The sequence below is a fragment of the Eumetopias jubatus genome, unplaced genomic scaffold (assembly GCF_037043125.1).
Source record: "Eumetopias jubatus isolate StellerSeaLion01/CBP00866 unplaced genomic scaffold, mEumJub1_p1.0 scaffold_10, whole genome shotgun sequence".
NCBI lineage: Eukaryota > Metazoa > Chordata > Mammalia > Carnivora > Otariidae > Eumetopias > Eumetopias jubatus.
Window position 1 is genome coordinate 38,419,285 of NW_028274816.1, and position 281,265 is coordinate 38,700,549.

A 281,265-nucleotide genomic window follows, 5' to 3' on the forward strand; every position below is an offset into this window, starting at 1 on the left:
TCCCCTGCTTGGGTCGGCATCGATCCTTCGTTCTCCACTGCACCCGCCACTGTCACGTGCTGAGTGGCTCCCCAAGGCTCCGGCCAGGTCTGCTGCAAAGCCTCCACTCTGCCCTGCACACGGGAGGCAGCTACTGAGCCGTGCCCTTGACACGTGGGAAGGTGTGAGGTTCAGTCCCTCCCAGGTGACCACGCAGCCGTGGGAAAAGCCTAGAGACAGGATAGATGCTTCATTTTCCCTTGTTCTTTGGTGGGAATTCTGGGCCTCCATGGGCCTCCAGGCCCTGCCCACGGTGCACCTCAGCTACCCCTCGGGGGTGACCTTGTCACCTCATGAATACTCACCTGCCCAACAAGGCTGGGGGCTCCCAGAAAGCAGGGGTGGGGTTTTACTCATTTTTGGGGTCCCTCCAGCTCCGAGTACGAGGTCCTGCCTTGGGCTGCCCCCTGGTCTATATGGGGAGGTCTTGGACTGAAAATGGCTGGACAGAGGCTTTGCCCTCCTTGCCTCCAGGGGTGGGGTCCACAACCCCAACGCTCCGCCAGTTCTGGGCTGGGCCTTGGGAGCCTGGCAGCTTCCACTTCTGGTCTGTCGGAACAGTTATTCCTGGGGCCCAGAATTCCCACCAAAGAACCGTGGAGAGACTGGCAGGCTGTGGGGCTCCCCGCACCCGTCCCACGGAGAGGCTGCATGGAGAGAGACATGCCTGACCAGCCCCTGCAGGTCCGGCCATCCCAGCCCAGGGACCAGACGTGGGGACCAGGAGGCCATGACCTGACCAGATGTAGCTGTCCTCTGACCCCGGCTGTATGTCAGACCCTGCAGGAGCAGTCCAGTTGGGCCCAACTGCCCAGAGCCATGAGCCTCATAATGAATGTCTTAAGACACTAAGTTTTGGGCTGATTCGTTACATGGCGATTGCTGGAGCAGGTGGCCTGGCGAGAACGGAAAAAAAGTCTTCCCCTCTGGGGGGACACACTGTTCAAAAGTACTCCCTCTGGGTGGGCACAGTGGATGGCTTGGCTATTGGGTGGAATTCTGTGCAAAGAAGCAGATGCCCTGTGTTCGAGCTGCAGGAGGCCCAGGCGAGGGTGCACAGGGTGCACACGGAGCACAGGCCAGTGCCATGTGCCTTTTGCAGTGTACAAACTGTGCAACGGTACGTGGCAGCCCTGCGTAGAGGCCTCACTACAAACAGAGGGAGGTAGGAAGTGTCTGTTTCAGATGGGTGCTCCATCACTGTTCCTCATCACAGCTCCCGTGCTCTTCATCTCAGTCACAGCAGGCCCCTTCCTTGAGCTAGCCTCTTTTGGCGGCTGGGGAGCTCAGCCAAGTAGGGACCTGTAGGAATGCTCTGACAGAAGCAGGTCCAGGTGCCAGGAGAGCACAGAGGAGGTGCCGGGGAGGTGCCAGCAAGGCTCTGCAGCTCCAGGATCGGGTCTCGCCCCCCCCCCACCCCAGGGCACAGTCTCTCATCACTGCTTTGTCCAGCCCCGTGTAGCCCAACAAGAGCTCTTTTGAAGTCCCTCGCTGGGGATGAACACAGGGGCCCTGATCCGGAACCAAGCACCCACCCCCACCCCTCTAATCCCTGGCTGCCTCTGCTGGAGCGGATGTGCCTCTCCCACCTCTTCCCCTGTGACCCCAGCCTGCCTGGAGTCACCTGGCATCATAATCGCGCCTGCTCTACCCGGGCCTGAAAGCACCTGAGCCACTACTACCCGAGGCTCCTCCAAGTCCTCCCTCTGCCTGCCCTCCCTCTGCCGTGCCCTCCCTCTGCTGTGGCCTCCGTCCTGCACCTCGAGGCTGCTCTGGATGGGCAGCTTCCCGCTCTGTTGCCCACTGGCTGCCAGCAGTATTTGGCCAATGAGGACGCTACCGCAGGAGCCCGGAGGCTGATGTTGGAGAGACAGGGAGGCCAGGGAACTATGCGTTCCAGGCCCTTCTTGCAGGGTGAGGCCGCATGCCCTCGGGGGGGCACCTACCAGGCGGCCCCTCCTGCAGCTGCAAGAATCTCTGGGTGCTCCTGACCTGGGCAGTCCTGGCCCCTAGTCTTGCCAGCCCCCTGGCCGTCATCTTGGTGACCAGTTCCTGGGCACCCCCGTTGGGGGGCTGCCTGTCCCACTGGGACCCCGGCGGCGTGGAATTAAAGGGCAAACAAGCTGGCTTGAACAACTCGTGAGAAGGCCTCCATCCTTCCTCTGACTCAGAAAACCCCCGAAAAGAAGGGGCCTCAGGAAGGCACTGCCCCAAAGACAGCTGTCCGCTTTACCCCATGTCTTTGGGGTCCGATGGGGGCAGGGGCAGCATGTGCCACCAAAAGGGGAAGCCTGCCCCTCACCCACCCTCACCAGACTCCCACGTTTTGGGGTCACACATCCTCTCTGCGCCCCTGCTCCTGCTGTGTGATAATAAGAGACTACCAACACAAAGTCCCCGGGCTTCGACAAAGACTCCTTGACCTGTGTCTAGTCAGGCTCCTCTGGGCACTTTTTCAACGAGGCCTCATCCGCGGACACGTCCTCAAGAGCCCCGTGTTTAGCAGGAACACTGCTATGTTGGTTTACCCAGAACCCTCATGTTGAACATCTGGTCGCCTGTTTAGCCAGAGCTTCCCTCCCCCCGATGTTCCTCTTCGCGATTCACCGCCCCTGACCCCAGGGCCCCTTGGCTGTAAATCCCACTCGCCCACAGCGTGCTGGGGACGTACATCTCTCTCCCCTCCGTCGGTCCCCGCTGCACTGGTCCCTATGCCCAGCACAAAGCCTGCCTCCCCGTGCCCCGCTGACAAGTGTGATGCACGAAAGCTCCAGCATGGCACCTGCCAGACGCTGCCCCTCTCCTCGGTGGATGAACCTCTTGACTTTTGACCTTCGAGAGGGGACCCTGTTCTGGATGCCCGAGCAGTTGCTTCTCCCTTGGTCGTAGGGCCTCTCAGCAGAACTCTGAAGGGACCAAGATGAAACCTGCAGCTTGGAAATTCTGTCTTCACCTCGGACGAGTCGGGTGGGGGCTTCCCTGCTCCTGTGGACGTGTTAGTGGGAGTCCTTCCCTGGAGCCCAACCCGGCAGAGGGTAACGGAAGTGGAGGCAGGGGTTGGCCGGCCTCCAAAGAGGCCAGGGCCAAGAAGGCCAAGGGACAGGGAGATGTGCGTGTGGTGGGCGGGTGTCAGAGCTGTGGCGCCGGAGGGACAGGGTGTTCAGCTGAGCAGAGGAGGGAAGCACAGTTCCGGGGGTTTGCTCAGCTCAGGGCCCTGGGGCTGGCACTCACCCAGGGGACACTTGGGATGTTTGCTGACATCTGCCAATACAGGGAGTGGGGGAGGGTACCGTGCCATGGCACCTGCTGGGTGGGCCCGCCGGGGAAGCCGCTTGACATCCTGGGTTGGAAGGGACAGCCCCACCACGGAGGACTTGCAGCCCCAGATGTCGCTTGTGGGGTGGGCGTGAAACCCGCAATGAAGGGCACAGCTGCCTGACTCCAGTCTGTCACCGTCCCCTCCTCCTCCCGGGGGTCATGACAGTGAGGAGATTTCTTGTGCCCCAGGCCCCCAGGCGCCTACTCAACAGAGAGCAAGGAGGCGTGGGTGCTGTGCAAACCCAGCTTCCCGGCCACCGTCCCTGCCACGCTGGCCCCTCTGTCAGCCGCTGGGGTGCAGCCCGCGCCTCTCCCGACGGCTCCGGGGCCTCCGAGCCTCCCCGGAGTTCCGGGGCAGGATTCCCGCGGCTGGGTCCCGCTGAAGACTGGCGATGCTGTTTCTGTCGTTCTCGGGGCCACAGGCCCTACTGTCAGCCCCCACCCCGGGCGCGCACAGGCTGTCTGGGGAGAGACGCGCGCGTGGGCGCTCGTTTTCCTTTCTGCCGTCTGCGCCCGCAGCCTCTGTCCCCGTTCCAGTTCCCCCTCCGCAGACCCCCAGCAAGGCCCCTCTGACTCTGACCGCGGGCCACTCGCTTGTGGCTGCCCACGCAGCTGCCTCCCGCCTCCTGAGCGAGCGACGTGCCGTTTGCGTTCACACTTCCCCCCCCGAACGGCAGTTCCGGGGAGCACAGCAATCCTGGGGCCTCTTGCATCAGCCGTCCTTTTGCATGAGGGGTGGGGTGAGGACAGAGAGGCTGTTGGAGCCGCCACCTGGCTCCTGGGCTCAGTGAGGCGTGGAAACGACCGTGCCCCGGGGGTTTCTTTCCCAACAGAGCGCGCTCAGCCTTCTCTGTACAGGCTGGTACTTGCGTCACTGGAGGCGACAGTTGTGGTCGGGCCACAGGGTCCTCACCGTTGCTCTGACACACGCCTGCCCTCACCTGGGTCTGTGAGTCACGGACCCCGCGAGGATGCACCGGGGGCAGGGGTGTGGGAGTAAGGGGCGGCGTCTGCGTGTTGACATGAGGCATGAGTTCTGGAAGAGGTCACTGCTAGAGCGAGGATTCACGCACCAGGACACTCTGCACCTGGCGGTGGGGGTGGGGTGGGCAGAGAGGCTCCCCCGGGCCGACCCCGGTTGGCTGGGGCCCTGAGAGGCATGTGGCCTTAGTTCTCAGGCAGGGATGCCTGGTCGGCCGTGTCTGGGGGCAGCTTGGGGAGGGGGGTACCATGGGCCTCAAGTGCGTCCAGGCCAGAGATGCTGCTCAATGTCCTTCCTTCAATGCACAGACGGCCCCCTCAACACACACATCCACAAGGGATGATCCGGCCCCAAACGTCCAGAGCCCCCAGGGAGAGACTGGCTTGGAGAGAAAAGGAGCTGTATGGTCTGTTGCTTCTGTCGGCCATTGGCACCGGGGGAGGTGAGCGGTGAGGCTCTGCTGTTCCGTCCTGATCCCAGACCCACCTGGCAAACTGTCTGGAACGAAAGTGGCTAATCCATTTCACCTCCTCCCCACTTCTCTCTGGGCCTTTCGCTCCCACAGCTTCTGTGCGGCTGGTCCCGGGAGGGCCCCGGGGCATGCACAGTTGCTCGACCCTGGCCACTTGCACAACCCAGGGTTTCCGCAACCTGGTGGCCTTCTGTGGATTGCTGTTTTCTCCAGGATGCCTCTTAGACGGGCAGGAGTTGGAATCTCAAAGGCCTCCAGGGCCCAGACCTGGAAGAGAATGAGTGGAAGGGGCAGGTGGAGGCCATGGTTCAGTGCCTAGGCCCGCTGAGAAACTGGGCAGCTGCTGGGCCGCTCCAGGGGACCAGGAGCCCGAAACTTCTGGAGTACTGAAATTTTTTTATTTATTTTTATTTTTTTAAAGATTTAATTTATTTATTTGAGAGAGAGAATGATCTAGAGAGAGAGAGCATGAGAGGGGGGAGGGTCCGAGGGAGAGAAGCAGACTCCCCGCCGAGCAGGGAGCCAGACGCGGGACTCGATCCCCGGACTCCAGGATCATGACCTGAGCCGAAGGCAGTCGCCCAACCAACTGAGCCACCCCGGCGCCCTACTGAAATTTTTTTAAAGAGAGAGAAGTTAGAAATTTATTTTTTTTAATGTGAAATGTTCCCATTTTTAAATTTGAACGCACATTGTTTGAAAATACCGTGTGTGGGGGGCAGGGAACAGAGTCGGTGGGTCCGCCTCAGGCCCCCCGCCTCCGCCCCGTCCCTTGCGCAGCTTCTGTGGCTCGTCGGGCAGGGTCCAGCTCCCTAAGTCACAGTGACGTGCACCTGCTCAAGTGATAGCACCCCATGAGCTCCGGGCCCACAGACCATGACGTCATATTCCCCACCTGTCCAAGGATACACACTCAAGGGGCTTGGGGCAGGAGACAAGGCGGGTGGGAGGGGGGAGGGACGGGACCCAGGAGCGAGTCCCTGCCTGGGCCTTCAGACCCAGCCTCAAACCAACACCTTCCAGCTGGCTTCCCCACGGCACCCTTCTGGGAACCCCTTAAACTACGGACCCCAGGCCTCTGCCCAAGCCTTGCCAGACCAGAATCCTGCAGGTTTGACCAGGAATCTGTTTTCCAAAAAACTTATTTTTTAAAAAGATGTATTTAGGGACACCTGGGTGGCTCAGTTGGTTAAGGGTCTGCCTTCAGCTCAGGCCATGATCCCAGGGTCTTGGGATCGAGTCCTACGCTGGGCTTCCTGCTCAGTGAGGAGCCTGCTTCTTCCTCTGCCTGCTGCTCTGCCTACTTGTGTGCGCACTCTCTCTCTCAAATAAATAGATAAAAAATCTTAAAAAATAAAATAAAATAAAAAGATGTATTTATTTATCTGAGAGAGCGCAGCAGTGGGGGAGGAGAGGCAGAGGGAGAAGCAGACTCCCCGCTGAGCACGTCACGGGGCTCAATCCCACGACCCTGAGATCATGACCCGAGCCGAAATCAAGAGTCAGACGCTCAACCGACCGAGCCACCCAGGTGCCCCCCCAAACAACTTTTTAGTAATGTTTTCTATCTTAATGGGGGTGTTAGGTTCCCAAGCGTGTGTGTTTTGTTGGCCCAGTCTTCAAGCGGTGTGCTTCATTACGTGTAATTTTACAGAAAGAAGGAAATGAAGGAAGACAGAAAGGAAGAGAGATCTAAGGCGGTATTTGGATAGAAGTAGGGCCTATGTCTCCACTTTCTGGAGCCCCGGGGGTGTCTCGAACCTCAGTCATCCCACGGCCTCCCCATCACCGTTCTTTTACTGTTTTTCTTTAAATGGACTCACTTAACGGGAAAACCAGCCATAAATACAAGGTAGGCATAAACAAAGACAAGGAACAAAATGCTACGTTGGGGTCTCGTGGGTTTGACTGTTTGCCAAAGGATGGGAACGCCAGGGGTGTGCGGAAACAGAGAAGGACGATCCCAAGCGTGGAGGGGGGATGGAAGCCGACCGGCGGCGGGGCGGGACTGATGGGGAGTCTGTCTGTGTCTGGAGACGCGACTCAGCGTCATTCCACACAGGGTCTTTAGACCCCGAGTCGCCTCTGGGGATCACCTCCAAGGCCCCGGTCTGTGCCTCGGGGAAGGATGCCCTGCACCCCGCGGCCTGGCTGTGTGTGACAGACGCCCCCTCCTAAGCAGGCGGCCGGGTGAGTGGGCCCTCAGAGTGGGGCTCAAACCTTCAGTCCGACCAAAGGGAAGACGGGTGACCCAGCAATTCTACTCCCTGGCGTGAACCCCAAAGGGAGGAAGCTCGGTGTTTGCATCGGCACCGGTCACAGCGGCCAAGAGCGGAAACAGCGTCCACACAGCGCTGAACGCATGGGCAGCGCGTGGTGGATGGGACGCAGCCCCAGGGTGGGGGGATGGGAGCCCCGCCGCGTGGACCCAGATCGATCACGTGACGCTCGGTGACAGAAGCCAGTCGCAAAAGGCCACGCAGGACATGATTCCACGCCTAGGATGTGTCTAGAACCGGTGAATCCACGGAGACAGAAACTCGATTGCTGGGGCGCCTGGGTGGCTCAGTCGTGAGGCGTCTGCCCTTGGCTCAGGTCATGGTCCCAGGGTCCTGGGATCGAGCCCCACGTCGGGCTCCCTGCTCCGCGGGAAGCCTGCTTCTCCCTCTCACACTCCCCCTGCTTGTGTTCCCTCTCTCGCTGTGTCTCTCTCCATCAAATAAATAAAATCTTAAAAAAAAAAAAAAAAAGAAACTCAATTGCTGAGGCTGGGGGAGGGGAGGGGCGCGGTGTGCCTGCTCGTGGCTCCGGGGCTGGCTGTGCGGGAGAGGGGTGGGTGTACACGCTTGGGAGTTTACTAAATACCACTGAACTGGACCCTTTAAAGTGCTCGACTTTATGGTGTGTGAACTATATTTCAATTAAAAAATAATTAAAAAAGAAAAGAAACTGGGGAAGAAGGGATGTGGGGATATGGCTTAGAGAGTGAAGCTGAGGCTCGGAGCGGCAGGTGCCCCGACCCCTTCCTCGGACAAGCACAGTCCTTGCTGGGTGGAGGAGCACGTGGGCAGTGCACACCACCAGGAGAGAGGGAGTCCCCGATGCCCAGAGCTCTGCATTCATGCACAAACCCCTCCTCCTCACACTTGTTCCGTTCCCGGGGACGCGGGGGAGAGCCCCGGGGGAGAGCCCGGGACTAGGGGATCTTCGCCACTTCCCACGCTCTCCCGCAAGCAGCAGCTCACACCGAAGAGCCGCGGGCAGAGGTCGGCAGATCTTCAGCCAAAAGAGAGACGTGTCTGAAATCATCCCCTCTCTACAGACTCACGGACGCCTACAAGTCACTGATATCCATGAAGTGACCAGCCCTCTGCTCTCTCATGCGAATCGCAGGAGCTCGCTTAATCCTCCTGCCGGACAGAAGTATTATCCCCGCTGGAAAAAGTCAGCCACATGGAAATGAGGAGAGGGCCAGGCCCCACGAGGTCAGGGGGCTGCCCCACGCCAGCGCTGCACTCCGGCGGGCTTGGCAGGACTCACGACTGACTTGGCGCTCCCCAGCGAACAGTCGAGACCAACCACACCAGATACGCCGGGAGCCAGCTACAAATGTGACTTGCAGCCCCCCGTTGTGGGTGGCAGAGTGACCCCCCCACCTCAAAACGTAGGTCCACCAGGAAGCTCCGATGCAACCTCATTTGGAAATAGGGTCTTGGCAGATATAATTAGTTAAGTTTAGATGAGGACGTTCTGGATTAAGGCGGCCCTAAGTCCAATGACTGGGTTCATTACATTTGAGACACAGACGCAGAGCCTGGAGGGATGTGGTCACAGCGGGGGGGGGGTGCCTGGGGCCCCCAGGAGCTGGGAGCAGCAGGAAGGATCCTCCCCTGGAGACTTTAGAGGGAGCGCGGCCCTGTGACTCCTCGATTGTGGACTCTGGCCTCCAGAGCTTGGGACAGGACAGATTTCTGTTCTTCTGCCCCCGCCTGTGGTCATCTTCTGCGGCAGCCCCGGGACACGGATGCCGCTCCCCCCCCCTCTGGCCTCAGGGGCGTGTGGTCTCGGGGAAGGGCGTCCTCCCCAGACCTCTCTGCTGACACGAGGCCAGCTCCAGGCTCACCCACAGCTTCCTCCAGCCCGGCTCTTACGCCCCCGTGGGAGCACCAGGTGCTGCCCCCACCCCACCCACCGCGGCTGCAGCCCTGCACCACCCCGCTCTGCACTGAGCCGTGACTCGCGGAGCCCAGCAACTACAGGAAATGTGGTCCTCATTCTCTTTCGTCATGGAGGCTGCTGGAGCTTGCCCAAGGCCACCGTGTGCTGACCGGGACTGTGATGGGGACTCTCAGCGTTTGGGAACAGCCAAGACACCTCGCAGGACACGTGTGTGACACAATCAGATGGGCAGACAGGGCTCAGGGGAGGCACCTCCGATCAGCAGAACTTCCAGGACAAGGGGCAACCAGCTTTCCGGAACCTAGTGAGAACCATCGCAGGAGTGTCCGGGGCCACTGCAGCAAAGGACCATGGAAGGGGCAGCTCAGAGCAACAGAGACTTACTCTCTGCCAGTCTGGAGCCCGGAGTCCGAAATCCAGGTGTTGCAAGGAAACATTCACATCCAGCCAGGACCTCAGAATGTGACCTTTATTTGGAAAGAAGGACATTGCAGATGTAATTGAGGTAAGAATCTCAAGAGGAGATCATCCTGGATTCAGATGGACCCTGAATCCAAGGACGGTGTGCTAAGGGAGACAGGAAACACAGAGACACAGAACCATGGGACAGGCCACGTGAGGACGGTGGCCACAGTTGGAGGCATGCTCCACGGGGTGTGGAGCCACTTCAGCTGCCCATGGCAGGAAGGACCGCCCTGGAGCCCCCCGAGGGAGCATGGTGGCCCTGCGGACACCTCGATCTCGGACCTCTCCTCCAGGGCCCAAGCAAGTATGTGTCTGTGGCTGAGCGCACTGTGTGGTCCTTTGTTACAGCAGGACACGGACACAGAGACCAACAGGGCCTCTACGCTTTCCCCGTGGAGAGCAAACAAAGCATCTTATGAGGTCTTCGTGATGGGCCTGACCACGTAGGACAATCCTGGATGCAGCTCCTCACAGGAACGATCTCTCCTGTGGTCAAGGCTTTATCTGCCCAGAGCCCTTCCCTGGAGGGCCCACGGCGTGCAAGGAAACACGCCACCCCTCTCAGCCTCCCTTTCCAAGCAAAGAGTCTGTTTATAATGAGTTCATTGGCCGGCATTTTCCAGCAGGTCACCTTCACCCATAGCCGTGCTGAGGGAGAGGCTGGACATCCTGGTTCAAGATGAGTCCAAGTCCCTGTTCCGGTAAAGAGAGTTATTTACAAGCCAGAGATACTGAATGTTCTCTCTCCGTCACATCAAACATTGCGTATCTTCACATCTTCTCTGAGGAAGTGTTTAAACACTTCGTAGTGGCTTAAATCCAAACTTACCGCACCATCCGTGCCCCGTCTCCGGGGGCTAACACTGCCCCTGAGTGTCCCTCTGCCCCATCTGGGGAGCGCCACTGGGCAGCCGGCTGAGTGCTGACTCATCCGTCCACGGAAGGTGGTCCACAGAAGGTCACGGGGCAGGCCACTAACGGCTCAGGAGCCACGTTTCACTGGACCCTGCTGAGAAGGAGCGGTGGGGACCCAGCGCCGACCGCCAGGAAAACAAGGGGGAAAGAGCTGAAGAATCCAAGTCAGGACGTTGTTTCCAGTGGGAGAGCTCAGCCCGTGGAGCCCACAGTGCTCACACAAGCGTCTCCCTGCCGAGGATCCCGGTTCTGCTCCTGCTGCGGCCCCCTCCTTCCGTACCTGGGGGCGGCCACCACACATCCGTCTGGGTGGGAAACGTCAAGTCCCTGATGACGCCCCAGGCTTGAGCCATCTTGCTGTGGAAGGCACTGGGGCCAGAGAGTTTTCTGGAACTTGAGATCTTGCACAGCACCCTACCCAGTTCAGACATCCACCCCAAACTCCCAGCTGTGTCCAACATCTGAACCCGTTCTCTAACACACCTCCAATCGCCATCCTGCGTCCCTGAGAGCCCCTGGTGGCTCCACCCTTTCCGTCTCCCACGGGGTGACATAGCCTCATCCCCCAGACCCACCCAGGGGCAGCTCAGGCGCAGCTCACCTGCCCAGACGGCCCTGCTCTCTCAGAGGCCCCAGGGTAGGTAGGGGTTCAGCAGAGTAACAGCCCCCAAGACGCCCGTGTCCTAATATCCTGAACCTGTGGATCAGTCACAGAGTGAAGGGGACATCACGGGTGTGATTAAGTGCAGGGCCCTGAGATGAGGAGACGGTCCTGGGGTATCCGCGTGGGCCCAGGGTCAGCGCAGGTCCTTCTAAGAGACAGGCAGGAAGTCACAGAGGAGCGAAGGGGGATAAAGGTCAGGTGCTGAAGCCCCCGCCCGTGCTGATGTGTTACAGCAGCCCCAGGACCCTGGCACAAGCACCACTACCACCTGCCACGCAGACTCACTGATCCTGCCCAAAGTTTCAGACTTTCTGGGACTAGGATCATGCAGTGGGCGGCTCGCGGTGAAGGCCTCTCTCACCGGGTGTTGGTTTGTGGCACTCCTCCACGTGGCCGCGCTTAGCCACGGCCCACCAGCCCTCACCAATATGCTCATTGTCCCAACGCGCGACCACAGCGTCTCCTTTCCGGGATTCACGGTCCTGTGGGCAGTTCCCAGTTTGGGTCGCCGGGACCAGAACGGCCGCAAACAGTCTCGCACACGCCCTGGGGTGCATGCATACCCAGAAATGGGATTGCTGAGTCACAGGTGCGAACAAACACTGCCTGGAGCTGTCCGGAAGGCTTGCACTCATTTCACCCCTTCACAAAGCAAAGTATGAAAATGAGGGATGCTGCTGATCCTGGACACCGCTCGTCCTCTTGCCCGAAAGCAGAGTGGGGGAGGGCAGGGGTCAGGAAGCACGGGGACCCAGGGGAGATTTATCCGAACGGGGTTTTTGCCGCCTGCTGGGTTCTGAAAACTATGTACAGAGCTGGGCTACAGCAGTCCAGATCGTCGGGATTGGAGAGTTTAGGTCCGCTTAGAAGAGCTAATGATGCCCGCCGTGCCCTGGCCCGCAAGCCGTGCAGAAGGAACGTCGGGACGTCCGCAGAAGCGGGCTCTGTCCTCTGTGAGGTTCCCAGGGATGGCCCTGAGCGCCCCGTGTTTGGTGAGAGACGCAGGTTTTCCCTTGGAGCCAAAGAAAAGAAGCAGGAAGCAGTAGGTGGCAACAAAGCAAGGAAGCGGGACACCAGCTCTGGTGTCCGAGAGGCCAGGACTTCTCGGCACCCTTGCTTTGCCCTGGGGTGGCATTGGGCACCCCGTTTCATCAGACCCCCGATTCCCTGACTTTCCTCGGGCTTCTCATGTGCACAGGATACCAGTGTTCCAGCGAAGACGGAGAGCAGAGTACAAGGTGGATCAGACGAACTTCCCCTTCTCCCGTGGTCGTGACCGTGGCCTGCGTGGCCCCTCTTGCGTGGGTTCCCAGGAGGCAGGCTCTGACACAGGGATGTGAGGTGAGGGCTTGCTGGGGTGGCCCCGCCGGGCAGAGGGAGATGCTGAGCTCCGGTCATGACAGAGGCTTCAGCCAACCCCACGGGAGCTCGGGGCTGGGAGGGCTGCAGGAATTGTCCCAAATTGGGGCGGAGGGGCCTCGTTACACGTCCAGCCACCAGTGGAAGCCAGCTGCCTGCAGAGAGGCGAGCGGACCCTCCGGCCAAGGGCGAGTCCGGGAGGGCTCTGCTGAGCACGGCCAGCAGCCGCCCTGGGAAAGGCGAGACCCAGTCCTGACGGGACATCTGGGCCGCGCCAGACGGCGTCCACTCCAGCAGCCCAAACCAAGCTGGGGGGCCAGCGCCGTCATCCCTGGGCAGCTCCTGGAGGTGCTGGGGCTTTCCCGGCCGTGGTGAAGGCTCCTACCTCAGCATCCCGGGCACGGCTCTTGTGCTCGAAGCCGCACCAGGAGTCCTGGCTTCAGGACCCCGCAGTGTCCAGCAGGGAAGCCGCGGGAGCTCAGCTGGTCTCCACGGTAACCTGCGTCCAGAGGGAGGGGTGTCTCTGCTGACCGCACCCCTCTCACCCCCCCTTCTGCCCCTGTGGGCCCTGCCCTGCGTGCAGGTCAGCCTCCTGCTCACGCTGTGCTCGCCATGTCCCGAGGAAGGGAGCCTTCCCCAGAGGCCGCTGCACTTCTCCCTCAGAGTTCTCACCCAGCCACGCACCCTCCGCTCCTGAAGCAGGCCTGGGAAGTGGCCAATCTGTCAGTTGCCTCAGGGTCCTGGAGGGGAAGGGGGAGGAAGGATGAGGCCTAGGCCACTTGTCTTAACCCTTACCACCTAGGAGATCACGGGTGGGGAACCTGAGCCTGGGAAACGGGAGCCACGTGCTCAAAGTTGCATAGCTGGAGAGCAGTGCGCCGGGATCCTCTCAGATCCCGGGAGGACCACCTACTCTCTTCTATAGCTTCCATCTAAGCATCTCAAGGACTCTCCAGTATCCAAAATGCTCTTACACGTGAGCAACACAAGGAAGCCAAAGGCAACTCACAACATCCCAATAAACCTGGAGGGGTGGAGAGGAGGCTCTGCGTCTAGGGAGCAGCTCGGAGGTGCTCAGGTGGGAGGAGAGCAGCACTTAGTAGGGGAGGCGGTGGGAAGAGCAGCTCAGTGTGGAAACAGCACGTGCAAAGGCCCTGAGATGTGTTCCAGGCACAGAATGTTCCAGCAATGAAAGAAGGCCATCATGGCCTGGAATGCAGACGGAGGGTCAGGCGGTTCCACGATGTTTAGGAAAGTGGGCAGGTGGCCGACGTGCGAGGCCCTGAGCATTTAAGGAGCCGGATCTTTGTGTCAAAGGCAGTAGGCACCGCATTATGCACCTTACGTGTTTGCTCCTGACACCTTCTGCGTGTTCACTGAGGCAAGGGGAACAAACAGGGCTCAGGACAGAAACTGTGGCCTCCCTGCAGGCATCCCACACCCCAGATGGACTGACAGTAACTCACCAGCTCCTCTGAGGACCGCAGTCCAGCCTGAGAAGTCCAGGCGCTGGTCTTCCTGTCTTTGGGGAACGAGGATCCATGAAACCAGCAGCCTGAATGCCTCCGCCCTACCTCATGGCTCCGGACCTGCCAATCTAGCAAGTCCCACCCCCCAGACCCCCTGAAAATCCAGGTCTGGCCCTAGTGGTCAGATCCCCTCCTTCTGTAAGAGCTCACACATTGCCCTCCCATGAATCAGCTCTGGTTGTTTCCCCAGCCTGAAAGACCCTACGGGCTGGTTTGTGAGCCTCCCCCTTCCCTTTGTAAGAACAGCTCTTGGGGGGCGGGGGGGCGGCTCTTCTCCTTCCAGCCTTGCACAGGTGAGCACACTTTCTAGTTCTTTCTGTCTGTACCCTAAGATGTACCCGTCTAAGCCCACTGCTTAAGCTCATTGCTATCACTTCATTAGCGGCCCCTGAGTGCTCTGCGTCCTTCTGAATAGGCCGGAAGGACCCTGGAAGCCTGGGAAGAGAACCGAGGGGAGGGGGCCAGAAACCTGCTTTCAATACACACCTGAGGACCGTTGAGTTGTGCGCATTTGCATATATCAGCTGTTCAAAAATATGCAATTAGCGAAAGCAGTGAGATCATTGTGTTTGGCGGAGAGGATGAAATTCTAGCAGGGTTCACACTCTTACCAGACCGAGGGCCTCCCACTCTCATGCTCTCTCGCTCGCTGTCTGCCTCAGTTTCTCCATCTGTAAAATGGTCTTGGTGCAGCCCTTTGACTTTCTGAGTTTGTGATTCTAACTCATGGTAGGCTGGGGATGCGGCCAGTTCCTTGAGCCATCTTTGTCATACCGCCAAGCCTGTCAAGTAGCAATGAGTCAGCCCTACAGAAGCAGGCCCGGTCAGGGCTAGAGCCGCTCAGGGAGAAGGTGGAGGAGTCCGCCCGGGGTGGCTGCCCGGGACAGCGAGGTGGAGCCTCCTGGTGTGGAGCCCCGAAGGTCATCCCAGCCAGGGCTTCATAACCCTCTCCTGGGGTGCCAGGAAGGTCCCCAAGAGGTCCTGACCCTCCTCGCCAAAGAAGCCTCATCAAGATAGCAGCAGAGGTGTAGAATCAATGAGAGCGGGCTTGCCAATATCTCAGGCATATCTGGTCCCTGATGGGCTCTCAGAGTCTCTACCGGAGGAGCCAAGCCTCAGAAGGCAGGAAAAGGGCTCAAGGTGGCAGGTGACTCCCAGGACCAGGGAAGGCCTGAATGCTGGCCCCGTTTCCCACCAGCCTAGGAATCTGCCAACACAAATGAGTCCCTTGTCCCCATATCACTGCACCCATATCACTGGGGCCCCCGGAGCCTCCTGTCTAGCTCCTGATGAGCAAGGAGTTCATGGCCAGGGCTGGAGAGGAAGGGACGCCAAACGCCCCATCCTCACATGTGGGAGGATGGGTACTGTGGTCTGTGGGGCACGTGGAGCACGCACAGCGAGATCAAGGTAGAGGCCAGGCAGCAACATGTCCAAGGCACACTTTACAAACTGTGTGGAAAGGGCACAACCCTTCACAGCACAATTAATTTGCACCACCCAGATCACGACACGGAACAGTGCCAGTGTCCCAGAGAGCCTGCTGATTTGTAAAAGCTCATTTTAAATATTGTATTTGTGAATGGGTGAATCATCCACGTGATTCCAGACCCACAAGGAGCAAAAGGGCACAAGGCAAAAACCCCTTTTCCTACCACATCCCCAGGACCTCCAGTTCCCTACCTGGAGTTTCCCGAGGTGGCTGATTTCCACAGGCTCTCCTAGAGATCTTCCAACCTCAGAGAAACATATTTGTATACTCTTTCCACCTTTTCTTTTAAGATTTTATGTTATTTATTTGAGAGAGAGCACGAGCAGGGGGTGGAGAGGCGGAGGCAGAGGGAGAAGCAGGCTCCCCGCTGAGCAGGGAGCCCGATGTGGGGCTCGATCCCAGGACCCTGGGATCATGACGTGAGCTGAAGGCAGACGCTTCACCAACGGAGCCACCCAGGCGCCCCTGTTTCCACCTTTTCAATAAAAGTGGTGGCACACTGGTCACTGTTCTGCACCTTGCTGGTTCCACGTGGTGATATGCTCTGTTCACAGGCTGTACCATCCAGCACATGAGGTGCACGATTCAGTGGTTTCTGGCACCTCACCAGCATCGAAGTGAGGACACGCTCGTCCCCACGGTCGGCGGTAGCAGCTGCATCATACTCCGCTATGTGCTTGGACCCGTCCTGCACCAGCTTCCTATGGATCCGCTGGCCTCGACACCCATACCTGCTTCCCTGCGGGGTAGGCACCTCTAATTTCAACCCCGATCGCTCATGACGCCGGATGAATGTGTCTCCCCGACACAACGGGAAGCTTGGGGGTGGCGGGCGCCCACTATGTCCACTCACAGAAAAGCGTGCTCTGTGGCCAGCAGGAGCCCCGAGAAGGGAGGAAAACATGGCGGGGGTCTGCACGTGTGCGGCCCCATGAAAGGGGGGCCCAGTGACAGAGGCGACAGGTGGCCGGGGTGGGGGCAATGTGTCCAGGTGCAGACCACGACAGCCCCGTCCTCCTTTGCAGGCTGCTGAACCTCAGCGAGGCGCCCCACCCTGGAGGACACCCGGGGCTCACAAGCCCTCTCCCTTCGTGTTCTGGAAACAGCTCACCGCTGGGGGCCCCCTTCCCCAACGCCCAGAGGACACTCACCGGTGACCAGGTCGGACAAAGGTCCTCAAACTCCCTCTGTGCCTCGGCAGTGATGACCCCACCGATCCCCCGGAACAAAATGCTCGTTAACCAGCCTGTGCTCTGGCCTCCCTTCCTCCCCAGGCCCCGACCCTGGTCCCCCTCGGGGCGAGCCAGCAGACGGCCTCTGGGTAGGGGGACGCCTGCTCTGCCCCGGTCCCTCCCGGCCGCCCTCCAGAAGAGAAACCCTGGCCTGTCCCCCAGGTGCTGGCAAGCTCACAGGCCCAACCGCAATGGCCCAGCCCTCCCAGATAAAGCCTCTCCTCACTCAGTCCAGACAGTCCAGACGCAGGTTTTATTTGACAAATCCCTCCCTGTGGGAATCGCTGCCACCCGCAAGGGACCGAGCCGAGCCCAGAAATCAAACAGTAGCAGCTTCAGCGGAAGAAGCCTGGACGTAGCCCCAAAGCCCTAACGTGGCTCCTTGAGAGCGAGGCCGAGCCGTCCACGCGGGCACCGTAACCGGAGAAAGGTCGTCAGAGCGAGAGGAACAGCATGGGGCAGCTGTCATGTCCAGGGACACCCTTCCACTGCCCTGGCTGCCCAGGAAGACACAGCTGCGCCCTCCGGGAAAGCTAGGCAAGTGCTCACGGAAGATTGAAGTCAGCCGTACGGTTGCATAACAGTTGGAGTGGCTCATCAAGACGAGGAGCAGCCCGGCTGACCTCGGGGTCAGGGATTGTCCACAGGCTGCTTTGCCCACCTTAAGCCAGGGGCTGTCCAAGGGCTTCGGAGGACGGCCTCCCCCAGGAGGGACGGGCGAGACCACAGATGGGCAGGGATGGACCCACGCCTTGACTCTGGGCCCCAAGGCCTCCTTCGGGGGGAGAAGAGCCTCCCCGGGGCCCACGTGCCGCTCTCCAGACAGCTTGCACTTTGCAGACAGCAGACTTTGCAGACTTTGCACTTTGCAGACAGCAGCCTCAGAGGCTGCTGAGGGAGAGGGAGCTTCTGGAGTCTTCCATGCCCTCTCTGACCCGGACAGGACTTGCTCTCCAGGGGAACTTGTAGAGACTCGTTCTGTGAATGACCCGCTCACCCAGGCGCTGCGGGCGTGCGTGCTGTGAGCCTCTGACTTTAATCACACGGTGGGGCTCCTGTTGGCAGCATGAAGTCACCCTCTGGCTGAAAGAGAAGGATCTGGGTCTTGCCTGAACTGGACCCCAAGAAGTGCAGAGGGCAGCACTCTGTGTTTGGAATGCAGGGATTTAGAACTTTCTGGCTGCAGGGTGAAGGGCACCTGGGCCCCCAAGCGATACCTCTGGTGTGGGTACCCCGTGTGCGTGCAGGGGAGAGGGTCTGCCTGCTTTCGCGGGGGACCCGACCAAAGGATGTGGGCTCAGGGCCCCTCCCAACCTCACCATCTGGGGGGGGCAGGGTAAGGATTTATGGGACTCTGGAGGCCACAGAATGGTTGTGTATTTGGGACGCTCAGAAAGGGTCTTGTCTGGCAGCAGACATACACTCCCTCCCTTGTGACACCCCAAGGTTCCTGAGCTCTCCCACCTGGCCCAGGGGTCACCCCACCCCCTCCCACTCAGCTCAGAATCCCCATTCCCCTTGCCGGACCCCTACTCCTACAGCCTGCAGAAACCCTACACTTACAGTGGTTCTGGCTAATTCCACGGGCAATGGTCCCTGTCTTGCTGCTGCGGGCCTTACCCCTCTAAACCCCCTCACCAGCTCTCCATACAGGCACCCGGTTAATTTGGGGAGCCTGGCAGGATTTCCTAGGAACCGGGGGACCGCGAGAAGTCTCCTGTAGCAGCCAGCGCTGCGCCTCGCCTCCCCACGGCTCCTCCAAACGCGAACACTCCTCCCCTTGCACACGGAGAAGTGGTTGCAGGTTGTGGCGTGGATGTGCCTAGTACCCCTCGCCTCGCGGACCTCTCTCCCCGCTCCCTCCCTTCCTCTCTGGTCTCCCTGCCTCCACATCGTCCTTCCCCCCATCCCTCACAGGAACAGCGGGACCTCGGTCCGGTGTGTTGTGGTTGGTCTGAGCACCGTCCTTTGCAGTGTCGAGACCCTATTTCATCGGCAACAGTGAAAGGACAGCAGGTTTCCCACCTGCTTCCCTGGGAACGGATGTGGGATTTCTGTGCGCTCCTGGACGCGGCACGAGCTGTGAGTTTAGCGGGGCTCCCTGGATCAGACGGGAGCAGCATGGTGCTTGCGCGGGAGTGTGGACCATCGTGGGCACCTGGCCCCCAGGGGCAGGGCGGGAGGGCGTCCAGCGGGGGCAGCAGCTCCGGGGATCCCCGCCCATGCAGCCCCCTACCCGCTCGGCTTTGGGGCTCCATGTGCAGGGGTGCACAGGCGGGGTCGGGAGGCCCTGGTGTCCTTGGGTGGCAGCAGGCCGCCCTCCCCCACCCGAGCCCGTCTGAGGAATGGGGCGGAAACCCCTTCACTGAGCACCCAGACCTGCAGACCCAAGGTTCAGGCCTTGGCCACCCCACAAAGCCCTTCCCACCCTGGCAGACCCTTGCCTGCCCGTCCTCGAGGCCCCGTGCGAACGCTAACACTCGGAGGGAGCGTGCCAGAGTTCCGTGTCGTCCGTTGGCCCGCGGAAGGGTGGTGTGGCCTGCAGCCCCGCTCCACTCCGGGGCTCGGACGAGATACTCGATGTCGTGGGAACGAGGGAAGGGCTTGGTCCTTCCTCCGGACGCCAAGCTGGCACGTGCCTCCCCTGCCCTGCTGGCGCCGGCCCGGCAGTCCCAGCCACCTGCAGGCCCGAGGCCGCACAACGCCCCCCCGAGAGGCAGAGCCGAACTCTCGCTCAGCCCCCGGCCTCCTTCCGGGCCTTCACCACCCATCCCGAGATGGGGGCTGCGCCACCGTGGTGGGCTTCGCACGCTGCCGGCCTCGAGGAGGCCACGTCGGGGAATGAACGAGGTGTGGGCCAAGAGGCGCACGACCAGCCCCCCCCCCCCATGGGGATGACACCCAGGCTCATTCCTACACCCAGAATCTGGCGCTGAACAAAGGACACAGAAGACCACCAGTAGTACTTAAGATTCTGATTGTTTTTCTTCAAAAATCAACGAAAAACCCCACACACAAAAACCCCAGACTCCCCACCCTGAACCAGCCGAGTCAACAGTTTAGCCATTGACGGGAAAAGAGAAAGAGACGTTAGGCCGCACACACACCATTCTGCAGCAGGTGTCCCGGCTGGGCTGCCGTGGCCAGGACCCACGGAGACACCAGGACAGCGGGAATGCCGTGCACCAGCAAGGGTGGCCGTCAACCCCGCAAATAAATACACACGGTGCCAACAGCATCCTTTAAGTTAGTGACACATTAGGCCTGGATAAAACAACAGGCCCATGAGCAAACATTTGCTGGTTACAACACGGTTTGCTTTAAAAAAAAAATAAATAAATGAAGCCCAACAGATACACATGCGCAGGACACCTGTCAGTAGAGAGTGGTCAGAAAAAGCAGAGTCTCTGCCTTGCCCAGAACGCCACCATGGAAGTGTGCCTGGTGTCTGGGGCGCCGTCAGAGGGGGCCCCTGGGCTGGGTTGGGGGGGGCGTGGCTCCAGGAACGGCAGCCTGGGCCGCCAACCTGCCTTCACAGCAGGCCTGTCACCTGCCTGCGTGAGAGGAGACGCCGGCCCCCCATCCATCCCCGCAGGGGTGACCATGCCCCGGTTCCCCACACCCACCTGCAGGCTGCTGGAGCAGGCCGCCACGGGAAGGCTGCCAGGGCCCCTTGGCTCCCTGCATCCCTCCCAGAGCCAGCACTGTGCTCAGGCACAAAGCAGGAAGATGAACAACGGGCCGCCTTCTCGGCCTCCTGAGCCGCTTTCAGGTTGCTCTGGGTCCTGGAGGCTGGTTGGCTCGATGGCGGCAGGCTGGCCACGCCAAGCTCACGTGGCCCTGGGGGGCTGAAGCAGCTCCTCCGGCTGCAGCCCGATGCCCAAGGGCTCAGCTCGACCTCCACGGCCACCCCTGAGGAAAGCACCACGGGCACCACAAAGACAAAAGCCGGAGGAGTCAGGACAGCCCCGGGGGCAGGTACAGTGAGAGCCCAGCAGTGGAGTCTGGCCTGGGCGGCGGGGGCGTGGACCGTGCAGGTGGAAGGGGGGTTCCCCCACCAGGAAACGGAGCCAGCTCCAGACGGCTTGCTGGGGTCAGTTCTTCAGGCCCAGGGAGGGGGGTTATCTTGAGAGACTAGCCAGCTGGAAGTCCGTGAGGACTCCCCATCATGGTGTCTGCCATTCTTGCCTGGTTTGTTCTAGATTTCGTGTGAGTCTTTGCCAGCAACAACTCTTGGTCAGTCCCAGTACTGGATGTGGAACAGCCCGGAGTCCGTGCGACCCACAGCCCAAACCCGAGTCCTCCTGCCATTGTGCCTCCGCTCACGCGGGTGTCCAGGGTGCGATGTACGAAACCAGAAGCCCAGTGCGTCCCGGGTGACCGGGGTCTAGCCCAGATGCTGACCCTGCTCTGACATCCTGGGTGGTGCACGCGGGTGGGAGCTTGGGATGGTCTGGGTGCCTGTGACCTCTGCTTGAGCCCCCCCCACCCCCACAGCAGACACCTGGTGCAGGAACCCGCCTTCCGCTGAGCCGGGGCCGTTGTCACTCTCTGAAAGCAGCTGTTCTGGTGACCTTCTCTGCTCTCTTCTGGGGGGTCTGGGAGGGATCTACCCTTGGGTCTTTAAGGCAAAGAGACCTAAGTCCCGAGATTAGTTTTTGCTAAAGTCACTACATCTACAACAACAACAAAGGAAAGCCAAGCACGTGGTCTGGGTAGCTGTCTGTCTGTCAGTGCAACTCAGAGGCCACACAGCGAGGCCTGAGTCTTGGTGGCTCTGCTCGTGGGACTGGAGTGTCTGGCGCTCAGAACCCCTCCCTTCCAGGGGGCCTGTGCCGGGCCAGGCCGGGTGCCACGCTCCGCAACACGACCTGGTCCCTCGGAGGCACATCATGCTGCAGGGGGTGGAGGGAAAAACTCTCCCCACTCCCCCTCATTGCTTTAGAAAATAATCATCTTGGTGGCGTCAACTTGACCCAAAACTTAAGTTAAAAAAATAATACAAATAAACAAAGGCTGAAAAGAGAAGGGCCCAAGGTGGCAAACAGCCTGCGGAGGGTCAGGGGCCCGGCCTCTTCTTGGTGCTACACTCACGGAGCTTAAGACAGAAGTTCGCTTTCTGGGACTAAAGTCGTACCAGTTTTCACTGGGGCCCCAGCCCCCTGACCCGGTGGAGGGACGGTGCGGGGCGCTCAGCTGAGCTGCCTGGAAGACAGGACTGGAATCACTTTTCAAGGTGATGAGATGTTTCAACACCATCTTTGTGCGTTTTCTTTCTGGCAGCTTCTTGGTCCTTCTGGCTTACGTCTCCTGGGGCACCACCTGCATGAGCTTCTGGCAGAGGACCGTCGTGGAAACTGGGAGTGGGGGGAACAGCTGGGTTAGCTCGGGGGGGACATCACCGGGCAGTACGGGCTGCAGCTCACCCTGTCCCCCGTGGCTGCACCTCCCAAAGCTACAAGAGTGGCTAGAAACCTCCCGATGCGTGTACATCTGCCCAGGTCTGTGGGCCTCCCTGCTGCAGGGCAGCAGCTGCGCGTCAGGTTAGAAGCACCAGACGCTGTGCATCTGCCCCCGACTGTGCAAGTCGCCCAGCTGGTGTGGCCAAGGAACGTCAGCCCTCAGCCCGTGTCAGAGCCCGGGCTTCTCAGCAGCCACAATGGGACGGAGGGTCTGGGCACGCCCTCCTCAGGATGACCGCCACTCGCAGGCGGGTGTGTACTGGGGGCCCGACCAACACCTGTCACCCACGGATCTGCAAGCACTCATTCTGGGGGCTGATCTCCGCACGGAGGGCTCCTGCTTCAGGCCCTCGGGTGGCGTGTTCTGAAAGATGACTGACAGGGAGCCTCTGGGCTGGGCTGGAAGCAAAGCTTTACCGAAATGACCGACAGGCAGGCACCGGTGAGAATGCAGACAGCCACCTGGCACGTGGTGGCTGGGGCGCAGGCCTGTGGACACCCTGACTCTCCCAGAAGCCCGCCACATTTGACGTGATTTCAGTCACGGGTCCTAAGCTTGGCTTGTGAATGGAGCCCAGGACGGCGGTCCCAGATCCTGCATTGTCCTTTCTGCCTTTCTAGGTCAGCTAGCTGTGTTTAAGCTGGCGACAGACGGTGGGATTTCATTACTTGGCAAAAGCAGCCTAGTTCTCTGGAATCCCTTGTTCTGAGATTAGCTGGTGCCAAGCTGAGCGTCTTATCCCTGAAATACGTGGGCCGGACGTCACTGCCAAACACGCCACAGTGCCCCAAACCTCAGTTGGCATCGTAAACGCCTCACTGCTGGCCCCTCGGCCAGGACCTTGCACACCTGTCATCACCCCTGGCTGACCCTGGAACCTGGGACAGTGGGCGCTCTGCTGCTCCCAGATGGGGGGGTTAGGCCAGAGCTGCAGATGGTCCCGCTCTGGGGTCTGGGGGGTTAGGCCAGAGCTGCAGACGGTCCCGCTCTGGGGTCTGGGGGAGGCCCGAGGGGCTGGGCGGTTAGGCCAGAGCTGCAGACAGCCCTGCTATGGGGTCTGGGGGAGGCCCGAGGGGCTGGGGGGTTAGGCCAGAGCTGCAGACGGCCCTGCTCTGGGGTCTGGGGGAGGCCCGAGGGGCTGGGGGGTTAGACCAGAGCTGCAGACGGCCCTGCTCTGGGGTCTGGGGGAGGCCCGAGGGGCTGGGGGGTTAGGCCAGAGCTGCAGACGGTCCCGCTCTGGGGTCTGGGGGAGGCCCGAGGGGCTGGGGGTTAGGCCAGAGCTGCAGACGGCCCTGCTCTGGGGTCTGGGGGAGGCCCGAGGGGCTGGGGGGTTAGGCCAGAGCTGCAGACGGTCCCACTCTGGGGTCTGGGGGAGGCCCGAGGGGCTGGGGGGTTAGGCCAGAGCTGCAGACAGCCCTGCTCTGGGGTCTGGGGGAGGCCCGAGGGGCTGGGGGTTAGGCCAGAGCTGCAGACGGTCCTGCTCTGGGGTCTGGGGGAGGCCCGAGGGGCTGGGGGGTTAGACCAGAGCTGCAGACGGCCCTGCTCTGAGGCGAGGGGGCGTCCACACTGCGGATAAAGTACTCACAGATGCCCTGGAGGAGCCACTTGGGCTTGTTTTTCCACCAGATCCCGAAGAAGTAGACGGGCAGGCCGCTGAGGATGATGGTGAAGCCGATGCCACACTCCACAGGGGTCTTCCAGAAGGAGACGGCAATCAGGAAGAGGCAGGCCAGGATGAAGAACACCGGGAGGGCCAAGTTCACCTGGGGACGGGGACAGCGACGGGGCTGATGCCCGGCAGCCTGTCGTCCGTCAGTCCCACACGCCTCCCGGGGCCTGCTGTCCGGAGTCCCGTCTGCCCTGCTGCACGCAGTGCGTCCCCTGTGCCCTCGGCACACCCTGTGCCCCCTGCGTCCCGGCCAAGCTCAGAACGGCTCTGACCTCCAGGGCCTGTTCTAGCCTCTACCGGCTCTGGCCCGTGTGCTTTTCTGAGTCGGCCTCGGCGAGGTGGCGGGGCTCTGCCAACGGAGACCTCTACCGCCCTCAGCGCGCGGGGCCGCGCGGCAGCTAAGCACAGACGGTGCTGACAGGCAAACGGAAAGAACCAGGTTGGGCCCTTGAGGAGTCCCCAGGGTCAGGGAAGGTCAGCCTCCTGGTTCCCTCACAGGGTGGCGACCTTGGCCCATCACCTGATCCACGGTCACCCAAAGGAGGGGCCCGGCGCTTCTGGGAAGTCCGTGGCCACCCACTAATCACGAATCGCACAGCGGCACCTGCCTCCTCAGAGAGCCCTTTGTGCACAGGCAGGGCCGCGGGCGGCGCCCCACGGGCGCACAGCCCACCCACAGCGTCCAAAGTGGAAGAGCCGCGGACACGCCCACAGCCAGCGCGCGGCTCCCCGCACACCCGCCCCGCTTCCCCGGGCCGGCTCATCTACACGCAGAATTAGCCGTCTGTCTACACGCTGGCAGAAACCCCGGGGGGGGGTGAAGGACGAGCGAGGGTCCCACTAGGTCAGCCCACACGGCATGCCCCCGCCAAGCAAGGGCCGAGATGATCCCAGGCACTGAGGTTGCCTTGGTCCCCCCCACAAGAACCCGTCCCAGACCCCCCTGGTCTCTGCAAAGGTGCTGGCTGGGGAGCCAGGGAGGAGGCCCGCGGACAGGTGCCCCCTGTGAGGACCATATGCCAGCAGGGGCTGCACGAGGGACAGGAGCTGCTGGCCAGCGACTCCCTGCTGGCCACGACGTGAGGGTTGGGGCCATGGCTGATGTGGCCTTCACTGCACCCCTTCCTGGACAGGGTCACCCCTGGGAAGCTGGACCCCAGTCCCAAGCTGACAAGGGCCAGCACCCTGCTTTCTCCTGCGCAGGCTGAGGCCAGGGCGGGCGCCGCGGGCACCTCCACCTGCAGCCCAGCTGGTCTCCCCTCCTGCCCTGGCACCTGGCCCTCCCCGGCCATCTGGTTCAATGCTGCCCCAGGCCAGTCAGGGCCTCACCTGCACTCCTGCCCTGCAGCGCTCATCACCCCCCACCTGGCACCCGGGTTTCTCGCTTACTTCTGCCCTCCTAAAAGAGAAGCTCTAGGGGACTTGGGATCTAATTTGTTCTTTGATGGACCCCAGCACCTGGATTCACGTGGTCAAGAGGTTCCCAACAACGGTCATCATGTGAACTAGTTAACTCTGTCTAGTTCGGAACCACGTTCACACAGGTCTGGCTCGAGCCTTACCAGAAGGTTCCGGACAGAGTACCCTGACCCCTCGTTGGCAGAAGGAAGATGGAGGAACAGTGGCTTGCCCGGCCACATGCCTGAAGGCACAGAGCCAAGTGGCAGACTCTGAGGCACGTGGCTCTGCAGAGCCCCCACCGAGCACCGGGCGCATCGCCCCCCCATTGGTGGGCCGCTCACCTTGATGGGCCGCTCCAGCTCGGGCTTCCTGTAGCGAAGCCACAGCATCCCGGCGATGGCCAGGGCCACGCAGAGCCAGTTGAAGAAGCTAAAGAAGTTGATGACGGAGAAGATGTCTCTGGAGAAGGCGTACAGCAGGGTCATGATGCACTGCAAGCAGACACAGCACCTCGTGACAAAAGCGCACTCTGCGCACGTGCCCGCAAGGCTCCTGGGCGCGGCCCGCACACAGCCGTCTCCCAACAGCTCCCCTTCCCGCGCTTCCACACCGTTTCCAGATCTTCTGTTTTACAACCCCTACATGTAATTTTTGGAATTAACAACTTAAAACAAAATATCTATGAAGCACGAGGTGAGGAAATTGTTTGTGTCTCAGTGTCGGCCTCGAGCAGCCAGCGGACAGCGGGTGAGGCCGCGACAGGCTTCGTGCAGAGAACGCGCAGCCTCCCTCCCGCCAGCCTCCGCGGGGAAGCCGCCCAGATGGGTCCCGAGGGACACGCCAGTCTCCCACTTTGGCCTGCCAGCCATCGTCCCAGGGACAGAGAACAGCGTGCTGATGGCATTGCCCGCTTACCGTAAAGATGAGGGACGGCATGGGCGTCAGGAGCTGGGGGTGGATCATGGACAGGATGGAGGGCAGGTGGCCCTCCCTGGCCCCCACGAAGAACAGCCTGTGGACAGAGGAGTGGGCATTCGGCCTCCTCCCCGCGCGCCCCCAGGCAGGGCAGGGAGCGGAGCGGGCCCATCCCCAAGGGCTGGGCTCCCTGTATGGGCTTCCCGGCGTCCCTGAGGGGCTCAGCTGGCAAGGGGAAGACTCAGCCTTCTTCATCTCCAGTCCCCCTGGGCAGGGTTTCAAAATGAACCCGTGAAAGAGTCCAGAAGAACACAGCGGTGTCACCTCTGGGCAGGGGGCCGTGGGGCAGAGTTCATGGTTCCCTCATTTCTGTATTCCTCCAACATGACAAGACAAAACTTAGAGCGCACGTCGGAAGGTGGTGTGCAGTGGCCTCCCCCGCACCGGCTGAGCCTCCTGCCTCCCCCCCCCCCAGAGCCCGGGTGGTGCGCGGGTATGCGGGTGGGGGCTCACCGAGAGGACGTGAAGAGGGACCCATTGACGGAGCCGAAGCAGGACAGGCCCACGAAGACAGGGATGATCCACGACATAACGCCCAGGTGATAGGTCCCGAAGTCCTAGGCAGACAGTGAGCATGAGCCCCTCGGCCCTGGGGCACCCCAGCACGGGGCTCCAGCCTCTCAGGCTGGACGACAGGCCGTCCTCACAGCCTGGCCCTGGCACGCTGCTGCCTACACGACTCCCCGCGTGCTCGGGAGTCTATACTGGGAGTGACCCGCCCCCGGGGTCTGGACGCTGGGGGGCAGCCCCAGGGACAGGACCTAGTTCAGCACGGGGCCCCTGTGCCTCAGTTCCCGCCACAGTCTCGGGCACTAGTCACCCCACAGGATGCCAGGGGGGCCCCGTGCACAGTGTGCCCGCATCAGCACAGCACATCCGCTCAAGGGAAGGGGAGCGCGGCTGTCTCTGGGTGGCCCCCAGTGTCCCCCCGCACCCCCTCTCCCCGAGCAGGACTTGGTGTTTATTCAGAAGGTAGAGTGGGTGGGTGTTGCAAGAGCGAAGTCCCCTGGCTCTGGGGCCACCCTGCTTGGTTTGGGGGTTGACAAGGCACTCGGCCAGCCACCTCCGCGCAGCCCGGGCATGCCGTGCCCCTCCGCTGAACCCAGGGTCCACGGTGCCCAGTACAGGAGACTCAGGATGCATCCGGGCTGCCTGTGGGGGAAGGCCACCCCGCTGCACCACCCTGCGCTCAGGGCTGGAAGCCCCGCTTGCCTGGGACTCACCCTTCCCCCAAACCCATACTCGGCTCGACAAATCGCTCACATGCGCTGGCCTACAGCTGGCCTGGGGGAGGCTGGGCACCGGTGCCTGAAAGCCCCGAGTCTCCCGTGAGCCTGGCTGAAGACCCGGCGCCCCACTCCGTCTGGAGGGTGGCAAAGCACAGCCCGACCCCTCCAAGAAGGGTGAGGCTCACGGCTGAGGGGCCTGCTCTGCTCGGCGTCAGGGGCTCAGACGTGGCGTCTTACCACGGCCACAGCCTCCGACGTCAGCATCTGCTCCGTGGACAGTGTGGTGAAGTAGGCCAGGTTCGTCAGCACGTACACCAGGGTGACGATGGGGAGGGAGATGATGATGGCCAGGGGCAGGTTTCTGGAAGGAGGGGCAGGGGGACATCATCCAAGGGCAGCCGAGCGCGGGGCCAGGCTGCATGGTGGGGAGCGGGTGCCCCTTCTGACACACAGGCGCAGGGCCCGGAGCCTCACTGCGCAGGGAAGGCGGTGAGGGGCGAGGCGGCCAGCAGCACCCGTAAGGGGCCAGAAGCTGGCAGGTGGACGGCCGTGTGAACCTGGTCCAGTGACTCAACTCCTCCAGCCCCGGGCCCCGGTCCCGCGGGGCAGCCTTGTTCCAGGTCACACGGCCACCGTGCGGACAGCGCGGGGACAGAAGCCAGCACCCTGCCCCGGCGCCCCTCCTGCTCTCGCCTGAGACAGAACCAGGCTTCCTCCTTCTCTCACTTTAAAGTAACACAAGTTCGTGCGTACGCATACCTGTAGGGATTGATCATCTCCTCTGTGACAAAATTCAAGTAGTTCCTAGAAACGAGAGAGCAGACCCTAACTACACGTCTCTCCCACAACACAGATGCCCCCGGGAGCCCCCATCCACCTGCGGGTCCCCCTTGGTGAGCAGCTGTCCTGAGGGAAGTCCGCGCTGCCACCCCCACGTGGCTTGTGCTCTGATGCACTCTGTCCCCCCGGGCACAGGCACAGCCCGGCCCGCAGCGGGGGCACCCTGGGCACCTCCCCCCGTGCAGACCCGCTCCGTGTGCAGCTCTTCATGTCCACACCGAGCACTCAAGGGCAGGCTCAGAGGCCACGTGGGGAAAGAGACCCGAAGGGCAGTCCTCACGGCTTCCGTGCCCCCGTGGAAGGTCTACTGCACTAAGCACGAGGCATCCCTGTCTGCTGCCTGACCCTTTCCGGCATCTTCCGTGCCACCGGCCTGCCCACCCACCGCAGCCACTCTTGTGGCTCGAGAGCAGGAGCCACGGCTGGGGACCCAGGGGACAGAGGGCATCGGCCAGGGCTGTAGGCAGGCACCTTGCTCCTGGCCGGGGGAGGTCAAGAACCACCAAGCCCAGCACTTTCCGCCTAAAGGCTTTGAGGCCGTCAGCAAAGGTCTGTATACAGGAAGCAGGCTTGCTGCGAGCAGCACCCAGGTCTGCGCTGGGGCCCGTCTGCGCCACGGCACGTCTGCGCTGGGGCACGGCTGCACTTTTCTGGGACGCGTGGGGCGAGCCGCAGCTCTAGAGCCCTGCCTGCATTCCCCAGAACAGCCCGCGGCCGGCCAAGAAGCCCGGAGTTCTGGACCCTCGACGGTCCACCCAAGGCCCAGAGACCCCAACATTCTAGAACCTACCATCCCCCGTAGGCAAAGAGGCCGCTGTACAATGCCAGCACAATGTTCCCCACGTCCAGCTTGGTGCCCTCGAACGAGACCGTAGGATCCAGATTGGACACGTCACCTGGCAAAGGCCAAACACACAGAAAGGAATGCCAGGTTAGAGATCACTGCAAAGAGGTCTCACCACAACTTCTGGAATGTTCCTGGAGCAAAATACAGTCACAAACAGAAATGGTGGGGTGAAGGCTTTCCGCTGCAACAAATTAAATGCACCTGCTGAGCCACCTGGCCAGCATTCCCACACTTACCCTGGGGCCAGGAGCGAGCAGGCACAGGTGACCCAGGGGACCTGGCCCCCAAGATGCCCCTAGCCCACCCGTGAGGGGGAGGCAGCTCTGCAGACTCTCGGTCACTCCAAGTACCAGTGGACTATGTGCGCGCTGAAGGATGGGATGCCCACATAGGTGGGGGCAGGGGCGTGTGTGTGTCTACCTGTGATTCATTCGGGTCAGGAGGAAGGGCTAGTCGTCCCGGTCACCTCAGGGGACACTCCCTGCAGAACCCGTGACGTGAGCCCCAGGTCAGGGGCACCTAGGCTTGAGTCTCGGCTCCCCCTTAGTGCTGGGAGAATCTCGGGCTGCTAACCCTAAACCCAGGTTCCTTGCTTGGGGGACAGAGCTCAGAGCATGACCTGTCAGTAAGGGTCAGCAGGAAATTTCTCAAAAACAACTCAGATCTGTCCCTGGAACCCAGATGTGCCCGAGAGACTGCAGAGGCATGAGGCGACGGGGCCATGCAGTTCGAGCACCTCCCAGGCAGCTGTCCCTGGGGGCATCTCGGCCTTGGTCCTCCACATGCACAGACGACAGCAGGGCCCGGCAGAGCCGCGCCCACCTCTCTGCTGACCGTTTCCACTGGGAGCGGCCCAGGGGGCCCCGGTGTGCAGTCACACCACCCGGTGTCTGCCCCCGTCCTCCCGTGGCTTCTCTGCTGCATCTCCCCTCTGTCTTAGTGGGACACGTATGCCTGGGTTTAGGGCCCACCCGTGGTGGCTGCCTGCCAGGCACACACAGCTGAAGCAGGGGCTGTACTCTTGGTCAGGTGTGGACTGCTCCTTAGTTTGGGGACATTTCTAATGGAGTCCTTGTGGCTCTGCATGTGAAGGCCTGTGTCGCATCCAGCTGAGAAGCCACTGGCCCAGGCACTGCGGGGCGAGGCAGGGGTGTGGCCCCGACCCACAGCCGGTGGGTCTTCAGGCCTCTGGGGAGCCCAAGGTTCCCCACACCCTCCCACAAGGGTGATGGCCTCAGTCACCCCAGGAACAGGGCACAATGACAGCAGCGGAGGGGAGATCCCGTCGCGCCTTATCTCCCCCAGTAGAAGCCTGCACTTCAAAAGCAGCTCTGGACCTCCTACATGTTCTGGACTCCGCCCTTGAGCTTGTTTGTCCTGACCCCGCAGGTGTGCTGAGGCCTTTGATCTCAAACCTGAGCTGGAGGTGGACGTGGCCACGGTCTCGTGATAGACTGTTTGGCCCCGGGGTGGCCGGAACCTCACCTACTGCCCGCACGTGACCCGTCTTGGAGGCCCAGGTCCCGGGACTGCCTGGTCACAGGGTGGTCAGCAGGCTGGGTGGACGGGGGCCGTGCAGAGGGTGGGCTCAGGACAGCGCGCCGTTCATTCAACAGCACCCAGGAGAGCTCCCAGAGGCCCCCTGGGCTCCCTCCCGGCGGCTCCTCCATGGAAATGGTCTGCAAGGTGCACTCCACGTCTGCAGAGCTCCACCACATCCCACGGCCCTGTCCACGTGTTTCTGCTCTCCAGCAGCTGGGGACATGGCGGCTTGGGCCACCTGCCCTGGGGGTGGGGAACCACCAACACGCAGTGGGATCTAGGACCAGGATTGGGGACCCACCTCTGGGGACCGTGTGTGCAAGTCCACACCACCTACACCTCCCAGAGGGCCCCAGCTGCTCCTAAGAGTCTGGGGGTACTGCTGAGACCGCCCTCACTCCCCCAGACCTCCCGAGGACTCAGGTCCCACAGCCGCTTCTGGAGCACGGAAGGCTTTCCACAAGAACGGCCCCTCACACGTAGGGCACGCGTGTCTGGAACCCACGATTTTCTCACGAACCTACCCCATCTTCCTACTAGAATACCCACCTATGTATCTTGTTCACTCTTCAAATTTAACAATTTTCCCATCTGCTGTGATATACATTTGGGTGTTGTTAAAACTGGTCCCCCCTGATTTAGTGACAGTGTGTGTGCACGTGTGGGCTGGAGACATTCCATGCAGAGGTCACTTCTGGGGGCCACCACCCAGCCTGGTACAGGAAAGGTGAAGTGTGGGTGCTCAGAAGGATCCTGGCTACTGCAGATAAAGGGCTGGGACAGGGATAAGATTCGAGGTGGGACCTGCAGCCTGCAGTTTTCAGCTAAGAACCAGATGCTTCCAGCCCTGCGAAGGCCCGCGCAAGCCTCGATGTCCCCCCGAGGCGCCACTCTCGCGGTGGGCACCAGCTCCGAGCCCGGATACGTACACACAGTCGTCTGAGATGGTCACACGGGGGGTGGTACTCCCAACGTACAACAGTATTTTCTGGGACTTACAGCCTGATTTCCTCCAAGGAAATGCTTGCTTCTCTGACCAAACACAGAGAAAAGAATCTCACTGGGGGCCTCGGCCAGGCCCCTCCCAAACAGCCTACAAAGATTTCTATTCCTAGGACAAGTGTGGTTGGCCATCTGCTGGGAACTCCCTTGGCCGTCTGTGCCCTCACTCCCTGGCTGCAAAGTGCCCAGTCCCTCGGAGGAGAGCAGACATCCAGGCGCACAGAGAGACCGCGCCCCCAGACCCCACAGCGGCCCCCAGACGCCGCAGCACCACGTGTGCCTGGCAGCCCTCCTGCTTCTCTCGTGGTGTGTGTGTTGGGGGGCGGTGGGGAGCAGAAAAAGCTCCGCCTAGGATTTGGCTGTTGCGTCTGGCTGCCAATCAACCCTCTGCCCAGTTCCTCTGGGCCATTGCCCACTCTATCACCTCCCGTAGAAGGAGCGTGCCTCACTGCACACCAGGGACAGAGGGAGGGGTCTGACAGTGACCCGTCCTGAGTGGGCAGCGTGTATGCACCCCCGGCAGGGCTCCCGGCTTTGTTCAGGCGCAGACTGTGCTGGATGCTGGCCCAGAAGGGAAACCCGCAGCTTCTCCAGGCTCCTGACCAAATGCCGGCCAAGCACGCTGCCCCTCCTTCTCGATGGGCACCAAGGAGCAGGCACTGGGTCTGCTGGCTCTGTGGGGCACTTAGCCTGTGCCTGCCCTCGCTGTCCTGGGGTCCTGCTGGGGCCGGAGCCCTAACAGCAGGTGGTCTTCAGGGAGGTGTGGAGAGCTGGGGGGGGGAGGCAGCCACACCTGGGCATCATGATGTGCATTAGCAGCTGCGCTGTGTGGTGGCCAAGGCGGTGGTGAGCAGGGGCAGGGCGCAGAAGAGACATGGAGCCCTCCTGGGAGGAGGGCAGATTCTAGAAGACCCCGCATGCAGTCTCAACCACCCACCTGCCCTCTGCAGCCGGGGGACATATGGCGATATCTGGAAACACGCAGACTTGACAGGGCGGGGGTGGGGGCCGTCCGGTGGGTGGAGGCGGGCGGTGCCGCTGAGCATGCTGGGAGGCAGAGGGCGGCTCCCCCAGACGGCAACAACACAGGGCAGGAGTAGTGTTGGGCCTACAGGACCGATGCTGGGCCTGCGTGCACTGCTCCCATGGCTAGGGCAGACACGCTGACATGGGGTATTGACCCCCACACGGGGTACCTCAGGCACGGATGAATGACAACAGCCCCCAGACGGCCACCGTGCTCGAAGCTACCCAGTCGGGCTCTATCCCCACGGGGGCCCCAGCCCTCCCCCCCACAAGAGCAGGCCAGAGTGATTGCGATGGACGGACACAGTGCGGGTCCTCCCGCGGGCTCCAAGAGTGCGGGCGTGGGCACCCTGGGACCCCACAGTTAAACAGGGTCCCCTGTGCCACCACCCCTTCTCTGGGGCTTTTCTGCACACTGCACTGCTGCCCAGAGAGAAGGCAGCATGCTGGCTGAGGCTGGGTCCAGGCCGTCGGCTCACCTGCAGTGCACGCGAGCCCCCAGAGCCCCCAGACCTTCACGTCTACCTCTCTTAGCCCGAACACGCAGCCCTCCCAGAAGGGCTGCTGGGAATGTGAATGCCAGCACACAGCCAGAAGCTGGGCCTGCCACCCGCCCACGGGGACCCCTCGGGGACCGGGGTAATTGGGGTGGAAAGCTCCAACGCCCAGGGAGCGCTGTCAGGGAAAGCCAGCCCGAATCCCCGCGTCACAAAGACACAGCCACGGGAAGCAGCAGCTCTGTGCACATGGGGACAGGCGTGGTCTTTCCTCCCACCGGGGGAATGTGCCAGCCCTCTGGCTTCTGACCTGGGAGGACCAGGGCTCCCCCCACACCTGCATCCCCTGAGACCTGGCCTCCGCGTTGTGGGGGCTGGGCAGATGCTTCTCCAGGGTCCCGGGAGCCTGTCAACGCCGCATCTGGGGCGGGGCCGCAGAGAATCCCAGAACCTCAGGGCTGGCGGGGCCCCACCCCCACCCGATGCTTTCCCACAGGCAGAGCAGCCCTGGGGCACCCCTCCTGGGATGGGGACACTGTGAGAAAGTCAGCCCCAAACTGGGGAACATCCACCATGCTGGAAGCTTCTGCTTCTCATCCCACTTTATCCCTCTGGGGTTCCATGGGATGGTCATTTACGTCAAGAGATGGGAAGGGGGTCGCCCCCAGGAACTCCTGTTAACCTGGAACCTCTGAATGTGACCTGGTTTGACGACGGAATGGAGGTGAGGATCTCAAGATGAGATCACGGATTAGGATAGGCCCTGCAGCCCACGAGGGTCCTTGGAAGACACAGAGACACAGGAAGGGGCCACTCGGCCAACAGGGCCGAGTGCCACAGCTACAAGCCCAGGGACCACCGGAAGCTGGAACAGACAAGGAGGGACGCCCCACGAATTTCAGAGGGACTACAGCCCTACGTTTGGACTTTTGTTCCCCAGAATCACTGGGGACGATGGGACACCGTCTGCAGACAGACCTACGGGACTCACTCCGTCTGCATCAGACGCCCTGGTCTCCGCTCTGTGCCTCGGACGTGGCTGGGACAAGCTGTGGCCTTGGATCCTGCTTTGCAATCACTGGCCAAGGGAACGGTGTTTGGCCTCAGGCTCCTGCTCTGTAAGATGGGCTGTCACGTGTGGGGCCACCGGGCCTCGGCACTCTGCGTCACACCTGGCGAGGGAGCGCTGCGTGACCGGTGCCCTTAACGGGCTTGGGCAGAAAGGACCGTGATGGGTCTCCGGCTTCACCCAGAGACCAGCATCCTGGAAGGGGATGCATCCTGCAGCCGGCTCATCGGGCTCCTCTTCCGCATTTCCCCACCCCGGAGGGACGTGCCCGGCACGCGGTGCCCGTCCTGTCTCTGCCTGATGTCTGGGAACGGCGATGGGGCGAGAATCTGGGTTTGGGGAGGCTGACAGGAGGTCAGGGCTTGTTCACCTGGCCAGTGTCTGTCCCCGGGACCCTCTGTCTTTTAGACCCCTGGAGGAGCGGGCCCCTTGGCCTCAGGATCTGCTTTCAACCTCAAATCCCAGTTGCAAAGGGCCCTCTCCCCACTGAGCAGGCTGGGAGAGACCCCTGAGAACCAACTGTGCTCAGCACGGGGCTCTGTGGCTGCCACGGCCCAGGGCACAGGCGAGCTGAGGGCCTCAGTGGGAGAGAGTCCGACTTCCCTGACTTTGATTTCATGCCAGAGGGCGGCACGAGCAAAGCATGTGATTTCAAAGCTCTGGATGCTGAGTTAGTGCAGAGGCGTGCAGGCCCAAGAAAAAGGCCTCAATTAAAAATTATCAAAGAATAGGAGCGCCTGGGTGGCTCAGCCGGTTGAGTAACTGACTCGTGATTTTGGCTCAGGTCATGATCTCAGGGTTATGGGATGGAGCCCCATGTCAGGCACTTGGCTCAATGGGGAGTCTGCTGGGAATTTTCCCTCTGCCCCTCCCCCGCTCACATTTCCTCTTTCTCTCAAATAAATCTTCAAAAAAAAAAATTATCAAAGAACATCCACAGGAAAAACAACCAAGCTTGCCTCGATGGCACCTTCAGGACAAGTCTTCCCACAGGGCACGCCCTGCCCTGCCCCCCCGGTCCCTTCCCTGCTCCTGGGACCCAGGTGACCAGAGTGGAGAACCAAACCCTAGCCCTGCACGGCCCCCCCGCTGCAGTGCCCTGCGGTCCCAGCAGGACCCCGAGCCCCTCTGAAATGGGCCCTGAAGTCCTCTGTCAGGGGAGGCCTGCAAGGGCTCGCCCCTTCCTGCCCGGGCTGTCTCCCATGTGTCCCCTGTTCCGAGATACCCCTGTCATGTTGGGACAGCGCCCAGACGTATGAGATAAACAACGCCGGGTTCAGGAGCCTCTGCTTGCCATGCAGACCACACCCATGTCTCCCAGCATTTTGGGGCCAACGTCTCGGCAGCGGGGTGAGTTTGTGTGAGCTGCTGCAAGCCTGGGGCATAGGGGCAACGGCTAGGGGGCAGGCCTGTTTGGCGCATGGAGGCCTGGCCGCCATGACCTCCCTCGGCAGAGGGTATCCTGCTCAGACTCGGCGTGGGAGGGAGGAGGCGCTCCGTGGGCCCCTCACAGCCGTACACCCGGGCAGTCCACGCCGTAACCGCTCGCCCACTGGCGCCGCAGCCCGGGCAAAGCCACACGGGTCCACATGGGTCCCACCGTGTGGCCCCTCCGGGACTGACCTGGGCAGAGGGGCGCGCCTTCTGCACCCCACTCCCATCTCTGGTCTGAGGAACGCCTGCGTGGCTTGGGAACGGCCTGGCCTTAGGGTCGTGGCCCCTGTGGGGCGTCACACATAAGGGGTCCATAGACCAAAAGGGCAAAAGCAGGTGGCAGAACGCGGCAGGCATGAGCCCCCACGTGCCCTCCACCCACCCCGTCTGCCTGCTTCTCTGCGGCCTCCCCTGCTTTGTGCCACAGCCACTGGATCCGAAATGCTGACCTGAGCTCTGTCTCCCCTTCTGAAAATGCTGAGAGCAAATCCAGACACCTCGCATGGCGCCAGGCCTGCGTGCCCGACACCGCGGGGGCCCTCCCACCCACAGCCACGGGGCAGCTGAGCGGCTCCCACACCGAGATCCCAGCCTGGGGCTGTGCAGAGCCATCCCTTTGTCCCTCTAACTTTGTGCCTTCATCCAGCTGCCCCCGCCGCCGCCCTCAGTCCTGGTCTCGGCTGGCGCCCCGTCTGCCCATCTACAGTTCTCCTGTTCACGCGCCGTCTGGCGTCCCCACAGCCGAGCCCCGGCCGGCAGGGCCAAGTCCTTGTCGGGGCTCAGGAGCCAGTCACACTCAGGGCCTCAGCAGGTTCCAGGGAAGGACGGGGGAAGAGCAAGGGTAGACTGCTCACGGGTGTCGAGGGCACAAGCCCAGCAGAGGCCCGGTGGCCAACCAATGGCCAGCTGAACTCAAACCCCCTCTGCAGCCCTCGGGCCCCCCTGGGTGCTTGGCGGGCTGGGGAGGAAGACCGACCACTCAGAGCCCGGAGGAGTAGGGCACCCGGGGTCTGCGCCATAATGCAGCCTGGCTGGGGGACAGTCTGAGCCCATCTGAGCCGAGCCCCGGCCCCCAGGACCCGGGCCCTCCCGCCTGCCATCAGCATGGGGACCCAGGGTGACGGGCAGGCTGCCCGAGGGAAGAAGAGTCAGACCACGGACTCCGTGGGAGGAGAAGGGCGTCAATTTTGCAACCATATGTCCCCCAGAAGGGAAGGCATTCGTGTGGGAACAACACAACTGTCTTGAGGAAAACCAGGAGGCAGAATTCTGCAGAAGCCACACTGTATCCCGAGTTCAGAAAGGAACTGCTTCGGGGCAAGGGGGGCGCGGGGGGTGTGTGTGTGGGGGGGGGGGATGTTTCCTACGGCAACAGCATCACAAACACATTAGGTATTTGAGCTGAACAAAAGTTCTTTGCTATCCGACTGAATTTGTTTCTACACAAGTCACGTCACCCCCTCCACATTCCTCATCTGTCTGCAGCTAATCAGACCGGCCCAGCAAATACCTTCACGAGCAGATCTTCTAACAAATGACATGCTTCCTGGCTGCACAAAGTCTGGTCCGCCGGGTCCCGCCCAGCTGACTGCTCCACGAGGCTGCACAGGGAAGCCCCGACCAGAGTCCTCAAGACTCGAGGACTACGGCAGACAATAAAGTCCTGTCTTCAAGGAGGTGCTAGACCCTGGAGCCCTAGGAAGGCTGAGTACGGTGGGAGCACCCAGAGCAGCAGCCCCGCACACACTCAGGGCCGACCGTCCTGTCCCAGCCCTGCCTGGTCGGCACACCCGAGGCTGGGCGGGGGTTAAGGATTTCCTGGCTGATCTGACACGTGCTCCCAGGCTGACGTCCGGCTCCCTTTCTTGCCCCAGAAAGCGGTCTGGAAATCAGGTGGGATATCCCCCTTGATGCTGCTGATGATCGTAGCTCGTGGGTGCTGGGGTCTCATTAGGTCCCAGAGCCACGCTACAAACCTTCACACATGTGAATGTATTCAATAGATGGTCTGCCCAAATCACCTGGGTTCTCGCTTCCATGTTACTAGGCCGGTGTAGACCAGCATGTGGGCTTCTCTCTAGCCCCAGAGAGGGTCCATGTGCACCCAATTCTCCCAAATCATGAACGCCCCCCTGCATGGGCCCACGGCCTGCGGATGCTGAGCTCCTATGAAGCGTGGTGCCGTGTGTGGCCCTTAGGGGAAGGGAGTATGAGAGCGCAGGAACTGAAGGAACGGATTTCTGGGTATCGCGGGCAGAAGCCCAGAGGACACGGCAGATATGGGCCCATTACGGGCTTTCCACCCACTCGATTCATAGCTAGGCAGCACCTGAAGAGGGTGGGCTATAGGATGAGACGCCCACAGAGGCCCACGGCGTGACCTGCTGGGGAAGCCTGCACACGAGGGGCACGCAGCCCCGTACTGGCACGCGACCTTGGACGACGCAGATCCAGCCCCAATCCTGGCTCTCCTGCTGCTAAGCCGGGGGCACAGGTGCTGCCTTCCCGCACCCCAGGGCTCTAAGAGCACCCGGTCATGGACAGAGGCCAACACAAGGGCTATGGGGCACCAGCTGCCTCTGCGTGTCCCCCGCACATACGTGGCTGTGCGCCCTCTTGGTGACCCTCTCTGAAGGGGCCCTCAGAAGCTGCCTTGCGCCAGCCCCTGGGGGATCGCTGATCTGTGAGAGCCAAGCAGATGCCCACCCCACCGGGAGAAACGTGTACGTCCCTTCCCAGCACTGAGAGGATGCGCTGCCACCAAGTGCCACGCCGTGGGTGACCCACATGGGTAAGACAAAGTGGCAGACCACAGTGGGAGGGGTTGGCATGGCGAGATGCTGGGGCTGGCGGGGCTCCTACATCCTCCCCGGGGGCGGCCACCCTCCATCGAACAGGCACTCGAGATGTGGGCCCCCATGTGCGAGATCTGCCTTGGTAACGGTTCCATCCCACCTCGAGTTCCGTGTGCCGGGCGCAGCCCTGAGGTCCGTCTGCGAACTGCCATGTCCCCACCCCACCCCTGCCCTCACGTGTGGGTAGGAGAGTGGGGTTTGAGGGGACAGGGTTGGTCCATTTCTCCCCATCACTCGGGATTTAACTTTGCTGTTCAGTCTCTGTAACAATGTCAGTACCTCTTGCCGGACAGTGTGACCGGCTCAAATGAAACCGTGCGTGCTGGCGCGGCAGACCTTCGGGCCAGGGGCATTCAGGGACAGGGACCGCTCCCACCACAGCCACAGCAGGCCCTCGAAGGACACCTGGCAGGGGCGCCCAGAGCTTACACTCACCCTTCCCAATCTGGATGAAGCCAAGCAGAATGATCAAGGCCAACGCCAGGAGCTTGGCGGCGGCGAAGGCGTCCTGGACCCGGGTGGCGGCCTTCACGCTGTAACAGTTCACGGCCGTGAGCAGGACTGTGGAGAGAGGGCAGGAGTGAGTCGCGCGGGACAGGCGGCCACAGCGGACAGGGGCAGCCCCAGAGAGGGGAGCCCAGCCCCTCTGGCGGCTCACACCTTCTGGGCCTTGTTCTCACTGACGGCTCTCCAGGCTCAAGGTCAGAGGCTGAGAAACACACTTCTTGACTCTCAAAACAGCTACATTCCCACACACCCCTGGGCTATCGTAAAGATTTTTTTAAAAGATTTTATTCATTTATTTGAGAGAGAGCACGAGAGGGAACACGATCAGGGGGAGTGGCAGGCAGAGGCAGAGGGAGAAGCAGGCTTCCCGCCGAGCAGGGAGCCGGACATGGAACTTGATCCCAGGACCCTGGGATCATGACCTGAGCCGAAGGCTGAGCCGCCCAGGTGCCCTGTCATAAAGAACTTTTAATGAATGAATTGCCACAGCCCCGCCCCGCCCCCGCCCCCACCTGCTGCACACCTGTGGCCTATCTTCAGCGCGCAGGTTATAAATACAAATGCACCTTAGCTGCAGGAAGGAGTCTGTGCTCACCTGTGTGCATCCCTCCCCATTTCAGCCTAACTTAGGTGCCCACACAGCCCACCTAACTTCCTGAAGGTGGGAAACTCTTTTTGCAGAGAGAACCTTCTGGAATCCCACAGAGGAAACAGGTAAGTGAGATAGTGTTAGCATGAATCCATATGACAAGCCAATTGGTGGGACCACGGGGGGCAATTCTGACACACGACACGGGGACTGAAGGCGAGGCCAAGCCCAAGAAGCAGGGGTCAGCAAGAGGCAACACTGAGGTGGGCCCAGCTGGGGACGTGAACAGGATATGTTGAAGACTAGAAATCACACCAATCACAGCTGGTCCCGACCTGGAAGGCAGGGGACGTGGGGCTGGGGGGCGGGGGGCACAGGTGGGCCCCTAAGCCAGGCTCCACAAACGCGCCCGGACGCTCACGAGCAGGCCCTGCCTGGCTTCCCGGGAGACCCCTGGCCCTGACCCAAGGTGGAGGCATCCGTATGGTGACACATCGGGTGTGCAGGAGACACGGTCAAGTGTGTAGGGACCCCGGGAGCTGGCTGTCATCGCAGCCACTTACAAAGAAGCAAAACTACATTAAAACAAAGGCAACAAATCCTCAGCGCTCAGACCTTCCAATCCACCATTCCTAAGTCGTGTGTGCTCTCAGCTGCTCCAAGGGTGAGCTGGACAGGCTGCGGCTCAGCTCTGCGCATGGCGCCCTCCTGAAGGCTACCGCGACCAGCTGCCTGGCAGCATCCACACCAGGGAATCTGCAAGGGCACAGAGCGGGGCCTTTCTTTCTCGGGGGCTGGTCCTCCGACTTTAACCTGCAGGGCCTGGACCTGGGAAGGGCCTCTCCACGAGCCCTCCACACCCACTGCTTCTCCATGAGCTGCAGTTAAGGTAAGAAACGCTGGAAAGGTCTGCACATCTTTTCTCTTTTTGACACAGAACTAACCCAGGACTGGCAGACCCCAAGAGGGGCTTCTTCCCCAGCTAAAGCCAATCAGTGAAATTTTACAATTTGAGCAGTAAGGCCCCAAAAAATAAATCTGCACTAATGAACTGGATAAGACCTGGCAGTTCAGGTAGAAGAAAAACATGAATTCTTCCAGCCCGCTGCACCCTGCCACCTGCTTATTGCTCCAGGAAATTAACTGACACCTTAGTAGCGCCCCTCCCCCACTGCCATGTTCCCCAATGCTCTGAGCCCTGGCTGATGATGCAACGGCAGACCAAGATTGTGCTCTGCCCTGAGAGTTCAGATTGAAAGCCGTTCTCAAAGTCGTGACTCGTAGCTGCCACTCCACAGTTGAAATACTCAGGAGTTCCCTGCACTGGGTGGGGCAGCAAAGAGCAGTGGCCTTTGGGCCTGGCACGGACCCCAGTCTAATCCCTTGGGGCTCCTAGGCTGTGGTCTGCGCCTGCACCTGCCAGGCCATATAGTAAAATGAGCTGCCGCGGGGAGGTGGGGCTCTAGACACAGTGTCCACACCACAGGGATGAAGGAGGAGCTGAGCCTGGCCGGGAAAGGCTCAAATGTGCATGGGGCAGACAGCCCCGGGGACCTTCACTGTGGCCCCGGGGAGTGGGCACATGCTCAGTCCAGGCCCTCAGAGTCAACGGGGAGATGGCTGTCCTGCATCAGCCACGTCAGTACTGCCATTCCCCGCACAGAAGAGAAAACAGAGGCTCAGGGTGGCCCCCTGCCCCAAGATGGTAGGGACAGAGCCCAGACTGAGACACAGGTCTCTGGGGTCTATCTGGCAGCCCCACGGTAATCACAGTGGAGGGCAGGGAGGGAAGAAGTAGCGGGATTCCCTTGTCCTAGCTTCCACGGAATACTTTCAGTCCGGCACTCACTGATGCCACCAGCCGCATGGCTGGGATCCGGGACGGAAGGGCCTGGGAGGGCAAGCCCACGCTCAGCGCCTGTTCCTTCCTGCCACCGGATCCCAGGGAGCCCGTGCACAGCGAGGGGGCGGGGCCGAGGTTTTCTGGGACAGCCTCACGTTTCCTTACGGGGTGAGTGTGACAGTCGTGGGGGCACAAATGCCTCTGGCCCCCCTCACCAGGCACAGGTGGCTAGCATTCTGTAGGCAGATGCACTTTCCGCAGGAGGCCAGCCCCCTGCATCGCTCCCCCATTCACGCCCCAGGGAGGCCGGGCGGGCGGGGGAGCTGTGGCCCAGCCGCGCTGGGAGGCGGCGCTTCCCCGCCCGCCGGACACCCTGCCCAACGTGGCTTCTGGCAGGCTGGTCTCCTGGCAGAGGTGTGTGGGCACGGCGCCAGACACCGGAACAGCCGAACCACCGCCTCTGCTCCACCTGCTCCTCTGGGGTCCTCCTACCCCTCTCCCCATCTCGCAGAGGACAATTCAGGATCCAGGAAGGGAAGCAGGCTCGCCCGGAGCTCCCAGCTCATGGTCGGCCCTGCTGCGGTGCCCCACTAATGCTGGTCTTAGTGGTTCCTGGGGCAGGACGGGGCCCAGAGCCCCTGCGGAGGAGGCTGCCCCTCCGTCGGGAACGCGCGGCGCGCAGCCTGCCCAGCCCAGGCCTGACCCGCAGCTCCCACTAGCGCATCCCGAGCCCTTGCCCGGCAGGTGCAGGGGGCCTCTCTTCACACCGACGCGGCTCTAGGTCACATCCACAGTAACCAGGTCATGGTCAGGCAAGGCGGGCAGCAGGTGGGAGAGGAAGGGACCTGCTCACAGAACAAAGGAGACCTTGTAACATCCACTTCTTTTATAAAAACAACTGAAATACTTGATGACACTTTAATGTTCACTGACTGGCGAGTAAACAAATGCTTTAGTATTCTCCATTGGGTTTTTTAAAAAAGTTTCAAAATGAAAGATAATCTTAAGTAAGCAAATGCGCTCCTCAGGGACCCACTGGCCTCTGACCTTCACGAAAGCAGCTGGTTGTGCATCTCAGGGCCTTGCCTGTAGCTCTGGCACCTTGACCGGACGCCTTCAGAAGGGGGGCTGCTGCCGCGGGTCTTGATGGGGACAGTGGGGTCCGGGGTGTCAGGAGAGGAGGTGCTGAGGGTTATGGCGTGGTCCCTATGGACTCGCAGCCCTCCAGGGCCTGTGTCACACGAGTGGGCGGCCGACAGGAGCAGAGGTGCCGTCGGGAAGGCTCCCCACACTGGCACCCGCCCGCCCAGATAAGCAGGGCTGTGCTTGCACATGCTGACAGCTGGGGCCAGGAAGATAAGCCAGCTCTGGGCTGCCCGAGCACTGCCAGAAGCAGGCTGGGACTGGAGGCTGGTCCCGCACACTGGGAGCTTGTCCTTCGCGCCTGTGTCTGTCCCATCCTCGTCCGGCTACGACACGGGCCACATCGCTGGCCAGCAGGAGCACCCAGCTCAACCTCAGCAAAGGAGCCAGAGTCTCAGGGCCTCCCCCTGCACCTCGATGGTGGGTAGTGCTGCCCAGGGAGGAAAGGACGACCCCACAGCTGCAGGGGACACCTGGTCACAGGGAGAGCCTGGCTGCGAGCTCCAGCCCCAGCCCCAGGCTGACTGAGTAGGGGACTTTACTGAGATTCCTGCCTACGGACCCAGGCTGCACATCCCCAGAGGGCCACCTGGCCCTGGGCGCCGGCCCCGCCCAACCTGGTACTCTCAGCCTCCCCTCAGGGAGCACTCTGGGATGCTCCCCGACCCTGAGTGTGGGGTACCCTTGGGGTGTTGCCATCGGTGGTGCTTGATGTGACCTGGGACACCCCACATGCTCTCTGCTTCCCCATCCCAGGTGGGGCCCCCATGCTGCTGACGTCACAGAGGGATGTACTCCCCACCAGCACACAGGTCACCAGGCTCCTCCTGGTAGCGGCCTCTGTCTCTGGGAAGGTGGTTATCTGAGGAGGACTCCAATGCTCCCTTCCCAGCCTGGCCCCGCCTGACCTCTCATCCCTCAATGCCGCCAGGGACCCCAATCGCCCACCACAGCCCCGACTTCTCCTAGACAGCAGCCTCGTGTTAAATGTACTCATTTGGTTGTTTCACCCACAGGAGGGGGGTTGAAACTCAAGGGCAGCCTGTTTTCATTTAAAAACACCAAACGAAAAAAAAAATTAAAGATAAAAGTAAAAAAATAAACAAACACACCCAAACAAAACACAAAAAACACACCACCGGAGGGTAAAATGCTGACGGGTGTAGCCGACGCAGTAACCCAAGCTGTGCTCCCTCACAACTCTGTGGACAGGGGTACCAAGGTCGGCAAGGACCTGGTGACAGTGTGTGAGCACTTGATGCCTGCTCAGACTCACTCTGGCGTTCGGTGCCCTCGGCGCACCCTGGTGGCAGGCCGACCCCACTCCCTCTGCGGACTTGAGGTCAAACAAACCAGGGGAAGGTCATGAGTAAGCCCAAGAGAACCACCCGAAACCACAGCATCTGGGTCCCAGCTGGCACCTACTGATGAGGAAATCAGTCCAATGCCCCCCCATCCAGGGGGCTGCAACGACAGAGCCCACCTCGTCCCTAGCCCAAGGCTCTGCAGGGACTGTCCACCCCCAGAGATGGAAGAGCCCCAGGGTCAGAGCCCCCTCGAACCTCACTGCCTGAGTCCCACCTAGGAGCCACAGGCAGGGTCCTCAAATGGGTCTCTCTAAAGAAGGTGCTTTCTGCATATGGTTTTCAGGGCCCGGACGCCAAGGGCCAACACCTGGGCAAAGTCAGTCTGTGGCCAGTGAGCAACGCTGCCTGACACCGTGGGGTCCAGCCGACACGTGAGGGCCAGATGGGGCTGAGACAGCAACGCCATGCAAATGTGCACTGTCTGACCTAGAGCTTTGCGGGCAGGGACAGGAAGTGGCCGGCCAGCCTGGCCCCCCGCGTGCCCCTGGGCAGCGCCAGGCCAGAGAGCCGTGGCAGCTGCTGACCTGAAGCCTGGCCCCCCACGGTGCTCGTTCGACGTCTGGACCCTGGGGCTCGGCTGCAGGTGGGCAGGCTCCTCCCAGCAGCGGCCAGTGACTGTGGGCTTGCTCAGGCTGACAGACATCTGCCCACGGGCCTGACTTCCGACGGGGCGCCAGTCTGCTCCGCAGGCTCCTGTTCTGCCTTCGCGTTACTTATCCCAACCCACCCAGCACACGCAGGGGCCCAGAGCTTCGTGGGGGCTCATTTATCAGCACCTGCCCCCTGGCCCCCGGAGGTGCACATGTCCTCTGGGCTCACTGCGAGCCCCTCTCCCAGTAGGCAGCCTGGCGGCCCTGATCAGCTGGGCCTCCCCCACTGAGCACTTCTTCATGTCCTGCCTTAACTTTGTCGGCTCTCCCAGAGACAGATAGGATCTCACACTCCCGGACGCCAGAGGCCCCTGAGGGCCTCGTGGGACAGTTGGTGGGGCCCCACCCCAGAGCTTCTGATGGGCAGGCCTGGGTGGGGCCGAGAGTCTGCATTCCTAACTCTCCCCAGGGACACCAGGGCTGAGGGCCCAGAGATCCCACTTGGAGAACCGGAGGGCGATTTCACCCTTGCTGGGCTCAAAGAAAAGGAATGCGCATGACCCCAAACCACGTGACAAGGCTGACTCCCCTCCGAAACGTGCTAGAACACAGAGCCAGTTCAGGTCAAGAGCTCTGCTCTAGACCCACCCAGGGCAGGGAGCTGTTCCGACAGGGCCCAAGGCTCCCTCAGCCAAGAGGCCGCTGGCGGCTTGGGGAGAGGCCGACGTGACCTCCCCATGCAAGTGGGACACTGGCTCTCAAGCGGTAGCCCCCGCCCCCCGCCTGCCCCCATCTTGTCCATTCACTGCTTCTCTGTATAAAGAAATTACCGACAGGCCAGTGTCCCATTTTCAAATTCCCCATGACCAGCCCTGGAACATGCATCTCCACGTTTCTTCCCATTTTTAACCTGACCCTGGGGGTTCACCAGGTGTCAGGAATGGGGCGGCATGTTCATGTCAGAACACACCAGCAAGGGGTAGATTTAGTCAGCTCAGAGAGAGCTGCCAGCCCCCCCCCCCCCCCCCGGGCCTGGGGCAAGCAGGAGACCCCCCCAGACAGCGGCGTCTCACTTTACTGGGCTTTCCTGAGGCACAAGTCCTGGAGAACAGGGAGGTCCCCAGAAGCCACCTGCCCCAAGAACAGCCAGGACAACCAGGAGGGAAGCCCTCCCTCGGCTCTGAAGCGACCCCCGAGTGCCGACATGCTGTGTGACGCCAGGCAGGTTGCTCAGTGTGTCTGGTCTCCGCACAGCTGCTGGGGGTGGGGGTGAGGGAACATGTGAACTCGATGCCCAGCACCCCACCAATCGGTCACTGCCAACTGTGAAGATCTGCTCAGGACAAACCAGGTTGTTGCTCAGGAGGCTCGGTGCCCCGGGGTCTCCCTTGTGGCCTGGAAAGCCCCAGTCCATCCCCCCTGCTCCTCCAGTCGTTTTACTGAAGAAGAAAACGGGGGGAAACCTGCTGTGGTCCCAGCCCGAGAGGACAGGGGGCATCTAGCCTCATCTGATGGTTGGGTAAATGGAGCTCAAGAGGTTGTCCGGCTGCTGAAAGTCACACAGCCCAGGGAGCGGGGAGAGGACGCTCAGGTCTCCCAAGTCCCACGGCTGTGCTCTGGAGCTTTGACTGGGGCTTCGACCCTGGCTCCCCCACCCCGCGCCGTGCTCCCACCTGGCTCGTTCTGGGGAGCCTGGGCATGAACCCTCCCAACCAGGTGATTCTAAAGCCTACCAATGGGGCAAGTCCCCCAGGGACCCACCCCCCACGTGCCCACGTGTGACGCCCATGTACGGAGCACCCTCCAAAGGGAGGGGCTGGGTGGGTGGGGGGATGCTGGCCCGGGTGGGTTTAGGCCTGAGTCTGAAGCAGGCGGTCCCTCTGGCGCCTGCCGCTCTCTGGACAGAGGGTTTCTCGTGCAGGCCATGCAGGGACTGTGCCCGGGACAGGGCCAGCCAAGGGCATCCTGGGAGGGTGCCCCCACGGTGTGCCCCCCACTAGGCAACAGGGCCTGACTGGAGCTAGAGAACGTGCTGTCCACACACATCTCCCTCCTCCCAGGTAAGGCTGCCCCGGGACAGGGCCCCGTCTGTGCCCCAGCCCTGACACGCCAGCACGGGGTCTTCACATGGCCGCAGGCTGCTGAACCTCAGCGAGGCGTCCCACTCTGGAGCTCAACCGGGGCTCACAAGCCCTCTCCCTTCGTGTTCTGGAAACAGCTCACCGCCAGGGGCCCCCATCCCCAACGACCAGAGGACACTCACCAGTGACCAGGTCGGACAAAGGTCCTCAAACTCCCTCTGTGCCTCGGCAGTGATGACCCCACCGATCCACCGGAACAAAATGCTCGTTAACCAGCCTGTGCTTTGGCCTCCCTTCCTCCCCAGACCCCGACCCTGGTCCCGCCCAGGGCGAGCCAGCAGACGGCCTCCACGTGGGGGGAGACCTGTTCTGCCTGGGACCCACCCGGCCACCGTCCCCCCATAACCATCCCAGGCCCTTGGGTCCTCTCCCTTAGCTCTGGGGGGTCTACAATGATTGCAAGAGACACCCCCTACGCTAGGCCTGTGACACGAGAGTGCCCAGATTAGATGCGGCTCCAGCCAGGCCCCGTCTCCACGCACTGCTGCACCTGGGAGGGCCACAGCTCCTGGTCCCCAGCTCATCCACTGTTCCCCCAACCGGGCACAAGTGCTCTGTCGTGTTCGATTTCCACAGTCCCTCCTGTCATCTGTCCGTGCGCTGAGGAGACGACTGACTCATACACCCTCTGCAGGCATGACCTACACACGCCTGCCCTGCTCTGAGACACAGACCCAGAGAAGCTAAGCACCCAGCCCCAGGAACTCACAGAAATTGGGGGACAGGGACGGGGCCTGGGCCAGTGCCCTCAGGGGCCTTCTGCAGCGGCCCTAGATACCTCAGGCAGAACATGAATGTGTCTGTGCTGAGTGCTGAATCCCATGACAGCCCTAGGCAGCTCACACGGACACGGGCAAAGCATGAGGCTGGCCACAAGGTCACGGTGGGCTTCGGGCCCACGTTTCCCTGCAGTGGCCTCAGTTCTAGACTGGCCACACTGAGTAACTCACAGACCAGCGCAGACAATCAGTTGGGTCTCAGCAGCGACAGATGTCAGCCAGCAACCAAGGTCAGGGCAACTGATAGCAGGATCAGGTTGCGGGTACCGTGCTCCAAGGGCCCGGATGGGAAGGTGGTGCCAATTCCCCACATAGCGGAAGGGGTGCGTGTGGCCCCGAAAAATGCCCCTGCAGGGAGACAGGTCTGCCTGGACAGGCATGCGGGGGGGAAGATGCCTCCCAAGCTCCGAGCCTTCCTATGGCGCATGGGTCCTGGAGGGCCTGCTGGGACGGCGCAGGGTAGTCCTGTCAGCGGGATAAAGCCCAGCGGTGGGGACAAGTGCGCTCTGGGCAGCGCCCCAGGCCAGCGATCCAGAAAGGGCCCAGGAAGGTCACGCCCACTGGGGGTTGCAGAATCAGGCAACCCCTGGTTCCCCACAGGCTGTGGGTCACAGAAGGCGGACGGGGACTGGAGACGCATGTGGGCACAGGAAGGGGGCATGGGCTGGGGGGCAGCTGGGGGCCTACCCCACCCCAGAAGCTCCTCTGCAAGGTAGAGATCTGGATGGGAAGACGAAGGAAAGATGAAAGGTTCCCTAGCCAGCTGTGCATGTGGGGGGGCCAGGGACCCCAGTCAGGGGGACAAGCACTCCCCAGAGAGTCCGGGATGGGACAAACCTCAGATCCCCACGTCTCCTTACCCTGGCTGATCAGATGCCTGGACCTGGTGACCGACATCACCCCAGGACCCTGCCACCTGCCATTCCCTCCCAAGATGCGGCCATGTGTACCCACACACGCGAGGACAAAAGGTGGTTCAGCACGGGCAGTGGGCTTTCAGCCCACCACTGCCTCAGTTTCCCTGGCCAAACAAGAGGGATGACAACACTGGTTTCAAAGGCTGGGGCAGGAGCATGTGAGGAGAGGCTGAGTCCGAGTGCACGGCAGCCAGGAGACGCCAGATCCATTTCTGCCCCCCTTGGGGGGCAGGGGTGTGAGAACCCCATGACTATGCACACTTTGGAGTTAATACGCCTGGAACACATTTCTGGGCAGAGTCTGCACATTCCATTGGATTATCAAAGGGGTCCGTGACCCAGGGAGAAAAGGGTTAGAAATGCCCACCCAGCATCTCTTGCTTCCTTGAGGTCATGCGCTGTTGTGAAGGACCCCACGGAGCTGAGCTCCAGTCCCGTGACTCAGCGTGACTTGCCCCGGTGGCCGGAGCACGCCCGTGTCTGGGCTGTCGTCGGCACTGAGCTCACAGCTTGTGACTCTGGGGTCGCCAGCAACTTGGAAACACCCTGAACCAGGCGATACTGTGCTGGACACATCGTGTAGGCAGCCCACACGCCCAGGAGTGGTCACCGCCTGTAGCTGATGGAGAAGAGCTGGTCAACTAGAAAACTGGGGGGTACAGCCATGGCCTCCTCTCCCCCTCTGGTCATTACCTCAACTGACTTAGCCTCACATCGGCCAGCCCCGACCCACAGCCAGCCAAACCCGTTCCTGATCTGTGCCCCTCACCTACGGGACAGCCAATCTGCCCCTGGGGTGGGAAGGGGCTACTTCCTGTGGGACAGGCATGTCTCGGCTCAGACCCCAGCCCGAGAGGGAGACAGCAGCATTCACCTCTGGCTCTTCCTGCCTTCTTGCCATTCTCTCTCTCCCTCCTGCTCTTTGCTAAACTGGAAAAGAACAAGTTCTCGGGCAGCCCAAGATGTGAAAGGTAACAGCAGACAGAGGGTGGTGTTGAGAATAAATGCCAGCCACCACGTGGCCGGGACCCCGTGCGCCATGCTCGATGAACACGCCGTGGCCGAGAGTCCTCGCGTTTACCCGGGCAGAGCCGTGACCAGTTCCCACTCCACGGATGTGGAAACTGTGCTGAGAGTCCCAAGCGAATTTCTTGAAGCAGGACCCTGGTCTGCTCCCACGCAGAGCGCATGCGCTACCTGACACCAGATGGAAAACATCTCAGGTCACAGGACCGCGGAGGCACACGGACCCTCACCTCACACAGATTTGCCCGAGCCAGGGGCATGGTGCGGGACTAACACACCTGAGGGGAGTCTCGGCCAACCCCGTGTGTCTCCCACGAGAAGGCAGAAGGAAGTGCCTTCCAGACCCCACAAAGGGCCACCACCCTGAAGGGGACCCCGAGTTCTGTAAGCACCTGGCGAGCCCAAGCTGTCCCAGTGGGCCAGTCTCACCCACTCCAACAGGGAGGGGGGAGAGGAGGGTAGGCCCCCAGCGGTCTGCAGCCCCTGGCCCGACACCTGTGTCTGGGGTAGGAGCGACCACGTTGCAGCAGAGGGAGAAGTGGCCCTTTCAGACCCTTCTAAGAGCCCCTCTCTTGACACAAAGGACCCAAGCAGGTTTCTGGACTTGGGCCAACTCGTACTTTGTGTTCCTAGCGCGGGCCTCTCCGGAGGCCGAGGGACCCACTTTACAGAGAAAGCTGGCCCAGGAAGGCTGGGTACGCTGCCCGAGGCAAACTGAGGCTGGTGAGAATCTCAACTCCAGTCTGAGTGACTTCTGCCCAAAAGTAAAAGCCAGTGTCATTGTACTTTCAAGCAAACGCTACCAAGTTTTGGCTTAGCGGAACGTAAGGCTGGTCTCACGCCAGATCCCACACGGCCATCAGGACTTACAGAGCGAGTTTCTCTCACCTTTACGTGCACGGAGAAACCCCAGAGCCACACTAGACAAGGGCCCCATAGTGGTCATTTCGGTCAGACCAATAAGAAAAGGGCTTTGTTCCCATAGATATCACCGGCAGGACCATACCAAGCACCAAAGGCGACCTGTTTCAGAACAGCCTTTTTTAGGAAGCAGAAACTGTGGTGGATTATGTCCAGGGCACTGAAAAGACCAACCAGCAAAACTGAGAACTTTGCTCAAGCACCCACGACACACCCCTGGAAGGGGTGGGCTGTGGAGCCGGGGGCTGCACCACTGTGGGGATGGGCTCGAGTCGGAGTGCAAAACAGAACACCTTTCCCCTTCTTGGGGAGAAGTTCTAGAACCCAGCCATTGTGGGATACCTGGATGGCACCCAAACTGTCTGTGACTCTTCACGGCCTTCTCGGATGCCCCTGCAAGGGCGGGCCTGCCTCCCTTGAAACCCAGAGCTTTTCTCCACGCTCAGTTCAGAGCAGCCTGCGCTGGGCAGCTCTGACTTCTGGGAGCCTGGGACCAGCCCTTGTCCCTTTCCAGACAGTGAGGCTCTAGACTAGTGCTCCTCCTGGCAGACAGGGAGTCCCTTTCTGTAACTGGAAATCCTCTTCCTATCAGAGAAAGCCACCCACACCTAGGCACACGTAACACACTGCCAGGGAGGTTCAGGGAAGAAGAGCCACAAAGGCTGATCGGCCCACGGAAAACATCACCCCCACTCACAACTCACACGGGCAGGGGTGCCTTCAACAGCACTCCTGGCCAGGCCCAGCAGTGCCACAGCGCCGTGGGGCGGGAGGGGGGAGGGGGAGAGGTGTCGGGGGGTGGACCCACCGCAGTCCCTTTGCAATCTATCTACTCGAACCTGAAAGTTTAAAAAGGGACTTATTTCTAAAGACTAGAGAGAGAACAGGCCTTTAAAGACATTATCTGGGCGCCTGGGTGGCTCAGTCGGTTGAGCACCTGCCTTCGGCCTGGGTTATGGTCTCAGAGTCCTGGGATCGAGCCCCACATGGACTCTCTGCTCAGCGGGAAGCCTGCTTCTCCCTCTCCCTCTGCCCCTACCCCTGCTTGTGCACGTGCTCTCTCTCACAAATAAATAAATAAAATCTTTAAAAAAAGATAGACATTACCTGTTTCACTACATAGTGGGCCCAAACATTAAATCATATTGTAATACGATTATTATAATTATACCTTAAGAAGTCCTTTTGCCTTTAGAGGGGCTTTTCCTTTCTCAGACCTATGTGTCGTCCCATAAAACCCTCATCTCAAAGCCCCACCAGAAACCACAGGTCTTCCTGTCCTCAAGCAGACTGACCTCCTACATTTAGACAAAAAAATTTTTTTTTTTTTTAAGCTGAGATCCACCTCGTGAGACCGCCCCAAAAAAGGCGAATAATGCTCCTTCACCCGGCGTGGCTGCTCTGTTCAGGGTCTTGGGAAAGCGTGTGATGTCAGGAGGCCAAGCAGAGCTGCCCTGGGTTTTGCCTTCTGGACTCACCACTTTGTGAAATGTGCCTGTCCCCTCACTACAGTGTGGCTCGTGCAGGAACCTTGGTCCACACACACCATAATCCCCACAGCACCAGCAAGGCACTGCCAATCAGAAGCCACTCCTAGTAACTGCACAGTCCCCGAGTTTCGAGGCCAGGACCCCCCACCCTGAACGTAGCCCTGCTGGCTCTGGACCTATATGCACTATTAACATCCAGGCAAATCCTCACATCAGGTGGCAGCTCTGAAAACAGGACGCTTCCACCCTGCAAGGCTCCTTAGAAGTTGGCCAAGGGGTAGGTGTAAAAAGTGCCAACGGCCAAAAAAAAGAGAAGAAAATCACATGACGTTTGGTACAAACGATTTTTTTCTGAAATCCCACCAGAAAACTGTTTTGGCAAAGCACTCATAGTTCACCAGGACCGTATCCACCAGAATAACGCAGACCATGCCCATCAGGAAGATGACCAGGGGCTGTTTTCCAGCACAACTGGGGGCCCCCGAAACCCAGCCTCCACCCCCAACACACACACGTTCAATTTGCAGCCAACCACCCCTCTGTAACCACTCTTGACACTGCTGCCCAAATGAGCACCACAGGATTCTGTTAGTACTGGTTTTGTGGGAGCTAGCCTCTGCTGATTCCTGATAAGCCGGTTTCGAGAGCAGAAATGAATGATTTTTTTTCCCTTTAACTACAATTTCTGTCTGAGCAGTCAGCCCTGGGAACCTCAAACAGGAAATGCGCTTTTTGGACACCGTGCGGATGCTCAGATTATGAATGGATGAGGTGAGGAAGTGGGACACGCACACCCCGCCTCCGCCCTCCCCGAGACTTAGGGCAGGGGCCCCCTGCTGACTCACCGCCGAATTCCCAAAATGAGGCGGCCACGAATGAATGAGACCCACGTGCGTTCCGCGGGGACCGGCCCGCCCGCGGCTCGGTGCCCACCCCCCGCAACCCCGGGTCGGTACTCACGCACGCAGAGGCAGGCCACGAGCTTGGCGGCCTCCTCGGGCACCGGGCAGCTGGGGAAGAGCGGCTTGAGCAGGTAGGTGGCGAAGACCAGCGCCACGATGTACTGCGAAGACGGCCGGATGATGAGCAGCTCGATCCAGAGCTTGAGGAAGGCGGGCAGCGAGCCGTACACCTCGAGCATGTAGGCGTAGTCGCCCCCCGACTTGGTGATGGTGGTCCCCAGCTCCGCGTAGCAGAGCGCGCCCACGATGGAGAAGACCCCGCACACGGCCCACACCACCAGCGCCAGTCCGGGCGAGCCCGCCTCCTTGAGCACGCCGGTGGGCGTCACGAAGATGCCCGAACCGATGATCGTGCCCACGATTATGGCCACACCGTTGAAGAGCGTGATGCTCCGCTGCAGGGTCACGCCCTCGGCGCCCTGCGCGCCCTCCCCGCCGTCCGCGCGCCGCGTCGCCAGCATCTGCTCCCGCGCCTGCCGCTCCTCCTCCTCGGCCGCCGCGGGGGCCGCGGACACGCGCCGCTTCGGGCCGGGGCCTGCCATGCCGCCGCCGCCGCCGCCGCCGGACCACACCACGAGGCGCGCGGCCGCCACGGAGCGACTCACGCCCAGCACGCACCGGCTCCCCGCGCGGCTGCCGGCCGCTGCGTCAGGCCGCACCGCGCCGCCGGCTTTATGCGCCGCCTCCGGCCCCGCCCCGCGACGCCGTGTCCCCTCCTTTTGGCGGCGCCGGCTGCGCCCCGCCCCGTCCGGGGCCCGTGCGGGGCCGGCAAGCACCTGCTATATATAGGGCCGCCCCCCGACCCCGCGGCCCGGCGCCCCGGACCCAGGCTGGGAGCTGGGGTGCCTGCCTGCCTGGCCCGTGCCAGGGCGCTCAGGCCCGGTGGGGGCGCTGGGCCGGGGTGATCACCCCACCCCTCGACCTGGTCGGCTCCTCCTGCCGACCTGGGAGGTCTCCAGCTCGGGCCTGGGGTACTAAGTCACAGTCTGAGGCCACGTCCTGAGTCCCTTTGTGGGCCGATTACCATTTTATCCCGCGGGGACTCTCCATGCCAAAGAGCAGACTTCAGGGGCACAGCTCTAGAAGCAGCGACCTAGACTTGGGGAAACCAGAAATCTGCATAAGCTCACTTATATTGACTTCATGGGGGATGCCTGGAAGGAGCCCCCTGAGGACCCTGCCCCCAAATCCCCGGCAGGAGTTGAAAGGAAGGCCCTCTCAGGATGGATACGGTTTCTCAAGGAAGGCGATCAGGTGGCAGTGTTCTAAGGCAAGGTCCCAAGCACCTCACCTGCACTCACACAGCAGACATCTGCAAGGGTGTGTCCCCCAGGGCTGGGCACTGCCCTGGACTCCAGGCACCTGACCGGGAGGGCGTCCTCCAACAACAAAAGAGAGCTGGCCAATAATCACACATGGACCTGTAATGAGCCAACTGCCAAGACCTGGAATGCCGGGTGGAGGAGACAGACCCATCTAGTTTAGCTGTCCCGGGGTGAGAATTAACGAGGGAGGCAGAGGGCCCCACACGTGCACGGGGCCGCGCACAGGTGACGTGAGTGCAGGGCTCCTGAGAAGATGCAGGAGACCCTCCTGAGCTGGGTTCTGACACCCCAGGAGTGCTTTCAAGCTGCCCCAGGGTCCCAGGGTCCCACTGTTACGCAACATTGTCGATTGGTTTCCATGTGATAATGTACTCAATTTCCTCTTGCAAATCTGCTCTGGACATATTTGTGTCTCTGAGTTCTCCACCAAGTTGAAAGTAGAAAATAGAAATGAGAAAATACCCAAAATCAGACTCTAAAATATTAGCAAAGAGTGCCATCTACCGGTGGTTCTCTTTAGTCCTCAAGGAGCTATTTGTCTACAGATTTAAGGCGGCCGCTCACTGGGCAGCTTTTCTGCGCCAACCAGCCCTAGTTTCTAATTTATTAAAAGCTGTGACCTTTATTTTCATGAGGACTGGTGGGGAGAATATCTTGAACATTTTTCTATAGAGGAAAAGTTCTCGGGAGTTTCTGCCAAAAGCCTTAAAGGGTCATGCCCTCTACTTAGTTATCCCACTTCTGGGACTTTCTCTAAGGAAGTAAGGGGTGGGCTGTATTTTGGCTACATGGTTGTTTACTATAGCTTTTCAACGTAATGGCCAGCACTGGAAATAAACCAAACAGCCGACGGACTTGCTTTGGCAAACGTGGTGGTACCCAGACGGTCGGTGGAATCTACGGGGGAACTGTGAAACATCAGGATGTGAGAGTGTTCTCCTGGCACAATCTAGTCTTGATTGATTGAAGAGAAGGATGGCATGTAACATTCCAAAGCCCCATTTGGCAGACTCTTGATGTGCTCTGGCTAAACGGGGTCTCCCCTTCTATTTTTCCAAGACCTGGGAAACCTGCCATTTTGGAGGAAGAGCGGTTCCTGTTTCTCAGGTAGAGGGTGTAACCAGGCCTCAAGGCCAGTGCCTCTCCTGGGAAGGAACGTTTCCCAGGGCCTCTTGGAGCAGGGAGGATTGGCCTTGAAGAGGCGGGACCGCTCTGTAGGAAAGCGTACCCTGTGCTTCAGGGGGGCAGAGCGGTATCTGTTGTGGGGCTAGCAAATCACGACCCCTCTTAGGCGGCCTTTCTCTGTCTCCTGTTTGGAGTCCCAGAGGCTCTGGGGCCAATCTGGGCGGAAGAGAACCCATCGCAAGCCCCCCAGCTGCTGGAAGATGGGCTGGACGTTGGGCCAGTGTCGTGGCCGCTCTGCACACTCTTCCTGCTTTCTGAGTGCTGTCCTGTCATCTCCAGAGCGGCCCCGGGGTTCAGGGTCCTGGCGGCAAGATGCGGGGTGCAGGAAATGGGAAGTGGGGAAGGACGAGGGAGGGGCAAAGGGAGTCTGAAGACACAGACTCAGAGGTGTCGGTGCTGTGGCCATGGTGTGGTCGGCAAGGGACCCGAGTTAACAAGACGCGTAACTATGTGGGGTGACGGGTGCGAGGTAGACTCGCCGTGGGGTCGCTCAGCCGCATATACAAACCACGAAACATTAGGCGCGGTGCGCCTGAAAGTAATACAATGTACCCATCAATCCTCTCTCCGTAAACCTTGCGGGGGGGGGGGGGACACGGGGAATTTCACGGCAGCAGCGTAATCCTCGGGCTTCGACTCAGGCTCCTGCGCCCACCCCTGGCCCCACGTCCTTGGGGCCACCAGCTCAAGGACCTGGGCAAATCCAGCCCCTCTCTGGGCCTGGGTTTCCCGGGCTCCACGTGGGGAATCATCGCTCCCAGTACAGAGGAGTACCGAGAACAGCGTCGTCCCAGAACCACTCTGTCAGTAGTGATCACCAGTAGGGGTGATGGTGTCTATAAAATGGCAGATTTGATGAATTGAGCCCCGATGTGCTGAGAGCAGCCTCCCCCTGGTGTGCGTGCGAGCGTGTGTGCATGTTATGTGCGACGTTTTCTTCTATTTCCCTGTCGTTTCTACACTTTCCACAGCAAGCATACACTTCTTCCTCGTTCTCAGTCTCTCTAAAGGTCCCATGTCCCAGAGCCCCAAGGTTGGAAGGAAACTTCCCAGGGCACACGCATGAGCGAGCTCTGAGTTCCGGCCCCCTTCCCACATCGAGCTGCCCCGAGCCTGGCTTGCGACTCCTCCCTGGGGAAGCCAGGAGTCTACGGGAAGTTGCCCTCCTGCTCCCCTGGCTTTGTATCCGACTGCCGTTTGGGGCACACTCTGATGTTTTTGGCCTTGGGGAAGAAAAGTGTGGGCCCCTCGCCCGGGGAGAGTTGGACAGCCTCACAAACCCTCGATCACCACACGTGGGTTCGGTGCCTTTCACAAATATTCCAGCAGAGTCATCGCCCGGCGAGCTCTACTTAAAGCAAGCCTCCTGTCCCTGAAGGTAAAGAGAACTTGCAAACCACGCACACAGGGTGATTTTCTGCCTCGCTGGGAGACCCTTGGCTCCCACAGACGAGGGGCTCACTTTGTCTCCAGGGTTTAAAAGGCTTCCTTCCCACCCCGGGGGGTACTCATGGGTGCCCCCGCTTTGAGCTGCCCCAGGCAACACCTGCCGCAATGCTTGCAGCCCAGCCAGCAGCCTGGCTTGGAAAGGAACCTCCAGCCGTGTGTCTGGGCGTCGCGCTGGGCCTCAGCTTCCACACGGGTAAAAGTGGGGCAGTAGTTTGGGGTAGAACGGACATAAGGGAGCCGCCCGCCCCCACGGGGTAACCTGCATTACGGCGGAGCCCTGCAAGGGGTGGGAATGAGGTGACCCTTCGTTGGCTCGGGCCCGTGAGTCTGTCTGCCGCTCCAGGGCTGTGCTTTGAATCGCCCCGCCAGCTGGTGAGGGCCCGGGCCTTTACAGCTGTATCAGATCCTTGCTCTCCTTTTGAACTTCTTTTTCCCAGGAAAGGGCAGACCCAAAAATCCCTCACTGATGTGGAAACTTGCCCCCTGTCTGCCTCTTCCCAGTCCCATGAGAAATATCTGTGTCCTTTTCACCAAGGAAGCTTCCTTTCTTTTCCTGGAAATTTGTTGGTAAAAGCCATGCTTTTGTTACGCTCAGCTGCTGGTTTTTCCTGTCCGCATGCTTGAAAAGGCAGGACGGCCCTCAGCAATATCTGAAATGAAGTTCCGTTCAGGAGCAGACCACACGTGGAGTGGTTCACCCGGCCAGGACTTGGAGATGCTGTATGTTATTTAAGTCCTGCAGCAACATCGTGAGGCCCTGTTTGTGGCTGGAGAAACGAGGCCTAGTGCGTTCAGGAGGGGGCCGAGCCCAGCCTCAGCAGCAGGGTGGGCCTCCTACACGGGCAGCCATGTCAGCCACCTTCTAGCGCCAGACGGACGGGCTCGCGGATTCTTCTAGTTCTCGGAGAGTGTCATTCCCGCTGCTCCTGGAGGCTCCCTGCAGGTCCATTGTCCTCGGGCAGAATCCTCGCCCGCTCTCAGGGAGAAAAGAGCTCCCGACTTCCCTTCACAGAATCCTTTTGGCTCCATTCACATGCTCAGCAAGGCCACCCAACTTCCTCAAGATCGTAGGCGGAGATGGTCACAGTCTTCGTGGCTCCGGGTGGGATCCACAGCCCCAGGGAATTTCTGAGTAACAGCAGGGAGGTTAGAGAGATCGTGGGGCTAGGTTTGCACCAAGGGCTCAGCCAAGGGAGAAACAGAAAGCGGTCCTACCACCGGCCACTGGGCTCAGGCCTCCCTGCTCAGCGTGGTTCCCAAGTTTGGCCCCATGGGCGCACTCAGGAAGAGCGCCCGCTCTTGAGGATTACGCAGGAGGCAAGGGCAGGGAACGGGGACGGGGACGGAGAGTTCAGGCCAGCCCATCAGTGGGGAGATGGGGAAGAAAAGTGGGGCAGAACCACATGCTGGAATATTAGCCGCCAACGTGAACTGTGAGAGCATCAGCTCCGTGATAGAAGCCAGGCACGCAGGATTGCACGGTTCCCCGAACGCGGAATGTCCAGGGAAGGCAGCGTCTAGAGACAGAAGGTACATTCTCGGTTGCAGGGGGAGAGAGCGGGGGCAGGGGCAGTGACTGCCGATCGCGGGTTCTCTCTGGGGAGACAGAACGTCGTGGAACCAGATAGAGGTGATTATTGCACCACAGTGTGAATGTGCTAAACGCCACTGAACTGTCTACTTTAAAAGGTCTAACGGTCACTTTTATGTTACGTGAATTTTAACCTCAAGAAAAGAGAAAAGTGTGCTGGCCTGGACTTGGGGGCCCTGGGTTCAAGTGTGGCCTCTACCACTGTGGTTAATGGTGCTCCAGGCAGGGCCCCACTCAGCTTTGGAGACTCAGTTTCTCTTTTATGAAGCAGGGTGGGTGGGAGAAGCCGAGGGTGAAGCACCTCACCAGAAAGGGGATCTTCCAGGACTCACGGGGGACTGGTTCCTGGGGTGCGGGCCTCCAGTCCTGGCTTACTTTCCCAGTGTGGGCTGAGCTGGAATGTGTGTCCGAGGAAGCGTAGGCAGAAGTGGTTCTAGTGCTACCCTCACTGCGTCTTCTGCTGTGGTCACTCGTCCGGGCGTGGTCACTCGTCCAGACATGGTCACTCGTCCGGGCGTGGTCACTCGTCCAGGCGTGGTCATTCGTCTGGGCGTGGTCTCAGTGGCAGGAATGTCTGTGTCAGGCAGCTGATGAGCCTCTGAAAATGCATGTCTTGCTGCCGCCATGTGTCTCCCCTCCTGCAAGCACTGACCATTTCAGAAGACCCTTCGGACCTGCCAGCAACCGGATAGCCCTACAGCCAGCTGGTGTCAACGGCCCCACCCATCTCTGGCACAGTCAATCATCAAACCATTGACCACCCAAGCCCATCGGGTCTTCCCCCCAAGAGGTCTGGGTTTGGGACTCAGGGCTTTTCCTGGGGGTTTATGCCAAAGGCCTAATGAACAAGTCAGAACACTGGTTGGACATTTTGGTCTTCGTCTGATTTCTTCATGTAGATAATATGCAACCGGTGCTGGGCTCTGTCCTGCACCTCCTTGCACAGGCTTGTTTGGGAGGTGGCCCCCACCTTATTTAAGGGATATTAGTTGAATTGTGTCCCCCTAAAACAACAGAGAGAAGTCCTACCCACCCCCCCCAGGTCCTCAGAACGTGGCCTCATTTGGAAATAGGTGATTGCAGAGGTAACTAAGGAAGATGAAGTCATCCCGCAGCAGGGTGTCCCCAGCCCAGTGGGACTGTGTCCCTACAGGAAGACGGCACGTGAAGACCGGACACAGTGACAGTGGAGAATGGCCAAGGACCACGGGTGACCAGAGGCAGGAAGAGGGAGGACAGGTCCTCCCCACCCGGCTTCGGAGGACACATGGCTCTCATTTTGGACTCTGGGCTCCAGAGCGCTGTGAGAATAAACTTCTGGTGTGGAGAGCCCCCAGCGTGTTGTGCTTTGTTGTAATAAGCCCTAAGCCGGTCCTGAGATGTTATAGAAAGGGTGGGCACCTGTGCCCAGGCCCCTTCTCGGACCTGGCCAGTCGTGTCGGCCTGTCAAGGGCACAGGTAGAGCTCGCCCAGCTTGTCTGCGTGACATTCCCCCGGAGTCCCCATCTCACTGAGCACCCGTGGGTCCCTGCGTGTGCAGCTCCGCGGGGGGCCTGGCTCTCCCTGTGGGCACGTCTGAGCCGAGGGGGCCAAAGGCTCCAGCAGCTGGGAGAGCACGTCCGTGTAGAATCATCTTCTGGTGGAAGGAGGGACAGATGGACCGAGGCAGTGCTGTGCCAGGCAGCCTCCTTGACGGGGACCTGCACGCACAGATGTGAGCCTGCAGGGTCTCCTCCCGCCTCAGACTGGCCACCTCCAGGCCATCTCACACCCTGAGTTTGCCTCGCTCACGGAGCACAGGGGAAGGAGGTAGTTCCCAGTGGTCAGCCTGCCTCCTGCGGCCAGCTCAAGCCCACAAGAAGGAAGTGCAGGAAGAGCCGTCCTGTTCCCATCGCTAGTCCCATCCTGAGTGGACACAGACAGTGGCAGGGAGGTCTGGGCTGCCTCTGCCCCCCACCCCCGGGCAGCTGGGAGGGGTGGGGCAGCCTCGGGATGAGGTCCTGCCCCCGCTGGGCCCCAACACCGCCCTGGCTCCCTGAGGCCCCGGGGGCAGCACCTGCCTGCTGGGGGTCTGACCCCAGACATTTCCACCCTGTCCACGTAGCAGTGTGGCCCACACACGCATCTGTGTCACCGTACTCGGCCCTTTGGAGGTTCTAGAAGTGAGTGGGGCGTGTAAAAAGGAAAACGCCAATCAAAAGTGTAGCTCTCACACCTTGAGGCCAAGGAGGAACGATCGGAGCTGCAAGGGGTTCGCGGGGGGTGGCTCCCTCCACCTTCTTCCCCCGACCTCCGCCCCAGACTTCTAGGCCAGCAGAGCGAACCCTGTCCTCTGAGCCGTGCATCAATGCCTTGACCTTACCCTTGACCCCCCACGTTCTCTGGCCCCCACAGCCAGGGGGCCAGAAATCACAGTGCAAATGTCTCCAGCATCCAATGCTTCCAGCCCCTGCTGCCGACGTGGTTCACCATTGGGTCTGTGTCTGGAACATGAGTGACACGGAGCCCTGGTCACCTCTAGCGTATTCCACACTTGCTTATTACATCCCGTCTCTGCACTACCTTCCCCGCTGATGCACGCCCCACTGGGGCCAGACCCTGTGCACTTTGCTGTTTTGTTCACGGACATATCCCGACTGTCTTGCACACTAACTAGTACACACTGGCTGGAGGTGTTTGATAAATGGTTGTTGGATGTTAATTGCAGGGAAGCTGTGTGTTTCCTTATGGAATCGCGGATACAGATGTAAAGCCTGAGCTATACACCTGCTGTTTGATGTCTGTATCTTTGATTTGTGTTTATATGTTCAGGGACCTGGAACACCTGTAGGGCGGCCCCCTCTGAATTTCCAGAATTTAGTAAAAGGATCAGAAGATTTCACTTTACTTTAAAATAGTTTCCCTATTTCAATGCTACTAAGAAAAAAAAAATTCCCAAACTGACACAGGAAATTCTGATACAGTATAATCTTGACATTGAAAAAATACACAGCCTTAATCTTCAGTGCAACAGTCGGTGAACGTATCTTAAGTATGACGGAAACAGAAGAGCTTTTTTCCTGTTGACATCCATTCTAACATTTCCATGGACTTGGGGCCAGGCATCTCACTGCTTAGCAGCCAACGTGGGCGCCGAGTCGCGTATTAGTCAATGCACAGACAGGCTGACTCTCACACTGAACTTGCTCCCACCTTGCCCTGGATTATCGGGGGAACTCATCCTACATCCTACAACCTGGCACTAAGCAGTGCCAGAGCTGAGGTGTGCCCCTTGCGAGTAGCTCTTATAAACCTGCAGAGTCTGGAGACACCTACACTCTTGGCAGCCAGGGCTTTCAGAGCTGCTCACGCAGACCCCGTGGCTCTTCCTCTGTGTTTTGGGCACAGTGGCTGCTGAGCCAAGGCCACACACACCAGGTCAGGTACAGGACTCAGAGCAGAAAGGTAGATTTGGGGAGGTGAGAATTCAGTTCCATTCTTCAGAAATCTCCGGGAGGATAATGTTCACCACCCTACACAACACTTTCTATGGTGAGGGCCAAACACCTAGGCTACTTCATGCTGTCCATGTCTGTTCCATGCTGCTCCATGATGCTCCTAGCTGCTCTGTGGTGCTCCATGCTGTTTATGCTGTTCTATGCTGTTCCATGTCTGTTCCATGTCTGTTCCATGTTGCTCCATGTCTGTTCCATGCTGTTCCATGCTGCTCCGTGTCTGTTCCATGTTGCTCCACGTCTGCTCCATGCTGTTCCATGCTGCTCCGTGTCTATTCCATGCTGCTCCATGCTGTTCCATGCTGCTCTGTATCTGTTCCATGCTGTTCCACAGCTTCTCCATGCTGTTCCATGCTTCTTCATGCTCTCCCTCACTTGCTTTCACACACATCAATAGGACATGCAGTAGCACAGAGAGGGTCAGTTCTCTGGGGAGGTGCCGAGGAAAGAATCACTGCGGAGGAGGCACTTGGGCTGAGCCTTGCATGATAGAAGTTTATGAGCAGAACCAGGAGGGGAAGGGCATTCCCAGGAGAGGGAACAGCATGACCCAAGGCCTGAGGCAAGAGCACGCCTGGCTGACTTGGAGAGGGCAGGTAGTACCTGAGCGTTACGGGTCGGAGTACCTCACTCAGTTTCCGCAGACGAGTGTCTGTTCTGGGCTGCAAGTCAGCAGGTAGATGAGGACACCACCCTTGCAGGGAAGCAAGCCGTGGGCCAGGGACAGGATGAGTGCCCTGTCCAAGCACAGGGCTGGAGGGCTGCAGGGAGGGGGACAGAGAAGGGGGCTCACTAACACAGCTGTGGGGCAGCAGTGCCGGCAGGGGGGACCCCGCACTCAGAGGCCACCGCGGAAGGGAGCTTGACCTGCAGGCGTGGTAGGAGAAGAGTGGGTTAGGCGGGGGCAGGGAGAGCTGGAAAGAAGGGGGGTCCTCAAGAGGCTAGTGGTGCAATCCAGCTGGGGCGCGGCAGAGACCACGGAGGACAGCGAACGGATCTACAGCACGTGACGGACTAGGGCTGCCACCAACAGGATCCACGGCTGTCTGGGATGCGGGGAGCAAGGGGCAGGAGCTCTGAGGGGCTCCTCAAGGCTGGCCTTAGCACTGGGGGGGAGAGGTGCCATTTACTGAGATGGCGTTGGTGGGCGCCTTCTGGCAGGAGGCCAAGCGCACAGGACGAGGAACCCTGGTGAAGGCCGAGGGCTCGGGGGGGTCTCGTGTTCCCGGTGTTTCTGCGGAGAGGTGGGGGAGCAGAGGGCAGCGGGCGGGAGAGCGGGGTGTCCAGGCCGGGGAGACGTGGGGTGAGAGGGGCCCAGACTCCTGGCTGGTGCAGACTGGGTGGGGGGGTGGGAAGGTGGGCAGGGGCAGTCCGCGAAAGGAGTGGCAGCGGGTCTTGTCCCCAGGGGCAGCCCGGAGGGGATTCAGTCAGCCCTGCGGCCCGCCAGGAGAGAGCCTCCCTGGTTCTCGAGTTAGGAAGGGGAGGGGAGGGAGGAAGGGACAGCAATTTGCCAGGAACCAGGCACTTCTTACACATTTGTATTTTAAAAAATGAGAAAATAACATAAAAGTACAGGGAGGAGGCTTTGAGCTTTCAAGTTTGGGCCAGAGTTTCCACAATAGGGTCCTCAGCCACAATTGCACCACACTGAGAGCCGGTCCCACAAACCCGCGGACCTTGACCTCTGCATCTGGCGGCCATTCAGGACAGGGAGTGGGAGCATCTGTGTTTGTTTTTTGTACCATTGCTTTGAGGGCTGAGAGCCACGTCTTTCCTCTTGGGGTGTTTGTGGTTTCAGTGCAACGCATCCAGGCTCGGTGTGGCTCCCGGGAGGGTCTCAGTGTCCCAGGGTTAACGCCGGCTTTTAAAAATAACTGACAAAAGAAAACACCTACCAGGAGACTTTCAAAGGCGTCCGTGCCCTCAGAGGAAAGGCTTACATCAGCATGAAACACGAGGTTGAAAGTTCTCCCACCTGCTCCTGGAATTCTGGTTGGGACACGGTGTTACCGCGTGCCGGGTAGAACCGAGCCCAGGCTCTGCTCTTCCTCTTGCAAGGCCCCTCTGCACCCCTGGGCCTTTCTCTGCCCCCAAAGTCCCCGTGGAAAGGGACGGCGCAGAGAGCCCATTCTCCAATTCCCCACATGCCTTCATTATCTGCAAGTGTGATTCTCAGAAACTGCGGGACGTCTGAGCGGTCGCCTCTTTGGCTGGAAGCGTCCATCCAAATGTGACAGCAGGGTCTGACGGCACGAGAGTTTTCACTGAACGGTACAGTTCAGGGCTTGATCATTCCGATGGGAGGCGGCCCTTTTTCTTGTCTTTAACTGCACACATCAGAGGAGGCAAGAGCCCAGCCCCGCCCGGGGCCCTGGCGGACCACCTCCCGTCAGAGAGCGGCTCTCTCTCCCATCTCCGCCTCTTCCTGGGTGAGTCGTCATCTCTCAAGTGAGCCTCAGTTTCCCCATTAAAACCTGGAGGCTGTTTCCCAGAACGTCCATAGAGCTTGTTAAAACAGCTAAGTGGGATGGCCGGGGTCTTGTCCCTAGCCACCCAAGCCAGTCACTTGGGAAGCTTTCTCAAACACCGCTCCCCAGAGCAAGGGAACCACAAGCTTTGGGGGTGAGGGCTGGGCCCACGTGATCGGACACGTGCTCTGCTGTTCAGTAAACTCCTCTTAATTATGAATGAAGTGACCGGAGACATGAGCTTAGACATGGAACAGAAACATGTCCATTTTGGTGAGTTCCTCTTTGGATATCTCTTCTGACGGCTTCAAGCCAATCCTCTCAGCTAGCATCACGACCAAACTCAGCCCTCTTAAGCGTCAAAACATGTTTATTTTAAGGCATTTCTGTTGCAAACGAACGACCTGTGGCCTGATCAGTACAGAGCCGCCTTCCCTCGGAGGCGCCAGTCACCTACTGGTATAGCAAGTTCGTGATGCCCACAGAAGTGATGGACTTGACATCCCAGGTGGCCTCGTGTCCTGTCTGCAGGGCCTCAGAAACCTCAGCTCTCAAGTGGGCCGTCAAGTAATATACCTGCTCCGGTCCCGTTAGAGAGCTATGCTGTCCAACATGGCGGCCCCTGGCCAGTCATGGGTGGCATTTGAATGCAAGCAATTAAAATCATGTACCGTTACAATTCCGTTCCTCAATTGCACTTAACCCAGTGTAAGTGCTCAATGGCCATGTGTATCCAAGAGCTGCCATATAGGACAATGCTATTCTGGAACATCCCAGAAAGTGCTAGAGGACAGCACAGTTCTAGAACATTCCGCCATTACAGAAAGGGCTATTGGACAGTGCAGCTCTGGAGCATTTTCAACACCCCTCCCTCCCACCCCTGCCTTCCCCCAGTACCTTTCCCAATCCATCCCCTCCCCCACCACCTCAAGAGGAGACCAGGCTCAGTGCGGTTTTGTGCCTACAGTGTGGACGGCTGCATAATGGCCCAAGGTGTCCTTGTCCTCATCCTCGGGACCTGTGGATATGTGACCTCACATGGCAAAGGGACTTTGCAGATGGGATGAAGGATCTGGAGGTGAGGAGATGAGCCTGGACGATGCGGGTGGGCCCCGTGGACTCACAAGGTCCTTGTAAGAGGGAGGGCGAGGGTCCAAGTCAGAGGGACGCTGTGGTGATGGAGGCAGAGGCTCGTGGCAGTGACATCTTTGAAGGTGGTCTTAGGAGGGGCCCTGAGCCAAGGGACGGGGGCGCCTCTAGCCGTTGGGGAAGCCTGGAAACAGCCAGAAGCCTCCAGCGGGAGCCAGCCTGCCCGCACCCTGACTGTCGCTCCCTGAGACCCGTGTCTGCCCTCTGTCCTCCAGACTGTAAGGCAACAAATGCATATTGTTGGAAGCCACTGAGTCTGGGGCAACTGGTACGACCACCACAGGACACTCTCCCTGTGCACGAAAGCCCACCTCACTCAAGACTCAGGCGTCGTGACACTGCCCCAGAAGACAAGAAATATTTTTGGTCTGAACCAGACTTTACACTATCCGCTTCTCCTCGATGTCCTCCCCCAGCTTCGCACCCAGGCGAACAGCCAGGCCCCCCACCCATCACCGGCACACCCAAGCTTGCTGGAATGGAGGTGCCTCCGTGGGCTCTGTGGGCGCCCTGGAGGGCCTGTGGGGCTGCATCTGGACGAGGCATTGTAACAGCTCACCGTGAGGGTGAGCTTTCCCAGCAAAGATGGTGTGTAAGGAAGTCGGGGTGCTTTCTCTGCAGTGGAGGCCAGAGCCTCGAATCGCCCAAAGCCAGACTGCAAATTGTGGAAACACCACGGGAGGCTCTGAGATTGGGGAAAAATAAAAATCTCTGCCAAGACAAACCACATCCGTATCATATGTTCTCTTTGATTTGAGATGCTATTTGTGGACTGTAGGGAGTCTATTTATTCTTTATCTCCCCGAAATGAAATGGAGGGTTTTTTTTGTTTGTTTGTTTGTTTGTTTTTGTTTTGTTTTTGCTGTACCTCGGTGGATTCCATATTTTCCGCGTGGGGAAGGGGCCGTGGTCTGTCTGTCCATCCCCGGACTCTGAATGCCCGACACAGGCAGGCCGTCTCCGCATTCTTGACATTTCCAGAGAAAAAGATAATCTTAGTTTTTAAAATGTAAACAAGTAATATCTACTTACTTTGCGGGGGGAAGACCATTTAGGGAAGGAAGAGGAAGAAAACATGCAATGCTTATGTGCCACGTCTCACTGTGCGCCGGGCAGAAAGGTAATGTTGGGAGACAACACGATGGGTTGTTCGTAGCTTTGCATCACTACCAGAGGGGAATATTCGTGATGCTGTGAGAATAAAAATGCTATTATCAATCAGGATGTTCCTCAGCCTCACAAAGGAAGAAAGCTCTAACACCAGCTTTAGGATGGGTGAACGTCGGGGACGTGGCGCTAAGTGAAAGAAGCCAGTCACAAAAGCCCAAATATTATAACGGTTCCACTTATGTTTTATTGTAGCGCAGTCAAAATCGCGGAGACAGACCCTTGAAGCAGGGCTGCCGGGGGCTGGGGGCGGGCGTGGGCAGGGAGCGCGCACTGGGGGTGGGGGTGGGGTGGCGGGCAGAGTTCCAGTTCTGCAAGATTCAGAGAGCTCTGGGGCCGAGCGGTGGGACGGCTGCACACCATCACGAACGCAATAAATGCCACAGACGCGTTCACTTGGAAATGGGCAAAATGGTAATTTATGTGGTGTGTGTTTCATTACAATTAAAAAAAAAAAAAAAAAAGCAGAACGACCACAACTAAACGGCACCGGGTCCTGAGCACACATTGGAAACCCCCTTGGCCATGAAGCCGGAGCGGGGGCTCGAGCCGGGGATCGCAGGCGGCCTCAGGGGCCGGGACGGGCCCGGAAGCCGCGGTTTCCCGCCAGCCCCCCGACACCTTCAAACTGGGCTGCTAGAACTGTGAAGGAACACATTGCTCTTGGGTTAGCCCCTCCAGTCTGTGGTCATCTGTCACAGCAGCCCCAGGACGCTGAGACGCCCAGGAGTCTGGAGGCAGGGAAGACGCACGTGGGTCCCCGTCCCTCGGGAAGCATGCGGGGGCCATGGGTGTGGAGAGACAGAGGGCGCCTGTCTGAGACAAGGAAGCGTGGGCGGGTGGCCCGGGTCAGCGGGGGCTTGCTCGGGCGCTGCCATGGGCGCCGAGATACCCCGTGTCCCCACATTTCCGTTCCCTACCCTACTGAGGCTTCTTTGAAGTAGTTTCTTTTCCCCGCAACTGTAATGCACAATGACTGAAACAATGATCTCTTTCTCTCTTTTTAGTGTCAGAGGCGACATCCACTCGGATGCCCCCTTCCGCAGCCCGGAAGGATGAACGGAGCTTCCGGTTCATCAGGGGTTGAAGTGGACGGTAGTTGTCCACCATCGAATGCTCTTCTTCACCGAGCGCGGAAGACAGGAGCGTGCGAAAGGCAGCCAGCTGCAATGGAGAGCAACCAGAGTGGGCCGGGTGCAGGTACGGAGAGAACCAGCTCCCAGATGGCCCTCCTGCCGTGCGCACTCGCGCTCCGCCCCACCCCTGCCCACACACTGAATCAGGGATGGCTGCGCACGGCCAGCACAAGGTGGCGGAGGGGACGGCCAAGCTCGGTCAGAAGAGGCATCGAAGCTTCCGCCTTGGTTTCCAGCGTCCTTGCCCTGGAGAAGTCAGCCGCTGTGTAGTAAGGACTGCCAAGCGGCCTCCATGAGAGGAGCCGAGGCCCACGGCCAACAGCCAGCACCGGCCTGCCAGCCGCCGAGTGAGCCTCCAGCCTGGCTCAAGCTTTCAGAGCCCACAGGACTTCTGACTGCAACGCTGCGAGCGATCCCAAGCCAGAACCACCCCGTACTCTGACCCCCGGCAACGCAGGGGGATACTAACGGTGATCGTTTCCTTAAGCCTCTACCGTCGGGAGTTGCCATGCGGCAACAGTCAACGAACACCTATAACGTAAAACCTAAGCGAGTACATACAACAGGAAGTAACATTTGACTCGCTTCTCACTGAAGGAGCTAAAAGTCCATTTTTATCACCTCATTTGTTCTCCGAATACACTGAAGAGCTCTGCAAGGATCACTCCCATGTTCGATGACCTATGGAGCTGGGGTTGTGTCTACACAGTGACCATGTGTGGAGCAAGCTGGCAGCTGCCCCCAGAGTCATGGAGGGCACGGAGGACCCAGGCTCCCGGGGCTCAGGCACAGGATGTCCTGCACCTGCTGTTGGCTTGCTCAGGAAGGCAGCTTCTCTCCCCCCCTCCACCCCCCACCCCCCTCCACCCCCACCCCCCCGCAGCGGTGCATGCACCACCTCCCCAGTTCCTCTGCTCGGGGTAAGGGGCTTCTGCTCTGCATTGCTGTTTAATACTCACCCCCATCTTAAAAGAATTAGCTCGTGTTTCTATTTCCTCCCAGACGGCAGTGTGCAGAGACTGTTCTCGATGGACCTCATCACTGCATCTGCTGCTACCCTTCTCCCACCCTCTTCGGCAGCAATACCCGACATGCATGGGTGCTCATTACGTGTGTGCTGAGTGACCGGAGGGGTCTTGGTGACCAGGGGCCATTTTTCGACCAGGGTCCTCCGTGTGTTGCTAACAGTTCTGATTTGGGAGAAGAGTGCGTCGCTCGCTCTGCCTTCCAAAGCAAACAGCGTCATTCCACGACTTTTGCACGAGAGGATGTTTGCAGAATCACGAGGCCGGAGCCTCAGAAAGAGACTGGCAGGGGAGGCCCACCCTGCCTGGGGACAGGGGCCGTGGCTGCGAGCTTGCTGCGTGTCTGTCATCCCCAGACTCTGAATGCCTGACACAGACATGATGTCTCCGCATTCTTGAGATTTCCAGAGAAAAAGATACTCTAAGTTTTTTAAGTGTTAACAAGTAATATCTACTTACTCTGGGTGGGGAGGGGGAGGGGAAGACTATTTAGAAAAGGAAGAGGAAGGAAATTAGAAGGAGTGCAGGCATCCCTGGACACCCAGTGTTAAATTTCTGGTGTAAGTGTGTGTGCCAGACTAGGGCATTACTCTGTGAGCACTCGCTCGCCTCCTCCCCGCCCCGTGGGCCTCAGCCACTGGGACGTGTTGTGGCCAGCAGGTGAGAGCATGTGGGGTCTGCTGGTCTTTTGCATTTCTGTCATGCACCATGGACCCAGCCCTGGGCAGCCACTGGTCCAAGGAGCACAAGACAACCTGGGCCCGACCCAAACCCCAACCCCCTGCCATCCACAGCCAGCCCACAGACCCAAAGCAGGTAAAATAGATGCTCGTTAGGAGCCATTGAGTTTTGGGGTGGTTTGTTAACCCGCATTGCTGTAGCAATAGCTGACTGACCTAATTCTTCTGGAATTTTCTCTCAACATGTATAACTTAATACAGCCCGTGAGAGAAACTCTCAGCAAACTCAATTGTTTACTGTTCTATCATCCAAAGAAGGGGGGAAAAAACTCTAAAATCTCCTCCTCTCCTTCAGTGACCCTACTTCTTTCACGGCTTTGCAAAATTCATTGACGATACTCCTTTCTCGGCTAATTTGTTTACCTACAAATACCTACGGAGGTCCCATCATGGGGACCCACGTCCCAATTCTAACGTCACTTCTGTTCTTGCTAAAGTAACTTCAGCCCGACACACACAGCAGAGCAAAGCCCTGACCTTGTTCGGCCATTTGTCATCAGGGAGACTTGCTGCGCCTGCATTCGAAACCGCTGAAGATTAAGACAGAGCCGGTGTTACAGTTCGCCTAGCTCCTCTTTAGCTGGAGAATCCAAACCACACCGGACAACGAAACCCGTGACACACGCTCACAGTGTCTCGGTGGCCCTGAACAGGACTTGAGCCCTCAGTCCCTTCCCCCCACGCCGGTTCAGGCGCAGCTCACCTGGCTCTGAGCCACTTCGACAGGCTGCTTCTGGATGATCCAGGTGACCGACTCGCTGAGCGGAGGCGTGGTGAGGGAGCCCGGGTAGGTCCAGTAGTCCCGACAGGCAGGCAGGAGACGGGAGGGCTGGAAGGGGCCCACGGCAGCCCGTGCGCCCTGAGAGACCAAGACCGCAGGTGGCGTCGGGTCTCAGGCAGAGACGGTGGCGGTGGGGGGAGGGGAGGGGTGCTGGCAGGAAGGGGATGGTGCCCCATCTTTGTCCCAGCGACCAGGCCTTCATGGGACAAGTCTGGTCCTGGGATAAAGATGGTGAGGCTGCAGTTGTCATTTTGGAAGCAGTAAAGAAAATGTGACCCTCCCGGGCAGAGCAGGGATGCCCACCAAAGGCTTACACGTTTCCTTTCTGAGTTATTCGTGTTTGCATACCTCCGCTGTGAAAACATGACATTTTTGAAAACAATGGTAAAATAACCCACATAACATGAAATTGACCACCCTAACCATGTTTAAGCACAGAGTTCTGTGGCTCTAAGGACGTTCACGCGGTGCGACCACCACCACCATCCATCTCCAGGACGTTCCCGTCTTCCCGAGCAAACTCTGTCCTCATTAGGCACGCCCTCCCCTGCCCTACCCCCGGTGCCAGCACCGCCCCCCACCATCTACTTCCGGTCCCTGTGGATCTGAGTCCTCCGGGGACCTCTGTGAGCAGAACGGCGCAGCCTTGGTCCCCGCACAGCCCTCTCCAGGTCCATCACGCTGCGGCAGGTGTCAGAATAGCCTTCCGCACACTCCACCGCGTGGATCAACCGCATTTTGCTCATCCATTCATCCCAGAACAGACGCTTGCCCCTCTGGCCTATTGTGAGGGATGCTTTTGTGAACACGAGGCACCCATGTCTCTTCAGGACCTTGCTTTCAGTTACTTGGGGGACATATCCAGAAGGGCATGTACCGGATCCCACGGTAATTCTGTGTTTAAGTTTTGAGCAACCACCGGACTGTTTCCCGCAAGGGCTGCCCCAGAAAATATTACTCTTTCTAGACAGTTGGTGTTCTCTTTGAAGCAGGCCGCCCTGACCATTATGCCAGGATTCTCCTTCTCCGGACGCTGTTCTCGACCACCAGGCACCAAGCTCCCTGTGTGCTGCAGCCGAGGGGGGCTCGTGTCAGCGCCTCCCCCACGTGGGAGCCTCTGGTCAGAATCTGTGCCTATTGGCTTTCCCCAGCCTTCATCAAAGGATCGGGCACAGCTGCCTCTCTGCGTTCCGGGGGTCATGGATGGGGCACCTCCTTCATTCACTCACCCACAGCTACGTGGGGCACCCCTGACTCTATGCTGGGCACGGGGGGGCGGTGGCGGAGGAGACCGAGAGGACAAACTACCCACATGCACGGGACTCACTTTTTACCGGAGAAAAGCAGAGCACACGCAAAATAAGTAAGTGAAATGTCAAGTCGTTCCAACCACAGTAGGCATGATGGAGGAAATTTAAGTAGGGCAGTGGGGTCAGAGATGCTGGGGGGCGGTTAGCGGTTGGCGTGTTAAGAGGAGATGGTTCTCAAGGCCTCACAGAGGACACGTTTGAGTGAAGGCTTGGAAGGGGTAAAGGAAGAGGGCTGCGGGTTTCTAGGGGGAAGAGCCTTCCAGAGAGTGGGCAGAGCCAGTGCAAAGGCCCTGAGGCAGGGTGTGGCCTGAGGGCTTGAGGAATAGCACAGAGGCCACCTGGCTGGAAGGAGTGAGTGAGAAACCAAAGCAGTAAAGCGGTGGAGGGCAGGGAGCCTGCAGAAATGGACCCCCCCCCCCCCCCGCTTCTGCCCAGGACTAGGGAATCCCTGAAGAAATCCACCAGCAGGGGCAGGAGTCCCAGGGCTGCAATCTGGTTGCCACTCAGCACAGTGCCGGGTGAGGGAAGGGTGCAGACAAAGGAGGACCTATTGGTTCTCCAGCTGGGGGCCCTCCAGCAGGCTTTTGCTCAGTGACGGAAGGATCTCTTGGGGTCCCTTGGGTTGGCAGGCTCAGGACCATGGTCCCTGCTGCTCTGGAAAGCCAGGGAGACCAAGGCCGAGGGCACAGCCCTGGGAGCAACGCCACGCTAGCCAGCGCCGAGGTACCGGAGCTGTAGCCCCGGGCGGCACTGTGGGAGGGTGTCCAGGCACGGGGCGGACACACTTGTCCCCAGACCCTGCGTCTGAAGGCACAGTTCCTCTGTGGGGGGCGTGTCGGAACTCCCAGTCCCTCTCGAGGCTGATGACGTCACCCCGTGTGCTCTGGTGACGTCGTGAAGGAAGCAGGTCACAGGTGCACTTGGGACAAAATGCAAGAAGTGTGCAAGAAGCACCGTGGCAAATCCACACACCTCCCCCTCCCCCGAAGGGGCTTCCGAGGCTGTGACCGCGAGGTTTCAGATCCACCCACGAGAGGTGTCTCTACTTTATTAAAGAGGAACGTTGGGGTACGTAGACGTGACTTTCTCAAAGCGGTAGAGCCCAGACGCTGCGGGAGCCTGCCCCACCCCGAGGCCGGCTGTCCCTCCTTCCCTGGGGCTGCAGGGGTGGGGGTAAAGGCGGCGGCTTGTGTGGAGGGCCGGCTGGATGCACCCACCACCACTTTCCCGCCACTTAAAGTTTTGGGAGGATCCATGACGACACATGTTTCAGAACCGCAGAACGGTAGGCCACAGAGATGGTGTCTAACGTTGCCAATGTAAAGAATGGCTCCGGACGTTGGGGGCACCCAGCATGGGGCGCAGAGAAGGGCCACTGAGGCTAACGGGACCCCATCCCCCCGGCCCGGGAGGCACAGACGCCCACCCTGCAAGCTGGACCTTTTGTGTCCTAGGCGCTCACTCTTCTTTCTCAGGTTGGGAAGCTGAGGCCAAAGACGAGCGTCAGGCCCAGAAGCGAGGCCCAGGCACCTCCCCTGACACCCAGACGGCCCTGGGGAGCCAGACGCGCTCCAGAGCTTCCGCGGAAGGAAAACAGACCCCAGAGTAAACAGCCCCTCGCGGCCAGGTCCTTCCCTTCCCACCAAGAGGTGGAGGCCACACCGTGTGGGAGGTGGACGCCCGGGGAAAACATCCTCAGTTTACTCTGGCTGCAGACCAGTGGGGGAGAGGATGCTCCCAGCACCTTGACCTTGGGAAGTTCCTGAGCCTGTGGACGGGGCAGCAGGGGGTGATCTGGTCTTGGTCCCACGGGGCCAGCCCCAAGGTCAACATCAAAGGGAACACACCGCCCACATCAAACAGACCCCGTGAAGCCGCCGAGGAAGGGCTGGCCCCCTGCTTTCATCTGGAGCCACTTGGGCCATTGTTGCGACAGGTCTGGGCCCATCCGTCCACGTCCAGGGACCACCAGGACTCCTTGCATCCTGCAATTCTTTTGTTTGGTACTGAACAAATAAACTACATTTCTTGGGAATTTCCATGTGTCCATCAAAGTCCTTTCTCAGCTCATGTTGGAGGAAAGCTGCATTGTTGTCCTTGTCTTTTTGAGCTGAGCTTAGTGCAGCAAGGTGCACCAGGGGAGCCGAGCGAAGACGCCCTCGCGGAGGGCGAGCGGGTGGGCTGGACTTTCTTCCTACCCCCGGCCTCCCTGTTCTCCTGGGGTGGGGTGACCCTGAGATCCCGCACCGGGAGTGTGGCAGGTGGCATGTGTGTGGACACTCCTAAATGACAGATATTTACTACAGTCGGTTTTAAAACAAACATCATCCCTAGGAGATGTCATTGCCTGGGAGAAGTCTAAAGATTCTTTCAAGCTGATCGGTTTAAGGAAAAATACTACGTAACGAACAGTACCAGTGACAGGCGGACGTGGCAAACACCTTAAGATGCTGCCTGAGCGGCTGAATTTTGGGAAAGTCGGAGGGAGTCCAGCACCCCCACGGTACTGAGGAGGGAGGGGTCCACGGGGAGCAGGGACCCGCGGCCGTCCGGGAGTGAGCCCGCTGGGGACGCGCTGGAATCAGCCCCAGGGAGTCCCAGCCCCGGACCGGGGACTCAGACCCCCTCAGCCAGACCCTTCCACCCATTAGATCTTTTTGTTGTTGCCAACGAGTCATTAATCTAAGCTGTGCCCAGTGCAAACCACGCAGCTTACCTTATGCTTGATTTCCGGCAAGACTTCCACCAACTTCTGCAGTGCCTCGTGCCGGGCCCCCAGCTGCACGGCACAGACGGGAAAGGCCGGGGTGAGAAGGCAGCAGGCGGGAGGGCGAGCCCACTCCACGCTCCACGGACGGTGGTTCACCCGCTTCGCCGGGGGAGCCGCGCCCCAGCAAGCTTACCTTTAGAAACACGCCGATCACGGCCACGCCGTTCTCCCCCATTACGGCTTCTTTGTAATTTCGGTATCTCACCGAATTCCAGTGAACTAAATGCAGCTGAAAGAGAGAAGAAAGGAATTACATTGATCACGGTGCGGCAAGACATACAGCATCTGCTCCGGCTTCCGGGCCGGACCCAGCACCCATTGCCCGGTTTTACCGGATTCAGGTGTGCCGCCTGCCTGGGGCTCCCAAACTCGGAGAGAAGCCCAGACAGTAAGGGCCTGGGCGCTTCCGGCGGGAGGGAAAGGAGGCTCGGCTTCGCGGTGTGAAATAGGACTTGGTGGCGGGATGGTGTGCTCTCGCTCAGCAATCCTTGAGCCAGCTTGCCAGATCGGCACCCAGACACTCAGTTACATTTGAATTTCAGATAAACAACGCACAGTTTTTAATGTGAGTATGCCGTCCAAATTGCATTTTCCCCCCACGTCTGTCATTCTCCTCTGAACCTCATCTATGTCCCTATTTCGCGTCCCTCCTTGGGTTTTCCTAAGCCCAAACACGGCATCAGCATTGGCCAGCTGACAAGGATTTAAGTGAGGGGCAGAGGACGAGCCAGGGAAACAGGGGAGGCCAGGTGCCGGGGCCAGGCTTGGGTTCCGTGTGATGGGGGCTCGTGGTCCTGCCGAGGCTGAGCTTGGCCCAGACCCAGACCCAAGATGGGGCCTGGGTGTCCGCACATCAGTCCTTTTACGGGATGAGCTGTGCTACAGGCCTTTCTGAGCGGCGACCCAAGCCTCAAGTCCACACCGGCAGTCCAGAAAGCCCTCCAGCCTGTTGTGGTCAACGAGACCTTCCCCGTGCAGCTGCTGGGTTGTAGGGCTGGGGGGCCTCTGCCAAGGGTGTGGGGTCCACGTGTGCTACAGGTGACACCTCACTCCCAACAAACCCCAGTGCTCCCGGCCACGGGCACTGGGGCCAGCGAGGGTGGCCTGGCCTCTCCCGGCCCTTGCATGACTCACCTGGAATCCCCCCCCCTCCACTGCTGTCCCCGTGGAGTCACCCAGAAATCAAGACAGCCGGGCCCAGCGCCCCAGCTGCAGGCTGCTTCCTTCAGGGACCCCACCTTCGAACTGGATTTGCCTTCCAAACCCCCACAGGAAATGGAGGCTCCCTCATGGGCCAGAGGCACGGCCAGAACGGGCCCGGCAGCCCCTGCCTGGCTGACCCAGGGAGAGCCGCCGGGGGACCCAAGCTCCAGTCTTGTTTCTATGCAGCCACCTCTTCTGTGAAAGCATCTGCTCATGGAAAACCACGTGCAGACATACAGTTACCAAGACAGAAGGTATGCTGCCGGAGGAGAAAGAGCGTATCACAAGCCCCGCGCCTTCACTTTTGTGTTATTTGTAAACATGTGCACACTTATAACAACAGGTGTAACTTCCTGTTTATACACTGTCCCCAGAGGTCACCTCTGGGTGTGAGATTACAGGTGGTGTTCATGTTTTAGTTTGACTGGATCCTAGCTCTATTTTAACGGTAGCTTCCATAACAATGGCAGCGAAAAGTTAGGACAAAAATCGTCCATAACTTGAAATGCATCAGGAGGTCAGGTGGTCGGTGGGTGGACGGAGGGGCGGGTGGGTGGACAGAGGAGTGAGAAAGTGAATGTGGCAAACTGTTAACCATCACATCTGGGTGGCAGCCTCACAGGATGTCACGGAACAGTTCTTCCAGGGGTTTTTTTTTTTTGTATGTTGGAAAAATTTCATAATAAAATATTGGGAGAAGTCTATAAACACCACTTACTGCCCCCCCCGCCAAGCTGCAAACACCAACTCCTACATTTATCCCTACCGATTTTCTCTACAGAATCCCATTTTGGAATGATGCAAACATCTTGTCGCTTCAAGAAGATGATCTCTGTTGTAAGGATTTTCAGATCTCTGTCGAAGGCCCCGAGTTCCTCGAAGGACCGGAAGCTTCTAAGTCCATAATCGATCAGCAGCGGGCGCGTGGCTGAGGGAGTGGCTCTTGAATCCCAGCTGCTGACCTGGGCAAGTCCCAGAGACACTTAGAACCTCGGTCTCTCCTTCTGTTGGACGGAAGCGTGAACGGTACCCTGGTCTTAGGACAGCTGTGTGATTGAATGGGTAGGGCGACCCACGGCTCCGGTTTGAGCCCCGAGAGTCCAGTGTCCCGGGAATGCTCCCTTCCTGGGCAACCAGGCTGGCCGGTCACCCTACACGCCAGCCCAGGACGTAGAAAGCACCCACGACGTAGCTGCTGCTGGGATGGCGTCTACCGACCTCTGCCGGGTACACGTGGTCATCCACCGTGTGCTCTGAGCCCCGCTCGTTCGCCGCTCCCCAGTGGAAATGGAACTGCTTTAGTCTGTAGAGGTTTTCCAAGGGGCCACCGCTGATCCCTGGAAAACGAAACCAGAGGAACCCGTGTGTTAGTTTGTCTGTTTGTCGGACTGCCTTTTGCTGTGACAGCGTCTACCTACACGGAGGTCACTCAAGTGTCCTCCCGAGAGATCGACATCCTGCAGAAAAGGACAAACTGAAAGGCCGGCTCTTGTCTGTTCACCTCTGTCCCTGTACCCCTCTGGCCCCAGCGGACCTCAGCTGACCAGAGCGAGTGCAGAACTCAGCGCTGCCACCAGGTGGCGGCAGGGACTTCATCCCCTTTGGTGCCACAGGAAGGCATGCTGAGATGCATGCCCATCCTAGAAGGTTTCCAGGCTTTTCTTTAATTAAAAACAAAAAAAAAAAGATGTCTTTTGAATGAAAAAGTGGCAGCTTAAATTCCACCACCAAAGAATTCCATAAACTAATATGTAATGAGCGAGATGTTCACGTAAAGAAATTCCGAGAAACAGCACGCGGCCTTCCCCGTCAGCGCCAATCTGCATGCAGTCCCTGTTCCAGGTAGTCTCACTATACGACCGGGCTTTATTGGTGGACTCTTTTCTAAGTCACCCTGAGTCCCCGGCGCGGCCTCCCCGAGAGCTGTTAGCAGACAGGAGCGTCCATGATGGCGCACTAAAGGGCCCCGTCCCGAGTCCTGGGCGAGGGCTGAGAATTCCATGCACAAGGCTGGCCGAGCTCCGGCTGCACTTTGCTAACAGATTTCCATCAGTGTTGCTACGGATAGAAGGGTAACTGTGGTGCATCTTGCTTTTAACTGAAGTGTGAGCACACGGCTACTGGGCTGGGGGGCAGGTCAGGAGGCCCTCCTGCAGATGCCAGGGGTGGCCCAGCCCACATCAGCTCCTCTGGGTGACCAATGCTATTGACAACGTCAGAGGCCCCTGGCTGCTGGTGTTCTCGGTTCTGCTTTCGCCATGAAAAGTACAAGGAGCAGAAAGAGCTGAACGGTAAAGTCGAAAACAGATTGAGTTCACGATTCCCGCCCTTGACCAGCTCAAAGAGCTCCTCACTGCCTTTCTTCACTAGAAAATGAGGGTTGTTGGTCTAGAACCTCATTACGTTCTTGTCTAGTTGTAGAGTTCTACGGTTTTATGAGGTGATCGACTCTCCTGAGCGCACACATGTGAATTATACCTCAATTTTTAAAAATACACAGAGGGAAGCATATAAAAACGTCCTAAGTCCCAAAGCCCGAATCTACAGGTGGCCACAGCACGGGACCGTGGAGGAGTCGCTCTGCAGATGAGAAAGCCTCCCGGTGGGTTCGAATCACAAGGCTTTAATGGAGATTTTCTGTGGCTAAAATGACAAAGCAGGTTGGTTTTTTTCCCCTGGGAGGGGGAGGTGAACTTGAGCCCACTGGCCTTTGTAGTTTTGGGTTGCCTTGTAGCTTACCAGCAGACGGTGGGCAGTTTGCTGGTAATCCCAGCAACAGGAGCTAGGATTTGAGCCCAGGTCTGACACGAAAACCCACGCCTTTTCCACTTTATCCTTCCAAGCAGAAAACACAATTTCAGGAAGTTACAGGACCACGAACCCGGGCAGTGGAAATCTCTGTGCTTGCTCCTCCTGCCTGGCGCCCTCTATCCGTGGTGCAGAGGGGCTTTGTAGCGCTGGCCAACCAGGGGACTCGCTCTGCCAAAACGCACCCGTTCGTGACCAAGAGGCAAGCCTGAGGGGTGAGTGTGGCACTTAGAGTCTGAGCAACTTTCCTGCAGGAGGTGGCTGGGGCCCCGCGGCGGAGACGGTAACATGCTCACCCATGCAGGCCGACATCATCTTTTCTAGAACCAGAGCGCCAGAAGGCGGGAATGACGGGTAGGCCTGGACTTGCAGCTTACCTCTGCCTCACACTTGCCTCTCTGAGCCTCAGCCTCCCCACCCGTGCAGTGGGCGTTGGTGGGATAAATGGAGGTGGTGACGGGGAGTGTGCCTGGTGGAGGGTTGTCATGACGATAATCATGCTGGTAAACAAGGACTTGACTCCATCCGTTAAAAAACAATTACCAGCTAGAAGGTTCTTGCAGGCCCTTCCTGCTGAAGCGGGAATTAGAATTAGAATTCTCTGTAGGCACGTACATAAGGTCTCCGAAAGAGCGACAGCAGCTGTATGCAGCATAAATCCACCCCTGGCTGGACGTCCGCTAGAAGCCCGCCAAAAATGCCCTTGTAGAAAAATCTCCCGTGGTGCCAGGGATGGGAAGCGGCGGGGACGGGAGGGGCTTGTGGGCGCGCCCACTACTCCTTCCTTTGTAACTGGAGAGCTGCAAGGTCAGAAGCCTGTTCCAAGGTCACCCTCTGCACAGGACTGGGGCCCACAGACACGGCCCCGCGCTCTCCCCGACGTGAAGCTGCCCCTGAAGCTGCCTCCCACCAGCCAGACTCCAGCCCGTCTGCTTCTGCAGGAGAATGAAGCATGGAAGGCCATCCTTTGGAAACCTGGGGTTCTGGCCCACCTCAGAAATGAATGTTCCCGTTCAGCGGGGCCTCCAAGACACATGTCTTTTTCAGGGTGACATCTGGGCCTCTGTAAAGGAAGGACTCCATCCTGGGCCGGGACCGGGCAAGCTCCTAACACCACCTCCCCCACCCCAAGGCTGTGGCACCTCCCTAGCCTTATCATATGCAAACACAAACAAGGAGATAAGCAAAACTTGAGCTTTCTAGGACAACAAGTGAGGAGGAAGGAGGAAGTTTATAGCCTGGGCTGGGCTGGAACGGTGCCCTGGGGCAGGTCGGTGGAGACACTGACAAACCTGGACCTTTGGCTGATGCAGGCATGGCGCCCCTTTCAGCCTTTGAGTGCCCCCAGGAAGAGGGAAAGGGCAGGTCAGAAAGCATAGCTTCTATGTTCAGGAATGCCCTCAGTCACCCGGCGACCCCATCCCAGGCCTGCTCGAAGGTCCAGCCCCTCGGCTGGTGCAGCAGGGTTCCAGCCCGTGAGCCTTTCCTGCCGGGAAACTTAGGAACTCAACTTAAGGCTGCAGCCCTGGATCAAATAACCTCAAGGTGACTTTTCATAATGACACTGCAGTGCCAGGGTAGTTCTCTTTCATAAAACTATTTAAAAAGGCAAGCCTGATTCTGGAGAAGGGGGACTTCCACTTGCCAGGCCCCAGGCCCCAGACTCGGTCGCCAGGAGGGTGGGTGTGTCTCACCCAGCAGTCTCCCTGAGCAGGTGCATCGAGACATAACTGTGGAATTGCTGGAGCCACTGCCAGACCCTGCAAACGCCTGGAGGAATCGGACTCCACGGGGAAATTCGCTATCCCCAGGAACTGTTGTGTCTGTGCTTACAACAGTCGCTGTTCATAGCCATCCATTTGTCAGCTCAGAGCTTTCAGCAAGAGAAGCAGGCTTTTGGCAGGCACGGTTGTTTTAAGGCTTAAATACAAGAGAAGTTTGAGATGCTCTAATCAGTTAAAATTGCAAATAATGCAACGTCGCCAAGTGTTATCAGCCCGTCCTTGGTGCCACCCCAGGAGCTCGCTAATGTCCTGGAGCTGTGACGGGCAAGACGAAGGGCCTGCGTGTGTCGCCTGCACCAGCGAGGTCTCGGTCATTGTCCCAGCAAGCCGGACCCACAGCTGGGGGCCAGCACGCGTCGGGGCTGGAGCGGCGCAAGCCACCCCCCAGCACCCCCGCTCTCGGGGTGGTTACGCTCCAAGATCATCACATAGTGGCTCCAGTTTTAGAGCCAGGCCGACTTGGACTCACTGATTCAGCGTCGCTCAGCTTTGCACGGGCTGTTTTTACCTCTCTGCGTCTCTCCCTGGCGCGGCCCCTGGGACCCAGAAGGGGCTCCGTTAGTGACTGCGCCTTCTACTATTATTACCGGTATTATTGTGCTTCCCAAAACTGTCACTGTCATCACCATCAAAGCAGAGACCCGCGGAGACCCGAAGTCGCTGCGATGACTGTCAGGACGGGACCTGCGCGCACAGACACAGAGGGGCAAACCATCTGCAGGAAGTGTCCGTGAGAAGGGGCGCGGCCAGCCACAGAGGCGCCAAGGAAGGAAAATCATTCATTCACTCGGCAAATATTCGGGGAGCTCCTATGATATGCCACACCGTCTACTGGGCATAGCGATGGAGAGAGAAGGGGACCGATGCGGTCCTCCCCTCTTGGAGCTTGGGCTCCGAGGGACAGGCAGACGGTGTGCTGATGGTGAGCGCGAGCAGTGACGGGGGCGCGGTGGGGTGCGCTCTGCGGGACCTACACTAAGCAGCACAGAGGGCCTCCCTGAGGATGAAGAGGAAGACGGTGTTAGGCCGAAAGTGACAGGAGGTGGCGAGGGCAGGAGGGAGAGAGAGCAGGCCACCATGACGGCACAGACCGAAGGTCCGCGGGGTTCCTGCAGGGCGCTAAGGGGCAGGTGCTGCCGTGGCCCAGGAGGGGAGCCTTTGCCGACAGACGGAATGTTCCAGTCTTTAAAAATGGATGCATTATGCAAGGTTCAGCCAAGACCCTCAGCTGTGTGAGTGCTCAGCTGCCCTGGCCTGACCCCAGGGTCCACTCCTGGGTCGGCGTGCCGGGAGGAGACGTGCCGTGTGCGGACGGAGCCCCTCTCCACGCGGAACCCGGGGATGGCTGGGATCGGGGAGGCCCAGGAAGTCGCTGCCCATGGAGGCTCTCCACTTGCAAGGCCCGAAGATTAACCGTGTCTGTGGCGGGCTCTCCTGAAGGTGTTCCGTGCGTCTGTTCAGCATCTCCTTCAGAAGGTCCCAAAATTCATCTTCCCAAGGCCTCGCTGTGGCTCCTGACAGTCTCTCCTCTTCTTCCTTTGCTCCCCATGGGTCTCTCCCCCTGTCCCCGCCCCAGACAGCCTCCCCTTGTTGTGCTCCACATGCCATGGTTAGTGGACCCCGCTCCCAAGGGCCGCGCGGGGTCAGGGGAGGGGGTGCCAGCCGGGCTCGGGGCTGGGGAGGGTGGGGATGGGCGGCACCTTGGCCCTGATGTCAGTTACCTTTCAATTTTGCTCTTTGTGTGAGGCTTGGCCGAGATCCGCTCCTGAGCAGGGAGTGTGTCTTGGGACCTAAGGCTTCCCCAAGCACAGGGTGCTTACTAAGACTTTGCCGAGAAAGCGGCCGGAGGGGCTGTCCTACAGATTCACAACTGTAGCTTCTGGTGCGGAGCAGGAATGATGAATTCCGGGGTGGGCCTCGGAAGGAACGCGAGCAGCTGGTCAGTGACCGGGAGAGGGGGACAGCTTCCACACTGGGCAGCACTTTCCGAGGGCCCCAAGGGGACCCACCTCCCATTTCTAAGTTAACTGGAGCGTTTCCTCAGACAGCTGCCCATGACCCGCAGGGCGAGGCCATTACGGAAGCACGGGGGTGGTGGCGGAGTGTTGGACCAGACGGGGCTCAGACTGGCCCCAGGCACGCGGTCTGTTCCCAAGCCTGAGGAACTGGCCATCTAGAGAGATGCAGGAGGGAGCAGGAGCAGAGGAGGGGAGGAAGGAAGCCTGCCTCAGCCTGGTGCAGGTGACTCTGGGTCTCTAAGTGGGCAGCATCGTGGGGGGTGGGGGTTCACAATACAGACACTGGCCGGTGGGGATGGCGCGATCCTGGGGTCACCGGCCGGCAGGTGGAAGGGTCCCGGGGGATGTGGGTCCTGAGTGCAATGGTGCAGGGGATGGGAAGATAGCACAGCATTCCTGCTGCCGTATCCGTGACCCATCCCCTGGTCCCATCTCCAGCCTGCCTTTCCAGGAGGGAGCCCATAGATTCGTCCGGGCAGCTCCATTTGGGCTCCAGTGGCTCAAGTCAGCTTCTCTCGCGGGCACCTACAGTTCCCCCGCTGATGGAAGTGACCTTGGCCGACTTTCCCATCACGCTGATCTGCAGGTCTGTCTCTACGGCAGGGGCAAAAATCGACGGAGGTCCCACGGTGTGCGCTGGGTGCTGATCTCGGTGTTGAAGGCTCGTGAACTTCTCTGCTCGCAGGAACTGGCCCAGATGGGACCTCTTGGCACTGGGGGTGGTGAGCAACCGTCATTTAGGCAATAAAAGGCTGTTACTGGCCCCACCTTACAAGTGATTTAAAATCCACTTTGATGTGGCTTTAGTGCCTGACGCCTCATTTGCCCATTACTGTCCTTGCAAGGGAGTGACCCTCCGGGGGGGCTGCCCACAGGTCAGGAGGGGGCCTTTCTACCTCAGACAGTTGAGTGGGGGTCGCACAAACAACACATGGAGTCCTGGCGGTCAGCTGGGCCCGCAGCTGCTTCTCTGCCCTCTCCATGCTCCCTCCAGTGGAAGCCATCAGAAGAGCACGGGGCCAGAGCCTCCTTGGGATCCTTTCATGGCCAATGAGGGCAAATGCGATCATCTGATCACCCGAGTGTTAATTCAGCTCAGAGGGTGTTGAGCGCTTCCCAGGACCCTCTTTCAATCCTCCCGAGCCAGGGTCCGATCTTCCCCTTACAGAGGAGGAGCCTGAGGGTCAGAGAGTTTAGGTGACTTGCTAGAGCTGAGGACATGTCTCACGCGTGTCTCCTCAAGGGGACCTCCCTGCGGCCTTGAGAGCTAAGTGCCCATCTGGTGGACCGGGCGGGCGCTGTCACCGCTTACGGGAGGGTCGCCCTGCGGGGCTGGGGCAAGGGGGCTTCCCGGGTGAGGCACTGTGTGCGTGGGGAGGGGCGTCTGACGGTGGGGGCTGTCTTTCCTTGCTCCCTCCCCTCCTAGGAAGCTCTCTCCCTCCCACCGCCCCTGCGTCACCCCCCCTCCCCGGCCTTCAGCGCCACTCTCTCGAATTCCTTGGAATGCCCTGCTGTCTCCACTTCTGTTACTCATCATCGCTGGCTGGCGCTCCAATCTCCAGGCACTCGTATCCCTCAGCCGCTGGAAAAACTGCTGGAACCTTCCATGCTGACGGAAAATGTCTCGGCCTCCTTGTTGTGTTTTGCTCTGAGTTTCTGGCAGTCACCTGTTGGAGTAACCTGACCTGAGCGATCCCAGATTGCGCACCATTACTTCTCCATGATGTACCTTCCCCGCTCACTTCCTCTTTTGCTCAGGAGGCACTTCCTTGCCGTCCATCCAGGGGTTTTTTGGGGTTATGGGCGTGTCTCCTGATTCTCAGTTTCTTACTGCAAACGTGTTTTAGCTCGCGCCATCGTTCAGCTGCGTTTTAAATTTCCTTTGCTCCTGGCAGTCCCTAATTTCCAGTGGAGGTGAGCGAAGACAGAAGATGTAGAAACGGGGTTGGGGGGAGAGGCTGGGAATCAAGCTGGGGATGGGGGCGTGGGGCCTGTGAAGTCGAGCAGGAGAGACGGAGAGAGGAAACTGGGTTTTTGGGAGAATGACAAGTAAAGTAAAACCAGATTGGCCTGTGTGGATGCGAGCCACAGGGGGAATTATCTGGTAATTTATATGGCCAGGGAGAGACACCCAGATAATTCTTTCAGTCTGTGGCCGGGCGGGGGGGGGGGGGGGGCGGGGTAGATCGCTTTGAACCAGATTCAGAAGGTGGTGGAGAAGCCAAAAAGTGTGGGTTAGGACCAGGCCAACACACAGGCCTAGCTGCATCAGGGTGCAAAAGTCTTGAACTCTGAAAGCCACTTGAGTCCGGGGTGGGCCTCAGTCAGCTTGGGGTCAGCAGCAAGCTCGTCAGGCCCAGCGGCGAGGGCACGGAGTGTGCCTCCCCGCCCGGACCACCCTCACTTCCGGGCACAGCACCTGGCTCCAGGGCAGGCTTGTCCTCACTCACCGTGATGGGCTTCAGCAGCCACGCTGGGCTCTGAGGGTCAGCTCTGGGGCCCGAGCTGCAATCGTGGGGGACAGAGGTACTGTCTCTCTCTCTGCCACTCAATCAGGATGGGGAACCAGAGCACCGAGTGCCATTTTGCTCCCCTTTGGGAATCCCCTGCCTGGAGTGACTCCGCCAGGAAAAGCAGAACCCACGGGGAGGATCTGGACTGCTCCCACCTTCAGCTCCGTTCCTTCCACTCCTCCAGGGATCTTCCGGCCACCTGGCCCAGCCACACCCTGGACTTCTTAGGATCGGAGCCAGTGAGGTTCCCTCCTGTTTGCTTCTGACAGCCTGACTTGAGTTTCTGCCACATGCAACCCAAGAAGAAGTCTTGCCCAGTGCAGAGGATGCCTCACTTGGGATCAGTGACTGTGTTGGGAGCTTGAAGCCGGCCGAGTGGGAGTATTTACACCAGGGAAGGTGGCAAACGCTACAAACGGTTTCCTGTCGCTCCCCCAAGTCCTGGAAGGCCAGGGGCCAAACATTTACCAGCCTTCCCCGAACCAGTCTCTGAAGGGCCAGGCCCACGTGGGAGGACAGACCTGGTGTCTTCAAGCCCCGAGCTCTGACTGCCCGCCTCCGGGGGTGAGGCACAGGGTCCCTCCACCCTGGGCCTCGCAGGTCTGCCGCTGCATGGCATTTGGGCAGAAAACACAAGGACAAGGCTGCCGATCCTCTACGTGTGTATCCCTTCGATTTCTTCTCTCTCAACTCAGCCCCTTGTTTTGGTCCTTCTGGACTAGGGTTCTTGGAAACAAGGGACAAAACCATCCATCAAACTGACCTACGCAGAAAGAGAGAGATTTATTGGTCCAGGGGCTGGTTTGGCCTCAGGCACAGCTGTATTTAGAAGGTCCAACGATGGCCTCGGGCCTCAGTTTTTCTCCAGCTCTTGGCTTCGCTCTGTCCTGAAGACCAGGGGCCCCGGCTTGCCGCTGACTGCCGCCCAGCGCAGGCAGGAAGCGGTTCTCTTCCAGCGTCTCCCAGGAGAATTCTGGCGCTCAGTGGTCTGACTTGACTTGCGCGCCCACCCCTGGACGGATCCCCAAAGCAGAGGGCGCTGCTTGGATTGGCCATGCCCAATTCTGTGAGTTATGCTCTGGGTAAAAATTCAAGAGGTAGAAATACTTAACCCAAAGGAGGCTTTGATTTGTGATTCTCAGGGTAATTATGATCTGTAATAGCCTCGTTTGCCAGCCTCAAATCTGACCCGATCTCCCACTGGACACAGGATCATCCAGAGTCCAAGACACACCTGCTGTAAGACATACAGCATACAAACATAATAGCAACAACTTCACCCTTGAGGCACCACAGGTGCGTCCCCGCTCCACCTGTCCGGAGAGTCGGGCGTGGGCTTCTTGCTGCTGGGTGAGGGGTGGGTGTCCCAGGCCAACTCCACTGCCCACTGGCCCTCCTGCTGGGGTGCGCTCCCTAGACATGGGCCTGGCTAGGACCCTGAGCAGGCGGCTGGTTCCCTGGGGACCTGACCACGAGCCCAGAACATTCTCCCCCTGTGCTAACGCTTTCCTCCCTTTACGTGGGGTCAGCGTCTATGGCTTCACGCCTGATCTCTGTGGATGTTGGGTGCAGATTTTTTTCCACAGAGGTTCAGGCTCCTAAAATCCCCTTCTTTGGAGGGCAGAGAATCCTGCCGTGAGGGCTCTGTGGCCTCTCGCCATGAATCTCTGAGACTCATTTTTCTTTAATCTGTGAAATGGGAGCTAACACCCATCTCACACAGTCATGGCAAGGAGTGCTCAAGCGTAGGCACACGGAGAAGGGGCCGTTAAAGGGTGGATGTGGGGGCGGGATGTGAGCTTTCCACTCACAGGAACCCGGCTTGAACCTGACCCTTCACGTGCTGCCCTTCCCTCAGCCTCTGTCTCTCCTTGAGGGGAGCGAGGACACTGAGCCTCTCCACTGTGGTGTCTGTTTGGGGCCATGCTGTTATTCACGGGATGGACGTGCTTTTTAAAGAGGGTGTCCACTTGTCTGTCCCGCAAACCTTCCGCCTTCTAGCAACGGCACCGCCATGTCCCTGGGGACCACCACTTCCCGGAGCATCCCGGCACCCTGGGTCTTGGTCATGGTGAGGATGTCAGTCAGCGTTCCAGGAGCTCCACTGACCAAGGGTGGGGTGAGTGCCACGCTCAAGCCACCAGACCCTTTCCCCTGGGGATGTCAATGATTCCGTCAAATGTGTCTTAACAATGCACATACAGAAGTCCAACGTGACCCTCACAGCTTTTCGTATTTTACGACTTAAAGGAAAATAAACCTGTTATACAGATATCAGTAAGACCCATAACTGCGCATAATAATCGTATGGGAGGAGGTGAACTCTACGGTAACTCATCCCCAACCATATCTGTTTTTCTCAAAATTATTATTCCCATAACTGTTAACCAAGCAATTAAAAGTTCAGGAGCTATTATTATTCCCTTTTTTTTTTTGAGAGAGAGAGCGGTGGGGGAGAGGCCGAGGGAGAGAGAATCCCCAGCAGACTCGCCACTGAGCCCGGAACCAGAGAGCCTGGAACGCTGAAATCAAGTGTTGGGTGCTTAACCGACTGAGCTGCCCAGGCGCCCCAGGAGCTGTTATTCTTTATTCAGTCTTTTAAAGTTGCTGCATAAAATTTTTTAAAATGATACAAATGTGCACATTAAACCTGAAAATCCAATTTTAGTTTGCTCCTTGGGAATTTGAACTTGGAACAGACTGACAAGGGCAGAAGAATAGTTGGCACACTGAGTAAATAGGTTCATGCATCCCTGCCCCAGGCTGGCTCCCGTGCTTTCCAGGATCTGGGCATGCAGCTCGCCCTCCTCTCTGTTTTTAGCCTGGCTCATCCTTCCAGGAAGTTCGTCTGTGCAAATGTCGGCCAGAGTTGGCCTTCTGGTCCCTGGCGCTCAGCGAGCCCTGTGCTGTGAGCAGCGTTGCTAAGGGTCACTGTGAGCAGCTCTGGGCACACAGGCAGCTACTCAGGGAAGGCGGCCTCCTACTTACCTGTGGGATGGGGAGAGAGTCACCTGGAAAGGTGAGCCCCGCTGTCTGAGAAGCGCCTCGCAGGGTCTGGCCCAGGGAGAAGCCGGCGCCCCACTGCCGGCCGGTCCATCAGAGGAGGGCCGTTGCGGCGGGGCGTCTGCTTACCACCCGGCCCCTCCCCCAGGAAGGCTGGCCCGTGGCCTGCACCTGGTTCAGGGTGCCCGGAGTGGGCGCTGTACCAGCTCAGGTGTCTCCCAGAATCTTGAGGACACTTTGATGGGTGGGAGTCCAAGCCCAGGGCTCGTGACAAAGGCGGGTCACAGGGCGGGGCGGACCTTCCCCGGACGATGGAAGCAGACTGACGGTCCTGGGGCCTGTGTTCGGAGACTCGGCGTCTGCCTGAAGGCAAGTCCCCACTCCACTGTCCTGCCGCTGACCACATAGGAAGCAGCCAGAGCGGGTGACCATAGCCCATCTTGTGCGAGGCTGAGCGCTTCCCCACGGTGGTCTCACTTCCCCCCGCTGGCCGTTGAGGTGGGCGCCCTGTTCTCCACCCCCTGGGGGAAGAAATGGAGGCTCGTTTGCTCCTCTAACTTTCCATTCATTGTTCGTCCATCATTCGACTGAGCGCCCATGATGCTCCGTAGGAAGCAGTCATCCTGCCCTCCTGGGGCTTGCATCCTCACGGGGCAGTGGGTGCGAGAGTCCGATAACTGGGCTTGCAGAAGGGATGGGCTGAGGGCCAGCCCAGAAAGGACCTGGGGCTGGGGGCTGGGTCAGGGATCCCCAGGTTCGAAGACTCCCTGGGAAGACTCCCAACACTCTGCACACAGCCGTACGCGTGGCTAAGATTATCACTGTGAAACGACACAAGCGAATCCGCGAAGAGAAATGGGGCAGACAGCGCTGGCCCGAGGACGCCAGGTGCCAGCCTCCAGAGCCTGCTCTGTGGAGTCACATGGGACACGCGGAGCATCCCTTCCCCCCGGCAACAAGTTGTGATGACACACGTGAAGTGATGTCCCCCAGGGATGCCCAGAAGACCCTCGGTGCCTAAGGTTTTCGTCGGGGGCTGGTCACAGAGGCACCCTCTGCCGTTGTGGACAGTGATCCCCACTCCCGGAAGGAAGACAGAGGCTCGGCATAAACAGGGCTCGGGGGATACCAACGGGTGCTGAAGGAACACCAGACGGAATCCAGCAGCAGCCCGGATGTGAATGCCTTCCCAGACCCGACGGAGCCTCCATCCCAAACCTGGTGAGAGTCCCGGTGAGTCTCTGAGGGCAGGGTCCACATGAAGCCCTTGGCAAGGTGCTGAGACCCAGTCAGGGATGGAGGCTCCAGGGCCACCTCAAGGCCTCGCCACCTGCCCGCTCCAGCCCTCCCCTGCTGTACCCTGGGCTCCTCCCCTCCTCCCTTCCCAGCAGCTGGGCTTCTGTGGGGCAAGAACCAGCAAACGTACCAGGCTCTGGATGCCCTGCCCCATCGTCAGCACAATTTCCTTCTTCCTCTGCCTTCAGGCCGCACCGCCACCTCCCCTCTCTCCCCCCACCTGCTCTGCTCTTCTCTGTGACGCACCATATACACACATTGCTATGAGCCTCTCGTTTCTTCCTGACCGGCCCCTGGAATGTCCAGTGAAGCTGTGCGCACGTCAGGGTGGGCGTTATAATCCTGTCGATGAGCACCACCTCCCCACCCTGCAATACTGAGACGCCTCTGTTCCTTGCCCCCCAAACACCACGCGTAAGCAAAGTCCTGGGCCCCTTCCCTGCCCAGCGTGGCCCCGCTCTCGGGCCGTGACGGGAGAGGAGAAAGCCCTCCTCTCCCCAGCCCGGGCTCACCTGATCCCTCGGCCGAGTCGTCGAATTCCACCTGGAAGAAGTAGCCAGTGTTCCAGACGTGCAGGCAGCTGGCCGCGGCATAGGAAACCCTGAGAGGCTTCAGCTGCGGGTCGTAGACGCTGTCCCTCCAGCGGATGTTGATGGGCGACTGCCGGGTGCCCCGCCGCACGGAGGCCGGGCCCTTCCAGAGGGGGTGCACTGGGGCGAAGAGAGGGAAGAGGAGGCCTTCGCTGAGACGTCGGAGTTATTAGTGCCTCGGGGGGAGGCAGGGACCCTCACAGATGAGCCCCCAGAGGAGACAGCCCTCGGGGAACTGGCCCAACACGGAGCCCGGGGGCCACCAGGCTGCCCAGCAGGTCTGCCCGCGTGTGCGGGGCCCTCGCTCCGTCTCCTCTCTGGGATCATCCGCCAACACTGACACTCCGGCGCGGCATCCATCAGATTTCGATCTGTGGTCATGGTCACAGTGTGGTCACAGGAAGTCCGTGCCCGCCCATCAGGGAGAGATGTGGCCACCTGTCCTGCAGGCCGCCTTCAGGGCCTGGAAACAAGGCCTTACGAGGCTCTGAGCTGCCGCCGGCCTTCCCACCATGGACGGATGGGTGACAACGGCCTCGGGGGCCAGCGTAACTGCCTGGACTCTTGTCCCAGCTTCCTCCCGCTCTAATTCGCTGTCGTGCCAGCAGCCTGGGGCCTTCCATGGCCGGCTCTCTCCCCAAAGCCCCCCTGAGCTGGCACAGGTCATAACCGCGTCCGATGCGACGTGACCTTTAGCACACGGAGCAGCCTCCTGAACCACCCCCGGCCCCATCCCCCCGTCGGGGAGGCCGGCACGGAGCGGGGCCGCACGTGGAACTCGCCGGTGGCTGGATGTCGCGGGGGTGGTCCTTGTCTCACCAGAGGCTGAGCTCGCCCGACACAGAGGGGCATGGTGGGCAGGAGGGCGTATTTCTAGGTTACATTTGCGGAGCAGCGCGAAGGGGCTGCCAACCCCGTGGAACATAGTCTCTGCCCCCAAGTAAAAGGGCGTGGCTCATCCCTGCACGTGCCGGGGCGAGGCGGCTGGACCTGAGGAGGCCTCCGTGCTTGCTCGCCACAGCCGTGTGCCCCCAGGGCCACGCTGCTGTGCCCAAGGTCGGTCTCGCCCTAACCGACGCCGGTCTCTGCCGGGAAGCAATAAAAGTAAAATGTTACCCCTTTCGATCTCAACCAGTAGTCGTGGCGCTCCTTCTGTGGGTCACGCACCGGCCCCCAGGCAGGGAAGGACGGGGGCTGCGTGGGACAGATCTGGACAGAGCGAAGCCTCCTGGCAGACGCAGGAGCCAGACACGCCCGCGGGAACGTCGGGCACACACCGCGTGGCAGGAAGCAGCTCTCCCGAGGAGCGGGATGCCCTCACGTGCGGCGTCTGCCCTATCCGTGGCCGAAAGGCTCCCGCCGTGGCCGGGTGTCAGCTGCCAGTGTGGATGCCACCAATCCCAGGCTTAGGAAGAGGCGCACACACGGAAGCAGGGCTGGAGAACGCCTGTCTGGAATGATTCCGGAACCTTCTGTAGGGCTGTCTTTTCTCGCTAGGCCAAGCCACCAGTGATTTTCAGTCAGAAAGAAGCGCCCCCCCTCCACCCGCAGTGTTACTGTCTGCCGTTTTGTTGACCCTCCGGCGGTCCGCCACGGACCTGAAGCAGAGAACCCTCCTTCTGCCGCGGAGTCGGGTCCTTGTTGGGTCCCTGAGAGCCTAACGCTAGGTCACGGTGCCTACGTCATTCACCCTGCTTCCTCTCGCCATGAGGGCGTTTTATCATCTCATGTCCTTGCCAGAAGGTGAGTGCGGTAGATTCGGCTGTTTTCAGAGAGAGGCCACCTTTCCACAACTTTACTACAAGTTTACGTTAGAGTTGTTCTATTTTGTTATAGGTTGTGTTGTTTATCTCGTACTATGCCTAGTTAGTACATTAAACTTGCTGCAGACATGTGTGTATAGGAGAGAACAGTCCTATAAAGTCCCGTGCCTGCTGGGGGTCCCGGAGCAGATCCCCTGCGGAGAAGGGGGGACCACTGCGTTTAGGAACAAACTTTCTTTTTTTCCCCAAGGGAAATGTGCTGCCAAATACCAATACACAAAACACTAGACTGGAGGCATAAATGTCTCAGGAAGCCCCAGTCTCCCCGGTTTGGCAGAATATATTCTGTGCACTGTGGAACTTGGAAATAACCGCCGAGCCCTCGGTTCTCCTGAATGTAGCTGGGAGACCAGGGTGTGAGTAGATTTAGGCGCTTGGCACAAAATGTCACTTGGTCCTACACACGTGTGTGCAGATGTGTGAGAATGTGGTTGGTAATAGTTCAAAACTGGGTACCATCTAATGTCCCCCAACAGGGTAATGGTTAAATACAGGGACATCCACGCGACGTAGCACTTGGCAAGTGTCTGCAAGGTGCCCGGCGCGGTTCTGAGCCTTTCCATTCCTGACCTCATTTCTGCTTCCAACAGCTCTGTAAGGGAAGTACTGTGATTACCCACCTCTTACAGGCGATGCAACTGGGGCTCAGAGAGGTTAAGAGACTTACCCAGGGGCACACAGCCAGGATTCCAGTCTGGGTGGTCTGATGCTCTTCACAGTCGTACCAAGTATGAAAGAGGGGACAGGTGCCAAGGGACAATCGTGAAGATGTCTCCAGTGGACACTAGAGAAAGCCACGGTGCCAACCAATATGCACAGTGGGGTCACTTTTTATTTTTTTGAGAAGTCTTGTGAATGTGTAGACACATTCTATGAGCATGGAGGAAAGCGCCAGAAGGCTGAGCTCTCAGGTAGACATAGCAGTGACCTCCAGGAATTGGGGTTGGAGGAGGCACAGGTAGGAGGACCTTTGAGTATGGTTTGGAAATTTACAGGTGGATCTAGGGTGGGCACAGGTTTTGCATTCCTAGCAAGCTCCCAGCGGGGGATGCTGCTGTCAGTCTGGGACCCACTCTGAGTAAGGGTCCATAATGTTCACTGAGAGCCCTGGCTGTGGCAGGCTTTCTACGCCTGTCGTTCCATCTTTACGTGACCCCGTGTGACCCGTAGTCCTCCCCTCTTACAGGTGTGGAGACTGGGGCTCAGCGAAGCGGCTGGCCCCGCTCTCACCTCTGACATGAGTCACTTGTCCCGAGTGCCCACACTCAGGAGCCGCTGGTTGTGAAGCCCATGCTCTTTCAACTGTCCAAACCTGGAAAGTGCAGGTGGGGGCCGGTGCGTGACCCACAGAAGGAGCGCCATGACTACTGGTTGAGATCAAAGGGGATAACATTTACTTTTATTGCTTCCCGGCAGAGAAGTGACCTTCAGAAAAGTGACCTTCAGAAGTGACCTTACTGCCAGCCTTTTTTTTTTTTTTTTTTTGACAGAGGGGAAATCTGAGACCCAGAAAGAGAGAGGCATGAGTCCAAGGTCACAAGGCGTTAAGGACGGGCACCTCTGGGGTGCGGCGGACCAGGGCAGTCTTTGGACAGGGCTGGTTGCATGATCTGTTTGTGGCAGGTTTGCTGAAAACATTCTCTGCCAGACGGGTTTTGGAACGGGGCTGGATGTTCCTAGTAACAGCTCATCTTGGGGAGCACTTGCTACGAGCCTTCTTCTGAGGATCTCACCCTCCTGATGGCCCCATGGAGCTGAGGTTAAGGGACTCGCCCAAGGTCACCCAGAGGAAAAGAGACAGAGTGGGAACCTGAACCCAAGCAGTCCGGTCTGACTTCCTCCCATTTTGGAACACGCTACAGAATTAGCCAAATGTCAGACTGCATCTGGGGAAATTCGAGGATCTACTTACAAGTGTCATTCCGATTTCTTTGTGCACAGGGACCCTGCAAGCACCATCGCTCCGGCCTTCGCAGATGACTGCGGAGAGCCCCCCACATCTGCTTGACCAAGACGGAGAAACCAGAGGACTTCCGAAGGCTCCTGCCCAACACCAGGGTCCTTAGCATCTTGGGTCTGTTCCCCGTGGACCCCAATAAAAAGAGGGTGATTTTCCTACTATCTGCTCTCGCTTTGATCGGGACGACCATGAGACGGGGTTGACCCACCTCTTTTTGTAGAAACTCACCCAACCCCCTGATCCGGATGGTTAAATTTCAACCCATGCCTGCCCCAGCATTCTGGGTGATGTTCAGTGTGGCTTAGGGGTGGGTGCTCTGGGACAAGTGGCCTTCGCTGTGGCCAGCCCCTGGGCTCACTGAGCTTTGATCTGGTAAACAGCAGAGCGTGCCTAGGGGTTAGGAGAACATTATGGAGAGCCCAGTGCCACTACTGGAAAGGTGAGAAGCAAATAGAAGAGAGAAAAGTGCCTGTTCTTGGGTGTTGACCCCTAGGCTCTTCCGCCTCAGGCCACCCAAGGCCGGCCCGGCACCAGGCCACACTGTGTGTATGCATAGGGAACGAAGAGCAGGTTCAAAAGTGCAGGGACAGGAGTTAGCCAAAGCGCTGCTGGGACGGAGGGGCAGGTGAGCAGGTGACCCCTTTCTGCCCAGGGCTCCTGGAAAAGCAGCCAGTGCCCACATGCCACAAACGGACATGATCTGATCCAGATTCGTTCTGCCTGCAGTAAGATGTCCTGGCTGGCGCACTTGTCTCAGCACAAATATGGATGGTGCCCCTTTCACGCACAAAGTGTCCACACTGGGACAGAGAATCTGGTGGTCAGCCTGACCGAACAACTGGTAATGTTCTCAGATGCCAGATAACAAAAACACCCTACTCTGCACTAAACTGTAGTTTACTCCTCCAGACGCTTTTGCCTTGAAATGGACACTTGAGGGTTTGTGCGGAATGATTTTAATTTCTGTGTGTGTTGGGGGAGGTTTAAGCTTATAAATGTCAAAGGGTCAGGGACGTCATGACTTATCACAGAAACCTGGAATCTTAGATCTGGAAAGCCCCCTGCCCCCCAGAACAGGGGCTGTGAACCTTGGGTCCACGTGTGGGCTCCCAAGGACCCTGGGGGTCCCACGCTCAGACCGCTCTGCAGACGAAGACGGTTCTCTGATGGCTCGTGAGTTTGACCGCCTTGCTTGCAAGCATCAAAAACCAGCTCCAAAGTCTATGTGCGTTTCTTCCACGGGGTCATGTTAGACAGGTGCCCACCCTGGGGTGGCTTCATGCACTCATTCATTCGCTCATTCATTCATTGACTTCTGGTTCAGTCTCCTCATCTGTAAGGTAGGGGATAGCAGCACTTGCTCTGTTGTGATGTCGTCAGGGTTCCACACGCTGATGCCCGTGAAGCACTTAGGATACAGGCGTTTCCATCACCGCGCGCTGAGCTCAGCGCTCCAAGCCCTGGCTGAGCCCTGTCTGAACGCGGCTTCCCGGCATCGGTGAGCCCGTCCGTGGCACCTCACAGGCCCCCGCGCTCTCAGTGGCATGTCCTTGGCTGTCCTCAGCTGCTCTGCCATCTTCTCTGCCTACTGGAGGTAGACTGCCCCGCTGGCCGTCCCCCTAGTTCTGGGGTCTCCCTGTCCCCCCTGCAGCCGCACAGCAGGGCTCTGCTTTATTGAGAGGATGTTGCGGGCCCCGGCGGTCCTGCATGTGCCACACAGCGGACCCAAACATCATTTCAATCACTATTACAGCACAAACTGAAATTTCCGCCATTGAAAGACATACAAAAGCCCTTTATGTGCATGTGGTGGAAAATATTTGAAGCAGGTCCAAGGTGAAAAAGTGAGTCTCTGTCTTTCTCAGAGTGAACTGCTGATAGCAGTTTCTTGTGGCTCTTTCTGGAAATACCCATGACAAAAAAATCCTACATATGTCTCACTATTTTTAATACAGGAGCTAATCATATCCTATATAAAGGGTATATATCTATAAATGTATAGTGTCACTTGATAATTATCATGAATAAGTTTTTGCACTGGTGTTTTTTAAATTTTTTTATTTCTTTAAAGATTTTATTTATTTATTTGACAGAGAGACACAGTGAGAGAGGGAACACAAGCAGGGGGAGTAGGTGAGGGAGAAGCAGGCTTCCCGCTGAGCAGGGAGCCCGATGTGGGGCTTGATCCCAGGACCCTGGGATCACGACCGGAGCCGAAGGCAGATGCTTAATGACTGAGCCACCCAGGCGCCCCAGTGCTTTTTTTTTTTTTTAAGATTTTATTTATTTATTAGAGAGAGAGAGAAAGCACAAGCAGGGGGAGCGGCACGCAGAGGGAGAGGGAGAAGCAGGCTCCCCGCTGAGCAAGGAGCCCGCCTAGGGGGCTCGATCCCAGGACCCCAGGATCATGACCTGAGCCAAAGGCAGATGCTTAACCAACTGAGCCACCCAAGTGCCTCTACATCAGCGTTTTTTTGCTCTGGTTTTGAACTATAGAATATTTCATCATAAGATATACCATAATTTATCAAATCACTCCCCTTACAGATAGTCTATTCTTTTTTTTGTCTCATAAATAGCACTGCACTGAGCATCACTGAATGGAATTCCCAGGTCTGACATCTATGGGTCAATGGATCAATGTATTGGAATGGATGATATATGTGCTAACTTACTCTCTTGACAGAGTGTACCATGTTCCATTCTTGCCCACTCTCCTTGTATTTCGAGCCAAAGAGCCTCATATTTATTGAGCCCAACACCTTCTAATTCCTAGGTATCACCGTTGCACATGAAACACCAGTCAGGGAGCTCCCTATGATCTGTAATTATCTGCCTGAACTGAAAATTTCTCACGTGGAGTCATGATGGTTAATTTTGTGTCAGTTTGGCTGAGCCACAGTGACAAGGTGTTTGGTTGGACATTATTCTGGATGTTTCAATGTAGGTGTTTTTTGGACGTGATTAACGCTTAAATCAGTGTACTGTCAATAAAGTAGATTATCCTCCCTGTGTGGGTGGGCCTCACCAAATCAGTTGAAGGCCAGAATAGAACAAAGACTGACTTCCCCTGAGCAGGAGGGAGTTCTGACAGCACTCTGCCTTTGGGCTCTGCAGGTCTCCCCAAGTTTCCAGCCTGCTGACGCCCCTTACCCTGCCCCATTGGATTTTGGACTTGCTAAGCCTCCCAGCCCATGAGCCAATTCCAGACTGTCCTTCAAGGTGGAGGAAGATAGGGATTTCTATCTTTATTTCCTCTCACCGGTTATAGTGTCTATTTTGCACGTTTCATAGAGCACACAGTGTCATACCTAATACAAAGGTATGATTTATTTGTAAATACACTTGAGTTCAAGGGCATGCCAAAAGCTTTTTACTGAACTGAGTGTGTGATCAAAGTGCAGAGCTCGCTGTTCTGTGAGACCGCTCGGGTTTCTTGGCATCACTCTTGCCAAATAGGGCTTTATTCTTACATGACAGAAATTCAAATCCATTCTTAAATGCACCCGCTTGCTCTCCAAAGTACTTTAAGATCCCCAAATGGTACAGACACTGTCCATAAAGAAATTCTATTGCAGTTGAAAAAAAGAGGAAATAGGAGAAACCCTGATTGGACAGAAATCTTGAAAATACGTGCAAGTTTCTATGTGCATTTTGTTCACAGCAATTTCTTTTGTTCTCCATGGATTTTTTATAGTAGAATTTTGGGCACACGCTTTTATTGATTTTATGGATTTATAAACTGGTTTCCCTGATCTGAAGAGCTCAAGGGGATGCTTTGTAGTGGAAACCTCTTTTTCATAAGGATGTTAAGACCCAGCAGTGCTTTTGTGATATTCATCACCTGCCCAGCATAATTACACTATATTCTGAGTCAGATGAAAACCAATGAATCATGGCTGCCTGGGAGCCCAAGAGTAACATTTTCTCCTCCTTTGCTGAAACATACTCAGCCTCTCCTTCCAGAAAGCATGAATCAAGAGCTTCCAGGAACAAAGAAGCACCACTGGACCGACATCCATGTTGACATCACTGCTCACATGTGTTTGGGTGTCTCTTTTGGGTCTCGTGCTGTGTATGCCTGCATGACACCTGGCTGCTTTCCTCTGATAACACCTCCTGACAATCACCTGAGTTTTCCCTGGGACACTAGCCCTCCCCGGATGGCCATCCAAGATCAAGCTGACCCCTGTCCCTGATGCATCTCAGGTTTGACCAATCAGAGAGAAAGTAATTTACAAGTAAGCCTAGCTGACCAATGAGTGTTAGCCCTGGGAGTTTTGCTGCAATCATAGGGAAAGAGGCACTATTGGTGATGATCGTTAAACTGGTACGATATGCACTGTGTGCAGTTGCTGGGAATCCTTCTTCAGATCTCGCCCAAGAATGGAGAGAAAACTGAACCCAGGGATGGAAAGGTTGGAAAAGGAGAGAGAGAGAGAGAGAGAGAAAGAGAGAATATGACATTGTTTTGGCCAAGCGATTCCTATTCCTCTATCCTGAAGTTCTCTTCCAAACCTTTCAGTTATGTGAATCAATGAGTTCCTTTTATTTTATTCAGCTAGTGTACACTTTCTCTGTATTCCAAAGGGCCCTAACTCAGTAGGCACTTTGGTCTCCATCTTACAGATGAAGGAACTGAAGTTCAGGGCAGTGATGCATATTGTCTAAGTTCTCCCTTGCTGGAAAGTGGCAGAGGCAGAGCTCATGTATGTGGCTGTGAGCTCATTATCTCATTGAGCCTTGCCTCCTGGCTCTTCGCTTCCATAGGTCTACCCATAAGGTGCATAATCAGTGCATGCCGCACTGAAATGGCCATTCACCTATTCCAAATGCTTACCTGATGCAAGGAGATTTTTGGTTTGGAATAAAAAGTGTGCATGGAAGCCTACGCCCCAATTATCTACTGCTGCCTGACACATCACTCCAAGGGGTGGTGGCTGAAGACAACATTTACTGAGCTTACACATCTGCAATCTGGGCGGGGCTCAGTGGGAAGAGCTCCTCTCTGCCCCTGGAGGCATCTGCTGAGACAGCACAGCTGGGGCTGGAGGACCCACTTCCCAGGCGGTACACCCACAAGGCTGGCAAGGTGGAGCTGGGGTCCTTCTCTATGTGGGCCTCTCTGAGTCAGGAAGTCAGCATTTGCTCACCCAGAATGATGAGGAGTGTCATTTAGGAAGTCAGGCAGGTTCTTCAATAAAGTCAAATGTGGAGTGAATATGAGACCCAGCAATTCTGTCCCTAGGTACACACCCGAGAGAAATGAAAACATATGTCCACAAAAACACTTGTATGCAAATGTTCACAGCAGCATTATTCACAATAAGCAAAAAGTAGAAATTACCCAAATGTTCACCAATGGAAGAATGGATTAAAAAAAAAAAACAGTACCACAAAATGCAGTTATTCAGTCATTAAAAGGAACGTGGTGACAGTGATCAAGGCCGTGTGATACTGGCCAAAGAATACCCAAATCCATCCGTGGGACAGAATAGAGAGCTCAGAAACAGACCCCCATAAATATAGTCAACTCATCAATGACAGAAGAGCAAAGGAGTACGATGAACAAAACCAGTCTTTTCAACAAACAGTGCTGGACAACTGGACATCCCCACGCCAAAAAAGAAATCTTGAACAGACCTCACGCCCTTCACAAAAATTATCTCAAAATGGATCACAGACCTACACGTAAAATGCAAAACTAAGAACTCCTTGAAGATGACACAGGGAAAATCTAGGCGACCTTGGGTGTGGTGACGACTTTTCAGACACGGCGCCAAAGGCGCGGTCCAGGAAAGAGATCACGGGTCAGCAGACTTCACTGAAGTGAGAAACGTCTGCTCTGTGAAAGACACTGTCAAGAGGATGAGAAGACAAGCCATGGACTGGGACCGAATATATGCCAAAGACACAAAGAAGGTACACCAGCGAAAGGGAACTCTGGGTGAACTCTGGACTCCAGGTAACCACGATGTGTCACGGTAGGTTCACGAGTTGTCACAAATATCCCAGTGATATTTGGGGGATGCGTGTGTGTGGAGGGGCAGGGAGTGTATACACCATGTCTCTACTTTTTTTACCAACTTTGGTGTGAACGGAAAACTGCTCTCAAAACTACAGTTTATTATTATTATTATTATTATTATTATTATTATTATTATTAAAGATGTGCGGCCCCGACCCGTGCTACACCGGGGATCGATGAGCCCTGAGAGCATTACACTGAGTGAAGGGGGCCGTGCTCAAGGGGCCACATGTTGTAGAAGACCATTTGTATGAAATGTCCGGAACAGGCAAATCTGTAGACATGGGAAGTAGACGAGGGGTTGCCGGGGCTGGGGCCTGAGGGAGTGACTGATAATGGGGATGCGGCTGCCTTTGGGGAGGATGAGAAGGTTCTAGAATGAGTTAGTGGTGGTGGTTGCAGAACATTGGGAACGTACTTAAAGCCACTGAATTGTACATTTAAATGGTTAAAACGGTAAAGTTTATGTGATGTGTATTTAAATATAAAAAGGGGGGGGAGCAGTCAAGCAGGTTTGGCTAAGTGTAGACAGACCAGTGGGTTATTTCGTGACTTGGCAGAGGCACCATATTGACACCTACGGAGTAGGCAATAGTGGCAACCGCTAATGCTTTATTCACAGTGGTAGAGGTGCCCAAGTCCTTGGCATAGATACAAAGTTTTAAAAAAAACCCTCGGGGTAAGCATCCCCTTTGTACGAAATGCTGTGGTGAGCACTTTCCATGGTCAGTTTCAAAATTTAGACACAATCTGCAAAGTAGGTCCTATTGTCCCACTTTACAGATGAGGACACTGAGGCCAGGAAGGTCATGTTACTGGTCTGGAGCCACATAGAGAAACATGAGCTGGGAGTGGAATGCACGTCAGGCTGAGTTCAAAAGCATGTGATCTCACAGGTGACTTTTGTGAGGTCTTACCCGCCCCATTTTCCAGGGGTGGTGAGAGTACCTGAGGTCTTAGAAACTTTCAAATACACAATGCGGCACCATTGGCTGTGGTCCCCATGCTGTACATTAGATCCCCAAATGCATTCAACTTAAAACTGGAAGTCTGCACGTTGTGACCAAAAGATCCCAATTTCCCCACCCGCCGGGCCCAGCTAACCACAGTTCTACTCTCTGCTTCTATAAGTCTGACTTTTTTAGATTCTACATATAAGTGAGACCATGCAGTATCTATCTGTGTCTGCCTGGCTTACTTCACTCAGCATGGTGCCCTCCAGGTTTGTCCCGTTGTCCAAAATGGCAGGATGTCCTTCTTTCTCGTGGCTGAACAATATTCCATTTTTTAATCTATGCCACAACGTCATCCGTCGATGGACACTTAGCTCATTTCCATGTCTTCCTATTGAGAAGAATGCTGCAGCGTTCAGACATCTGTTTTCATTTCCTTTGGATATTTACGCAGAAGTGGCTGCTAGGTCAGATAGTGGTTCTATCTTAATTTTTTGAGGACTGCCTTTGGGGAGGCATACTATTTTCCATACTATTTTCCGTAATGACTGCACCAGTTTGCATTCCCACCAACAATGCATGAGGCTTCCTTTTCTTCCATCCTCACTGACACTGGTTATCAATTGTGCTTTTGATAACAGCCATTTAAAGAGGTGGGATGTGATACCTCATTGTGGGTTTGATTTGCATTTTCCTGATGCCCAGTGATGTATCACGTACCTGAATGTCTTCTTTGGAAAAATGTCTACTCAGGTCCTCTGCCCATCTTGAAACCTCTCTCTCTCTCTCTTTTTTTGCTTGGAGTTGTATGAACTCCTTATATATTTTGAATATTAACTTCTTATCAGATGTATGGTTTGTAAATATTTTATCCCATTCTTTAGGATGCCTTTTCAGTGTGTCATACAGAACCTTTTTAGTTGGTTGTAGTCCCACATTTGTCTGGTCACTTTGTTTTGCCTGTGATTTTGGTGTTGTATCCAAAAAATCAACACCAAGATCCAAAGAAGGAGCTTTTTTCCTATGGTTTCTTCTAGGAGTTTTATGGTTTCAGGTCTTACATTTAAGTTTTTAATCCATTTCGAGTTGATTTTATGTATGGTGTAAAATGGGTGTCAAATTTCGTTCTTTTGCATGCGAATGTTCATTTTCCCCAACACCATTTATTGAAGAGACTGTTCTTTCTGCATTGTGTTTTCTTGATGTCCTCATTCAAGATTAGTTGACCGAATGTGCATGGGTTTATTTCTGGGCTCTCTATTCTGTTCCATTGGTCTATCTGTCTGTTTTTATGCCAGTGACATACTGTTTTGATTACGATAGCTTTGTGATAGACAGTAGTTTGAAATCGGAAAGTGTGATGCCTCCCGTTTTGTTCTTTTCTCTTAGGATTGTTCCACCTACTTGGGGTCTTTTGAGGTTCCGTACAAATTTTAGGATTGTTTCTTCTATTTTTGTGGAAAATATCATTGGAATTTTATTAAGGATTGCACGGAACCTGTAGATTGCTTTGGGCAGTATGGACATTTTAACAATATTAATTCTTCTGACACATAAACATGGGATATCTTTCCATTTTTTTTGTGTGCGTCTTCTATAGTTTCTTTCATCAATGTCTTATAGTTTTCAGTGTACAGATCTTTCACCTCCTTGGTTAAACTTTTTTTTTTTTAATATTTATTTGACAGAGAAAGATAGTGAGAGCAGGAACACAAGCAAGGGGAGTGGGAGAGGGAGAAGCAGGCTTCCTGAGGAGCAGGGAGCCAGACAGAGGGCTCGATCCCAGGACCCTGGGACCATGACCTGAGCCAAAGGCAGATGCTTAACGACCGAGCCACCCAGGCACCCGGTTAAACTTATGAACTATTTTATTATTTTGATGCTATTGTAAATGGGAGTGTTTTCTTCATTTCTTTGTCAGATCGTTCTTTGTTAGCATATAGATTTTCACATGTTGTTTGTACGTTCCGACAGTTTTTTTGGTGGAGTCTTCAGGGTTTTCTATGTGTAAGATCATGTTATTTGTAAACTGAGACAATTTACTTCTTCCTTTCTGATTTGGAGGACTTTTGCTTCATTTTCTTGCCTAATTTCCCTGGCTGGGGCTTCTGGGACTCTGTGGAATGGGCACCCTTGTCTTGTTTTGGTCTCAGAGTTAAAGCTTTCAACCTGTCACCATGGAGTGTGACGTCAGCTGTGAGCTTGTCATACACGGCCTTTATTACGTTGAGAGTTTTTATCAAAAAGGATGTTGAGTTTTGTCAAATGAGTTTTCTGTCTCTATTGAGACGATCATATGGTTTTCATCTTATCAATGTAGTGTATCACATTATGGGTGGGTACGTTTCCCTCTGTGTTCCTGGGTGGGTGGGATTGTTCCTGTACCAGTTACAAGGGGCTAGAGTTGGGTCTCAGGGCTGCTTCAGGAGGGCTACAGCCACAGATGGCTCTTAAATTATTGTTGCCGAGGGGGGATGTGATGGGAAACCTCCTATTCTACCACATTGCTGACAGACTTCCTGGTCCTCAAACCTCTTGATGGACCAGAACGTGTGGCTGTGGTGGGACCCATGCCTGTGGGAGATGAGGCTACAGTGGAAGCTGACTGCTACTTCTTTCCATTTCCCCTGAATTATCCTGTGGGCTCTATTTCCCAGGACTCCAGTTCATCCCCAGACTTGATCTCTTGCCAGCAGGTGTTTTGTATGTCCTGGAGTAGGAGAGGAATTACAGAATGTCTCCCTTAGGTGGACAATTACAAAGAGACGCTGTTCAGGGTAGTCTCCAAAGTCATGGGTGGTGGCCAGGAGCTGGTAGTGCCTAGAGTTCCCCATCTCAGGGATGGTACTTCCATCTGGTTTTCCATATTTGCAGGCCCAGCTGGCATCCCAGGTGCCCCTCTCCCTTACCTCTGCCCCCAGTATCGGGTTTATGGTCAAGTCCTGTTGATTTTATCCCGTGATCTCTCTTGATACTATCCACTTCTCTGCACCTGTCTCCACTGTGACCACCCTAGTTCAGGCCTTCATCATCTCTTGCCAGGACCGCTGCCACAGCCTCCTCAAGTGCTCTCCCCAAAGCCACCTAGGAACCTTCCTCCCCACCCCCAATTCATTTTTCAACATTCTAGTAGAGTGACTTTTGAAAATGCAAATTTGATCATATCTACCCTTGTCCCAAACCTTATAAAGGCTTTCCATTATTTTAGGATCAAAACAAAACTCGTCCCTTGGCCAATAAGAACCTGCATGGCCCACATCCTAACTACCTTTCCCGCCATACCTCACAATATTTCTCTTCAAGGCTCTAGCACTGCTTTGGCTGTGTGACCCTGGATGTGTTGCTTGACCTTTCTGAACTTCATGTTCTTCACCAAGACCAGGGATTATAATATGTGCCTAGCTCAAGGCATGGCAACATGGTAATATGATTATTTCTTGAGTCAGACCTTCTGCTAAACCCTTTACAAAGTCTACTTCATTGAATCCTCCCAATATCCCCATGAGCTGTGAGTTTGAAATGCCAGTTTCCAGAGGAGACGGTCGAGGCTCACAAGGACTCACCAGTGTAGTTTGCCACAGAAGAGCTTGGATTCCAAGCCCAGGCCAGGGCAACTCAATGTCCCTGCTCTTGTAGACAACAGTACTGTTTTCTAAGCCTTTCTTGGGCAATGGGGAGTTTCGTGAATAATTGACTTCTCTCTATCCTAGGGACATCTTCAGGAACAGGACTTTTCCGCAGAATTCCAGGATTTGCTTGAAGTGGGCAACACACAGTTTTGAAGAAGGGGCTTTTGAGATCTTTGCAAATGCCCAGTGCACACACATGGAAGGGGTCCCCCATTTCTGGTGCCATTCAGGCCAGAGTGCACCTCCCTCTCTTCTCATAAAGCCCCCACTAACATGGCACTAGCCTCATTAACTCCAGAACCTGAACTGGATGATGATGATGATGATGATTTTGAGAGAGACAGACAGACAGAGAGAGAGAGAGAGAAAGAGAGAGAAGGGGCAGAGGGAGTGGGAGAGAAAGAATACTAAGCAGGCTCCACACCCCCCACGGAGGCTGAGGTGGACTCAATTGCATGCCCTGAGATCATGATCTGAGCTGAACTCAAGAGTCAGATGCTTAACTGACTGAGCCACCCACACTCCCCGGGACTGGATTCTTGTATGAATTGACTGGCAAGGAGGAGGGCTCTCTGCAATGAGGAAGCAACCCTTCATTGGTAGACGGTTGTCTTTGTCAATTTCCAGCTATTTAATTATTTTTAAAACCATGGTTCATCACCTAGACGTCGATACTGAGTAACACTTTCCTCTATTTGAACTTCCTGGGCAGCAAAATAAAAAATAAATAAATCTGAATCATCAAAAACAAAAAAGAGAAATCCATGACTCTGGCATAAGCACAATTATAATTTTGATTGGCTTAATTTCTGATGATGACTTAGCAGTGGCTTGGAGCCCAGCAGTGTGCAAGGCCAGAAAGGAGCCAGCAACCCACACCTGCAACGGAGCGGCAGACAAGGACTTTGCGATATTTTGAAATAATTTGAAAAATATCAGTCTACATTTATCTGCTTTGTACTCAGATATTCAGGTGTCCATGGTAAGAATTCTTAGTTAAGTGTTTAGATTGGCTACGGTTGAGGCAGAGGTGGGAATAGAAGACATGGCTCTCTAAAACTGTTTTGCCCCTACTCGGCTCTCAGGATCTGTGTGGTTAGCTTCTGACACCCTTTTCCCCACTATGAGCAGACTCTAAACCAGAGTGTTTTGGGATTCCAAACCCTGCTTTTGTCTTTTTCTAGCAGTGTGACCTTGTTGAGCAATTTTCCCTCATCTCTACGCAGGACAATTCTCATTTCAGTGCGAATTATCTTTTCTTTAAGACACCTTTCCTGCAAAGCTAACCCAATGGACGACCTGCCTCGGTGGATCCCCCAAGTGTTAATTCTGAAGGAAACTCTATCAAGGTTGCCCAAAGCTGAGACAGCTTGTTACTGCCCTGAATCAGGTTTTTATCATTGGCAAAAAGGGAAGTGGGCAGGAAACTTACACAAACAGTAAAGCATTTTCTTTTCCAAATGAAAATAGCTCCCTAATCTTGTTTTTGGATGCTCGAAGGAATTCTTGCTCGTTGTAAACAACTCAGAAAATCAGAGGCTAGTATAAAGAAGAAAACTAAAAAGCAGGGGACTCCCATCATACGCGAAGAACAACAGCGATACCAGTAAACAAGAGTAACACTTCCGGGAATTGTCCCCCGCCAGTGATTTTTTTTCCTACGAGTACCAACAAACGCGCACTTACGCCATATGCGTGTAACACGGCCACATCCGTACCGTATGTTGGTGCGTAACACAGCCTACACATTACACACGCCCGCAACACATTAGTCCCACATGGAACACGCCACATCACTAATACACATTTCTTCCCACGCGTGAGCGCTGGAAAGTGTGGACACACGCCGGGGACCCCGAGCACCAGCTAGTACTGGGGGGTACCCCCGCTGGAGCCCCTGCCTCCCAACTACAAGTCCCAGTAGCTGCGGGCGCGGGCGCCGACGGGACACCGGAGTACGGAGAGACTACAAGTACCGGCAGGCTTGGCGCACACGCAGGGACTACGATTCCCGGAAAGCACCGCTCGCAGCTCGCGCAGGGCCCTCCGGGATATGTAGTCGTCGCGGGGAGCTAATTCCTATTCATTCAGCCTCAGAAGAAATGTACGTTCCTCTCACGGTCCACCGACGCGACTTCTCACTGGGCTAACGAGGAGACGGAGCTCACGCTGGGGAAGTCAGGATCCTGAGAGGCCCCAACGGTGGCGCTGCAGGAAGACGCGTGCGCATGCTCGGCGCTCGCTGGCGCGGGCAGAGGCGCGCGCGGGAGGCCTGGAGCGGCCGGCCCCGCCCCCTCGCCCCGTCCCCGCGCCTGGCGCGCCCCACTTGGAGAGCCTGCGCAGACGATGCAGGGCGGCGGGCCGCGGGGAGGGACTCGCGGCGCCTGCGCAGAGCGGCGGCTTCTCTCGCGAGGACGGACGCCATTATCGCATCTCCCCGACAAACACCACGAGAATTCCGCAGCCCACACGGTAATTGCAGCTCCCGCAGCCGGTCGCGTCTCCACCTCCCCCTTCCCGCGGGGCGAGAGCGAGAGCGAGAGCGAGATCTCCCCTCCTCCCTCCTCCCTGCGCCCTCCTCCGGCCGCCGCGCCCGCGCCCGCCGCCCCCGCCCGGGACAACCTGCGCGGCCGGCCAACGGCCCGCCGCCCTCGGCCCCGACGCCCCTCGGCGCCCTGCGCGCCGCCCTCGGCCCGGTCGGCGCGCTCCGCTCCCCGGGCCCCCCTGCCCGCCTCCCGCGGCTCCTCCGCCCCGGGCCCGTCGCCGCCGTCAGCTTCCCTCCCCCCCCCGCCCCCCGGCGGCCCCCCGGCGGCGCTCCGGGTGGCGGGCCGCGCGCCAGCTTCGCTCCCCCCGAGGGGCCGCGCGCCGCGCCGGGGGGACGGGCGGGGGGACGGGCCTGCGAGCAGGGCCCGCGCCGGGGGTCGCTGTCAGGCCGACCTCCGCTCCGGCGCGTGCCCTAGGGCACCGGCAGGCAAGAGTGCACACCCCCACCCGGCCGAGGGCTCACGGAGGAAAGGAGGGGCTCGGTGCGGTCTCGGGGAGAGCCCCGGGCCGCGAGGGAGGCGTTGGCGGTTTTGGCCCCGCACCTCTTCGGTTTAGGCCTTCCTAAGTGTGGCCTCAGCGCTTTGCTTTGAGCGCCCTCTCGGCCCCCCGCGTGGATGCCCATTCAGCCCCGCCGTGTGAGCACACTGGAGATTCTGCCTTAAGGGGGGCGGAGTGTCCCCTGAAGACCGGAGTGCTCCCCGGAAGGCTGCTCCCGCCTGTGGGCTTCCGCGGACCGAGACTGCCTGGGCTGTGCGGGCACGGCCCAGCTGAGGCTCTGTTCGGGCGGAACGGCTAACTGCGCTCTCCTTGGACTTCCCTGCTCTGCCCCCGAGTGCGCCCCGAGGCCTGAGGGCGTTGGTAGAGCTAGCGCCAAGGGAAGGTGTTGGTGGGAGGAGCCTGCCCTTCCTCAGGGTGCGCTTGGAGCTGAAGTTGGGGAGACAGGAAAGTAACTGGGGGCCGGTCGAGTGCTCCTCCGTAAGTGAGGGAAACACAGCCAGGGAGTGGATGGTCCGACCCCTCGATGCTAAGCTTTTAGGGCCACCTGGGTACAAATATCTAGTGGTAGGAAAACACCAGAATAGCCCACAAGATTAGTTTTCTATGTTCGGCTTCATTTTCCCTTTGTTTTGCAGTTAAAAAATACGTGCTTATGATGTTGGATTCTGTCAACATCAATGGGCTTTAATTTTTTAAAAATGGCTGCCATTTGTGGGTCGTGCGCTGTGGCTGGGACTCTGCTAATCTTTTCCGGTGTTTCTCATCACAGGGATCCAGTGAGGTGGAGACTGTCGCGTTTTATAGATGAGTTGACTGGTAACCCACAGAGGTTGAGAGGCTTGTCCAAGACACACTGAGCCAAGGGTTTGAACTCAATCTGTTTGAGGTCCGGGTTCTGAAAAAACCCCCGGACATATATCTAATATTTTAATCAAAGTAATCTGCACCGTAAAGCATCAGTGAAAAACTTAGGTCGAGGAGCAGCGCTCCCCAGTCTTACTCCTCAAAGACTTACATCTTTTTGTTGTTCCCGCAGGGAGGTCTCCGTAGCCCCGAAGAGTAAGGTCATACTTTATTAGTTTTACACATTGTTGACTTTGTTATTATAGAATGATTTAGTTCTTTGTATCACATCCCACCTTTTCTATCTCCTTAATTCATTATGTTCAGTTAACTCAAATTGTTTTAAGACTGAGCAAGTATTGTTTGCTTCATGACTAATATTTTTTTTTCTCTTCTACAGCTTTTTGTTTGTGTTGTTTGTATTGGCCTTTTTCTTTGCATATTCTGTTCCCGTTGACTCTTTATGTCGTTTTAAATTCTCGGGGACAGTGTCAGATCTCTCTAACTTCCCCTCTTCTCCTAATCTGGATTGATTACTCCTTAGGCCAGTACAGGTATTCCTGTGTTTTCCTTTTGTGTACATCCGAGTTTGTTCGGGATTCCGTATTTTAATCTTGGCTTTCTTCTTCATTTCAGTTGCATTTCTGCCAAGTAGTCTTACTCCTTTTGGGTAACTCTTTAGGATCCTCTTTGATGTTAAGACATTTTCCAAGTGCTCTAGGATGTGGGGTCCCACTGCAGATGCTCTGTGCTTCTGGGGGCTTGCCCTGAAGCTCTGGGAAATTCTTCCGTATCAGTTGAGAATTTCTTCTGCATTTATTCTTTCTGTGGCTTGGAGGGTGCACGTCTTGTACTGACCCCCTGAATCTCGTCTGTGTCCTCTTTCTCTCTCACTTTATTCTCATTTTGGGGAGAGGGCTTCAGTTTATCTCCCAGTCTGGTTTTAAATTTTTTATTTCCACAATTGAAAATTATCAAGAACTTACTGTGTTTCTGTTTTCCATGGTAGCTACTTGTATTGTGAATGTATTACTTTTTTGACTTCGAGGATACCAATAAGGATTTTTTCAATTCCTTTGTTCCTTGAATTCTTATTTCCTCTAGTGTCATTGTTGCCATCATCTTTTAAAAAATATTGGCGTCATACTTCATATGGTAAATACTCCTTAAATGTTGGTAATTATTGTCGTTTAAGGCAAGAGGAAATGGGCAGAGAGTGCTGAGGGGCTGTGGGGCTGGTTTTGAAAATGTGTGGGTCTCCCCTCAAGTGACTGGAAACTTGTTACTATGTGGGACTTCGAGTGCCGGATTGCAGAAACTTTTCCTCTGGGTCTTACAGCTTAAGAAAGACTCCTTTGATTTGGGGCCAGTCTACCTGGTCTAGGGAGGGTTCTTGTATAGCTTTTCTCTGCAGGGATCCAACTTCTGGGAGCAGGCACAGCCCATGCTCTGCTGAGTGTCCTGGCCTGCCACGGGCTTAGAGCCCTCCTTTGGCTGTACCCACTCCTGTGTGCTCCACATTGTGGTTCCCTTTACCCTCATTAGATCCTTTGAGTCTCCCAGAAATTTGCAAAGTATCTTGCCTGTGTCTGTCTGTCTTGTGGGTTTGTGACATCCAATTAAAAAATTATCTTAATGGGATGAACAGAGATCACCTTTGTGGCCAGTTACTCACTGTGAGCAGGAATTCCAGAGCCCGTTCTTGTCATTCTGGTTCTTGTCATTCTGCTCTCCTGCCGCCCTGTGGCCTTGGTAATGGATGCCTTCCATCGGTGGAATGGGTGGCCTGATCATCGTCCCCGTGACCATCTCTGCGTTGCAGTGTGGGCGGATGTTATGTGTTCCTGCTGGAGGTTCTGGCTCCGCAGCCTTGGAGGAGTGCCAAGCTCAGCTGGGGATGGCCAACCATAGACAAATGTAGCAAAGGTTGTGATTTCCGACTCTTAAGGTCGCCTTGTCAACACCAGCTTCTCACACCATGTCATCATACTAGGTAGCACTTCCTGTGCCAGATTTAAGGATTGCTTCTAGTTAAGCAGTGATAACTACTTAAAGTGTAGTCTTGATGCATTTTAGTAGGTTGTCCTTTGAAAGTTGTGCCCAGTGAAATATGTCAGCCGCATCTGTCAGGGCCTAACAGGGCCCACATGAAGTGGTTCATGGGCTAGTGACCTCACCATCACTTGGCGTTTGAGAGGAAGGCAAACTCTCAGCTCCCCACCAGACATATGGAAGCAGAATCTGCAGCTTTGTAAACTTTTCATTTTGAAGTAATTGTAGATTTACAGAAAAGTTGCGGAAATAGTTCAACTTCCCTGTTCCTGTCACCCACTTCCGGTAGTGCTGACTTCTTACATAATCAGATATCCTTATAAAAATCAGAAAATTAACATCGGCACAGTACTACTAACTAAACTACAGACCTAAGTGAATTTCATAAGTTTTCCATTAATACCCTTTTTCTGTTTCAGGATTTAATCCAGGATCCCACTCTGCATTTAGTTGTCATGTCTCCTGAAGTCTCCTCCAATCTGTGATATTTACATAGCCCCAAAGTATCTCTCCCAAGATATTTATAAAGCACAAAGGGAAAAATGGTAACTTCACAGTGGAAAAACCTGACAGATACCACCTTACCATTACCAGTAATAACACATACGATAATCACGTACCCCAGTGTGATACACTGAGACAGAAATGCATACCCATGGTCCAGTCATGAGAAAACCCAAATTGAGGGTCATGCACCAAAATCTTAACTGGTGCTCCTCAAAAGTATCCAGGTCTTGAAAGAGAAAGACTCAGAATTTGCATTTAAAAACATTGCCAGGTTTGGTGTATGCACTTTGATGCTGAAGAAATACTTCCTGTGCTAGATGGTCGCCGAGGAAATACGATAAAGAACCACAGTCTTGTTTTGTGGATTGGCAAATGGGTGCTTCAGGCACAGGTTCTGGGTGAGCGTGTGGTAATGGTGTAGCTTAATAGTGGTCCTCTCTCCTTAATGATCTTCGTCCACCCTGTATAAGTCCTGACAACTTTAGCTGTACAAGTAAATACATTACATGACCCACAAGGTTAACTCGAGAATGTGCCTGTAACTTTATCAGTTCAGCTGTTTAAATCAGGGAAAAAGAAACGTTTTTCTCATTTTGAAGAAGCTCTTGGAGGAAAATACACGTTAAGGTTTTCAATGAGGATGTCTCAGATTAAAGCTTTAAAAAGTCTTCTGTATAACAGGTAAATAAATACCGTTATTGTGTTCTCTGACTTCATGGATATGATGGTCGTAAAAACAAAATCACATAATGGATTGTTCATTGGAAGTACTCTGAACCATTCCGAAGTGTTCATTTTTCTGGGGTGTGAGGAGGAGTTTTAGGGAATTTGGGAGCAAGTATTGAGCGGGATCACATAATTGCAATTTGCTTTTAAAAAGCTACGCTTGTCGTCTTGTTGGGGCCCAGTACCTAGAGCTCATTTTGCTCATCACCGAGAATTAGAATAAGCAGTGACCCCTGCTTTTCGGGGTAGTGATGAAATACTTAACCTTTAGGTTTCTCCCTTTTGTCTTGTGCAGGCTGTGAAACCAGTTAAAGATTAGAGCTTTAGCTAATATCTCATGCTATCTTTGCCTTGCCTTTTGGCTCTGTTCATTGTCCAGTACTGTCCCTGGGCTGTTCCCCGCCCCCCCCCCCCGGAAGTTCTTGACTCCTTACCCCCAGGGCAGCTGTGAGGTGTGGCATCCTCATAGTGCACCAAAGTGTACCTCTCTTTAAGAGGAAGTGGAGCTTGGGATCAGCCCCCCGAGCCTCCCGATGCTTGAAACGTGGATGTTCTTGATTTAAAATGTTAAGGGAACATTAACTTCTTGAGCCACAAGCAGATAGTATGCCCCAGATATTGTGGTATCACATGAAATTGATTCCTATTTTGAATTAATTTTCTGCACCTTTCATTTCTACCCATGGTCAAGAACTGTCCTATTTGATTAAATGTTTTGAAGCATCTACGTCCCTGGTGGGATGGACAGTGAGGTTCACCTTATGACTGTAAGGAGCCTTACTGTTGGAGGGGAGAGAGGTGGTGGTGGTGGTGAATAGTGAATACCCCGTGAGGTCAGACTGATGACGGTGTAGAAGAGAAGAGATGGAAGAATAATATCCAACAGGAAGGGCCAGAGAAGGCAGAGATGAGAACATGTTGTAGTCCAGTTGCTGACAAAGTAGAGAGGTGGAATGGACGTACATGTGGAAATTTGACTAGACGACTTTGTATTAGCATTTAAAAGAGTTGAGCACCCCTAGAGCCCTGAAAGTGAAGGTGGGTTGGACGGAAGGGCCTCAGTAGGGGTGGAGGCCTGGCCATGCAGGTGGGAGTGCTGTGTCCGGGACCCGGGACTGCGTTGAGCCAATCAGGCTGGGGCCTCAGCACCTTGGGCAGAACCCTGTACTGACAAAACTTGTTTAGTAATAAAGATTTATATTCTGTGCTCCAAAAAATGCTGCTTGTGGTCTGTAGTGATTTTTCTTTTTTTCACAAGGTAGAAATCATGAAATAACTTGAATTAAAGTTGAACCTTTCTGAACTGGAACGGGGTTTGAATGAAAGTAGCAGTGAAAACTTGGTATGTGTACGGCTGGCACTCCCTCGCTGAGGTCCACTCTGTGTCCCTGGGTGTGCCAGAGCCCCAGGCGTCTTAGCCTCACAGAGCAGGGACAGACAGGCTGCGGTTCCTGCTGTCACCATGGTGCAGCCCTGTGATGCCGTCGGCAGGTAGATGGCCCAGGATGCACCTGTCTGCCGTCACACCATCCTGTGAACTCTCGTCGGCAGGAGCTGGGGATGGGCCTCAGGAACAATGTGCTGCATTAGGCTGCCTTGTATTCCAGAGGCCTCCCCGAAGATGCCGTGCTATTCACTCCCCACGTATTTTTAGACTGAATTGGTCAAAGAAGGCTGAGTGTCCTGTTTATCAGCTAAAAGTTGCTGCAGCTGTTTGCGGGGACTTGGCCTTCTAGTTTTGTAATTAAACATTTTATGGATTTTTAAGATTTGTGACATTCAACTAAGTTTCACATTTTTTGCAAAGTGAGGGTTTAATATACGTTGTTTTAGATTTGTGTAACTCAAACTGATGTAAAATGCAGTCATGCTATGTTAGGGAGGAGAAAGGAAACGGAAGGGGCTACCCGTGTAAGATGAGAGCAAGTACTGTAGCTTGGGGTTCCCTTCAAGCACGGCTGCTAATAAAAAGTGCCCGTGGACTGGCTTCTTGAGTTCTCCTGGGCATCGTTCAAGAACTCAGTAAGCGTGCTTTTACCTCATTGGGATTTCTGTGGATCTGCTGTAATACGAATCAGAAGTTGCTCCATCCCGTTAATGAGAGGTGGAGCAAGAAGAGCCAGCGGAGACCTGGAGGCAGTTGAACCATCCTGTGACGGTGCAGGCACGTCTTTCAGGAGCTCCAGATGAGTCTGCCACAGTAATGGGCCCGAGTTTCTTGATCCCTCAGCCTCAAGGCGGTTTCAAGATCTAAAGATGCCACAAATGTCACTAAACACTTGGGAGCTGTAGGGCAGAAGTCAATAAACCTTATCTGTAAAAGGCCAGATAAGGGACTGTCTTTGGCTTTGGGGTCTCTTGTCTGCCCTTGGAGGGTGGAAGCCAGAATGGGTGTAGCTGTTTTCCAGCAAAATTTATCTACAAAAGTCAGCAGGATTTGGCCCCTCGGCATGCGTTTGTGAATCCCCAAGCTCTAGACTATAAATACTAATGCAAGTTGGAGAAATAAAGCGGTGCTGTGGGTTCGGGAACAGTGAGATGGTAGGAATAGTTGAGCTGGTGCCAAGGGCTGCTCAGAGTGCTGTCCTCACTTTACAGATGGTGCTGCCGTTCACGGGCACCATCACGCTCTTAACCGCACGCTTGGAGGCTCGGGGGCCATCCGGAAGAAGTCCACTGAGCCACCTCGTTCATCCGCTGAAGGCACTGAGAGTGGTGGGCAGAAACTTTGAGTCCATTTTAGGGAAATCTCCTTGGAAAGGAAGTGTCAGTGGCAGCCTTTCAGAAAAAGAACTAGTGATGACAAAGTCACCTTCAAATGAGAATGCTTCCATCCATCCTCACTGCGTTGCTGTGGAGAAAAAGCCTCAACATCTCTTCATAGGAATTGGGTGTTTTCAGGCTTTGAATTTGCAGGAATGGTACAAAGAATTGTGACAGTCTTCTAGATTCTCACATGTTCCTGTTTTATACTTGATTTATTTCCTCTCCTCTCTACAACTCTGTGTGTGTGTGTGTGTGTTTTTCCTGAACAGCGTAAGATACGATGCTCCTTTACTTTTAAATCTGTAAGTGGCTGTTTCCTATAAACAGGGATATTCTTTTATATAATCACAATGTAATTATTAAAATTGGAAATTTATCATTGATACATCTCTATTATCTCGGCAACAGATCTAACTCGGATTTTACTGATTATCCCGATGATGTCCTTTATAGTAAAAGAAAAAGGTACTCTTACACACTTCGATAAATCTGTTTTTCCCCAAAAATATTTGCATTGGCCCATATAATCAGAAGTTAGGCCCACACTCCTTGCAAATTACACGTTTAGTAAAATCAGATGTATGAATTAATTGTTGAGAAAAATCACTGAATAACCGTTTCCTTCTGCCCTTCTGATTAGAGAGGAATGGGAAGACTGAGTAAAGAGGCCGGATGCTAGCTCTTTCAGAGTCTGCTCCCATCATTAGTTGCAAGTGTGAATGCAGTGTGATTAGAATGTGCTAGAATTGTGGGTCAGGAATGAATATGACCTTATATAGTGTCATTGGCTAGATTTATTTTTAAAAGTTAAATTTACTAAGGTTGCCCTCAAGTATACATAATCCTGTTGGGCTAGGTAAGAGTTATTTTCCAAGGGTACCTACTCAGTGCTGGACCTGTTTTTTGTTTTGTTTGTTTTTAATCAGAGTCTAAATATTTTGGGTTTCTGAATTGAAAATTGTCACCCTTGAGTCAGGTTGTTATTGGGCTAAGGTGAAAACGTGTCTGAGAGGCAGATGAATTGTCATGTGTTTTTTGTTTTGTTTTGTTTTTAGATTTTATTTATTTGAGGGAGAGCGAGAGAGTGAGAGAGCAAGAGCAGGGGCAGAGGGAGAGGGAGAAGCAGACTCCCACTGAGCAGGGACCCTGACGTGGGGCTCCATCCCAGGACCCCGAGATTATGACCTGAGCAGACCCTTAACTGACTGAGCCCACCCAGGTGCCCCTATGTCCTGTGTCTTTAATCAAAGTAAATTTTTTTGGTGTAGCAAATAGATTTTCTTAAAATTTAAGAGTAAGTTTCATTTGGAAATTATCTTAGCTCCTAGCCAACAGTTCCTGGCCCCTACTTTGCTGTCCCTGTCCGAATGTGTGCCTGGAGTTCCGGTGTACTCGGCCCACGTGTTTGTTTCCCCCACTTCAGTGTGGGTTAGAGTTCTGTGTTCTGGGTAGCAGATCTTCAGACGTTTGTGTGTCCAGGAGGAGTTGTCTTCTCCAAAGAGGCATTTCAGCCCTGTCGCTAATAGGATTGTCTTATATTGCGTGGCCTGGTTTCGGGCGGGGGGCGGGGGGCGGGGGGAGTGTTGGGGTTTGAGACCCAGAGCACCTTGTTCTGGCTGTTTGGCTCAGGGCAGACTCTTCAGTGACTCCTCCAGGGGAAGGGCAGCCCCAGCCCCACATGTCCGGGCTGTGTGGGGGCCGATGAGGGCATTCGGGAAGCCTGCAGCTCAGCATTCACCCGGCTCCCATCCTTCGTGCCCTTTGCAGCCTGGACTCCCAAGTCCCCATCCCGTTTCACACAGGCTTCCTGGTGTTCTTGAGCATAAGAGGAAGGCATACTAGTTTGATTAAGACGTTTAACTACTAATGTGGCTTTAAAAAAAATGTAGAGACATGCTTTACATGGACATTTTGATTGCATGGACTTTCAGTCTTTAGGCCCTTAATTTTGGGGTTCCACATGCAGTTTCTTTGTATTGTTTTCCATGACTAAGTATTGACTACACATCGAGAACTATGACCTTGAGTAAAACAGTGCCAAGATGCTGTATCTAGTATAAGACCATAAACTTAGATCCCCTGGCTCCCACGATGATAGGGGCATGAGGTGTGTCTGCCCACTACCGAGCCCGTGTGAGGGTTGTGCCCGGTCAGCCAGTGGCCTTGACATCACCTTCGTAAGTCTTCTTAGACTTTGTTTTCTGTTCTCGATCATATTAATTAGTTCTCTTTGGTTGTCAGCCCTGCCTCTGAGGGGTTGCACTTGCTTGACATGTTGTGTGGATCAGCAACCTCTAGAATTGTCCCTGCATCTGCCACCTGTCATTGTTACTTATTTTAATGACTGCTCAAGTTGGGAGTTAATCTTTTGTTTTTTTGTTGCCTGTTTAGGATCACAAATTCCCTTAAGATTTTGGCACATGCTAGTGGTTTTGTTTTGAAGTTGCAAGGTGGAAAAAGGAGATGACACCATAGTGTCCTTATCCTTGGACTGATGACCACCCTCCTCTTCAGGCTTTGCAGTATGTGGCATTAAGCCCGAGAAGCAGATGGGTGATGAAAGGATTTCAGTTTCTGGAGGGAGCTAAGAAAGATCGAAGGATGCACAGGCGCAGAAACCAGGGAGGAAGAGCAGAACATGTAGGCTCAGTTAGCAGGACACAGGGATTGCCGTGGAGCATGCTCTGCTTCCTGCCCATGCTAGCCCCATGTCTTCAGGGCACTCTGGTCTCATTTCCCTTAGGAAACATTCACGATGCATGTTTCATAAAAGGGGAGTGTTTAAGGCCTGTCTGTAAGATGGGGGCACAGAGGGTCCCCGTCCATGGTTGTGAAGGTTGAATGATGTAATGCTTGATATAGTGCTTAGGAGTCAACGCATGGCAGCTGCTGTAATTACTGTTATCAGCTTCACTTCCAGGTCCTGGATCTTCTTAGGCTTGGCAAGCTCATATGGTGCTGATTTAAGTGATAGAAATTTGTAGGTAGTTGGAATTTTGTTTGTGGTAAACTTATATCCCAGAATCTTGGAATTTTAGAACTGGCCAGGAACTTAGAGGTGTTTTAAATTCGTAAACTAATAAGAAAAAGCTTGGCCATACTTGTAAAGTACATATTTATTCTAAGTGCAAGAAGCCATGATGAGTTTTGTGTTTCCGCTGTGAGGAGTTGGCCAGTATGCCAACCACTGCCCCAGCAGCCATCGCTGATGGGCGTTAGGTTTCAGACACCCTCTTGTCCTCTCCAGGGAAGTGACTTCCCTCACACTGTTTATTGTAAATTGGGATAGATGCTGTCACTACACAGTGCTGTTACTTGTGTGTTATTTGTTATTCAACGATACTTCATTGAGAATTTTAAATTCTTTTAGTTGGATTTAAACAGTTTGCAGTAGTGAATATGAGTTCTTATCATCTTAGAGCCAATATATTTTTTTTCCTTTCAGATTTTTTTACTTATTTGAAACAGTGAGAGAGCAAGAGAGAGAGAGAGCAGGAGCAGGGGGAGGGGCAGAGGGAGAAGCCAACCCCTTGCTGAGCAGGGAGCCCGATGCAGGGCTTGATCCCAGGACCCTGAGATCTTGACCTGAGCTGAAGGTGGACGCTTAACCAACTGAGCCACCCAGGCGCACCAGGGCCAGTATTTCTTATATGAACATATGTCAGTGGGGAGAGTGTTTAATTTTGTCTCTAATTCAGTCTGTCAAAATGAGCTGTAGCTGGCTTTAGGTATATGATCATCAAAATCAATAAAATGTCTCTTCAAAATATAGCTTTCTTCTCTAGAGGTGCAAAAATTGGCCCATGCCATCTCATGCATTTCCACACCTCTGAATGTTTTCCATCTTAACTGAAAAAACAGAGGTACAAGGACATCAAGGTGTAGGGGAGAGGATGATTTTCCACCACAGTCTCCAAGTATTGAATTTTTTTCTTTTTTTTTTTTCAATGAGATGATTAAAACCAAGATTTCTACTGTCCTGTAGCTGAAGGATTGAAAGAGCTGTCAGGCCGAAGACTTGAAGCCCGAGTTTCAGGATTATCTGTGTTTACAGGAACATCTGAACTGCAGGGTCATTCCTTTACTCAACTAGTATTTGTGGATGGCTCCCATGTGCCCAGCATGATACTTGGCTGCAGTGGTCACCCAAGGCATACCGGAGTGGTTTTAACATTAAAGGGATACTTTCAGTTACTGGATGAGCCCTTATAGCCCCAAAGCAGTCCTAGACAGCACGCAAACAGCTGGGCATGGTTGCATTCCAATAAAACTTTGTTCGTAGACTCTGTTTTGTATAATTTCATGTCACAAAATAGTATTCTTTTGATTTGGCTCATCGGCCGTACAAAAGCAGGTAGAGGGCTGCATTTGGCTTAGAAGGCATTTGTTGGGTGGATGAATAAAGGGAGGTCATATAGAGGCAGACAGGGCAGAGCCAGATTGGGGAAGGTTTGAAACCTGGATGGAGGAGTTTAGGCATGACACTGTCCGCAGAGCAGGGCCATGGAATGTGCTCGAGCTGGGCTCTGAGAGGGTGAGCCTTCTTTGGAAGAATGTTAACTCTGGAACTTACCTACAGGGTGGATGAGAGTGGATTGGCTTCCCACCTCAGCCGTGTGTGGCTTTGGGAGGGACCAAGGGGACCCTCATCCTGCCAGATCAGTGGACTCAAGTTCAGAGTGTGCTATGGAGAGATGGCGCTGCCCATCAGAGGGGCTGGAGGCGGGGACTCAGTGAGAGGCCAGTTCAGGGATGAGGAGGCACCCAGCGGACCAGGTGCAGTGGGAGAGAGGAGGAAGAAGGAAGAAGGAAGAAGGAAGTCAGGTCAGAATCAGCAAGCATGAAGAAGCCAGAGGGTCTGGTGATTGTTGGATACTTAAGGGTAACAGAGCAAGGGAGTTCAAAAAAGTCTGCAGGTTCTTTGTAGGAGAGGTTGGGAGATTGGTGGTATCTCCTTGAGCAGCTTTCTTGGGGGAAGTTTAGTGCCGTCGTGGGAAGAGCTCAGCTTTGGAAGTGTTGGAGTGGATTTTATTGTCGAAGGCCATGGCATGTTTGAAATACGGGCTGAGAGGGCAAGGTGGGAAATGGAGATTTGGGAGGGATGGGGATTACTCCCCATCATTGACTTGTGAGCCTGCTGGCCACCCTGGGAGCCCATGCCTTCCTTCCATCCAGCATCCCAGGTGCTGTTTTCTGGGAGCTGAGAAGGGGCCTCACTAGCGCCCTGGAGCCTGTGGGTCCGTTGGAACCAGATGGATGAATGTGCTCTGCAGGGGAAGCCTGGGGGCGGGGGTTGGGGGGGGTGGGGGGTGGGGAGGGAGCTTTTGCAGAAGGGCAGAGGTACTGGGGGAGGGAGGGAGCCATGGAAGGGGTGGTGCCCAAAGGCAGTCAGTAATTGATACAGGGCTCTTGTCTGCTCCCTTGGAGAAAAGCTCCAGCCTGACACTGAATTTGGAAACCTTTATTGTTTGTTTGGGATTCAGAGGGAGAGGGAAGACAGGTTGTTTGTGGATGGGCTTGGGTGAGAGTTCCAGAACATGCTTTAGCAGTGTGGCACAGGAGGAATGTGATGGTAGCTGGGGGGCAGCGTAGTGGATTGGAGGGTTTTATTATTTTTGTTTTTCTAAACATTTCCTTAGTTTAAGGCCTTTTATCAGATACGTTGCAGAGTAGTATGCGTTGTTCTTGCGTACCTGCACGGTTTCCCCCACTGTCTGCAGCGCACGCCAGCACGATGTGGGGCAGTGGCCGCCGACAGGGAGCGCTCCAGCCACCGCTTGGCCCTTCAGCACGAGCAGGTTCTGTGGGGCCCGTGGTTCTGTGCCACCTCTCCTACCTTTAATCTAGAGAAAAGTTGCTGGAAGAGAGCAGGGAGTTCACAGGTGTGTGTCCTCCATCTAGATTCATAAAGGGCTAGTATTTTGGGGTGTTGCTTCGTCCGTGTGTACAGGCACAGCTAGGAGATACTGTGGGTTTGGTTCCAGACCTCTGCAACAAAGTGAGTATTGCAAGAAAGTGAGTCACACAAGCCTTATGGTTTCCCAGTGCATATAAATGTTTATACTATATTGTAGTTGATTAAGTGTGCAATGGCATTATGTCTAAAAAAAAAATGCACATACCTTATTTAAAAAATACTTCATTGCTAAAAAATGCTAATCATCATCTGTGCTTTTAGTGAATCATAATCACTGATCACAGATCAGCACAAGTAATAATGAAAAAGTTTGAAATATTGCGAGAATTACACATTTTGGTAATATTTGGTAACCTGTACTTTTTTTCTGCTTTTGAAAGTTGTAGAGATCAGTGTATTTCACCGCTAAATGCTTGAGTACTCATGTCCCCAGGGCAAGAACATTCTTTCACATAACCATACCTAAAAAAAGAATAATATTCAGTGTCACTAAAGATACTCTCCATATTTAAATGTCCCCCGAAATTCGTTTATGGCTAATGATCCCCCCCCCCCCCCCAGCCCACCAAGACCTCACGGCATCGGGCAGGTCTCCTTAGGCTTGCTCCATTGGGATCAGGCCTCTGCTCGTTTTATGCTGTGGCATTTCAAGCGTCCTGACCGGTAGACCTGCACCTCTGACACCCTTGTTCCTGCCTCTGGCCCCAGCCGACTCCCCCAGATCTCCATCAGGGCCGGGGTCGCTGCCTCAGTCAGTGTTCTCCTAGCTAGGCCTGTTCTGAGCTCCGGCTAAGCCGTAGATCCAGGTGGATCCCAGTCGTCACTGGTACTCACTGCATAAGTGTCTTAAGGGCAGAAGGCATGTAGTGTCTGTTGAGTGCAGTGCCCAGTGGTTATTTTTGAAGAATGTGTGAATGAATGAAGAAGATCACTTAATATTGGGTGAAAGAGTTCACAGAGACCTATGAAAATTCCTCCTATAACTAAGAAAGAAGGCTGAGGTATTTAGGTCTGCGGTCAGGTGTACATTATCCTGCATCTTTGGCAGAGGTAGTATATGTTGTCGGAGTAAATACTTCACAGTGTCAACAATTTATAGTTAACAAGAGAGAAGGAAAATATGGTTGCTGTAATAGTAAACAGGCTTCTCTAGTGTATTTACATTTATCTTTGGCAGTTGGTAAATCAAAAGTTTCTTGTAATTGCCTTTATGGTTTGTATTTTATAGCAGAAGTTATCTGAAATTCACTCTGTTCATACGGGGTTCTTAGGCTTTCTTTCTGGAGATGTAATACCTGAAAGCAGCAGTTCTCACAGTGGGGTCCGAGGAACCCCATGGGTGCCCTTGAGAACTTGCCAGGGGGCCTGTGAGTTCAAGCAGTTTTCCTAGTGATCATAAGAGGTCACTTGCCTTTTTTGTGTGTTGGCACTTGCACCAATGGTGTGGGGTTGATGTGGAAAAGCTGCCGCTGCCCAGGTACAGCTGAGGCCAAGGCCCCAGGCTGCAGTTGGGTCCTTGTATTCTTCACTGACATGCAATTAAAAAAAGGCTATTTTCACCTAAGAATGTCCCTGACGAAGTGGTGAAAATTAATTTCATTAAGTCTCAATCCTCGAGCACACCTCTCTTTCATACGGAGTGTGACAGACAGGAGGTTTGTGGAAAGCACTCATGCCGCATCTCGGAGATGGGGCGTTGCCTCAAGGACAAGCCCTGCTGCACTTCATTTGCTCCCTGAGCTAGCCGTGTTTTTTTCAGGAACCAACATGAAAGAATAATCGACAAACGATGGATATTTCTTACTAAATGAACAAAGTTAGCCTGTCACTTCAAGGAAAGCAGCCAGCACTATTGCCGGTGATCAAATTTGGGCTTTCAAGTGAAATTGGAATTTCGGAAAGTGTGTCTCTGCCATTGAGACCCTGACAGCTTCTCAATACTTAAAGATGTTTCTGATATCAGTGTTAATATTAATGAATGTAATGCTATTGATAATACATAATAAACTACGTTTGGAAAACCCGCATAACTCAGTGAACCAGTATTTTCCAAATGATCAATGCATGATGTTACAAAATTGCACTAAGGGGCAGATCCACTGAAAGTGCAAGACAGACCAATGGATTTTAAAGTAATAAAAAGTTCACTGATAAGGTTTCAGATTCCACATTGCAACAAGACTCTAGGGGAAAATAAGACACCTGTTGAGTTTTGGTATTGTATTAACAAAGAACACCCACAGTTATCTGAAAAGGCTGGTAAAATATTTTCCCATTCGCACTTCTGTGTGAGGTTGGGTTTTCTTCATATGTGTCAACCAACATAGTTCCTAGTGCAAGACTGAAAGCTGATGCAGATCTGGAAGTCCAGTTATTTTCCATTAAGTCTGACATTAAAGAGATTTGTGAAAGTGCTGAACTGTGTCCCTCTTCTTGCTAAGATTTTGCTGCTGCTGTTTTGGAAACTGAAATTATTTTTCATAAAAAATGTTTTGTAATGTTGATTTTTATAATTTTTTGGTTGATTTCTATGATTTTTAAATGAATAAAGAGATATTCAAACATTTTCTGTTTTAGTTTCAAATCTGGTAACTACTGATAGACATACCCCTACAAGAGCCTGTGCTCTTTGGAGGCCTCAGTAACTTTAAGGTGGCAAAGGGGGTGCTGAGCCCAGTACGTGTGTGAACTAGGGCAGTGGGTGCTGTGGGACCAGCTTAAATCCAGCCACTTCTCTTTCCTGCATCGTGGTTGGTATTTGAGGAGGTGTGTAGTTTTTGGAAAAGATGAGTAAAAGTGGCAAATTTACATATTAACCATAATGGCAGGGACCTGCTATCTGAAGCTCCTTGAGCCTTTTTCTAATCTTAAATGTAAGCTCATTTAGGGGGGCTGTCTTAACCAAGGAACAGTGTGGCTGGGTTCTCCTAGGAAGAAGTGGAAACCATGGGGAGAAGGATTTCCTGCTTCCCAATTTCCTGGCCCCTGAACCAGACATTTATGGTCATATGTTCCCTTTTCTCCCCAGGTTGTCCTTTGTATACCCCCCCTCCCACCCTACACTGATTTTGGAGAAAAAAATAAGCAAGCTGAGTCTTTTTCACTACCTTCGTTTAATGAATATTGATTTCTTTGCTTACTGCATACTGGCTTTTAATTATGTCATTACTACACTTATATCCAAAAGGATTTGACTAAATGGAATGATCTTTAGTTTCTTGAAGGTTTCCTGCACGTTCCAAGTGTCGGTCCAGGGTAGTGGCACCCTGAGGCTCTCTTGGACTCGTGCCGGGGCGCTCCTGACCCTCAGGGCCGTACCTTCAGTTTGTGTCTTCGTCACATGTAATGTGAAGTCAGACTAGTGCTAGACTTCAAGGCCCTTCCAAGGTAGGGGCATGCCTGGTTCGTCCCCGTGACTGTCTCTTTAGCTGGCCGCTCTCTTGTCTATCTGATGGCTGGTAAATAATTGTAGTAGCGTGGAGTCAGGTCAGCATCCTAGGAGGTGATGCGGAAATAACCTTGTCCAAATCAGATTCGACGTCAAGGCTTTGTGCAAGGGTTAATAAAAGAAACGGCTCTACCAAGAGTTTCTGCCCTAAAAAAACTGGTGGGAAAGAAAGTCCTGTATGTGTGACATCTTTAATGAGACAAACCATGTGATGTTGTTCTTGCAGTGACAGAAAATCCCAGTGTCAACACAGGGAGGCTTTGTTTGGTTATTTTTTCTTGCTGCCTTTTTCATCAGGAGAGCTGATAGTCCATAGCATTTCATTTTTTAGCCTTTACTGCTAAAGCAAAGTCACATGCTCAATTACAGTAGCTTTTCTTCTATTCCTGTTTTAATGACCTTGTGGTTTTATTTTATGGGTATCCAAAATATTTAAAAATTAGCAAAATTAAAAATAAATTGGCAGTTGTGTATTTCAGCTGATGACCAGCTGCTGACAGCTGATGAGCAGCTTGTTATATTTTCATCGTTAACAACCGAATGTGCCATTCACATGAAGTTCGCTGTCATAAACTAAACAGACCCGTGACTTACAGTCCAGTCCTTATTGAGATCAAAACATAGACAAAGTACTTTCAAGACTTTACTGCATGGTTCTTAAGTAGGAACGCTGAGCATCCTAGTTCTGCATTGGTGTGTAAGCCCACAGTGGGTTCTTCCACTAGACTTAACCATGCGTGTGCTCCTTGTGTCCCAGCGTGTGCCAGGCCTGGTGCTGTGCAGGGAGCAAAGTGATGGAAATTCCTGCCCGAGTGGAGCTTGTCTTCCAGTAGGGGAGACAGATGCTAAACGAAATGAGAAGTTAGCATATGCGGTGAGTGAGGCTGTCAGTGCTTTGTGATAAAGCAGGAGAGGGGAGTAGGGAGGCAGGTGGGTGCTGCTGGTGGGTTTTGAGTGGGTGTGATTCAGTGTCTCTGGAAGATGGTGGGTGTTGGAGTGCTAGGGCTCCGAGCTGAACATGTGCCTGCCGAGTGGGAGGCCACCTTGGACGGGTCCAGCAAGGAGCAGCGGGGAGAGCCTGGGGCTGAGGGGCCACGGGAGGGTGCCGGCTGGCACGCAGCTGGCTTCACAGCGCCAGGAAGCACATGAGTTAGCAAGAAGCCTTTGGTGGGCTCTGAACAGATGAGGGACACAGTCTGACATGTGTTTTCACGTGATCCGAGTGGCTTTTTAACTAGGTATTGGGAATAATTATGGGGCAAAGACGGAGCAGGGAGACCACGTGGAGGCTAGTGCACAAATCCAGATGTGAGAAGATGAAGGCCAGAGTGTGTGAAGTGAGAGATTGGCCCACAGATTGGGTGTAAGAGGAACAAGAACCAGGGACTGAAGGTTTTGACGTGGGAAGTCTAGGGGGAGCAGGGTGGTGGTGGGGTGGGTAGCAAGTGCGGTTTAGGCAGCATGAGATTGAGACTAGACACCCAGGGAGAGTGTCCAGGAGGCTGTTTGCCAAGTGGGTCTGGAGTTCACGTGAGAGGTCTGAGTTGAAGGGTGAGCCTGTCTCGTCAGCACATAGACGGTATTGGCCGTTCGACTCAGAAGAGGTCCTGCAGCAAGCCTGGGCATTCTGCCAAGTCAGGGAGATGATGAGGACCCCCCGCAGAGGGAAGGGAAGGCAAGAGAGGCAGGTGGAGGGGGTGGGAGTGAGCCTGTGCCGGTGAGCACGGGACCCGCCTGGGCCGTCTCATGGGTGGAAGAGTGTCTGATCGGCCTAGGTTCTAGAGGGAATGGAGGCAGAAAGTCTGGGCAGCTCAGTGGAGATGGAGGGCAGCTGGGGAAATAGCATGACTTCTGTTGGGAATGACCGCAGAGCTGATGTTGAGGGGATGGCATGTGTGTGGGTGGGAGTGAGCCCAGGGGCAGTGCCCATAGCCGCCACGGGGGGAAGGTGGGTTCCTGGGAAGCACTGGTGGGGGGCCGGGGTGGGGGGAGAGTGAGATGGCCGGCGGAGCCCCGGAGGGAGGGGCTGGGATGTGGAAGGGGGAGGAGAAAGGATGGGTCCAGGGGAATGGCGCTTCCCGAGCAGGGCTGTGTGGATTTGTGCACAGGCAGGCTGGAGCGGGTTGAAGGCAGGGCTAAGACGTTTGCCTGGTATTTGTCGGGATTTGATGCGGTTGGCCTTGTCTAGATACTTACTGGTTTTACAGAAACAATTTCACAGTGATAATAATATGTGCTTACAGAAAACTCAGCGCTTGGGAGGAATACAGGACGAAAGTTGTCTGTGTTGTGTCTATTCTCCCTCCCTCCTGGGTACCAGGAAGTTCACCTTGATCACTCCAGACCGGCTTGTGTGTGTTTACACACGCACACGGACATGTGACTGCACATACGTGCCATTATTAGAAAACAGGCTTGGGATCATACACATGCTGTTCTACAATTTTCCTCTTATGTCCCTTTCTGTTAGTATTCCAGACATCTTTCCATCTTGGTTCACATCATTAAACCTGCCTCATTCACGTTAATGAGTGTAGCGTACCACAGTGTGGTGTGCCGCCGTTTATCGACCATACCCCTAAGATCAAGGCCTTCGGTTGTAGATTTTGGTTGGTGGGTCTTGGTTTTCCTGTGCGCCAGGGAAGATGCTCTCTTCACAGGCGTGCTACGGTCCAACTAGTTGTTGCTGTCAGAGACATTATTGGACATTAATCCCAGCCCAGCTGCTTTATTAAGACTGGATTATCTCCAGGACTTCTGAGAAATGGTAAATTTAATTCGCCAAAATGGCAACCACATGCACCACTCTGCTCCAGTTTTCTTGGGCTTGTTGCCCTAGTTTTTTCTATTCAAACCTTCACTGTTAGCAGAATTTTAAATGACTCTATCCTGGCAACAGAACCATCTTGAGTAAACAACTTGGATAGCGTGTGGCATCCTCATTTGGAAGAGCTCAGGACTGAGGATTTTATGGTGAGCTTGGAGTATTTTCTTAAGCCGCTCGCAGAACTTGGAGAGAACAGGAAAAAGCTCGAACTGGGCGTTTGAAAACTTTCCATTAGCCCTTGATGAGAGACAGCTCTTTAGCCTGGAACTTGTGGACCCCGGGGGCCATCATGCATGGGCGTCAGGGCGCCGCACTTGGGTTAAACCTGGCAGCATGTGGCCGGTTCCAGAATACGCTGTTGTAGCGCAGGCAGTTTGCCGTTTTGCCTTCTGATAGGGGAAGCCTGAGGCTGCTTGTCCGGGGACATGTGGGAGCTTGTTCTCCGCTCTTCTGATTCTTTCTGTCCTACCCTCATGCCTGGAGCCGGCAGCCGGAGGGCAAGTAGGAGGGCCGTGGCCACAGGGCAGCTGCCATGCACCACGGCTGCACTTACACCCCCATCGGCGAGGACTGGTCCCTTGGACAGCATGCTGCAGGAGCGGCTGCAGGGAGCAGTCGGCCTGGGGGCTGTGTGTCCCTGCAAATTGGGGCTCTTACACTGAGCGTCAGGAGAGCAGCTACTGAGATAGGCGGCCATTGTTGGTGTTTGTGAGGCTCTGAAACTTGGCAGAATTTTGTCTCTCTGTGCTTTTTCCCTGGAAAAGTGTTCTTTTTTGTTTTTAGATTTTGAAAGCAGTCTGTGACCTGAAAACGTTTGAAATCCACCAATTCAAAGGTTGGTTGGGTGGTGGTATCTCCCTGAGGTCTACCACCTTCATTAAGCAGTTCACTGTATCCTTTAATAATCTTCGCTGGGGTTCTTAATTTGGGCAAAAGAAGACCGAGTTGACGGCATGAGTAGCTGATCTTCAGATGATCTGTACTTAGAGGTCGTCTTCAGGGGACACAGAGGTAGCACGCCACGTTTCCTCAGACCTGACAGGCTCCCGTGCATCCACCCGAGTCGCTCTGCCTGCTGGATCTCGGAGCAGCTACTGCGGTTGACCCCCCAGGGATGAGCACCAGCGTTTGGAAAACGCTACTCAGTGATTGAGGCTGGAATGGAGAAGTTCCCCAGCAGTTTATGCCTATATGTTTAGATGACCAATTTTTTTTTTCTTCTTTTTTTTTAAGTAGGCATCATACCCAGCACGGAGCCCCATGCGGGACTTGAACTCCCGACCCTGAGATCAAGACCTGAGCTGAGATCAAGAGTTGGATGCTTAACTGACTGAGCCACCCAGGTGCCCCTAGTTGACTATTTTTAAAAAGTGCTTTTTATTTCAGAAAAGGTGATTAATGCACAGGATAAAAATGCAAATATTATAAAAGGGTAAACGGAAAAATAATTTTCTTCTTATGTCCCAGGAATAATCTATGCACATTTAGTATATTCCTTAAAAACAAAAAACCATGCTATACACTTTCTGCCCCATTTATATTCATATAATTCTGCATCTTGGGAGCTGTTTTTCAGAGAGATCCGCCTCGTTCTTTCACGTGGCTGTTTGGTGTGTCCCATTGTGTGGCTGTGAGTGTCCGGTAGAAACTCCCTGTTGATGTACATGTCGGTTGCATCCATTCTTTTGTTTCCAAAGCAACACCTTAGTAGTTTTGTTTTTTGGGGGCTTGTAGATCTTTGCAAATCTGTGTGAATCTGGGTGCTGGACAGATTCCCAGAGGGTGTGCGCAGGGTCAGGGCTGTGGCCAGCAGCGTCCTGATCACTCTTGCCTGCTGTTCTCAAAGGAGTCATACTGGTCTCTGCTCCCACCAGACGCCCCGGAGAGCCCGCTCCAGATGCTTACAGCACGCAGAGTGACTGATGGCTGCCAGTCTCATGGGTGCAAGATGGTGTCTCATTTTAAATTTGCAGTTTAAAAATTACACGAAGGGTTAAATTCTTCTCATGTTTAGAAGCCTTGTGACTTCTTTTTTCTGTGAGTTCACGCTCGTTTTTTATGCTCATTTTTTACCAGATTTATTGGTCTTACGTCTACCGCTGTGAAAGAAGGAAATTGGCTCGCCGGTGTATGTAGCAAATACTGTTTTCAAGTTTGAGTTTTGCCTCTAAAAATCCTTACTAAATATACTGCCAGTTTAGAAAATTGTAGTTCTGTGCACTTTGTTGTTCTCCCCTTTAATTTATAAGGACCCTCTTGGTCCTCCCCAGAGTTCATCTGCATTCTGCTTTGCTGCGTGCACTCTGCGGTGTGTTCCCCGACGTCTCTGTGTCCTGGGCATTGGTAGCAGTAGAATTCCAGAGATAGCTTTGTGTGTTTGGCACTGTTTGGTGGCAGCAAGCCGACCTCCTGGGTGGTGGTGTGATCCTCATTAAACAAGGGGAATCAAGGGGAGCCTGAGTGGCTCAGTCACTAAGCGTCTGACTTCGGCTCAGGTCTTGATCCCAGGGTCCTGGGATCGAGCCCCACGTCGGGCTCCCTGCTCGACGGGAAGCCTGCTTCTCCCTCTCCCACTCTCCCTGCTTGTGTTCCCTCTCTCGCTGTGTCTCTCTCTGTCAAATAAATAAAATCTTAAAAACAAAAACAAGGAGAATCGTGTTTGGTTTCTTTGTGATGTTAGCAGCTCAAGCACTACATTCTTAATTCATCAGGATTGCAAAGTCATTCCTTCTTCATTTCTTTGAGGTAGTACTTCCATACAGAGATACTTCTTATCATGGGACTGTTTTTTCGGCGTACATTTTATGTAGAAAGGCAGGATAAGTGTTCTAGTCTTTCTTTTTATTACCATTTTTTTTTAAAAATTAAAGACTTAGTGCCTCCAGAGGTGACCTTTTTTGTTGTTGGTATCATGACGTCTTGAACTTAATATTTTAAGTCCATTGACATAGTTATCCTTGTTGATGGTCAGTTTTTTTCTGTCTTTGGCCGGGAGGAGCTTCTTCCTGTTGGCCGTGAGTCCATTTGATTCAACCCTGATGTCTGTCACGGTTTCCTTCCCTCTGGAATGGCAAGCTGCTCTCGGATCCTTCTGCATACTCCTTGTCTCAGTTCTGGAGGCGGCAGTGTCTCCGGGAAGCCCTGGTTTCTTTTCGCGGAAAGTGTTATTTCAGCATCACAGTGTGGGCTCTAGGGATGCACGTCGCTAATGGATTGACCACCGTTTCTTCGCCTTTCTGGTGGAGACAGAGTGTGTATACAGACACACGGCACCCTCGGGTTCACCCTTGCAAGCCCATCCACAGCCCCAGGGTGTTTATCTGACCTCTGGGCCCTCTCCTGGTCTTCAACGACACGAATGATATGGAAGTCCTCCTCTGCACACAGAACATGCTCAGAAGGGAATTCCAAGCTACCAGTCAACCTGATCACAGACGATTGTTGACATTTGTTTTGTATACATTCTTCCAATTTTTCTCCCCATTTTAAGGTAAATTCTATGTCTATCAAAGAACGTATAGCCATTGTGTGTGGTTCTTTTCCTTTATATTCTTCACTTAGTTCTGCTTGTAAATCTAGAATGCTCACCACTAGCCAGTTCTTACGTTGTCTCAAGTGATTTTGTTTTTCTAAAGTTTGTTTTTTAGCAGTTTTTTTCAGGAAGGGCTTATGGGAGTATTCTCCTGTGTACTAGATGTTGATAAATGTTTGCTGCCTTTACACTTGAAAGTCATTTTGTCTGGACATAAAATTCTTGGCTCACGTTTCTTTGAGTGTCTTAGATATGTTAATGTTTGTTTCTGTTGTAGTTTGATCACCTATTTCTTCCCCATTTTGAGTCACCTGGTCTTTTTGCCTGGATGTGTAAAGGAATTTCTCTTTTCTCTTTCAATAGTGTTTTTATTAGAACGTGTCTTGGGATTAGGTGTCCGTTTTCTGCCCCCCTCTCTAGGTTTGTGCTGTGGTGTCTTTTTCGTAAGTAGTTTCAGACTTTCTCCTTTCTGGAGAGTTGTCCTGGCTCACACTTCTGGGCGCTCCATTTCCTCGGGCTTTGCCGTGGTTTTCCTCTCCGGAGCCTCCCTCTCCACTTCCGCGGGGCCGCCTCTGCCCGTCTGTCCTCCTCTTTCTTGAACTCTTCCTTCATCTCTTTCTCATTCTTAAAATTTTCCTCCTTTTCTCATTTCGTTTCTTAGGTGCAGTTTCCCGTGTTTCCTGCTCCTGGGTTCCTAGTTTCGTTCATCTCTGATCTCTCCTGAGTTCTGTCACTGCACGCCTGCACTTTGTGATGCTGGCTTAGGGTTCCCCCTAAACCGCGTCCTTCGTGGACTTCAGGGTCAGGTTTTCATCTCCTTTAAGGGCGTGTCTTCAAGCACACTGTCAAGGTCTGTGGTGGCCTTCTTTTCCTCCTTATTCTCTTTTTAAAATATATTACCTTTGCACAAGATTGGACTTCAGTATTTTCTCTTGTTCACTTTCATGTGAAATTAATTTTCCTGAATATTTAGAAGGGAGGCATGATTTAGAATAGTTTTTTCTAATTTCAGTGTTCTAGGGCTCTGTATTCTATTGATTTTAGAAAGTTTTAAAAGATGCAGCAGTTTATTTTCTGAGCTCTCCTGGCTCTGTTTTTCTCCCCCACTTTTTTTTTTTTTTTTTTTTAAAGTATGCTCTGTGCCCCACGTGGGGCTTGAACTCACAACACCGAGATCAGGAGTCTCATGTTCTGCCAACTGAGCTAGCCAGACGCCCCTTTGTCTCCCACCTTTAATCAGACTTTCATTTTCCTCTGTCTCTATCTTCCTGTCCTATACATTGGGTATTGTATTCCCAGTCATTTCTTTTTAGTGTATTTGGCCTAGAAGGGAGCTTTGGATAGTTAGCTCTGAGAGTTCCTGGGGCCTGGACTGTTCCAGGTCTTCTGGACGCTCCTGCAAGCCCAGCTCAGTTCTCTGCCGTTGGACGGTGCTTGGTCCTGGTTGCAGTGCTGCTTCTCTCCGCTTCCTGCCTTGGACCTGCTTCCACCATGGTGACCTTGTCGCTGTCAGTGCTTTGTCCCCACGTGCTGGTATTTTGGGGTTCATCAGGAACACCTCATCACTCAGTCTTGTTACGGACGTTGACTTGGATGTTGGTCGTGCTATCCTAGCTGGTCACGTGTTTTTATGGGGAGACAGGCAGAGATCAAAAACCTTTGTCATCACCATCTTTCCCCAGTGGGACTCCTATAGCGGGTTCTGTCGTGGTGCCTGCGAGGCCTCCTCCCTGCCCATAGCGTGTCATCAGTGTCCCCTTTGTTAGGACAGTTGGTGCTTGGGCACCTCATTCGGTGTTGTGTCAGGTGTGTCAACAGGAATAAAAATGCCTTTGTGATCTTATATTTGATCATGCGTTTATGTAAAAATGTTGCCCATACTCTCTGAAGGACGATTTAAGACAGGAGCTTGGTTCCTCCTTTTATAAATTTGTCTCCAAGAAGTTCTGTAGAATTTAACTCTGGATGAAAAAGAAGAGGAACCACGTTGTTTATAGGCTAGAAGGGCATGTGTGACATCTGCACATTTAACCGTATGCCTCTTGGAACTTACTCATTAAAAGGAGATGTCATTAGACCCCTAGTTGAAACCAGGTGATCTGACAATTTTGATTGGACTCCTCCTGCCACATGGGAGCGGTGACTCGGGACTGTGAGACTTTCTGGTGACAGGAACCGTACCAGAGAGTTGAGGGCTTGCCTCCTGCCCTCAAAGAGCATGTAGTCTAGTTGGGGGAAGAGCAAGAAATAATTTATTTTAAAAACATTTATTTGCAAATAACTGAAACATAAAAGTGTGATATGTTAAAACGTGATGATGACACTGATTCCAGCGTTCTCCAGGACAGCCCATTTTTAAGTAGTGTGGTTAGATCCGGTGTGTTGATAGACCGTATCTGGCATCACATGACCTCATTTTTGTTCTGGAGGAGAAGGTCCTTCTTGGCCTAATCAGAGTGTTTCAGGAGCAAGAAGAAAGGAACTGACTGTCAGAGGTGGTTTTTGGTTCACGGATGACAACTCAAACCCCTGCCCCAGAGGGCACATGGGGGACAGGGCAGCGCTCCCGGGGCCATGGTAGCGGGGTGGTGCTGTGGTTTGGGTCTGCTCTGGAAGCCAGAGGACAGCAAAACAGAGGCGCTTAGTGGGCGGGTGGTTTGTGTGGCATAAAGGGAATGTGGAAACAGGCTCAGGGCAGAAGGGCCCATTCAGGGAAAATCCAGGAGGTGGGGCAGAATTATCTCCAATAGTTCTCCAGAGTGTGGTGCATTTAGCAGGAGGGCAGCGTAGTTCCGTGGTGGGGAGGAGGTTGGGGACCGCTGAGACTCCTGGTTTGGGGATGGCACGGTCAGGCCATCATAGGCCATCATGACTTTGGAGGTGGACCAAGGAAACGGGAGGCTGTCAGGTAGGGGCCGGTCTGCTGGTTAAGGACGGAGGCCATGAGCGGTGTTTGTGAACTGCTTCTCACTTCTCAGAGAACACTACCATTCGGTGGTCTGAAGCGAGGAGAACCCTGCATTAAACAGTGCACAGCTGCTGCCGTGCTCTGGGACACACGGTTAGTAGTTAGCCTCATGTCACAGGTCACGATTGTGATCTCCCTGTCCCTGTCTGTCTCGGTTTTGTAGGTGGCAGAAACCCAGTCCTGCGTGAATTTGGTTCCTGCCCACTCCCCGGCCACTCTCCTCTCCCTCTGGATGATGTCAGAACAGGACCTGGCGGATGTGGTGCAGATTGCCGTGGAAGACCTGAGTCCTGGTCACCCAGGTATGGCGCTGTGGGACAGTACGTGGATTCTTAGTCTCTCTTCTTCAGAAATCCAGAAGCACTTGCAGAAATTCTATTTCCTTTAAAGAGTAAAGCAAGAGAAAAGGTGATGCGTGTGCTAATCGTGGAGAGTGGAAACCTTAGCCCTGCCTCCGTCCATCCCAAGGGCAGCCACCCGGCACCCACAGCCTCTGCTCTCCCCTTCCTCCCCCACCCGCGGCGGTCCTGTGACACACGGGGCTCCACCACTTTCAGCCTCACAACCTCCTCTTTTTAAAGTTCGTTACTGCAGTTGCTTGCTTTGTTGGTGGGTACCAGTCCGCCTCGGACACCCTGACTCAATGGACCTCTTCCCTGTAGATGGCATTTACTTTGTTTGCATGGCTTTCCTTTTATGTATACCCTGCAATAAAGAGCCTTGCTTGGATCTCTTGGCAAATATTTCTGTAGGGTAAGTTCCTAGAAGTAGAATTGTGCTGTGTATGTTCAAAATTTTGATAAGGCACTGGCAGATTTCCCAGAAATGTTTATGAAGTTATTTTTTCATTGACTGTGAGAACTTTTTTTTCTGTACTTCTGTTAAGGTGGGTAATTTTTCTTAATGATGCTAAAAGCACATATCTACTCTGAAACTTTGTTTTGAGAAGATTATAAAAGAAACCCTAAGTTTTAGGAATTTCATCTATGAAAAAGCTTTCTTTACACATTTATTTTAGATTTCTTCATAAATTTCTTTTCCTTTTCTTTTTCAAAGTTTGAAGTGAGAACTGCACACAACAAAATCACTGAGTGTTTTAGTTGTCTGGTTATTATTTTTGGAATAGTAGAATTGAAATGCTGACTTTTTTTTTTTCCCCTACAGAGAAGAGAATTTTCAGAAATCTCATAAGAAAGTACAATGATGTCTGTCTTTTATGATCTATCTGATACGTTAATTGAAAAAACTTCATTGAGAACTTAGTTATGGTCTGGGAGGGAGAGCAGTATAAATGATTTTAGAGTTAAATGACAGGTCACAAGGAAATGGAGGCACTCCTTTCGGGATGCTGTGCTTTTTCTGTTATTCTGCCTCAATTTGTTTATAAGAACCACCGTCACCTATCGGCTGGTGAGATCAAGAGCCTGTCAAGTCACTGAGCAAAGTTAGGACCCGTGGGTGGAGCTGTGTGACCACAGTCTTCTCTGTGGAAGCTGGCCACTGTGTTTAGGGGAGAACTTGCACCCTTGGCCTCATTAGCACCACATCTTAGATGCCACTGAGCTAAAAAACAAACAAACAAACAAAAAAAAACAGAAACACTATCACTGTCCATAAAATTTTAAAAAATAACTTCATATTTTGGTAGGTGAATGACCATTTAGAAAATACACTGCGATGTTATAAAAGAAAAATGTTCCAGTTACATAAATTTTAAACCTTTTTAGAACAATTAAAGTTCTAGATAGTTTACTTCCCAAATAAATTGTTTCTCTGTAGATTATCGTTCAAAGAAGGCTTAGAGAAACCGTTTCTAACCTTGGTTCTTCCAGTCTCCCTTCCTGAAATAACCGGGAACTATAGTTTGTGCAGTGCTCTCTGAGGCCTTTGTAGACAGTCAGCTTCCGATCTCTGGTCCAGAAGGACCCACACACACCCAGCACATCCCATGGTGCACACACGTGTGTGCCTCCAGAGTGGACCTGAGATTGAGATGATTTTTCCTTCATCTCTAAGATACGGACTTTGTAAAATTTAGAAGTAGTTAAGCAAGTGGAAGAAATGAAAATGTCTCATGATCCTAGCAGGAGAACTGCTTATTGGCTTATTGGGCATCCTTCTACTTTTTTCTGACGTTTAGGTCTCTCGGCATCTGCATGTCCTCCCCATGTGGCTGTACTGCCTTAAGCCATCTGGCATGGACATAGACGGCAGCCTTCATCAGGCCTGGCCTTCCAGTTGATTGTCATGGCTTTAACATGAACATTGAGCTCTTTTATCTAATTCTAAAAGTAACATGTGCAAAATTATCCAAAGCAATGCAGGCAACTTATGCAAATGTAACAAAGGACAGCTGCCCGGCCCAGAGCCACTCGTTGCTGGAGCGTTGGTGGGTTCACCTCTGTCGTCGGCTGTGGGTGCACCTCCTTCTATGTGGCTGCTTTGCTGCCCTTTGCTTAAAGCCTGGAGGTAGTTCTCGCTGCCGCGGGGCGTCTTCTCCCAGTTATGGGAACGAGCTGTGTGGCCCTGGACAAGTCACTTAACCTCACTGGACTTGCTTCCTATGCAGCAAATGAAAAGGATTAGAATAATGATTGCCAGGCTCTCTCTGTCTTCTGGTCCTGGTACAATTCAACAGTTTCCAGTAGGAGTAAATAGACTGAGGTTTTGAGAACCTGTGTTTTGCTAATCACAAACACTTGTAGGCATGGATTTTTCCTTTTTTTACTTAATTAAATGAGAATTCATTCCCACACATTTCTGTGGAGGTGGTTGAGGCAATCCTGCTGCACAGGATCTACAGGGCACGATGCGAAGCCCTTTGGTAAGCAGGATGCTTCTTGTTATTGTTGGCCCTTGGCTGGTTTCTGCAAGGTACAGCTTTGGATAATTTACGTCTAGGAAATCAGTTTACAGCTCTTGCCTAGGACTCACAAAAGGTTTGTGTTTGAGCCATAGGACTATTTATCATTAAATTTTGGTTTCTTGATGAATCATCTGGTATGTACAGGCTTAAAGGCATTGACAACTTAAAAAATCGAGACGTGATTTGGAACCTCAGTCTATACTCCTTGTCAAAGTGGCTTGCTTTGATGGAGGTGGGGGCAGGGCACCTAGCTTCCCCCCAGCCCTCCCTTAGCAGATGAGGAATCATAGGCCAGCAGGATGTGCTTTGTCCACACGTGTGGACAGCTTTGTGTGAAAGGGGCAGGGGAGGTCTCTGCTCTGGGCATAGGCACTGTGCCCCGGCTGGTATCACACTGGGAGCTGGTTTGAGTTCCAGCGCTGCGTGGGACTGCAGGGAAGGCGGCTCAGCTGCCCTGAGTGGAGGTGGTTGGGTGGTGGCCGTGGTTCTGGGAGGGTTGGGGAGAGGATCGGGGACGTGGTCAGACAACACTGAACAGGGCAGACGAGGATGCCTGTCACAGCGAGTCTGTCCTGCTTGACTGGAGTGTGGGGTGCACTTGAAAGGTGGACGGGTGATACCCCAAAGTGTGTGTGCACTCACGTTTATTCTCACCAGGGCTGCGGCAGACGTGCTTCTGTGTGCACACAAACACACACCATTGTACTGTTTGTGTTCTACACGTACACCCATGTGTTCTCACATACTAGTACCCGTTCTGTAGAATAGATTCCCAACCTGCTTTCCCATTAGAAGGTAAGGTGGAGCCACGGAGCAGGAAGGCATCTCTGTAATATGTCTGCATCCACGTGCGGCCGTGTAGGAAGGAGGGGGAGAAATACACTGGGCAGGGAATGCTGGTGACTCCGGGCACGGAGAGGACAAGGGAAAATCCTGCAGTGAAATGGAAAGGTCTTCATGGTATGACGTGAAGACAAATGCTGAATCTGAAACTCTGTACCATTGCAAGATGTTTCGAGGTTGATTAGGCCTGGGGCCAAGGCTCAGGGATGGAGAGGAGTGTACCTCAGGATTGTGATTGTGGATGGTTCTGGTGTTTGTTTCTCTTTAGTGTTGTGTTTGTAGTGCACTTGGGATGGAGGAAAGGGGGTGGGTGCCGACCGTGGGCGGAGCCGCTGGGCCCCTGCACAGGTGCTGGGCAGCAGGCACTGGGCAGGTGCTGCGTGCAGAACCACCATGGGCGGGGAGGCCCTCCGTGTGCCCGTGTCTTGTCTGCGCATAGGAAGGCGGCATATGCACACAGGGCTTTGATTTCCAAATGAGGTAGCCAACCGACAGGCCTTTAACCTGGAGAGAAATCTTTACTGGTCTTGGATTTTGTGAATCTGGAAGTCAGGTGCGGGAGCTGCACCGAGCCCTCGGGGGGTGGTGTGCGGCTCCCGTGTGCGGGGTATTGGGTTTGCGAGAGCTACGACGCGAGAGCGGCCACTGCGCTCATGCCTGCTGTGTCTGCATCGGTTTGCAGTCGTGCTGGAGAACCATGTGGTGGCGGATGACGACGAGCCGGCCCTGAAGCGCCAGCGCCTGGAGATCAACTGCCAGGACCCCTCCATCAAGGTGAGCGCCTCCCTGCACTTCCTGCCATTCCTGCCGGGGCTGCCCACACCCCTGCACCGCCCCCCGGGCCCCACGGAGAGCGGCCCCCCCTGCCTGGGAGGGGCTCCCCACGCGGCCTCACTCGCTGCTCCCTGTGGTCGGATCTCTGCGGTGACCCAGGGTGTGCGGCTTCTGCAGGCCCGCTGCGTGTGCGCGGACCTGGGAGCCCAGAGCCGGGCTCTCCGCCCTTTCCACTGTGTGCCGCTGCTGGTCCCTCGCGCGCTGCCTTCCAGTCCGGCCCTCGAGGAGGAGGCGGAGGCGGCCTTCCCTGTACCTGGCAGCTGCGTGGTGAGGAGTCTTGTCGGGGCGGGGCCGCTGTGATCACTGCGTGGCTGCCCCACGCAGCGGGCCGGCTGTTAGACAAGCCTGTCGATTCTTGAGAAGCTCAGTGGGCTACACGTGCACCGCGCAGCCACGCTCCCTGTGCCCTGGTCCCTGCACCCTGTGCCCGCTCTGCTCCACCCCCGAACTCGAGGGCGGGAGAGGAGAGGACAAGCAAATTCCCTGTTGCTAAGCATTGCCTGGGCCGCGGGCCGGCTGTGGGAACCAGCGCGGGAGCTCATGGGCACAGGTGCGGGTGTGCCGTGGTGGCTCGGGCCCCAGGGGATGGTTGCGGGAAACAAGGGGCGCTCCTGGCCCAGGGTGGGCTCGTTGCAGGGGAAGGTGGTGGGTGCTGGAGACATGAACGCGCACTGCTGCAGCCGGAGGCGCCCTGCTGGCCACTGGGTGGCAGTCTTGCCGTGCACAAGCCCTTGGCTGTGCTTCCCGGGTGTGCTGCCTCCCCGGCTGGACAGACTGGCCTGCTTGTGTGTGTGCCTGACTGGTGCCCGGAGCAGCACCCTGCACACTAGTGCAGTGTGTTCTGGTACGGACTGGGCTCACACGCGGGGACAGCGTGGTGCAGTCTGGTCTCCGCACATGCTTCCAGCAGAAACAAAGGAGCCCAGGTGCAGGGACTGTTCTGTTGGAGTAGACACAGTTGGAATTAGGGAATCGTGAGCGGGGTCCTTACAGCTGTCCCCTGCAGTCACAGCAACCTTTCTGAGCTGTTTCTTTTTTCCACTTGCAGTCATTCCTGTACTCCATTAACCAGACAATCTGCTTACGGTTGGATAGCATTGAAGCCAAGCTGCAGGCTCTGGAGGCTACTTGCAAATCGTTAGAAGAAAAACTGGACCTGGTCACCAACAAGCAGCACAGCCCCATCCAAGTCCCCATGGTGGCAGGCTCCCCTCTCGGCGCGACCCAGACGTGCAACAAAGTGCGATGGTAAGAACCCAGTGCAGGGTGGGCCGCCTGTTCCCCAGGCTCCTGGCCTGGCTGCCCGAGTCGCCCTGCACACAGCTCGGTGGCTCTAGTTTAGTTAGCCACAGACCTCACACGTGACGACGCCCAGCCCGAGCGCCTTGAAGTCATCCCTGTGGTTTCTGTCGGACAGAAGCCATACTGACACATCTTTTCTCTGGAACAGAGCCATCAGGTCTTCGAAGATGTGCATTTCTTTCCTTTTTCTCGGTTCTGTCTGGCCCGTGGGCACATAGGTAGGGTTTCTCCATTTTACTTGAGTGTCCCAGATTTTCCCTTTATATCAGTAGTTTTTACTGTGCCTTTTTTTTTTTTTAATATTTAGAGTCTAATGTTAGTGAAGTGTGTTGTAGTCTATATACTGTGTGAGTTGAAACTTGATAAAGGATTTACTTAGATGGGGCAGGTGTTTCACAGTGTTTGGCCTGTTCATGTGTGTTCGTCCTTGGTGCCCTGTGAGACGCTGGAGCTCCTGAGATGAGCTGAAGCTCAGGCTCGGGGCACCCGTGTCCATCAGTCTTTGCCATCTTTGTCTTTTCCCATAGCTGGCTCCAAAGATGTCCAGTCTGTGGTGGTGGCAGGATTTGTCTTCACAGTTGATGAGAGCGTGGAGTATGTTTGCTGGGGGCCTTGCTGCCAGTGTCTGCTCGGCTCTGCCCTGTCCATGTGCCCCGAGGCAGGAGCACGGAACGGCTTGGTGGACTTGCCAGGGAGTGTGGGACTGTGGAGGGACCCCTGGTGTGGTTTGGGGGTGCTTCCCTTTGAAGATTGCCCCCTCTCCTGGTTTGTGTGCGATGCTGTGGATGACGCCTGCTGTGTGGCCTTCACACCTGACCTCTGTCCCTGAGTGGGGAGTGAGGGGGCACAGTCCGTGCTGTTGCTCTGAGACAGGCCTCTGGCCCTGTGTTTGTATGTGTCCTGAGAGAGCTGGCCTGTCTTTTCTCCCAGCCGACCGTGGCTGAGCACGTGCTCTGCAGGCAGGGGCACTCACCCCAACAGAACCCGGCGCCTTTGGTTCAGAACCCTTTTTCTGTGATGCCTACTTGTCCTATAATGTAACGTTGAGAAAATACAGTTTATCTTGGAAAAATGAGTATAATGTTAGTTGTAATGTGAGGAGAAATAAAAGGGTAGAAGGTATAATAAAATGACGTGTGCTTGGGCTTGTAAGTGGCTGGTGAAATACACAAGGAGGCAGTGAGCAGGCCGGATGCCCAAACCTCGTCTGTCGAGTCCTGGCGACTGGGAGGGGCTGTCGCACTAGTCCACACGCACCGGGAACCCAGATGCCAGTCGTCACGGCGTCTTACCAAATGGTGAGCGATTCTTGGTGTAGTTTCAAGGAAAGCAAAATGTAATTTTTTCTAGACTTGAACAGTAGTTGAATTCCTGGGAGATTTGTTAAACTATCCAAAAATATTTTGTGTATAAACATAGAGCAGAGTAAGATTTTAGGCTCAGAAAGTTGTGTTAGAATCATGTTTTTCCTCATACGAGCGAGTGCCTGGGACATTTGAAGTTTGCGCAGCAAGACTTTTTGTTAGTTGAGACCGTCTCAGATACTGAAGATGTCTCCGTCTTCTTGGCCCTATGCCCTGAATCCCAGTGGTGTCTCGTGAGTATGATGACCCAGTGTATTCCACCGGATTCCAAAGCCCTCCTGCCCACCGCCACCCCCCAGAGTCTCCATTGGGAACTGCTGCTCTGAGGAGTAAGAAGAAAAAGGACATGCCGCTTCCAACTCCTGTGCGGAGGATGGTCCTCCTCAGTTTGTCACTTTCTTGCCTGTGTTTGGAAGAGCTGACCTTTGTGAGTTGGGGGAATATCCATTCGGATCCTCCCGTTGATTACTTGGGACGGTCCCGGTGGGGTCAGCTGCACAAGTTGGAGGTCTGAGGAGTGCACCTTGTGAGCAGCTTGTTTCGGGATTCCTTCTATGTCCAGAGCAGGGCGTATTCTTGGGAGCACAGGCCTCTGCATGGCACAGGCTGCCATGGTCTGAAGCCGCGGGATGACCTGGGCCGGGTCACATAGTTGTATTAACTGTCCTCATCTCCAAAACCAGGACAAGCTGAGGGTGACCTAGGCCTGCCTTAGGGCTCCGTTGGCATCTCCCACAGTTTTAACAATGAAGCTGGCGGGTGGGGGGAGGGTGGCTCTGCTTCTTCTGGACTTGTGCCCCCAGACTGGTGTGCCATGTTCCTCCGGGTTTGGGGTTGTCTCATGATGGAGGGGCTTCAGCATTTTTGGGATTGCAGGCCTAGTGGGGAGACCCCATCAGCACTTCCTGGGCAAAAATCCTGCCATGCTCCCTGCTGCCAGCTATGATTTAGACCTGCTATGGTTTCCTGCATGTGTATTAATAAGTGGTAGAGTGAAAGGAAAGTTTTCTGATATTGACTCATGTATAACCTAGTCCATCCAAATTGGTTAGGTTATCTAGCTTTAAAGAATTGTACTGGTGATGTAAAATCAAACCATTACAAGAATGCATTTACAGTGTCTCGGCACAAAGTTTGTTAATATTGTTGATAAAACCATTACATTACATAGAGAAACTGATGAAAGAGTAATAAAACGGACGGTCCTTTCTCTATTCTCTCCTAGGCATGGTTTTAAGTAGTATGTATACAAATGATTTTTTCTTTTTAAAGATTTTATTTATTTATTAGAGACAGAGCACAAGCAGGGGGAGAGGCAGAGGGAGAGGGAGAAGCAGGTTCCCTGCTGAGCGGGGAGCCCGACGTGGGGCTCGATCCCAGGACCCTGGGAACATGACCTGAGCCGAAGGCAGTCGCTTAATCAACTGAGCCACCCAGGTGCCCCTATACAAATGATTTTTAAAGAAATAAGACAACAGCTGAAAACCACTAACACGAAATTCTAGGGAGAAGTAAAAGATAAGAATTTAATCCCAGTATATCAGTGAAAAAAATGTATGGTTTAATTAGAAAGTTACTAATTTGTAAACACATAAGTAATTGAAAATTTTATGCATGTAGTGTGGGCAGTGAGTGGAACATAGAAAAGGGAAAGTCTCCAAAACAAAAATTGGTTCACATTCTGAGTAACAAAGTACTTTTACCAATTATTTATTTTGGGCCTCAGGTATTTAAGATAAAAGTTAGAAGTACATAAGTTCTGGATTATTTTACATGCAAACCATATGGTTTTGAGAAGAACTTAAGATTCCTTAGGCCCATTTGCATTTGTGGTGGATGATTTTGCGGTGGGGGGGGGGGGTCTGAGTGTAACTGGGCCAGACAGACGGAGGCACTGTAAAGGTCTTTTCAGTTAATGAGGATTCTGGGTGGTGGGTGAGAAGCCATCCCCTGAAACCACTCGCCCTTGCATTTGGAGGGGCTGCCTGTGGCCCAGAGCCAGCCCCGAACCCGCGGAGCAGAGCTCAGTCCCTCTGCGCTCTGAGACTCGCTCACCTGTTGGTTATTTCTAATAACAGCTAGCCCAGATTAGCTCACGCTCTTAGCTCTGACGGTTCTTTACTTGTTCTGTGTACTGCCTGGAGCGCGGAAGGCAGCAGAAGGCTGCCAACCTCAGCTGGCATTTAGCACCCAGATTTTTCAGATTCTACACCTGAATGAGATTTTCTAAATAAATTCAAGAGAAAGCAGTGGAAGAAAGAAAATCTTTACCTGTGGTGCTAACGCTTAATCATTGTGATAAAAATGTTTGCGAGGGTCTTTGGAGGGGTTTCATCCCATGATGGTGTTCTCCTTGGGGAAAAGGAAAACGGACTGGAATTGCTGCAGGTAGGTGCTTTTCTTCCTTGAAAGTGCACCGTAAATTCGGATTTTGCTTAATTTTGATTCTGGGTGTAGCAGCTGGAGGCTTTACCTCTGAAGCTGCTTTCCCGCGAGTGGTGGAAGTGGCAGGCGGCTGGGGCCCTCCGTGATGAGCCGCGGCAGTCCCTGTACCGCAGGCTCGTCCTCCCAGGGGCCTCCGTTGTATAACTCGGATGGGAGGGATTGGGTGTACGGACAGGGACACTTACATAGATCAGCGTAGAAATTCCTCTCTGGCACTTCTTTGAAGCTAGACACAGAGCTCTTTGAAGAGGGCCCAGTGAGCAGGACACGGCTGAGCGTGGCGCTGCCCTCGTGGATGGCCTCTGGAAGGCTGGACTGCACCCGAGCAGAGCAGTGCCCAGATCAGGGGACAGAGGACCTGCTTGTGCAGCGGGGTCTTTTATTTATTTATTTACTTATTTTTTAAGATTTTATTTATTAGAGACAGAGAGAGAGAGATGGAGAGCACAGAGGGAGAAGTACACTCCCCACCGAGCAAGGAGCCCGATGCGGGACTTGATTCTAGGACCCTGAAATCATAACCTGAGCTGAAGGCAGACGCTTAAGCAACTGAGCCACCCAGGCGCCCCGTGCAGCGGGGTCTTATAGGGCCGGACTCCTGGGTGAGTCAGAGAGCAACTCAGACCCGGGTGTTCCATGTTTGTTTTTATTAACAGGATGTACTAATTAAAAAAATGCTTGTGTTTCTTACTTTTAAAAGCAGTATGTTTTTATTTTTCTATGCACAAATGGTTTATTTTTACTGAGGTATAATTGCCCTACAACAGATTTTTATTTTTAAAAGCTTAAAAGTTTTTTTTTTTTTTTTTTAGAGTTTTAGTGTTTCTACAATTTTAAAACAATTGTGGTAAATCAGTGGCCTCTTTAAAATACTCAGACATAAAAAGTGATTTCTTTTCAAAATCATCTTTTCCTTCAGAGAGCTGTCATACAAGACATACGGAGGAGGAAAATTGTTTTAGTTTCCCGTAAGCTGATTATTTACCCACAGAGAACTGAAATATTTGATCAACAAATTATTTAAATTCCCTCTACTACGGTCGCAGAATCTTTGTTTTATTTCCCACAGGGCCTTTTGTTTTAAAGGTTGATGGATATTTGTGGAAAGGCTGTTCTTTGAGCCCTGTGGCTTCTGGGTAGAGAGAGGATGCCTTCTGAGCATCTCTCTGGCCTTGGAACGCTAGCGGTGGTGGCTGGCGCTGGTCAGTGTTCAGAGCCGCTCACTGGGGGCCACTGACCTTTTCAGTCAGGAGTGTAGCATTTTGTAGGCTTTGGAATGTGACAAATTCCAGATAGGACTGTTTGAGTCATGAAGAAATGGTTTGGTCTCAGCCATGACGGACTCATGTACAGATTTTGAGTTTTTGATGTTTCCGCTTACTTTTGTAGACGTAGGATTTCTCTTCGTGACTGATCTACACTACCTTGCCCAGCTGCCCACTTTTAGTGACCTAATCATGATACCCTGTACGTGGCTGAATACTAGCCGAGGAAAGCCTGCAGCTTATGCACATACGATTTGGGGAATCATGAACATAATCTGATGACTCACATACAGTCTGATAACCAAAGAGGATAATAAACATATAGCCAGATGTTTGCATAGGTCATTCCCATTCTAATAATCTGGAGTACTTGTCTAGTGTTGGAGTAACTCTTGTAACTCATTGGTTGGGATCTGTGCATCCATTTGGACAGAGTTACCATCTTAACACCATGGAGTCTTCTGCCTTACGCAGGTCTTTAATTTCTAGGTTTCAGTGTGTGGCTCTTTCTCCTATTTTGTTAAATTTTTCTCTAAGTATGCCATATTTTTAGATGCTATTATTAATGGTATTGTGTTTTAAATTCTAATTTCCAGTTATTCACTGGTAGTGTGTAGACGTACAGTCAGTTTTTGTTTACTGACCTTTATCCTGCATCATTTCTAATTTCATTTGTTTTAGTTTTGTTTGTTTTAGTAGCTTTTGTGTAGAATTTAAAAGAAAGTGAAGTGTATGTAGTCGTATTATTATTTTTTTTTACATAAAGAGTGTTTTATTTCTCAACATATTTCTCTACCATTTCTTACTTTGGTGGCTAGGCTTTCCCATTTTAGGGTGACTTTTTGTATTTTTACCTTATTTCTGATCTCTGAGTGAAAGCATCCAGTCTTTTACTGTTAAGTGTGGTGTTAGCTCTAAATCTTTTGCTCTTTATCGGGTTGAAGAAATCCTATTCCCGATTTCATGGGATTTTTAAATTATGAGCGGGCATTGAATTTTCACGTGCTCTTTATGTATCTCCTTGAGACTATCATGCGGTTTTTCTTGATTGTGTTGTTACAGTGAGTTACGCTGCATTTCTTTCATAATAAGCCTAATGATCATAATGTTACTACCCTTTTTACGTATTTTTGGATTGATTTGCTAGTATGTGGTTAAGGGTTTTTGCATCTCTCTTCATAGGGGATGTTAGTCTGTTGTTTTCTTTCTCGAACTGTCTTTGTTGCCATCGGTGGTGGGAGGGGTAGAGGGAGAGGGAAAGAGAGAGAATCCCAAGCAGGCGCCGTGCCCAGTGAGGAGCCCGACAAGGGGCTCGATCTCATGACCCTGAGATCACGACTTGAGCCAAAACCAAGAGTCAGACGCTCAACCGGCTGAACCACCTGGGCGCTCCTGAAAATGTTTCTATAGGAATAGTTTCATTTTTTTCCCCTAAATATTTGATCTGATTTGCCAGTGGATTATGAATTCAATTTCTTTAATAAATGTGGAACATCTTGAGTCAGTGTTAATTTGTACTCTTGAGGGATTTTTTTTTAATCTAAATTCTGGAATTTACTAGTATGATACTTTTCATAGTGTCCTTGTGTTGTCTGTAGGCCCACAGGACATTGAGTTGCTATGTCTCCTTGGGCTCCTCCTGTCTGTGACAGTCTCACAGACTTCCTTGTTTTTATAAGTTTTTGAGGAGTGCTGGTCACGTGTCCCTCAGTTGAGATTTGTCTGATGCTTTTCTCGTGATTAGACTGGGGTTGTGGAATTTCAAGAGGCAGACCGCAGAGGTGAAGTGCCACTTTCGTTCCATCTTATCAAGGGTATGTACCGTCGCTGGACTTCTCTCTGTGGTGTTGCCTTGGGTCACTGGGCTGAGGTTAGATTGTCAGATTGCTCCACTGGCGAGTTCCACCCCCTGCCCCCTCCCATCCTGTGCTCTTGGGAAGGACCTCACTGAGCTCAGCTCCGACTCAAAAGAGTGGGGAGTCATGCTCCACCTCCTGGATATATTGTTATTCTCCTGCACGGGAGACTTGTTTCTTCCCCCGTTATTGATTTAGTCAACCACTTACTTATATCAGTGTGGACTCGTAGATATTTATTTTATACTTTGGGTTAGAATCCAATACCCCTTTATTTTGTTGCTTAGATGTTCCAGCTTTGGCCACTGGGAGTGCTCTCAGGTGGCTCCTTTGTCCTTAGACACTCAGACACCCCCTCTCTGCAGGATGCTCCCTGCACCAGTGCTAGAGTCCGTCATTATGCTCCTTTGTTGGAATGGCTGTAGAGACCAGGGTCTGGGTGTTGTGTGTCCCCACTGTGGAGTCACCTGCAGCCCCATGCTCCCCCGCGCAGTGACAGAGCACCTGCTCCACCCGGGGTCCCCACTGTCGTTCAGTTTTTCCGTGGTGGTCATTTCTGTAGCTCCTTGTGAAGCAGCAGCAAGAATATGCATTCCCAGCTCACGCGCTCTTCTGATTTAGGGTTAGCGTGCATTTAGAGGGTTTTGTTACTGTACAGCACGCCTCCTCTGGGACGGTGCAGGCTTAGAACCCCACCCCTCCAGAGCCTGTCTGCTCCAGAATCTTCTCTCTTAAGCAGCTAGTGGTTGAAGCTTATTGCATTAAATTATCCCCATTTCTCTGTGGCACTTGGTTATTTTGGGGGAGTTGGTTTTATACTGTGTTTTGCTCATCTCGTTAGATATTGTAGATAATTTTCTTTTTTTGGAAACAAATTTTTAATGCTAATTTATTCTTATCCCTGAGTGTTTTTTTTGGATCCTGGTTTTTATGACTTTAACCTGTAGGGAATAGAACTAAACCCTGTAAAACAAAATTTCAGTGAGGGTTTCATTTGAATGCTTGGTGTATTTGTTGGGGGCATGAGCCGCTGCGATAAAGAATTCTCTGACCCTGGGCGCCTGGGTGGCTCAGTTGGTTAAGCAACTGCTTTCGGCTCAGGTCATGATCCTGGAGTCCTGGGATCAAGTCCCGCATCGGGCTTCCTGCTCAGCAGGGAGTCTGCTTCTCCCTCTGACCCTCTTCCCTCTCATGCTCTCTATCTCTCATTCTCTCTCTCTCAAATAAATAAATAAAATCTTTAAAAAAAAAAAAGAATTCTCTGACCCTGTGGGTTGACATTTGCAGGCTGGTGCATTCTGTTTCTAAAAACGTGGCCTCTCTCCTGTTTACATCCCAGCCTGAGCACTTGTCCAGGGCTCTGTTTGCTTCCAAGAGGACCTAGGAATGGAACCTGGCTGCATCGTGGCTCCCAGGGCACCCTGTGCGGAGGGGGCAGGGGTTCATGGTGGACACTAGCCCCCTCTGTCTTGGACTTGAGGACCTCGGGTTGTCTGGTTTTACTGTGTAACGAAGGATTGTTCCCTTGCTACCAGGCCCCCCCCCGCCCCGCCCCTTTGTGCTCTCACTGAAGTCTGAGACTGGTGAGCAGTGTTGGTAAGTTGGTTATGCTGCACTCGGTGTATTTCATGATGCTCAGGGTTCCTGTGTGCTCTTCAGGAGGACAGCCGTGAAAGCTGCTGGAGAATGGATGTGTTCAGGGAACGCATGTCTGTGGGGTTTCAGAAGCATCTGCAAATGTGTTTTCTTACAAGTAGAAAGTGGAATTACTTGAGATTTTTCCTAGCTCTCTTTCGTTAATTGAGATTTTTTTCTTTAGAAAATTTGTATTATATCAGATTTACACAGTTGAACTTTATGAATAGTTACGAATTTGCAAAAGGATCAGCTGTCCACAGAATAGAGTACAGTGAGACTTCACTGTGGGTGGGACGGAGGCAGAAATGTTTCCAGATATTTTTCAAATGTTCTGGCGGGACTGCTCCTCCCCCAGCCACAAAACAGAGCTGGGCATCACTGTGTGAATAGAAGCCCTGCCTGGGCTGCCTGCCTCATGCAGGGAGGGACTGTAAATGAGCTGGTGCTGTGTGAAGTTGTGGGCTTGCTTCACCCTTGATGGCAGGGTCCCCGCCAGGCTGGCTTGGTACAAATGACAGACTGGGAACGGCCTGGGGCGGGGGGGCGTTTCTTCGATGCCCAGAGCGGGGCTCTCATCACTGAGCGCTTAGGACTTCTTTGGGGAAGGAATATTCAGATGAGTTTCCTTTGGGCATTTTAAGTTACTTAAACTTGTCTTTGGAAGGTTCATTTCTCCTAGGATGGTCGTGTTCTTAGCACCTGCCCGTGTAAGGGGAGGTTTTAGCACAGAACATGGTTGTGGCCTTTCTTCTCCATCTTGCAGTGGTTTGAGGACAGGTATCTGCGTCACCCCAGCCATGGATGTTGGCACAGTGAACATCCACGGGTGTGTCACTGTTGATGATTAATGAGACTTGCTGGCAGTTGGCTTCGTATTTCCTGGATGAACGTTAGTGTGGAGTGAACGCAGTTAGTGCTGGTGGACTTTCTTCTTGGTCACTAGGATCTGGAAACAAGGAAGGACCACCCACACAGCTCATATAAACCTGGCCTTCCGGGGGTGCCCCATTCTGCAAGGGATCTTAAAAGGTGTTCTCCTGGGGTAACCCCAGTGCACTGAAATTCTTGGGGCAGGATAGAGGTCCGCTCCCCGCCCCACCATTTCCATGGCAGATGGGCTAGCTGATGGCAGCGCTTCCCCTCTGAGCTCGCAACAGCTGCAAACCTGAATCAGTGTGCTGTTTCAGTTGGATGGAGCTGGGCTCCAAACATGAAACTCTCTTGCCGTCCTTGTTGAGGGGGTTCTCTTTGTTAGGACACAGCCTGAGTTTTGTGTGTCTCCGTGTGCACGTGTCCATTCAGGATCCAGTTATATGCCCCTGAAATCTGTCAAGCTCTTCTGGATAACCGTTGAAAACTCTGGGTCCAGCTGACTTGATGTAATTTTGTCTTCTCTTTGTCCGAGGTCTGCATGTGTTTCTCGCTGGGCTGTCTGCACGCCACATGCCGGGGTCCTGTCCGGTGTTGGCTGGCCTTGGTCCGAGCGCCCCTGCCCCGCCTCCTCCCAGTGTCCCCACCTGTATTGACCACGGTGTGGGTCCTCAAGCTCTCTGGCCCAAACCAGCTTCTTTTCTGTTTTCCTTTTATAATAAAACGTGGAAAACACCAACTGGTGAAAAATAGTTTAAAATCCTACATTTTTCAAGAAGACTTTTTTTAGGTCTTGTATTTTTGTGGTTTGTTAATTTTTTTTGCATAGATTTCAACAGAGCCCCTTGGCATACACTCAAATGATAGTCCCATTTAATGTGACTGAGGAGCAAAGGGGACAGAAATGTAAATGTTTTAAATTCTGGTACAGGTAATTCTACCATGGTCACAAAGCAATTTCCTGAAACTGAAGAGACCTTGAAGGCCACTTTATAAGTATGGCTGCGTGATACCTCTGAAAGCTGAAAGCTGAAGATGTTTTGTTTTAAATCCATCAAAATAAAACAATTAAAACACCCAACACTGAAAGGATAAGTGGTAGCAGTAATTGGCATTGGATTGTTTCTGGTCTTGACTCACAAGAGGCTAAGAGCGTGAAAGGCACTTGGTTTTGAATACAGGCTCTGTCACCTGTGAGTGGGGAGACCTAGGGCACATTCTTACCCTTTCCAAGCACCAGTCTCCTCAGGACAAGGAGAATGAAGTAGTACGTGAGGATTACTGTCCATGAGGTCATGCATATAAGCACGTAGTGTTCTTTGATCCTCAACAGCCCTGTGAGGTTGAAAAGATTAATCATATTGAGGCTTCTTGTTCACCGAGGGTCTAACATCAGCCACGCCTCATGGCTTGTGCTGGGCTCCTCACCTCACAGAATTCCAGGTCACCCTTAGTGGATGACAGTGCCCTGGGCTGTCCTTTGGGTGTCATCTTGTTAGATTTCTGTTCTGGCTCTTGATTCTTGGTCTGTTTTCTTTTGAGCATGTGGGCCAGCAGCTTGAGACCAAGGAATCTAGAGGCAAGAGCCAGAGGACTGACCTCGGTCATGAGGCTTATTGTTGAATTCATTCATGTGTTGACCGCGCAGGCTTGTGTACTTGGCATTCACCTGGGCAGTAAATGCACAAAGAGATCCTGTGTAAGGGATTGCCATGTTAACAGGCTAAGCTGCAGTCAGTGAGCCATGGACTAGATGAGTGCTGTGGGGAGACAGCGAACGGGGCAGACCTGTGCCTCTCACACAGGGTTGAGTGTGTGTGTGATTTTGTTGTTGTTGTTGGAAACCAGAGGCACCTGGCAGAATCCCTGCGGAAATGGTTAAAAAAAAAACAAAACCCTTGGGCTCTCTGCGGGGGGGAGGGGGGGGTGTGGGGCCCTAGATTCCCCAGGGAATTCTGATGTTGAAAAAGTAGTGGGTTGTGAACTGTTGCTTCGTTGGTTTTGGTTAGGATGTCACTGGAGGGCTCTGGGCTCCAGTCTCACTTGGCCCTATGGCCTTGGGCAGGTGACTTCTCAGCCAGTCTGCATGGGGAGGGCACTATGGTGCCCCTTCACATTTCAAGGAGTGAGGGTGTCCTTCCACATGGGGCCCTGGGGGTGGTACTGCCTACTGTGACTGCCCCTGGGGGAGCCGCTGGGGGCCTTGCACTCAGTCACTGTCCACAAGCGCGAGTGGCCCTTGTGCCCCCTGGTCACAGGTCACTGGGCCATGTCACAGGGTATCTTTTATTTCTGAATGATACCATTCTGAGGTAAGCGTATCCAACTTGGGTAATTAGCATAATCTTAGAATTGAAATAATCAGGACAGTCTGTGAGTCTAGTTTTTCCCCTTTTCCTTAATTTTTTTTTTTAAGATTTTATTTATTTAGGGGTGCCTGGGTGGCTCAGTTGGTCAAGCGTCTGCCTTGAGCTTGGGTCATGATCTCAGGGTCCAGGGATGGAGTCCTACGTTGGGCTCCCTGCTCAGCGGGAAGTTTGCTTCCCTCTGTCATCCCTGCTTGTGTGCTCTCTCACTATCACTGTCTCTCTCTCTCGCAAACAAATAAAATCTTTTATTTATTTGTTTTTTAAAATTTTATTTATTTATTCATAAGAGACAGAGAGAGAGGCAGAGGGAGAAGCAGGCTCCCCGCCGAGCAAGGAGCCCGATGCGGGGCTTGATCCCAGGACCCTGGGATCATGACCTGAGCTGAAGGCAGACATTTAACTGACTGAGCCACCCAGGCGCCCCAGTATTTTGGTTTTTATTTAATAGGGACTTAAAAAGCAAAACGACAAACATGGAGGTAAGGGTATAGAAAATGATTTAAGGTTGCTAAAGAATTAATCGAGCACATACCTTTTAGAAAAAAAAATGAGGGAGGGAGAGAGAAATTGATGAGTGGAACATAAGAGAGAGCCTAGAAATTGGCCTGCTGAGCTTTGACAGGGGTGCCAAGACCAGTCAGTGGGGGAAGGGCATCCTTTTAACACAGGGAGCCAGGGCACTGGGACATCTGCAGGCAGAATGAGGGGACGGAGCCTCGGGTCACGTCATCCCTGGAACAGAAATTAATTTCCTGTGGAGGACAGATTTCAGCGTAAAGCTGTGAGACCTGCAGATGAAGCTGTAGGAGAAAATGTTTGAGACCTAAGGCCTGGCTCAGACCTCTTAGACTCAATACCGAAAGCAGGGCTCATGAAAATAGTGATGAGTTGGACATGGCGAAAATGATGAACTTAGGCTCCTCGAGAGACCCGTGGGGACGATGGACGGACAGGTTGCAGGCGGGGTGGGGAGGCTCGCACAGCGCACGCCCGACAGTGACAGAGAGTGCGCTCACCTGCAGAAAAGCAGCCCCGCCAGCAGGTGGGCAGGAAACACGAATAGAGACGTCGCCCAGGGGGAGATACGGATGGCACATGAGCGCACGATCGTTAGTCATCAGGTTGAGGTAAGTCCAGACCACGGGGAGGGCCACTCCACGTCGGTCAGAATGGCGACACAGAAGCAGCACCACCCCGGGTGTTGGCAAGGATGGGGAGAAACTGCACCTCTCCTGTGCTGCTGGTGGGGGTGGAGAACGGGGCAGCCGCTCCGGAAGAGTCTGGCAGGAGTGTGTAAGGCCAAACATGGGCGTACCATATGGCTCAGTAGTCCCGTTCTTGGGCACTTAGCCCAGAGAAATGAAAACATATGTTCACAAGCTCCACGTGGATGTCCGTGGCAGCGTTGTTTGTAATAACCCACACCTGCGAGTCACCCTGTGCCGTGGGAATGTCCTCAGCGGCAACCCAGAGGGGACTGACCTCGGGGATTCCGCCAAGCCCAGAAAGCCAGTCTCCAAGGTCATCCCGTCTCTAATGTTGCCCAAGTGTAAGAACCGTATTGGTGGAGGGCAGGTTAGCGGTTGCTGGGGGACAGGGATGAGGCTGGGAGGGCGGGCATGTCTAAAGGGGCAGCGCGAGGCTGCTCCTCAGCAGTGGCGGCGCGGGGACATGGGTTTGCGCATGGGGTTGATCCGCCCGCCCCCCCCGCCCCCGACACAAGTGCATGCAGAGCCCGTGAAATCTGAGTAAGGACTGTCGTCTCGTTCACGGAGGTGTTCCGCTTTCCATACTGTACCGCAGGCTTCATAGGATGTCACCACCGGGGACACGGGACTGCGTATAGTACTTTTATTACTTCTGTAATTGTCTCAAAGCATAACCAATAGTGTGTGTGCGTGAGAGGGAGGGAGACAGGAGGCACGACACAGCCAGCGAGGGACAGTAGACCCTCTAAGGATTTGGACTGCAGCTGGCTTACACAGCTGTGGGGGCAGCCAAGCACAGATGACGTCGAGGGCAGGTCGGCAGGAGGAGGGGGAGATCAGGGTCAGCTAGCAGGAGCCCCCCCTTGGCAAGTCCAAGACCAGGAAGGAAACCTCCGCCCCTCACCTGCTCAGGCCAGGCCCACCCAGGATAATCGCCCTTTTGGTTAATTTAAGGTCCTCCAGTTAGGACTTTTAATCACATTTGCAGAATCGCTTCATAGCACATGCAGATCAGTGTGACTGAATAATTGGAGTGTGATTCAGCCCAGGCAAGACGCTTATATTATTGTGGCAATTTTCCCATATTAACCATTTCAATCTTATTTTCCTTAGTTTTTGAAAAATGAAATATTCTCGTATACAATTCGAGGTTGATATAAATGCATTGCATTAGTGGAAAGGGTGTGATTTCTGGCATATTAGAACGTTGATTCATTGCTTTCTCAGGTGTTTGCATTATAATCTGAATACCATCGTCTCTTTACAAGCACACCAATGAGCTTTCCACAGTTGAATTTCACCTTATTCCTTTGCTTTTTGAAAGTTCATCCCCTCCCTGAAGTTTACCGTGTCCACCGGCTGTGACCTGCTTCTGTGCAACAGGAACAGAGAGAGAAACTGAAGCTGAAAAATGTATTCCCGGTAGCCATGAGGTCCCAGGTGTTAAAAAAGGTGTTTTAGATTGAGTTCTCGTGACAGTTATTAGTACACAGTTGAACAAAACAGCATATGTGTGTTACTCCTGTAACTAATTCTTAATAATCCAGTATTGGGAATGTGTTCTTGAGACGGATGGGGCTTTAGTTTTGGTTAATTCTTGAATCCGCAGATGATTGTGACTTAGCACTTAACGTGAGACAAGGTTCAGCCTTGGTCCCACTTCCAGTGGTAGTTTTTTTATAGTTTTAAGTGCTGAGAAACTGGGTTCACATAAATAACTTATGTGGGAGGAGAGGCGCCTCTCAGCTCCTCAGGTTGTGTCTAAGGTCTTTGTAAGCTGTCGTCAAAGATGGTTTTTGATGATCTCTGGGCTGAAAAGGTACCGAGTTGGTCTGTCTGTTTTGTTGGAAGCAGGACTGGTGAGCCGGTAGTGCCCTGGGGCGTTTTGGTGAGCAGCAGAGGCATTGGCTTTCTCATACGCAGCCTGGTGTCTCCGAGGGGCCCTGTGCTCTCCTGGGGGGCTTCTGTCCCGGATGGACGGCGCCTGTCTCTGTAGTTGCAGGGACAGCTCGTTTTATTTCAAGGTGGGAAAAGGGCTTTGTGAGAGGGAGTAAACACATTGACCAGGGTGCTCTCTCAAAGTGAAACCTTTTTAGGAAAGAGTACATTCTGCGAGGTGAGGATTTGGACATGGCGTTGCAGAGAGCTGTCCGCGTCCAGAAACCCCCTGGGCGTCGTGGGGGACCCCGAGGGCTACTCATTTACCTTGAAGCTGATTGCTTCAGAACATTATTTCCTTGCCCTTAACAAGAATGGTTAGGGGGAAAAGGTCTATTTAGTCAAACAACTTTGCCAGATGGTGCCTGGATAAATTTTAATCTGTTCCCTTCAGGACTTCTGAGAACCCTTCATGTGCTGCCGCCCATGGTGGAGTCCCACTTGGGAACTGTTGTTAGCCCTCGAGTCGTCCTAGTTAGTTGCTCATGGAAGGAGAGGGCCGGAGAGGCACGTGTGTGGGATCCTGCGGGAGAGCAGGGCTCCACGGAATGTGCTGCAGGAAAAGAGCAAGTGCATAGGAACCATTAATCTCCTGTTGTGGATACGAGGGAAGCTGAAACCCTGAGAGCCTGCGTGTGCCCACAGTCCCAAGTCGTGGGTCATGACCTGGGTTTCTATGACACCTGTCCTAGGGCTAGGCTGTAAGGACCTGCCGGCTTACTTTAGGTGTCAACAAAGAACAAGTAGAGTCACTGAAAAAAAATAATGCTTTTGAATGAAATGCCGTTGATTATGCTCTTATTTTAGAAAAACACCTCCTGGTTCTGATTCCCTTGGGCACATAACGGTGCTGTTTGTGCCCCTGATTTTGGGAGGGGGCATTTAACAGCCGCGTGGTGGTGACACTGGGCTACATTTTCCCACGTGCTTTTGGTGACGTGAAGTCTTCTCACGTGAAAGCACTGTCCCGTTCCCCCCTACCCGCCCCCGCCCCCCGAGTTTTGAAACTCAAGAATGACCTCTTTGCGGGTAGTTTTACCGTGCATTTCCGGTGCTCCCCTTCCACCTCCTGACAAAGCATGCGCAGACTTGCCGGGGCCACAGCACCAGTGGCCAGACGCTGAGTGACCGCGCAGTCCGGGAGCACGTGCCCTGACGTAAGCTGTTGGCTGCTGCTTGTTGAAGCACACGGGCTGCCTCTCGGAGGGCCCCGTGTCGGAGGGTCCCCGTGTCGGAGGGTCCCCGTGTCGGAGGGCCCCGTGTCGGAGGGCCCCGTGTCGGAGGGCCCCGTGTCGGAGGGTCCCCGTGTCGGAGGGCCCCGTGTCGGAGGTCCCCGTGTCGGAGGGTCCCATGTCGGAGGGTCCCCGGGCAGGGCACCACCTGTCCGGGGCGGGTAGGGGCTCTGTCTGTTGTATAACCCTTTTCCTGCAAAGCGAAGAGCCAAGGCCCTTTCTCACGGTTCCTGCACTGCCCTGGGAGAAGCCGCAGGCGATACACGTTGTGTGGTTTTGCCCCTTTCCTTCCAGAGCTAATCTTGTGCAATGATGTTGACAAGTATGGTGCTTATGAAAGCCTCGATTTGCCATGTAGGAATTCTTTGGGATAGAATGAGTACAGATATGAAGCTGTGTTTCATGCAGACATAGGACTTCAGAAACCTTACTAACTGCGTAACACCCCGTGACCTCTCGCTCCTATCTGTGTGAAGGTGCAAATATTCCTACCTCAACTCAACTGAGAATACCAGCAGTGAGGGAAGGGAAACTCTCTCCTAAAAAGAAAAAAAGAAAGAAAGCAAAACACCTCCAGTTTATTCTTTGCCCAGTGTAAACTGTCAATTAACTTTACACGCGACTTGTGCTTGGGGCCACCTCCCCTCCCTTAGAGCAGGTCATGGGGAGCGGACTGTATTGAATTACTCTTATGTACTCTTAAAGTGAATGTTGTTGTTTTAAGGTCTTCTTTTTCTTTGTGATTCTTTTGTTCCCTAGCGTCGTCCCCCAGACTACAGTAATACTCAACAATGATCGGCAGAACGCCATTGTAGCCAAGATGGACGACCCCTTGAGCGGCAGGGCACCGGATTCCCTGGAAAATATCATTAGCAAGTCAGTAGCCACAACACCAACCCCACCTTTCACTACCACTGCCACCGTGATGAGTCCCCTCGAGGACCAGTCAACGTTGCCCGCAGTTGTTTGTGGTAGGGGAGGGCTGAGTGGCGCTGCAGGCCCGCGCCCGACGTGCTAGCTGGAGAAGGTGACACGTCAGGGGGAGAGGCACTTGGAACTTCCGGTGCCCGTGTGCTTTAGGGGGAGACGGCTGGAGGTTTTCCCAGTAGCCGCTGGGGCTCGTGTCCTCCCCCCTGACCACCCCTTCCTCACGTCTGTCTGTCTCTGTAGCAGCATGTCAAGTCAACAGACAGGCATTTTTAACTTTGCTGAGTGATGAGGGCGTTTCAAGGTGGTGGTGTTTTTCTCCCACCTTTTTCTTGGGAGACATGGTAAATGTAACCTTGGTCAGAAATAGGAGAGCATAAAGGCAGCGTGGGATGGTGAGGTCCGCTGCGGGCGGCCCTGCCCGGTGGTCTGGGCTCAGCTTTTCCTGGGAACGTGCCGGAGCGGGCTCTTTGGCCGCTTGTTTCCTTCAGTGTGTCCACAGAGTAGTTCTGTTTTGCCTTTTCTCTCAGTCCTTTCTGCAGAGTGTTCCTCCCCCGCTGTGTCCTGTCTCCTTCATTGTCCCAGCCTGGTCTTGAGGGGGCCCGCTGTGCCTCGTGCACGGCCTGCTGTGTCAGGTGTTGGGGGAGAGGCTGTCTGAGGAGATCTGGCCGGTGGAGGCGAGGCAGGGCTCGGCTGGAGGTCAGCTTGTCAGACTCTGGGCGTTTAGGAGCGAGGTCAGCTTGGGCAGGCTGCTGTGGAATCGAGTTCAGAAGGTGGAGCCCCCTCCCGGCGGCACGGCTGGGGTTGGAAGCGCGTTTTGTCTCTGTAAACAGGGCAAGTGCGTTTCTTCCCCTTTCCCCGTGCCTACCAGGCCCCGTGAAGGGATGTTGAGAGGGCCGTGGAGGTCCCAGGTAGCATGTCTCCAGGTAATACACACAGATGTTTTGAGCCCTTTTTGGAGCTGGTGGCTTGTGTCTTGTTTCTCTGGCAGGGTCTTATCGCTCCACGTCAGGATCCCTCAGAGCGGTGAGACCATCCCCCAGGAAGTTCTTGGCTGGCTGTTTAGACCCACGGCAGTGTTTCTTGTCGGTGGGAAGAGTTGGGAGTGATAACTGCCGTTAACAAAGCTGACTCGCTTCCAGAAGGCCTAACAGTGTGGACTGGACGGGGTCAGTGGGAGACTCCAGGCTCGCTTCCCACTTCCTCTTAATCCGGTCTTTCCTCTGACATAGCCTCGGAGGCTACTCGAGTGCCCGCAAGTTGGCGGGATCGCCTCTGTGACCAGAGAGCTGCCTTCTAGGCCTTGAGTCCCAGTGGGTTGTGATTTTGCTTCTTTTGCGATATGCACATGTTGGTAAACTTCTCAATTTCGTGTGCTTTCCTTCAGCCCCGGACGTCCGGGCTGTTCGGTTGCTGTCAGTCTCAGTGGAGAGAGCCGTGTGGGCAGCCGTGCGCTGCCGCTCCGGGCGCAGTTAGCTTCTCTGGTCACTGAAGGAGAGAGAAGAACGTGGCAGTGCCTGAGTGCTGTAGTGTCTGCCCGTCGTGCTGGTGCTCTCACAACATTGGCTGGTGTTTTTGTCTCCCGCTCAGCGCGGTGCCCGGGCGGCGGCAGAACACCATTGTGGTGAAGGTGCCGGGCCAAGACGACAGTCACAACGAGGACGGGGAGAGCGGCTCCGAGGCCAGCGACTCCGTCTCCAACTGCGGACAGTCAGGAAGTCAGAACATCGGCAACAACGTCACCCTCATCACCCTCAACTCGGAAGGTGCGCCTGCAGAGCTCCTTTCCTTTGCCTGAATGGCAGTAGGTACCGCTTTGTGTTTTGTCTTGTGTTTCTGCTTCTTAGGAAAGCGAGATGGTCCCCGCCTTCTGATGGTTCAGCTTCCGCGGCGGAGCCAAAGGGATCCAGGCTCGGTCGAAATGTACTTCGAATTTTGCACTTGGATCTTGTCCCGGGGCTGGTGGTGTGCAGTCTGATGCTCACGACGGAGGGCCGGGCTCCCAGCAGCCGCCACCCCAACCACCACGCTGCAGCCCCCGCGCAGCCGTCCTGTTTGTCGCTTTCAGCGCAGGGCTCAGTACGTTCCGTGAGCCGTCTCACACGGTATTTTTTGTGTGAGGTGATTTTGCCTGACTGTAGGCTAACGTGGATGTTCTGAGCACGTCTAGGGTGGGCCAGGCTCATGTGTGATACTTGGTAGGTTAGGGGCATTAAATGAATTTTTTTCTTTCTTTTTTTTTTTTTAAAGATTTTATTTATTTGAGAGAGAGAATGAGATAGAGCACGAGAGGGGGGAGGGTCAGAGGGAGAAGCAGACTCCCCGCGGAGCAGGGAGCCCGATGCGGGACTCGATCCCAGGACTCCAGGATCATGACCTGAGCCGAAGGCAGTCGCTTAACCAACTGAGCCACCCAGGCGCCCTATTAAATGAATTTTTGACTCAACATTTTTCAAGCTGTGTTAGGTTTCTTGGGACGTAACCCCATCCTAAGTTGGCGAAGATCTGCAGATGTTTACTGTTTTTATTTTTATTTTATTTTTTTAAAGACTTTTTTTTCCCCAAGATTTTTATTTATTTATTTGACAGAGAGACTGCCTTTTTTTGACATGACTGATGGACAGTACCTGTTGTTAGGAGAGAGGGAACACAAGCAGGGGGATCCAGAGAGGGAGAAGCAGGCTCCCGCCGAGCAGGGAGCCCGATGAGGGGCTCGATCCCAGGACCCTGTGACCATGACCTGAGCCGAAGGCAGACGCTTAACGACTGAGCCAACCAGGTGCCCCCGTTTACTGTTTTTAAAAAAGTGATAGAAGAAAGTGAGAACAACATGGCATTTCATGTCCAGAGATCTCTGTCAATCCTGCAGGCGTTTTCTGTGTGAACATAGGCACTGTGTGATTTCCGGTGCTTTCCTCCCCTGTGGCACGGGGACCTTTCATGTCCATGCACATCAGTCATATTCCAGAGGCCTTCTGACAACAGACTGTTGTGCTTTCGTAGCCGGTAGCCGGTCACTGCCTTCGACCAGAGGTGTCTCCACGTCCCTGCCGAGGGCCAGACCTAGGTGCTCAGGGGGGATCATTTCGCCTCCCCCGAGAGGCAGAGGGAGCCGCTTGGCTGTGCCTGGACGTGAGCCTGTTTCACCCACACCTAGCTTCCCGTCCCCTGCGTCTCCTGCCGGGGTCTGATGTCTGCTCTCGACTGGCCCTGCGCTGCAGAGCCGGCCTCACGTGCCTGGCACCTTTGTCTTGCCTTTACGGGCCAACTTAGGCTTCCCACGTGGCTTTCTATGGCGTCGACAGGAGGGGGGACAGAGGTGTTCAGTGTTGTGGTACCAACTTCAAAAGCCTGGGTTTCGTATTCTAGTAAACTTGTAAGGTTTTCTGGTTTTGGGTCTGAGTTGTTGATTTTTACTAAAAGAGCTGTTTAGATTCCTAAAGACAATGATGTAGATTTACTGAGCAAAGAAAGATTTTTCTGTTAGACCAGTTACCATAACTGAAACATTGAAAACTGTTTTTCTCAAAGTTTTGCTCATGTCTGACATAATTTGCTAGAATGGGGACAGCAGAGCAGGAGCGGGGAGAGAAACAGAGCTTAGGCACAGCCTTTCTTTAAAACTGAGATCTAATTTAAATACCGTAAGGTTGACCATTGTAAAGCATACCATTCAGTGGTGTTTAGTACGTTCGCACAGTTGTGTAGACATCATCCAGTCTGATTCTAGAACATTCTGTCACCCTGGAAAGAAGCCCCACCAGAGTCACTGCCCATCGTCCCTGGGAACCACCGGTCCACTTTCCGTCTCTGGAATGACGTGCTGCAGGCACTTCCCACATGGGGGAGTGTGGAGAGAGCGCCAGCACGTCACCCCTTCCATCGCCGGGTCCTGCTCCATCGTGTGGATGGACCATGTTCATCTGTCGGTGGACACTTGGGGTGCTTCCAGTTTCTCACTGTGATGACCATGCCTGTCCAGGGGTTGGCGAGAACCCGTGTTTTTCGTTTCTCTTGGTAGGCACCCAGGAGTGGAATCGCTTCATTTTTTTACACATTAAATTTGAGGACAAGAGGGATGCCCCGATCCCAACTGTTGGATATTTAACGTCCATGGTAGAGATGGTGCCTGCGGCGATTTCGGAGAACTGATTGCTCTGTCTGTCCACATGGATTCTGGGTCGATACCCACGTGGGTCTGGCCAGCCACTTAAGGCCTGATGTTTGTTTGGTTTAAACTGCACCCGCTGAGGAGAGCGTAGTACTCGATAATTCTGGGAGTTTCTCGGGTTATCTTAAAAACAAAATATTTCATCTTTTTAAGTGTATTTGATGTGATTAATGTGAAAAATATTTCATTAGGGGAAACTGCAGAATGCTGCTAAATGAACACAGAAAAAGAGATCAAACTTCGAGCTTATAACATCTGGGGGAGAAAATAGATTTTCTTTCTATCTGAGTCTGAGTTCTTGACGAGCCAACACACTTTGTGGGAAGCATTACTCTCTACGGGATTGTGTCCCTTGGACATGACTGATGGACAGTACCTGTTGTTAGGATTGGGACAAACGAGGGGCACCTGGGTGGCTCAGGTCATGGTCCCGGGGTCCTGAGATTGAGCCCCACGTCGGGCTCCCTGCTCAGTGGGGAGCTGCTTCTCCCTCTCCCTCTGCCCCTGCTCATGTGCTCTCTCCCTCTCTCTCAGATAAATAAATAAAACCTTAAAAAAAACGACTGGGACAAACTAGAGAAATTTTTCTGATACTGAATTTTACTTTACTTTGAAGAAGAGATCATAATTGAGGACCATTCTGCTTGACCGTTGCATTAGGAGAAAGCGTGCTGTGATGTGTGCCTTCTGCTGACTCTGCCCTGGGAGGGGCCCCCCAGCAGTCTGACTTCTTACCATGGTTGGCGCCCGAGGGCACGGAGGCAGACGGGGTCCTTGTGAAGTGGCTGCCATGTACGGACATGCTGGGGAGAAAGCTCACCATCAGTGTCTCTGTATTAGATTTACCATCGACCTGTAGTGGCGTCTCGTGTTAAAACCTTCTCTGAGATGGATGAACAACCTTCCCTGCCATGGCCGCCCCACGACGGGCTCAGCTGGAGAGACTGTCCGGTCAGCTAGTTCATATCAGAGAGGCTCTATTAACACGCAGAACTCTAAAGGGCCGTGGGCTCGGCGTCGTGTGGAGTTGTTGAGTTCCTGATAATGGCCCAGAGCTGTTAGGAGACAGATTGCTCTTAGAAAAGTATTTAAGTGCCTGCAGTTTTAAAAACCACAGGTTTCAAAGTGGTTATTTCTTAAGAATTCCAAATGGTTTGCATGAATTGATGTGTTGGTGTATATCAGTTTGGAGTCCCATTATTTACTGCAAGGCACCATATCTTTACTTTTTATTTTTTTTAGTTTTTTAAGAGAGAGCAAGTAAGCACATGGTCGGGGGAGGGGAGGGGCAGAGGGAGAGAGAAACTCAAGCAAATTCCCCGCCGAGCAGGGAGCCCGACGCGGGGCTCCGTCCCAGGACCCTGGGATCATGACCTGAGCCGAAGGCAGACGCTTCACCGACTGAGCCACCCAGGCGTCCCTAACGTAAATTCTTTATGTTGTCATATCATTAAAAAACATTTTATTGGTGATCATGAATGGGCTCCTGAAAAGAGTGGGGTTACAGACAGGTTAGTGCCCAGTGAAGGCCAAGTGGGTGAAGACAGACTGGTGGAAGAACGTGATGGGTCAGGGGGACGGTCTGCGAGGCGGTGCCGGTGCTGGAGTTCTGGAAGGGGCAGCGTGTGACACGGATGAGGGCCACCCTGTCTGTGCCCCGTGCTTCCCACTCATTTGTGCCAAGGAGGATGTCCTTGGCCTCTTGCTGTAGTCACGGTTGAGGTCGTGATGACTCGCGCTAAGGAGGGTGGCCTGGCCTGAGTCGGTGGCCTTGCCCCTCAGTCGGTGGTGGGCTCACGTGGTTTCTGTGGAATGTGCTTAGAGTTGCGGGGAAAAGACTTGGCTCCAGTACCAGAGACCGTTTGTTTTTTCCCTTTTCCTTATGATCCTATATGTAACTCAATCCTCTTGAATTGCCCTTTTAAATACCCCAAATTATCAATCTGTTCATAGCTTACAGATGTCACATCATTGCCAAATAAGCACGGTTGTTTGGGCTGCGGGCACACAGCTTAATTGTGTCTAATCCCAGAAAGGGGGGCCGTCCAATTTTTTATGTCGGTCTGAGGGTCGAGTGTTGTCCACACTCATTTCAGGCGACACGCGTGAATAAGGGGCACAATCAGAATGTGTTGTAAGGGTCCTGTGTGATCTGGGGATGGGGGTGGCCAGCCCGGCAGGGCCTGTTTTGGAAAGCCGTGGTCAGCTCGTTCCCAAGGCTGCCCTCCGTGAGCATAGCCAGAGCCCCTCGTTCCCCTAGCCCGTGGGCCCCCGTGTCCTTGCCACCCTCACTCCGCAGGCCATGGAGAAGTTCACAGCTTCTTACTGGCCTTATCTTTTGACTCGAGAAGCTAATGATGTTTGCTCCTGGAATGGTCTGGTTTAGGAGGGGGATGCAGGAAGCTGGATGCCCCGCGGAGTGAGGGCCAGAGGAGAGGTGTGAGCACTGGGCTCCTGGAGCCTCTGGAGGGGTGGTTGGCGCTCAGGTTATAAAAACCTCTGGGCGATGTCGGAGCTGGGCAGCACAGTATAGCAATGGGCCTGGCCATGGTTCTAATACCATTTTGGAAGAAACTCCGTGTATTCCCGCTGATCCCACACATTTCCTAAGGTAACTTCTGTGACTGTGACCAGGCCCCAGAGCCTCTGAAAGCAAGAGTGGACAGCATGGTCCTGGAGCTTCAGAGCCCAGGGTGCATTGGGGCAAATACCAGAGGCTTCCTGGCAACTTTTTCTACTTGGTCCTTTTTAAGGCTTCAGCTTGGGTGCCGTGCCGGGGTGTGCACTGGGACATGTGGGGGGCACGGCCCCATCTGTGGCATCAGCTCTGAGGGCACAGGCTGCTGCCCAGGGTCTCACAAAACCCACGTCAGGGTGTTGCCTGTGCTCTGGGGATGGGCCTGCTGCTGAGCTTGGATAGCAGAGAAACGTAGAAGCAGAAGAATTGTGCACCCAAGTTAAACTTCAGTCCCTACCGCCGTCAGACGTGCAGAAGGGTAGGGGGTGACTGGGGCAGGATGGGATCGTGGGGTCCAGACACAGTGAGGCTGTAGTGTCTGTCTTCCCAGTCACGGGGAACTCGGCCTCATGGCCGACACACGGACTGCTTCAGGGATGCTCGAGTAGAATCGTTTTTTCACTTTAAGAAATGTTCGAGTGTCTGGTAAAAATTTTTATAATAGAATTGTTGACTTCCCACTCAACAACAAAAAAACCCCCCAAATTGTCCATTCCAAAAAAGCATTTTGAAAGAAAATGGTAGAAGGTACCATTTCTAAATCGAAATCTCTGTAATTTGTAGTTTGTGGAATGTCAGTTTCACAGATTTGAAATTCTCCAGTTCGGTTTCGCATGACCATAGAACCCCGGGTTTTGCAGGAAGGGTGACCTGTTGGGGCCGCCTAGCACCCACAACCGTCCTCTGTGCGCGTGGCCGTTCGCACTGTTCGGGGTCTGCTGTGGCTCCCCCCTCTCTTTAGATCTTTGTGGCCCCTCTTCTCACGCCAAGTGTTCATTAGACATCCACTGACTAGCGGTGGGGATGAAGATGCTTTTGAAACATCTGTATGTGCTGTTCATAGAAGTTTAGCAGATGGCCACAGCTGACAAGTTGTGACAAGTGTTGCTTTCTTTTTATGTCAGAATAGGCTCCAGGATCCTGGACTATCCTGGCACACGATTCTTTTATGGGACAGATAATTCTAGGTAGCACAACGATCAACTGTTCCATGTATAGGGGCGCCCGGGGGACTCCATCGGTGAGGCATCTGCCTGCGGCTCAGGTCAGGGTCCCAGGGTCCTGGGATCGAGCCCCGTGTCGGGCTCCCTGCTCGGCGGGGAGCCTGCCTCTCCCTCTCCCTCTGCTGCTCCCCCTGCTTGTGCGCATGTGTGCGCGTGCGCGCTCTCTTTAATACATAAAATCTTAAAAAAAAAAAAACTGTTCCATGTGTTACACACATAATTCTTTTTTTTTTAATTTTATTTATTTGAGAGAGAATGAGTGCACGCGTGTGTGCACATACACAGACACATGCACACACACATGACGGAGGGCAGGGGAAAGGGCAGAGGCAGAGGGAGAAAGAAACTCCAGCAGATTCTTTGCTGAGCATGGAGCCCGCTGTGGGGCTCGATCTCACGACCCTGAGATCATGACCTGAGCCGAAACCAAGAGTCGGATGCTCGACCGACTGAGCCACCCAGGTGCCCCCCACACAGAATTCTTGCTCTTTGCCTCAGGTGGAAGACATCCATTATCTGCTGGTGTAGTCAGTCCTTGTCCTGGGCCTGGAGACACTGAGTCATGGTGCACGTGTAAGGTGATGTGGCCTGAAGGCTGCCAGGGGCTGGCCCACATTTGCCCGCTCTGTGAATTCTGTAGGGATTTACCCTGCAGTACCATTCCTGTTGGGAGCCATTTCTTCCATTTTATGCAGTATATTGCTTTTGAAATTGATCAACGGTTTGGGCAACTTTTACAAAAGCCAGATGAAAGTTAATTTTTGGTATAGATGGAAAATACAGCCCGACACCGGTTATGCCCGTGAATCTGTTCTCTGAAGACTTTCCCGGAGATGGCAGAAGGCACCCTTGAACGAGCTTGACTGTGAAATTTGCTGTGTTGTGGATGTGGCACCGTGTTCCGAGTCTTTGAACCAGCCTGGAGCCCTAGTGGGTCAGAGAGTGTTGGCTTCTTTCGGTTTGTTCCCTGCTCACCTCTCATGACTGTGGAGAGCTGAGTACCTGGAATGTCAGTACCAGCCAGCAGAGACATGCTGTGATGGGCGGCGCAGTGGGCGTGTGTGGGGCCCCTGGGAGCAGAGTGGGGACCCACACGCCTGTCTGAGCAGCACGTTCCAGGGAGCCCTTCCCTCCCTCGGAGCTACGGACACAGGGGATGCCGTGACTGAGACGTTTCTCGTGGCTGGTGGGTAGGACCCCATGGGCAAAGCCTTGTCATCTTTGGAAAGAGACAAGACGGTGAGTTAGGCTTGGTTGGAGCAACGTGGCATCTGGAGTAGCCGCTAGCCTGCCAGACTGTCCCCCTTGCCACTCTGAGGTCACGCACAGGTGTGTGCGGCAGCGCCGTGAGTCGTGACGCCCCTGGTCGGAGGAGGCTGAGCAGGGAGCCCCCGAGCTGCAGTTTGGCCTGTGAAGTCGTGGCACATGGTTGGTGCTGAGTTCTTGCTGTCTGGGAAGAGAGATTTGTGTGAGCCTGGGCCCTGGGCCTGTCGCTGTCCAAGGGATTGTGTGTTGTGGTCTCGGGCACATCTGCCTCTGTGTGTGCCGGTAAGTGTTGAGGGGGCGTAGGACACCGGTGGCCCATCTCCGTTTACTGTCGCAGGCATGCCAGCCTGCCTGCCGCTGCCTTCTTGCTGCTCTCCTCTGCTCCTGTCATCTTCCTGGTGCTGAAATAGACCCTCAGAACGGATAGTTGTACGAAAGGGTTTCCAGGGTAAGAAAACTCAAGTTACTGCTAAAGGGCCTTTATTAAGTTTTTCAGAAGTGCTAGTTAATTTCATTGAAGGTTTAAATAATTGGAGTAGAAGGTAAGTTTATTGTTCTTACAATCTGGTAGTTTTTATTTATTTATTTATTTAAAAGATTTTATTTATTTTATTTGAGAGAGAGAATGAGAGAGAGAGAGAGCACATGAGCGGGGAGGGTCAGAGGGAGAAGCAGACTCCCTGCCGAGCAGGGAGCCCGATGCGGGACTCAATCCCGGGACTCCAGGATCATGACCTGAGCCGAAGGCAGTCGCCCAACCAACTGAGCCACCCAGGTGCCCAACAATCTGGTAGTTTTTAAATAAGGCCAGTAGAGTCTGTCTATGGTGTCAGATGCCCAAACTGACCAAGCTATTTTAGTAAAATAAATAACATGCTTTTTGAATGGTCAAAAGGTGAATTTCTCAAATATTTATGTGGGAAGGTGTTTCATTTTGTTTCCCACTTAAAAGACATGATTCATTGTCGCTGGTAAGAAGCTGGAGGCCAGCTTGGGTTCTTGCTCCCCAGTTGGAAGTGAGTTGGGGCTGAGTCTATCCAAGGAAAGCAGGCCTGAACAGGCAGGTCAGCCACATGGTCCTGTGCAGGACGGGTGCCTGAGTGTCTCTGGCGGTCCTGTCGTCTTGCCTCGGGGTCGTGGAGGCGCTGCATGTCCGTCTCCCGCCAGACCGCAGATGGCGATGGCGAAGCCCTGGTCCCCTCTCCCACTGGGACGGGTCCCCTACTTCCATTGCAATGATTTTCCATCTCTTTGTTGGTCACCGTTACTCAGGCTGTGGTTCTTGTCCTCACTTGACTTCTTGCTCTGGAGATGAGCGCACACCTGTCACTCACAAGGGCATCTAGGGACTAATCAGTTGTAAACAGGTCAGAAAATGCCTTGTAAAATTTTGAAATGTTTCACTGGAATAAAATTTCTGGATAATTTCCCATGTTCCCGGAGAAATTTAAACCATTATTTTCAGGAGTGATAAGGAGGTGGAGGATAAGGAAAGTTAATTTTTAGACTAATGTACTTTTTGGGGGGAGCAGCATCTCCTGAAATAATACTTAACTATAGGAGTTTGAACTGAAGGGTGCCTGGGTGGCTCAGTTGGTTAAGCGACTGCCTTCGGCTCAGGTCATGATCCTGGAGTCCGGGGATTGAGTCCCACATCGGGCTCCCTGCTCAGCAGGGAGTCTGCTTCGCCCTCTGACCTTCCCCTCCCTCATGTGCTCTCTCTCTCTCTCAAATAAATACATAAATAAATAAATAAAATCTTAAAAAAAAAAAAAGAGTTTGAACTGACATCTTTCATCCTCCAGAAGATTCTGGTGACATTTCCAGAAGCCTGTGTGCTTGGCACGGAGGACAGGCTCTTTTTGTCTATAGGCCGGTGTCAGCACAGAGCAGGGCCCTAGCTGGACGTGGAAGCCAGCTTGCTTGGTTGGTGTAGTGAGGGGATGGCCCTCCAGCGTCCATGGACACTGTTTCCCGTTTCCCCTGCTTCTGTTGGAGCGTCGTCAGCGGAGGAAGGGACACCGTGCTTGGCTCACGTAGTGCCTTCCATGTTCTGCAGCACCCTTGGCAGAGGCCCATCTTACTGATGATTATTTTTGTCGTGAAGACAATGAGGTTTAATGGTCACTTGTCAGTTTATTCACTGACACTTCGCCTTCACATGGATGAAATCACTTTATCCTTCTTTCCTGGGGAATCAGGTTGAAAGCACTTGCATTTGCACATTTGGCTTCTGCGTCCACGTGAGTGGAATGTCTCAATGTCCGTTTGCTGGTGTTTTCCTTTGGTCCTGGAACTGCGAGGCTCTCCAGCGGGTGACGTTTGGAAGAATGGCCTTTTCCCTTGTGTGTCACTGTGTCCGCTCCAGGGGCAGAGTATGGGGTTTGACAAGGTGAGGTGCTCCTGGCAGAGGCACGTGGCCGTCAGAAGTCCCCATGCTGAAGGGTCTGGTTCATGGGGCAGTGGAGCCGGCAGGAGACCTCACGGCCTGGACAGCACGGCTTTGGTGGAGGAGACACTTCTCTGAGGCGGGGGGCCAGGGGCAGCCTGGGTGGCAAGCTGGTTCTCAGGGCTGGGGGCCGCCATCCTTCCTTGTCCTGCACACTCCAGGTACACCGTCTCAGAGTGGGTTTGACAAAATGTGGACTCACTGTTTGGAATTAATTTTTAGACTAATGTACTTTTGAGGGGGGGAGCAGCATCTCCTGAGATAATAGTGAGCTCCTGTCCAGTGTTTACACTGCTTTAAAAATACCATGTAAATGGGGAGCTTGCTCAGCACAGTTATGTTACGTCTTATTCTCGAGAAATGCTACAGCGATCTTTGGCAGTTAAGCCCTTGCGCTGGCCCACGTGCCGTGTCCGTGGTGGTCGGGGAGGCAGGTGCTGCGCTGGCCCGAGCCCCTCCTGGCTCAGGTGCTGCCACCCTTCCCCGCGGGCGCACAGGGATCCTCCTGTTTAAATACCTAGGGCTGGAGATGCTGCTTGGTGTCATTTGACACCACCTTCAGTCTGATTGTACATATTCACAGTGAAATCAGCAGCGAGTAGTAAGGGAATGTGGGAAGGTTTCAACGCCGTAAGTCCTGGTTCTTCTTGGACTGCTGAGTAGCCCCATCAGCAGCCATGTGTGTCCTCTGTTACCCCCCCCAACACGCATGTCCCTTACCCATCAGTTCTCAGCACAGATGGGGTCACTCCTCTGTCCTTCCTTCCTGCTTCCCCTACTTGCTTTGTGGCTTGACTAAAGCAGGTGGAGGGAAGTCTTTCCACTCTGTGTGGTGTACTGAAGACTGGGTTCACTGAGGGTTCACATCCTGAGCATTAGACCCGGTGCCTGGCATAGAGTTGCCCAGTATGTATTTGTAGATAAATCAGTAAATACCCTAGAGGTTGGAGCTGTTTTGACATTCCAGATATGACCTGGAGACAGCCCCCGCAAGTCCCCCCACATCTGCATTTAGATCACTCGTCCATTTTGTTTTTCTCTATGTAGGCTGAATGTAACAGTAGCTGACTGACGTTCAGAAACATGCGTCTACTGAGCCACGTGCTCATGGCACCATCGCTTCACTTGTAAAGCCCTGATGTTTCTCAGAAGTGATAGTTCTTCCTCGGGGCTTATTCTCAGTTGCAAAAATCAGATTGGTGATTTGTTTTCTGTCCTTAGCTAAAGCCAGGAGCCTAGCCTCAAACCCCCTAAGCAGTACTCCCAACCGCCAGTTGGCCCCCAGCGGGCAACGTGGTCCTCTTGACGGGGCTGCTGAGCCTCGCCTGATGTTCATGCAGATCTCGTGATTCAGGACGCTCAGCCGGGGAGCAGGGTGTGTGAGTCACAGATGGGCTAGCCACTTGCTCTGCTCCAGGCCTTTGGCAAAGCAGGGCAGGGCTGGCTGCCCCTTTGTGGGGACCTCTTCTTGTGCACAGAGATCGGAATGTAAACATCTCGACATTTCAAAATAAAGCTCGTGCTCTCACAATCTTGAAGCCGGGATGGCCTGGCCATGGCATGACCTAGCAGCCCACTTGACAGAAAGCTGGTGTCCCTCTCACACCCCAGCCACCCAGGGGGAGATCTCATCTCTCCGTGTTAGCGCCCCTGCTCTCCCGCGGTGACCTCTTCACGCAGGGGTGCTCTCTCACACCTTCCCTGACTGCCGTGTCAGAAGAGATTGGTGGGGAAACGGCCAAGTTTCCTAGCGGAACTGATGGTTCTCTTGGTTTGTGATCCTAAGTGGGGTTTCCTTTTGCCAGAGGTTGAGGCTCCTTTGAGGCTCCTTGGTGTTTGTTTGACAACCACGGAGCCCTTTCACATGCAGACTGGGCCACTCTAACGGCTGGAGGCTGTTACATGGAGATGGAATCCGTGGTCCTCCGTGGTCGAGCAAAGCCAAGCCCCCCTATGGGCTTTGCTCGGAAGCCAGGGGCTGGCTGCGAGCGTGGTCTCTGCCTCACGGTGTCCTCCCCGTCTCCCACAGGGAGCTGGCAAGGTGCCCATGGATCTGCGACCGGCACGCCCTGGGTAGAGAGGTTTCTGCCACCCCACTGCCCACCCCCTTCTCTCTGCACGTCAGTGTTGTGCCTGTCTCACGATCGTTGCTGTGGCCCTGCCGAAGGCAGAGAGTGTGGGGATCCTTCCCCCACGTGAACACTGAGCTCTGGATGTTTGCATTTGATGCCACCCTGGAGAAAGCCAAAGTTTGGGGCATGTTGTGATTTTCAGTTTGCAGAGGCAGAGCCTGGAGTTGCTTGACAGGAGGCTCTCCTCCCAGAGTGTTCTCCTTTGGGAAATGGCCAGAGATTAGACTAGGCAGCTAGACAAAGGAGACCTGGAAGACTGTCTGGCTCTAAAAGTGGCCGGAGTGTTTGGCACCCTGTGGACCAGCGCCTGTTTCCAGACACGTTCAAGGGTGGCGGGTCTGTGCCCACAGAGCACGCAGCCCCTAGGCGACCCTGCTGCTCCTGGGTACCCTGCTCCTGCAGTCGAGGAAGGCTGGGGGGGGTTTTCATTCTGTAAGCAGTACCTTCGAGATTTTAAAAGCACAGATGGTGCATTTCTCAGGGTTAGGGAAAGTGTGTGCGCAAGGGAGCGAAGGATTACAGGACCAACAAAGAGATGACCGTGCTCTGAGCCGGAAGTCAGGAGGTGCTTTCACTTCCCAGCTCCTCTGAGGGGTCAGAGGAGGGAGGGGAGCAGGGTGGGGAGGGGCCCACAGAGCAGGATGGGGGGGCTCACGTCCTCATGGAAGGACTGTGCGGCGAGGGGGGGGATGGGCCCGTCAGCACACCCCTGGAGCCCTCTGTCTGTACGGGGCCGCGCCGCCGAAATCCCCCGTCTCCCTCAGGACGTGCCTGGCTTCCAAGTGCTTTTCTCAGAGCCGTTCTGAGCAGGGGCTTGAGTGACAGAGTTGTGTGTGGCTTCTCGTGGTCCCAGAGGCAGATGCTCTCCATGTGGCCGTCCTACTGCTGAGGGCCTCCAGATTCAGGGTCAGGACCTGAAGGAGCCTCTCCAGTCCCTGACTCTAGCACTCCGAGATCACCCTTGTTTGCTGCCCGTCCTGATGCCGGCAAACTGGAAACAAACCCAGTTTTCATAAATTGTGAAGAGAATCTGTTGCTTGAGGCTAGTGCTCGTTTGATGTCGCCTCTTTGGACACACAGGCCCATGTGGGGGGTGTGGGCAGCATCCTCGGCTGGCCCTGCAGGGCCTTCTGTTACCAGACTTGTGAGGGCCGTGGGCAGGCCTGTCTCCCTGGCTGCAGACCGGCCAGCAGGGCAGGGCGCTCTGCCTTCCGTTTACTTTGACCTGAGTTAGCGAGGCAAGCCTCGCCCATGGAAGCCAGTCTGGAAGGCAGAAGAGTGTTTCCAGGCGCCGTGCATCTCTCTGAGATGGGTTGGGGGGAGCCAGGGCGGCCCTCGTGGGAACGATGTGCTGGTTTCTGTTCATCACATGTCCTTTGTGACTCTGGGGGTCGCCCCTGTGTTCCCGGCCATGTTTTGGGAGCTGGGGGAGCAGTTCGCCGGCGGCCTCCATGGAGCGTATTTGAGCTGCGCACCGTGCACTCGGGTTCGTGAACTTAGCTGAGACCGCCTCTTCTCTCTTGCAGAGGACTACCCCAACGGCACGTGGCTGGGCGATGAGAACAACCCCGAGATGCGGGTGCGCTGTGCCATCATCCCGTCCGACATGCTGCACATCAGTACCAACTGCCGCACTGCTGAGAAAATGGCACTGACGCTGCTGGACTACCTCTTCCATCGGGAGGTACAGGCCGTGTCCAACCTTTCGGGCCAGGGCAAGCACGGCAAGAAGCAGCTCGACCCCCTCACCATCTACGGCATCCGGTGTAAGTGTGGCCCTCCCTTTCCCGCCCCTCCCTTGGTGCCCGGTCATAGGTTGGGGTCCTACAAGGTGGCGATTCGGGGCTGAGTCTGGACCTGCGCTCGGGGCTGGAGCATCTCCCTTAGTAAGTGCCGCTGGTCCTGCTGTGGGAAAGACACGGGGGGCGCGGCCCTTTCAGACCCTGGCTTCACCGGTCCTCAGGCCTCTCTGGAGGCCAGGGAGGAGCAGAGCCAGAGCTGACCTCTGCCCTCCGCTGACTGCGGCCTTTCCTGGGCTTCCCTGTGGCACGAGCAGGGTGCCGCTGCCGCCCACCTCTTCCCTTTCAGACAGGGCTGCGTCATTATGGGCCGACCTCCCTGACCGGGGCCAGCAGGTCTCATGGGACATGGGTCCTGATGTCCCCACAGCCTTTGTGGCTTTCCTCCTCTTTGAAGAGTGCCCTACAGTCAAATCAGTCATCCCTGTATCCTGTTGGTGACATTTCAGGGGTGCAGGTGGCCCAGGACCTTCGCAGTAGCACCCGCGTGCCTCTCATCCCTGGGCTTGTCCACTCCACAGAGCCAGCCTGCCTCCAGGAGTGAAATGAAGCAGACAGACTCTTAACACAAGGGCTGGGTAGCATTGTGTGAGACCCAGGGCCTGGAGACCCCCTGTGGTTGAATATCAAGTTTAAGTCTGATCTAGCAAAAGGGGGAAAGTGAGTTACTCCGAGGTCACCGTCTCAGAGCAGAGAAGGGCGCTGTCCTGTCAGGAGAGAGCCTTGTTTGTCACAGGAAACTCTCTGACATGGGTCTGTGAGAGCCTTCCGTCAGGAACAGAGAGACAGAGCGAGGCTGGGTTTTCCTGTAATTATTGTAAACTAGCAGGAATATTTTTTTATGTGGCCACTTATACTGAGGTTTGATTAAAACTGCGGGTTTCCTATTGACTGCAGAGTTCTCTGGCAGCTGCTGAGGCACGAACCCAGCGCCCTGCTCATGCTAAAGTCGCTCATCGTCCTGGTGTCCCCATTTCGTGGCCCCGGGCGTTCTGCTGCTCCTGTCTGGTCCGCCGGGGGTGTCTATCCCAGATCCTGAGGGTCCTCTCGGGTGCTCTTCTGAGGGACTGTTCACGTGAGCCGCTGACAGGAGCCCCTTGGGTGGGGACAGTGGTTCAGGGATGAACGTTGTGTTGTGGGGAGGCCACGGCAGTAGACGTGTCTGACTCTGTGGGCCACCGGGTCTCTTGTGATTGCTCAGCTCTGGAAGCAGCCAGAGACAAAACAGACAGACAGGCCTGGCTGTGTTCCAACAGAACGTGATTTTTTAAACGCAGGCAGTGGGGTGCCGCCATCTGCCAGCCCTGCTCTGGAGCGTGAGGCCGGCTGGGACGCGCCGCTCTGGCCTGTGGAGGAGGCATGTGATGTGCATGCACCCTGAGAGCACGCGGTTGTGTGTTGACAGGACGCCCCATGTGGGAGGTGTGTGGAGATGAGTGAGAGTCTCCGCGTACAGTCAGGTGTTGGTGAATGGCCACGGCCCTGACAGCGTGGGCGTGATGGGCTCTGGGGGGTGGGCGGCTCTTCCCGTGGAGAGTTGGGGGCTCCTAGAACCGGAAGCTGGAGGGTGGTTGCCTCTCATTTGGAGACGTAGCTCAGAGCATCAGTCCAAGGAGTAGGGGCTCTCTGCGCACAGGCTTGGAGAAGGTTCTGGAGAGGGGGTGGGGAAGCCAGGCAGGGAGGTGCTCTGAGTAGAAGCACACGGTGATGGGGCCGACATGCTGGAGCCCAGGGAGTCCGTGTGGTGTGGGGGAACATGCTGCATTGAGCGGACAGCCCAGTCCTGTTTCTGTGTGTGGACAGGTCGGCCCACCTGCGAGCCCTCCTCCATCAAGGAAGCATGAGGTGAGCATCTCTCCTAGTGGCTCAGCAAGGGAGCATCGGTTTCCCCAGGCTCTGCAGGTTTCAGGGCATCCCCCCCCCCCCCACTGCCCCAGAGCAGTTGGGGTTGCCGGCTGTGCTCACTAGCCATGGCACCCTATGCACCCATGCCAACTGGGCCGAAACCCCTGGCAGGTAATGCCCTGTAGGTGCTGCAATTCCCCTAGGAGGCCTCTGGCCATGCACTCCTGTGGGATGGAAGTGCACCCATGTCTGCCCCCATGGTGACTGGTCCCCCCAAGATGCGTGCGTAGTGCCAGCTTTGAAACTGAGCTCTGGGGAGGGAAGGTCTTGGGCAGGCCGGCCTTCAGGGAGACTGAAAAAGGACGGGCGGTGTCTGAGCGGGGCTGTATTGGGAAACTAAAGTGGGGGTACAGCCCAGGTCTGCACAGTGGAAGCAGTGGGGCGCAGATAGAGTCCAGGGATTCTGGACACATGGGCAAGGCCTGGCTGAACAGAAACTCAGGAGGTCAGCATTATCACTGTGCGCTGTGGAAGACCGTCCACTTTCTGTGTAGCAGATGACCCATTTACTCACATACACAGCGGAGCTACGAGCTGAACGGCTGTATTTGCGTTGCAGCCAAGTGCCGGGGCCCTGTGAGTGTGTTGGTGGGAGACCAGGCCGCCCACGTGTTCCCGTGGGGGCCCGGGGAGGGCACAAGGGTTCTGGATGGCGGGCTGTCTGGGGGCTGGTGGAGAGCTGCTCTGGACAACTGCTTTGTGTGAGCAGCCAAACTTGGCCCTGTTTCTTTCCCACGCAGGGGAGGGCCTGTGGGTCCTTGAAGTGGCGGGGTTCCTGACCCAGAGTGCGCACATTTGCTCTCTCAGGCACGGTTTGCAAAGAACGAAGATGTATCTTTTAGAAAGGAGATCACTGGAATTGAGATGGACTGTCCACAGGGAGCGCTCCCCGGGAAGTGGGGCCTTCCCTCCCCGAGATTCCATCCCTCCAGTCAGGCCGCGGTTGAGAGGGCAGGCGAGGAGTCGCGGCTCGCAGCCAGTGCCCTGGAACAGGCCGTCTAATGGTGGCTCTGAGCTTGCGGCCTACCTGCCCCTTTGCTGTGTGTGCCCTGTGTCCGCAGCCTCCCGGCGAGAGGAGCAAAAGACTGCTGCGTCGGGGCCCGCCGTACCGGTGAGGGCTGTGGCTGTGGGTGGCGCTCGGCGGCTTTACCATGGACAGACTGCTGTGTCCTCCACAGCAGGGGCCGTCAGGATGTGACATTCAGAGTAGGTGGCATCCGGTGTCTCCATTTGGAAGCAGGGAGCGGCTGTTGGTGGCCCGGGCAGGAGAGCGGAGCCCCCGGTCCGGTCACACACACCCTTGCCTGCAGCTTCCCCGAAGCCCTGAGTAGCCGGGTCATGGGCTCCGGGGCTTGGTCCTGGGGTGAGGAAGCACAGGCAGGAGCAGGTTGGAGTCACAACTCAGGAGTGCAAACCATGGGACCCTGGGCCAGTGCCCTTGCCCCTCACTCCTACGCTGAGAGCGGCCTCCCAGGGCTGCTGGGTAGCACCTGGGGCCTGTGCCACCTGCACCCAGTGGGCCCCTGCTGATGTCGTCTCCCCCACTCCTGTCCCAGTATTACTGGGGAAAAAATTAGCATTTTGAAAGGTACCATAGGCTGTGTTTCTAAGAACTGCCTTTTTCATGAGGAAGGAGGGTTTTCTGAGAGGGAGAAATGGGGTGTAAGCTATTCCCTGAGGAGCGTGTTTGCTTTTCCGGGTGTGCGCTTCTTTCCGGCTCCCAAGGAATGATAGCTTCCCCCAGATTTGGGTAACTTGACCATATAGTTTGTGTGCTTGCTGTGTAGGTAGCACGTTACTGTAACTTTATAAATGGGGAACATTTTCCGGAGGGATGTCACCCAAGAATGCAAGCAGTTGATTTTCTCCCCTTGAGTTGAGAGTATGGCCTTTGTTCTTGGGTTCATGGTCGCGGGTCCCAGCAGCCTGTGCTTAGAGCTGGACAGGCTGTTAACCGATAGCAGCTGCTAGGAAGGGGATGAAAGCACGTTTGGTCGGACAGCCCCAGCCCTCGGAAGGCATCGGGGAAGCCTGCAGACGTGGAGGAGAAATCCCTGGGAGGCCCCCGAGCCCTTGGCCCAGACTCGAGTCCTGCTCTCACAGAGGGCTGCAGTCAGCCCGTTGTGTCCCATCAGCCTCCCCGGGAGAAGGCGGTGTTCCCTGAGGGCGCAGCGGTGACACAGAGGCCGGTCGGCTCTTACCGTGAGCTCAGGCCCGCGTCCTGGTGCCGCTGTGGGTCGTGGGGTGCAGGAACGTCCCGGGGCGGCTGCAACCAAGCACGGCACCCTGGGGGGCTTACTGCAGCAGGAGCTCACTGTGTCCGCCCCGGAGGCTGGAAGTCTGAAACCACGGTGTGGGCAGGGCCATGCTCCCTCCGAAGGGCCCGGGTGAATCTTTGCCCCTCCCGGCTTCTGCTGGTGCCTGGGAGTCTGTGCCAGCGCAGCTCCCGTCACTGCCTGTGATGGCACTCGCCCGTCCCCTCCCTGTGGGGAGGTTTCTCTTCTGACCTTATAAGGACACCAGTCATGTTGGATTGAGGGCCCACTGTGCTCCTCGTATGACCTCATCTTAATCACATCTGCAAAGACCCTGTCTCCAGGGCAGGTCACATTCTGAGGTCCTGGGAAGGACATGCATTTTGGGGGACACTTCCCAGTGCCTGGGGCCTGGGTCCTTTGGGACTTGGTAATCAAATGTAGTAGTGTCTTACACACCTTCTCTGGGGGTACCCAGCACATGGGTTTGGGAACGCCGAGGTGCCAGGGTCGGTGCGGGGCTGGGAGGCAGGCTGGTCGGCACAGCTGAGAAACCGTTGGAGCCCTTGCTCACAGGTCACCCGGACACAGGGCCGCGGGGAGGCCCTCAGGCTCTTCTCCCGTCGTGCTTCTCTGCTGCCAGGGATCTTCTCCTGCTTGGGCGGGGGTCCCCTGGCTCTGAGGCCAGGACACCAGACACACACATGGAGACGCGCCGGCTGGTCCCCCTCACTCGGGAGCTGAAGATTTCTGCTGTTTTTCTGGGTCAGTCACTATCAAGACTCAATTTAGGAAATAAATTTCTGGCACTCAGTTTTCTGCTTTTCTTTGTCCTTGAACTTGAGATTATGTTAACAGTGATAGTGTTTTTCATTCCTCTGTGTATGATAAGCCACATGCCACCCACCAAGGACGTGAGATTACCAGCTCTGTTCCTTTTTCCCCCCAGTGAGTCTCAGCCCCTCTGCAGGGCTCACTGTTGCAGAGCCGGGAGTCTGGTCTTACGGTTCGAACCACTAGTGGCAGGATGGGCGTTCCGGGAAGTGGGAAGGCGGTGAACGGTGATGGAGCTTCGGATCTTTGGGGAGTGGCCAGACAGCTTGCCCGGGACGCAGTGGGAGCACGCTCGGAGGGGCAGTCTTCTGGGGGGCGGCTGAGGGGCTTGCCTGCTGAGCACTGTCCTCCAAGATGGTGAAGGAACAAGTGGCTCGCCTTGCAGATGACCCGAACCCCACGGCTGCCTGAGGACCCCGTGTGCTGGGGCAGCGCCCTGGGAGCGGCCTTCTGGTTGCTGTGTGTCCTGCCTGGGGCCGCCGTGGCGGCAGCTTAGTGGAGAGAGGTCAGGAGAGCAGAGGCGCCGGGTCCCCTGCGCGTGCCCGGGCCGGTGGGTGCCGCGCGGGGCAGAGCGGGGAGGGAGGTGCCCTGGGGTCTGTGTGGCCACTAATCTTCTGCTTGGTTGGGTGCCGGGACGCCTGGATTTCAGGATTGTTTCTCATTCCTAACTGATAATCGGATAGGAACTGAAGCTCAGGGATTGGCATTCTTATTTCATGAGGTTTTCTTGGAAGCATCAGCTAATGTAAGAAGATGCTTCACCAGTGTGAAAAAACCTTTAAATTCAAAGGAAGTTTTCTATCCCTCATTATTAAGGTTTCTCCTCCACTGCTCATTAAGCTGAGGTTGCTCAGTGCTGTCAGAAAAGACGAGTTTTTGGGAAAGTCAGAGAAGGCAACAGTTTCAGGGGCCTGTAGGATCTCAGGCCCCCAGGCCGCCTCCTTACAAGCTCAGGAGGGCAGAGCTGAAGCCTGGGCGGCCTTCCTCCCACACCCCCAAGCCCGCTGGGCTCCTTCCATGGGGGTAGGCGGACGGTGGCTGTGCCGCGGACTCTTCAGGTGTCCTGGCGGCTGGCAGGCGGCATTGCTGTTGGAAGGAGTATGTAACGTGAGGTTTTGGGAGGATTAGAAATAGATAACGTATAACTGTAGGAATGTTTTTTCTTCAAAGGGTGTCAGCCACATTTGAACTGGCCAATTGATTTTTACGGAGTTGAATGTAAATATTAACATTTTTGCTTATTTCTTAGATTTATACACCTGTGTGTGTTGTAGATACTCATTTCTGTTCCTAACAGGTTTTTAAAATTTCACACCATGTCATTAATTCCTGGGGGCCTTGGGAAGGTTTCTCCCTGAGTGTGACAGTGTGAGGGCAGGGGGACGGGGGAGAATACTCCTCCTTGCTGAAGCGCGTCCCTGGAGGGCCTTCAGAGGCCCGTGGTTGCCTTTTTGCCTCGTCTTGGAGAGCACCACTGCGTGACTGCAGCCGGGAGCTGGGCTCCTGTCACCAGAGTTGGTAACTAGCCCAGAACATTCAGAGTCAGCCCCTGCACTCAAGGCCACACGTGACACGTGGCAACCACTCAGTAAATATTGATTACTGATCTGTGGTTATTTTAGAGATGACCTGAAAATCAGAAAGCAAAGAATTGGCCACTTCATATGTGTATTTCCTTTTCTGCACGAGGATTACAAAGTGCTGCTGAAATGACCTTGGATTATTTTTCTTTCTGATTCTATAAATCCTGCTCCTCAGCCCAGTTCCTTTTGATCTGGGTTACAGAAACTTTGGTCGTTATATTTAGAGTCAGATTGGTCTTAAGCACATGCAGAGCCAAGAAGTGTCTTTCCAAGAGAAAAGCAACTTGACACTTCTATAGAATTTAGGAAAACAGGCACTCCATCTGGTGATTATCTCTGCATGGGGGTCTCGGTGTGAGGAGGTTTTAGGGATCAGGCGTCAATTAAACTCCCAGTGGACGGTGTAAATGCGGCCCTTCTAGCAGTCAAAACAGGATGTTGTTCACCTCCATTTCTTTATTATTAAAGTTCTGGACTCCACCCATTTATTTTCCCGTTGGTTAGGGAAGTTTCACGAGCCGGCTCGAGAAGAGGTCCCCACGTTGACGAGTGTTTCTTGCCATGCCAGTGCTCGTGGCTGTGACTTTCTGTTGACTTGGCCCAGAGAAGACGTGAAGTGTCTAGTGAGGGTGTCCATCTACCAGCCACTCTTCGGTGACCTCCCTGATCCCCGATTTCCTCGTTGATGGGGGGGGGGTCTCTGGATGCTGAGTGGCATGTCCTGAGAGGGCTCTGTCGTGAAAGTGGTGAACACACGTGGGCGTCAGTAAGGTGCTCCACGGCAAGGCCGTGTGCATCTCTGGCCAGCAGCGGAGCAGAGGAGATGCCCTCCCACGGGGTGTGCAGGGCTCTCGGGAATGAAAAATTATGTACCTTTTGGGAGTTTTCCTCCTGACTGAGTCACAGAAGCTAGCCTCAGACTCGGGCGGTGATGGCAGAATATCTTCACATGAATTGTGACCAGCATTTAGTCCTCTGGTGCTGGGGCATCTGCCGTGTGCCCGGGTGTTGGGGCTCTTGGCACACCAAACACAGTAAATACGTCGGTTCTCTGAGATGCTGGAGAGGTGGCTGGTGGTGCGGGGTCGGGGGGGGGGGGGGACTCGGGGTCCGACAGGCTGGTTAAGGGCAAGGTCGCTGAGGTCGTGTCTGAGCAAAGACTTGGGAGAGTGGGGGACAGCTGCAGGCACACAGGCCCAGGAGGAGGCAAGCTGGGGCTTAGAAACGGGGCTCCGATAGAGTCGTGGGCCCCAGTTCTGTTCTCCGCATTCAGGACGTAACGTGCCCCGTGTGCAGTTCGAGCGGACAGAGTTGAGTGTGGGTGTCCTGGAGGCTTGTGGGGGCCCAGCACCCTGCTTGTCGCTGTGTGGACCAGTCGGCTGCATAACAGTTAAACAAGTGGAAAGAGTTTAGAAGATCGCAGGTGTGTCTGTAGGGGAGGCTCTTAGGCCCGTCACGTTTCTGTGTTCATGTGGCTCCCACACAGCCAGGATGCGAGGGGAGGCCTGCGTCTCATGGTCCTTTAATTCGGGTGTGCTTTCAGGTCACCTCTTCTACAAGTTTGGAATCACGGAGTCTGACTGGTATCGAATCAAACAGAGCATTGACTCCAAGTGTCGGACAGCCTGGCGGCGGAAACAGCGAGGCCAGAGCCTGGCCGTCAAGAGCTTCTCGAGAAGGACACCATCGTCGTCTTCGTATGGCGCTTCAGGTATGCTTTGTCCCGCGGCCCAGAGCTCCCACCGGGGGCCTCGGGGGGGGGGTGTTGTCCAGAGTGAGCCAGCCGGTGAGAGCGCCGTGACTAGGAGCCCCGTTCTGTGCGCCCCCTGTGCGGTGAGTTACTCGGGACCGCCGCTGGGGGCCCTCCTCTGCCCCCCTGGGAGTGTTCTAGATGGAGGGCTCGGAGAGCGGGGCCTCTGTGTCGTCCTGATGCTGCTTGCATTCCAAAGCAGGTGGAGGGGTTCAGTCAGGACGGTGGCGGCTGCGGCGGTGAGCCGCTGTGCTGTGTCCTCGAGCCGAGTTCGCTGAGCCGAGTGCTGGGGTTTGTGCGGGGACGGCGGACGGAGGGGGGGCCCCGCGGACTTGCGGTGCTCATTACTACTGTTGCGGGTGTAGCGCCTTAGTTACGCTTATACCCGCAAGAGAAGGGGGACCTTCTAGACTCGCCTTTGAAGCATTGTTGGAGGACTGGTTTTTCCCGAGGAAAATGTTCGCTGGAATGACAGTGTGATTTTAGTATTGCTTTCCACCCAGCACATCTGAAAATATCTTAACAAAAACGTTAAAAACAAAGTCTCCACAGTGGCGCCCTTGGCGACGGCTGCTAGAACCCGAGGCCCTGACTGCGGCTGGGGTCCAGGTCCCAGGGCTGCCCGGAACACCTGTTCTGAAGCACGGTGATGACTGGGTCCCTGGAAATCCTTGTAGGGTTTTGTCTTTGTGAGGCGACCTCAGGAAGCGGCTTTCCTCCGGTCATTTTGGGAGTAATTTGCCAGTAGTTCCTGAAGATGGGAGGTGGCCACACACGTGCCCCAAAGCCATGCTTCTGTGAGCTGCTGCCCTGAAGAATCTCCTAGTGAGGAATCTAGGCCTTTCTGTTAGGATGAGCCGTTCTGTCTTGGGAACTTAGGGAGGCAGCCGCTGGGGGACGCGCAGAAGCGGCCACTGCTTGAAGAAAGTAGGCTGCCTCTGCAGGTCCTGAGAGGGCGGGCATTGGCACCATGGGCTTATGGAGGTGGCTTCAGGCAGGACGGGCTTTATCATCCTCACCCTGGGGTCCAGGTGGCCGAGCACAGAGCTGGACCCACAGTTGGCCCTCCCTGCGTGTCCTGAATGCATGAGGGGGAATGGCAGAATGGAGCTTTCTCCGTGGACACAGCACGTGTCCGTCTCTGGAGCTGCTCACGAGGCCTCGTGGCCCTGGGAATTGTGTTTAGTTCCGATTCTGATTTAGTACGTCCAGACCTGCAAGTCCGTGTTTCCAAGTAGCAAGTGATGCCCTCAAGCTGGACCACACTGGGCTGTAGGAGCGGTCGCGTCTGGTCGGTGGTTGGGTTGTGGGGCCGGCCAACCCTGACCCTGCTTCCCACTCTGATTGGAGACCCAGGTGGTCTTTACCACCCACTCAGGTTTGAGTTCTGTTGTGTGGTTGGTGATTTTATGACGTTTTATGCTTACTTATTAGGAATTGTTCATTTCTCTTCCAGAGTTATTAGTGTTTCTTTCAACTGAAGGACAGTATTTCTGTTTAATGAGAGTTGAGTTTCTTTAGTTGTTTCTTTACACATATGTCAGTATTTCTTCTAAGATGCTCTGGGTTTGAGTAACTCTGGTGCAGTTGGCCTCTTGGGGATGGTGAGTAGCCTCCATGTGAGCGCCTGTTCAGTGCCCATGTGTCCTGGGCAGGCTTGGCACGTGGGGACGTGAGCCCAGGGTCCCAGGACGTGCTGTTTGGAATAGACCGTGTCTGCTGATGCACAACAGGACGCGGCGGCACATCTCGTGGGCCCGCCCGAGTCCCGGCTCCTTCCTCAGGAGCACGCCACAACTGTGCCCAGGTGGCAGGGCTGTCCTTGTCCCACAGAACCTTGCCGCCTCCGCCGAGGTCTCTGTGCCCCAGCGTGTGTCTAGGGAGGCCTGAGACTGCATTTCTGCGCTGCTACCCCCAGTCTCACCCCTGCTTCCCAGTCTCAACAAGGGCCGCTTCCTGCACAGCCCGCTCTCGGCGACAGGCTTCCTGCTGAGCGCTGGAATCGAACTTCTGAGACAAACACAAAACGTATTTTCTTCTTTTATCAAACTTTTAAAAAAATACATGGCTTTTTTTTAATGATTTATTTACTTATTTGAGTGTGAGAGCAGGGGTGAGGGGGAGAGGAGATGGAGAGAGAGAAACTTAAGCACACTCCATGCTGAGTGCAGAGCCTGGTGTGCAGCTTGGTCCCTTGACCCTGAAATCAGGACCCTGAGGTCACGACCTGAGCCAAAACCAAGAGTTGGACACTTAAGTGACTGCGCCACCCCAGGTGCCCCTAAAAAGTCCACGGCTTTGTAAATTTCTGTTGCTGTCATTGTTTCTGATTTTCTTGTGCTGCATACTTGACTAAAATCAGATAAAGCAAAGGAGGTGGTTAGCTAGGGGGCCTCTGGTTCCTGTCCTTGCCCTGTACGCGTACTCCCAGCCTCCCAAGGCAAATCTGAGGTGGTGACAGAAACAATCCAGTACAACTCCTGGGTTCCCGGCTTAATTTGGAATGGGTAGTGATTCCAGCTGGGTCTACCTTGTTTACTTTTGAATTAGCAAACAAACAAACAAAACTTGCAAATACGTGCTATTAAGGAAATTCTGAGCCCAGGCTCCTCTGTTTAAAGGTGAATTAGTGCTGTCACTGTGAGCAAAGACCGGATGTTCACAAAATCAGTTTATTAAAACATGGGTATTAGGCTCCGCTCTGGCCACAGCGTGTGAACTTTTGCATGTGCTTGGGTGAAAGATGGCTGCATGTCCTCGGTGATGCTGCGCACGCCCTGCAGTCCTCATCAGTGAGTTGAGGGCCTCACGCAGGTGTCTGTGCCCAGTCATTTGGACTTCAGAGAACCAGCCCCTCTGTGTGTGCAGCCACCCCTCCTCTGGATGCGGAGACGAGGGGGGCCCTCAGAGCGGCCCACCTTTCTGATGCGCGCTCTGGCAGCGGGCGCTGTGGTCTGGAACCTTTGCCAGTCTCAGCACTGTTGGCTCCCAAGCGTTCTTGATCATAAACCAGGAACCAGCATGGTGTTTCGCACCAGACTTTGATATCAGCACATATTACGAGACATGGATTTAAACTGGTCTTTACACTAAGTGGCTATAGGGAGCTACTGATTCATTGGTAGATTCAGTAATTTGAATCTCATACCCACATGTCCTGTCTTCTGCAGTTTCTTTAGAACCTTGGGGACTGCGATTCTTCTTGTATTTTTGAACCATTTGAGAATGGCAAGATCAGTTGATTTTTATTAGCACTGGAGCAGAAATGATTTGGGAATCTATTTGGTTATGTAATTGTTACTGACTAGCAGAGTGGACTTTAAATGTTTTGGTTGCATACCCTCTTTAAGAGATTAGAAAATTTGTATTCTTCCATGCATATTTTTAAGTTGACATTTTAAAATGTTGACAGCTAAGATTTTTCATTCAACTTTGAAATCATTGAAAAAGATGTAACTTCTGACATAATGCAAGTGTTAACATTTTCACATACCATGTTACTTTTTCAGACCTATTCAGTGGAATGTATATTTCATGTCAATTTAATGCCTACCATTAAGCTGTTAAAAAATACACAAAACGCTTTTGTTGGGTAAGCGGACGTTTTACATCTTTCTTTCTTCTCCTTCCATCCACTTCTCACTGCATCTTATCTACTGTGATGTGTGTTTACATTTTCTTACTATCATTCCGCCGTAATTGCAGAAAATTGTACACACAAAATCAGAATGTTTTTTGGAGGCCATTGTTTTACGTGTTTAAGAAAATTCTATTAAGATATCCTTAGAACTGAAATTAATACACAACACGTCAACACGGTGTCTATTTTGAATTAAACAAAGGAGGTAAAGTTTTATTGGAAATGTATCTTTAAAGAAGTGGATGGGGATTTTCTTTCTCCCTAGTGAGTTTAATTGTCCATGAACAAATATTACTTACTACTGGTGTAAAGCAGACTATTATCAGCTTTATTCCTATTTTCATTTTTGCTGATAAGTCCAGAGCCACTTTATTTAACAAATGGATGAGAATGCTTTGTATCTGAATAGTCAGTCCTTCAGGTCTTTCTGTCCACAGGTCAGAAATCTCCATTCCCTAGCACTTAGAACTAATGATGCATACAGAATGCGTGGCTCCTCCGTCCGGACTTGTCAACTAGAGTCTAGGAAGGAGCGGTTTCCTTCCCTCTCTGGGGATGTGGGGCTGGGGAGGGAGGGAACCCAGAGGCAGGCACGTGGCTAGTCTGGTCTGTCTCCAGCTGGTTGCTAAGGCCTTCTGTGCTTCCCCGCAGAGACCGTGATGAGCACACCACCCCCCGCCAGTGAGATGCCACAGCCCCCGCCACAGGCCCTGCACTACGCCCTGGCCAACGCCCAGCAGGTCCAGATCCACCAGATCGGAGAGGACGGACAGGTCCAAGTAGTATGTACCCTTCTCGTTAGTCTGCCTCCGTGAAGGCGGGGGGACGGCCGGGGGGGGCGGCTGGGGCAGGGGCATGGCCAGTGGGGAGGGTCCCGCCCAGCATCCCCTGCATTTCCCGGTCATGCTGTGGTTGCTTGGGGTCGGTGTGCCATTTTCAAGTGGAAGTAGTCGGGTGCCAGCTTGCATTTCACAAACGCGGGCAGTTCCCACAGGGCTGTGCCCGTGTCAGCAGCCCCTCGTGGCTCCCCTGTCCGTGCTGCCCTGGGGGCCACTGTCTGTCCGGAGGGTCAGGCCGTTCCGCTGTCCCTGCTTCTGCCTGTCCTCCTTCCTCCTGGGAGGCACTGTAGGTGCCCCGCAGATAATTTCTCAGTCCAGAAGCATGGGCACCCTCCCACCGAGGGAAGAAAAAGTAGTTTCCTTCTGGGGTCACCAGAGAGCGAGCAGCCTTGGATAATGTGTAGCACCTCCTTTGGGTGATGCAGTGTGCACTAAGCTCATTTAGGCTGTTAGCTCAGCAGTCCGCCTTGCATGGCCTGGCCCGGGTGGAAATTCCTCCAGACCCTTCCTGCGCCCTCCGGCCGAGGAGAGCGGGAGGGCAGGAGTGCCGCCAGGGAGCTGCATGTGTTCAGCATGGCCCTGGGCTCCTGTGGACATTCTCGTCCTACCCAGCCGCATTCTCCTGCCAGTCTTGGGGCCCCGGTCTGACGTTGCACTTGGTGTGCTGCCTGGGAAAGGGCCAGCTTCCAGACAGTTGCTGATGAGTGCTTTTTTTTTTTTTTTTAAAGATTTTATTTATTTAATTGACAGAGAGAGAGAGAGAGAGAGAGAGAGACAGCGAGAGAGGGAACACAAGCAGGGGGAGTGGGAGAGGGAGAAGCAGGCTTCCTGCTGAGCAGGGAGCCCGATGTGGGACTCGATCCCAGGACCCTGGGACCATGACCTGAGCCAAAGGCAGACGCTTAACGACTGAGCCACCCAGGCTCCCCTGATGAGTGCTTTTTGAGGGCTTTTCTTATCTTCCAGAGGGGGGAAAGCTCTTATGAATGGTGAGTTCTCTGTGTAACTGACAGTCACAAAGGCGGTTACTCTTGTCTTAGTGGTAAGAAAGGCTTTGAAGGAATTCTGGGGCAGGTCACTGTGACACAGTCTGCGCAGAGTAAAACAAAAGTCGCAGCAAGTTTTGCCCGGTGTTGAGCCATGTTCACATTTATAGGACTGGTCTGCCTGCCTCCACAGCCCCAGGTGCATTTTAGCGGGGTTCTTGATTGGTGTTGAGCCACCTATGTAATCGTTTTGTGTTTCTCTGATTTAAAACACTTTGCCTGACTCACATTCAGTGTAGACACCCACGTGCAGCCCCTCCCACCAATCACGCACTGCTGCGTGGCCTTCCAGCACCCCCAGACCGCGAGGAGAATGCCTGCTGCTTCCTGGAGGTTTCTGGTCCCTCCAAGTTGATAGTATGGTGAAAAAAAAAGTTCTCCCAATTTTCTGGGAAATTTCTGTTTCCCACATTATAAAATTTGCCTGTTTAATAACATTTGAAGATTTAACGGACTTTTTCCTAGGCCCCATTGCCTCTTTAGGAACTGTTGCAAAGTGTTCTGTATGTGTTACAAACCAAAAGTTTGATTTCAAGAGGCTATTTAATAAGCTTACAGCATCCACATGTTCTCTTGTATTATTTAGGATTTAGTTGTCTGGAATTGTCAGCGGGTAATCAAGAACAATTTCAGAAAGCGTTTCTTGTTTCCTGTGGCTTTGATTTTCTTCTGATGCTTCTTGGTGTCTTCTCTTGCTGCGGATCCCACAGGGCCACCTCCATATTGCGCAGGTGCCGCAGGGGGAGCAGGTGCAGATCACTCAGGACAGCGAGGTGAGTCACTCTGTGTCCCTGGGCTCCCTGCACTCTGCTCGTGGTCAGACGTGGATGGCTGGGAGTCCCCACGTAACACGGGCGTCCAGCCGTGACCACCCGACTCCTGTTTCCTCAGGAGGTCACTGTGTTGTGGGGAGGGACCGTGGGAGAGGCTGCGGGACGTGCTGTTAGGGTGGGGGTGCCTTCAGCTGGCGGCCACAGGCTGTGCACGTCCAGCCCTCGTGAGCAGGCCGCGGCCAGAGGGAAGAGGTGCAGAGGTTCTGAGGGGCCGGTGAGGATATGCTGCTGAATGGGCGCCGGCCGGTCCCGTGAGGGGAGCGACTCACACGTGAGAGCAGCTCGCGGGCGCGCAGGCGGAGGAAGCTTGTGGGGCGGCAGCAGCACTGGGTGAGGAAGGAAGCCTGGCAGTGCGGTTGGAGGAGGTCGTGGGCGCGTGTTCCCCTGAGGGGTGCGGAGGCTCCCTCTTAGGGGTGCAGAGAAGGGCGAGGCCCAGCCAGTGGCCCCCGACGTCCATCAGGATCCTTCACGGCGCAGGGCACATAATTTGCCGGTAACCTCCTGAAGGAAGTTCAGTATAGATTTGCTTTCGCGAAAAAATCACTTGAATATTTCTTGGATTTCATGACTTTGCCTCGTTTTTCAGATTTCATAAGCGTGTGTCCCTCTTGTCTATGTAATCCAGCATGTTTCCATTAGGAATTGAATGCCATGAATTAGAAGAAATTGCTGATGCCACTAATGATTCCTTTGTAATACGTTACAGTATGGGATTGGTCTTCTTAACACAGTAAAACTCTACCTTGTTCATTTAAAAATTAAATATTTTGTCAAAACGAAGGTATCTGCAAAGACAGTTTTAGCAGAGGCTACTAGACTCTAAAACAGTTGTTTTTTCCTAAACAAATGAAAATGCATTTCCAGCTGGCGAGACCCCGATGGGCCTGTGATCTGGTTGATTGTGTTGTGTCCTCTCTGCTTCATGGCTGGGATGCTGCACACTGAGTGTGTAAGGTGTCCCCGTCAGGGCGCGGGGTGATGAGCACACGCGACCTCTGTGGGTGACTTTTGGTTTTTCTCATCAGTCTAAAGTTGTTTAAAAATTAAAGTTGGGGGGAAAATGACATTTTCATTTGGGATCAGGGTTGGGGGGGTGGGTACAATGTTTTCTTCGGTTTGTTTTTATAAGAAAAGATACTATCTGTAAACTCAGGTTTTATTTTGTTTTGGGTGTTTTATTGCTACAAGGGCTTGAATTTTTGTAGAACTGATAGGAATGGCTTTGCTGGTTGTTCGCAGATGGCACGGGCTGCTCCGGCCTCTGTCTCATTGTGTCTGGAAGTTGTCCTGGTCCCTGACCTCTCCTTTTTTCACCCATTCTGCAGGGCAATCTGCAGATCCACCACGTGGGCCAGGACGGGCAGGTAAGTGCTCGCGTGCTCTCACTTAATGCTTGCTTGCTCTGTGATCAGCAGTCCTCGCATTGCCCCGGGGAGGGGCAGGGAGCAGGAGGGTGGTGCGGCCTCAGCCTCGGGGACATGCCAGTGTCGCCCCTGCTGGCCACCGAGGTCCTGAAGGATGTGGACACGTGCGCGGTGGGGCTCCGGGCTACGTTTGTTTCTTTGTGGGGTGTTACGTTGCTTTTTGCCTTGTAGATGAAACTCCACTATCTCTTTAGCATTGTTGTCTGTGAATTTACATGAGTGCTGTGGATGACGTCATGTTTGTGCAGTAGCTACGTATTAGGAGAAGGTGGGGTTTTTTTTTGTGGAGGTTACTGCAAAATGCCAGTCACCAGCCTTTTTAAAAACGTCTGACAGGGCGCCTGGGTGGCTCAGTTGGTTAAGCGACTGCCTTCGGCTCAGGTCATGATCCTGGAGTCCCGGGATCGAGTCCCACATCGGGCTCCCTGCTCAGCAGAGAGTCTGCTTCTCCTTCTCACCCTCCTCCCTCTCATGCTCTCTGTCTCTCATTCTCTCTCTCAAATAAATAAATAAAATCTTTAAAAAAAAAAAAAAAAAAGTCTGACAAAAAGCTTAGCTGAAACAGTCACTGAACACACTCGGTGTGAATTGTCTTTTCAAGGCTGGGTGCTCCAGCTGCGAGGGGTTCTAGGGAGCGGTCTGCTTCCTAAGAGCCAGTGAAATTGCTGGTGACTTTGAGGATTGACGTTTCCAGGCCCTTTCGAAGAGTTTATGTCAAAGAGATGTTTACAATCTTTGAAAAAATTAAATTATGAGAGTCTGGAGACTCCTCCTTTCTTATACAACATGACCTCTTGCCACAAACATACAGCTCATTTACTGTCAAGACAATAGTACTTGTTATTCTGGAGGCCAGCCGTCTCCCCGCTTTGAAACGGCCGTGTGCGTCCCTGTCGCCATTGGTGGGGGGCCTGGTGTCTGCCGTGTGTGGGGCATGGAGACTGTGTGTCCCTGGACTCAGAAACGAGAGGACAGTGGCACTCCGTGGGTTTTATCTGGAGCCCTCCGAACGCCATGGGAGAAGTGCAGCAGACCTCAGATTTAAATCACTTGTTTAGATTGGAGTTTCTCCGTTTTCAGTTTCATCTTGAAACATACGCATGAGGTTTTAATCAGAGCCCTGAAGCACCAAAGAGCCAAAGCCACGCCGAGTTAACCAGCAGTGCTCAGTCGTGTCCTCCGGGCTCTGTCTTGGAGAGAAGGTCGTGGGTCCAGGCCCGTGGAGGTCGGTTCTCAGCAGGTCTTGGTTGCGTGTTTCTCTTGGTCGGGCACGAGCTGTCCCATCTAGGGTAGGAGAAGGCGGGCCACCATCTGTAGTTGATCTCTGGTTTTGACCACTTAGTGGTTTGGTTTGTGTTTATCCTCGTTAAAATGTCGCTGAACTTTCTAATTCATGAGAAAAGAAAGTATGTTACGTTGGATATTCTTGTTTCTGTCTCTATTCCTGACAGAATTCCACTTGGGATTTTTGAAAGGTAGAACAACCAGGTGTTTATGTTTTGTTAGTACTGTGTGTGGCTAGAGACAGCGTGCCCCAAATCAGCCACAAAAGCAGAGAGCCCAGCACCCGTGGCCGAGACGGCAGGCACAGCTTTCAACCCTGGAGGGGCTCCTGGAGTGTCAGTCAGGGAATGATGCGAACCGGAGCGTTGTGCGCACACCTGGCGGGTGCTGCGTCCCTCACGTTGGCTGCAGGCCAGGGCCTGTGCTGCGTGAGCCCTTGCGCTCGGCCCGATGCTCGGTGCAGCCGGCGCCCGTGTCTGTCGTGGCCTCCGTCCCGATTGCCGTCTCTGCTGCGGTTTCTTCATCATCCGCTTTGTTAGCCTGTGAGCTCTCGTGCTGCCTTCCTAGCTCTGCCCGACGCTTACTGTCTGTCCTGTGTGTGGGACCGAGAGCTCGACGACAGGCAGGGCGATGCTGATGGCGGCTGGAGGGATTTCCGTATCTGCCACCTTTTGCTTTCCTAAAGGAAGCCCGCTTTCTGACTTAAATAAACTGTACGTGTTTACGGAAAGCTGCCTTTTTCTGGTCAAACTGTTTAGCTAATCCTTTCTTGTTTTCCCTGTGTGGAAATTCCTTGTTGTTCTATCACTTGGCTGACTCTTGTTCCTATTAAGTTACTCTGCTTGTGACAGCTTCATTTTTTAAGGTAACCGAAAATTTGCAAAACAGAATGATGTTTTGCAAGACACAGAACACGCCGCTCGACGCGATGTCACCGGTGGGCTGCGTGAGAAGCGCAGCTGTGCTGGAGGCAGGGGTGCTGTGGTTCCTTCCCCTGCCCTCACATATCCCCCCGCCCCCGGCTCCCTCGGTTCACCCCAGCCTCGCACACCCGCAGGAGGACGGTGCTAGGCACTGTGGCCTCACTCACACGGGGCCCCACAGTCTTACAGCCGCTCTCCAGCTTCTGCGCGGTGGGTCCTGGTGTCAGTATGGTGTTTGATTTCCTGAAGACAACCCCACGAGGCTTGTTCTGGTTTTAGGGAGCAAAGATACTGAATGGGGAGGACACTAGCCTCCTGAGTTTCAGAAGCCCATGAAGAAACTCATGTGCTGCTCTTCTTTTGGGGTTTACAGACCCACTGATTAGCGTCATACTAAATCCTTCCCTGACAGGCTTAACCGTCGCTGAGAATGATGATGCAGCAGCACTCCAGACCCATGCGGAACAGCCAGTCACGCAGGGCCGGTGACCACACACAGCCCCCTGACCCTGGGACCCACCACGGCCCTTCCTGCTTCTCCTGGCTCTGGTCCTGTGTGTCGCGGGTTTTCTCATGTTCTGCTGTTCTCGCTCGTGGGGATGACTTTCTCCATCAGCGCCTGGTGTCTGTGAAAGCACCGCATCTTCATGGCGGGGCGGGAGAGGGGCAGGAACCGCGTGCTTGTTCACCGCTGCTGCGTACTTGGTTTTCGGGAGAGGGAGAGCCACTGTCTTGACGTGCTGTTGAGTTCCGTCCCACCATGGACGCGCTTCTGCACTGTGGCTCCCCCGCGTGCTTCCCCTCTTTGGGCCGTGGCCTCTGCCGGTGGCTGGTCTGTTGTGGGGGCACGTGAGCATGGGCCTGGTGCGGAAGACATGCAGCAGTGTCCATTGCTCCCCCGGTGTGGGAAGGAAGGATCAGGAGTGGGAGCCAGCGGACAGCTCGGCAGAGGGCCTGGGGTTTAGTTGGAAGCCTCCTTTCAAGGGATGGTCCTGGTGGCACATTCACACATTTCCTCTTCTCTTCCTTCTGTTTCTGGCCACATGCATCTTCTTGCAGTGACCCCCTTCCTCGTCCTTCCTGATCTGTTTTGGGGGGAAGCTAGATGGTCAGATTTGTTAGGGTTGAAGTTCAAATGCAGTCATTAATTGTGGTCCTGGGCTCGGGTGAGGGCACCCCCTGGGAGTGAGATGCATATGGGCCTGCGTGTCTGTGGCCCTGTTCCCGATGGTTCTTGCTCAGAGTCACTTTACTAGGCCCGGTCATGCCGTGCTGATTTCTTTGTCTGCAGTCTGAGCGCAGGTGCTAGGGACACAGGTGATTTCTTCCACTGCCTCGCGCTGCGTGTTCTTTCTTACCCAGTGAGTATTTCAGGATTGATTGCTTACTGTCGTGTGAATGCAGAGCTAACAAGCACATAAAGAACATGGGAACTCGGAATGTGTAGTGGTGTTATTGCCTACATGGTGACTTAAGGAATCTGTTTGGGCAGATGGGCTTTGTATAGTAAATTGGATTAGGAACAGAGAAATCTGGAGTTCTCAGGAGAAGACTGAAGCTAATCCTGCGTGGTAGTGATGCACAGAACACAAGTTGGATGCGTAGACACATTGTGTATTAAAGGTGCTAGGCCTGTGAAGTGATTGTTTGTTTAAGGGAGTTCAGCTGTCTGAGTTAGTGGTTGGTATAATAGAATTTTTTTCTTCTTTTTTTTTTTTTTTTAGAGCGAGAGCGCAGGGGGCAGGGGTCTGCGCTCGAGAGGAGAGAAAGAATCTCAAGCAGGCTCCACAGCCAGTACAGAGCCTGATATGGGGCTCGATCTCAGGACCCTGAGATCATGACCTAAGCCGAAATCAAGAGTCAGATGCTTCACTGACGGAGCCCGCCATGTGCCCCAGTATAATAGAATTTTTAATTCAGTATGGATTTCGGAAGATTCTGAAAAATGAAAACAAAAAGTTCTCAAATGTTAAGAGCCATAGGGATTGCAAATTGCAGTGAGGTGGGTTAAATGATTTTGAGATGGATTTTAAATGAGAAATGATGAGGTCATGGGAACTTTTACATGCAGTAATATGGCACTTATGCAGGCCAGGGGGCTACCTTGGGGATGGTGGGCAGACTGGGGAGCCACCGCAGGGAGCCCCCTAGCTGCAGTCGCTCTGCTTACCAACTGGGCTTCAGCTCCAAGTCATGCTTGCTTCTCCGGTTGTCCTCGCTCACTGTGGCTGGTGGACGGTGGGCCACCCTGGCCCCTGGACGGGCCCCCACTAAAGGTCTGGTTACGCTGCCTAGCAGAGGCCAGGCTGCCCTTCAGATGATGGGTTTGTGCTGTGTGGCTGGACTGCCTCAGGGTCCAGTGTGTGAAAATAGGTGTGCGTTAGGACTCTCACACCCTCTCTCGCTCAGGTGCGTGCACACACACATGGTCGGAGCAGGTTCACAAAAGGATAGTTAACCTCACTGCTGGCTAGTTTTCTAATGCTTTTTACTCTGTTCTGTTTTTCTTCTTCTTCTTTTTTAATCTCTTTTGGGTACTACTTGTGACACATTAAATCGATTTCATGGCCCACAGTTTGAAAAGTAGTAGAATAGGTGACCAGTGGTGTCTCTTTCTCTTCTTAGGAGCCTGTAGCTCTAAGATGTTATATTAGGTAGTTTTAGAGCATTTACAACTACGTGGAGTTTACACTGTGAACATTAATACATTTTTCCTTTCATATTTTGGTAAATCAAAAGATAATCAGATAAATCAGTAGCATAGAACGCTTCTTTTAGAAAATGTCACAGTCAAGCTTAAGAAGGTGATTATGAACACCTTAATACAAAACTCTTTCTCAGCATGCTTCTGAAGGCATATAACACAGATCAGGGAAATGGGGTCCTTGTGTTACTTGAGCATTAGAATGAATGTTCCCCGAGAACTCCGGAGTCAGGCTCTGTGGTAATAACCTTGTCAACCCCGTTTCTGGTATGTCTCATCGTCTTGCTGCTCACGTGGCAGGTGCCGTGGCCTAAAGGCCACTTGGTGCTCCCAGGGAGGGGAGGAACTTGGCGTTGTCTACCAGGTTTCTGGACCGCTGAGTTCACGTGTGCCTGTACGTCCCGCCGTGGGACGTGCGGTTTGCAGTGAGGAAGATGAGATGCTCCTGCAGGGGAAGCAAGGGAGGGTCCGGGAGAGGAGCAGTCCTGTCCCGGAGGGGGCCAGGTGCAGCCGGTCTTTGCTGGAAGGCTCTGCTGCGAGCAGCTGTGGGGTCAGGCCAGCCTCTGCCAGCCACGGGGGGCCTTTCTCACTGGGCTCCCTCAGCTGCTTTTGGATGTAATGTGCCTGAATCTCCCACGAGCTCTCTGTCAGAGAAAACTAGTGGTTGTAGGGCACCCCTTACCCCCAAGTCAGCCGTGTGCCGCTAGGCAACCCAGCTCAGGATGGGGAGGGGAGAGCAGAGGGGAGGCTGAGCTGGAGGTGCAGCACCCCATGGGCTCACCCCACTGGTCTCCCGGGTGTGCCGCTGTGTGCTGCCTCCTAAGAGACTGATTTTGGCAGGGGGGGGAGTAGGGCCTGCCTTTGGAGTGGAGCTCTGCTGGGTGGGGGGGGCACCAGGAGAGTTGCAGCCCGGGCCCAAGCCTCAGGGCTGCCGCTCTGTCAGCGGGTTGTGTTGGGGGAAGTGACTGCCCTTCTTTGGCCTCATTGCCAGGGTGGGAATGGCAGGAGCACCTGCTTCAGGAGAGCCGTGTCCTCACCAGGAGCAGTCGGCCCAGGGCTCAGCACCGGTGTCTGCATGGCCTGTGACGGATGCTTGTTGTCCCCACTCCTGGGAGAGTGGGCACGTTTGCCAAACCCGACCCTGACCACACAGGCATGGTTATCGGAGTGGTGGGTCGGGGCTGAAGAAGGAAGCGTGGACCCTCCATACCTAGGACGCGGTGTGTCTTCTGTGTCCCGTGCTCCCTGCCTGCAGTCCGGGAGGATCTTCCCGTGGGGTCTGGCAGAGGACAGCCTTCAGTTTTACCGTGTGTGCCTGTGCATGTGCGAGACTCACAGGCATCATTTGGAAAGCTTTATACTTAAAGCATTAATTAATTAGGATAGATTCCGTTTCTCGTTAAAATTAACACCACGAATGAACCTTTTAAAGAAGGGAGGTCATCTGAGCCTAATCAATGTAGAGTAACTTAACTTAGAAATTTAGCTTTTAAAAATGACTTAAGGTGTTTTGTTAGAGAAGTGCTGGACACACACACGTTTTGGTCGTCTCGGGGAGCTGTTAACACAGCGGGGGCTGGAGGGCCCGAGGCGTTGCGTGCATGTTCCTGGGCATCCCAGCTCGGGCACAGACGCCAGTCACTGAGGCCGCAGCGTGAAGTCCGGCTGGGGCTGAACTCCGCGCTTGCTCAGCCTTGCCCCTTCATACACGGGAGAGGCTCGTAAAGTTGTGTAGACATTTTAACCTTGACCAGACATTTTCAACAAAACACGTTTGATGAATAATACAGGATTAGAATTTGGCCCAGTTGTGTGCATTAATTAGGAATGATGCAGTTGAAAGCGCTTTGGGAGTAACTCTTAAATCCCGGTGGACTGTGCCTTGTGTTTCTGTAATGCAATGTCTGTTCTTTGACTGAAACTTCTCCTGGTACAGCCCCTACGTTCTGGCCTCTGCTGTCCCAGAGCAGCTTGCATTTCACCGTCCAGCAGCCTCCTTCCCTTCGGGGCTGTGTCAGCCTGATGGTTCTGCGCCCCGTGAGCCCCTTGAGGCTGACTGTTGCGTGGGGCAGAGGGACGATGTGCGGGCTCTGGCTTCGGGAGAGAAGATGCTGTTCTGACAGCAGCGCCCTCCCCCTGAGCAGGTGTGTGGGCGGCAGAGGGACCCAGGTTTCCTGACTTGGCGGCGGGCGTCCCGAGGTGCTCTGTGGATGTGGGCTTCACACCCTTCTTTGGGAAGACAGGGTCATGGGAACAAGAGGTTCTGCTTCTTTTAAGATTTGAATGTGAGCCTCAAAAGGGGGGCCAGCCACACACAGCCCCCACAAAGTACACTAGGTCAGCCTTGGACTCCGGGGACCCTAGCCTCCTTGGGGCAACTCACCTGCAGTTTGCCGGAAGTGCTTTCTCAGGTAGGACGGGCAGACATAGGCTGCGTTCCTCTCGGGAGGGTGGAGCTTCTCTGTCCCATGCAGCCCTCCTGCCACTCACCTGTGGGCCAGGTAGACCTGGCTCTGTGCATCATAGAGTCTGGTAAAGGGAAGCCCGGGGCACCCCTCTGCTCCCTGAACCCTTGTTAGAGCCCAGAGATAAGCACCCTGTGGTGTGAGTCAGAGTCCAGCCCTTGTGAGACGCCCGAGCACGTGCGTGTGGCTCTCTGGGCCGATACCCCAAGTGGGGACAGTGACGGTGCATTCCAGCCCCTCCCAGGCTCCCATCTTCCCGGAGTGCCCTCAGGTCAGTGTTATGTCCACAGAGGACTTCTGCTTTGTTCAGAGCCATTCGGGCCCCGGTGCGCTGATGATGATGAAGTGCTTTGTGGACTGACCGCTGCTGTGTGGTGCTTTCACGGTCATCCACTCATGTGTTGGGTTGAGTCATGCCTGCTCTTTATGTGGCTGTGACTCTGTACTGTAGTGACATGATTTTAAGGCTATTATCTAGATTTGACCCCAGTCAGTAGGGTCCCCAGGTGCTGGCAGAAGCAAACACTGGACTCAAGGGGGTGACCCTTAAGGACGGCGGGGAGAGCTGTGGGCGAGCTCAGATGTAATGATGGCTCCAGCCTCTCAGAAATCACATGCAATGCCAATTGACTGAATTTGTTTACAATCTGGTGAATTTTGAATAAAAACTTTGCCAAGTCTTTGTAGGGACTATGTGGACACTCAAGGGTTTAGATAGCAAGAGGCATGGTACAGTACGTGCTTTGGTTCTGATTAATTTTATGTGATTGAAGGCTTGCCAGCTCACAATAATTTTTCGCATTTATCTAATCAGTTGCAAGAACAACTACATAATTAGTTGATTTAAGAGATGATGATGCAGTCGTAGAATTAAACGTGAAGGTACAGACTTTACGCAGAGAGGTTCAGTGTGAGTAGTGGGGGAAAGAAGTGGCCAGAGAGGAAGGATGTTTATTCTGAACATATTCTGTCGAATTGGCTTCTACAAAACAAGGTGTGATGTGGAAGTGTAAGGTATTAGATTTGCATCCTTGTGACATGTGGGGCCGACGGTGGTGTGAAGCCCACGGCGTGCCCTGCTCTGCAGCAGGGGCTCCTGGGGTCCGCAAGGAGACGGGCCTGGCTTTGGCACCACCATGGAAGCAAGGGTGCTCTGAGGTCACGCGCTCGAGGCACAGAGCTCCCAGCCACGAGACTTTGCGTCAAGACCAGACGTCTCCTGTAACTCATTACGTGGCTAAAACGAAAATGCTTTATTTGTTTCCTCTTCCTTCTCTAAAGATAGTTGTTTTCTGGGGGGTTTAGATTGCATAAGGCCTAGGAACTGTGTTGTTTTAATTAGAGCATTCTGTAATGCTGCTCAGCCCAAGAGCTCTGCGTAGGAGAGAACGGGGTCTTTGCAGCAACACGGTTCAGTCCCGTTAACAAGAATGCAAATCTTGTCTAGTGGGCTTGTGCAGATATTTAAGGCATGAGCAACAGGGATAAAGGCAGTTAAATATAGACATTTAGTATACCTACTGCTCTTGAGACATCCACTCCTTGAGGATTGCTTGAGCATTTGAGTGACCAGTGGAACTGGTCATGTAAGTGGGAGTGATGGTTGGACAAGAAGGGACTGGATCCCTAAAAATTGCAGACATTGATTGGCGTTGGCAGTCCAGGAGAGTCTGGTTCTCATTCTGCCTGGATTAGAGCCAGTCACTAGGGAGTCGTGATGCAGTTGTATGAAAGTACAAATAAGCAGAAATCCACAGGTTTGGGTAAGAGCATGTGTGTGTCTGTTGTATTTTGAACTATTTGACGCTAAGTTGCAGGCGCCGAAAACCTTACAGTAGAGCTGTAGGCAGGGGGACGGGGACGCTGGTAGAGGTAGGCAGGGGGACACTTCTTTGTGCGAGGAGTTGAAGCGTCACTCTTGCTTTAGTTACCTCTTGCTTTGCCACACGCTACTCCAAAACTTGGGGCTGATGACCACCACTGGTCATTATCTCTCATGACTCTGTGGTTTTATTGGATGCAGCGGGTGGGGGTTCGGCACTAAGTGGCTTCACTGGGGTCATCTGGAGTCCGAGCAGGCTGCCCTTGGGGGGCTGCTCCTGGGCTGGAGCTGGACTGGCCCGTGGCCGGGGGCTCTGCGAGGCTGTCCACCCAGGCCCTTTGGTCCTCCTCTGCACAGGGTCCCCTTGTGGCCCTGGGCCTCACAGCACGGTGGCAGGGCTCCAAGAGGAGATGTAAGCGGCATTTGAGAACCAAGGCTATAGGCCTGCCAACTCCTGTGATGACCTTGCTTTCTCTGATGGGTGGTGTGGAATGTCTGTGCTGCAGTCTGGAGCTGGGAAGGAGGAGGTGTGGAGGTTTTCTGCGCGGACGGTCACAGCATCCTGTGGCATCCACTCTACGCCCAGGGTGGCTTGACTGTGAGCTCCTTCAAGGCAGGGCCCATGCTGTGTACACAGAGGGGCTCTGCCCACGCTCACCGTGGGCATTCAGGGAGTGTGGGCTGCGGGAACTTTGGTCTCTCTGAGGTGGGGGCGGCACTGTGTGGAGAGCACCTGCGTGTTTTTATGGAGATGCTGACTGACCGCGTGACTCACAACATGCTGCAAGCCCCAGCAGTGCCCTCCCTGTTGGGCCAGGTGGGCTGGGGGTGGGCCAGTCAACACCAGGGTCGTGACCTTGGGCAGACAGCAGTCCACCCGTGTGGCACAAGTCCACGTTGAGAAACTCCATGCGATTTGTGAACGATGTGATTTGTTGGGGCGGCTTGGCTGATGATGAAAGTCGGATGCATTTTTGTAATTATACATCATGAAATGATTATTGAACTGCTGAAAGACCTAAATCTTTCTGCATTTAAAAAGTCTAGATTTTTAAAATTTACATTTATACAATTCCTGAGATATCTTTTCATTCCATTCATGTCATTTCTTTGGGAGTTTAAGAAAACAAAGCATAGACCTAAACATGTATTCACGTGACTAGAAATAATGCTCCAAAAGCAGTCTGTTTTTGGGTAGTTGGCTGCCGCCGCTGGCTGACCACCAGTCCCCCTTGGAGCACAATGGCCATGGCTCCCCTCTGCTTATGGGGCTCTTCAGCACCCAAGGACAGGCACCTAGTTTCTTATAGTTAATACTATTTTGTTGTTAAAGATCAAGACACAACCAAGAATAAGAAGTTAGGGGTCGCTTTAACCTTGAACATCAGGTAGCAAGGTTCCCATCAGGCAGAGATTACCTAATTTTCGAGAGCCGACTGCGCCTTGCCCTCCAAAGCACCATGAGGAGCCAGCCTTCTGCCTACAGGTCTCAGGCCCCCCTCCCTGGAGCTGGACCCATGCTTCCTCCTAGATCGTAACCTTCTGTGGCATTCCTGGGGAGGAGATGAGAGAAGTTCAGGAACGAGGGGAGTGTTGGTATCTGTACATGTGGGGATAGGAGCCAGTAGCTTTTCCTGGATTGTGCTGGGAGGTAAAGCCCGGCATGGATCCCGTGACTCCAGGAGCCGCACACGGGCTCCGGCTCTCTAGAACGCCCTCTCCATTACTGTTGCACCATCCCGGGATTGAGAGGGCTTTGATTGTCTTGAGCTGTCTTCTCTTCTGTCCCCTCTGCTTAGTGGCTTCTTTCTGGTGCCCCTGGAACGGCAGCCACAAGGCTCCTCCGGTTTCTTTTGGGGGCAGGGGGACTTATGGAAGCTCCGAGGGAAGGAAGGGGCGATCATGGGAGCCGTTTCCAGTTACAGTGTGCATTCGGTGGGCGCAGGTGCACAGGGCTGCTTCCTGACCCAGGCCCTATGCACAGCGTAGGACTTGGATCCAGCGGATTCAGATTTAGGAAGATAAAACACTCACTTTGTACCAAACTCTGTTGCTAGGCAATCTCCTATCTACTGAAACATTCAAATCTGAATCTATTATTTCTCTCTATGTGGGAGATTTTTGGCCACGTGGGAAATCTTTAAAGACTTGGGCTTTAGTTATGCTTAGAGCATGAATCACAGGATGGTTTAGTGCTGTTTCAACGAGATGTGTTGTGACTCTCTTGTTTTTAGTAGCCGTAGCTGATGTTCTGAGATGTGCGTGAGAAGAGTTTACGTGGGTTTGTCAGCTAAACATCATCCGTTCATGTGAACCCCTGGAGAATGGTGTGTGTGTTCCGGTAAGCCCGTCTCCGTCATGACGGATGCACCGTGCACACAGTTCATTTGTGTTAAAGTTAGGCAACACAGCAGTAAATCCAGGCTGCTTTCATTGTGTATTTGTGAGGTGACTTTACCAAGATCCAGCTAACAACAGCTTGGCGTTCTTTAAACTCTTAAACCTCTCCTGACTTCTTTGGGGTTTGTCTTCCTCCTTATACCGGAAAATAAATTTCAGTAGCTTTCAGAATTTTTTCTGTGAAATGGGGCCTTCTAACCCCAGCTGGGGAAGAGATTAGAAGAAAGAAGAAGTATCCCACATTTTATGTGCACAACTTTTTTTGGAGTGGGTGAGAAGGAGGAGGGTGCACGTGTAGAGAGTGTGGTGTGTGTGCGTCAGGAGCCTTTATCTGTGGCGGTAAAAGGGGGTTGTGTTTCTGGGCAGCCACGGTCCACTGCGGGTGGTTTGCCACAGCAGACAGAACAGTCTCTGCCTCACAGACAGTGCACTGTGTCGCTTCACTTCTAATAAAAACGTTCTGTTCAGGAAAATATGGTTCTGTGTTGCGTGCCAAACACAAACAGAAATCTTGGAGGACCTAGGTAGTTCAGGGAATTAATCCCTCATGGAAAAGCCTTCCCTTACTCGAGATGACGGAAAATAGAATTTCAGCCATAAAGGCCAGAGGAGAATGAGTTTGGTGTTAATGAGTTCCAAAAACATCCTAGAAAAGTCACAAAAGCAAGTGTGTATCTTCTATCGCTGGAGTGAGGAAGCCTGGCCGTCTCGCCAGCCCCAACCTAGCGCCGTGCTGCGGGTCCGTGAGCCTGTGTGGGGCGGCTGGCCTGGACGGGACCTAGGGGCCGCTGTGCTCCCTGCCGCTGGCCCCGGTTCTTCTGGAATCGTTTTGGTCCCCAGCAGAAGCTTGTTATATGAAGCCACACGGGCTCGTGCCAGTGGGCACGGAACGCCCAGGGACGTGTTCGGGAGTGTCTGCGTCTCTGAGCTTGTCAGGACAGGAAACACGAGCCTGTCGTGTTTCCCTGTTGTGGCCACGGACCGGGCTGTTCCATGCTGGGCACTGGTTTGGGGATGGTGGCCAGGATTTTACGACTTGTTCTCGAGAGAAGTGGCATGAACTGATGACTCACATGTATGTTTCCAGAATTTTGCGGAGCTGAAATGGTGTCGTCTTTGACGGGGCTCCCGAGTAGTTGAGGCTGAAGGAGCTTTGTGGTACCCCAAAGGTGCTCTCTGCTGTCTGGACACACTGTGCGCTGGTCGTGAGCCCCTTTGGGTGGATCTCACGTCTGAGTCTCCTGACTGCAGACAGTCAAGAGGGAGGGGTCTTCAAATCTAGGGCTAGCCTTAAAATCATTTTCAAGTATGTTGTAAAAGGTTAAATCGTTTTTAATACCATTAGGTCCACAAATTTTATTCATTTCTGTTCCTTACAGAACCCAGTGTAGGATCACATGATGATGATGATGAATGAATACAGTAATAATTATTCCAAATTAGCTCTTAGTTGTAAGAGGCACAAGTACAAAGGCATTTTGAAAACATTCTTCCATTTTTAAGGCATTAAGAAATGGAGCCACGTATTAGCTGATAACTTTAATCATGAGTAATTGTCTGGAAATATACAGAAGGGTACTTACTGAAAACTTAGAGCTCAGTAAGCTGAAAAATTGTGACTTCTGAGTAATTCCAAAATTTCTTTTTGGTGGGGTCCAAGTTGAAATTTTTCTGTGTAAGGGAGGTGTGGTGATTTCCTTGGGCGTTTCTGTCACGATCTTTTAACTGTGTCTGCATCTCTGGCAAGTAGGCCTGCTGTGTCGTGGTGCAAACATCCACGTGACCGGGTGGGCAGCCAGAGCCCTCGGCCCGTGCCAGTGTGTCGGGCGGTTTGGCTGATGAGGCAGAGCGGCTAAGGGGCGTGTAAAGGGTTCTTGACACCTGAGAATTCTCTTCCAGGAGCCATCCCAGTAGGTGATGTCTGCTGAGAGGAAACCAAGTCATCACTGCTGCCCCAGGGACGGGATTTCGGAATTTCTAGCTTGTCATTGCACGGAGGTTTCACTACTTCCTTGTCAAAGGGGATGGGGCACGAAAGAGGGACACCTTTTAGGACATTTCATCCCTATTCTGATCACACCCAGCACTTCTCTGACGGGCCCCCCTTGCCTAAAACCTCAGCCTGTTCCCCTGCCCTCCCCGTGGACTCTGGGCTTACCCTGCGAAGGGGAGAGTAGCCAGGGGCTCGGGGCCGAGAGGGCTGCCGTCGGGCTGCTGTGGGTCTTCAGGGCCTGGAGGCCTTGGAAACACGTGGTCATCCCTCAGGACGCTGAGCAGGGAGAAAGCAGGGCCATCGAGGACCCACCTGCTGGCCAGTGTGGTGGTGAGAGGCGCGCCGTGTGCCAAATCCCGATGGATAAGATGCAGGAGCCCAAGTGAAGTCCATGGAGCCCTTGAGCCCTCACAGGACAGAACTACTGCAGAAGAACAAGTTCTCAAGCACAGTGCGACTTCCACTTTTTTACCTGCTTCAGGGGCGCACCACCGAGTATTCAGTTCATTTGTGTTTTCATGAGGAATCTTTAGCAATCCTAGGTCCATGCTAACTGGGAAGCCTGGTTAACAAAGTAAGCTGCTGTTTAATGGTGTGGTGAGTGACTTAGAGCATCCTGCGTGGTTTAACTCGCCTGCTGATCTTGGGAACCTGAAGGACAGTGAGAATGAAGGTCCCTCTCCCACATCAGGAGCCTGTGATGGTACAGTTTTCCCACCAACAGAGGGCACGACAGACAGGACCCCACAGTGCTGTGTCTGTGTGCACACCTCTGGGAATGAAGCTCCGTTCTGGACCCCGTAAGGGTTGAAGTCTAGAAATTTGCGACAGTCCACAGCAGAACCATGTGAATGCCAACATGAAGACACAGTGCAAGAGCAGAGGTCAGTCTCTGACCCAGTAACAGATCACAGAATCTGGATGGCTTCCACCCTGTTCTGAGCAGCCAGAAAGGTTCCTTGCTTCCTCTCACACGGATGATAAGGGGAACACTTGGAAATATTGGGTGAAATACGCTGCCTTCTTTATCTTGCCTCGAAGGCTTTGTGGTGCACAGATGAAGAACATGGGAACGCCCCGGGGTTTGGGCTCGAAGGAGCGTAGAGTATCTGAGACCGCCCGGCGTGCCTGCACATGCCGGAGGGAGGCCGGGGGGGGTGAGCACACTGGACTGATCGCTGCTTTGTGCACAACACACGTGACCGGTAGAAAAATAATCTAGAGATTATCTCCACGTGTGAACAAGTACAGTCACTTATTTTTAAAAATTCGGGCCATTGTTTCATGTTGACTCCAAAAGTAAAACAAACAAAAAGCTTGTAAGGTGACCCAGACTGATTTTTAATGTTCTGCTTCTTCATCTCCTCTGAGCTAATGCATTCGCCTTCCGCAGCACTTCTCTCTTGAGGTTTGTGTCATCAGATGTCTGCATAGCATTCGACGCTGTGCGCTTGGAGTTAGGGACAGTCCTGTGCCCGGCACTGCCAGTTGGCCCGAGCTCCGAGTTTGGCCTTGTAGCTGGAGCGTGGTGAGGGTGCCTGCACACACGTGATTTTATGACGGAAGCCTTTAGGAGAGTGACGACGTGGCCAGCAGTCCAGCGATAGGCGCCCCGCCTGTCAGCGCCTGCATGCTCTCCCAGGAGTGGCGCCAGCAGAGGGACACGTGCACCTTTTAGGCCACACGCCCAGACGCAGGTGGCCAGCAGCTGGCCATTGGTGGGCCTGTCGCATGCCAGTGTCTCCATGAGGTTCTGCAAGGGGCTTGGGTAGCGGGAGGTTTGCGGAAGGAGGACGGGGAGCCTTGCCTCCTTAGAACTAGGCCTTCGTGGTGTCACCAGCGGGCGAGTCTTTTTGAGAGGATTCTTTTCTGTCCGGGATGGCGCTTCGTTGACACCCGACGGGGAAGCTGTTGGTGATCAGTGGGAGTTCTGCCAGGAGACGATCGGCCCAAGAGACACCGAAGGCCTGAGGCTCTCTCCTCACCGTGAAGTCCCAGGTGGCAAGGGTGTCGCCTACACAGGCTCCCTCCGGCTTGGTCATCCTCCTCGCTGTCCCCGACCCCTCACTCGCATGTGAGCGGCTCTGCCCCATGCTGGGAGGTAGCCGGGCCGGAGTTGGCACAGCCGTGCTCAGAGCTGCTGCTGTCTGCTTGTATTTTTACTGGCCTGCGGTCCCTGCTCAGAAGTTAGCCTCCGAAGCTCCCTTCCCTCCCTGGCAGCGTGGAGCTAATGATAACAAACAAGATGACGTCTCTGCCAAGTGCCCAGCGCTGCAGCCTTGGGCTGAGGCCCCAGGACCCCAGCCAGTTCTGCTGCTCCCTGCAAGCTCCCCGCTCTGAGGGTCCTGCTCCCGTGTCGGCAGAACGATGACCGCGGGGCTCTTGGGGCGACCGAAATACCACATACGTGGTCCTGATCCTTGTGGCTGCTGGCAGCACTCTGGCGAGGATGCGCCGTGGCTGGGCACGACAAAGACGTGCCTGGCCATGGGCTGCTCTCTCCGGCTCCCTGCGGGTTGGGCCAGGGCAGGGGTGCAGGGGGAGGGAGCCTGAGCTCCACATCTTCCTTCTGAGGATCCGCCCCCACGCCCTGGCCTAGCTCAGCTGCGTGGATTCACCTTCAGGAGGAAATTTGCCCTCCCGCCACTTGGTTGTTTGTGCCGGTGGCTTCCTGCTGTCAGGGCCCGGTGGTAGCACGAACAGGCCGTGTGCAGTATTGGGGCAGCGTCCGGTCACCGGTGGACTCTTCTGCAGCAGCCCCCAGCTGCTGCCCAGAGGCAGCCCACCCCTGGCCGGGGAAGTGTCGCTCTGCGAGTGGTGTTTGACTTGGAGAAAGTTGGCAGACATTCTCTACACCCGAAGCGATATGTTTGCCCCGTGTCTGATGCCCGGAGTCCATCAGTCTCGCCTTGGTCGCCCCGTGCCGTCGAGACAAGCAGTGTCCCCCTTGGCCGAGCCGGTCTGTGTGCCTGTGCCTGTGCCTTCACCGCACACAGGATGGCTGCTCTTGCGGGAGGGAGGGCGCAGAAAGGGATGTTGGTCCACTGTGCGCCTGTGTGTGTGCGGGCGGCCTAAACTCCCTGGTCTCTCGCAGTCCTGGAGGCTGTCGGCCTGATGTCGTGAGTCGGCGGGCCGGGTTCTGATGAGGACCCCCTTGCTGGGGATGTGCTCACCCGGGCAGAGGCCCCGTGTCCCCCCACCGACCTCACCTCCAAACACTACTACCCTGGAAGTTAGGGCTTCAACAAAGGGGTTTGGGGGGACACAGACAGTCCTCCCCTAGCACCCAGTCTGTCCCTGGAAAGGATTTGGGGTGTTGTGACTGATCTCTGCTCTGGGTGCAGAAGGGGGTTCTTGCCTGAAAGTGTTTGTGGCTACTTGCACCCCACACCTTGGGAGCAGACAGTAACCCTACTGTTTCTTAGCCCTCAGCGTGGGATTTTCAGAGGTGCTAGCTCAGGTGGGCGGGCTCCCAGGAGGGCTCAGCCCCGGGGGGAGTAGGGCCCAGTCAGCGTTTACCCCTGCTCACTCGGGGGAGGACGCGCCCCTTCTCCTGCACATGTTCCAGAAGACGCCAGTTCTTCACAGAAAATTGGAATTTGGGCTTTGAGGGGACCGTCACTGTTTTGTCTCCATTTCGGCAGCTTTCTCAGGATGGTCTTTAAGCAGTGGGAGCAGCTCCTGCCAGGGTCCCGCTGCTCTCAGCGGTCTGGGCCTGCCATGTTCTTCCCCGTGTGCCTCACCGGCGGCCTCTCCTTTGTGCGGGCTGTGCTCGGGGCCTGCCTGGACCTGATGGGACCCAGCCCCACACCTGTCAGAGTGTCCGGGGGCGCACGGTCCTGCGGTGGAGGAACGGGCAGGGGAGAAAGCCGCCCTCCCAGCACGCCTGGAGGACCTGCCTGTGAGCAGCCGACAGGGGTGAGGGAGAAGGGAGGACCCAGCAGGATGTTCTCTGGGAGCAAAGGGCCTGAGCTCTGTCAACGAGAGAGTTGACCAGGTGGCCTGGGCATGGGGTTATGGCAGACCACCCGAAATCGGTGACCCCCCACTGCATGGCTTCAACAGAAATGTGCTGTCTCACAATCGGGAGGCCAGAAGTCCAAAATCCGGGTTCTCGGGACTGCGTTCCTTCTGGAGGCTCTGGGGGGCATCTGCCTGCCTCCCCGGCTCCTGGGGAGCTCCAGGCATCCCTGGGCTGTGGGGGCGTCCCTCCACCCTCTCCTCTGTGGTCGCGTATCACCCTCCCTTTCCCATGTCTTATCCAAATGTCTGTCTTCTTAGGACGACGGTTGCCATTGGATTAGGGCCCACCCTACTCCCGTGTGACCTCTGCGTAACAGTCCCACCCTCCCAGATCCTAGTTCCACATTTATAGGTACTGGAGGTTGGCACGTGGACATTTAGGGGGACACGGGCGCATAGCTCCGTACGACGGAGCAAGCAGCCGTGAGGTGACGTGTGGGGCCTCGGGCAGGCGCCTGCGCCCACCCCCCATCGCGGCACCGCTCTTCCCGTGAGCTCACCGCTGTCCTTTGTGCGGGATATGAAGGGCCACGTGGGGAGGGCCTCCTGATGCCTGCAGTCAGGTGTGCGCTGAGCCTGGGCCGTGGGGCTGGGGTCGCCTCCGGCACGGATGTCTGGAGACAGAAGACCGTCCTGGCCAAGAGGGGAGACGCTGTCACTCACGAGGTCTTCTCCAGCATGTGGTTAATCTTGCTCAGCAGAAAACTGCATTTCTGAACCTTTCTTCTCAGAGTAGAAGAAAAACGCTGTGCTGATCGAGGCCATAGCCCCCCGTGTGCAGAACGCGCAGACACCGTTGGCCAGCAGCTCACCGCGAATATCTGGCTGCGTGAACAGCGGGCCCGTGCGTGTTTACAACCTGATGAACAGTTCACGTTTACGTGCAGACTCAGGTGTTGCCCTTGGGGTGCGCCCGGCGGCGGCGAGAGGTACCTCTCTCGGCCTTTCCCCTGAGGCCTGAGGGCTGCTTATCGTTCCTACCAGGTGCGCAGCTGCCCGTAGGGGAGAGCCTGAAGCCCGCACCCTCTCGGTATAGCCTCCGGCTCCCCCCCCCCCCCCCCCGCCGCCCCCCGCCCGCCCCGGGCCGGGAGCATGCGGGAGCCGACATCTGTAGCTTCGTAAAGCACAGGCCCTTGTGAATGCTTCCTGCTTAAGTGATCTCGAGGAAGAGGGCCTCGCCCCTTTCAGAAGTTCTTTCTTTAGCCCACACAGGGCAAACACCACGGGAAGTTTTCTTGTTCCGTGCAGGGAGTTTTCTAAGTTAAAGCAGTGACCAGAGCTGTGGCAGCACGGTCACAGGACAGGGAGCTGAAGTGGCCCTTTGGACCCACCCGAAGTGTGCAGGTTGGCAGGCTGGGTGCCCCTGGGCCACCCCTCCCTGCCCCAAGTGGGTGTGACCCACTCACGCGTAATCGATACAGACCTTTCATTTTCCTCCTGTTCTGTCTCACCTGCTCCCTGCCCACCCCGTGCGCCGCTTCTAGAAGCCAGAGGCCTGGAACCCATGGCAAAAACTGGAGGTCTTCGGATTTGACTTTGGCTGATTTATTAACCCCGCCCCAATCTACTGGAAGGTTTTAAAACACACGGTTAAGATTTGTACCCAGGAATGCTGCCTTATCTGGAGTGATGGGGGATGAATACCAAGTATCTCCAGACTTCCGTTCCTGCTTTATTGTATTTCTTAGGCTTTGTGTGTGAGGTTTGTGCTCAATGCTGGAACGAGCTTCAGAGCAGACAGCAGAAACCACTTTTATTGCTGCTCGCCACATAGCATCTTGACGGGAGCAGGGTCTGGACGGCGGCTCGAGGAGCATTTTCCCTGTGGGTCTGATGAACGGCCCCAGAGGAGCGGCATCTGCGTCTACCCGTGATTTCTTTTTGTGCTCATTTCTGACCGTGTACTCAGGCAACTTGGTTTATGAAAGCACTCGAAATGGAAACTAGGAAACACATGAGTGTTGCTGTCAGAGGGTTTAGAGGCTTCAGAATGATAATTTGTGCTCGGCACTTGCTGTGAAAATGTAGGAGGAAGATTTGGGGCTGGTGGGCCTCCTGGCCAGGGGTGATTTGGGGCATCCCTGGGACGGGCTTCTCTCTCTCAAGTCCTCATTTTTCTGTCATGAAGAAGCTCCTCCTTGAATTCACATCTAGATTTGAGAAGATTGACCTCATTGAGTGCGTTCCCTTCACAAGCTGGATGCACAGGGGGACAGATGACACAAACAAGCAAGTGACCTTCTGGAGGTCATGGTCTCGTCTCTCTTCCTGGCCACACAGGATCTTAAAATTAGAGGAGGGTTTGGGTTGGCTGTTTTGTTTTCATCTGTGCAGATTCTTGGTAGGATTCAGAGTTTTATATCTAAACCTTAACTGAAAAGTCCTTGGACTTCTTGCTTTTATTTTAGGTTTTGTACCAGTTTTGCATTATTTCAGTTGGGTATTAAATAGTTTCAAAATTGGCAGTATATCGAGGAAAACCAGATTTGTGCACTCAAGAAAACAGTGCTTTTAGATCCAGGATGCCCTCAATAGGCTGCTCCAAATGCACACCCTCTACTCTTTTTTCTTGTCTGACAGTCGTTGTAGGGAAACCCTGTGAGTGAAGGTGGGAACGCCACAGGTGCCTGCTCGGTGCTGCGGGTGCCTCTCGTGCGGCCTCTGGGTCTGGGCGGGGGGAGGGGGCGTATGCCCCGGTCAACCACAGGCTGGTGGCTTCGGGAGGGGATGCTGCTGGCTGATGGCCTGGGAGCCCGCTGCATTCCTGTTAGATTTTTTCTATATTCCAGAGCCTGTTGGGAAGAGGCTGCACACATCAAATGAGTGGGAGGGAGCTGGAAACTCATCATCGAGACTTCCTGCTGGTTCTAGAGCAGGGGAGAGGCGGGTGTGCTGGCCTCTCGTCCTCCCAACAGAGCGAGGATGGATCGTGTTCTTTCTGTGGGCTCTTCTGGGGTGCCACGCTGATCCATGTGACAGTGGCTTGTGACCTCATTTTTGCTGCTCTGCATTTCAGATTTGATATAAATAGGTTTTATTTTAACTTCACCAGTTTAAAATTAAGTCCAAATCTACACATTGTGTCTCAGCCTCCTGCATATTTCAAGAGGCTGCTTAGAGCTTTGAGGAGCTTTCAAACCCGTCTCACCTTCCAGAACTCCTCCTTCATTGGTTATCCCGTCCGCGGGATGAGCCCGGACTCCACTGTGTGGGTCCAGCACAGAGACCGTTGGGCCACACGACCCAGGGTCCTCCTCAGCCGGGTGGTTGCTGTTGTTTCGCGGATCCAGGTGAGAGATGGCGTCCCCACCCACGTCCCCTCCCTCGTGAAGAAACTCCCTATCTGCAGAGCGGTCCGTTTGATTTCTTCTGCCTGCGTTTTCTTCCTCCACAGCTGTAATTTAACAAAGTGTTAATCTCACCTTCAGAGAGCTTTCCCAAATTTTGAGGACGACCTGAAAAGCATCCCGAATTGCTTTGTGTGCCGGTGCTGGAGCCCGGGTATTCGGGGTCGGCCTGTGATGGGGGGAAGTGCCCCTCGGGGGATGGAGTACAGCCGTGGGGTGAAGCCTGCAAGCCAGACAAGGACGGGGCGGTGGCTCAGGTCCCGGTGTCGGTGGTGACGCCTTCCTAGGGTTGCAGGAGGTCACAGTGGGTGAGGCGGGCCTGGAACGTGCTCAGAGACCTGTGTCTCCGCTGCTGAGCTTTCTGCACAGCCAGCCCGACTCCTGATGCTGCTGCTGCCCTTAGCTCGGCTCTAGTCTGAACGAACTTTCTGCCCACTGTAGGTGAAGCCATTCCCATCGAGAAGCTCGTCTCCCTGGGGGACTCTTGCTTTCCCCACCTGAAGAACGGCGCCCCTGTCTGGTCACGCTCCCAGCTCTTCGCGTGGAGGCCCCTGGGGGAGGGTTTTCTCTGCAGGGTCTGGGATGTGAAGAAGGGCGAGGGCGCTGAGGGGCTGGAAGGCCTCTCCCGCCAGCCCCTCGTGCACGTTGACTTTTTGACTTGTTCCCGAATCAGTTGCCAAAAGCAAACCAGTGTGGACACATTGAGGAAGTGTGGTGTTTGGGTTGAAATCTCAGGTGAAAACATTTTCCCGTTTTTATTTTCATTTGCCAGCCAGGCTGGTGAAGTGCCTGTCCTCGTCATAACGTGGCACATTCAGATTCCGAGCTTTCTGACGTTCTCGTTCGTAAGATGGAAGCAGCTGTGCAGGCCGTGTGTGGAGTCAGCTTACGGTGGTGCTGACAGGAAGCAGCGTACCCTCAGGAAACCGTAACATGCCCCGTGTCACGGGCGGTCGTGGCTCACCGCCAAAACCAGAGGAAGGCAGAGCCTTCTCAGAAAACAGTTCCGGGATGGCGTGGCTTTCATTAAGGATAGTTGATGATTTGACCTTACATCAGCGCATTAAGGGATCTTGTACAGCACGCCGTGGTGACAGAACCGTGACTACATTACCTAACATTTTCGCTCCCGTGGTTCCAAACACTGCACGGTTTTTACATTTGAGCCAGTATCGAGCAAAAGCGTGCTCAGTGAGGGCATCCACGGCACCAGTGGACTGTTCCAGCCTCTCCTTCCCTTCACCCACCGAAAGGCAAACTCATGTGCTGTTTTGAGCATCCCTTCCCTTCCGTCTTTTCCCCATCGAGATCTTTCCTCGCTGTCGTGGGGCCGAGTTGCTGCGTGGAGCACACTCTCCCCCACACCGCAAACCCGCGCCCAGTGGGAGCGCCCCGCGCTTGATCCCGCCAGTTAGAGAGGCTCTGCCCCTGGGGGAGTGGGGCCGGCCCCTGCCCGAGGCTGCCGTCCCGCAGGCCACGTGGGGGCTGGCTGCCTTCCTGTGGCTGCACTGGGTCTTACCTTATGGCCGGGAGAGGTCTGGTGCAGAGGAGGTCCGGGGAGTAATACAGGAGACGGGTTTTCGCCAGTTTTTCCAAACCTCTCTTGGGAGCACTCACTGGTACAAATGGCTGATGATGGACAAGGAGCTGCTGTTGTCGGGTCAGCCCTTGGGGAGCGAGAAGCCGGCTCCTTGGAAGGAGACAGCTGAGGAAAGGCCAGCGTGCTGCGTGCGTGCCTGTGGCTGCAGCGCCGGGTGTCCACATCCTCATGCACTCACGGTCTGGAGGTCCATGTCCAGCGTCGTCACCGGGCCGCTCCTCCCAGAGGCTCTAGGGGAGGGTCATCTCCCAGCTGCCCCGGCCTCCAGACCTGCCCCATCCTTGGGTTTTCTTCGTAACTGCATTTGTCCACTATCAGAGGGCTCTGTCTCCCTGGCTCTCAAGCACTCGGGGGGCTGTCCGGAAGAGCTGGCGAAGGTGTCTGGCACGTGGGTTGGGGATGTGATGCCATCTCCTCTTCCCTCCGGGCTGCCCTCCCATGAACCTCAAACAGCAGAGACTTCCAGAAGGTCTTCGGTGCTTTGGTCTCTCTGTCCCACACCCCACTGTTTCCTCGCCATCCTTCTCAGACACCCCTCGGCTGCGCCCCTGAGCTTTACTCTTTGAAAACTGGAGCTGGTTGGTCTTTTTCTTATGCGGCTTGAAAACCCACCGTTCTGTCCCGTGTGTGGCTGTTTGAGGGAGGGCACTTGGGGATGCAGCAGAACAGCTCGGTCATGCTGTACACATTCGCACGGCAGACCCCACGATGTCGAGGGTGGGCCTCGGCCACCTCTCTGGGTCCGTGCAGCCACAGTAGAACAGCACTTACCCCTGGCCCAGCGAGGCTGTCCGTGCTGACCGGGGTCTGCTTTGTCTCTCCAGGTGCTGCAGGGCGCCCAGCTGATAGCCGTGGCCTCTTCTGACCCCACTGCTGGGGGCGTGGATGGCTCGCCTCTCCAGGGCAGCGACATCCAGGTCCAGTACGTCCAGCTGGCTCCGGTGACTGACCACACCACTGCGGCTCAGGTGGGTCCCCCCTTCTGGAAGTGGACGCCCCCGTCTGTGGACAGGTCCTGGGGCTTCTGTAGGTGTGCACGCAGCTGGGGTGATTCTGCTTCTGCTCTTCTCCCACGAGGAGGGTAAACTGTCGTTGAAGGGCACATGATGTGGATGGAGGCACTGATTTTTGTAATGCCTGACGATGTGAGGCTGGAAGTTAGGTCCCGGCCCAGATGCCAGTGTTAAGCCAATTCTTGAGATAATACGGTGTCTTGTCTTCTTTATAAATTCAGAGGCAAGAATTAATTGTGTCTGCCTACCCCACAGAGCCAGCTCCTGGGGGCTGCAGAACGAGAGGGTTCCTGTTTACCTGAGACCTCACTGCCCCTCTGAGAGCGGCAGGGCCCAGCCCGGGGTTCAGCACGCCTGCAGACAATGTAGCCCCGGCCCTTGGCCTTGACCCTTTCCCCAGGGGCAGGTTGTGGGTTCTCGCCTCTGTGGTGGAGATGCAGGATAGCCCTGGGCAGCTGTGGCGCTTCCCTGGGTGCTGAGGGCCCCGTCTGGCCTGGTTTGCAGCCTCCCGTGTGGCCGCCCGGGGGCCTTGCTGGGGATGGCTCGTGGCTAGGGCCCGGTGTTCCCTTTGCTCGGTGTGTGCTTCCTCAGGGGGCAGTCTGGTGGCGGAGCCCCGGCCGCCCCCGCCCCTGCTGTCCTTGTTGTCTGGTTTTGCTGGACTGAGGGGCTCGTCTCCGCTGCCCGTCCTCCATGCCTTCCCAGGAGCAGGAAAGCGCGGCGTGCCCTCTCTGCATGCCTCCTGGCACGTCAGCTGAGGGGACTGCTGCTTCGAGTGTCTGACACGTTTGTGGAGCTGCCCCTCGGCAAGTGCGCTTGGCCAAGCATGGCCTCCCCTCAGGGTCCCCCGGGCCTCCCAGCTAGTGTGAAGGGCCAGCCGGAAGCCCCGTTTAGGGGACAGCATGCTTTCGGTGTAGTCGGCTGATCGGAGAACAGCGGGGCCTGCTTTTCTGGCAGGAACGTAGGATGGGTCCCGAGAGCATGCGGGTCCATCCCTGGCGCAAAGCGCAGGCTGCGGGTGGCGGGAGCGGCAGATGCGCCCTTTCCCTGTGTTCTCGAAGCTTGTGGGTGGTGCTTGGAGTCACTGGCCTTTGTGCTGAGACCGGGCCGAGAGGCTCACTGACGCAGGGGCTCTCGGCTGCTCCGACCACGGCTGGTCAGCTCCTGCCTGTGTCCTTGCACACTCTGCAGTCCCCTGGGCCCACCCCTCTCCCCTCTGCATCTGGTGCCGAGGAACCATATGTATCTCCACGCCACTGGCTTCTGATGCTCAGAACTGAAGCCCCAGGTTCCCACGCTCCCCTCTGTCTCTGTTTAGGACCGTGCTCGGTGTTGTGTGTGCTCCTAGCCTCAGGAGGAAAGGGCATTCTCCTTTGCTTGCTTGTGAGGTGGCTGCTGAGGAGTGGAGCTCGGTGTAGCCAGAGAGGGTGCCCCAGGGGGCTGTGACCAGGTGGCCAGCTGGCTGAGCTCAGCGGACCTGTGAGGACTTAAATGCTTAATCTCCTAATTCATAGCGAGGCCCCTTGAGCGAGCGTGTTTCCTGGAGAAGGCGCCACCTCTCTGTCCCCCTCAGACTCCTCCAGCCCCTTCCACGTGAGTGGCTACGGCAGCCTGGGCCCTTGTGGGTCCGCCTCCTGTGTGGCTTTTGTGCGGTAGTGACCACAGAGGCCCACTCCACCCTGGAGATGAACCAAGAAGGGTTGAGTGTGACCAGGAGCCAGCGGTGTTGTGGGGACGAGGTGGACTTCTCTCTGGTTTGAGCATGAGCCTGTCCTGGAAGTCAGAGCCCCTGCAGGCCCCCCTCTACCCACGCTGGGTCGCTTGTGTCTGATGCCCTGCATGGTCCTAGGTGGGGTCATTGCACTCAGGCAGTTTTCTTCCCTGCTGCCCAGCAGGCATGGAAGGGTCCCATGGTGCATGCTTCAGACCTGGGGTGCCGTGTGGCAGGCCGTCTTCCTGGACCATGAGTTTGTGGTCATTCCACAGATTGCAGAATTGAGGAAGGCCGTGTCCATTTAGCTCTTGGCCTCCTTGGCTTCCGGTCTGCATTCTTTGTCTCAATTCCTGCCTGGCAAGTTCTTGGGACCCACTTAATGAGTATGTGTAGGAACAGGCCAGAGAATGAGATGTGCACCCGCGGGGGTGTTTTCCCTGTAGGAGACCTCACTTGGCCTGGACTCGGTCCGTCAGCAGGTGATACAGCAGCAGGGTGGGCCCGGACGTGGCCTGCCGTGTGTGGCCCCCCATGCGTGGCCCTGGGGCCTGCTCCCCCTGTCTCATCCTCAGGCGCTCGCTCTCCAGTGGCGCCGCTGGTGCCTTCTGTAGACGGGGCCGTGTCTGCAGAAGGAAGGGGTTCCTGACTGTTTATCAGCATGAAGGCCGTCTGCTCTTGTGGGGCTCTTGCTGGATTTACTTTGAGTCTGCTGGTCAGAACAGGGTCAGGTACGTAAACTCCTTCCTGGAGAAGACCACGCTTAGCCGACAAGAATGTTCTAGGAGCCCCTGTGGGGCTGGAGGAGGAGCCTGGCTTCTCTTGGGCAGGACGCCAGGGAGTTGGCCCCGTGTGATGGGCACTGCCTGGTGACCACCTGCACAGGCACATGCCGGAGTTGGCTGCCCAGGGCTGCCGGCTGTCTTTGGTGCCTTCAAACATCTGGAACTTTCTGAGTCGTGTGGTCGGAGCCCTTTCCCTACATTTCCTGCCTGAGACACAGGTCTGGCTGCTGCGTTTTGAGGACGAAGGTGAAGGGAGGGGCGTCCTCATCAGGGTGTGGGTCTCCCCGAGTCCCCCGGGTAGGCACCCCCCTCATCTGTGTTCCACTTTCTGTGTGCCTGAGCCCGAAGCCGCCTTTCCAGGTGATCGAGGGAAGGCACTCCACGTCCCGGAGGTCCTCTCTGCCCGGCCTGTGACCCCGCCGCCCGCTCCCTCTGCCTGCAGCCGCGACCTTGCCTGAATCCGCTTTCCCTCGCCCGGAAATGTGCAGAGAGCCTCCTGTGCTCGGTGTGTCCTGGCTTCATCCTCCCTCCTGACTCCTGCCTGGGCTGCCGTCCAGGGCTCTGCAGGCGGTGTGGGTGATGCCTGTGCTAAGTCCGCAACCCGCAGGGCCCTCCCTTCTCTCAGGGAGCCCTGCGTGCGGTGTCCCGTGCTGCCTGAATTCCAGAAGCACGGCCTCGAACCACAGCAGAAGCCGCAGCACCGGCCGCACACCTCGGGGCTCCTGCCTGCTGTGTCCCTGGCGCTCTGCCTCTTCAGCCTCCACGTGCTCGCGCCTGGTCTCTCCGGCCACGTCTCCAGGGTGGCCACGTGCCCGCCTCTGAGGGTCTCATCTTTGTGACGTTGTCTTGGGCTGACAGCTGGGGGAGCCTAGGGAAAAACCCCTGTTGATCTCTATCTGGGGGCTCACTCTGGTCGTTGAGGTGGATGGTCGGTGGCTTATTCTAAATTGTATTTTCCCCTTTATCTTCAACCTGTAAATATACCTTTAAAGTCCTTTTAACGTCTGTAGGTCACTGATTAGAACTTCTTCTGTTAAGAAGAAAAATGTTACTGTCCCTAAAATGGTATTTTGGGGGGACAGTGGAGCAGCTTTTATAAGAAGGCAAAGTGGTGACTGAAATTCTAGGTACACAGGACGGTTTAACCACTCGGAAGGCATTCCCCAGTGAGGGGCAGGGGTGGGACTGGGAACAGGCTTCGGCAAGCCCCAGAGCATGTGCGGGAGGGTCGGTGGGGGCGTGCCAAACAGAAGGTTCTGAAAAGACGGACCATGGCCCCAGGGAGAGTCCTCTGCCAAAGCAGGGGCGAACCTTGGCCCCTTCCAGCTCTGCTGTGTATGCTTCTTTCAACCACAAAAGCCATTGGTGTTTAATGACCCGCCAGTGGCCTGGACTTGCGTGGTGGGTACTTTTATAGAAAGCCCTCCTCTCTCCCCTCTTGCAGACGGCTGAGACCCTACAGCCCACCCTGCAGCCTGAAATGCAGCTCGAGCATGGAGCCATCCAGATCCAGTAGGCGGGACAGGCCACCCACCCACGACAGGACCTAAGACGGGGCCATGGCCGTGCTCAGCGCCGGCTCCAGCCAACCGCCCTGTTCTACGCGCGCCCTGGCCCCACGGCTTTGCACGGAGGTGACTGCACGTGTTCCGTTCAAGTGCGTCTGAAAGCCTCCCCTGCGGGGGGAGTGTCCCGCTCAACAGAAATGTGCCAGTAACGGCCACCACCCCTCCAGAAGACCCTTTTGAGTCCCACTGTCGGCATCCAGAGAAAGAGTGGGGAAGCACAGTGTAGATTGCATTAAGTACGTGCGGAAAATCAAGAACTACAATATTTTTCTCTGTTCAAACAGCTTTTTTTAATTTGCTATGGTGTTTATAACAAAAAAGAAAATTGAAAAAAAAAAAAAGTGGAGTAGCAGAAGCCTTTTGCTGTGTGCTCTGTTCCGTGTAATGAAAATAGGTATTTGCAAAAGACAACTAACAATTTTGATGGAAATATTGCTTACCTACTTTTCTAGGGGGAAATGCTCACAACACTGTTAATTATGCATTTCTAATGAAATAAAATGTATTTATGACCACAGCAGGTTCGTGTCATTTCTCTGAAGAGGTGGTTTGCCTCGAGGCCGGCCTCCTTCCTGGTGGCTGCTTGGGCCTCACCCCATGGGCCCTTTCAGCCATGTTGACAGGAGTTGTGGGGTGTTTTCCCAAGGAAGGCTGTGGCTGTTTCTCACGGTCCCATGGAATAGGCCGTGGGAATGGCTCCCCGGGTCGCCAAGCGCTGTACCACGGCGTGCCCTCAGACGTGGGCACCCCTTGAGACAGTGTGAGCATGGCTCAGTGTTGCAGGAGCTCCCGCAGGCAGACCGTGAATGACACGGGCCTCTCCCAGGGCCACAGTCACAGCTTGGGGTCCTCGGGGGAAGTCACATCCATAGACGTACGCCGCATCCTGTAAAATTTTGAGAAGAAAGGTAGTTCCACACCAGCGTCCCGGAGGTGGTTTGCATGACGAGCGCCCAGCAGTGTCTGGTCTCCCTGTCCGCTCTGTTGTGGCAGTTACGTTACGTTGGTGGGGTCTGGGGGTTTCCCACCACAAAACTGCATTCCCTGACTTAGACTGTGAGCTCAGTGCTTTGCCTGGAAAGGATTCGAAGTTGCTATCCCAAACAGTTGCACCTCTCCCATGCCACGCCGTTGGGGGTCGCCGGGCTGGGTGGTTTACACCGGGGCACGCTGACGGGGGATGGTGGGCTGGGGGAGCAGCTCCTGAGAGTGGGGTGGCGCCTCTGCGTCCCATGCCTCCACCTGCCCTCCACGGGTAGGGGCTGTTCTCCCGTAGATGGAAATGGCTGGAATCTCAGAAGGAGAGAAGAGAATATCACGTTTAAGGGATTCCAGAAACAGATCTCAAGTAGAAAGAAAAAAAGTCATGCCTGAACCCCCACACCGCATTGAAGGCAAGGCTAATTCTGAAAGCAGCCGGAGAGAAAAGACAGCCCCCGTGCAGGGGAGGGACCGTAGCAGAAGCACAGCCGAATGTTCTGCGGCCTCAGAAGTCAGAAGCACAGGCTTGTGCCAACAAGGCACTGAGAGAAGGACGTTTCCACCTCCTGCTTGAATGCTCAGGAAAACTGAAGGTTGTTCGGGAACATTTGGGACAGTTACGATCGAACCCAGCATTTCCACTCCTACGTGTAAGGTATACACCCACAGACATTGAAAGCATGTGCCCACACATAAACTTGTACACAAATGGGCATTGTGGCATTATTCGTATTAGCCCAAAAGTGGAAACAACCAAGTGTCTGTCCGAAGATGAATGGGTAAACCAAATGTGGTCTCTCCAGCCATACATGGAATATTATTCAGCCGTAAAAAGGAGTGAAGCTCCATCACAGGCTACAGCACCAGTGGACCTCACAAGCGTCATGCTGAGTGAGAGAGCCTGTGTACTCTACAGGCCTGTTGCTGGGAAGTGCTCGGAACAGGCCAGTCCGCAGAGGCAGCGAGCAGAAGCACATCAGGGGGCGCAGGGGCGAGGCAAGGAGACGTGGGGAGTGACTGCTCACAGGGCGGGGGTTTCCCTGTGAGGTGGCCAGCATTAAATGATGGAATTTTGGCCCAACCAAAATTTTCGAATTTTGGAATAAAATGATGACGTTGGCCCAGCTCTGTAAATATACTAAAAGTCATTGAAATAAACACTTCTTAAAAGGGTGACTAATTTTTGGCATATGAGTCCTATCTCAAGGTTATTAAAAATAAAGGACGACACTTCAAAAACATTTTATAGACAAAATGAGAGTGTCACCTGCAGACGGTCCCTCCTGTGAAGGAAATTGCAAGGAATTTTCTTCAAGAACAGGAGTGTGGATCCAGGAGGAGGTTTTAAAGGAAGAAGGATGGACGAAACCAAACAAACAAGTATGTCTAAGGGCTGTGCCTAAAACTGTCTCGTGCTGAAATTCTCAAATACAGTAAGGTACTGGGAAAAATTACTTGGTCAGTTGGGACCAGCAGGAAAGAGCTAAATTGTTTTAAAGCCTCTTTTTATTGCCCTGGAGAAAAGGGATCAAGATACTGTACAATTTCAAGGCGTCACGTTTAATATTCTTGACAAGCGTTTAAGAAATGCAGTACGTAGAAATCGTTAAGGTGGTGGATATGTGAACGACGTGATAAGGAGCTGGGCCTAACCGACATGCGGGAGGCCGCGTCCAGCAGCCCCAGAGTGTGCAGTCTTCCCGTGGGCTCTTTGGAACGTTATCAAATTGGCCTCGTGCCAGATCATAAAGATGGTCTCCCACAGACATCAAAGGCCTGAGACCCTGCAGACCACGCTCTTCGACCAAGTGGGATTAAGTTAAAAATTAATGAAAAAAAAAATGAGTACATTTGCAAATGTTTGCAGATTAACGGACTTTGAAAATAACCCATGGGCCAAATAAAATATCAAAATGGAAAGGTATCTTTAATTACCAATTAAATATGACATCAACATATCAAAACTTGTGGACTACGTTGAAAGTTGTGCTTAGAAAAAATTGGTCTCCTTCGGATACCTTCCCAGAAGTGGGACTGGTGGGTCATTTGATAGTTTTGTTTTTCATTTTTTGAGGATCCTCCGTAATGTTTTCCTCGGTGGCCGCACCAGTTTACAATCCCACCAGCAGGGCACAGGGGTTCCCTTTTCTCCACATCCTCAAACCAAGAGTCGGACGCTTAACCGACTGAGTCACCCAGACGCCCCTCATCGTGGTTTTGATATGATTTCTCTAATGATTAGTGATGTCAAGCATCTTTCCTTGTTCCTGTTGGCCTTTCATAGATCTTCTTTGGAGATATGTTTAGTCAGGTCCCTTGCCCATTTTTTAATTGGATGTTTTTGCTACTGAGTTGTAGGAGTTTTTTTCTGTATTTTGGATATTAATCTCTCATCAGATAGATGGTTTGCAAGTATTTTTTTCCCTTTGTGTAGATTGTCTTTTCACTTTGTTGGTGATTTCTTTTGCTGAGCAGAAGGTTTTTAGTTGGAATGTGGTCCCACCGTTTATTTTTGATCTTGTTGCCGGAGCTGTAGGTGTCCTGTCCAGACAGCCATTACCCGTGTCGAGGAGTTGAGTTCCTATGTTTTCTTCTAGGAGTTTCATGGTTTCAGGTCTTGTATTTAAGTTTTTAGTCAGTTTCAAGTTAATTTTTGGGAGTGGTTTACGATATGGATCCATTTTCGTTCTTTTGCACGTGAATACCCAGTCATCCCAGTACCGTTTATTGGAGAGGTTGTCTTTTCTCCGTTGAGTGTCCTTGAAGGGTGCCCACCCTTGCCACCTCTGTTCAACACATGACTGAGTTCTAGCCAGAGCAGTTGGAAAAGTAGAACCAGCCTCTGACTCAGCAATTCCATTTCTGGGAATATATCCAAAGGGAACAAAAACACTAACTCAAAAAGATAACTGCATCCCCATGTTAATAGCAGCATTATTTACAGTGGTCAAGACATGGAGACCATACGTAAGTGTCCGTGGTTGGGTGGGTGGGTAGAGAAGATGTGCTAAAAATATATCTACACAGTGGAAATTACTTATTCTGCCATAGAATAAAGGGAATCCTACCATTTGCAACAACATGGGTGGACCTTGAAGGCATTAGGCTAAGTAAAATAAGTCAGAGAAAGACAAATATTGTATGGTATCACTTATGTGTGGAATCTAAAACAAAAGACCAAACTCCCAGAAAAAGAGATCAGACTTATGGTTAGCAGACGTGGAGGTTAGGAGGAGGGGAAACTGGAGGAAGGCTGTCAAAAGGTACCAACTTCCAGGTATAAGGCAAATCAGTACTAGGGGTGTGATGTATGACGCGATGACCTCAGTGAACGCTCCCATGTGATACACAGGACGGGTAAGAGAGTAAATCCTAGGAGTTCTCATCACAAGGAGAAATTTTCTCCCTTTTTTCTTCTTTCTTTTTGTTTTGTTTGTTTTGTATTTCTATGAGAAGGTGGATGCTAGCTGAACCTACTGTGGTAATCCTTTCACATTATGTGTAAATCAAGCCATCATGCTGTATGCCTTATACGGTGATGTGTATCGGTTATTTTTCAGTAAAACTGGAAAAAAAGAAGAGTGGGCATCTTTGTCTTGTTCCTGATCTTAGAGGATAAGCTTTTTCACCATTGAGGTGATATTAGCTATGGGCTTGTCACATAAAGCCTTTATTAAGTTGAAGTATGTCCCTTCTATAACCCATTTGTTGAGACTTTTTATCCCCGAAAGGACGTTGTATTTTGCCAAATGCTTTTTCAGCATCTATTGAGGTGATGATATGATTTTTATTCTACATTTTATTAACATGGTATGTCATGCTTATTGATTTGAATCATCCTCGTATCCTCACACTTGGTCATGGTGTATGGTTTGCCGGTATTTTGTCGAGAATTTTCACATCTACAGTCGTCTGGGATATCAGCTTGCAGTTTCCCTTTCCTGTGGTGTCTTCATCTGGCCTTGATAGGGTAATACTGGCCTTGTAAAATGAGTTTGGGAGTTTTCTCAAGTTTTTTGGAAGAGCTTGAGAAGGATTGGCACTAATTCTTCAAACGTTTGGAAGAATTCATCAGTGAAGCCATCTGGCTTGGGCTTCTCTGCACTGGAAGTTCAGATGACTGTTTAATGTCCTTATTAGTGGTCTGTTCACATTTTATTTCTTTGTGATTTAGTGTGGGAGGTTGTATTTTCTAGGAACTTGTCCCTTACTTCGAGGTTGTCTAGTTGGTTGGCACATTAATGCTCCTAGTAATCTCGTAGGATCCTTTGCATTTCTGTGGTATCAGTAGTACTGTCTCCTCTTTCATTTCCGATTATATTTGAGTCTCTCCTTTCTTCTCAGTCCGGCTAAAGTTTTGTCAATTTTGTTTATCTTTTCAAAAAAACAGCACCACCCACTGTATACACATTTATAGTTGCTATGTCCCTTCAGTGTATTGAATTAACCCCTGTATCATTATATGGTGGGTGACCTTCTTTGTCTCATTACGGTTTTTGACTTAAAGTCTATTTTTTAAAATATAAGTGTAGCTACCCCTGCTGTGTTTTGTTTTCCATTTGTTTGGAATATCTTTTCTAGCTGCTCCCTTCGAGCCTCTCTGTGTCCTTAAAGCAAAATGGGTCTCTTTTTAGCATGGTATTTGAGTCTTCCATTCAGCTACTCTGTGCCTTTTGATTGGATAATTTAATCCATTGATATTTAAAGTAAGAGAATTACTGATGCTTTTATTAATTGTTTCCTTACTATTCTGTAGTTCCCTTGTTTCTGGTTCCTCTATGGAGTTATGGTTCTCTGCGGTGGTGCACTTTGATGCCTTTTCCTTTCTAGGGTTTTGTTTGCCTTTACTGTGACGCTAACTTAACATCTTTTTGAAGTTGATAACTTTAATCACATGAAAAACTGCTCTTTACCCTTACCCCGTTTTATGCTTTTGATGTCACAGTTTATACCTTCTTATATTGTGTATTTATTGGCAAGTTATTGTAGATAGTTTTTTTTTTGTTTGTTTCTTTGTTTGAATTTTTATCGTAAGTAGGCTTCACACCCAGCGTGGGGCTTGAAGTCATGACCTTGAGATCAAGAGTCACATGCTCTTCCGCCTGAGCCAGCCGGGCGCCCCCAGATGGTTATTTTCAATACTTCTGTCCTTTAATGTTTGTTCTAGAGTCAGTGATGAGCACGTCAGCACACGTGTTAGAGTGTTGGGAATTTGAATGTGTCCTCACCTGCATCAGCGAGTCCTGTATTTTTGTCTGTCTTGTGTTACTAATTAGTGTCCACCCATCTCCACCTGCAGGATTCCCTTCAGCACCTCTCGGAAGGCAGGCTTGTGCTAACAACCTCCCTCCGCTTGTGCTCGTCCCGGGATGGCTTTCTGTCCTTCGTTGCTGGAGGACACTTCTGCTGGCTGTTCCGGTTGGAAGTCTTTTTCTTTCAGCGCTCTGCGTGCGTCACCTCACCGGCCTCCAGCCTCCATTGCTTCTGCAGAGAACTCTGCTGGGAGCCTGTGGGTTCCCTGGTGGTTCCATTATTCTGTGGCTGCTTTCTCAAACCTTTTTTTTCCCTGCGATTTCGGAGAGTTTCATTTTAATGTGTCCCAGAGGAGGTAGTTTGGGGTTGGAATTTGGGGGGTGTTGGAGCTTTGTGAACTTGTATTTCTTGAACTCAGCTCTCAGCACCCCTCTGCCTCTCTCCTCCTGGGGCTCCAGTCACACGCACGTGGCTTCTCGGAAGTTCTCCCGGAGCTCCCGTTGGGTCCCCCTCCCCTTTGCAGTGGGCTCCCCTTGCTGGGTGAGTCCAGGGGCGGGTCTCCTGGCCTGCCACTGCCCTCCTGCCGGCCCATCTTCACTGAAGCTCTCTATTCATCTCATTGTTTTCTTCAAGGTCAGGGTTTCTGGTTTTAGAAAAATGCTTTCTATTTCTTTGCTGAACTTCTTTCTTCTGTCCATGCATTGTTTCCCTGATTTTGTTTATTGTGTGTGTTTTCTTGTTGTTTGCAGAGTTTCTTTGGAGCGGTTATTCTGCGTTCCCTCCAGACACCTCATGACCCCCCTTCCTTAGGGTCCCTGTCGTTCTCTTGGTTTCCTTTGAGGTGTCATGTTTCTGTGATTTCCTTTGGTCCTTGTGGCCTTGTGTTGGTGTCTGGACCTTTGAAGAAGTAGGCACCCATTCCGGTCTGCACAGTTGGGCCCTGGCAGGGAAGCCTTTCACAGCCCGTCTGGGAGCCTGGGTGAGCTGGCTGGCCGTGTTCCAGTGGGCTTGCTGTGGAGTCCTCGGGCAGGCGGCCTGGTGCCCGGGTCTGCAGGGTCGGGTCTGGACCCTGGGTTCACTGTGGGCCAGCGCTGCAGCCTCTGGGGCATTCAGGTGCGTGCCTGGCCCCCACCCCCACCCCTGGGGAGCATGTCTAGCTTGGTGCAAAACTGTCTTTTCTTAGCTGTGTGCCACTGGGGTGCAGTAATCCCCACCTGCACTCCGTAGCTCTTGCAGAGGCGTTCTCCCGCGGGGATAGTTGTTCAAACTGATTTTTCCAGGAGGGGACGAGTGCCAGAAAGCCCTGTGCCCCCATCTTGCTGATGCAACTCTTAGTAGCTCCCATCTTTATGAAGTCTGACCTGTAACCTAAACTGTTGTCACAAGGAAAATTCCAGGCACAGATGACTTCACTGTTAAGTGTTTAGATATGTTTAAGAAAGAACAACAGTCTGTTAGAAACTCTTCCACAGAAGAACAACAACAATGAAAAAGGCTCACATCCCGTCTTGTTTTATGGGGCAGCATAACCTTGACGTGCGAACCTGACAAGGGTGTTGCAAAGAAAAAGCAAGGAAAGGAAGGAGAGAGGGAGAGAAAGAAAGATGGTTACAAAGCGGTGTTTCTCTTGAAAATCCCAAACAGTCCTAAACAAAGGATGAACAAGCTGGATTTCATAATATTGAGTCCCATTAGATTATGAACAAGTTGGGTTGGGTTCAGGAATGCAGGTTTGTATATTTAAAAAATCAATCAGTGTAATTCACCACATTAATGAAGAGACAAACCATATGATCTTGATAAGCAGAAAAATCATTTGTACAGTTCAACACCCATTCATGAAGAGAGCTTTTAGCAAACTAGGGGTAGAAAGGAACTTCCTTCCTTTAATCAGCTGAGAACTCTAAGGCAAATATCCTGCTTCACTGGGAGGTATTGGCCGCTCTGTCCCTGAGGTGAGGTTGAAACAAGACTGGCTGCTCACCACGTTTGTTGTCCCTGCACCACAGAGCCTGGCCAGAAAAGGAGATTTGAAGATGTAAGTCTTGAAAATCCAGAAATAAAACTGTCGTTATTTGCAGAGATACGGTTATATATGAAGAAAATCCAGAGAAATCCTTAAGCAAGCTATCAAAAGTAGTGAGTAAAGTTAGCAAGGTTGCTGGCCACACGCTCAATGTACAAGACTTGATTCTATTTCTAATTACCAGGAAAAATCAGTAATTATCCCTTACCTTATATATTATAGCCTTTCAGACACTGAAATTATGTAGAAATTAACAAAAGATGCCTGAGACAGACAGCTGTAAAGTACTGTTGAAGAAAACCTAAGAAGTGGAGGTGTCTGGCACGTTTGTGGATTGGAAGCTTCAAGGTATCCGTTCTTACCTAAATGGTGGATTCGGTGCAATTCCAACTGAAATCCAAGCAGGGAGTTTTTGTGGAAGTTGACAAGCTTGGTCTGGAATGTATTTGAAAGCGCAAAGGGCCAAGAGTAGCAGAGACCGTCTTGAAGACTTTGAACAACTTTGGAGGACGGTGTGGACGCAGGGCATCGGGGTGGGATGAGGCGCCTACAGGCAGACCCGCTCGTGCAACGTTCCCCGTCGAGCACTGAACGGCGTGGCTCCACACAGGGACAAAGGGCGCTGTGATCCGTGGTGGTTCTGGGTCAGCCAGGGACGCACAGGGGAGCAGTCGTGATCCCTCGCCCACATGTGTCCTGAAATCTGGGACGGCACGTGCAGGAAACCCCACGAAACCACTAGGAGGTAACAAAGGAGGACAGCCACTGGTGTTAGAAGCCCCCCAAGGGGGAGAGACCGCAGTGACCTGGGGAGCCTGGCATCATGGGCACGTCGCTGCGTGCTTTTCTCTGTCACTCTTCAATTTGAAAGGTTGCTTTTTTTTTTTTTTAAAGATTTTATTCATTTATTAGAGAGAGCATGAGTAGGGAGTAGCGGCAGAGAAAGAGGGAGAAGCAGACTCCCCGCTGAGCCGGGATCCTGATGCAGGACTCGATCCCAGCACCCTGGGACCATGACCTGAGCCAAAGGTAGACACTTTTAACAACTGAGCCACCCAGGTGCCCCTAAAAGGTTGCTTTTTAAATAAAACAAAAGACAAAAGTTTGCCACCAGCAGACCCACACTGAAAGGAATTATAAAGACTGTCCTTTTGGGGCGCCTGGGTGGCTCTGTCGTTAAGCGTCTGCCTTCGGTTCAGGTCATGGTCCCAGGGTCCTGGGATCGAGCCCCGCATCGGGCTCCCTGCTTGGCTGGAAGCCTGCTTCTCCCTCTCCCACTCCCCCTGCTTGTGTCCCCTCTCTCGCTCGCTCTGTGTCAAATAAATAAATAAAATCTTTAAAAAAAAATTAAAAAATGAAGATTGTCCTTTTGGCAAAGGGAGAGTGATCCTAGACGGGAGATCCTGAGGTGCAGGAAAAGTGCAAATACAGGAGTAGTCTGAGAAACTGACTGTATTGAAGAAAATAATGTCTGTAGGGCTTAAAAAGAAACAGAATTAGCATATCACGGAGGAGGATTCAGAAGGAACGCAGGAGACTGCTACGTTTGGATTTGGGTCTAGCGAGCTGCAGTTCCTTACCCATGACTGCGTATAGTGTCCAACAAATGGCAGGCGCGGGGTTGGAGGGGGGAGTTAGGGTTCAGAAGAGCCCCCGATCAGTGCAGAAAAAGGCAAGGAATTAGGGGGACGGCAGGGGGCTCTGCGTGGAGGGCGGACGGCGGGGAAGCGGGTTGAAATGAGCACGCACAGGCAGTGTGCAGGGCGCTCACGGAGGGCGGGCCTCCCCTCTGGCAGTCTGGCCGAGGCAGGAGTGCAGTTGGGGCCCCGTCGCGCCTGGGGCGGCCGTGATCCAGCACGGGCAACTGAGCGGCTATTTCATGTTTTGCTGCCTTGCAGCGCACGGGAGGAGGGCCCCGCGGACCCCTCGCTGGGGTGGGGACCTGAGGGGTGTTGAGCTCATGAGCGCAGCCAGGTTTAACCTTAGGATATCGCCCAGTGTAACTCAGCACTTAAGAGAAAATATGAGCTTCTCAGCAGAAACAGCTCTTGATAAACGTCACCACTTCAGAATGTTAAAAAAGGAGTAGACAAGGATGGTTAGCATTCTAGAAACACAAGGGAGCCTCTGCAACTTGGCCAGGGGCTTCCACAAACACTGGTCAGCTGACGGCGTGCTGCGCACATCACTGGGACTCAGGAGCACCTGGTGATGGGTAGTGGGAGGGGAGAGACCCATCACAATGACGTGACTGTGTTCTAGAACATTCCGAATAATTTCCAAAGATGAATTATCGGAACTGTTAAGAGAGCTCAGCATGTTTGGGGGATCAAAGTCGACACACAAAATACTGCATCTTCATAGACCAGCAGCAAGCTCTTAAAAATGAAATGCTAACAAGCCGCCATCAGCGTAGGCGCCATCAGCATAGGCTTACGGTATGTGAAATACCAACTTCTTTTTTTTTTTTTTAAGATTTTATTTATTTGAGAGAGAGAATGAGAGAGAGAGAGAGCACATGAGAGGAGGGAGGGTCAGAGGGAGAAGCAGACTCCCTGCTGAGCAGGGAGCCCGATGCGGGACTCGATCCCCGGACTCCAGGATCATGACCTGAGCCGAAGGCAGTCGCTTAACCAACTGAGCCACCCAGGTGCCTGTGAAATACCAACTTCTAAATCTGATTCCGCACACCCACTGTCCCGCGTCGGTGGGGTAGAGCGCCATCTGCCCTGTGCTGCTGGCCACTCCCTCAAATCCCGGCATGGGGCAGGGGGGGAGGAACCCGTGCCCCCCACGTCAGGACTGCCTGCCCAGCCTGGACTCCACGGCCCAGCGCTGCCTGTGTGCCCTCCTGCCTGCAGCCACTTAGTCTGTCACTCACCTTGGCAAAACCCCAGACTTGGAAAACCTGAACTTTTGCCAGCCTGCACCTGCAGCTGCCCCTGGTGAGCTGGGGAGAAGCCACTGGCTGGCTGGTTGCACATCTGCTGGGAGGCCCTGCACTCCCCGGCGGACACTTAATTCTGCCTGGTGGTTTCATCCTTCCTTCTGCTCGCACTCAGCCAGGCTGCTGCATCTCCCCGTCCTCACTCCGCTGGGGATGCTCCCTGACGTCACCCACTGAAGCAGTCAGAAAAGAGGTTCTGCCTTGCTGCCCATTTACTGTCTCCCGCCATTCCCATGAAAGAGCCACCGTGCACCCCTGTAAGGCCGGCCCCCCTGCCCCCCCACCCCCCCGCCACCCTGGGCCCCGTGCACAGACGGGCCCTGGGGAGATGGATGGGGGTGAGCTCTGGGTGCTTAATGGCTGAGGGCAGTGGAAACAGGAATGCATGGAAGCCGTGGGTCTGGTGTGGGCAGGGGTGGGCGGCAGCCAGCAGCAGGGTGAGGGCAGCAGGGCCTGGGGCCGTGAGAGGCTTCCCGCTCTGGCCCCTGGGATCGAGCCAGGCCTTCCCTGAATCTGGCACCCACACTGGTCAGACAGATGATGGGTTTTATCTGAGGCCATCAGAGTCCAACAGCCATGCCACTGTGGATGCTCACGACTCGGCCACCAGTGCCACCTGAGGCCAGTGTTCCCCGATGAGGGAAATGACACATCTCTAGAAGGCCAAGCTTGCCTCCATGATGGGAAGAGCCCTGTCCCAGTCTCGTGCGTCAGCACAGGAGGAAGACGGAGGGCGACAAGCCTGCGTAAGGAGCAGCCTCTTCCTTGTAGGCGGCCCTGGAGAATGCGGGTCTGAGGTCAAAGGGGCGCTCATGGTTCACTTGCCCTCCGGACAGTGTGGGCGGTGCTCACCGTCGGCTCCCAGGTGGTCCCCCCCGGGGCACCGGCTTCCTGCTTGACTTGGCACAAGAGGCTGGAGAAGGCAGAGGCCAGGGTGCATCTTTCTTCTTCCCCACACCCCCTCCCAACAGCAGTCCTGTTGGGGGCCTTGGGTTCTGCTCCCACCCTCTGCCCTTGCTGGCACTGGTCTTGGGGACCATCCATATCTCCTGATTTAAGAGATGTGCATTTGACCTTGAATTCAAGTCCAACCCCGAGCTGCTGGAGACGCTCCATTGTGCTCCTCCCCCGTGACCCCCTCGTGGACCTCCGGTGACCCCAGTCTGCTTCTTCTGCCCAGAGGCAAATGGGCTTCTCCTGAGCTCCAGACCTAGCAGCTGAAGCATGGGGTGGAGGTCACAGTCAGGCACAGATCAGAGCAAAGCCAGAAACCCACGCCTGCTCGCTGATGGCGTGGGGCGTGGGGCTTTGCCCTGAAGTTGTCATCTGTTACTGTATATCAAGCCTCAGAGCCGTGAGTGGTGCGGGGTGCTCGCCCTGCATAGTCTCCCCGAATCCCGGCTGTGACCTGTGAGCCCGGTATGCATTAACATCGGCTCCGTGTGCCCAGAGAGGTGAGGCAGCTCCGGCAGCATCTCAGCATCTCGGTCTCCTGCCCACTCCGCGCCTTCCCAGCGTGATCCCGCCGGTGGGTCTCTGCCCTCCCAGCGGCCTGGAGTGGTTTGTGCGCGCTCTGGTCTCAGCGTGTCCGGAGGGCGTGTGGCTCGGCGGGAACACTGCTGGCATGGTCTTCCTGAGAGCGGTTTCCCTTCCCACCCTCCCCCACACAGATGATGCTGGAAACTTCTGAGGCTGCCGCTCACCCTGGGCAGGGCGGGCTCAGAGCTCAGATCCCCCCCCGGCCCCCCACATTCTCACGTTCAGAAGGGCTTGTCCCCGCGTCCCCAAGGCATAGCCGTTTGAAGTCACTGCTCTGGATTCCATTTTCTGGACTGTGCCAGGCAGAAGGTGGAAAGGTCCCAGCACAAGACAGCAGCTGGAGGGAACTTTCTTCCTCTGTGTCCTTGGTGGCTACCCCATGACCGTGCTCCCTGGTCGTGCTCCTCCCATGACCGTGCTCCCACCATGGCTGTCCTCCCATGACCGTGCTCCCACCATGACCGTGCTCCCACCATGACCGTGCTCCCACCATGGCTGTCCTCCCATGACCGTGCTCCCACCATGGCCGTGCTCCCACCATGACCGTGCTCCCACCATGACTGTGCTCCCACCCTGACCGTGCTCCCATGACTGTGCTCCCACCATGACCGTGCTCCCACCGTGGCCGTGCTCCCACCATGACCGTGCTCCCACCATGGCCGTGCTCCCACCATGACCGTGCTCCCACCATGACTGTGCTCCCACCCTGACCGTGCTCCCATGACTGTGCTCCCACCATGACCGTGCTCCCACCCTGACCGTACTCCCACCATGACCGTGCTCCCGTGATCTTGCTCCCACCATGACTGTGCTCCCATGGCCGTGCTCCCATGACCGTGCTCCCACCATGACTGTGCTCCCATGGCCGTGCTCCCTTGACTGTGCTCCCACCATGACCGTGCTCCTGTGGCCGTGCTCCTATGGCCGTGCTCCCACCATGGCCGTGCTCCTATGGCCGTGCTCCCACCATGACCGTGCTCCCACCCTGACCGTGCTCCCACCCTGACCGTGCTCCCACCATGACCGTGCTCCCACCATGACTGTGCTCCCATGGCCGTGCTCCCATGACCGTGCTCCCACCATGACCGTGCTCCTATGGCCGTGCTCCCACCATGACCGTGCTCCCACCCTGACCGTGCTCCCACCCTGACCGTGCTCCCACCATGACCGTGCTCCCACCATGACTGTGCTCCCATGGCCGTGCTCCCATGACCGTGCTCCCACCATGACCGTGCTCCCACCATGACCGTGCTCCTGTGGCCGTGCTCCTATGGCCGTGCTCCCACCATGGCCGTGCTCCTATGGCCGTGCTCCCACCATGACCGTGCTCCCACCCTGACCGTGCTCCCACCATGACCGTGCTCCCACCATGACCGTGCTCCCATGGCCGTGCTCCCATGACCGTGCTCCCACCATGACCGTGCTCCTATGGCCGTGCTCCCACCATGACCGTGCTCCCACCATGACTGTGCTCCCATGACCGTGCTCCCACCATGACCGTGCTCCCACCATGACTGTGCTCCTATGGCCGTGCTCCCATGACCGTGCTCCCACCATGACCGTGCTCCCATGACTGTTCTCCCATGGTGGTCGTGCCCCCATGGCTGCAAACCTCCGTGAGGCCGGCATCATGAGGTGTCCCTAACTGCATTCAGTCGTGGCCATCGTCACTGCACACCCCGCCCTTCCCCTACTGAGGCTGGCACTGCGGTGGTGCCCGTGGGTCTGGGGCCGGGCCGAAGGGCAGCATTTGGGTCTGGGGGATGCGTGTGTGGGCTTGCTCTCTCTTCTAGTAGAATCAAGCCGCTGCTCGCTGTCCTGGGTGCAGCACATGCCTGGGAGGCTCTGAACGCCAGGGCCCATGCCCCCGGGGGTATGGTGGTGACACCAGCAGGTACTGTGGCGCCCGGCACAGCAGGGGCAATAAGCATTCACCACTGGATCCGGTCTGGGGTCCTATCTGGGTATTGCTTTTCTTGAAGAGGCCCCACAAGACCTGGAATTGCCCTTCACCTCGTCAGCAGCTCCCAGATGTCTCGGAACCGGGTGGCTGAGTGACTGAGTGGGAAGGGCTCCAGTCATGGGACCAGAATGTGGGCAGTGGGTCTGGTTTTCAGCTCGTTTCCTATGCACTGTGCCTGGGACCCTTCTGGTTACTGACCCTCCCAAATAAGCTGTACCTACATGTGTGCAAACCCTGGGCTAAGCTGAAACCCCCAGAGCTGGGGGATGCTTCCTTGTGAGGGGCAGACACTGGCCTCTGTCCCGGGCAGGCCCCTGCCTCCCTCTGGGCCCTGCCTGTCACAAGAAATGGACCCTCTTGAGACCCCTGCCCAGCTCTTGCTGGCCCACATGATGCGGTTTAAACAGCCCTTCAAGTCACTCTGTCTGACCACGTCCTGCCCGGCCCTGCTCGGGCCATCCAGGCTGTCTGGAGGAGGTGAGCTGCGGGTCCAGCCCTCACCCCTGGCTGCTGGCCCTGTTCCCTTGCAAGGACCTCCGGGTGTAACCACAGAGGGGCCCTGACCGGCCGCCAGGCCGAGTGGGTGTGGGTCAGGCCTCTCCACGGATCCCAGGCTCTCTGCCCCAGGCTGAGGCATACCTCAGTGAGGACTTCATGCTGGCCGGCGGGCCTGGGGCAGCTCCAGGAATCCCCCTGAGCCAGACCTGGCTTATCACAGCGAAGCAGCTCCATCCTCCTTGCTGGCTTCTTCCAGCCCTTTGCCGCGTCTGTGATTGGTGGGTTTTCAAGAATGATCTCAGTGCCGTGGGTGTAGCTGACTTTGGGGCCCATGGCTGCTGATGACAGGGAAAGCCTGTGTTTGCTCCCTTTGCAGTTTGTCACAAACCTTGCAGATGGATCTCGAGAGTACAATTTGCTTTACTCTCGTGCTTCTCTCTCGAGCCAGGACCAGGCCCCCAGAGGCCCAGGGGACTACCCGAGTGCTTCCCGCCCTGCCTCAGCCCTCTCTCCTCCCGCTCAGCGGCGAGGCCGGGGCATCATTTCGCCAGTAAGTCACGGGTGCCGGAGCCTTGCAGCTGAACAGGGTACAAAGGTGTGTCATAGAGGACCCTATGGTTCTCAGCCAGGGGTGATTCTGACCCCCCGTGGGACGTTGGCCAACATCTGAAGATCTTTCTGGTTGTTACAACTGGGGCAGGGGGTGCTACTGGCATCTAGTGGGGGGAGGCAGGACCCAGGACCTGTGGAGACAGGAGTTGGAGTGAGGAGGGAGGGGGGAGGGAGGGGTGGGGAGGAGTGGGGGGGAAGGAGGAAAATCCCGAAGGCCCTCACCTCTGCGGTAAGGCCAGGTGTCTCTCCGAGCGCGGTTGGCTCCCCGTCTGCATGGCGTCTGTTCTTTGCCTTGGCCAGGACTTGGGGGGGGGGTGGCCGATGGGAGAAGGGATGCCCTAGCCCAAGGGGTCTCCCTCCCTGATGTCTGCATGCAGTGGCCCCTGGAGGAGTGGGCTTTCTGTGGATGCTCAGGGTACACAAGACATGCCTGTCTTTCGGGGCCTTGCTCAAGCCCATGCCCTGGGCACCTCCTCACTGACCACCCCTCTGGGACGGCCTGGCCGTCCTACAGCCTGGGCCCTCCTCTGGGCCAAGGCCCCGGGCAGCAGAGCATGTGGTGGACGGTGGGGGCTTCAGCTCGGATCAGGAGAGGCTGGGGGACAAGCTGGCAGAGCTGAGGATGTGGGTGGGTCAGCCCCACACGCAGGGCTAACACTGGTCGGGGAGATGGAGGAAGACATGTGCACATGACATGGACGATGCAGCAGGGCCACACGAAAGCAGGGCAGTGCCCGCGGACAACAGCTACCCGCCGGGCAGGGGGGTGGCATCAGGGACCAACTGGCCGTGACCTGCACTGCCCAGCACCTTGGTGTGTGCGCTCGGCTCCTGCACATTCAGACCTTGTCCCGCAAGGCTCAGTGCACTAGCAGAGTGGAAAGCAACATCCTGATAGTCCGTGTGGACCCCACCCCCTTGGGCCAGAGAGCGGAGAGGGTCTGTCTGTCCGTCTGTGCTTTGCCGCAGCTTGGCTTGTCCACTCTACCTCCTTCAGTGCATGCAAGTTCCTTGTCTCCTCTTGGCCTCGGCGCTCGTCTGTGTTGTAGGGTGTCTGGCGTCTCCTGGAGATGAGCCTCCCATGGGGCAGGAACAGTAGAGACTGAGGCTGTATCTCTTGGCTGGCCCATCAGGGGAGGGGGCAAAACTGCACTTTGTCCCTTTACTGGTCATGGGAATATTGACTATTTAATGTGGTGTTTCCCAGGTCTCCTCTGCTGCAAATTACTCTTTTCTTCTTTATTATAAAAAAGGATTTTGTAGAAAAGTACTTTAAAACTATGTAAACATTTCATGCTTCCTCAAACTTCTGCTTCTTTATTCGTTTATCTGCGTTTGAACTCAGGAACTAGTTTTTTTTTTTTTTTTTAATAGAGTGTGATCTGTCACTCTCCGTGAGCCCCATCAAGCTGGCTCCCAAGTGTGTTGACAGCCCCTGGGCTCCTGGTTGGCTTCCTGGCCGCCTGGTGTGTTGGAGTCTTCCAGAAGCACCTGATGCTTCCCTGCAGACTGAAATCTTCCATCTCTGCAGGGAGTCCTGCTCACTTTTAGTGGAAGATGGTATTTAGAAACCAAGATGTGGATGCTATGGGTGCTCAGGACCCTTGCACAGCCATGTGCGTGTGTGTGCACATGTGTATGTCCATGCAGACACACCCACTCACTCACCTGCCTTTATGTACGTTAATCTGCTGCTGAGTTTCCCAGGCCAGCGAGTTGTCAGCCTCCTCCCCTCATCAAGTGGTTCCCATTTTCAGTTCTTCGATGCACAGAACTCCTCACTCCATCCCTGCCAGGATTCCGTGGCCCTTAGGAAGCATCCTCCCTGGGCCTGTCATTGGGTGGATGGCGCTGCCAGGGGCCCACCAGGAAATCTGGGCTGATGGCAAAAGTCAGAATAGAATTTGTCACTGAGGTGCTCAGAACAGATTTCTGAGAGTTGCTGGCGTTTGCTGTGTTCTTTATAAGAGCAAAAAGCTGAAAAGCCCTCTCTGTTTCCAAAATGATTCCATGAACCCTGGCTTGGGCATCTGCTGCAGACTTCTAGACTCCTGACTGAGGGTCCGGGGACAGAGGGGATGGCAGGAATTCTCCAGCCTGAACTGTGTGGAGGTGAGAGGAGTGAGTGTTTCGGTGAACGAGCTGGGATTTGGCTCCGGGGCCATATGCCGCAGAGGAGAGTGCGCTCCAGACTCTGGGGTGGCTGGGACTTCCTGCCTTCTGGAGTTATGAGAGGCCCCCAACCCTTCATTCCACAAGACAGCCTCATCTCGTGCCCTCACTCCTGGGCCGGCAGGGCCTTCTACCCATTGGACTTGCCGTGGAGCAAGGAAAGAGGCAGGGAGAAGCAAGTCCTATCATAACACCCAGCAATCCAGGGTTCACGTGCCCTTTCTCCCTCTGCTGCTAGAGAGGCGCCCTATCTTCCTCCACCTGGACGTGGTTAGTCAGAAGGAAAATCGTGCCCACTGTGGCCCATTTCCTTTGTCAAGGTGCTTGCCTGACCCCAGGGCCAAGCCTGCCCCTGTGAATCTGTGGCCACCATTTGCTCATCTGACTGCTGGTGCTCTAACGTTTAGAGCCCCGGCCCCTTCTTTGTTCCCGGATTCAGCTGTGCAACAGCCTGGCTAGAGCCACAAAAGCAGAAGGAAAGTCTCCCGGGAGGGTCAGATAGAGGGGCAGCATTAAATCCCCAAACTCATGGCTGACCAAGGCTTTGTCCCATCCTGCAGGGCTGAGGAGGCCCCAGGGGCCAAGCTGCAGGGACTGGGTGGTCTCTGCAGGAGGCCAGGGGCAGAATTATGCCACCGGCCACAGGGGTTCTCACCACTAAACCACTTGTCTTGAAAGGAAAGGTGCCCTCTGCTCTAGGAGCAAGAGAACATGGGAGGGTGTGCTGGGCAACGAAGCAAGGGTGCTTGGGGTTCAGGAGGGGGGTTCTCACTGGGCATCAAGGCCCCTCAGGACAGGCCGTCAGCCTTCATTCAGTCCAACCTCAAGGTTGCTGGCTGGTTCTCCCCATCTTCCTGCACAGGTGGTTCAGCCCTCATGTGCCTGGACATCTCTTCCCACTGATATCCTTTCTCAACCTGAACTTCATGGTTCCTCATGCTTCCTGGGCTAAGGAGCCCCCTAGTTAATTTCTACCCCATTGACTGGTATTTCTTTTTGTGGTCTGCAAATACTCTCTCAAGGGTCAAAAGGACCTTGCATTCTGTGGTGGTGATGGTAGCCTAAAATCCAGTGAAATGTACAGTATGTGAATTATATCACAAATAAAACTGTGATTTTTTTTTTTAAAGTGGGCTCCATGCCCAGTGTGGAGCCCAACACAGGGCTTGAACTCATGACCCTGAGATCAAGACCTGAGCTCAGATCAAGAGTCAGATGCCCAACCCACTGAGCCACCCAGGCGCCCCAAGCTATAATTTTTTTTAAAAGGCCTTATCATTTCTGATTACAATAAATAAGTTAATGATAACAGCATAACTCTTTGGCACTTTGCTGTTCTTTCTATTACTCCTTTGGTCTTCAGATAAATGAATGTAGAAGAGAGCTCAAACATCATCATCTCTTTGCTGATAGGGAAGTGGTGTGACAGTCACGGCCCTGGGTAAGGGAGTGCTAGGGCCAAGTTGGCCCATAGATTTTGACTTTGGCTCTTCCTGTGTGCTCACCATCAGCTGACCTTTGATGATTTCACACTGGTCACCATCCTGGTCTAACTTGGTCATTTTCAGATTGATTAGTCTGCGTCCCTTGACCTTTTCATTGCTTTTCTCTGACCCTCTTTCATGGACCTCTCTTTAGGACAGCACTGTGGTGGTCAGTCTCTCAGATGACCCCAGTGACCCATGCATCTTGGTTTTGTCGTCTTCCCACTTTGCATCAGGTCCAGTTCAAGTGGCCAGTGGAATATGGCAGAGCTGGTGGACTTGACTTCTGAGGCTGAGCTATAAAAGGCGCTGCAGCTTCATCTTGGTCTCCTGGGCCGCTTACTCTGAAGGATGTCCGTCATCGCTGGGACACTCAGGAAGCCCCATGGAGAGGCCACTTGGAGAGATGCTGAGTTCTGTGGCCAAGAGCACCAACCTGCCAGCTCACTGATGGAGCCACCTTGGAAGGAATCCTGCTGCCCCAGCCACACCTTCAGACGAGACTGCAGACCCAGCCGATGTGAGCCCACAGCTGCACAAGAGGTCCCAAGCAAGGATGCCCCGTCAAGTCCTTTCCAAGAAAGGTGGTCTGGGTCCCAGTTATACAGTTGAGCAGTGCTGTTGCCTGCAGCAATATGGAAAATAAACCTGCACTAATGGGCTGAGTGACAGAGCGAGATTTGTCGGGGGAGCTCTGAGGGCGGCTTCTGCCCGTGTCTCATAAGGAAAGGCATGAGCGGAGACAGAAGCTCCTCACAGAGGGCTGTTAGAGATCAGGGAGACACTTTCTGTGTTTGAAAATATCTTTCTGATTCGTGATGGCAAACAGTGCTAAAAATAAGAAATGGGAGGGATGAGGACCATTTGGGGAATCAGGACAGACTGTGGGGCCAGCCTCCAAGGTGGCATCAGTGATGGTGTGCATGCCCCTTGCACACTGAGCCTGGGCCGGGCCTGCACACGCAGTGTCATATGGTGGAAGCGACAGCATGGGGCTTCTCCTTGATGTAAGATTATAGAAGCCCTGCAGCTCCTCCCCACTTGGTTTGTTGGGGAAGCTAGCCGCCATGCTCTGAGGACCCTCAAGTAGGCATGTGGGGACGAGCTGAGGCCCCAGCTGAAGCCAACCAGCTTGCCAGCTGGCGAGGAACCCCAATCCAGCCTTCAGATGAGACCACAGGGCAGAGCCCAGGTGAAAACTGCACAGCCACCAGAAAGGGTGAGAGATAGTAAGTGACATTTGCTGTTTTAAGCCAGGAAGCTTTGGGGTGATTTGTTACCCAGCAATAGATTACTATAACAAGCACCTCCCTGCACAGAATACAGATGAGGGGATGCACCATAGTTTTAGACCAGGGACAGACAGAATCATCCATTCTTTCCTCCCTAAGACACTTCTTAAGCTCCTGGAGTAACTGCACGCTGAGCAGCGTCAGTTACCTGCTCTGAGCTTCACCTTCACCTGGTTCTGGAGTGTCCACTCCAGCGTACAGTGCCGTGAGGAGGGCAGTTAGACAGGCCGCCCGCGACCTTCACTTGATGGCAAGCAGTCCAGCAAATTCACCCCTCAGGAGGCCAGTGTTTGCTTCTCGACTCCTCCTGAGAGTCGGGCCGTGCCATCCGCAGGAGGCGTGCCCTGTGTCTGCACCATGAAAGAAAATGCCTTGTCTGAAAGGCCTGAATCAAAGTTTTGTAGGTAAAGTAGCTGCGCTTGTCCTCGGCCGAGCGTTGGAACAGCTGGGAGCTTGAAGCCCGCGGTCCTGCTGCAGCCCTGAGACTGGTTGGGCCATCCGGAGCCCACCAGGCCCCCGCGGGTCCGAGCCCCGCCTGGGGGTGCTGATGTGCAGCCAGAGGTTTTTGATCTGCCAGGTTTCTGCTAATAAAGCGTTCTCAGGCCTTGTTTGCACACTAGAGCTGTTGGTTAAAATGTAGAACCCAACAAACCCACGGTCTTGGGAATCTCCCGGAAACGGTGGCCGGGCCTGAAATGGTTTACGCATAATCGCATTTGCTACAGGAAAATCTGTCACGGGGCTGTGCAGGGCAGAGTGCCCAGTGGGCCTTTTGAGGTAGAGACAGCCACAAAGCCCGTGGTCAGCCGGTGATGTGAACCACCTCACAGCGGGCACGCAATGCGGGTGTGGTCGACTCGCGAGGTTCCTCAGGCGGCGCTTCGGGCCAGAGCCGGCAGGACGTGTTAGGCGCCTGAGACATGGACTTCAAGGCCTGGGCTCCCACGAAGTCCGCGGGTCAGCAGGACACAGCCAGGGCTGACCCGCGGTCCGGAGGCGCATTTCTTCTTCCTTGAGGAAACTGCTTTCCTCTCAGTGTGCCCTTCAGCAGAGGGGGGGCCGCCCACCCACCACTCGGAGGGTGATCTCCTTCACCCAGAGCTCGGCCACGCCGGCCAGGCCCCTTCCCTGCAACACGTGTGTTATTAAACGACGGGGTGGGGGGACCACCCGGCAACATGTAGCCCTGACCTCCCGCTCCCAAGCTCGGCCTGGTTCCTCCTCCTGGCCTGGCCCCGCCCCCGAAGGAGCCGCCTGTTGGGATTCCGTCTCCAACCCCTTTGAGGCGGTTCCTGCCTGGGCTGTGTGCCCTTCATGCTCGTTGATGCGTGTGCCGTGTTTGCCTGCCAGCTGCCGCTGATGGGGATGCTCAGGCGGCTGCGATGGGGACCGTGAGGCCCTTGCACTGAAGGGCAACATCCAGACGAGACCTAGAAGGGGCTTCTTTCCTGAAGGCCCCACAGGGTGGGATTTCTCACCTCTCAGGATGGCTCCGGGCTTGGGGGTAAGATGGGTTCAAGTCCCAGCTGGGTGACTCGGGCAGGTCACTTAGCCCTCTGAGTCTCACGGTTCCCATCTGGAAGATGGGCACAGTAGCGCCGGCACCCCCAGGTCTGCCGCGGGCTGCCGGTGCCAGCCGCACACACAGGCACGGGGCGGCTCTGGGAGGCGGGAGGTGGCTGGTGGCTGGACCAGGAGAGAAGAGTGGAGAAAGGAAGACCCGAGGCCTGAAAAGGAGCCAGAAGTCAGGATTGGCTTTCTTACTTGTAGATGCCTGTTTCCTGTTTGTAAAGGCGTCCACGCTCATTTTAGGAGACTGCAAGCATATGGACCTGGTGGGGTGTCTTAGTTTTGGGATATTCCTGTTCATTTCGCAATGCCTCAGACCTCAGGGGAGGACGCGCTGGAAGTTCTCACCTCTGTCCCGACGCGCTGGCCCTGTTCCTGGGTCTCCTCCTGCCTGTTTCAGACAGAATCACTTGCATCTATGTGTTTGGAAAAAACCCTGCAAAGGTGGCGGGCCTTGAGCCATCACCCCAGGAGCCCCTGGCGAACTCATCTCACGACCTTTACTAGTTTACCACCACCCCCATTTGGGGGCGTTGAGCTTCCAGTTAGTTAGCATCTTTGAGACATGTTTTCTGGATCTTGGATCTCCTCTGGAGAGGAGGTGATGCTGTGGGGTGACTGCATCACATGTGAATGGCATTTTCAAGGCCAAAGACGCTCAGTAGCAAGTTGGCCGTAGCCACAAATGTGTGTGTATGCGAGCCCCCGGCCGCAGGATCAGGCGCTGGTGATGGAGTCTGTCTGGGTCCCCAGAGACGGTGCCTCCAAGGATGTTGCACCTGCTAGTAGTCATTTAATCCTGAATCTTATCCCCACCGGAGCGGTGCTCTCATTATCTGAACTTTGCCGAGCTCAGAGACACTAAGCAATTTGCTTTAACCGGTGCAGCCAGGAAGTGGTCAAGTCAGGGTCCGACCCCTACACATTGCTGCCACCCGGCCACGTGGTGTGGATGCTGAGCAGCCTCGCCCCATTCTTTCATGTGGGGGCCACAGGCTGCAACTCTGGGGTGTCAGCTAAGTTCGGGAATCAGAAACCAGAACCAAGACTGGGGATGTGTCTTTTCAGTCTCCTGATCCAGTGGCTACTGAGGGTCCTTCCTGGTGGCATCGTAGTCAGGAAGGACCCCGGAGACCCCAGGGATGCTTTGGAGGGTTGGGTGGCAGCCTCGCTTGGTCCCCATGGCTGGACAGGATTATGGATGTGAGCACATGTGTGGGCGTGCATGCCATGCGTGTCATGTGTAAGCATGTGTGTGCGAGTGTGCCTGGGGCCTCTCGGGGGCTGGGGGTCCTCCGCGGGGCTGCTGTCCCCTGAGAGGGGTCCCTCCTGCCATCTCTTCACATCCACTGTGGAATCCCCGTCTGGCGCACGGTAGGAGCTCATGCCTACTTAAGGAAGTGGTACATTATGGCCATGTTAAGCTCTCATGACTCAGTTTCCCTGGTAGCTCATGAGAGCCAAGGATGCCTTGGTAAGCAGACAGAATGCGCAAGTCTGGGGCCACGGGATGTGTGGGCTCAGAGCAGAGACAGGCTTTCATGTTTGGTGACCCTTGCCTCCACCAGGCACGTAAATAGCTTCCCCCAAGTTTATTGGTCAGTGGGTGCTACTTACCTGCTGCAGACGTGGACTCGGGAGCTCACGAAGGACCGTGACTGGCTGAGTGTCCACAGAGAATTCAGAGGGGTGGGAATTCATCCGTCTCGCTTCTCCGCCTGGTGCCCACCCCCTCCCTGAGCTTGGGGGTGAGTCTGAGCCCCTAAACTCTCCTGAGGATGCCCCAGGAAGGAGCCCAACAAAGGGCACCCCCTGAAACCTGTGGGCTGGTAAGCCCCAGGGAGGAGGTCTCCTGAACCCCCAGCCAGCAGGTGCTCCCCTCTGCGACCTGAGGAAGCAGCCCAGAGGGTTAAGAAAGCCAACAGAGCCTCACAGCGGAGCATCTTCCAGCACCTTCCCCACATGCTCCCGTTTATGGAGGAGAAAGCGTGAGGAGAGCCTGCTGGAGACCAGGAGCCTGTCCTCCGCCCCCGAGCGCAGCCAGTCTGCGTCCCCAGCGGGCGAGACTGATTTTCTTCGGATGCCTCCTAACCAGGCAACGGCAGGGTTAAGTGCGTGAAAGGGGAGAGGGAGTCCCAGGCTGCCCGGGGCTTGAAACTCCCCAGCTGAGAGCAGAGCAGCCCGAGGAGAGGCGGGGACGGCCGCCCCGTGGTTGCTGCAGGCACCTGGTGCGGCGTGGGCCGAGTGCACGCAGATAGCTGCCCGGACACACACCGCCTGCGGGGACACGCGGCAGACATGCCACCGCTGCCTTGGGGGTAAGTGCAGGCTCCCTGCAGCCGCGCTGGCCCAGGCTCTAGCACTGGCTGCCCGGGAGGGCGGAAACTGAGTGCTTTCCCGAGGAGTGAGGGGTGTGGATGTGATGCTACCAGGGCATGCTGTGTTTTTATTACTATTAACGCATTCAGACTTGCAGCCAGATCGTGCGAGCAGATGCCATCTGGGGACGTCTATAAGGCCAAGCGGAGCATTCTGCTTTCCCGTAGAAAATTCCATGTCTGGACCAAGTGTGAGCTCAAAGGCAGACCCGTGTGCCGGGCACGGAGACCCGTCCACAGCCTTTGATCTGCCCCTATCAGGGGCACCCCCTTCATTAACGGTTTCTCTGGGTTGTCTGTGTGGTTTCCCTCCCGCGCCGTCCCCGGGGACGGCCTTATCTTGCAAGGCACCCGCTTCGCATGTGCTGTGAACAAATCCGACATAGCTGCACTCTTCGCTAAATGTGCATCTCGTTATGGCTTTTCTGAGTAAGCGAGCAGGCAGGGCCGGGTCCCCCCACCAGCCAGGAGCAGAACTGGCCTGGCAGCTCGCGGCTGCACGCAGCCGATCCCAGGCATGCACCGGCGACAGCAAGCTGTTCCTACGGCGTTTGCGAGCCGTGGTCTCCTCAGGCCAGCGCCGTGGGAGCAGGGTCCTCAGCAGGCCTCTCCCTGTGCTCCCTGTTGTGTCTGGTTCCCATTATCGAGTCGGGCGGTGAACGAGAATGACAATCGCAGTTCCCACGTCCACTTCCTGAAACTCCCCGGGACGGTTCCGCCGGCACATGCAGACTCAGCCCGGAGCCCCAGGGCGGGGTTTGCTGGGGGTTCTTCTGGGCTGGGTCTTCGGGGCCGGGAAGGATGGCAGCTTGGAGGGACCTGAGTGACAAACGGGAAGGGAAGTGGTTGAGGTTTCAAACTTCCAGTCCCCCCGGGGGTCAGTGTGCTTTGAGCCAAGTCAGGTGACGTTAAGATCTCGGCGAGCTGCTACCCTATGTCGGCGATTCCTGCCTCCCGGGTCTTGTGCTGTGATGGGAGGGGGGTGGAGGTGGATTTGGGTTGTTGAGAACACCAGGATTCCCCGCGCCAGTGCGGATGGTGTGAGAACGCGGGGCTCCCTGGCCACCCTGCGGCTTCCGTCAGTCTGTCTCTCCTGGTGGTCAGGTGTCTGGATTCAGAAATGCCCCCTATTGATGGTCACAACTGTCTTCCCAGAATCGGATTCCACGGAGCGAGTCCTCCCAGACCTGGAGCTCGGCCTAAGCTGAGCGGTCAGAACGAGGTGCCGGCGCTGGACGCTCCTAACGTGTGAGCTGCCGCGACCGGGTGTGTGTGTTTCCACGTCGTCTGCTGGGACCCCGTCCCCTCGGCTTTGTCCCATGGCACGCGCCTCGTGGCTGTGACCCAAAAGGGAAGACAAGCCGGGCTCCAGGTGAATGCACCTTGTTGTAGTTTTGGTGTTTCTTGAGATGGTGTCCGTACGTGTAAGGGTCCTGAGGCGCTCTGGGAGCAGGACTGGCTCTCCGCTGGCCTGCCGCCCTGTTTTCTGCAGCTCTCCCCTCCCAACTCCATGATGCCGCAGCCCTGAGCGCACGGGGCCTTCAGGCGTGGAAGGTGCTGTCACTGGGAAGGGTGGGTGGGCTCCCCCGCCCCGCCCCTCTGGTGGGTGCCCTTCCCCTGTGCTCTGTGCTCCAAGCGGCCTGGGCTCTTCCCTTGAGGACCGCCTCATGGTGGGGCTCCTTGCGGGGTGCTCCCTGAGAGAGTTTGGGGCTCCAGCCTCCAGGTCCCCGCTATGCCCTGCCGGGTGCCATCGTGGGTGGGGGTGGGGGGCTGGCCCCCTTTCTCATGCAGCACACGTGCTCTCACCACGTGGGGCGAGGGGCCAAACCAGCCCCCGGGAGCACTCGGGGGTCACCGAGTCCTGCACCCTTGCTCCTGGGTCTGGGAATCGTCAGGCCTGCTCCTGAGGACCCGGGTTTACTGTGTCTCCTTCATGTTGTGGTGGTTTCCATCCTCACAGGAGGTTGCCCCCAAAGCCCAGCAGGGAGAGGTGTCCTAACCGCCTTTTATGGTCACAGAGATTGGGCCTCAGGGCCGTTAAGACACTTGCCAAGGCCACCTGGCCGGGAAGCTCTGAGGTGGCCAGCAGCCTGGTGGTCCTGTCGTGAGGTCATCTGCCTCCCAGATGCCACCCGAAAGTCCCCACCGGGTCCGCGGAGATACACGGTCCACTCCCTGCAAACGTACAATGCTGTGGTGTTCAGTGTGTCTGCAGAGCTGTCAGCTCTCACTGCCGTCGGCTTTAGGACACTCTCATTTAGGACAGGCCTGTGCCCCTGCGCCGCCCCCCTCCCTGGCCGGGCAGACCCGCACCCACTTCTGTCCCTGGGTTTGCTTGTTCTGGACTTTTCCCGTGACCACACTGTGTTTGTGCTCCGTGGCTGGCCTCCCTCCCTCAGCGTCGTGTCCCCTGGGCCTGCCCCTAAAGGGGCGCCTGCTCCCCACGAGATTGTGGCCCTTCCTGCCTGACCTCACGGCCTCTGGAAGAGTCACTAGCGTACGCCGTGCGCCTCTCTGTGTGGCGACCAGAGGCCTCTCCGTGGCTCACCGCCACCCGGCACAAGCAGACGGCTGCGGCCCGGCGGCCCCACGTGTGCTGTTGGCGGCTACCCTCCTCACGACCAGCGTGCACGCCCCCGGCAGCTCTCCTGGAGAGAACACCCCGCGGATGTTCACAGCAGTTGGACGTCTGTAACACACGCGGCATCTCCAGGGGGCCCGGGGATGCTTTCAGAATCGCGTGTGACCTCAGGCCGACTCGCGTCACTCCAAATGGACAGAGTACCCAGGGCCTGAAGTGCCACACTGTGAAAGATCCCGAAGCCCCAGCTGGGGTGTCCATGATGGGTGAGCGCTGTCTGCCTTGCAGTGGGGGATGCGGGCCACGTGGTGGTAGCCGGTGCGCGTGTGCTTAGAAGGAAGGAAGTCACTGGATCCCAGACACCAGGCCCAGGGCACCCACCGGAGGCAGGTCCTCACGCCAGCTTGTGTGCGCGTGGATGGACGACACGGCCCCCCAACCCAGCGTGCGCGGACCAGGCCACGTTTCACGCAGGCGGAGTCTGGGCTCAGGCCCAGCGGGCTGGTTTCGGGGAGTCTGTGCGGAAGTCACCTCCCAGGTCAGTCACCTCTGAGTAATCGAGGATTTAAACCCAGAATCCGCTGCCTGGCCACATCTGGCAGTATCCGGGCCAGCACAAAACGTTTCCTTCTTGGCCGGTGAGTCTCCGCGGAGGGAGACGGCGTGGAGGGGCGCCAGCGCCGCGGGCCGGCTTCCAGGTCCCACCGCGCACCCCCACGCCTCTGAAGTCAGTGCCTTGCAGAGGATTTACGTGCCGTCCTGCCCCCGCTCTGCGCTCCCCGCGGTACCGATGTGCAGCCCTTGGCAGACGGGCCTCCCGCGGGAACGCCCTCCCTCAGACAGGGTGTCGAGGGCCGTGAACTCCCACCGAGGAGACGGGTTGCCTCCCAGGGAGGAACCCTGTGTGCTTTCTCCAGGGAGTGGGTGCATGGCCTCATGCTGCCAGGGTCCCAGAACTTTCCCTCAGTGTCACCTTCCTTACGTTCTTTGTTTGTCACCTCCCACCGAATTCCTTTCCTTTGAAAGGTCAAATTTCCCCTTAACGACCGATCCAGACGGCAGACGCAGCCGGAGAGAGGAGTGTGTGTCCCGTGTCTCCACGTCGGGGCTGACCAGAAGCCCCCGCCCTTCCTGAAACGTCAGCCACCATTTCCGGCCTCCATGGGGGCTTTCCTCCTCTGCCCTGAGGCTCTTCCCGGTACCGAGAGGCTGGGGCGCGGGTGGCAGTGCCCGCCACGAGAGTGGGCACCCAGTCCCCCCAACTCCCGATGCAATGGTGCCTGAGCTCGGCTTGGTCCCCGCCTCCATTGCCCACGGTGGGCACGTGTGAGGGCAGGTTTATGACTTTCCCAGTTTAAGACAAGGTGACGGTGGCAAGCTGAAAATGGCCTCGTCCTAATACCTAGAACCTGTGGCCAAGTGACCTCTGTGGCAGAACTTTGCAGGTGTTATGATGGTAAGGATCTCGAGATGGGGAGATTTTCAGGATTATCCAGGCCGGTATCATCACAGGATCCTTACGGGGGGAGGTGGGGAGGACTTGGCACAGACAGAGGCGGTGGAGGCCACGTGACCACAGAGGCAGAGGTTGGAGCACTGTGGCCACACTTGGAGAACCGCCCCCCGGGTTCCCACTCGGGCTGAACTGGTATCTCCCCCGGCCCCTCGGGTTCCCATCCACTGGTTTGGGACGGGCTGGCTCGGGGCTGTCATTGGGTGTCCCCAGCTGGTTAGGATGCAGGCGACTCTCAGGGCCTGCGTGGAGAGCCACGGGCCACATCACAAAGTGGGCGGCTTCACGTGCCCGCAGTGAGGCCTCCCCAGGCTCCTGCCTTCGGGCCCTGGGTTCTCTTCAAGCCAATACCCCTTTGCTTCAGCCTCTGCACCAGCACCAACAATAGGTCCCAGTGTGTGAGCTGTGGGTCTCAGTCAAGGACCAGGGGGACCAGGGAGTGGCCTCTAAAGTCGATTTATTTACATAGTTTTACGTAATCTCTATGCCTGACCCACGACCCCAAGATCAAGAGTCACACGCTCCTCCCACTGAGCCAGCCGGGGGGGGCCCCCAGAGTGTGGCCTTTGAAATCCGTTCTTTGGGAAGTAGCTTCTCCAGAAGAGACAGAGCTTCTCCGTGGGAGGGAGGGAAAGAAACGACCACCAGGGATTGAAGAGGGGAAGGGGGGGGGGTTTGAGCAGGGCAGACCCCTGAGGCCTCCCAACCAGGAAAGGGAACTGCACGGGTCAGCCTTTCTGGCCACTCGCTCTGCATGCATTATTCATGAGGGCTTGTCCTGCATGCATTATTCATGAGGGGCCCAGGTGAGCCACGAAAGACAAGCTCTTGCAGGTGCCAGGCCCGTGACGACGTGGCCAGGTGCAGCCAAGATTGAGAGCACGTGCCTGAGGGGGGCCCAGGACGGGTCTGAGAACTGAGAGAGACTGCAGGGGAGCATCAGGTTCTGGTCCCACCTGCTGGCTTCGCGGATAGGTAAACCGAGGCTCACAGTGGACGGCGTGCTCATGTTGCGGGCACCTTGGGCTTGTTCTCCTTTTGAGGCCACGTTTTCTTTGTAAAGCGGGACAGTCAGCAAGCCGTCAGTCCCTCTGGTGGGGTGTTCTGGCATCCAGCTCATCATTGTTACCCTCTGCTGTTAGCATCCGCCCGTGTCGCTGGCCTGCCACCTGCCGGGTGCGGGTGTGTAGGGAAGGGGGCGCTGGGTACGTGGGCAGGAGCTCTTGCTTTGGAAAGCCCCCATGCGGTCCTCCGCGTGAAGTTTCCAGCTCCTCTGGAGAATGCGGGGAGCTCGCCGGCATGAGAACAGTTCCCGCGGGGCCGGAAGCGCTGTTGGGTTGGGACACCAGCCTTGGTGCTGGCACTGTGCCGGACAGGCCTTGGAAGCCTGTGCTGTGGGGCCCCGCTGCCCCTGATTATCTGGGGTGATGCAAAGGAAATGCCCCCCCCAGTGGCCCGGGCCAGTCCCAGCTCCCCACTCCGCTGCTCCAGGCTGGCCACTCCTGCCCCATCCGTAACTGGGGAGAACAGCGTGGCAGGGGGTGGTGGCTAAGCCGGGAACCTGTAGCTCACCGCTGCTGGGGCAGGACACAGGCCCCTCTCTGGGGGGAGACGGCTGACACGGGTTCCAGGCTTCCGGCTGGCTGCTGTGTCCACGATCTGAATGGGGGTGGACCAAACTGTCAGCGAGAAGTGACTCCGTCCTGCTTTGGTGGAGGGGTTTGTGTATCTGGAGCCTGTGTGGGTTTCTCATAAAGATCTTAGAACATTGACATGACCCTCCCAACTTGAAAAATCAAACCTCCCAAACAGAAAAGCTTACACCCAGCTCACCACTGGCCTGAGACGCGGGTCCTGCCCTCGACTGCATGGGCGCCGCTGACATCAGCCCAACGCTGCTGGGTTTGGAGAGCTTTACCCGCACTGCTTGACCTTCCAAGCACCTGTGCCCATTCTGCAGATGAGGAAGTGGAGCCCCAGAGGGGCGAGGTCATGGGGTCCGTGAATGACGAGGCCCCAGTAGAGAACCCGGATTGTTGTCCCCAAAACCTCCAAGTTTGCGTTGCGTCCTCCTGCTGTGTCCGGGGGACAGCGGGAGGACATGGTGGACATGGCCACTGTGTTTACTCCCAGCTGCCGAGATTACGTTTATGCTGTGTTGTAGTTTCCAGTGTATCTATAATATGCGTATATTATTTTCATGGAAAAGATATTATAAAATCCTTAAAGAGCACAAGCATAACGCGTGAAGCATGTGAGTCCTGGCAGATGGAGCCAAGTCCCTTCCCGAGAGCGGCTAGTGTCTAAACCACGGACGGCCCCACGTCCAGCCATCTTATAGGCCTTCCACGGCTCCCGCCATCCCTTCCCCTTCTCATTTTAAACCCTGACTTGCCTGGAATGGTATGGGTTTGGTTTACAGTTACTTCTGTGGATCCCTTGCAGGTAGGGCTGGTCGCAGGACACCGTGTGTCGATGCCATGACAGTTGAGTGTACGGGGTGCGGCTTCCAGGAACAGACTCAGCCTGCAAGCACCGTTTGCCTTTTGTCCTTCCCCCTTCTTCCTGGCCGGAAGGCAGATGCGATGCTCAGAGAAGTAGCAGCCTTCTTGTGGCATGAGGACAAAAGCTACCCACTAAGGACGATGGGATGGAGAGAGAGGAGCTGGGTCCCTGATGGCACCAGCGCCCCATACTGTCCCTGGACTCCCTGCCTCTGGATGTCCGCTCAGATCCTGATACCTCTTCCTGTCCACCACTCTTGCCCCTTGGGTATAACCCCTTAGGACCAGCCAGCAGCGCTGGGGGAGACCCCTTCAGGTTTTGTGATTGTGCTGGGGGACGGGGCCAGCTTGAGGAGGGAGGGGACGCGGGTCTGAAGGAGCACCATCCAGGAGGCCACTTACTAAGTGGTAAACATTGGTGGCCAAGGAAATCAAGTTTACATCTGCCCACGGGTTGGGGAAGCTTTGGAGGCACCCTGCTCAGGGCCTTGCAGAAGTGCCCACATGAATGCACATCACTTCAGATGCTTGTTTTTAAAAAGGAGAAAATAAAATTCAGCAAAGATGTTTATAGACAGAGCCTTTATATGGAAAGGTGAAGAACCTAGAATCCTAGAGCAATTTTGAAAAAAATAGACTAAATTGGGAAGAATCACCGTGCCTGATACTGACCACCCCCGAACCACGGTGTGCAGGACAGCATATGGTGTCGCTGGAGGGACAGACACACAGACGATGGGACAGAATCAAAGGCCCAGAAATAGACCCACACAGACATACCCAACTGGTTCTTAACAAAGGCCCAAAGCCATTCCAGTGAGGGAGGACAGCGTTTTCAACAGCTGGATGTCCAGAGGCAGAAAGTGAGCCTCCAGCTGACCTCATACCTTATCCAAAAATTAACACAAAGTGGGTCAGGGGTTAAATGTAAAATGAAAAACTATAAAACTTTAGAAAAAAGAATCATAGAGAATGTTCAGGATCGAGGCCAAGAGAAGCCTTAGATTTGACACGCAAAGCATGGCCCTCCAAAGGATCAGTCAGACTTGATCAGAATAAAAACCTCTGGGTTATCGGCAGGCTCCGCTAAGAGGATACAGAGCGGGAGCAAAGATTTGCAGGAGCACACCCTCTCAGTAGAGAGCGAATCACGCACGCGGGCCCCCACGCAGGCACACACATGTGCACGGAGAGCCACTAGAATCTGAATGTGCTCTGCAGCTTGCGCCAAGCTCCTGCATTTGCTGTTGCGATGACATCACTCCACGATTGTGCAAGATGCGAGCACACAGCAGGGACAGGAGCAGGGGAAGGGCACATGGGGCCTCCACCATGTTTCTGCTCAATTCCCGGTGAATTTATCATTTTACAATTAAAAGTTTTAGAGAAGGGGGAAAACCAAGGAAGAGCGCCACAAATTCTTATTTTTTCTCTTTCATCCTTGTTTAGCTTGGAGAGGTGACCGAGGTCACTGAGTAGTTGGTGTCTGAGTCACGGGGAGTCTCTGGAGGGCTGGCCTCTGAGGCTCAGACAGAGGCCACACGCTCCAAGCTCCTCCCCAGACGGTAGTGACAGGGAGAGGCGGGGCTTTCCCGAGAAGGTCTTGACCCCGCTGGGCTCCCTTGGGGACTCAGTGTGTCTGAGTCTTGCTAACGGATGAGTAACCTCTGAAGTTGTCAGTGTGGACGGGGAGGGGGCATGTTTTGAAGGTCGTAGGGCCTCCATAGTGACGTTAGTGGGCGTTCCCATCAAAGGTGCATACTCAGTGTCCACTTTGGATATTTATTGAACACCTGTCGTGTGCCAACACAGAAGGGGGAAGTGAAGCACAGAGAGGTCCAGCCACTTGCCCCACGTCACGCAGCTAGCGAGTGGCAGAGCAGGGTTTCTACCAGGCACGCTGGGCCTTGGCTGGCACCGGCTGCCACCCCCGCAGAACTCCTTCGTCTCCCCACTTCCAACGAGAGGACACGTCTGCGTGCGCTCTGGGTCACTGGCTCTAGAAGGTGGGTGTCCCTCTAGCCTCGGGAGCTAGACGGCCACGCCGCTGCTGGTGTGGAGGCCATGTCCCTGCCTGTCGTGGGGCAGTAAGAGCTCTCGGCGGGGGCGGCTTGCTTCTGTCCTGAGGGTTCTAGGCCTGAGCCAAGCTTTTGGCTCCGCTCCTCCCGGTGGCCCCCGCACACAGGCTCGGGGAAGGTGTGGCCCCTTGGGCAGCAGTGGTCAAGAGACCGACAGCTGGGTCTGGCCTGGGGACGGGGTCCCTTGGTCGCCGGGGCACGTGCCCTCAGGAAGCCCTCTGGGCCCGGACGGGCACGCACTGCGGTGTATCTGCCAGACAGAGAGCCGCTTACTGGAGAGGGAGCCGGCCCACTTGGGCCCCGGAACCTGGTGAGAGGCCTGGCTTCGGCACTTCCTACTGTGTCGCCTTGGGTGAGCCCCTCAATCTCTCTGGGCCCCCATCTCCAACCCAACGGGCTCCGACAGGCCGTGTGGGCATGCAGCTCCCTTGCTCTCCTCGGCCTGATTGGAGGTGAGCACTGTTATCACTCTGAGGAGCAGGGAGGCTTTGGGGACGGCGTCTTCTTGTCCCCGCGTCGCCTCCCCCAGGCGTCATGACCACGATGTGAGGAAGCAGGACCTCACTGCGCGTTCCCTCCCTCCCTCAGTCAGCCTCTCCGTGCTCCTGCGTTTGTATGGGGGTAGGGGCCTACCCTGCACACGCCGTCAGCCACCCTCCAGAAGGGCAGCTGAGGGCATGCTGCACCCAGGTGCAACATCAGGGGGATTTTCCCTCCTTGTTGAGACGTCTCCTTCCTGGGCCACGTGCATCAGTGCTGCTGGTGCTCCCCGCTCAGATCAGGGCTTCCTAACCATCATGGTCTCAGAGTCAAGATTTCAGACCTGCAAGATAAAACCAAACTTCTGGACGTAGGGAAGGGCCCAGCTCTGCTGTGGGACAGATGCCCCATAAAGCCAATCAGGCCAAATGACATGCTTCCACGGAGATCACGAGGCCACTCTGTACCCACAGCGTGGTGCAGGATGCGCAGGGTACCTGTGACGTCGGCCGCGGCTGCACTGGGGACAGAGTCCCGGGCGCTGCCAACTCTCCTGCGCTTTGGGGCCGACATTTGTACTTGCTGGAGATGCTCCATTTTAGCCAAAGGGTCGTGAAAATGAAGATGCGATTTTGTTTCTTATCCAAGTTCAGTGGCTCCTCGTGTGGAGCCCTTCGTGTCCCAGACCGTGGATGGGCCCCCGGCCCACCACTGTCGGGTGGGAGCACTATCTCAGAAACCACAGGGCCTGCCCACCGAAAATGCAGATTGCCAGGCACCCCCCAAGACTTTCAGGTCTGGAATCTCTGGGGGCAGATCCCGGGAGTCTGCATTTAGACCCCCGTCCTTGGGGGTGTTTGTATTTGCTGAAGCGTGGGGATACTGCAGGGGCCCAGGAGGGTCTCATAACTGCATTTCAGCTGCAGGCCAGGAAACATCCAGGGAGCAAACAGCTCCCCCAAGGCCTTGAGAGACAGGACGTGGGGTTTGTCTCTGCTCCTCCCTCCCTCCCTCTCCCGGTCATACGTACAGAATTTTTTTTTCTGTGGCTGGATGGTTAGTTGCCCACCTGCATTCCTATATTGAGAAGCTGCCCTAGAGCTTTTGAAGGTGGTAGTTTCTCTGCGAATACTTGGTGGCACTTGGGGACCTCTGTTCCCAGGATGGCCCTGTGGAGCGAAGGCCTTTGGGTGGAGCCTCCTGTCAGAGCAGGACAGCAGCGTCCACGCACTCAGGGCGGAGGCGCGGCCGAGGGGCCCATGATGGGATTAGGAGCAGAGTCTGCTGGTTTGGTCACTCGTCTCCTTAACCCCACATGAGCAGAACTCCAGCTTCGTCATCTGAGGCGCAGAGGTTGAGTAGACAGGATGTTAGGGAGTTCACCAACGCGCCGAGAGGCTCACTCTCCTGGGTCCGGGGGGTAGAGCGGGCCCACCTGGGCGCAGGTTGCCTCAGTTACCCGCGGAACCGTGATGGAGAAGGATCCTGTTTAAAAGAACATTCTGACTTAAGCCAAGACAGAATGCACACACGTCAGAGGATCTAAGGAACCCAAGATCTAATGAGAGAATCCGTAAGACGCTGCGAGCATTTCAAAGGAGATTCCAGGGCTCCCCTACGGAATGCTCGTAGGACTCTGCAGAGACCCAAGGTCGGCCTGTGGGTGCAGACACCGCCCGTTGGCCCCTCTGTAGACAGGAGCCGCCACTACCCAGTCTCGTACCTTGTGAAACAGCCCCCAGACGGAAATGCAGAGCACCAGGCCGCATGCTTGGTCACCGTTTCCTTTCTCTGCCCATTTCAACGTGTTTTGTGAGTTTTCCTGACACCTGTCACCCTCCTGAGTGGCCATGAGGTTTCCTCAGTCCTCGGGCGGCCTGGTGGAAGCTGGTCCCTGTGAGGCGTGTGCACGTCTGGGGGCTCTGGCCGTGGCAGCTCAGGCTGTGGCTTCTCATCAGCTCCCGGCTCGGCCGGGAGCCTGGTCTGCAGGCCGCCCTCTCGACCTCTGGCCGTGCGCTCAGCGGCCTGCAGCGCGTTGTCCACTGGTGAGTGCCTCTCACAGGAACGCCTCGTGCTTCGCGGGGCGCTGACCCCCCTTCCAAGCCAACCGCTCCGAGCAACCGAGCGCCGAGTCCCCAAGGGTTCAGCAGAGGCCCTGACTCCTTATGAGGAGTCGGAGAGTCCGGCCCGCTACCGGGGACAGGGGCCAGCAGCTCAGATGAAGTTTCCATGGACGGAGGGTTGAGGAGATGGAGACTCGGGTGCCAGAAACCGTGTCCTGCTAGGTGGCCATCCACCCATGAGGGCTGACGCTGGGCCGCCAGGGACCTGGCAGTCAGGGCCCCTCCTCCTGCTGCTTCCCCGCTCTCCTGGGACGCGGGGAGCACTTTAAAAAACACCCCGGTCTGAGTTTGTTAGGACAGCGTCATGGTGAGTGGGAGTAGGGAGGACGCGCCCATGCGTGCAGAGGACGGACATCTGGGGCTCGCTCTGAGCTCCGCCCAGACGGCCCTCCGGCGCGGGGCTGAGCCTGTTCCGACCAAACCCTTCCCAGCGTGGAAAGCCGGCTCTTCTGGGAGGGCGGGGGGTGAAGCCTTTGCCCTGGGCGGGGGGATGCCCCCAGCAACCAGGGGCTGGATCTGCTGCGCCCCTGCCCGCGGGGGAGTCTGGACAGAGAGGCTGACGTCCGAGTGCTTCCCTGCGGGTGGACGTGCCCACGGCAGGTGGGGAAGCAGTGCGGGCCTGCCCGCCACCTTCCCCTGGTTCCAGAGAGCGTCTATCGGCCCAGGTTGTTCTAAGCACTGAACAGTCTTCTAAGGAGCCCGCGCTGGCCCAGGGGAGGGAGGCCCTTCCTGGCGGTGTCTTGGAGTTCTTGCTCGCTCCCTCCAGGTCGCGAAGGAGCTCCCAGGCCCTCCTGCTTGGTGCACGTTACAGAAATGGCAGACGGAAAATTCATCTGTGCCTGGAAGCTTTGTTTTCGTTTCACACGGTGATGTCATCGGGCCCTTTAGGGAGGCATTATTAGCTGCAGGGCTGGGAAAGGAAGCGAAGTGGCTCTCCCCAGAACCACAGGCAACTGGGGACGTGGTTGGACCTTTATTACCAGCACCTGAAAACTCAGGGCGGGCAGCGGGGGCTGGAGGCCCGCGTCCCCAGTCTGCAAGCCGCTGGCAGCTGAGCAGAGGCGGGAGAGAGAGCCCGGGAAGGCGCCGCCCTCCGTCCACCAGCGCCCAGCTGGGCTCAGGGTGCTCGGGTCCCCACCCCGAAGCCGTGAGTCACCACCGCCCCAGGGTGGGCCGCACAGGCGGGGACACATGGTTCCCATGCTCCGTCTCCGAGTTGGCTCCGGTGGGCAGAAGGCACAGAACACTGCCGGAAAATGTGAATGGGAGGCAGTTGGAGGGCAGACAGCAGTGTGCAGAGCCCGGACCTAGTTCTGGAGGGGAGCAGCCTGGCCCAGAGCAGCAGGAAAGCCAGGCCCGAGCACCTTGCCGAGCTAGGTGTGGGGGGTGGTCTTTCTTGGACCTTCAGCCACAGGGGTTTGGTTTTCGAGGCTCTGGAAATGATTTGTCTGTCCCACGGTGCGCGAGGTCTCGCTCCTTCTCCCTCTCTCGATGGGACGAAAAAGCACGCCTATGGGGTCTGCACTGTGCCTGCCTTCCTCTGACCCCGTTGCTGGTGAAGACCCTCTAAGAGATTAACCCTACTGTACGGACTTAAAAAAAAAAACTGTTTAAGTGATTTATCCAAAGTCAGACAGAAGATAGAAACTAAGCTGATGCAGCCAAACCATTGCACGGGCTGAAAATTTCAAAACTATTGATTATGGCCATTGGACGAGCAAATGCACCCAACATTCAGAATGACATGATCAGAGACATGACATCGTCCTTGAAAGGAATTCAGCTTTGGTCCCACGGCTCTTAGCATCCAGCCGGAAGATGACGCTGCGGCTTGCATTTTCAATCTGAACGCCTGTGTGAGAGTGAGTAGGTGACATCCCACAAGTAGTTAAGCCATATCTATTTCACTCCAGTGACCTGAGAATGATAAATCATTTTGTCTGTTGCCTTCCTGATCCCTAATTGGCAAAGCAGTTGCAAGACCACATTACACAGTTCTGATGTAACAATGTAAATATTAACATGCGGCCCCTGTCTGGGTCAAGCTTACTCTTTATAATTCAGGATTTGTTTCATCAAAATATGCCTCTCCTTTCTCAGCCCACCGGCTGCTGGAGTTAAATGTGTAAAGAGATGGCGAGTCTCTTCCATCCGCCTCACAGTGATGTGCCTCCCGTTTTCAGAGCTGCACAGACGTAGAAACAACAGCCTGGGGGCCCCGCGGTGCCACTGTCAGCCCCTCCCGCACCCACCGCGCCCCTGCTACCTGAGTACCGGAGGCCAAGTTCAGCCTGGATTGAGCGGCGGGCTGGGACATCATTGCCCGCCTCCCCTGCAAAGGCCCCACTGGCCTCCAAGCAGCATCCAAAGTGGCGTGGGGGCTCGCACGCCCGTGTCCGTCTGAGTCCATCCTTCTCAGCTCTGGTCTGCACAGAGAGGGACTTGCCTAGTTCATACGGGGTCCCGTTTGGGCCTAGTAAACGGTAAGTGAAGTGGGGAGGGGAAACCAGGCCTTTATCCTGGTGAGCCAGCAAGCTCTGAAAAGCCAGGCACACGGTTAGCCTGGTTGTGAGCTCGAGGGTTTGGTCTCGGATTTGCATGCTTCTATCGTGGTCACTGTGTCTTTGACACTGGAAGGTGCCATCATCGGCTGCAGGGGAGGTGGGGGTTGGTCCTTCGAGGTGTCCCTGTGTCTTTTCAAATTCTAATTCTTTTATTTTTCTCGTGTTAAATACTTTCAATCATTTGAATTTTGCGTGTTGACAAGTCTGGACAAGTTTCATTTGTCACCCGGCCCTGGTGCTGCGGGCTGTCCAGCACCCTTGCCAGCCCCTGGTATTGTCAGTTTGTTGGAACGCGGTTTTAGCCATTCCAATAGGTGTGCATCGGTGGCGTCTTATGGTTTCAATTTTCATCTTCCTTGTGGCTAATGATTTTGAGCATCTGCTCGTGTGCTTGTCTGCAATCTTCAAGGAAGTGTCTACTTCTTTTCTTCCCTTTTATTGTGCTTGTTACTGAGAGCTTTTAAATATGGTCTGGACACACATCCTCCAAGAAATATGTGTTTGGTGAATATTTTCTCCTTGTCTGTGGTTTCTTCATTTTCTTAATCGTGTCCCTTGAACAGAAGTTTATGATGTTCAGTTTATCAATTTTTTATGGTTCAAGCTATTTTGTGTCCTCTCCAAGAACTCTGTGTCCATCCCAAGGTCATGAGTAATTTTTCTTTTTTTTTTTAAGATTTTATTTATTTGACGGAGAGAGACACAGCGAGAGAGGGAACACAAGCAGGGGGAGTGGGAGAGGGAGAAGCAGGCTTCCGGCTGAGCAGGGAGCCCGATGTGGGGCTCAATCCCAGGACCCTGGGACCGTGACCCTAGCTGAAGGCAGACGCCTAACCCACTGAGCCACCCAGGCGTCCCATGGGTAATTTTTCTAGTGTTTTCTTCCAGAAGTTTTATAAATTAAGCGTTTCCATGTAGATCTATGATCCATTTCTGGATCATCGTCATGTCTGGTCTGAAGTAGGGGTTGAGATTCATATTTTTCTTCATATGGACTTGCAATTATGTCCCTACTGTTTGTTTAAAAAAAGGTGTTCTTCGGGACACCTGAGTGGCTCATTCGGTGAAGTGTCTGCCTTCAGCTCAGGTCATGATCCCGGGGTCCTGGGATTGAGTCCCGCATCGGGCTCCCCACTTAGTGGGGAGTCTCCTTCTCCCTCTCCCCCTGCCTGCCGCTCCCCCTGCTTGTGCTCTCTCTGACAAATAAGTAACATCTTAAAAAAAAAAAAAAAAACTTTGGCCATGACAGATCCTTTGTGTTACCATATGAATTTTAAAAGAACTGGCCTTCCAGTTTCCACCAAAACAACGTGTTTGTCTTCAAACCTGTTGACCAGCCTGGGAGGAGCCATGTCTCACTGCGTCGACTGCTCTGATCCACACAGAGTTCCCTTCTTGCTTCATTTACGTGTCCTGCCGTTTCTGTTGTGTTCTGTTGTGTTCACGTTGTGCAGCGGTTTTTAATCACTGGGCCTGGCCCTTATTCTGTTGAATTCATTCCTATGCATTTTATGCTTCGACTATACATGATATTTAAATTTTTTCTCAATTTCCAATCTTTTGTGCAGATACAGAGAGATACAACTGATTTTTGAGTTTGACCTTTATCCTGAGACCTGCTTATTTCCTTTTTTTTTCCCCTGTAATTCCTTGGGATTATCTAGGTAGACATTCCCATTGTCTGTGAGTACAGGTTTGTAAGGTCTGTTTTTACACGGGCTGAGACCCCAGCACATCGTAACATGAAAGTAAGGAGAGCAGACTTTGGGCCATGTGCCTCATCTTCGGGGGCCGCGCACCATCTCTGCACCGAGGATGGCATTAACACAGGTGCCTCCAACTGATGGGGGGCGGTTTCTTCTCCCCCAGACTTGCTCAGAGTTTTTGTCATATTTGGATGCTCAGTTTTGTCAAAAGCTTTCACCGGACCTCTTGAGAGGATCTCATACTTTTTCTCCTGTTTTCGTTTGTGGGGTGAGTGACCCTGGCTGGTTTTCAGCTGCTGAGTCACCTTCCCTTGCTGGGACGAACCCCTGCTTGGTAATGGCGTACTGCCATTTTCACACGCTGCTGGAATCGATGTGGCTGCACGTTGTTGGGAAGTTTGCATCTGTGCTTATGAGAGGGTCTGGTCTTGTTTTCACGGGACGTCGTCTGGTTCTGGGCTCAGAGTAACATGTGTAAGGAAGCATCTTTCCTCCTTTACTTCTGAGGGCCTCTGATTTGGAGCGACTTTCTCCTTCAGCGTCTGGTAGACTTCAGAGACGGACCCAGCTGCCCTCAGGGCCCGCTGACTCAGCAGCGCCATCCGTGTGCACGGCTTGTTATTTGTAGGGTTACTTCCTGTGGACTCACTTGACTCTGACAATGTCATTTGCAGCCACGATGGCAAGTTTAGTTTCGGAGCGTCTGTTGTGCTAACAGATAAGTCGCGGGGGTGTCCGGACAGAGCAGTGATGGTTCACGGAGCGGGGAGGACCGAGTGTCCCCCTGGGTGGCCACCGTGCATGCTGGGCACACCAGACATATTCAGGCCATGGGTGGACGGGTCCCTGTGTGGCATGGATTCTACGCTTAGATGTGGTGACAAACAGAACCACGCTGAGGAGGAGGATTTCCTTGCTTGAAGTGGCTCTCCCCCCAAAATGACCAGGCGTTTTCTCCCGCCTCCCTCGGGATCGCGGTGTCTCACCGGAGCTGTACCCACACTGGACGCCAGAGGTGATTTTGAAACGCCTGCGCCGGGCACACGCCCCAGAACCCCTGGGCAGGCAGCTGTCTGTGTCACTCGCGGTGTGTTCTGGAAGCGCAGGGCTGTGGCATGACCCCTGCGGCGACCAGGGTGCTGGCTTTCTTTAAAGTCCTACACCGGCTCCCAGGATAGAGCCGTATTGTTTCACCTACGAAAATAATGTTTCAAGTAACTGACCAGTTGCATTTCATTTTGCCGACCCGACCCTCCAACCCACGCATGAAATGGGTGCCACAGGAAGTGGCATGGCCGCCGCCCCCCGACGCGCCATCTGGAACTCTCCGGAAGCCCTCCCGGTCCGTAGGAACCTGAGCTCCGGAGCCCAGGTGCCGGTGTGAGGCCCCAGCCCAGGCGGGAGCAGCTTCCCTGTGGACTCGGGGTTTCTGCTCCCGCCTGTCGCGGTCCCCGTCCACCCGTGAGGCAGCAGTTTGCTCTGGGCACCTCCTCGCCTGTTGGCGGAGGCGGGGGCGTGCCGACCGTGGGGCCCGAGGGCGACCGTGGGGCGCGAGGACTCCGGTCCCGCCCCCTCCCCTGTGCGGCCGCCGCGTGGCCAGACGGCGGGGGCGGAGCCGGGCGTCGCCAGCTGCTCTGGAAAAGCTCGCGCCGAGCGAGCCCCCAGCTTTTCCCCGGCCTCTTATACCCTGAGGTGGAGCCAGTTCTAGGAAGGGCGCGGGCTTGAAGTCTGGCGCAGCGGTTGTGGCCGTAAGGGGACCGACTTATCGAAGATAATCCGGAGTTGCTGATGGAGCCGAGGTGCCCGAGGCGTTCACTCAGGTGAGAGAAGCCGGTCAGGCCGCAGCGGGGCCGAGGGCGCGCCTGCTCGTCTCGCTGCGCCCTCGGTGCCACGGGAGCGCGCCCCCTCTCCACCCTGCACTCCGTGCGCCGGCGACCCGCCGGCCGTGACTCGAGGCCGGCGCCTGAGCTGGGCCCCGTGCTGCTCTGGCTCGGAGGCCAGCGCGTGCCCAGGACTCAGTCGGTGGGGGGTGAATTCTTGTTCAGTGGACGGAGTTCCTTAAGCAGCCTGGAAGTCACTGCGGGGGGTGCGCAAGCCTTTGGTTTGAGAAAGCAGCCAGTTTGGGGCTGAATTCCTATTTGTCCTCAAAATCCTGTTGTGTGGCAGGAAGAGATTTTTGCAGCTTTCTCTCCATCTGGATTCACAGCACTGTGCGGGGGCGTCCGGCTGGCTCGGTGGCTGGAGCTGCGACTCCTGGTCTCGGGGTCGTCAGTTTGAGCCCCGCCCCGCGTTGGGTGCAGACGTGACTTCAACAAATTTTTTAAAAGGCCTATATAAACGTGTAGGTTGGGGGCATCTTCCTGCAGACCTTGGCGCAGTGCTGCCCCTGCCTGTCGGTCATATAGAATCCACGTGGCGAACCACACAGGTGGCAAACCTGTGTCTCTGGAACAGGGAGCCTTGGTCTGCCCCACCCCCACCCACAGGGCAGGGCCCCAGGGGACACTTGGGGTCCCAGGGACGATGGAGGGAAGCCCCAGGGGCCTGGTGTTCTCTGGAAAACTCACACATCATACGAATATGGATAGTTCAGCGTGACAGACGTGTTCCTAAAAATCTGCACCATGCAAAATCCCCTGACATGCTCCGCAGCGTCCGCGGGGGAACCTCAAGCACCCCATCGGTGACGCGTACGCTCGGGAGCCTGATAAGACGGCAGCCCGGCTTCACGTGCGTTCAGGGGTCAAACGCATAAGCACTGCAATAAGCACGGCCTGGCTCGCTGGGATCGCGGGGCACGCGGGCCGGGGAGGGCGGCCGCTGGGGGAGCTGGTGGTGGCGGCAGGAGGCAGCTGTCAAGCTCGGGGTGCGCCCTGTCCCTGCTCAGTGCGGCAGCTGCCTGTCCGCCCGTGTTTCTGGTGGCAGAAATCTCACACGGACAGATTCCACGTTGAGCTCAGACACCCGTTGTGGGGGGCCGGGGGCCGTGGCAGCGGGCTATGCTGGGGGCTGCGCCAGCACCACCCCGAGGTCTCTCTTCTCCTAGAGGGAGAGGTTAATGCTCACTCATACCTCACTGACCGCTTTTCTCAGCCAGAGACTGTTGAGAAATGGAAAGCAGAGCAAAAGAAGGCAAAACAGAACAAAGACTTGGAGCGTCATCTGAGCAGTGAGCCCGTCCAGACACGGACGGGGGCGGTCGGTTCCTCTCGCTTGCCCTTCCTGCACAGGGGTCCTTCCCCAGCCACCCCTCCCTGGGCCTTCTCACTCCTAGGCAATGCAGCAAGTGTGAGTTCACGTTGGCACAATGCCGAACGTGCATCAGAGGCCCCTCTGCTCGGGCGTTGTGCAAGCTGAGGAGGCTGGGCAGGCCAGTGTGCATGTGTCCGTGCAGACGTGTTCGTGGGGGCGCGGGAAGGCAGACCCACAGGCAGGGTGGTCTGCATGGGGCGTCGCCGTGTGCCCCCTCCAGGAGAGGGACGCAGGACGGGCCCGGCCGTTGTCCCATCCACTGCTGATGGCAGGAGCCCCTTCACCCCCAGACACACCTGGGGCGGGGGTCAGGATCTATCCTGGTGACCTCCTGGGGCGACCTGGGGCCCTGGGCCGGGTGGGGCGCTGCATGCTGCCCCTCCTTCCATCTTCAGGAGAGCTGAGGACAGTGACACTCGCTGTCCTCCCCGCAGGGGCTGTCTGTGGGAGGACGCCCCAGCCTCTCCATCTGTTTTGCATCACGGCCTGGATTCCCGAAGCTTCATAGTCACTCCTGGCCACGTGTTTTGGAAATTACCCTCCGAGCCCAGCCTTGGGATGACTTCAGCTGGCTCGGGCCCCCCTGTGGCAACGGCCCACCACCAGCTCTCGCTCAGAGCTGGGAGGGTACGCAGGCCCGGGGTCTCTCTGTCCTCGCTCGGCCTGACCTCTGGGGAGAACTGAAGCTTCTGCCTCCTCGATCATTCCCTCGCGGGGCCCGCGACCACTGCAAGTGCAGGCTGGCCACTCCCTCCCTGCTGCCCGTCGCGGGGGCGTGAGACCAGCGCCTGCCCAGGCAGTTTGTGGAGCTCTGAGGGATACATGTGTGTGCACCGGTCCCTCCGGTGGCCTGGCCTGGAGTCCTGTTCCCTTGGTTGGCCGAATGACAGCTCCACAAAGACATCCACATCGTGGGCCCCAGAATCTGTGGCTGTGTGACCTCACGTGGCCTAAGGGTCTTTGTGTGATTAAGGACCTGCAGATGGGGAGGTGGTCATGGATGATCCAGGTGGGCCCAATGTCCTCCCTGGAGAGAAGATGCGGCCACGGCCACGCTGCTGGCTGTGACACGGAGGGAGGGTCCGGGAGCCGTGGCCTCTGGACACTGGAAGAGGCGAGAAAACAGCCCCTCCCTGGAGCCTCCAGTGGAACCAGCCTGCCCACACCTTGCTTTCAGCTCCATGAGGCCCACCTGCCCTCTGCACTCCAGACTGAGAGAATACGTTTGTGTTGCTTTTGGCCGCTCAGTTCGTGGTCATCTGTTGCAGGAGCCACAGGAAACCCCGACACCTCCTTCCTCCCCACCGTCCCTTTTGACCATAGGAAGGAGCCAAAGAGCAGACCTGTTGAGTGTTGGCTTGACCACGGCTCTGTTCCGTGGTCAGACGGTCTCGGCTGGGACGCACAGCCCTCAGGTTGCTCCAGTCGGCCACATGACGTTTCCGTAGCGCCACCTCGGACGTGGCTGTCTGGTGTCACAGACGAGTGTGCGGGGTCAGCACTGGATCCTGCAGACTTACTCCGGCTCAGTTGCTACATATCAAAATATTTGGGAACTGTGCAAAGCATCTGTATCTCATTCTGTTGGATGTTGTCTGTGGTGACAAGTGTTTATCCTGCAGGGGTGGATTTCAGTTTCAGGACAAAGTGGAAGTGTCTGGAATGGAAATCTGATAAGTGTCCTTGACAAGTGACCGTCCAGTCTGTGAGCCCAAGATCCTCTGGGACAGGGAGACCTGGGAGCCCGCCCGGCGGCCCTGAGGCAGGAGAGCCCGGGAGCCACGGAGGCGTGGCGGGCGCCCCGAGGTGCTTTCCAGCAGGAGGCTCCCCCGTTGTGTGTCTCCATTCTTTCAGCAAACTTGGAGGGAGACCAACCTGCCCACCCTGGGCCAGGCACTTTCTGGAGCCGGGGTCCCAGGAGTGAAGGAGGGGAGATGGCGCACAGTACTTACTCAGTACGTCCCTTTGTCCACTCTCGTGTAAATGTCCCTTAAATCCCTTAGGATAAGTTCCTAGAAGGGGGATCACAGAGTCAGGAGGAAGCCCATCTAAATTTGGACAGAGACCCACTAACTCTTCAAGCCTGCTGTGTCCCCCACACCCTTCTGTCCACTCAGGACACGCCTGTCATTGGTGATCCGTCAGGATCCGTGGCTGCTTGTGTGTCTTCTGTGCTCCTCCAACAGCCAGGGGGACCAGGACCACCGGCGGGGGGCAGGCGGCTGCCCCGGGCTGGAGAGCGATCCTCAGGACGGGCCCCGCTGAGGTGTCCCCACCGCCTCCTTGACGTCACCCTGAGTCCGGACCTCCGGAATGCGCTGCCCACCCACTTTGTTGTCTTGTGCGACGTCTGGGCCTCCAGCTCAGTCAGATGCCATCTGCTGGGAAGGGGTTGAGGCCGGTCGGGCTGTTGCTGGAGAAACGGCAGGAGGGCGTTCACCGCTGGAGAGCATTTTGCTGTTGCACAAAGTCCCCCGTGGACACTCATCAGCTGTGTGGCCTCGGGCTAGTTCTTCCCCAGCCTCAGTTTCTCCGTCTGCAAAGGGAACAATGACCACTGGGTCCTGGGCCCCAAGGCCGAGGGGCCTGCTCTTGAGGACGGCCACAGAGGGTCTGTCCAGCCTCCTGCGAGGAGCGTGGAGAGTGCTCTCCTCCCCACAAGGAAACAAATCCTGTTTCTAGTTGCTTCCTCTGGCAGAAGCGGAGTGGATATTCCAGAAAAACCCCAACGCACTCATCTGTATTTTCTCGTCCATTTTATCTGGACTGTTTCCTCAAATACAACGTCCTGGGTTTCATATCAAAGTGTTGAAAATATGAATAAAGAATGGAGGCTTCCTGGCAGAGCGCCCTGATGTAACGGTCGATCACGGATAAGCCCGACAGACACAGTGCGGGTGCCACCTCGGGTGACCAGTCTGCACCTGCTTGCAACGTCCCCGGGCCGCGGAGGCCCATGTGACCAGCCCGGCCACCCGTAGGAGCACGTGCCCAGGCAGCCGCCCAGCTAGCCTGCCCCGGAGTCTGCCGCGTCCCTTATCGAGAGGCTTACATGGTATTAACATAACATGGTGCTTAGTGTGCTCCGATGTCTGTTGCGGAATTAGGATAAGTGTGTCTGAGCGATGCGCCCGCGTAGAGCCTTGTCCTGTGCTGACCACCGGGGAGAGAAGGAGGTTGGGGTAAGATCTGTCCTCGGCATCCACGGGCAGACAGCTGCACGTGCCCACAACGGAGGCTGTCGTGGGGAGCTGGGGTGGAGCCCCCGGGGGCCGCAGCCCCGTGAAGTGTTTCATCCACTTTGCCCCTTGGCCTGGGGAAGTGATGAAGAAACGTGCTTTCTGTCCGGGGCTGTAACTGGAGGCACACGAAATAAGCTTAGACCTTTACCCGCCCTGGGCCTGGTGACTCTGTTTGTACCTTCGGCGTGGTGCAAAATCACAAAGACAGGAATTCACAGAAAACCGAGGCCAGAACTCACGGAGCTGGAAACGCAAATGCGTTTTCTCTTATTTCTCAGGGTCCTGAGGAAAAAACCACTCCTCCTCGAGATGAGCATACCGTGGAAAGCCACGTTAAGTAGTGAACGTCCATGAGGAATCATCAACCGACGGAGAATCCGCACTCTGTCAACTAGAGATAATACAGCAGAGTGGAATATAGATGGGTTTATTCAAAATTGTGAAATTGTAACGGAGGGTCAGGGTGGAAGACCAGGGAAGCTGATCTGGAATTGAAGGTGGACTTATTTACATGCGAGATGCACCTGTTGAAATGGAAAACTCGCTGGATGTGCCCCTCCCCTCCCCCCCGCCCCGAAACTATAACAGCGCTGGTGTGAGCGTGGCCGGCCGGACGGCAGGCTTGAGGACCTGCAGTGTGGCAGCGAGAAGCAGGGTGGTGCGGTCCTAGGGGGTGCAGACGGACACACAGCCTGAGAGGCGGCGTTCAGAAACCCAGGGAAAAGTCCAGGCCTCGCTCTCCCGCGTCTCAAAATCTACCCTAAACCTAGGCTAACGCAGGAGCGTGGCATGGAAGTAGCCAAGTGGATTTTAAAGCGCAGTTGGAGAGTTTAATTTAGGAAATCAGTAACATTTCAGAGGGAACGATCATTCTAAAGTATTGCTGGTACGATTCATCCACCTCTTGGAAGTAGATAATTTAGAGCCCTACCTGACGCACAAGATAAATTCTGCATAGATTCAATAGCTGTCAAAACTAAACAAAAGGTATCAGAAGAAAAGTAAAGTATTTTCATACTTCTGACGTAGAAAAAGACTCCCCCCCCCCCGCCGAGTTCGTGGGTTTACCACGAAGGACAAAATGGACACGTTTGGTGGCAGGTAAGACAAGGTGTCAGAACCCAGGCCGGCAGGCAGGCGTCCGGTGTGGAGGAATCCCCTAGTGGACGTGCGTCACCCAGAGACAGCACAGGGGACTCTGCAGGTGTGACTGGGGTGGGGGGTGGCCCTGGGGACTCTGCAGGCGTGACTGGGGTGGGGGGTGGCCCTGGGGACTCTGCAGGTGTGACTGGGGTGGGGGGTGGCCCTGGGGACTCTGCAGGTGTGACTGGGGTGGGGGGTGGCCCTGGGGACTCTGCAGGTGTGACTGGGGTGGGGGGTGGCCCTGGGGACTCTGCAGGTGTGACTGGGGTGGGGGGTGGCCCTGGGGACTCTGCAGGTGTGACTGGGGTGGGGGGTGGCCCTGGGGACTCTGCAGGTGTGACTGGGGTGGGGGGTGGCCCTGGGCGCAGGGGTGGGAGCCCACGTCGTCACAAGGCCCTTGTCATAGGACGTGGAAAGACGTGATGGCAGAAGCAGATGTCGGGCTGTCGTGGGGCCAGGAGCCCCAGAATTCGGGCACTCTTCTAGAAGCTGAACCGGCAGGAGCCTCCAGAAGGAGCCCGCCCCGCCCACACCTGGATCTTAGCCCCGTGAGAACCCCTGTCGGACCTCGGCCCTCCAGACACGGGAGGATCCATCGTGTTGTGTGAACCCAGGGAGTTTGTGCTCCTCTGTTGAAGGAACAGCGCAACATGCGTCTTCAGGGCAGGTCTTCTGTGGTGACATGGACACGACCCCTAGTGGCCATGCACCTGAGGAGACCCTTCCAGAGAAAGAAATAGAAATGGTGTCTGGGGGCTGGGGGAAGAGGTCAGCCGCCCGGAGCCCCAGGAGCTGAGGGACGTCCCTGGGCCGCGGGCCGTGGGCTGCGGACCTGTCCCCTCCTGTCCCCTGCCTTGGCCATTGGGGTCCTGGCAGGTGTGTCAGCAGCCCAGTGTCCCCCGTAGGCTGACCCGAGCCTCCAAGGGGCGATGGTGGGAAAGCACGCTGGGCCGCTGCAGAGCGCACACGGTGCGGGGTCCGTGTTGGAAGCCAGTCTTGAGGTTGAGCGATCTTGAGAGCATCTCCCGCTTCCCGAGTGCTCGCCACACGCCAGCCAGCGTTCCCGGCGCTCGTCCATGTTACAGACTGAAACCACGGCTCGGGGGCTGGCCCAGGCTCCCCACCACGGACCCCAGAGCTGGGCTGCCCGGGGCTGCCCGGCCTGCCACACTGCCGTCCCATCCCTCTCCCGGGCCCACGCACACAGCCCCCGGAGGATGGCCGTGGCATGGCCCCCTTCCCAGGATGTGCGGGGGGAACGCACGGGGCATTCCCGCGCATTCCATCCCCGAGGGGCCTGAGGGAACAGGAATTGTGAGATCAGGCCCCGCTGTTATCAGCAGCCCCCCTTCTGTATGGGGGTCGGTGATTCTCCTGTGTGCCCCCCACCCTGGCCGCTGACTGTGCATGGACACTGTGCCGGGCCCTGCGGTCCTCCACACGTGGACGCGTTCCTGACGGAAATATGTCCCCAGACCATTTCTCTGTAGCCCACAGGCCTCCAGCCCCACCCCCCGTGTGCAAGGTGGGGACCCTACCATCAACCTGCTTGGAGGAGGGAAGAGGAAGGAGGCTGCACCTGCGGTCTCCGTGCAGCCTGGGGCGGGGCTGTTAGCTCTGACTCCTGCCGGCTGGGCTCTCGGTTCGTTCTTCATGCAGGGAGCCCCCCGCCCCAAAGGGTGTGAAGTTCTGTTCCCCTCCAGAATATGCTGATGGCCCATGCTGGAACATGTGCTGGGCACAGCCAGGCCAGCCGCCCACATGTGCAGCATGACCTCAGTTGGGAAAACACTCCCGGTAACCATCTCCAGGCCTGGGGCAGTCTTTGATCAGGAAAATCTCTGTTTATTCTATGTTATAAATATGGAAGAAATTCATTTGTTCCAAAGTGGATGCAAATATACGCCAGTGGAGAGGCCTCTGGATGCCGCTCACGTTGGTGGCCCAGGCGCCATCCCTGCACAGTGACACCTGCTGGCTCTCGACCCACGCCCTCCTCACACAGTTCGGGTCCTTGGCCAGAGCAAGGACCCGCTGCGGTTTCCGACATACGTTAACTGCCTTCACTCCTCCCCAGGCCTCCGGCAGCTTCTGGCCCTGGGCCTCCAGCCTCCCTGGCTCCCTTCTTGCATCACAAACATTTACTGAGAGCCAGGCATGCGCCCAGTGCCGGAGACACAGCAGGGGGCTGGGGGCAGAACCAGTGCGTCTGGGGAGACGGAGGCACCCGAATGCGGTGATGCCCAGGAGGGGACCCGTGGCGGGACAGCAGTGTGGCAGACGGGAGCAGAGGATCTCCTGGTCCAGCCTGGAGGAGCTGGGGGTGCACGGCAGGAGCAAAAGCAAAGTGGGGGGACAGGAAGTGGGGGCAGTTCAACACAAAGTGGGGAGCGAAGAACAGGGGGAGGAGAAGGGGAGGCAGGACCAAATGTTGGCGGCCTCGGAGGCGGTAATGGACAGAAGCCCAGACCTTGTCGGTTGGGCTTGAGGAGTCTGCTGTGAGTCATTTACACTTTAGTATGAATTTAAGTCAGAGTGTTGCTTCCTGTAGGTTGATCCTCATTTTACAGTTGGCGCTCACACCTCAGGCACCAGGCACATGTCACTGTTACCTTTGCAAAGATGAGAAACATTGTTTTGAAGCCTTAAGTGACCTGCAGTCGCAGAGAGGAGCCCACACTGGGCTTCTTGGGGGCGAGGCCCAGACGCCCTTCCCCAGACAACGCATGCAGTCCTGGCCGCTCCCTGCAGTGCTGGCGTGACCCCTGCACCCCTGGCTGGGCCTCTGCGTCCTCCCCCCACTCCCGGGGGCACCTCTTGACCCTCCAGGGCCGGGGAGCTGCCACGCGGGACGTGCCCGGGAGGCTGAGGGGGGCCGGTGCCTGTGTAGCTCACGGGGCTCAGTCTCTGGGAAGTGCTGAGAGGCAGGCCTCTCCCAGCCAGTCTCACAAATCCAGGGGGGACATTGTCCTGTGCTTTCGAGGCTCGAGAACGAGAGCAGCGTCCACTGCGGGTTCCAGCTCCATCCACACTGGGCCAAGTGCCTGGGCTGCCGCCCTGCCAGGCGGGCACTGCTGTCCCCCCAGCTCCAGGGCCTCATTCATCACAGGTGCCCCCTGGGCCACAGCCTAGCATGTGTGTGCACACGCATGTGCACCCCGTCGCTGCCGCAGGGGTGGGCCTTTCCTGTGAACCAGGGCCTTACTTCCTCCCAGGGTGGTGTGGAGCGACGCTGGGGCTTGGGGAGGCCTGTGCTGTCTGCCTCCAGTGCCCCCGTGGTTTGAACATGGGGAAGAACATGGCTGCTAGGGCCAGAAGCAGGACACGGGGAGACGTCTCAGCCCCTGGAGAGGAGCATCTTCCCTCTGCTGTCCATTTCCATCCCAGTCCCCGACAGGACAAGGGGAGGCCTGCAGCCCACGGGGATACCTTTGCAGGTGGGAGAGCAGCCGTGCGGGGCCTGGGGCCCCTCTGGTCGGTCCTCAGGAAACAGGGAGGGAGCAGGGCGTTCACGGGGCCGGACGGAAGGGCCGGTCAGGGGCTGGTGGGGCCAGAGGGACAAACAGGTGGTGTTAGGGTTAGGGTCAGCGGGCCTCTCCTCTCAGGATGGAGACGGTTAGCTGTCCCCAGGGGCTCTGTGGTACACCTGACATAAAACCTGCCATGTGTCTCCTCTGTATCTGCCCCTGTCCACGGGCAGCCAGCCCCCCAGCACATCTCGCAGTTCACAAACCAAACCACGTATTGATTGAACAAAAGAGAAGAGCCAAACTCTTGCAAAGCTGGTGGCTTCCGGGGGCCCCTGTTGAAGGCAATGTGGTGAATACGCTCTCATTGCCTCTGTGTGCAGAATAAGGCCGGGCAGACTGCTTTCTGGAGCGGGCCCCGGGGTATGTGCCCCGCAGCCCCCCTGGGAGACTCCTTCCCACCCTGGCCTGGCTCCTGTGGGCCCCGCCGTGCCCTCCTGCTGTCTGTCCTCCCCTGGCCCACTTTTCATCTGGTTTCACTGCCAGCTTCATCGCCCACCAGCCTGCCGGTGAGACCCAGAGGGCTCGCTGGCTGTAAGGGGGAGCTGGGCTCAGGTTGCTACTCACCCATCAAAGGAGAGAGGGAGCCGTCCGCTTGGCCGGCATCCTGGAGGGTGGGCCTGCAACCTCCAGGCTCCCAGTTTGCCGCCGACCCCTCTCAGCAGTCCGCCCACCCTCTCTGCTGCCTGCAGGCAGGATGCCGGGGGAGAGACTCCTGGATCAAAGGAAATCCACGTTTCACAGTGTGGGAGCAAACTGCCCACCAGGGAGCTATGACTTGGGCCACCGTGCGTGCCCGAGAGCAGCCAGCCCTCCTGGTGGGGACTGTGACCTGCTGCTGGGGTTCCCGCTTGGCTCCACTGCCCGGGTGGCCTCACCATCAAGTGAGAAGGCTGGGTTTTATGGGTCTCTCCGCACTGCTTTTGTAAATTCTCACCATCAGCAAAAGTTTGGGGGTCACCTCTAGATTAACACCTTTTTTAAAAGGTGATTACGTATAGAGACCTAGGGCTTGAACTATTACAGAATGTGCTTATGAGAAGCGTATAGAGGGCCTTTCCTCTCTGGGGTTCGATCAGAGCTGGGTTTTGGTTTGCAAATCAGTCTTTGGAAAGGCAATCCATAGCATCTGGGTGGAAGACAGTTCCGCCCTCTGCTCTGTTCTCACGTTTACACGGGCACAAGAAGCCTGTGAAGGGCTTGTTAAAATGCAAGTATTCGGGCCCCTGTGCCCCAGGACGGATTTGGAGCCTGGAGCTGTGCCCAGGAATCTGCATTGTAAATCAGCCCCCAGATAACTGCTGTAGGTGGTCTTCTGACCACACAGCAAAAATCTCTGCCCGGGTTGTTCCAAGTGCCATGTGAGCTGGAGTCATTAAAAGCAGGGTGGGTCTTCCGTGGGAGCTCTGGGCTTTCAGGTTCTGCACCCGCAAATACCCAGGAGAGGCTTGAGAGGAAGGAGTCCATCTGGACTCTCGGTTTATTTATTTATTCATCTTTATTGCAGTAAAATACACGTAATGTGAAATTTACCTTCTTAACCACTTTTCAGCATCCAGTTCAGGGGTATTAAGTATATTCACAGTGTCAGGCCGCCGTCCCAGCTGCCCATCCTCAGCCCTTTCCCATCTTCCCAGACTGGAACTCGGTCCCCACCCAACCCTGGTCCCCGCTCCTGCCAGCACCTGGCTCCCCGTCTGCTTTCTTCCTGCGTGACTCTGACTCCCGGGGCGCTCCTGTAAGTGGGGTCTTGCAGCGTGCATCCTCCGGGCTCATGTAGGTGGGAGCAGATGTCAGAGTCTGGACGCCACTCTACTGCATGCAGAGACCGTGTTGTGGATTTTAAATTTTTTCTTAAAGATTTATTCATTTATTTAGAGAGAGAAAGCAAGAGAGCATGAGTGGGAGGGGCAGAGGGGGAGAGAGAATCCCAAGCGGACTCCACGCTGAGCACGGAGCCCAGTGCGGGGCTCGATCTCACGACCCTGAGACCATGCCCTGAGCCGATAGCGAGAGTTGAGGCTTAACCGACTGTGCCGGGCAGGCGCCCCGAGACCGTGCTGTGTCTGTCACTCGTCTGTCGATGGCCACTTGGGTTACTTCCACCGCTTGGTTATTGTGAGTAATGCTGCTGGGACCATGGGTGTGCAAATCTCCATCCGAGACCCTGCTGCCAGTCCTTTGGCAGATGTGCCCAGAAGCAGAGTTTGTGGATCACATGGTAGTTCTACTTGAATTTTTTTTTTCGAGGAAGCTTGATTCTTGCCTTATTTGGCACATGGCATGCTCTGCAACATTGAGGAAGACCTTCTTGGTTGCCTTTCTACAAGTCACTTCGAATTTGCCACGTTCCCTCCTGACCTCCCAGCCCCAGAGTCAGGTGCTCACACCACAGTGTTGGCAGGGTATTTGAGCCTTAACCCAGGCTCCTTTGGAGAACACCCTGTGGGGCGGAGCCTCCTGCCAGCCCCGTGCATGGGCAGACCCTGCAGAAAAGCTGTGTTCCCTGGACCAGGCACACCAGCCACAGCAGCGTTCTGGGACCACCCCGGGCTGACGTGGAGTGCCACGTTCAGGGAGGACAGATCACCCACGCCTTGACAGGCAACGTTTGTTGTTGTTGTTGTTGTTTTAAATAAGATAAAAAAGGAAACTCATGGAGCAAAAATGTCAGCTCATTGTCACGAAGTTTATAAACGGGATGAATATCTGGACATTTCTTGTTATCCAACAACAAAAGCAAACAAAGGAGGCACAATGTTTTTTTGCCCAAGTCACTCAGTTACTTGAGACGGAGAAATGCCCCCACCCTGTAGCTCATTTGTGGTTCTGAGCACAGGGTCAGGGGATCTTGGTCGGCCGGGGAGGCCCCCATGGTCCCTCTACCTGGTTCCTTCACTTGCCTGGCAACAGCCTGAACCACGGAAAAAGGAATTGCCCGGGAGTTTGAAAGCATGTGCATGTGTGTGTGCACACGTGTGCCTGACGGAACCAGGAGTGAGAACTGGCCCCCGGCTTCCTCCTTCCAGCCCGTTTCACCCTGTGGTGCCCTGACTCTGTGTGGGGGTAGGGGGCACACCCAGCACGGTCCTTGAAAGGTCCCTGGAGACGGGGCCTCTGGAGGAGACCTCTCTCTGGGGACGGGTGTTCAGAGTGCATCGGTGGCTGGCATTTGTCACAGTGATGTCTGTCACCCCACTAATGCTGGTGTCTTCCATGTGGACTGTAGTGTGGTGGTCGTCCACCGTGACCCTCTTAACAAACAAGGAACCAATGCTCTGTGCGCCCCCCTGGAGCCCTATAAATATTCTCAGTAACCTGATCTGCTGCTCAGGAGATTCCTGGTTCTGGCAACTTCGGAATCGAACTTTAGTGCATGAGAAACCGAGCCCAGAGTTGGGTGGGAAGCACGAAATGGCTTTTAAAACTCACTCACATGGGCGTCCGTGAGTTAAACACAGCAGAATCACGGGAGTTGCATCCCGTGACAATGTGGAGGGGGGGAACCCTGCAAACTCAGAAAACACCTTCTTGATGAACCAACATTTGTGCAGAGGGCGTGTTTCTGCGGAGGAACCAACCTTCTTACAGTAACTGTAGATTCTCTCAGTTCCCCATGCAGTGAAATATTAAAAAATCACAACTCCTGTTTCCCCCGCTCTCGGGTGGCCAGGGAGCGGGGCCAGCCCGGCGGAGGGCTAACTCTGGGGAAAACGGGAGGCTGACGGTGTCGGGCGGTGGAGCAGAGGAGGGCAGGCGTCTTTGAATGTTGATGGAAAAACAGCTCTGGGAACTGCAGCAAAGGAAGATTTCGTTTTCAGATGTGTTGAAGAAAATGAGCATTTGGCTAAAATCTGCACCAGGCACTGCCTGGCGCGCGGGTCTATGGGTGACCCTCCGAGGGGGGCTCCCGCGGTGGAAACAGCAGCGGACCACAGGCAGTCTCTCCGGTTGGCAGAGGCCTTCCCGGTCTTCCGCGGTGGTGTTCCCTCGTGCGAGGATAGGACGACGCAGGGCTGCTCACCCCGCAGCTGGCCGGAACCTGGGCCTCGGCAGCTGTGGATTTTGGCTGCCCTAGAGGCACAGGATCCGTGTGGCCAACGTCTGCCTGGCCCGCTCAGAACCTCCCCGCTGGAATCAGCCCTGCGGGTCCCCTGCTGGGCTGCGGCAGGTGCCCGCCCCGTCTGAGTCCCCGGGAGCAGGGGCGCCCTTGGAAATGTTTCCTGAGAAAGAAGTCGTTCACCTCTACCTGGGTCTCTGGATGAATTTTTCTGTTTTTTTTTTTTTGTTTGTTTGTTTTTGTTTTTTTTTAATGCAAGAATTACTTAGCTGTTGGCAAACCCCTTCCCTCCTTTGAGAACAGCCTCGTTTCCAGAGAAGCTGTTGCTTTCCGGGAATTCTAAGATTCTCAGGATGCGCCTGCGCGTTGGGAGCCTTCCCATGGCCGTGGCCATCGGTCTGTGTTTCTGCCCAAACAGCCGTCTGATGAGCTGCCAGACTTAAACCATTTGGGTTTCCAGTGATTTTGGACCTGGGGCAGGTTTCTGTCCGGGGGACTGGCTCCACATGCTGCTTCCTACACGTTGCCTGTGGAGAAGGCACCCCGGGGCTGCGGGGGCCCCAGCAGTACAAGCTGGGTGGGGGCGGTTGAAGGGGGTCATCCTCGAGCCTCTGCTGCCCTGGGCCAGGGAGCAGGGCGGGCGGGCCCAAAGCGCAGCTGGGCACCAGCATCCTCCAGATGGAGCCTCTCTGGCCATCGTGGGCGGGGGTGCTGGGGCTCCACTCCATGTACCCTTGGCCAAAACTTCTTCCCCAACCCCTTTGGACATAAATTAGGAGGTCAGCCTAGGTGGTTCCCCACTGTCTCACGTGATGCTGATGTTTCAGAGTGGGTGAGATCCCTGGTGTTTCGCATAGAAAAAGCAAGTGGGAAGATGAGGTAGAATTTTCCAGGTGCCCTCGGGGTTCTCCTCCGTGCGCAGAAAGATGTGCCCTCCCAGCACGGGGCAAGGTGGATCTCCGTGTGTGTGCTTATTGGATACGTGACTGGTGTGGGCGTGGACACGTCACTGCCCTCAGCCAGGTCCCCGATCACAGGCTTAGGGACACAGGTCAGCTTGGGCTACCAATGGCCGAATACCATGGGGGCTTGAACAATACAAATGTCCTCTCTTCTGGTCCCAGGGCCTGGAGGTCTGAGAGCTGGTTCCAGCTTCGGCCTCTCTCGCCGCATTGAGCTCTGGTGTCTCCTCCCCTCCTCATAAGGACACCAGTCTTCTGGACCTCATGCCAAATTCATCACCTCCCCAAAGGCCCCGTCTCCAAACGCAGTCATGTCTCCAGCATGCACATGTGTGCGTCTTTGTCTCCCTACTCCTCTCCATCAGCCCCCAGCCCCTGCCCCCAGCACAGGGCTTTCTGCTCTTCCACACATTTTTGCCAAATGCCAGGGTCTTGCCACTGAGCTGGCATGCTCGGACAGACGGACAGGGCATTCATTCTCAGTGGTGTGAGGGGAGGACACTGGGCAGGAACTAAGATGCTCCGCCCGCCTGTCATCACGAGGACAGGTGCTCAGCAGAGACAACATGCATGGGACCATGTTCTTCATTTTGAGTGGACGGTACACGCGGGACACAGCAGTTCAGGGATGGGAAGCCTCTCTCCTGCTTCCTTCTTCCAGCTCCTCGTGCATGTTCAGCCGGAGATCATCCACCTGCACAAACACGTGGGCGCACGGGCTTTGGTTTTCTACCCGAGGGCTGGACTTCATGCCCTGTCCCACACCTGTGGCTTCACCTAGCTTATCTCGAGTCATTCCGTTTCAGCGAGTGCGGCTTTGCCTCCTTCCCTCCAACAGCTCATGTGTCCCCAGTGAGGATGCACCCCACTGGATTTGACCTGTTTCCTGCTGATGACATTGATGGGGTTCTGGGATTTCATGATTCCCAACAACGCTGTGCTCATTTCTTTGTACCCACTCGCACAGGGAATATGATTGCTGTGTCCAAGTGCTTTTTATTTTGTTTTTATTTATTTTCTTATTTAGAGAGAGTGCATGCGTGCAAGTGGGAGGAGAGGGGCAGAACGAGAGGGGGACAGAATCTTAAGCAGACTCCACACCCAGCATGGAACCGAACACAGGGCTCGATCCCATGACCCTGAGATCGTGACCTGAGCTGAAATCAAGAGTCAGATGCTCAACCGACTGAGACACCCAGGCACCCCTCCAAGTGCTTTTTATTATTTTTTTAAATTTTTTATTGTTATGTTAATCACCATACATTACATCATTAGTTTTTGATGCAGTGTTCCATGATTCATTGTTTGTGCATAACACCCAGTGCTCCACGCAGAACGTGCCCTCTTTAATACCCATCACCAGGCTACCCATCCCCCCACCCCCTCACCTCTAGAAACCTCAGTTTGTTTTTCAGAGTCCATCGTCTCTCATGGTTCATCTGTCCCTCCGACTTACTCCCCTTCATTCTTCCCCTCCTGCTATCTTCTTCTTTTTTTTTTCTTAACATATATTGCATTATTTGTTTCAGAGGTACAGGTCTGTGATTCAACAGTCTTGCACAATTCACAGCGCTCACCATAGCACATACCCTCCCCAGTGTCCATCACCCAGCCACCCCATCCCTCCCACCCCCGACCACTCCAGCAACCCTCAGTTTGTTTCCTGAGATTAAAAATTCCTCATATCAGCGAGGTCCTATGAGTCATGTCTTTCTCTGATTGACTTATTTCACTCAGCATAACACCCTCCAGTTCCATCCACGTCGTTGCAAATGGCAAGATCTCATTCCTTTTGATGGCTGCATAATATTCCATTGTGTATATATACCACTGGTCTTTATCCATTCATCTGTCGATGGATATCTTGGCTCTTTCCACAGTTTGGCTATTGTGGACATTGCTGCTATAAACATTGGGGTGCACGTACCCCTTCGGTCCCTACATTTGTATCTTTGTGGTAAATACCCAGTAGTGTAATTGCTGGATCATAGGGTAGCTCTATTTTCAACTGTTTGAGGAACCTCCATACTGTTTTCCAGAGTGGTTGCACCAGCTTGCATTCCCACCAACACTGTAGGAGGGTTCCCCTTTCTCCGCATCCTCGCCAACATCTGTCATTTCCTGACTTGTTAATTCTAGCCATTCTGCCTGGTGTGAGGTGGTATCTCATGGAGGTTTTGATTTGGATTTCCCTGATGCCGAGCGATGTTGAGCACTTTTACATGTGTCTGTTGGCCATTTGGATGTCTTCTTTGGAAAAATGTCTGTTCATGTCTTCTGCCCATTTCTTGATTGGATCATTTGTCCTTTGGGTGTTGAGTTTGATAAGTTCTTTATACATTTTGGATACTAGCCCTTTATCTGATATGTCATTTGCAAATATTTTCTCCCATTCTGTCGTTGTCTTTTGGTTTTGTGGACTGTTTCTTTTGCTGTGCAAAAGCTTTTTATCTTGATGAAATCCCAATAGTTCATTTTTGCCCTTACTTCCCTTGCCTTTGGCGATGTTTCTAGGAAGAAGTTGCTGCGGCTGAGGTCGAAGAGGTTGCTACCTGTGTTCTCCTTTAGGATTTTGATGGACTCCCGTCTCACGTTTAGGTCTTTCAAACATTTGGAGTCTATTTTTGTGTGTGGTGTTAGGAAATGGTCCAGTTTCATTCTTCTGCATGTGGCTGTCCAATTTTCCCAACACCATTTGTGGAAGAGACTGCCTTTATTCCATTGGACATTCTTTCCTGCTTTGTCAAAGATGAGTTGACCATAGAGTTGAGGGTCCATTTCTGGGCTCTCTATTCTGTTCCATTGATCTATGTGTCTGTTTTTGTGCCAGTACCATACTGTCTTGATGATGACAGCTTTGTAATAGAGCTGGAAGTCCGGAATTGTGATGCCGCCAGTTTGCTTTTCTTTTTCAATATTCCTCTGGCTATTCAGGGTCTCTTCTGGTTCCATACAAATTTTAGGATTATTTGTTCCATTTCTTTGAAAAAAGCGGATGGTATTTTGTTGGGGATTGCATTGAATGTGTAGATTGCTCTAGGTAGCATTGACATCTTCACAATGTTTGTTCTTCCAATCCACGAGCATGCAACATTTTTCCATTTCTTTGTGTCTTCCTCAATTTCTTTCATGAGTATTTTATAGTTTTCTGAGTAAAGATCCTTTGCCTCTTTGGTTAAATTTATTCCTAGGTATCTTATGGTTTTGGGTGCAATTGTAAATGGGATCGACTCCTTGATTTGTCTCGCTTCTGTCTTGTTGTTGGTGTATAGGAATGCCACTGATTTCTGTGCATTGATTTTATATCCTGCTACTTTACTGAATTCCTGTATGAGTTCTAGCAGTTTTGGGGTGGAGTCTTTTGGGTTTTCCACATACAGTATCATATCATCTGCAAAGAGTGAGAGTTTGACTTCCTCTTTGCCGATTTGGATGCCTTTGATTTCTTTTTGTTGTCTGATTGCTGTGGCTAGGACTTCTAATACTATGTTGAATAGCACTGGTGAGAGTGGACATCCCTCCCACGTTCCTGATCTTAGGGGAAAAGCTCTCAGCTTTTCCCCATTGAGAATGATATTCGCTGTAGGTTTTTCATAGATGGCTTTTATGATATTGAGGTACGTACCCTCTATCCCTATACTCTGAAGAGTTTTGATCAAGAAAGGATGCTGTACTTTGTCAAATGCTTTTTCTGCATCTATTGAGAGAATCATATGATTCTTGTTCTTTCTTTTGTTAATGTATTGTATCACATTGATTGATTTGCAGATGTTGAACCAGCCTTGCAGCCCAGGGATAAATCCCACTTGGTCATGGTGAATAATCCTTTTAATGTACTGTTGGATCCTATTGGCTAATGTTTTAGTGAGAATTTTTGCATCCATGTTCATCAAGGATATGGTCTGTAATTCTCGTTTTTGATGGGGTCTTTGTCTGGTTTTGGGATCAAGGTAATGGTGGCCTCATAAAATGAGTTTGGAAGTTTTCCTTCCATTTCTATTTTTTGGAACAGTTTCAGGAGAATAGGTATTAATTCTTCTTTAAATGTTTGATAGAATTCCCCTGGGAAGCCATCTGGCCCTGGGCTTTTGTTTGTTGGGAGATTTTTGATGACTGCTTCAATTTCCTTAGTGGTTATAGGTCTGTTCAGGTTTTCTGTTTCTTCCTGGTTCAATTTTGGTAGTTTATACATCTCTAGGAATGCACCCATTTCTTCCAGGTTATCTAATTTGCTGGCATAGAGTTGCTCATAATAGGTCTTATAATTGTTTGTATTTCTTTGGTGTTGGTTGTGATCTCTCCTCTTTCATTCATGATTTTGTTGATTTGGGTCATTTCTCTTTTCTTTTTGGTAAGTCTGGCCAGGGGTTTATCAATCTTGTTAATTCTTTCAAAGAACCAGCTCCTAGTTTCGTTGATCTGTTCTACTGTTCTTTTGGTTTCTAGTTCATTGATTTCTGCTCTGATCTTTATTATTTCTCTTCTCCTGCTGGGTTTAGGCTTTATTTGCTGTTCTTTCTCCAGCTCCTTTAGGTGTAGGGTTAGGTTGTATATTTGAGACCTTTCTTGTTTCTTGAGAAAGGCTTGTATTGCTATATACTTTCCTCTCAGGACTGCCTTTGCTGTATCCCAAAGATTTTGAACAGTTGTGTTTTCATTTTCATTGGTTTCCATGAATTTTTTTAATTCTTCTTTAATTTCGTGGTTGGCCCATTCATTCTTTAGTAGGATGCTCTTTAGCCTCCATGTATTTGAGTTCTTTCCGACTTTCCTCTTGTGGTTGAGTTCTAGTTTCAAAGCATTGTGGTCTGAAAATATGCAGGGAATAATCCCAATCTTTTGGTACCAGTTGAGACCTGATTTGTGACCTGGGATGTGATCAATTCTGGAGAATGTTCCATGGGCACTAGAGAAGAATGTGTATTCCGTTGCTTTGGGATGGAATGTTCTGAATATGTCTGTGAAGTCCATTTGGTCCAGTGTTTCATTTAAAGTCTTTATTTCCTTGTTGATCTTTTGCTTAGATGATCTGTCCATTTCAGTCAGGGGGGTGTTAAAGTCCCCCACTATTATTGTATTGTTGTCAATGTGTTTCTTTGCTTTTGTTATTGATTGCCTTTTTGTTATTGATTTGTATTAATTGGCTGCTCCCATGTTAGGGGCATAGATATTTACAATTGTTAGATCTTCTTGTTGGATAGACCCTTTAAGTAAGATATAGTGTCCTTCTTCATCTCTTATTGCAGTCTTTGTTTTAAAATCTAAATTGTCTGTTATAAGAATTGCCAACCCAGGTTTCTTTTGGTGTCCATTAGCATGGTAAATGGTTTTCCACCCCCTCACTTTCAATCTGGGGGTGTCTTTGGGTCTAAAATGAGTCTCTTGCAGACAGCATACTGATGGGTCTTGTTTTTTAATCCAATCTGATAGCCTGTGTCTTTTGATTGGGGCATTTAGCCCATTTACATTCAGGGTAACTATTGAAAGATATGAATTTAGTGCCATTGTATTGCTTGTAAGGTGACTGTGACTGTATATTGTCTGTCTTCCTTTCTGATCTATGCTGCTTTTAGGCTCTCTCTTTGCTTAGAGCACCCCTTTCAATATTTCTTTTAGGGCTGGTTTTGTGTTTGCAAATTCCTTTAGTTTTTGTTTGTTCTGGAAGCTTTTTACCTCTCCTTCTATTTTCAATGACAGCCTAGCTGGATATAGTATTCTTGGCTGCATATTTTTCTCGTTTAGTGCTCTGAAGATATCATGCCAGTCCTTTCTGGCCTGCCAAGTCTCTGTGGATAGGTCTCTTGCCAGTCTAATGTTTCTCCCATTGTAGGTTACATATCTCTTCTCCCGAGCTGCTTTCAAGATTTTCTCTTTGTCTCTGAGACTCGTAAGTTTTACTATTAGATGTCGGGGTGTTGACCTATTTTTATTGATTTTGAGAGGGGTTCTCTGTGCCTCCTGGATTTTGATGCCTGTTTCCTTCCCTACATTAGGGAAGTTCTCTGCTATAATTTGCTCCAATATACCTTCTGCCCCTCTCTCTCTCTCTTCTTCTTCTGGGATCCCAATTATTCTAATGTTGTTTCGTCTTATCATATCGCTTCTCTCTCGAATTCTGCCCTCATGATCCTGTAGTTGTTTCTCTCTCTTTTTCTCAGCCTCTTTATTTTCCATCATTTGGTCTTCTATATCGCTGATTCTCTCTTCTGCCTCATTTATCCTAGCAGTTAGTGCCCCCATTTTTGATTCACCTCATTAATAGCCTTTTTGATTTCGACTTGGTTAGATTTTAGTTCTTTTATTTCTCCAGAAAGGGTTTCTCTAATAACTTCCACGCTTTTTTCAAGCCCAGCTAGTATCTTTAAAGTCATGATTCTGAACTCTAGCTCTGACATCGTACTAATGTCCGTATTGAGTAGGTCCCTGGCTGATGGTACTACCTCTTGTTCTTTTTGCTGAGGTGATTTTTTTCGTCTTGTCATTTTGTCCAGAGGAGAATAGATGAATGAGAGAACAAATTGCTAACAGGTTAACAACGTCCCCAGCAAACATACTCTACACAAATCAGAAAAGACCTGAAGCCAGGGGAAAAAAAAGGGAAAGAAAGAAAAAAGAAAGAGAAAAAAAAAAAAAAAAGAAAAACAAACAAAAACAGAACAAAACAAAAAAAAACAGAATATGATCAAATATGATCAGGCTAGTGCATGGATCAGTGCCACACATGAGATTTTGGATGTATTTTGGTCTGTTAGAAGAAAGTGCCTCCTAAAATTTTAAAGGAAGAAAGACTTATATATGTACAAAATAAGGGTTGATACAATGAAGGGATGGAGGATGACTGTAAAGATGAAAATTATAAAAGGTTTTATAAACGGAATTGATAAGAAGTTGTTTGAAAGAAGAAGGAAGAAGATTAAAAAAAAGAAAAGAAAAAAAAAGGGAGAGACTGTGATCAGGCAGAGACTAGAACAAAGCCATACACTAGTGATTTAGGGTATAATTTGATCTGTTAGAAGAAACTGTATCTCAAAATTTTAAAGAGAGAAGAACTTACATATATATGCCAAAAATAAGGGTAACTACTATGAAGGGATAAAATATGACTCTAAAAATGAAAAATAAAAAATGTTTTTTTAAAAAAGGGATTGCTAAGATGTTGGTTGAAAAAGGGAAAAAGAAAAATTCAAAAAAAACCCCACAAAAAACAGTTAAAAAAATTAACTTTGAAAAACTAATGAATCATGGTAAAAAAAAGCCATGAATTCTATGTGCAGTATTCCCCTAGCGCTGGAGTTCTCCCGTTCTCCTTGATCGGTAAACTTGGTCTTGGCTTGCTGGCTGTTCGGGCTGATCTTCTGGGGGAGGGGCCTGTTGCCGTGGTTCCCAAATGTCTTTGCCGGAGGCGGAATTGCCCCGCCCTTGTCGGTCCGGGCTAAGCAAGCTGCTCAGGTTTGCTCTCAGGATCTTTTGTTCCCTGCAAGCTCTCGGTACAGCTTTGGAGGACCAGGGTGAAAATGGTGGCCTCCCAATCTCTGCCCGGAGGAGCCGAGAACTCGGGGCCCCGCTCCTCAGTGCGCCCCCAGAGAAAAGCAGTCACTCCCGTGTCCCCGGTCTCCGGCCGCACTCCGTGCTCACCCGGCCTGTGACCGAGCATTTCTATCTCTGGCACCCGACCCCGTGTGGAGTCTCCAAACCCAGCAGATCCCTGCGGTGCGCTCCCGCGCCGCTCCTCCCCGGGGAGGAAGGGGAGTCTCCCTGGCTCCGCTGCTTGTTGGGTCCTTACTGGAGGCGCAGTGGCCCAAGTGGGCCGCGGACCACAGTTTATGGCCACCCCGAGCTGAGAGCCCACGCCTCGGCTCCGTCTCTGCAGCCGGCTTCCCCGCTCCGATCCCTGGGAGCTCTGCCGCACTCAGGCGCCCCCGGTCTTTCTGTGACCCCAAGGGTCTTGAGTCCACACTGTCCCGCGAGGGTTCCACCCCCTGCTTAGCCACTGGAGCAACGTCCCTCCGCGGAGCCGACTTCTAAAAGTTCCAGTTTTGTGCTCCGCGGCTCTAGCACTTGCCAGAAGCGGCCGACGGAGGCCCCCTCCCCCGCCGTCTATCCTCCCGAATATCGCCTCGGATTCACTTCTCCGCACGTCCTACCTTCCAGTAAGTGGTCACTTCTCTGTTCAGAGAGTTCTTGCTACTCTCTTCTTTGATCTCCTGTTGAGTTCGTAGGTGTTCAGAATGGTTTGATCCCTATTCAGCTGAATTCCTGAGACCAGATGAAATCCAGGTCTCCTACTCCTCCACCATCTTGCTCCGCCCTTCCAAGTGCTTTTTAAATGTTGGCACATGGGCGCCTGGGTGGTTTAGTCAGTTGAACGTCCAGCTCAAGTCATGATCTCAGGGTCATGGGATTGGGCCCCACATGGGGCTCAGTGCTCAGCACATAGTCTGCTTGGGATACTCTCTCTCTCCTTCTCCCTGTACCCCTCTCCTCACTCATGCCCGCTCTCTCTCTCTCTCAACTGGATAAATCAGTCTTTAAAAATAAATGAATATGTTTTGGCACATCAGTTTAGATATGCAGTTGCATGGGTGTCTACACTTCTGCTGATGTTGTGTATTAACATTCCTTCTGTGTTAATCTAGCAGGCAGACATGGCCCTTCCTGGATTTAGTTAGTTCACTGGCAGTTCTGATGCTGAGACAGACAGAGTTGTGGTGATGGGAAGGCCGCCTGCTCCAGCTAAGGGGTGCACAGTGGGTGGTCCGGTGTTGCATGCCTTCCCAGGTTTGGTTTACTCTTCCCTCGGCAGAGCAGTGAGCCGGCCCGGTTGGGAAGAACTGGGGGCTCTGTGTCAAAGAGGGGGGTCTGCAGGAGCGTCCCCTGCACCACCATGTCCGGCCACCAGCCGGGCTGGGCACCAGCGTGTGTCAGGAGGGGCCATGGCATCCTGCTCTGAGGAAGATGAGAGAACATGTGCATTTGCAGTGAGCTCTCCTTTCCCATCACGGAGCAAGAGTGGAGCCCAAGCAAAGGCTGCCCCAGGCAGTATGGCTGTGCACGCAGCAGGGTGCCACAGTCCACAGTGTCCAGAGTGTGGCTGTGGCACACGGCAGACTTACCAGGGGATGGTGCTCAGACCGGACCGCCCTTGCTGCCTGTGTGGAAATGGAAGAGACCATGGAGAGCCATAATTTCTGAACTTAGTGTTCCCAAAGTTGAGGTCAGACACAACACACAGACGGAGCAGCTCCTGGAGGTTCCCCAGAGCCTCATCAGTCAGAAGCTATTAACAGGCACACTTTGGACTTAGCCCTTGGAAGGTTTTCTCCTCCATCCTTTTATCTGTTATTTGTATGTAAAGGTTGCCGAACCCATAGTATGCATTAGCTGTGAAGGATAGAGACTGCCCGTGAGACCCGCTCACGTGACGGCCCATTCCCCACTGTTTTGCAAGAAAGACAATGGAAGAACATATGTGCAGAAAGACGGTTGTATTCATCCCTGTATTTCCCACGGTTGTTTGGTGTCCGATACACAGTAGGACCACAAGAGCTATCTGCGCCAGAGCCTCCATCAGGCACACACTCAGCTGGCTCCCCGCGTTCTACGCCTTGTATCATCTCGACACACACCACGCCAGTTCCTGTGGAACAGAGTACAGAACCAAAGTCTCATGTGTCAGGTGCAAGTCCTTGGCACTGAATCAAGGGAGGAAGCGTAAGACATGGTGGATCTCTCGTTTCCAGTGTGGGGTGCATCTGCACACCGTGAGCCTTGCAGCCAAGCCTGTGTGGTATGTGAGGTGGGGTGGGTTGGTCGGGACGGGAGTCCCCAGAGACAGCTTCTGAGATAGCTTCTGAATTGAGCCTTGACAGGGGGCTGGGGGTAACTGAGCAGGGCACAGAGGGTGCGGGAGAACAGCCGACAAAACAGTTGTAAAATGTCACAGTAGCAGTAAGAGCCACCG

General features: G+C 54.7%; 3 protein-coding genes across 10 annotated transcripts; 1 reads left to right on the forward strand and 2 right to left on the reverse strand.

The window, feature by feature from the left end:
• Nucleotides 1-19,612: 19,612 nt before the first annotated feature.
• Nucleotides 19,613-53,312, reverse strand: SLC7A5 (solute carrier family 7 member 5). Of its 2 annotated transcripts, XM_028097193.2 has the most exons (10): nucleotides 52,769-53,312; nucleotides 38,931-39,056; nucleotides 29,014-29,119; nucleotides 28,143-28,187; nucleotides 27,621-27,744; nucleotides 26,608-26,711; nucleotides 26,095-26,191; nucleotides 25,521-25,670; nucleotides 23,695-23,872; nucleotides 19,613-22,003 (listed from the first exon to the last, which is right to left on the reverse strand). In XM_028097193.2, exons 1-10 carry the CDS (start codon nucleotides 53,310-53,312, stop codon nucleotides 21,948-21,950), a joined length of 1,530 nt encoding a protein of 509 aa, XP_027952994.1. In that variant the 3' UTR covers nucleotides 19,613-21,947. The 2 variants fall into 2 exon arrangements, with proteins under 2 accessions (XP_027952994.1, XP_087883653.1); XM_088027527.1 differs by lacking the exon at nucleotides 38,931-39,056 and having other exon boundaries at nucleotides 52,769-53,284.
• A 9,133-nt stretch (nucleotides 53,313-62,445) lies between these two features.
• Nucleotides 62,446-93,467, reverse strand: CA5A (carbonic anhydrase 5A). Its single transcript, XM_088026923.1, has 10 exons — nucleotides 93,311-93,467; nucleotides 89,498-89,695; nucleotides 76,782-76,900; nucleotides 74,494-74,589; nucleotides 74,307-74,369; nucleotides 70,203-70,358; nucleotides 67,619-67,762; nucleotides 65,991-66,086; nucleotides 62,990-63,048; nucleotides 62,446-62,575 (listed from the first exon to the last, which is right to left on the reverse strand). The coding sequence occupies exons 1-10, from the start codon at nucleotides 93,465-93,467 to the stop codon at nucleotides 62,446-62,448; spliced, it is 1,218 nt and encodes a 405-aa protein (XP_087883049.1).
• A 12,897-nt stretch (nucleotides 93,468-106,364) lies between these two features.
• BANP (BTG3 associated nuclear protein) lies at nucleotides 106,365-236,219 on the forward strand. 7 transcript variants are annotated; one of them, XM_088027528.1, is made up of 14 exons: nucleotides 106,365-106,440; nucleotides 127,333-127,439; nucleotides 132,760-132,898; nucleotides 136,988-137,079; nucleotides 138,188-138,387; nucleotides 155,386-155,502; nucleotides 157,144-157,319; nucleotides 170,839-171,078; nucleotides 179,232-179,399; nucleotides 183,730-183,860; nucleotides 185,665-185,736; nucleotides 187,122-187,160; nucleotides 210,606-210,749; nucleotides 214,732-215,370. In XM_088027528.1, exons 3-14 carry the CDS (start codon nucleotides 132,829-132,831, stop codon nucleotides 214,801-214,803), a joined length of 1,521 nt encoding a protein of 506 aa, XP_087883654.1. In that variant the 5' UTR covers nucleotides 106,365-106,440; nucleotides 127,333-127,439; nucleotides 132,760-132,828; the 3' UTR covers nucleotides 214,804-215,370. The 7 variants fall into 7 exon arrangements, with proteins under 7 accessions (XP_087883654.1, XP_027947970.1, XP_027947942.1 ...); XM_088027529.1 differs by having other exon boundaries at nucleotides 106,369-106,440; nucleotides 127,330-127,439; XM_028092169.2 differs by lacking the exons at nucleotides 127,333-127,439; nucleotides 214,732-215,370 and adding an exon at nucleotides 234,567-236,219 and having other exon boundaries at nucleotides 106,368-106,440.
• The last annotated feature ends 45,046 nt before the right edge of the window (nucleotides 236,220-281,265 follow it).

Excerpts from the sequence above, each read along its gene's own strand:
- SLC7A5 (XM_028097193.2), bottom strand. The coding sequence starts at position 53,312 with ATGGCAGGCCCCGGCCCGAAGCGGCGCGTGTCCGCGGCCCCCGCGGCG. Across the intron at positions 26,712-27,620 it reads CGTCGGAGGCTGTGGCCGTG|GACTTCGGGACCTATCACCT; the intron begins GTAAGACGCCAC and ends CTGTCTGCCTAG. Across the intron at positions 23,873-25,520 it reads AGCTGGAGCGGCCCATCAAG|GTGAACTTGGCCCTCCCGGT; the intron begins GTGAGCGGCCCA and ends CCCCGTCCCCAG.
- CA5A (XM_088026923.1), bottom strand. The coding sequence starts at position 93,467 with ATGCTAAGGACCCTGGTGTTGGGCAGGAGCCTTCGGAAGTCCTCTGGT. Across the intron at positions 89,696-93,310 it reads AAGAAATCGGAATGACACTT|TGCACCCCCTCTGGAAGGGC; the intron begins GTAAGTAGATCC and ends TCTTCGCCCCAG. Across the intron at positions 74,590-76,781 it reads ACCACGTGTACCCGGCAGAG|CTGCATTTAGTTCACTGGAA; the intron begins GTCGGTAGACGC and ends TCTCTCTTTCAG.
- BANP (XM_088027528.1), top strand. The coding sequence starts at position 132,829 with ATGATGTCAGAACAGGACCTGGCGGATGTGGTGCAGATTGCCGTGGAA. Across the intron at positions 179,400-183,729 it reads GTCTTCGTATGGCGCTTCAG|AGACCGTGATGAGCACACCA; the intron begins GTATGCTTTGTC and ends GCTTCCCCGCAG. Across the intron at positions 210,750-214,731 it reads ACCACACCACTGCGGCTCAG|ACGGCTGAGACCCTACAGCC; the intron begins GTGGGTCCCCCC and ends CCCCTCTTGCAG.